The following is a 288,358-nucleotide window of genomic DNA, read 5'->3' as shown; positions in this document are numbered from 1 at the left end:
AGAATATTCAATCTGTAGTTTATAGATCAGTGGATAGCTCAAAAAAGAATGACAGGCAGTAAAACTACTTTGGCAATGAAGGGTGAAGGAGAATAAAATTCTCTGATATTTCTGACAATGACGATAAAGTTCCTGACAACATTTTTCCAGTTTTTAAAAATCACCTTTAAGTTTAAATCAATGGTGTTGACACATTGGCTGTCCAATTCAATCGTGTCTGGCAATGGTCCCTTCCAAGAATGAAAATGGGATGATCAACATACAATATTTCCTCTCCTCACTACCCTCACTCAACTGATCTCACAAAGTACACTAGGAGAAAGTGAGGACTGCAAATGCCGGAGATCAGAGTCAAGAGTGTGGTGCTGGAAAATCATAGCAGGTCAGTTAGCATCCGAGGAGCAGGGGAATCAACATTTCGGGCATAATGTCGACTCAACAAGTACACTGTCTATACAGTAAAATCCATGATCATTGAATGTAGAGTGACTTCCAAAATTTTGGTTGCCTATTTTAAATCTATGTGTTATTCCTTTAGGCAACAGTTTATCCTCATCAGCAGTTCCTAAATTCGGAAGAAATAAACTTAATTCTTTCCAAATATTATCTCATTACCCAATCATATGTTCATGACGCATTGTTGGAAAGAAGGGAAAATGATACCTGAGCTAGACCAATGAGCATATAGGGAGTCATCCCAACTTGAACTAAGGTGTGTATAGGAGTTCAAAATTACCATGCAAGTACATGAGTTGTGGGAAAAATATCACATTCCTGTGTCCAGCTTATGTCATATGACATTGTAAGCAGCAGTGGTCAAATCATGTGAAGAAATAGATAACATAAAATTGCATATCATCAATCACCTGACAGAGGATGCTACTGAAGGTATTGTGTCAGACGATGCATCTGTGACAAATGATTCACATCCAGGTATGATGACAGATGGCACACCATAAGTAAAGCAGCACTGTTTTAGAACCAGACCCGGTCGTGTCATATGTCCTTCAAGACATTATCTGAATGTGTAGAGCCAATGAGTGGAATCTTCTAGGGGTCTGAAAAAAGTGGGCAATGGTAAAAGAAGTGGCAGAATCATGCAAGAAGAATAGTGAGAGACCAATTCTCAATGTCAAGAGAAACGCTCTGCATCTTTTAAGCAGGTTCTAAGCACAAAGGTGAGATTCTCACTTGGTAGTGGACAATTGTCTATTATGGATGATTACTGATTTTTTTAATTCACTTATGGGATGTACACACCTTAGGTCAGGCCAGTATTTATTGCCCATCTCCAGTTGCTCAGAAGACAGTTAAAAGTCAACCACAATGCTGTGGAGATGGAGTCACATGTAGGCCAAGCCAGGTAACATGGCAGATTTCCTTCACTAATGGGCATTAGTTAATGGCCATATTAAATGCAGATTTTGCCTCATTAATTTGCAACTTTCTATTGTACCACCTGCTTTGAACAACTTAGATATTGCACATTTTCAACATGGGCATCAGAACAGATACCTGGCAATTTCAGCAGGCCATTTGCTCCTACAGACCTCCATGTTGGGCACCAGGCACCAACTCTCATTGCAATGCTGATGCAAGGACACTGTGTGTTCAGTAATACACACCCAGCTCATGGATTGTTCACTCACTTTGACCCCATCTCAATGCTCACACCATCCTTGCCTCACTTTGCCTTGGCCTGCTTTTTTTGCACCATGCTCCATAGAGCTGTATTGCCTTACTATTTCGTACAGCCACAAAGGTAAGAAGCTTATCATGGTTATTAGCAGCTCTCAGTCAAGGCCAGACTATGTCAGTAGGATAGTGCTTTTGATTATTTCTGCCTACTTCCTGCTGATGTCTCTCCTCCTTCTCAAGTCCTTTGCAGGCTGTATCTACTTAAGAACTGTTATCCTCTGTCTCCTTCTCCTCCATTTCTCCTCACAGATGGTCAAGCTTCCTCTCGTGTCAACAATACTAACAATAAAAGAGGGATTTCTAGGTCTAATACTTGAGTCTGCACGCTTCAATTTAGCCTTGTGTGTTGTCCACTTTCCCTGTCATTAACTACTACAGTAGGCTGAAAAAGATAATTTAATACAGTTCAACTGGGAAACTCTCCCAACTTCACCAGCAGACCCTTCTATTGAATGCAGCCATTGTCCTGTTAACCTTGAATTAGCTCCTCATGCCTGAGTGTAACTCATTCCAAACACATGCCGGAGAAAATGACATGGGTAATGTACAATTTGAAGTGTACCATTTTGTGAGAGTTGAACTGTCCTTGAATTGTATTTCTTTTAGAAAAGCCAAACAGGCTGCCGATTTGGTGCTTGTCTGACTTCCTTACTATTGGAGATGGGTGTGATGATGTCAATTGGCAATGTGATGCCATCATTTCAGATTTTACTTCATCATGAGAGGAGGGGGCAGCAAAACCAATAATTGAAGCTATACTGCATACACACATATAAACATTGTACATTTCATTGAATATGTTATTCACTTCAGATTCATGTACATCTATGTATTGTTTGGCAAAACTTTACAACTATGAGAAAGCCTACAAATTTGATGGATTATCCAAATTTCAGTTGTTTATTTACCCTAGTCCTAACCCTATTGATATTATATAATTTCCATCTTGCTCCAATAATGACGCATTATCTTTCATGTTATTTAATCATACTGCCCATGTTGAACACCATGTTGTCTCTTTTATCCATGTGTGGAACACCACAAGAGTTAACCAATAAATTGTTAAAAATAATCCGACATCTGCACACATTTCCTGTCAACTCTAATATATTTTTATGTCTATCATGTTAATGGAATTTGGCTGTGTACTTCTAATTTTCTGGCAGCAGAAACAATTCTTCATCACCAATGGCAAAATGACAAGTTTAAATAAACAGTTTCCATTATAAATGCAGGGGACATAGGAATTTAAACAAACATAAAAATAAGGATATTTTTGTATTAAATTTTTTAATTTAAAATTAATGTCATTTGTTCTCATCTAAATGTGAGAGGATCATAATGTTTTTGATTATGCTTTTGAAATACAATTGGACTACGGCCATTTTGCAGGCTATAGAGGAAATTGGGGCCAATGATTATGTGCACAATTTTTGCAATTGTTTCACATTAATGTTAACATCAAAGAGAAAATATGTAGAAAGTATGCTTTTTTTCATCAATGCTGGATGTTGCAAAGTCCTTTACAGTCAATTAAGTACCTTCGAACAATAAGTTGTTTCTATTGGAATGCAGGAAACATGGCAGCCAATTTTTGCAGAACAATCACTACAAACAGTAAACTAGTAATGATCAGTCAATTTTTTTTGCACTATTGTTTGAGCAATAAGTATTGGCCAGATCACCAAGGATAACTCCTCGACTCATCATCAGAATAGTTCTTCGAATCTTTTTACATATGTCCCAGCAAGGAGATGTGTGCTCTAACATCGCTTCAGTAGATGGTGTCTCCAACTGTGAGTCTCCCTCAGTACAGAGCTCAGGCATGATTTTGTGCTCTAAGAGACCAACTTGGACCCAGAGAACTTGTGACTCAGAGACCAAGTGCTATTCATATGAACGTTAAGACTGGGAAAAACCCCCACGGAACTTGCCATCACTTAGTAATAGAAAAAACATGTGGACGTTTCTCATCTTTTATCGCGTGTCTTCTGCCAAATAAATGCTGGTGTGATATATGCTTCACAGATTTTTCAAAATCTCTCCATGTAAGAAGACAAATGAAAAGTTAAGTGAAGTGGAAAATGTTCCGGCTGCTTGCTTTTGACATCAAAGAATTTCTCCGTTTCTGGTTTGCTGGTTGCTTGGGTCCTGTCCATTTCCCATTTCAAAAAGCTAAACTTCCTCCAAGGGCCTCCTCCGATTAAAATGGCTTCACTCCTTGACCTGGTTCCTGTCTTCCCATCCATCCTACCAGATTTCTGTTTCTGTTGTTTAACAGTGCAAGTCTAAGTCTTCTCCTTGACCCCAATCCTCTTTGGTGCATAATTCATAAGCCTTTAAATTGTCTTTCAATATTCTTAAAGGTAAGAGACTAGATGTTGTGGAGGGGCAAAGAGATTTGGTTGCTTCCACACACAAGTCACTAAAGCTGCCACATAGATATGAAAAGCAATGAAAAGCAATCAAATTTGGCTTTTAGCCCATTGGCTGCTGGAGAATAAATGTGAGCAGATGATACTTTAATTGTATTGAAGCTAGGGTCATAAAGTATAAGTGCAAAGAGATGATGTTGAATTTTTATAAAGCAGTTGTTAGCCCTCAGCTGTACAGTATTGTGTATAGTTCTGCGTGCCATGTCATAGGAAAGATATGATCACCCTGGGGAGTTTGCAGAAAAGATTTACAAGAATAGTCCCCAGGATGAGAAATTTCAGTTATGAGGATAGATTGAAGAAATTGGGACTGCTCTCATTGGAGAGAAGAAGGCTGAGCAGAGATATTAAACAGACTTTCACAACCATAAGCGAGCTGGATAGATTAGATCGAGAGAAACGGTACCTGTTTTGAAAGGATCGAGAATCAGAGGGCTCAGATTTGAAGAGCATAATGAGAGAAAAAAACCTTTTCACACCTAGTCAGGGTCTGGGACGCATTGCCTGGAAATATAATGGAGGCAGATCCAACTGAAATATCCAAGTAGCCATTGGATGAATATTAAACTAGAAATAATCTATATGGATATGGGGGAAGAACACAGGTTGGCATTAGGTACTAATACTATTAGACCACAAGACATAGGAACAGGAGTAATCCACTCAGCTGCTCGACAGGACCATGGCTGACCAGATATTCAACAGGATCATGGCTGACCTGATATTCCTCACGTAAAAAATGAGGTCTGCAGATGCTGGAGATCACAGCTGCAAATGTGTTGCTGGTCAAAGCACAGCAGGCCAGGCGGATGCTGCCTGGCCTGCTGTGCTTTGACCAGCAACACATTTGCAGCTGATATTCCTCACATCCACTTTCCTGGCCTTTCCCCTTATATTGATTCTCCTACTGATCAAGAATCTGTCTAACTATCCCAGCTTTAGATATACAAAGGACTCTGAATCAACCCTCCAACCCACCATTGCAGCTCCCTCCGACAAGGAGTTTAAACACACACAATCCTCTATGAGAATATGTTCCTCCTCATCTCATTCTTAAATTGGTGCCCCTCTATGCTGAGACTGTGCCCTCTGGTGTTCCATAAGGGGAAACGTCCTCTCAGCACTTACCCTGCCAAACCCCTTAAGACTCCGAAATGGTTCAGTTAGATTACCTAACATTCTTCTAAATTCTGAAGTGTCCCAACTGTTCGCTATTTATTCAAATTCCTCGTAAGTATAGTGGTTTGTATCCCTGCCTGTCACATCGGGTTTAATTCCCCGATGAAGAGGCTTTTATTTGGGGCGGCATGGTGGCTCAGTGGTTAGCATTGCTGCCTCACAGCACCAGGGTCCCAGGTTCGGTTCCATGTCTTTGTGGAGTTTGCACATTCTCCCCATGTCTATGTGGGTTTGCTCTGGTTTCCACCCACAGTCCAAAGATGTGCAGGTTAGGTGAATTGACCATGCTAAGTTGCCCATAGGTTACGTGTGTTAGTCAGAGGGAAATGGATCTGGGTGGGTTACTCTTCTGAAGGTCAGTGTGGACTTGTTGGGCTGAAGGGCCTGTTTCCACACTGTAGGGAATCTAATCCAATCTAATTCCTCCATATCCGGGATTATCACAATGCACCTTTTCTGAACTGCCTCCTTTCCTTAATTTTTAAAATCATGAGGGGAGTGGATAGGGTAAATAGACAAGGTATTTTCCCTGGGTTGGGGGAGTCCAGAACGAGAGGGCATAGGTTTATTTGTGTTTTTGTCTCTGATTTACAGAATCCACGGTTCTTTCGGGTTTCCCTTATTCTCATCTTCTGTCAGCCTGAGTATCTATCTGACTTACCATTCAACTTTGGTGTTTATTTTGTTCTTCTCCCTAAATGATTTGTTTGATCCCTACATTATTCCCATTCCTGTACTTGTACCCCACCCCTGACACTTAAGGATCTCGCACTCTTTTCCAGAGCCACTAATTCATTCATGTTCCGCGACCGTCAAAAAAAACAGCTTTCCATCCAACTTAATCTCTCTGTCCAGTTGAGACTGTCAGCCCTTATCAGCACCTTGAGCAGTTAGTGCTGAACTCACACGGGATCAAATGTGAGAAATGCTTCTCGTTTTCCGTATTTCCATTCCATCGGTAAGTTCTCTCCGAGTGGTATAGAGCTACTGAAAAATAATAGGTCAGCAGGTTTTTAGTTAGGCATATAGCGTGATTTGCAATGCTAAGTTTGACTTGGTTGTTGAGAATGAGGCAAGAATAGAGCTGCTACTGAACCAGAGCCAGCCGATGTGCTATGGGTCGCTTTTTCAATGGACCAATTGGAAATGAACCTCACTAACTTGCCCGAGTCCTGTATCTGTCAGTTGTCCTTCAGAAAGTACAGATTTTCTCCTTTAAAGAGTGCATGCTTTGGATCCTACAATCACTCCCTCCCCCCCACCAAAAAAAAACGATAAAATGCAACATGTCTTTGGGGAGTAGGATTAATGAGATCATGCTTAACGATGGTGTCTGTCGCTCATGAGTATTCGTTTCTCAGAAATGTGTTTCACAACATGAGGCGACTTTATTGGACAGCACCGAGGAGATGTTGCAATTTAAATGGCGAAAGTCATTGCTTGTTCTGGCGACTTTGACAATTAGGCAAATTTGAAAGCTTGGGTAGAGCTACCCTTTCCAGTGAAAACTAAGCAGCAAGATATTGAGCAATACAAAGAGGCGTGTTTTTGTTTATATCTGATGTCAGCCAAAGAAAAAAGCTGTACTTTAAATGAACCGCAGTCTGCTCGTACCCTACAGATTCTGAGTATGGCAGGAGTAACTTCAAGAGCAGTCTTCACTAAACCCAAGGTAAGGCGGACTTTAAAGTTTCTGCAGCAATTCCAACCTAATGTGTGGTGTTCGTTCAACTTTTTGTTTTGGCGGGGAGTGGTTGTTTATTTTTTAAGGACTTTCCCATCCCTCACTGCTTTACACTTTTCGGTTACATTTACTAGATGTATGTTTTCATTGACTGTCACACTGGAGGTCGCCCGCCCCCAGAAAGATTTGTTTGATTTTCCAAACGTCACGTTGAAAAGTGAATTATCTTGGGAATATTCATTCATTCATCATTTCCGTGTTTTTTTCCTGCGGTCATTCATCGATTGAAGTTAATGCACACATTTAATATACTGGTGATATTGGATGTGCAGTATGTCAATTTTAGTCTGAGGTATTCAATGGATGTCAGCGGCTTTAGTTTATAGCATCATAAAGTAAGAAAGAGATCCTTCAGCCAAATCCACCACCAAAAATAAAACTGCTACCTTCACAAGGATGTTGCCACGATAGGAGGGTTTGAGCTATAAGGAGAGGCTGAATAGGCTGAAGCTATTTACCCTGAAGCTGGAAGCTGAGGGGTGACCTCTGAAAGTTTATAAAATCACCAGGGGCATGGAGAGGGTGAATATCTGGGGTCTTTTCCCCAGGGTAGATGAATCCGAAACTAGAGGCCATAGGTTTAAGTGAGAGGGGAAATGTTTAAAAGGGACCTAAGAGGCAACATTTTCACACAGAGGGTGGTACATGTATGGAATGAGCTGCCTGAGGAAGTGGTGGAGGCTGGTACAATTACAGCATTTAAATGGCATTTGGATGGGTATATGAATAGGAAGGGTTTAGATGGATATGTCCCAAATGCTGGCAAATGGGACTAGATTAATTTAGGGTATCTGGTCGGCTTGGACGTGTTGGACCAAAGGGTCTGTTTCCGTGTTGTACATCGACTCCAGTCCCACTTTCCTGTGCTAGGCCTGGAGTTAGCCTTGAATGAAGTGACCCTTCTCGGGCTCATCAAGTACTTGTGAGGTTTTTTGCCTCAACTACCCTCATTGTGAACCAACCCAGACTCCGTTGTACAGAAAGGCATGCCTTTTTTAAAGGCAATACCAATCAAAGATTACACTTGTAGCTAGCAAACAATAAATATACCAATTATCATTTTGCATCAGTTTGTCAACAATTAAAAATTATTAGAGGTGATTCTTCAAGTTAGCTGTCATGCTACTGTTTACGAATACCCATCCAGTTAGTAAAGTCCCATCAGCATTTGACACCAATTGTTATTAAATCTGTAAACTTTGAAGAAAAAGCTTGTTTATTATTGACATGTTGACCAGACTTTGTTCAGAAAAGTGATGACCATTTCACACTACCTTAAATATGTTGAAAACCAAATGCTACAGATGCTGCAATAAAAGCCAAAAGTGCTGGAGAAACTCAATGTTGGTAGAGAGAGAAACAGAGTTAATGTTTCAAGCCCAATATGACTTCAATGAAGAGTATCTTAAATATAAGCCTAGGATAAGTCAAAGTGCCACAGAATGCACTCTTGTATCCTTAGTTTCCTACAGCTAACATTCCTTCACAGTTTAAACACATGTGATCTTTACCATACAAAGTTGCAGAACATTTAAAAAAAAATTCTCTGGGTCTGTGTCCTAAAAGGATGAGCCCAAATTTTTAAACAAAGTGCTTTGTGTGTCAAAGGTGTTGCAAGTGCAATGGGAGTCTGGCAGTATGGTGCTGGCACAGTTTAGGTTTTGGCACCATATTTGGTACATTTTTCAATATTCCAATCTACACTGACTTCATTTGTTTCAAGATCATGTGATTACTTGCCTCACCTTCCAAGCTTCAGGTTATCCAGGAAGACTGCCTATTGGCCTGCAGATTTGGTAGGGGGCTAGGGATCTTGTTTTCAGTGTCTTTGTGCACCATCGGGGGATCTGGCAAGGGAATCCACAGAGGGTACACCTCTGCTGCTGCTGCCATTGGCACCTCAACACAACCTCTTCAGCAACCCAACCTCCCTCGCATCCCAATCTGAACCCATCTACTTGACTGTGGAAGATCCAGTGTGGTACTCACTGTGGCTACACTCTCAGATACTGAAGAGCTGCTGGTCTCAGACTGGAGGTGGTACCTCCACCCTGCACTCGATGATTCCACGAATCAATGTGCCCCCTGGGGACAACCAAGATCCCTGGCATCAGGGTTCCTGCTGGCACTGGGACACTTAATTTCATCAGAGTAGTTAAAATGTGCCATTGCATGGGTGACACCTGTTTCTGTTGTGGAAATCAGTTCACATGCCTGCCATATTAAATCCTATCTATGACGTTGCTTTGTCTCTCTTTTACAGGTTGAACTTCACTGTCATCTTGATGGGGCCATAAGACTTAAAACTATTCTGCACTTTGCCAAGTATGTGAATTAGTGCATGTTATCCCAGCTTATCTTACTGTCTGTGCAAAATAAAGGCTTCATTATGGCTCTTTGGCATTGGGAAGAGTATCAGCGAGATTAATTATTCCAGGTTCCCATCACCCTCTGTAATGTTTCCTTCTCCCAGTGTATGATCCCACAATTTATGAGAACACTCACTCTTCCAATTTTTTTTAACAACCCAGCTACAAAGGTCCACAATCAATGATTGTGTCTCAGTTCTTCACAACCGCCATGAACTCCAGTCTCGAACTCAATGGGTTGCTCGGAATCTCAAGATCCTGTGTTTTCTCAGTCTCTGTGCACTCCAACTTATAAATAATTCAGCACACCTAACTTTGAGCTTTGGTTAAACTCTTCCAGATTCCCTCATGCGATTCTAGATCGTGGCATTTCCATAGTCACGCTGGTTCATGGCTATTCTCCATTTTCTGCTTGTTTGCATTTTCTAGGGCTGTTTTTTCCACTGTGCAACTGCAAACTCGTGTGTGATGGAGTGACTGGAATGACTTCTGCCCTGCAGATCTCATTAACTATGAGTTCCCTGATTGGGGCTGTTGGGAGCCCTGGCTGACAGATATAAACAGGAGGTTCTGCTAACTCTTGGAGCCAGCTTTGTGTTAGCTGGGTCAGTATCATGTACCATGCACATGTAAATAAAGGGTGCCTTGGTGACGGGATACTGGCCTTTGTGGAGCTATTTCATTCGCAGTACAAAACTTCATTATTGCTGAAAAGGCACATTTTGCTGAAACTTTTCCTCTTGCTCAAATCAGGGCATTTTGTGAGAACACAAATTATCACTCAAATTTTTTTCTTGCAAAATATCCTGATGAGTGCAAGATGGAAAGTTTTGACAAAATGTGCCCTTTTTTTCTGGTAAATTCCTGGGAAGTTTTGCTGAACAAAGAGACCTTGGAGTGCAGGTTCATAGCTCCTTGAAAGTGGAATCGCAGGTAGATAGGATAGTGAAGAAGGCGTTTGGTATGCTTTCCTTTATTGGTCAGACTATTGAGTACAGGGGTTGGGAGGTCATGTTGCGGCTGTACAGGACATTCGTCAGCCAATTGTTGGAATATTGTGTGCAATTCTGGTCTCCTTCCTATTGGAAAGACGTTGTGAAACTTGAAAGGGTTCAGAAAAGATTTACAAGGATGTTGCCAGGGTTGGAGGATTTGAGCTATCGAGAGAGGCTGGACCGGCTGGGGCTGTTTTCCCTGGAGCGTCAGAGGCTGAGGGGTGACCTGATAGAGGTTTACAAAATTATGAGGGGCATGGATAGGGTAAATAGACAAAGTCTTTTCACTGGGGTGGGGGAGTCCAGAACTAGAGGGCATAGGTTTAGGGTGAGAGGGGAAAGATATAAAAGAGACCTAAAGGGCAACTTTTTCACACAGAGGATGGTACGCTTATGGAATGAGCTGCCAGAGGACGTGGTGGAGGCTGGTACAATTGCAACATTTAAGGGGCATTTAGATGGGTATATGAATAGGAAGGGTTTGGAGGGATATGGGCCAAATGCTGGCAAGTGGGACTAGATTGGGTTGGGATATCTGGTCGGCATGGATGGGTTGGACCAACAGGTCTGTTTCCATGCTGTACATCTCTATGAATATGATTACTGAAATCTAACATATCTTGCCAGACTAAAGATCCATTCATTCCGTTATAAAATATCTCCTTACAAACTTTCTGTTAAAGTTTTCACTGAATCAGCTATTTGTTAGCTCCTCTCTGACTTCCTTTATCAGTGATGGCCTCCAAACTATTGTATGCTCCCCACCCCACCCCACCCTTCCATCCATTACGTTGAGTAAAAACATTATCATGCATGGCAGTAAACACACACAAAAACAGAGATATGAGAAGGACAGAAGAGGGACAAAATAGAAGGGAAGCGACAATGATGAAAAAGGGAACTGCAAAAATGGAATTGTAAAATAACAGACTGGAGTGCTTTACGCAACACTAGAAAAGAAACCCAGATGAGCAAGCCAAGAATTAAGACAAAAAAATGCATGGGAGACATAGATAAACATTTCTTTGATTGTTGGTGATTCCAAAATGGTCTGAATTTTAAAAAAGGAGGAATCAATCACCTCCATCTTTTTGCCATCTGACAAGGGCAATTAAAATCAATCCTGTAAGTTCCTTGTGCCCAATTTTATCATTTATATACTTTTGCAAATATGTCACAGTAACTGAAAATTACCCAGGATGACAGCAGCTCCTTTGCTCTCTGCCAGCTGAGTAACTCTCTTTCTTTTTAACAGCTTCAGCAGTAACAATAGTGACTTCTATTTATGTACTATCTTTATCATAAGGAAACAAAGAAACATAGAAAATATGTGCAGGTGTGGGCCATTTGGCCCTCCCCAGCCTGTACCATCATTCAACATGATCATGACTGATCTTATAACTTCAGTCTCCCGCTCCTGCTTTCTCTCCATACCCCTTAATCACTTTGGCTGCAAGAGACATGCCCAGCTCACTCTTGACAAACTGGCCCCAACAGCTTCCAGTGGGAGAGAATTCCACAGGCTCACAACTCTGAGTGAAGAAATTCTTCCTCATCTCAGTTGTGAGTGGCTCACCCCTTATTCTTAGACTGTGATCCCTTGTTCTGGACTTTCACAACATCGGGAACATTCTTCCCACATCCAGCCTGTCCAGTCCCATCAGGATTTTATATGTTCCTACCAGATATCACCCACCCACCCCATTCTTCTAAATTCCAGAGTACAAGTCGATCCAATCTTTCTTCACATGTCAGTCCTGCCATCCCAGGGATCAATCTGGTGAACCTTTGCAGGACTCCTTCATGAGCAAGAATGAGCTTCCTCAAACTAGGAGACCAAAACTGCACATGATACTTAAGGTGTCACCTCACCAAGGCCATGTATAACTGCATTTCCAGCAATCAACTCAACACAACGTCTACTTCAAGTCTACTGACTCCCACAGCTACCTGGACTACACCTCCTCCCATCCTACCTCCTGTAAAAATGCTATCCCTTAGTTCCAATTTCTCTACCTCCATCACATCTGCTCCCAGGAGGACCGATTCCACTCCAGAACATCCTAGATAGCCTCCTTCTTCAAAGACGGCAATTTCCCCTCCCATGTGGTCAACGATGCTCTCCAGATCATCTCCTCTACTTCCAGCACCTCTACCCTTGAACCCTACTCTTTCAATTGCAACAAGGGCAGAATCCACCTGGTCCTCACCTTCTACCCCACCAGCGTCCAGATACAACGCATCATCCTTCGCCATTTCCACCACCAATAAACAGAATCTCGCCACCGGACATATGTTTTTTCCCCACCTCTATCTGTGTTCTGCAGAGACCATTCCCTCCCTGACTCTATTGTTAGGTCCATGCCCCCACCAACCCACCCTCCATTCCCGGCACCTTCCTCTGCCACTGCAGGAAGTGCTACCTGCACTCACACCCTCCCCTCTCAACTCCAACCAAGGCCCCAAAGGATCCTTCCACATCTGGCAGAGATTTTCCTGTACCTCCACACACGTATCTACTGTGTCCATTGCTCCCGATGTGGTCTCCGAGTAAAAAATTAGGTCTGCAGATGCTGGAGATCACAGCTGAAAATGTGTTGCTGGTTAAAGCACAGCAGGTTAGGCAGCATCTCAGGAATAGGGAATTCGAGCATAAGCCAGGATGTGTCTCCTCTACACCAGGGAGACAGGACGCCAACTTGCAGAACATTTCAGACAACAGCTCCAGGACACCCGCACCAAACAACCTCATTGCCCTGTGGCTGAACACTTCAACTCTTCCTCCCACTCCACTAAGGACGTGCAAGTCCTGGTCCTCCTCCACCGCCAGATTCTAGTTACCCAATGCCTGGAGGAAGAATGCCTCATCTTCTGCCTTGGGATCCTCCAAACTTAAGGGGTCAATGTTGATTTCACCATTTTCCTCATCTCACCTTATCCGAAATCCAACCTTCTGACTTCGCACTGCCCTCTTAAACTGTCCTATCCCCTGTCCATCTTCTTTCCCACCTATGCGCTCAACCCTCCACTCTGACCTATCACCTTTGCCTCCCCCCCCCCCCCCCACCTCCATCTATCTATCGCATTCCCAGCTATCTCTTCCCAGCCCCATTCCCTTTCCACTTGTCCCTCATCCCCCTTCGGTCTCCTGATGAAGAGCTTATGCTCAAAACATCTCCTGCTCCTTGGATGCTGCCTGACCAGCTGTGCTTTTCCAGCACCACACTTTCTGACTGTGATCTCCAGCATCTGCAGTCTTCACTTTCTCCTTGTATAACTGCAGCGAGACATCCCTACTGCTCTACTCAGATCCTCTTGCTATGAAGGCTAGCATGCCATTAACTTTCCTCACTGTCTTCTGCACCTGCATGCCAAACTTCAGCGACTTTTCCACCATGAAACATCCTAAAGAGTTTCAGAGGAGCTTTAATAAGTCAAAATTCATACCAGATATATGGTCAAAGAAGTTGTTATTAAGGAACATCTTAAAGGAGAATAAAAAGAGAGGTAGTGAGATTTCAGGAGAAAATTCCCAAGCTTCCCCAAGATAGCTGGATGCCCAGAACCAGTGTTTCTCAAGAGACCTCTAGAAACACATGAGCGTAGATGTCTTGGAACATTGTGGGCCAGGAGTTGACAGAGGGAAACAGGGACTGAAAGCAACAAATGCTGGAGATCACAGCAGGTCAGGCTGCTCTCATGGAGAGAGAGCAGGCTAATGTTTTGACTCTAGGTGACTTGTCATCAGAGCTGACGTGAAGTGTGGAGGGGTAGCATTTATGCTTTAACTTGGTGGAGAGGGGATTGTGTAGGGTGCTGCTGGAGAAAAGATGTGGCTAGTCAGGTTACGTGATTGGAATGTGAAAATGGCAGAACAATGGTGTGTCTCCCGCCAGATGTAAAAGGACAGTAACTGAGTTGGGGGAGGGGATTACATGATAATTAGCTAAAAGACCAGGAAGTAATTTTCACAATGTAAAAGTGTTGAACTCAATAAGAAGCCCAGAAGGCTGTAAAGTGCCTAGTCTGAAGATGGAATGTTGATCCTCCAGTTTGCGCTGTGACTCACTGGAGCATTGCAGCACACCAAGGACAGATACATGGGGCATGTGAGCAGGACGCTGTGTTAAAATGACCAGCTACAGGAAGATCAAGGTCCCTGCTTGCCCACAGACCAGAGGTGTTCCACAAAGTGGTCACCCAATCTGTGTTTGGTTTCTCCAATGTAGGGTAGGCCACATTGAGTGTAGTGAATACAATACACAAGAGGAGTGTAGGAGATACAGGTGAAATGCTGCTTCACCTGGAAACACTGTCTGGGCTGGATGGTGAGCAAGGAGGAGGGGAAGGGGCAGGTTTTGCACCTTCTGCAGTTACATGGGAAGATGCTGTGGAGAAGGGAGGTGGGGTGGGGTGGTGTTGGTAATTGTGGAATGGACTAGGGGTGTCTTGGAGTGAATGATCCCTGTGAAATGCAGGTGGGGTAATGACATGAAGGGATGTGAAAACATGGATAAGAGTCTTCAAATGGAGGTGTTGCTTGACTAGAACCAGTGTAGGTCAGAATGTACCAGGGCGTTGGGTGAACAGGGCTTAATGTGTGAGGATGTAGGTGGTAGAGGTTGAGATGGCCTCAAATAGATGGTGGATATAATGTGATAGGTCAGTCAGGAATTAATTGGGGTAGAGAGAAAGTGAGGACCGCAGATGCTGGAGATCAGAGTCAACAAGTGAGGTGCTGGAAAAGCACAGCAACCAGGCAGATCCAAGGAGCAGAAGAATTGATGTTTTGTGTACCAAGGACCAGACATAGATGAGAATAAAGAGGGGGTGTCTGATGGAAAAGGTATGCAATTTAGAAGTGAAGCCATTAAAGAGGCTATAACAGGTAGACGAGAATAGAATCAGATGAATGCATTCCCTTCTGCTGAACAATAGTGGAGATGCATTGCGGGAGGGTGATATGGTTGACCATGTCTTAGTCTTCAGTCAAGTTGAAAAAACCAAAGAGGGAAAGTTTACCTTTGCCGTAAGCATGCGGGATGGAAGTTGAGAGTTTGATTTTAAAAGTTTCAGTTTCTGTGACACTGGCAGAACATTGATTGGAGGGCTTCAACCATGGTATTCCAGGAAAGATGAATAGAGCTTTGGAAGGTCACAACATGCTTTTGAGTAGAAGGGAAAGTAGGAAATGGAGCATTGGTTTTGCAAAGGTGGTCAGGTTAAGGTTTTTGTTTTGAGGACGGGACTGATAACAGCCTCAATGGAGAGAAGAATGATACTTAAAGGGATATCCCTGAATAAAATTGGCCAGTGTGAGGATCAGGAGGGATAGTAAGGTGATCAGTAGTTTGGTGGGGAGTAGGAATGAATGAGCAGGAGGTGGATGTCACAGACATATTTACCACAGAGAGAAAATCACGGGTGATCGAAAACAAACCAGTGGAAGATACAAATTTGGGATTGGAGCAGGGGAATCCTGAAAGGAAGATTGGCTCAGCAGACTAGTAGAAGGAAGGAAAGTGGCAGAAACACCTAATTAAATGGTGACAATCTTAGCACGTAAGAAGCTCACAAGCTTCTTGCATGTATTATTGAAGATCAGGAAGTTAGAAGAAAGAGAGGATTAAAAGCATGTTTTAATGAAGCTGAAGTTTATCTTTGCATTCCAGCATGACCCTGAAATAATAGGCAACGTTAACAGACTGAGTTGATGTTGACTTGACAAATGATGGAAAACATAGCTAGATGGGAAGGTGTCATAATCTCTCAGTCAGGATAGCATCAAGGTCACCACAACCTGCAAAACGTGATCACAGATTGCAAAGACCTTTGTTGATCCTGAGGGAAGATATTTAGGCAGGCAATGTACGATGACCCATTGTCAGAGTGCACAGTAATGGAAGAGTTGAGATGGACAGGAAGAAGATTGACAAGGTTAGCCTTTAGTCGGCTTGCTGGGCTGGAGATGGGAGAGAGAGTAGGATGGGGCAATTGTGGCTGTTGCTGGGAATGAAACAATGCAAAATGTGTGAATCAGAAAGGCTGCCGACACCACCATTACACTCTCCTATAACCACAGAAGACACAGAAGCTAGAACATACACACCAACAGGTTCAGGAACAGCTTCTTCCTTGCCATTATTAGACTGATGAATGGACTATCTAATTTCAAATAATGTTGAGCTTGTTAATGTTGATCTTGCTTCATGCACCTCCTGTGCAGTATAACCTGCATGCCTCACTCTATCTAACCACCCTATGATCTGTTTGTCCTTGCTTACCATAGCTTGCCTGTATTGCTTGCAAACAAAACTTTTCACTGTGGTTAGGGACACACAGAAGACAGAATGTTAGAACATAGAACATTACAGCAAAGTACAGGCCTTTCAGCCCTCGATGTTGCACCACCCTGTGAAACCAATCTGAAGCCCATCTAATCTACACTATTCCATTCTCATCCATATGCCTATCCAATGACCATTTAAATACCCTTAAAGTTGGTGAGTTTACTACTGTTGCAGGCAGTGCTTTCTATGCCCTTATTACTCTCTGAGTAAAGAAACTACCTCTAACATCTGTCTTATATTTATCACCCCTCAATTTAAAGCTATGTCCACTCGTGCTAGCCACCGCCATTGATGAAAAAGGCTCTCATTGTCCAACTTATGTAACCCTCTGATTATCTTATGTCTCAATTAAGTCACCTCTCAACCTTCTTCTCGCTAATGAAAACAGCCTCAAGTTCCTCAGCCTTTCATCGTAAGACTTTCCCTCCATACCAGGCAACGTCATACTAAACCTCCTGTGAACCCTTTCCAAAGCTTCCACATCCTTCCTACAACACGGTAACCAGAATTATATGCAATACTCCAAACGTAGCCGTACCAGAGTTTTGCACAGCTGCAACTTAATCTCATGATTCCGAAACTCAAATCCTCTACCAATAAAAGTTAACACACCGTATGCCTTCTTAACAACCCTATCAACCTGGGTGGCAACTTTCAAGGATCTATGTACCTGGACACTGAGATCTCTCTGCTGATCTACACTACCAAGAATCTTATCTTTAGCCCAGTACTCTGCATTCCTGGTACTCCTTCCAAAGTGAATCACCTCACACCTTCCTGCATTAAACTCCATTTGCCACTTCTCAGCCCAGCTCTGCAGCTTGTCTATGTCTCTCTGTAACGTATAACATCCTTCATCACAATCCACAACTCTACCGACCTTAGTGTCATCTGTAAATTTACTAACCCATCCTGCAATTCCCTTATCCAGGTCATTTATTAAAATGACAAACAATAGTGGACCCAAAACAGGTTGTTGCAGTACCCCAATAGTAACTAAACTCCAGGATGAAAGTTTACCATCAACCACCATTCTCTGTCTTCTTTCAGCTAGCCAATTTCTGATCCAAAGCACTAAATCATCCTCAAGCCCATGCCTCAGTATTTTCTGCAATAGCCTATCATGGGGAACCTTATCAAATGCCTTACTGAAATCCAAAAACACCACATCAACCACTTTACCCTCATCTACCTGTTTGGTCACCTTTTCAAAGAGCTCAGTAAGGTTTGTGAGGCACGACCTACTCTTCACAAAACCGTGATGACTATCTCTAATCAATTTACTCCTTTCTCGATGATTATAAATCTTATCTCTTATAACCCTTTCCAACACCTTACCCACAAGCGAAGTAAGGCTCCCTTGTCTATAATTTCTAGGGTTGTCTCTACTCCTCTTCTTGAACAAGGGAATAACATTTACTATCTTCCAGTCTTCTGGCACTATTCCTATAGACAATGACGACATAAAGATCAAAGCCAAAGTCTCGGCGATATCCTCCCTGGCTTCCCAGAGAATCCTAGGATAAATCCCATCCAGCCCAGGGGATTTATCAATTTTTACACTTTCCAGAATTGCTAACACCTCCTCCTTGTGAACCTCAATCCCATCTAGTCTAGTAGCCTTTATCTCAGTATTCTGCCTTTTTCTGTTGTGAATACTGATGAAAAGCATTCATTTAGCACATCCCCTATCTCCTCTGACTCCACGCACAGCTTTCTACTACTGTCCTTGATTGGCCCTAATCTTACTTTCGTCATTTTTTTGTTCCTGATATATCTATAGAAGGCCTTAGGGTTTTCCTTGATCTTATCTGTCAATGACTTATCATATCCCCTCCTGGTTCTTCTTCGCTCCCTAGTTCTTTCCTGGCTAACCTGTAGCTCTCAAGCGCCCTAACTGGGCATCACATCTCATCCTAACATAAGCCTTCTTTGTCCTCTTGACAAGAGCTTCGATTTCCTTAGTAAACCATGGCTCACTATCACCAAAGTGCTCACCTACCTCCAAGTTTAACACCTGGCCAGGTTCATTACCCAATACCAAATCCAATGTGGCCTCTCCCCTTGTTGGCATGTCTTCATACTGTGTCAGGAAACCTTCCTTCGCACATAAGACAAAAACTGACCCATCTAAAGTGCTTGAATTGTAGTACAGGGGAACCTTGATTATCTGAACGAGATGGGCAGGCACTTTTCATTCAGATAATTGATTATTCGCTTAATCGATTCAATGCCTTTACTCCATGGGGTCAGAGTTTTCTATTAAGTCTGCTCCCTGTTCAGACTAGGAAGTAACCCACTGCGTGGAGCCCCCACCGCCCACCCGCCCTCAAATCCCATCCAACACCGACCCCCCAAATGCCGTCTAACACCGCTTCCTGCTCACACCCCCCGCCTGTCCCCCAACCTCATCCAACAACTTCCCCACCCTCACCACCCTGCCCCCTCTCCGGGACAGCAGGACTGGACACTCACACTAAGGCTGCTGCTGCTGCTCCTGCCTTTTGGTGGGGGGAGGGGTGAGTCTCCAAATGGCGCGCGCACACACACACACCCCTTTTTGACAGGTTCCACCTTTGCCCTGTACAGGACAATGTTGGAGAGATTATCTGGGGAAGGGGGTTTTAGAAACACGCTTGTATAGGACTCTAGGGAAAGTGTGGGGAGGGAGAGAGAGGGGGTGGGAGTGAGTCATTTAGAGACGGTGCCTGCGCTCCCATCAGTCCAGGACTATTCTCAGCAGCACTTTTAATTACTGTAAATAAAATATGCGATCAGTGTTGGAGACACGTCTTTGATGTAATGTTTCTGTCGGGACATCATATTCTCTCAATCTCCTATATACTTGATCTACAACTTTGGTTGCAATCTCCTGCTGAATTAGTTTAAACCCACCCAAAGAACATTAGCAAAATTCTCCCAACACGATATTGGTACCCCTCGGGTTCAGGTGAAGACCATCCTGTTTGTAGAGGTCCCACTTACCTACAAGACTACAATAAATCAAATCAAATCATATGGGAAGGATGTTGTGAAACTTGAAAGGGTTCAGAAAAGATATAAGGATGTTGCCAGGGTTAGACCATTTGAGCTATAGGGAAAGGCTGAATAGGCTAGGGCTGTTTTCCCTGGAGTGTTGGAGGATGAGGAATGATCTTACGGAGGTTTATAAAATCATGAGGGACATGATAGGATAAATAGATATGGTCTTTTTCATGAGTTTGGGAAGTCCAGAACTAGAGGCCATAGGTTTAGGATGAGGGGGGGAAAAATATAAAAGAGATCTTAGGAGAAACTTTTTTACTCAAAGGGTGGTGTGTGTATGGAATGAGCTGCCAGAGGAAGTGTTGGAAGCTGGTATAATTGAGGCATTTAAAAGGCATCTGGATGGGTGTATGAATAGGAAAGGTTTGGAGGGATATGGGCCGGGTGCTAGCAGGTGGGACTAGATTAGGTTGGGAAATCTGGTCTGCATGGATGAGTTGGACTAAAGGATCTATTTCCATGCTGTATATCTCTATGACTGTAAATCAAATGAAGCTTTTAGAGATTGCTAAGGAAGGTATAAGCTCATCTAAGATTGTCAAATATAATTGCTGGCAAGAGAACAGGAAGGTCAAGGTATTTTAAAAGGTTGAAACAGGCATTTGGGAGAGCAGAGTAATTAAGAGAGGAGAAGCAAAAACAGGCATGGTAATAAAGAGTAATCCAAGAGGACTAAATATAAAAGAGACTGTAAAAATGGAAATTTAGTGATGGATTCAGGTTCATAGTGGCAGATAAATGCATAATTAATGGACACAGGGAGAACTCAAGTGATGTAGCTCTGAGTACATAATAATTGAGAGGATGCATAAAAATCTTGATCATAAAACATAAGTTGATAGAAGACTAGACGATAGAGTCCAGAGTTAAAGTTAACAGTTGCATGGTGGAATAACAATTTGCAGTAGGCAGGGTGAAGTTAGAATGCTACATTGACAAAACTGTTGACTTAAACTTAAGACAGGCGCAGTGAGCAAAGTTAGGGAGGTATTGGAGTGCAGACTGTCAGAGGAGATCTGATAGCAACCATTTTGCAGGAGTACAGAAGGCATTCAAAACTGTTTGCAGAGCAGAAAAATGCTAAAATTGGAGGTCAACATGAAATCCACACACAGTAGAGGTTTATCTTAAGAAGAGATTGCAACTGGAAAACCAAAATAACCAGTGGCAAGTCATGAGCTCAGCATGTGACTGACATCAGTCACTCATCGCAGGATGGACAGAAACTTGATCAAATCTACCTGAAACTGAACTAAATATCCAACCATTTCACATTAAACGATGAAACTGCCCAACTGCTAACAAACCGTTTTCTACTCAATTACTCGCAGGATATCTAAATCTATCCCTTGCAAGATTTTATATTTGATTAATCAGCAAAAATGCACATTCCTGTCACATTTGTTCTGTTGTACAACTTCTTGCACTTCCCTCTCTTACTTCCTTAATGGCAGCTATCCAAATATTGTCGCTTTTAATATTGGAATGTATCAGTGTCAGACTGCAATATCAACAGTATTTCTTTCCAATGTGCTGACACTGTTTCTGAACCTTTCTGATTTATGGGTTTGTAAAGTTGTGTGCATCTGTTTAACTGTGCCCCCCCCCAGTACTATTGTAGAAATTTCAATTATATATGATTTTCTATGAAAAAAAAACAGACAGACAAAAAGGGAAACCTTTTGAAAAGCAGCACCTGATTCCTTCATCCATGAGATCTTGCTCCCACTCACTCCAAAATGAGTGCTCTCTGGTCCATACATTGTTCCAGCCCCACTATTAATTATATTTTTTTCACAAACTAGCAAATGAGACATATTGGTGTGATTCATTTTGTACATTTCAAGTTGAAGCTCCAATCTGACCAGTATGTTCATTTCCAAGTATTAATGCTTTTTAATGATTTAACCCTCTGTTAGTTCCCTAGTTTACTTTCACTTTTACCCACCTTTATGTCTACCTGCCCATTTAGCCCATTTGTATTTTGTGTTACAGACAGATGCAAATAGTTTCAAAGAAATGGTGAAAGAGGCCATTGGAAACAAGAAGATACATTTTCCACTTGATTATGTTGAAAGCAGAGATTGATAGATTTCTAGGTATTAAAGACATCACGGGATACAGGAAACCTACAGGAAATGGTATTGAGATGGAAATTGGCAATACTCTAACTGAATGGTGGAGCGTACTCTAGAGGTCCATTGGTGCGATCCTACTTTTATTTCCTATGATTCTAAGTGTGATTCTAGTCCTAAATCTAACCCATTGACAAATTAATGGAAGGCAAGTTATGCTCTCAAAAAGTGGTAGGACTACAGAGAAGTGAGCTGAAAATGTGTTGCTGGAAAAGTGCAGCAGGTCAGGCAGCATCCAAAGAGCAGGAGAATCGACGTTTTGGGCATGAGTCCTTCTTCAGGAATGTACCATCTGTTTGGCAACAAAAAGATCGTTCCCACTGGCAATAATTCAGATTTATAGCATGCTCTTCTTGATAAAAGCAGTTCTTAATAAGGTGGAAATCAAACCAAAAAGGAGCAGTCTGAGTAATGGGAAACCTTGCTTTCAGAGATGGAGGGACAGTGGAGACCAAAGTCATTTTTGAGTGACCATTTGAGATCAAGAGGTTGTCAGCAGCAGGAAATAAGCAATTGTTAGACGGAGAGGAGAGTACAGACAGTTGAATTTGGCTAAAGGAGAATGAGAATGGTCCATGCAGTTACCTGAAGATGAAAATGGATCTTGGAGTCCAGTCACAAAAACATCAAGGGTCAGTCAATCTCAACACTGAACTGTCAGTCTGCATCATGGTCTCAATTTTCTGGAGTAGATCTTCACAATTTTTTTCATGGGAGCAAAAATACTATCAGAGAGCCAAATTGGACACAAAAGAAAGAAAAGGAGTAAAAGCTGCAATCAGGCAGAATCTGTCGACAGAGGAAATAAGTTGTAACCTTTCACGCCTAATAATTGGGCAGAACAGTTTGCAAATAGATGGATCAACAATGGGATATTTTCAAATCTGAAATGAAAAGAAATACATTCCTGTGAGATGAACAGGGAATAGGATTTAATGGATACATGAGAGAGTTCAAAGTAAAGGGAAACCTTTAAAGGGGAGGATATGATAAAATTAGAACATAATGTTAATATTATAAGAAGTTTTGAAGTAGTAAAGAAGTGAATAAGGAGAATAAAAGGTCAAAAATGGTAATGAAAGCAATTTTAGGAGATAAGAAAGAGAAATGTTAATGGAACTTATAGGCACATAAAAAATGAAAATTGTTAGAGGTGATTTGAAAGGGAGATTGATTGGTGGTAAGATGGAGATTTACCCTTAATATTAACCCCTCCATCTCTAAGGGAGAGGAAAATCAGTGAAGGTAGAAATGAAACACAAAGACTCACTATTTAAGAACCTCACAGATTCCTAACAAATATCCTCGCTGTGATGAGGCAGTACACTTCGAAACAAATTTAAATCAGGCTCTGACAGTTCACCTTGGAGCCTTTTTTCTAAAGTTGTCAGACAGACTTTCTCAAGACTTGGGAAACCTGACATTAAACATGCGACAGGAACCTCCAAGCTAGAGGTGAAAAGAGAAAACTAAAAGCAAAGTCCCTTTTGCAGCGACATTCGTGGGCAAAAATAAGCAAGAACAGGAGGAGCTCCCAGCTGTGAACTCAGGCCTTCCCTTGGTCGCAGCACTCATGTTCTTTCCATGGTTGGAAAGATCCATGATCTCTCCTTCCCCTCCCCCAAGCCCTGAGCTTCCCTTCCTTAGTCGGTGGGAGCTATCCTCAGGAGCTCCTGGCTGTGATTTTTTGCCTTTGGTGGAAATACCTACCAATCACGTGCCTATTTTTCTATAATGTCACACTTCGACACTGTCAGGTGGAGACAGGCGATTTTGAAGGGGTTCTTTACTTCTGGGCTTATCCCTTGTGGTCATTGTCCTCCTCATGCAGGTTCATGCTTCTCTTTATAAAGCTTCAGTGCCAACTCCCTCACAGTGTTTGAGAAACTGCTGATCCTGCTGTCTCTCCCTCTTCTGCTGTTTATGAAGCTGCTGTCGTAGAGTCATCCAGAACAGAAATAGGCTCTTCTGTGCAATTCATCTGCGCCGGCCAGATATCCTAATCTTACTTAGTCCCATTTGCCAGCATTTGGGCCATATCTAAACCCTTTCCATTCATGCACACATTCGGAAGCCTTTTAAATGTTGTACCCGCCTTCACCACTTCCTCTGTCAGCTCACTCCATACAGGCACCACCCTCTGTGTGAACAGGTTGCCCTTCAGGTCCCTTTTAAATCTTGGCTCTCTCACCTTAAATCTATGCCTTTTAGTTTTGAACTCCTCCATCTTTGTAAAAACACCTTGGCTATTCACTCTGTCCATGCCCCTCATGATTTTATAAACCTCTAGAAGGTCACCCCTCAACCTCCAACACTCCAGAGGAAACAGCCCCAGCCTATTTAGTCTCTCCCTGTAACTCAAACCCTCCGATCCCAGCAACTCTCTTGTAAATCATTTCTGCACCCTTTCAAGTTTAACAACATCCTTCCTATAGAAGACCTACCAGAATTGAATGCAGTATTCCAAACGTGGCTGAACTAATGTCCTGTACAGCTGTAACATGACCTCCCAACTCCTATAACTCAGTGTTCTGACCACTGAAGGCAAATATGCCAAATGCCAGATGACACCACCCTGTCTCCACTCTGAAGGAGCTATACGCTTATTACATATGTCTCTTTGTTTGGCAACACCCCCAGGTCCCTACCATTAACTGTATAATTCCTGCCCTGCTTTGCCTTACAAACATGCAGCTACCCACATTTCTATAAATTTAACTCCATTTGCCACTCTTTGGCCCACTGGCCCATCTGATCAAGGTCATGTTGTATTCTGAGATAATCTTCATCGCTGCCCACTCCACCATCAATTTTGGTGTCATCTGCAAACTTACTAACTATACCTCCAATACCTTGGTGGCTGACACTTTTTTAATTTCAAAAATATAGATAATTTGTGAATAATGTATATTTTTGAAATAAAAAAAATGTCAGTCACCAGAGTATTGGAGGTAAGTTTCCAGATGACACTAAAATTGGTGGTGTAGTGGGAGTGAAGAAGATAATCTAAGAGTACAATGTGGTCTTGATCAGAGAATTTGTGAATAACGTATAAGTAAATACAAGTTCCAAACTGTTCAGGGCAGATTTTGTGCAGAAAATAAAGAGGAATGTTAACACTCATCAATAGACCCTCTATCCAGTTGCAACAAAAAAATAATTTTCTAAACACGAAAGGAAAGTATTTAGTTTCTCATTAAGGCTTGCACTCTGTCTCACACTGTTTCAGATACGCAGAGTTCTCCTCTTTCTCACTCGTTTAGGTTATGCTGATTGTCCGCAGGTCCTCCCCTTTACTTGTCTAGGAATAGCATGTGATAGGAATGTTAAATTCTGTAAACAGTTATACTTTAAACCATATAGATCCAGGATAGAATGGAGTTGGGATTCATGTTGACATGGGAATGGGCTTTGTGGGAATGAATCCATAGCAAGCCACTGTAATATCAGTTAGAGGGCTTTTGTTAACGTATATCTGAATCTCATAGGTCAGTCTGCAGAAATCTGAGACAGATTCTGTGACAAAGAGAGAAAGATTAGAGATAACGAATCTCTATTGTTCATTATAAGTGGGAACATGCACTTAGATAAAAGAGATTAAGTTCAAGGAGCTTTTAACAAGCCTGAAAGATTGGATTTCATTTATTGTTGTCACATGTACCTAAGTACAGTGAAAAGTTTATTTTGCATACAGTACAGGGGGATCATACCATACAAGGACATACCGATCATAGTTTGATTGAACAGAGCGAGGTGTTCAAAGTTATGGCTACACAAGAGGTGCACAAAAAGCAGGATCAACATGAGATTCGAAATTCAAGAGGTCCATTCAGGCATCTAATAGCAGCGTGACAGAAGCTGTTCTTGAACCTGTTGCTAGGTGTGGTAAAGCTTCTTATCTTCTGCCTGACGGAAGAGATTGGCAGAGATTATAACTGGGTTGGGAGAGGTCTCTGATGATGTTGTTTCATGCAACAACAAGGGCAGATGGAGTCAATGGATGGGAAGTCGGATTGCGTGGTGCTCTGGGCTATGTTCACAACTTTCTGTAATCTCTTACAGTCCTGGGCAGAGCAGTTGCCGTACCGAGCTGTGATGTACTCAGATAGAATGCTTTAAAAGTTTGTGAGGGTCCTTACGGACCTGCTCAATTTCCTGAGCCTGCTGAGGAATAAGAGTGGTTGTTGTGCCTTCTTGACTATTACTATGGGTAGTTCAGGACAGATTGTTGGTGATCATCACTCCTGGGAACTTGATGCTTTTGACCCTCTCCACCTCAGCTGTGTTAATGTAGGTGGGCACAGGGTCCTCCTCCTTTCTTTCTGAAGTCGATGATCAACTCTTTAATTTTGCTGACAATGAGGGAGAGATTTTTATCTTTGCACAGTGACACCAAGCATCCTATCTCCTTCCTGTCGTTGTTTGATATCCGGCCTACAATGGTGGTATCGTCAGCAAACTTGTAGCTGGCATTGGGATGAAATTTGGCCCCACAGTCATGAGTGTACACAAGACTAGCTTTGGCTTGGGGGAAGGACTTTTGGGTAGTCTTCAGTCTGAAAGTCAGATTGTGGATTAGAAGTTGCTTTATTGGAAAAAGGAAGCAAGCACCAGTAGGCAAGAAAATAGCTCTGGACAGTTTCTGAAAAATGAACAACAGCACAGTACAGGCCCTGCAGCCCTTGATGTTTGCCGGCCTTCTATCCTACTCTAAGATCAGACTAATGTACATATTTTTCATTGTACTATCTTCCATGCACCTATCCAAGAGTCGCTTAAATGTCCGTAATGTATCTCTACTACCACCCTGGCAGTGCATTCCACGCACACCGTTCTCTGAGGTAAAAACAATGACTGCAGATGCTGGAAACCAGATTCTAGATTAGAGTGGTGCTGGAAAAGCACAGCAGTTCAGACAGCATCCGAGGAGCAGGAAAATCGATGTTTCGGGCAAAAGCCCTTCATTAGGAATGGAGGCAGAGTGCCTGCAGGGTGGAGAGGAGGGTGGGGGTGGGGAGAAAGTAGCATAGAGTACAATAGGTGAGTGGGGGTAGGGATGAAAGTGATAGGTCAGAGAGGAGGGTGGAGTGGATAGGTGGAAAGGAAGATAGGCAGGTAGGACAAGTCATGGGGATAGTGCTGAGCTGGAAGTTTGGAACTGGGGTGAGGTGGGGGAAGGGGAAATGAGGAAACTAGTGAAATCCACATTGATGCCCTGGGGTTGAAGTGTTCCGAGGTGGAAGATGAGGTGTTCTTCCTCCAGGCGTCGGGTGGTGAGGGAATGGCGGTGAAGGAGGCCCAAGACCTCCATGTCCTCGGCAGAGTGGGAGGGGCAGTTGAAATGTTGGGCCACAGGGCGGTGTGGTAGATTGGTGCGGGTGTCCCAGAGATGTTCCCTAAAGCGCTCTGCTAGGAGGCACCCAGTCTCCCCAATGTAGAGGAGACCGCATTGGGAGCAATGGATACAATAACTAATATTGGTGGATGTGCAGGTAAAACTTTGATGGCTGTGGAAGGCTCCTATGGAACCTTGGATGGAGGTGAGGGAGGAGGTGTGGGCACAGGTTTGCAATTCATGTGGTGGCAGGGGAAGGTGCCAGGATGGGAGGGTGGGTTGTTGGGGGGGTGGACCTGACCAGGTAGTCACAGAGGGAATGGTCTTTGCGGAAGGCAGAAAGGGGTGGAGATAGACCCCACCACCAGGGATATATTTCCCTCCCCACCCCTTTCCACCTTCCGCAAACACCATTCCCTCTGTGACTACCTGGTCAGGTCCATGCCTCCCAACAACCCATCCTCCCATCCTAGCACCTTCCCCTGCCACCGCAGGAATTGCAAAACCTTTGCCCAAACCTCCTCCCTCACCTCCATCCAAGGCCCCAAAGGAGCCTTCCACATCCATCAAAGTTTTACCTGCACATCCACCAATATCATTTATTGTATCCGTTGCTCCTGATGCGGTCTCCTCTACATTAGGAGACTGTGTGCCTCCTAACAGAGCGCTTAAGGGAACATTTCTGGGACACGCGCACCAATCAACCCCACCACCCTGTGGTCCAACATTTCAACTCCCCCTCCCACTCAGCTGAGGACATGAGGTCCTGGGCCACCTTCACCACCGCTCCCTCACCACCTGACACCTGGAGGAAGAACACCTCATCTTCTGCCTCGGAACACTTCACCACAGGGCATCAATGTGAATTTCATCAGTTTCCTCATGTCCCCTTCTCCCACCTCACACCAGTTCAAAACTTCTGGCTCAACACCGTCCCCATGACTTGTCCTACCTGCCTATCTTTCTTTCCACCTATCCACTCCACCCTCCTCTCTGACCTATCACCTTCACCCCACCCCCATTCACCCAGTGTACTCTTTGAAACCTTCCCCCAACCTCCTCCCTGACCTTTCACCTCCATCCCCACCCCCATTCACCTATTGTACTCTATGCTACTTTCTCCCCACCCCCACCCTCCTCTCATTTATCTCTCCACCCTGCAGGCACTCTGCCTCCATTCCTAATGAACGGCTTTTGCCCGAAACATCAATTTTCCTGCTCCTCAGAAGCTGCCTGAACTGCTGTGCTTTTCCAGCACCACACTAACCTAGACACCACTCTCTGAGTAAAGAACCTACCTTTGACATCACCCCAAAACCTGCCTCCAAGTTCCTTAAAATTATGCCCCCCCATGATAGACATGCCTGGCTATCCACTCTATCTATGCCTCTCAACATCTTGTATACCTCCATCAAGTCACCTCTCAACCTTCATAAAAGTTAAAATTACAGCCTCTGTTCTCATGTACTTCTGGAGGGTAAACATAAACGCTGACAAGAGGTGGGTTTTTGGGGAGCAGGGTGAGATAGATAGCCCTCATTATTTGTTGTTAGGTCTTTCTCACTCGCAGTTTAAAGTTTCTCTGATAACTTATATGTACAACATTGCATTTTACATCCTGTTTACACAGGACTTTGTCAGTCTTTGAATTTAAAACTGCAATATTTTTGGAGGAATCCTCATTTTGAAAAGAAAGCATTTTTGAATTAAAAGCAAAAATGATTATAAATCGTTGGATCTATCACTTAATGTGGAAAAGTACAAGCTACATTTTAGAAAGAAAAATAGTGAAATTAGGTGTGCTGTGATGTGGAACCTACTGAAAGGAACAGATAAACAAATAGATCTCAGAATTTACATTGAAAGTATTGACACAATTCGAAAAAGGTTTAAAGCTAACAGCATTTTAAATTTCACAAATGAGAATGTAGTTTACAACATTATACACAGGAATGATGATGCAGTAGTTGGAGTTTGGATGAAGAAATTTCATAAAAAGTTAAAGAATGTGTTCAGTATCATTTCACCAGCATGATGCCAAGGGCAAGGAATTGCATACAAGAGTTGAGATACCAGGATTGCGTCCATTGATGCAATGAAGGCTAAGAGGAGATTTAATAAAGATATTTTTGATGAAATTTACTGAAGCGAACAGGAAAAGTTTAATGAGTAACAGAAGAGTTTGTAATGGGTGTCATCAATTTAAAATATTGTAACTTGGAATGAGAAGGGAAACATGGGAATATTTCATGACGGGTAATTGTTGAATTAAATGTTTTTGTTCTTACCAAAAATCAATCTCTGATATTGCAATGCCATCTTTTGGAAATCTCATTCAGCCCTATGGGGTACCATTCCTCTGACTCCAACCTTCCATGTTTACCTCCTTTCACCTTTTCCATTCTTGGAAAATGTCCAGCCATCAGGCCAATACTTTGGATCACCTAAGATTTTCCAAATCATTTCACCCAACGCTTTGTGAACCTTCAAGTTCCACCTCCTTGACTACGTTAGTGGTCAGTTGAAAATGTGTTGCTGGTTAAAGCACAGCAGGTTAGGCAGCATCCAAGGAATAGGAAATTCGACGTTTCGGGCATAAGCCCTTCATCAGGAATGACATTCCTGATGAAGGGCTTATGCCCAAAACGTCGAATTTCCTATTCCTTGGATGCTGCCTAACCTGCTGTGCTTTAACCAGCAACACATTTTCAACTGTGATCTCCAGCATCTGCTGACCTCATTTTTTATACGTTAGTGGTCACCCCATCTAACTTTGCTCTTGTTGGCCTGGTGTTACTTTCTTTATTTCTGTTACTGCATCACCGAAGGATGTTGTTCATATTCAATGCGCTATAAATGTGCAAAGTCATGAATGCTTACAGAAACCCAAATATTTATTATGAATGATGTCCATATTCTTTACTTTAGGAAAAGAAAAATCCAAATACCAGCCGAAAATGAAGATGAGCTTCACAAACTGATAACCTGCAGCAAACCATCAACACTCACTGAGGTCTTATCAAAGTTCAGCTACTACATGCCCGTGATTGCGTAAGTACATTGTCATTTTTATATAATACTGTCCTTCTGAATATCAGTGTCTTGCATATTATTAATGAGATCATTGGTCAAATATCTGTTTATGATGGTGGTGATTGAAGGAGGACTGTTGACTTATATTGTGGTCATATTTTCTACTCTTCAATTAATACCATGTGTTCTTTACGATCCACTCAAGCTGGCTGACAGGGCCTGTATTTCTTCCGCCACCTCTACCTCCATGCTTACATGTTCCATCAGGACTCCCACACACCCTCTGAGGACCCCTTCTCCTGCCTCCAACATACTCCATCCACTTGGACACCCCATGCTAGCTTGTTACCTTGATCTCTCTATGTCCAACTGCCGTCATGACATTGACTGCCTGAACCTGTCCACCCCTCTCCCCCACTCCAAACCTCTTAGCCTCACAATGCACAGCCCTCCACCCCCTCCTACTCCAACCCAAACCTCACCATCAAACCAGCAGATGGAGGGGGGCACTGTGGTAATTTGGTGCACTGTCCTCTTAACCGCTGAAGCCAGGCACCAACTCACAGACATCTCCTCCTACAGTCCCCTCAAACACGGCTTCACCTCCCATCACCAAACCATCATGTCCCAGACCATCCACAACCTTACCACTACAGGGGATCTCCCACCAATAGCCTCCAACCTCATAGTCTGGGAACCCCACACCGCCCAGTTCTATCTACCACACAAGACCCACAGACCTGACTGCCCTGGTCAATGCATTGTCTCAGCCTGATCCTGCCCCACTGAACTTACCTCCGCATACTTTGACACCGTCCTGTCTCCCTTGGTCCAGGATCTTGAAACACCAACCATTGCCCTCTACCTCCTCCATGACTTTCAGTTCCCTGGCCCCAATGCCTCATCTTTGCCATAGGCATCCAGACCCTATACACATCCATCCACCATGACGAAGACCTCCTAGCCTTCCATTTCTCCGTCTCTTGCCAAACCAACCAATACCCTTGCACCGACATATTCATTCAATTGGCTGAACTGGTCCTCACCCTCAACAATTTCTCCTTCGAATCCTCCTGACATTCCTGATGATGAGCTTATGCTCGAAACATTGACTCTCCTGCTCCTCGGTTGCTGCCTGACCTGTTGTGCTTTTCCAGCACCACACTTTTTGACTCTGATCTCCAGCATCTGCAGTCCTCACTTTCTCCTAGGGCCTGTGTTAAATGGCACAGGTAACAGATAATGATGGTGCAGCAATCCAAAAATGTATTTAACTTCTGGAGTGGTGTCTGAAATCAATTTGCCACTGGTATTGGCCGATTCAGACAAATAGATGTTCCTTTTGTTATCATTAGATGGGGCTAGTCAGCAGGGAACACTGGGAATTTTCTCAAGGATTTTCTTGACAGCCACTGCACAGTACTGGCACTGCTATAGAACCCTCAGCAAAGTCACATAGAACATAGAACAATACAGCACAAAACAGGCCCTTTGGCACTCAATGTTGCGCCGACCTGTGAACTGTTCTCAGCTTGTCCCCCTACACTATCCCATCATCATCCATGTGCTGATCCAAGGATTATTTAAATCTCCCTAATGTGGCTGAGTTAACTACATTGGCAAGCTGGGCATTCCATGCCCTTACTACTCTCTGAGTAAAGAAACTGCCTCTGACATCTGTCTTAAATCTATTACCCCTCAATTTGTAGTTATGTCCCCTCGCACAAGCTGACATCATCATCCTAGGTCATCCCGTGTCCCATCTACATCATTTACATAGTTTGTCCAAGGTTTCCACAATGCTTGTGCACAGGAACAAAACAGGAAAATCGCAGGTGAAGGCCATCCATGGTGGCTTAGTGGTTAGAGCTGAAAATGTGTTGCTGGAAATGCGCAGCGGGCCAGGCAGCATCCAAGGAACAGGAGAATCGACGTTTTGGGCATAAGCCCTTCTTCAGGAATGAGGAAAGTGTGTCCAGCAGGCTAAGATAAAAGGTAGGGAGGAGGGACTTGGGGGAGGGGCGTTGGGGATGCGATAGGTGGAAGGAGGTCAAGGTGAGGGTGATAGGCCGGAGTGGGGTGGGGGCGGAGAGGTCAGGAAGAAGATTGCAGGTTAGGAAGGCGGTGCTGAGTTTGAGGGATTTGACTGAGACAAGGTGGGGGGAGGGGAAATGAAGAAACTGGAGAAATTGAGTTCATCCCTTGTGGTTGGAGGGTTCCTAGGCGGAAGATGAGGCGCTCTTCCTCCAACCATCGTGTTGTTATGGTCTGGCGATGGAGGAATCCAAGGACCTGCACGTCCTTGATGGAGTGGGAGGGGGAGTTGAAGTGTTGAGCCACGGGGTGGTTGGATTGGTAGGTCTGAGTGTCCCAGAGGTGTTCTCTGAAACGTTCCGCAAGTAGGTGGCCTGTCTCCCCAATATAGAGGAGGCCACATCGGTGCAGCGGATGCAATAAATGATGTGTGTGGAGGTGCAGGTGAATTTGTGGTGGATATGGAAGGATCCCTTGGGGCCTTGGAGAGAAGTAAGGGGGGAGGTGTGGGCACAAGTTTTGCATTTCTCGCAGTTGCAGGGGAAGGTGCCGGGAATGGAGGTTGGGTTGGTGGGGTTGTGGACCTAACGAGGGAGTCACAGAGGGAGTGGTCTTTTCAGAATGCTGATAGGGGAGGGGAGGGAAATATATCTCTGGTGGTGGGGTCCGTTTGGAGGTGGCAGTAATGACGGCGGATGATACGCTGTATATGGAGGTTGGTGGGGTGGTAGGTGAGAACCAGTGGGGCTCTGTCCTGGTGGCGGTTGGAGGGGCGGGGCTCAAGGGCGGAGGAGCGGGAAGTGGAGGAGATGCGGTGGAGGGCATCGTCGATCCCATCTGGGGGGAATCTGCGGTCTTTGAAGAAGGAGGCCATCTGGGTATTGGAACTGGTCCTCCTGGGAGCTGATGCGGCGGAGACGAAGGAATTGGGAATATGGGATGGCGTTTTTACAGGGGGCAGGGTGGGAGGAGGTTTAGTCTAGGTAGCTGTGGGAGTCAGTCGGTTTATCGTAAATGTCTAGGTAGCTGTGGGAGTCAGTCGGCTTAGTGGTTAGCACTGCTGCCTCACAATGCCAGGGGCCTGGGTTCAATTCTCAACCTCAAGCAACTGTCTGTGTGGAGTTTGCACATACTCCTGGTATCTGCGTGGGTTTCCTCCCATAGTCCAAAGATTTGCTGGTTAGGTGAATTGGTCATGCTAAATTGCCTGTAGAGTTAGGTGCATTAGTTAGGGGGTCTGGGTGGGTGACTTTTTGGAGGGTTGATGTGGACTATTTGGGCTGAAGGGCCTGTTGCCACACTGTAAGGAATCTAATCATGAACATCAAGCAAGATTTGGAAAACCATATGAGTTTTGTGCATGCAAAAACATCCTGGTCACACATCTTTAGCAAAATTTTCACACTCAAATGAACATATTTCAATGAATGCTAACTTGATGTAAACTACAAAATGAACTATATTGCAGTGTTGATATTAATACGTGAAAAACAAAATACTGCAAGTGCTGGAAATTAAAAACAGAAATACTAGAAATATTCAGCTGGCCAGGCAGCATCTACGGAGAGAAAAAAGGTAAATATTTTAACTCACTTTCCATAAATAGCAATTTGATTGATTTGAGAAGTAGAGATTGATTGCATATTTAATCAGAAGAGCCGTTCCGGATGAAAGGCTTTTGCCCAAATTTTCCTTCTCTTTGGATACTGCTTGACCTGCAATGCTTTTCCAGCACCACTCTAACCTTGACTCTGATCTCCAGCATCTGCAGTACCCACTACTGCCTAGCTGTGAGCCAGCAGCATTAACCACTGAACCACCATGCTATATGTTGTTGCACAGTTTTTAATGGCATCCAAAATATACAAAGAAAATTTACAGCCCAGGAACAGGCCCTTTGGCTCTCCAAGCCTGTGCCAATCCAAATCCACTGTCTAAACCTATCGCCCAATTCCTATGGATCTGTATCCCTTGCTCTACACCAATTTATGCATTTGTCCAGATGCACCTTAAATGAATCTACCATACCTGCCTCTACTAATGCATTCCAGGTACCTACCACCCTCTGTGTAAAGTAATTTCCACGCATATTCCCCTTAAACTTTTCACCTCTCACCTTGAACATGTGACCTCTCATTACTAAATCCCTCACTCTGGGAAAAAGTTTATCTCTACCCACCCTGTTTATACCCTTCATGACTTTGTAGACCTCAATCAGGTCCCCCCTCAATCTCCTTTTTGCTAATGGAAACAATCCTGACCTACTCAACCTCTATTCATAGCTAGCACTTTCCATACCAGACAACATCCTCGTAAAACTTCTCTGCACTCTCTCCAAAGTGTCCATGTCCTTTTGGTAATGTAGCAACCAGAACTGTACACAGTATTCTAAATGCAGCTGAACCAAAGTCATGTACAATTTTAATCTGACCTGTAAGCTCTTATAATCAATACCCTGTCCAATGAAGGCAAGCATACCATATGCCTTCAAGACCACTCTATCCACCTGTGCAGCCACCTTCAGACTACAATGGACCTGAACTCTCAGATCAGATGTGCAGTTTAGGTGAATTGGCCATGCTGAATTGCCCCTAGTGTTAGGTGAAGGGATAAATGGAGCTGAGTGGGTTGTTCTTTGGTGTGGGCTTGTTGGGCTGAAGGGCCTGTTTTGACACTGCAAGTAATCTAATCTCCAACCATTCCTTTGTCTATCAACTTGGTCACTTCCTCAAAGAACTCTATTCAGTTGGGAAGGCATGATCTCCCCACACAAAACCATGTTGCCTATCACTGATATGCTCATTCTTTTCCAAATATAATTAGATTCCCTCAGTACCTTCTCCAGCAACTTTCCCACAACTGACATCAGCCTGACTGGTCTGTAGTTACCTGGAATATTTCTACTATCCTTCTTGTACAGGGGGAACAACATTAGTAACTCTCCAGTCCTCTGAGTTGAAGGATGCTACAAAGGTATCTCGCCTCTCTCAGCAACTTGGGGTAGATTCCACTTGGTCCTGGGGATTTGTCCTCCTTAATATCCTTTAGCCTACCCAACATCTTCCCCCCTTATGCCAACATGATTCAGGGTAAACAAACTTCTATCTCTAATCTCAACATTCATCATGTCCCTCTCAACAGTGTACACTGATACAAAATACTGATTGAAAATCTGACCCATTTTCTCAGGTTCGACACACAACCTTCCTTCCTTAAGTTTTAGTGGACTAACGTTTTTTTCTAGTTACCCTCTTACTTCTTATATATGAATAAAAGTCCTTGGGATTCTCCTTAATTCTGCTCGCTAAAGTGATTTCATGAGCCCTTTTAAGATTGGTCCTAGTCTCCCAATATTCCTTCAAGACCCGTTCTGTTCTTAGCTGCCTGGAACTTATGCACGCTTCCCTTTCCTTTTGGCTAGTCGCACAATTTCTCTGTCATCCATGGTTCACAAATCATGCCTTTCCTATCCCTTGTTTTCAAAGGGATAAGCCTATCCTGCACTACCTTTAACCTATCTTTGAAAGCCTCCCACATATCAAATGTGGATTGCCCTTGAAATAGCTGTGTCCAATCCACATTTCCCAGCTCCTGCTGGATTTTGATATAATTGGCCTTTAGCTCAGTTTAGTAATGTATACATTGATAAAAGTGCAAAACAAGATGTTTGTATTTTTATAACATCCTGAAACAATTATGATTGTGGTATATCTGTTGTTGGAAATTTTCTGCATATGGTTGAATATTGTAGGTAGGTTTTAAGGCAGCAGCTCTTAGAAGCAAATACTGAAAGAAGATTTTGTGAACTGAATAAATATCTGTGACATCATTTATACAATCAAAAGTCTTTTGTATTCATTATTCACCAGCAACTAATATTTACTTATTAAACTCGTAAAAATGTAAATGTTTTCCTCTGAATTAGAGACTTGGTCATTTGTTTTCAAATTCTGCATTTCTCTTATGAATAAGGTAGTATCTTGAACCAGCTCTTACTCAGACAATTATATGTATTACTAGTCAGTGACATTAACCTGTTGATGGTTCCTGTGAGCTAACAGCATATTAAGGAGCTCAGTGTTGTGCTATTGTGTTACTTGTGCTAAATTGCAACTTGGGTAATGATGTGACTGAACAGACATCCAAACCATTAATCTGTGTAAAGTGCATTTAATCTTTCATCCCAGAGGTGACCGAGAGGCTATTCAACAAATAGCCTATGAACTGGCCGAGGATAAAGCAAAAGAAGGAATTGTCTACCTTGAAGCGCGATACAGCCCACACTACCTTGCAAATTGCAATGTTCATCCTATTCCATGGGGACAAACTGAGTAAGTAGATGCAATTAAAATCCGAAGTGACCATAACATCTTAATACAACAAAAAGATTATTTCTAATCAAATACTGCATAGTATTTTCATTTTTATTTCCTGTTGAATAATAAAACATTGCAAAAGGATACAGGTATAATTATTCACTGATTGTCAAAGGAAAGCAATTAACAAAGGTCTATCTTATTCTATGTTATCTCTGAAAACAGTTGGTTGCAAATGAAAACAAACTGTTCTGAGAAATATTTCGAGATGCTGGAAATCTGAAATAACAACAGGAAATATTTAAGAGGTTGGAAAACATCTGTGGAGATGCAAAGCTAACATTTCCATCTTAACTGAACACATTAGAGATGTAATAGGTTTTAAATAAATCAGAACCATGGAAGAGTATTGGGATCAGGGTCGGGATGGGGCAGGGAGGGGGTGAAACATGTGAAGGGTGGGAGTTGTGTGAGCAATGGAGGAAAGAACATAAGGGAAAATAAAAGAGGTCAGTAATTAATGTCAAAAAGGAAGGATGGCCCAAGGCAAAAGGAGATATTGTTACAACAAAGAAATTAACAGAAGAAAGGTCTAGGGGAAATTATAGTCAGAATAATTGAATTGTTCCCAACAGTTACTGCACTCATTTTGAGAATAAAGGAAGGCAAATCTGTATCACTGGTTTGGAAGTTGATTTTGACAGAACTGATGGAACAAGGAGGATTGGAAAGATTCCTTGCATGAAATTGGAGAGTAGTAGTGTAGCAGATAGTTGTTGGAGTTAGTGGACTTGAAGCTGATATGCGTTCCTTTCTCCTTAACCAAGGTTTCCATTGCATTGTGGCTAACATGTTCTTTGACTATGTCTATCTCATTGCTTACATTTCCGCTCTCATTGCTTCCTTCTATTGATGCCGAAACGTCAATATGAACATAGAACACAGTGTTCTACCTAGTGTTTTATGTTCATATTATAGTTTTGGCTACCCCCTTGCCCTCACCATCTACAACAGCAGCCTTTACATTCAGCCGTTTATCCTCTGCCATCTACACCACCTTCAATATGATGCCACAGTTTTTTTTTAACATTCTGAAGGAGTTGTTTTTTATGTAAATAGTCAAGATTAGAGTGGTGCTGGAAAAGCACAGCAAGTCAAGCAGCATCCGAGGAGCAGGAAAATCAATGTTTTGGGCAAAAGCCCTTCATCAGGAAGGGCTTCACAATTCCTGATGAAGGGCTTTTGTCCGAAACGTCGATTTTCCTTCTCCTTGGAAGTTGCCTGACCTGCTGTCCTTTTCAAGCACCACTCTAATCTAGACTCTGATCTCCAGCATCTGCAGTTCTCAATTTCACCTAGTCTTTTTTGTAAATGACCTGGGTGAATCCCTCCCTTTTTCCAGGAGCACAAACAATCCCTCCAAGTAAAACAATGGGAAGAATTTCATGCCACTCCTGGGTGAGTTTGGAGGTGGTTAGGAGTTTGGCTGTGTGCTCAAGGGGGATGGTGCAGGGTGGAGACTCAGACACCCCTGACTGACCACATTTATGAACTGAAGCCTTGCCAAGGTTCTCACTATCCAGGAAAGCCAATCAGCTGACCCTGTTAGGTTGCCAGCACATGTCGTCTTAATTCTCCTCCTCACTCCAACTTGGGCCTCTCTCTCCTCAGTGTTTTGTGGAGCACATTGTAAGCTCAATGAACAGTATCTCATCATTCAGTTCGGCACCTTACAGCTTTTCAGGCTGATCACTGTATTCAACAATGGAGTGTTTCTTGCCAGTGTATTGACAGAGGAAGTTGACAATGCTAGTGCCAGTGACACTCACCACCCTCACTCATTCTATTGTCCTATTCTGCTTGCCCCATCCCTCTCCCCCACTCCCCTGCTCACCACTTCCAGTGAGGAACAGTGAAAGCAATGTTTTCTCACTGTATTCTGGATGTCCTTCAGGAGAAATATGTATGCTGCTTGGCATTACCACTGCTTCAGAAGACGATCAGCACAGATAACATGAGACAGTTCGTGATCCTCCTCTACTGAAAGTAACAATGAGTGATCTGCTAGTTAATGGATGCAGACACAATAGAAGAAGATGTTGTTGATCAGGGTAAAAGTTTAGTGTGACTATTTGACAGAACTTGCCAGGTGAATTTGATCAAGGAAAAAAAAATACAATTAAAGATGTTCAAAGTCAAGTATATAGGCCATGTACTAGCTGCAAAATTTCTTTGCCCTGATCTGAAAAATCATGAACAGACAAGAGATCAGTGCAATGATTGATTGGATTATCAACTATTTACCCAATTTGTTGGTGGATTGCGAACCATTATGCCAACTCAGCTAAAAATGTGAGTGGTATAAAAACAGCATTCCATTAAAATCCAGCAACGAGTTACAAGAATGCCAATTCTGAAATGGTGCAGCATAAATGATGAAGAAACTCTGCAGTGTGACATCAACAGATGATGACTTGGAGCAACATAAGTGCAGCAAAGTGAACCCAATTAGTTCTTCATCAAGGGTGCTAACACAAACAGGACTATATTATGTGCAGATGAAGAAAGAATATCTCGCCACTGCCTTCATTTGTAAACATTTTCATCAATACATATAATGAAAAGACAAAATGACACTTGAGTAGACCAGAAGGTTCTTCAAAGCATTTTCCTCATGCTATCTGTTCCAAAGTTACTGCAAACAATGTTTTCTGGTTACAGATGTATCACTATCAGGTGACAGACAAGCAAGGGAAGTAGAAGCATGTTAGAGACGTGCTTCAACAGTGAGTAAAATCTTCCAGATTCAATGTGAAGCAGCTGTGCTCCAAAAGTCATCTACCCCTCAGAGACACTGAATGTAACAGACAAGCAGCTTGCTCAAACCATCCAACAAAATACAAATCTGCAACTGTTGAGAGAATTGGTGATAAAAGGATGGCCAGAGAGCACCAAGGAGACACTTGTTTCTTGAAGAGCATTTTCTGCAGATAGAGATGAATTGACAGCCCAAGATGGAAGATTGTACAAAGGATTTAGACTAATGATCCTAAAAAAAGGAAAGGTGCAGAACTGCATCCATTCAAGCTACTAATGAATTTAATCAAGTGTAAGGAAGGCAATAAATGTGCTCCAATGGTCAAACGTGGTCAACAACTTCAAGGACTCCAGGCAATACACCGCTTGTAATCAGTGGCAACCTAAGCAAGTTACAGAGCTAGAGATGACACACAACATCTCAGATAGAACATGGATGAAGCTGGGAGTAGATCTCTATTCCAGCAGCTGATTAGCTTGTTCCAATGGCCTACAATGCTGACCACTGGGAGGGAAACTAGTTGACTTCCATAACTACCATGATGGCGTACCCAACATTGTCAGGAGTGACAGTAACCCTTAATTTTTGAATGAAGAACTCGGTTGCATAATGAAAGACTAGGAAATACAACAATATACATCATCTCCACACTCTCCCCAGTCAAATGGCATGCCAGAGATGGCAATGAAAATTGCATAGGAAATCGTGAAGAAATCAAACAAATCCTGCTCAGGTGTATACAAGGCAATTCCCCATTGTGGAAATACCCCTACTGGAGGCATGGAAAGTAGATCAATAAGCTAATGTCATGGCACATGCAGCTACTCTTCCAATAGCGAAAAAGAAATGGAAGCCAGAAGTGGTAACACGTATCAGTGAAGAAATCAAGAGGAAATGTCAGAAAGCCAAACTTCACTTTGAAAAGATGATAAACCATTGCCAGAGTTGAGTATTGGAGAGCCTGCCAGTGTGCAAAATCATTCAATGTTCTCAACAAAAGCCAACCCCTCCCAAGGGACAACCTGGAGCAGTGGTCACCTTGATGGTACACAGTGAACATTAATGACCATCGCATTCGCAGGCACATGTGCCCAATTGCAGAGGCTGCTCCTCAGTTGCAGCCAGCTGATCTGGAGCAGTAAACACACCAGCCCACAAATTGCACATCAACCATTCGACTCAGAGTTCCACAGCAACCCAGCTACAGAAACAGGCAACTGCTGCAACAGGAACAACAAATGACACAGGAATGAACCACACTGGCAAAAACAGCATCATCCAGATGAACAGCAACAACAAGAACATATACGTGTACTATCGAAAGACCAGCAAGATTTAACAGATCATGTGAGAAATGCTTCAACAGAAACTGTTGGAAATAACCAACTGCTAAGGCTTGAGAACAGTAATTGTACTTATAGAGTCATAAAGTAATAGATATGTACAGCACGGAAACAGACCCTTTGGTTCAACTTGTCCATGCCGACTAGATATCCCAACCTAATCCAATCCCAACCCGGCCCATATTCCTCTAAACTCTTTCTATTCATATCCCTATCTAGATGCCTTTTAAATGTTGTAATTGTGCCAGCCCCTACCACTTCCTCTGGCAGCTCATTCCATACATGCACCACACTCTACATGGCATTGTGGTTTAGTGGTTAGCATTACTACATCACAGCACCAGGAACCCAGGTTCAATTCCACCTTGTCTGTCTGTGTGGAGTTTGCACATTCTCCCCATGTCTGTTTGGGTTTCCTCTGGGAGCTCCAGTTTCCTTCCGTAGTCCAAAGATGTGCAGGTTGGGTGAATTGGCTGTGCTAAATTGCCCATAGTGTTCGAGGGTGTGTAGCTTAGGTGCATTCATCAGGTGATAATGGGGTATGGGTTGGGGTCGGTTACTCTTCAAAGGGTCAGTGTGGATTGTTGGGCCTGTTTCCACATGCAGTGCTTTAATAAAAATGTTGCCCCTTAGGTCTCTTTTATAATTCAGCAAATACTGGCAGGACTTATACACTTAATGCTACGGTCCTAGGGAGTGTTGCTGAACAAAGAGATCTTGGACTGCAGGTTCATAGCACTTGAAAGTGGAGTCGCAGGAAAGTGGAGATAGGATAGTGAAGAAGGCGGTTGGTACGCTTTCCTTTATTGGTCAGAGTATGGAGTACAGGAGTTGGGAAGTCATGTTGCACTGTACAGGATGTTGGTTAGTCCACTTTTGGAATATTGCATGCAATTCTGGTCTCCTTTCTATCAGAAGGATGCAGTGAAACTTGAAAGGGTTCAGAAAGGATTTATAAGGATGTTGCCAGGATTGGAGGATTTGAGCTACAGGGAGAGGTTGAATAGGCTGTTTTCCCTGGAGCGTTGGAGGCTGAGGGATGACCTTATAGAGGCTTGTAAAATCATAAAGGATATAGGGTAAATAGACAAAGTCTTTTCTCTGGGGTGGGAGAATCCAGAGCTTGAAGTCGCTTTCCCAAAATGTCTCGCATTTATCAGAATTAAACTCCATCTGGCACTCCTTAAACCATTGGCCCATCTGATCAAGATCCCATTGTAATCTGAAGAAACCTTCTTTGCTATCCATTATTCCTCCAATTTTGATGTCATATGCAAACTTACTAACTATACCTTCTATGTTCACATCCAAATCATTGATATAAATGACGAAAAGTAGTGGACCCAGCACCGATCATTGTGGCAACCCACTGGTCACAGGCCTCCTGCCTGAAAACAGCCCTCCACCACCACCCGGGGTCTTCTACTTTCAAACCAGTTCTGTTTCCAAATGACTAGTTCTCTCTGTATTCCATGAGATCTAACCTTGCTAACCAGTGTCACAAGGGGAACCTTGTTGAATGCCTTACTGAAGTCCATATAGATCACATCCCCTGCTCTGTCCTCATTAATCCACTTTGTTATGTCTTCAAAAAAACTCAACAAGTTCATGAGACATGATTTACCACGCACAAAACCATGTTGACTATCCCTAATCAGTCCTTGCCTTTCCTGTCCCTCAGGATTCCCTCCAACAACTTGCCCAACACCAACTTCAGGCTCACTGGTCTATAGTTCCCTGGCTTGTCCTTATCACCTTTCTTAAACAGTTGTACCACGTTAGCCAACCTCAAGTCTTACAACACCTCACCTGTGACAATCAGTGATACAAATATCTCAGCAAGGGGCCCAGCATTCACTTCCCTGGCTTACTAGAGAGTTCAAGGGTGCACCTTGTCATGTCCTGGGGATTTATCCACCTTTATATGTTTCAAGACATCCAGCACTTCCTCCTTTGTAATATGGATATTTTTCAAGATGTTACCATCTATTTTCCCACATTCTATACCTTCCATGTCCTTCTCCACAGTAAACACTGATGCAAAATATTTGCTAAGTGTATCCCCCATCTCGTCCGGCTCCACACAAAGGCTGCCTTGCTGATCTTTGCTTCCTTTTTATTCACCAAACCCTCAATTTCTTTCATCATTCGGCATTTCCTACACCTACTGGCCTTTCCTTTCACCTGAACAGGAATATACTTTCTCTGGATTCTTGTTATCTGATTTCTGAAGACTTCCCATTTTCCAGCCGTCCCTTTACCTGCGAACATCTGCCCCCAGTCAGCTTTTGAAAGTTCTTGCCTAATACTGTCAAAATTGGCCTTTCTCCAATTTAGAAATTCAACTTTTGGATCTGCTCTATCTTTTTCCATCACTATTTTAAAACTAATAGAATTATGGTCACTGGCCCCACTGACACCTCAGTCACCTGCCCTGCCTTTTTTCCCAAGAGTAGGTCAAGTTTTGCACTTTCTCTATTCGGTACATTCAGTTATTGAATCAGAAAATTTTCTTGTACACTCTTAACAAATTCCTCTCCATCTAAACCCTTAACACTATGGCAGTCCCAGTCTATGTTTGGAAAGTTAAAATTCCCTACCATAACCACTCTTTTATTCTTACAGATAACTGAAATCTCCTGATAAATCTGTTTCTCAATTTCCCTCTGACTATTAAGGTGTCTATAATACAATCCCAATGTGGTGATCATCCCTTTCTTATTTCTCAGTTCCACCCAAATAACTTCCCTCAATGTATTTCCAGGAATATCCTCCCTCAGCACAGCAGTAATATCATCCCTTATCAAAAACGCCACTCCCCCTCTCTCCTGCTTCCCTTTCTACCCTTTCTGTAGCACTGGGATCACTACAGTACGAGTACTATAGATGGGTCAGTTTTTGTCCAGTGTGTGCAGGAGGGCTTCCTGACACAGTATGTAGACAGACCTACAAGAGGCGAAGCCACTTTAGATTTAGTACTGGGTAACGAGCCTGGCCAGGTGTTAGATTTGGAAGTAGGTGAGCACTTTGGAGACAGCGATCACAATTCTGTCAGGTTTACTTTAGTGATGGAAAGGGATAGGTGTACTCCACCAAGCAAGAGTTACAGCTGGGGGAAGGGAAATTACGATGCAATTAGGAAAGATTTAGGAAGCGTAGAATGGGGAAGGAAACTGCAGGGGATGAGCATATTAAAAATGTGGAGCTTATTCAAGGAAAAGCTCCTGTGTGTCCTAGATAAGTATGTACCTGTCAGGCAGGGAGGAAGATATAGAACGCGTGAGCCGTGGTTTACTAAGGAAGTGGAATCCCTGGTCAAGAAGAAGAAGAAGACTTATGTTAGGACAAAATGTGAAAACTTAGTTATGGCGCTTGAGGGTTACAAGGAAGTCAAGAACGACCTAAAAAGAGAGCTCAGAAGAGCCAGGAGGAGACATGAGAAGTTGTTGGTGGATAGGATCAGGGCAAACCCTATGGCTTTCTATACTTATGTCAGGAATAAAAGAATGATGAGGGCTAAATTAGGGCTAATCAAAGATAATAGTGGGAAGTTGTGTGTGGAGTCAGAGGAGTTAGGGGAAGCGCTAAATAAATATTTTTTGACAGTGTTCACTATAGAAAATGAGAATGTTGGCAAGGACGATACAGAGATACTTGCATCTAGACTAGAAGAGATTGAGGTTCACAAGGAAGAGGTATTAGAAACACTGCAGAGTGTGGAAATAGACAAGTCCCCTGGGCCAGATGGGATCTATCCCAGGATCCTCTGGGAAGCAAGGGAAGAGATTGCCGAGCCTTTGGCATTGATCTTCAAATCATCACTGTCTACAGGAATAATGCCTGAGGACTGGAGGATAGCAAATGTGGTTCCCTTGTTCAAAAAAGTAGTAGACAAAACCCTAGTAATTACAGACCAGTGTTGGTAAAGTATTGGAAAAGGTCATAAGATTTAAGATTTATAACCGTCTAGAAAAGAATAATCTGATCAGGGACAGTCAGCACAGTTTTGTGAAGGGTTGGTCGTGCCTAATGAATCTTATTGAGTTTTTTGACAAAGTGACCAAACAGGTAGATGAGAGTAAACTGGTTGATGTGGTGTATATGGATTTCAGCAAGGCGTTCGATAAGGTTTCCTACAGTGGGCTATCATACAGAATGTGGAGGAATGGAATTGTGGGAGACATAGTGGTTTGGATCAGTAATTGGCTTGCTGAAAGAAAACAGAGGGTTGTAGTTTATGGAACATGTTCATCTTGGTATCCAGTTACTAGCGGCGTATCGCAAGGGTCAGTGTTGGGTCCACTGCTGTTCGGCATTTTTATAAATGACCTGGATGAGGGCTTAGAAGGCTGGGTTAGTAAATTTGCGGATGACACTAAGGTCGGTGGAGTTGTGGATAGTGACGAAGGATGTAGTAGATTGCAGAGAGACATAGATAGGATGCAGAGCTGGGCTGAGAGGTGGCAAATGGAGTTTAATGTGGACAAGTGTGAGGTGATACACTTTGGATGGAGTAATTGGAATACAAAGTACTGGGCTAATGGTAAGATTCTTGGGAGTGCAGATGAGCAGAGAGATCTCGGTGTCCATGTACACAGATCGCTGAAAGTTCCCACCCAGATTGAGAGGGTTGTTAAGAAGACATGCAGTGCTTTAGCTTTTATTAATAGAGGGATTGAGTTCAGGAACCATGAGGTTATGCTGCTGCTGTACAAAGCTCTGGTATGGCCATACTCGGAGTATTGTGTACAGTTCCGGTCACCGCATTATAAGAAGGATGTGGAAGCTTTGGAAAGGGTGCAGAGGAGATTTACTAGGATGTTGCCTGGTATGGAAGGAATGTCTTACAAGGGAAGGCTGAGGGCCTTGAGGCTGTTCTCGTTAGAGAGAATAAGGTTGAGAGGTGACTTAATAGAGGCATACAAGATAATCAGAGGGTTAGATAGAGTGGACAGGGAGAGCCTTTTTCCAAGTATGGGGTCGGCAAACACGAGGGGACACAGCTTTAAAGTGAGGGGAGATAGGTATAAGACAGATATCAGAAGTAGTTTCTTTACTCAGAGAGTAGTAAGGGTATGGAATGCTTTGCCTGCAACGGTAGTAGATTCACCAAGTTTAAGTGCATTTAAGTTGTCATTGGACAGGCATATGGACATACATGGAATAGTGTAGGTGGGATGGGCTTCAGATTAGTATGACAGGGCTGCGCAACATCGAGGGCTGAAGGCCCTGTACTGCGCTGTAATGTTCTGTGTCCTATGTTCTATGTTCTATTTGTATCCTGGAACATTGGGTTAGTAAAAATGAATGTGATAATGCTTGCTTTTTTTTGGAGCAGTAGTAGATTGAACTGTAATAGTGTACAGAACTCTGTTGAACTCATGTGAGCTTTACCATGAGGTACACAACGTATAAGCAGACATTTTAAGCTTCACAAAGATGAAGTCCCTGTGGTAAACATACGGCTATGTTATACACTTGAACTGTAAGAGTCTCACCCACCGGTGTATGTTAAAAATTCATTTTCAGAATATGGGTGTTGCTGATAAACCTAAAATTCATTGCTCATTGACACTTGTCTTCTGAAGGTGTTGATAAACTGAACGGCCCACTTCAGGAGATGATAAGAAATATTAACAGGAGTTCCATTTGCCTTCATAAGCTTGCTCCACCCTCTGTTGAGATCATGACTGACCTTACTGTGGCCTTAATGGCACTTTTCTGCCTGCCTCCCATTACTCTATTCAAGAATATGACTTTCCTGCTTCTCGGATGCTGCCTGAACTGCACCGCACCTTTTGACTCTGGTCTCCAGCATCTGCAGTCCTCATTTTACTCACTTGTCAGTCAAAAGTCTGTGTAACTCAGTCTTGAATATATTGGTTTACCAGCATCCATCACCCTCTGAGGAAGATTTCCAAAGTGTGATGACCTCTGTGAAAAGAAAATCCTTCTCATTTCTGTTTTAAATGGGAAATCCTCCACTTTTAAATGTTATCCCTTCGTCCTAGATTCCCCTATGAGCTGAGATATTCTGCCAACATTTACCTTGTCAGGAACCTCATAAATTTATACTTTCAATAAGATTACTTTGATGTCCAAGACATAAAAAAAAAGCTCTAGAGGAAGTAAAATAAAGGATTTGGGAAAGACTGAACAGTTTGGAACCTGTTCTAGCAGAAGGGAGAATACTTAGATGTGGCCTGACAGAATTACATTTAAGGTGAAAGTGAGGCCTACAGATGCTGGAGCTCAGAGTCAAGATTAGAGTGGTGCTGAAAAAGCACAGAAGGAGAGGCAGGAGCAGGAAAATCGACGTTTTGAGCAGAAGCCCTTCATCAGAATGATTGAGTTAGATTGCAGAGTGGTTGTAAAGCAAATGATTTTATTTGTATAAGACTTATGGGCCATAAATATATGCAGATCCAAATAAATCCAATAGTCAAATAAGGAAAACATTTTGTACTCAGAGTGCTTAGAATGTGGGACTTATCAACACATTAAAGGGGTGAGAGAAATAAATTAGAACTTTTAGAAGGAGGCTAGGTAAACTCCTGTGAGAAAAGACAAAAAATAGATAAGGTGAAAGGCTGTGGAAACGTAGTTGAAATGGGAAGATATTGGTACAAAGTATAAACACCAGCACAGCCCAATTGGACTAGATGGTCTGTTTGTGGTGTATACTACATATAATCATTTTGGGCTTCATCAGAATCAGGCAGAGTTCTGCTTCAGGGCATCAAAGTTGATAAAGTGTAGCATTGGAAAAAGCACGGCAAGTCAGGCAGCAAGAGAGTCAATGTTTCGGGCATAACCCTTCTTCAGGGCATCAAACCCCATCCTTGTTATAATGTAACAATAGTTTGAAAATAACTTTTTAAGTTGTAAAAAGAGTAGTTTCAATCATGTTCAATTTAAATATCAAATTTTGTTTCCTAGAGGTGATATAAGCCCAGATGAAGTTGTTCATCTGGTTAATCAGGGCTTTCAGAGAGGGCAATGTGACTTCGGCATTAAAGTGAGATCAATTCTCTGTTGCATACGTCACATGGAAGGTAATTTTCTTTTCGACAATTTAGATCATGGCATTTTTAGTGATGTTTAATAGTTATTTTTTGTAGTTTTAAAGTTTTTAAAGTGTGGTTCTGTAACTGACAATAAATGACATTGTATTGCTTATCAGATGTTTGCTCAGATATTTGTATGACTATGCAATTGCAGTTTCAATAGTTGTTCAAGTATCTGGAATACTATGCATCTATTCCCTCAGCATTAAGTGGGTGCAATACTAAGAAATTTAGCAATGGGGAAGATTGCAGTTATTCAAATGTGTGCTTCAGGTCACTGCTAATTTTGTCTTGAACTCTTTTGAGTTAGCCATTCAAAGAAGATTGAATTCACCTTCGGTATGAAAGTTTCACATCAATTACAGAAAACTAAATATCATTCACTGGTTACTGGTTCGAAAGAATTCAAATTGTGCTGTGCCTTCCTGTTACCCAACCGGCAGGAACTTGATGGGGCAAGACTGCAGGTCACTCATCCTAATCAGAGTTGAGAATGCGTGTTGGAAAAGCACAGCAGGTCAGGCAGCATCCGAGGAGCAGGAGAATCGACATTTTGGGCATAAGTCCTTCATTAGGAAATTCCTGATGAAGGCCTTATGCCCGAAACATCGATTCTCCTGCTCCTCGGATGCTGTCTGACCTGCTGTGCCTTTCGAGCCCCACACTCTCGACTCTGATCTCCAGCATCTGCAGTGCTCACTATCTCCTACTCTCTGTAATCAGCAGCCTGCATTGGAAAGTTAGTATATTCCTGCCTCCTTTCTAACAGCCTAAATGTATTTTGCCTAATGTCCATATAAATGACAAAGTAAATAACTGCTAATATCACTGTTATAAGCAGAAACGAGCCTGTGGTTGATGATTACATTTACTTTCAATACTACAGTCATAATATTGGTGGGACTCATGCCATGTCCAATGCAATTAACTGTTACTTCATATCTTGTGAAGGGAATTAAACTGCCTGAAGACTAACATCTATGATGATAATCTCAAGAGTTTGTGTAGATGTTGAAACTGGTTGTCAACAATTTGCAGGGTTTCAACTTTATTGAGGATGCAAATATTTAAGGAGTCTTTTCCTCCCACAATATGTTTATTTTCCTAAGTGTCCTTGTCATATTTTGCCAAGCATGATCAAATCAAATGCTGTCAGGTCATTTTCTGCAAATAATCCTATACAAGGTCACGACCTTTATTTAACCAGTGAGGGAAGCCAGTGTTCATTTCATTGAATCCCTACAGTGTGGAAGGAGGCCCATTTCAAGAGCATTCCAACCAAACCCATCTCCCTACCCTATAACCACGCTTTTCCCATTCCTAATCCACCTAACCAGCACAGCTTTGGACTGTGAGAGGAAACTAGATCACCCAGAGGAAACCCACACTGATACAGGGAGAACATACAAACAGTTGCCCATGGTGAAATTGAACCCAGGTCCTTGGCACTTTGGCGCAGCAGTGCTAACCACTGAGCCAACCTGCTGCCTGATCAGACAGCAACTAGGGTCACAGGTCCTTTAACCAATACAGCAGCAGCTGCACATTATGCATACCCTTGGCTTAGTGACTCGTTGTGAAATTGGCATGTTGCATGCCTCCTTAGCACTCAGCACTGGGGAAAACAATGGTTAGCTATGTCGAACTTAATTTTCTTTTTCTGTCTCTTCAGCATGGTCTCTTGAAATTGTTGAGCTTTGTCAGAAGTATCGAGATGCTGGTGTTGTGGGAATTGATCTAGCAGGAGATGAACTGATGGACGCTGAATCCCATCCAGGCCATGTCCAAGCTTATGAGGTTGGATATGTGTACAGATTATACATTATACTCCACATTCAAATTTCCTTAACTACCACACAATGATCTCACATCTCAATTTAACTTATAGTTACAGTATATATGTGAGTATTTAGCATTTGTTATTTGCTTTCATCTATTAAGAATTCTATTCCGTGTAAGGAGGTGTGAAAAGTGAAGAAATATATTGTTTGTACATTATACACCACCCTTATTACCTTAAAATAGAGAAGAAAAATAGTAAGTACATCCTTAAACCCTTGAGGAATCTTAAAACTTTCAATACTTGAAGGAAGTATTGATTAGGCTTTAGCCAGTAATTTGGTTGTTATATTGGTAGCAATTACCAATAAGTGCTTGCTACTTAATTAAGAGTGTACCTTCTTTGGTGAATTTCTTTATCATTATTCACCAGGACAAAACAAATGTGGTGAAAAAGAATTTCCTTATAAATGTACCTGCGGCCCTGATAGAAACAATTTGGAAATGATCAGGTGAAGCACTTCAGGTCTTATCCAAATGCCTCTGAAAGTTACCGTTGTAATTGCCTCCACAACCCTTTCAGACCGTGGGGCGCAGATCATGACTCACTATGTCCCAAAGGTTTTTTTTCATGCAGCCTTTGGATTCTTTTCTCAATAGCTACAAAACGAGTGTCCTCTACTTCTCAAACCTTTCACCAATGACAATAGTTTCTGTCCATAAGAGGCAGACAAAGTGACATGGAAGACAGGTGCAAGTGGAACGTATGAGTGTGATTGGTAAAATATGTACAAAATATAGTATGATTTAGCTGAGCAATTTGTGATGTTTATTTTGTTTTGGCTTTTATTTTTGCACTGTAGACAAAGTGGACTTTGTGACAGTCAGTAAGAAAAGTTAGTTGTGGGACTGCTGGCAAATGTTAATTTGGGTTTATATTGACTGGAATCAGAGTTGATTAGTTGTTCATGGCTAGCCAAGCCAAAATGGCATTGCCTGGGTTGCTTCCACCCTGAGTTAGTCTGCCTTTATTTCTTGTCCCTCAGCTGGTTATTATATAGCTGGTGGCAAGAGCTATGCCAACATGATAGTGAGAGTGCCCATCATGCAACAGGCTTCGAAAAGTCTTGATGTGAATCCTGCCAAGTTGCAAGGTTCTTCCCATCAGGTTCAGGCAGTGGAAACATTGCTTCATACACTAATGACCATCCTTTCACATTTCTTGTGACACAGCATATAGTAACCTTAAAAGGTGAACTCTCTTAAAGGCAAAGTACGCAAATGTATACCTTTGTGTCTTACCCATGTCTGTAAAACCTGATCCGTCATTCCCACCCTTTTGGGATCCATTAGGAAGCCCGTTTCCGCATCCCATGTGAAGATAAGGCGAGTCTTCAACCTTCTCCATCTTTGGGACTTCCTGTTGTCCTGACTGTGGCTGCTACTTGATCCTGCTGTTGTTGGAACTACAGAGCTTCTGACCAATTATATATGGTACAAAGGAAGGTGCTTGTGGTTGTTGGAGGTCAGACATCTCAGCTCCAGGCCAGGTACTACAGCAGTACCTCAGGGTAGTGACCTAGCCCATTCACCTTCAACTGCTTCATCAATGACCTTCCCTCCATCAAAAAGGGTCAAAAGTTGGGATGTTTATCGATGGTTGCACAATATCAGCACCATTCACAACTCCCCAGAAACTGAATAAGTCCATGGTCAAATGGAAAACCTGGAAGATCTCCAAAAGGTAGCTGACAAAGGGCAATAAACATTTGCACCACACAAATGCTAGACCCTGAGCATTGCCAACAGGAGAGAATCTAACCTTTGTTCCTTGCCATTCAATGAAATTGCCATGACTGGACCTCCCAATATTAATATTCTGGGGTGGCCATTGATCAGAAACTGAACTGGACAAATTATATAAATACTGTGGCTAAAGGAGTAGGTCAGAGATTAGGAATTCCACGGTGGGTAACCTGCCTCCTAACTCCTCCAAGGAAGTCTGCAATTCCCTCCAAGGCACTCACCATCCTAATGTGGAAATACATCTCTGTTCCTTGTTAAAAATCGCAGAACACCAGGTTATAGTCCAACAGGTTTAATTGGAAGCACACTAGCTTTCGGAGCGACGCTCCTTCATCAGGTGATTGTAGAGGGCTCGATCGTAACACAGAATTTATAGCAAAAATTTGCAGAGTGATGTAACTGAAATTATACATTGAAAAATTGATTGTTTGTTAAGCCTTTCATCTGTTAGAATACAGTGATAGTTTCATTTCTTTCATGTATGAATCACAAAACCCTTTGTTTTACGAAACCCTACGTCAGAATCCTAGAATTCCCTCCCCAACAGGATTGTGCAGGTAACCCCACACCACACGGACTGCAGTGGGTCATGAAGACAGTTCATCACCACCTTGTGAAGGGCATTTAGGCATGGGCACTAAATAGTGGCCGGGTCAGTGATACCCAGATCCCATGATTGAATGAAAAACACAGACTGTCCAGCAGTTAGCAGCTCTCTATTGTAAGGCTTTCTCCCAGATGCAGGTCGAAGTCTCAATCTGAAGCTGCCCTCAGACATAGGGCAGCCAGATTTTAAGTTGATTGGCTCAAGACTGACTTTTCCCGTTCAGTGTTGGGGAAGAGCGGGGGAAGGGCTGTGTCTTCTTGTAAAATCCAGTCGATAATAGGTGGAAACAGACATGTGGTGTCTGTATATCACTGAGGATGTCTGGGTTTATGATTAAAGACATGCTGGACGGGCTCAGTGCCTCTGAAACCAAATATAAATCAGTACCATCAGAACAGAAAATCATAATATGGGGACAAATAATTTCATGTGATTTTGAATCTCCCTTCAGATGGCTGTGAAATGTGGGATCCATCGTACAGTTCATGCTGGGGAAGCTGGACCTGCATCAGGGGTGCGTGAGGTAAGGTAGTTGGCAAAGGATTTATGCTTGGTCATGTTGATCATATTTTGTGATTCGTCAAAAGACAAAATCTTGTGTTAATCAAAGGTGAATTCTTTCTGTAGTTAAATTTTGGTGAGGTTTATTGCCATGCCCTCACTGAAAGGTACTTACAAAGAGGAACGGTGACTTGATCCACACAAAAAAATTGTGATCTCATTGTGAAAAATGGATCTTCTTTTTGTTCGAACTTTTGCCTCTTGCAGAATGAAAGTATAAATGTGTCAAAAGTATAATGATGAGAAAATCAGTTCTTTGTTTTGCCTGTGAGTTAAATGATTTTAATAATGCATGTGAATTGGAGCATGCACATAAGGTTCAGAATCGTGGATGGATTCAATGAATGCAGATAATTACAATGGTATTTGTGAGGGCCATGTGTCAGAGTGGTCAGTCCCTGCCTCTGAGTCATGGAAGCCTGGGTTCAAGTCCCATATGCCCCAGGCCTGTGTCATATCACCTCTGTACAGGTTAATTAGAAAATAAATGGACCACTGTCTATAGCAGGTACCTTTATCTACATAGAGTTCTGTCTGCATAAAACATCCTATTGTGCGATACCCCAACTGTGAAGTTATCCATTGATATTTGGGTATAGAGACTAGGACCACAGTATTGCAGTGTGGCAGCATTACATACCAGCCACTTGCTGAACAAGAAAACAGGAGGGAAAAGAAATAAGGAGGTCTGTCATGCCCTGTCTCTGAGCTTTCAAGGTTCACCCCACCGACACTGTGCCAGCAACTGTGCTCCACTATTCCCTCTCAGCCTCCATAAACCAGGGACCCCAGAACATTATATTGACATGAACTGACTCCTAAATTTAACTCAATTAGATGTGATCAGGGAATTTGTTAGCTCGGTTGGCTTCATGCACTGATTCTGACAATTCTTGAATTTACCCACAGGGTGTCGGAAATGTTCATGTGATGTGACAGGCTTTTCAAAGGGAATAAATTTGGCAGCAATGCATTCCCTTCATCAGGAAACCAGCCTGACACATGTTCTTGGTTTGGTGTCTGGATGGAGGCAAAAAACTCACTTGTTGCAGTCAATAAATTGCCTAATCCTTAGAAAATGTTGTGACTGTCTGGTCGCAGTACCAAGTCAGCCAAATCAGAGATACCAGTCACATCTGGGTCTATCAATTCGAAACCCTGATCATCTACTCCACCTAGAACCTAATTTCACTGCTGCCTGTTTCATGAGCAGGAAAATAAAAAGATCGATGCAGCTATGGGAAATCATGACCATACCTTGTGTTCAGGAACACTGGTGTTCCTCGACCTTTCTTCCAAATTCTGTTCACCTTTCCATGTTTCCATCCTCCACTGCTATTCTTATAACAGTTTATCCCTGCTCTGGGTCAAATATTCAACCTGTATTTCTTTCATTCTTTATTTCGTATGACAGACCATTATTTCTCCTGCAATTTAATCAGCTTCTGATTTCCACCTAGTCAGAAATCAATCGTTGAATGCTGCCCACCTGTAAACTTACCTACTTTTAATAAAATATATTGCTCTAAAGCGCTAATCTTGCCTTCCTCTCTCCACAGATGCTGCCTGACCTGCTGTATTTTCTGTACATGTACTATCCCCTGCCTTGCCTGGTTTCCTGCAACTATTCTTCCTGCTCAGCATCTTTTTGTTTATTGTCTCTCTTCTCAGGTTTGTCCTGCTACCCATTGTTAAAATTGTTTGAAGTAGAGTGGAGTTAGAATGTAGAGATATACAGTATTGGTTCTCAGGCCTTTGTTTCTATTTTCTTTTGACCTGTCAAAAGTTAAGTCTGGATTGAAAATGCGCAAATTTTAAATGAATGAGAAATGGGGGCAGGGGCTGGGCAGGCAGCAACAATATATTTATATAGCACCCTAGGGTTAAGATGCGTAGCTCTCGTGAATTATCTCACACATGATTGTGAAAAAGGAATGAGCTGTACTACTACCTATATTCTCAGAGAGAGCTGAATAACCTAAACTATTGAATTGGTTCACCAGTCTGCCTGTCAGTGAGAGTGTGCGTGGAAGAAAGGACAAGGACCTAAGGATGCCAAGAATAACCTACAAAGTGTAAAATTTCAATTGCAACTTTTCAATTTGGGGATTAAAATCATAGTCACATGAGGAAAAAAATTCAAATGATTATGTTATGAAGGTTTAAAGGTACTGTACCTTTAAGAGAGTTGAAAAGCTAGCAAAACTGCCCGACACTGCGCTATGCGTTCTGAATAAGATGACAATGTAACACATGGTTGACACAAATAGAGTAGTTGGGTTGCCATGAGATACAAACAAATTCAAATTTGTCCAATCAGTTTAAATTATGCCTGAGATACCAAAGTCCAATCAAGTTTGAATTTAGTATTTTGATTATATTAAAGCCAATGAAACAATCCAATGTTTGGGGTATAAAATTGACATTTTGAACAGCTAGAGAGAGAACTGCGAAAAGACCAACACATATAGGCTGCTAGCTCAAGAGCTCTCTGAGACATACCGGCCTGTGGGGAGTCTGCACCACAGAGCATCAAAACTGACCTGAAGAGAATCTACAGAGGAATCCCAACAAAGTTGACTGGGTTTGAAATATGATTTTTTTTTAAGTAGATCTTAATTGGGATTTTTTTTATCAGACTAGTTTTGTAGAGTGGGAGGTAAAAGATAGGTTTAGAGAAAGGAGCTGTAAATAGTTGTTAGTTTTAATATTCTCTATTGGACTTAAAGAATAAAGTTATTGATTTTTACTTTAAATATTTACCTCTGGGATAATTCTTTGCCTCTCACATTTAACAGATTACAGCACAGGGTGAATCCTTTCTGTATTGCTGATTAAAATTAGCCGAAGGATTTACCTCGTTGCAACAATTAAGATCAATTTCATTGTTTACTTCAGCTTTCACTAATTCTCACTAGGTTGTGCAGTTAGAACATTGCAGGTGATCTAAGATAGCATTTCTAACACATAAAATTGGAACAGGAGTAGGCTATTTGGCCATTAGTCGAGAGTGTGTTGCTGGAAAAACACAGCAGGTCAAGCAGCATCCGAGAAGGAAGGGAATCAATGTTTTGGGCCAGAGCCCTTCATCAGGAAGGGCTCTGGCCCAAAACGTTGATTCTCCTGCTTCTTGGATGCTGCCTGACCTGCTGTGTTTTTCCAGCAACACATTTTCGACTTTGATCTCCAGCTTCTGCAGACCTCACTTTCTCCTATTTGGCTATTAGAGCTTGCTTAGCTATTCAATGTGATCATGGCCAATTATCCATCCCTATTCCTGCTTTCACCCCATACCCTTTGACTCCTTCATCCCTGAGAACTGTATCTAACTCCTTCTTTGAAATGTTCAATGCTTTGGCTTCAATTGCTTTTCTATGGCAGAGAATCCATAAGCCCACAGCTCTCTGGATGAAGAATTCTCTTGTTCGTTTCAGTTGTAAATGGTCTATGCGTTATCTTTTCTGGCTCTGACTCCCAGGTCATTGGGAACATGCTTCATGCATCTACCCTATCTAGTCCTGCTAGAAGTGTAGCTTTCTATGGGATGCCTGCTCCTTCTCCTACACGCCAGTCTTAACCAATATCAGTCCGGCCACCCTAGGAATACATCTGAAAAACCTCTGTTGCACTCACTCTGTAGCCAGCATGCCTTTCCTCAGATAAAGACATCAAAATTTCACACAATATTCCCACTGTGAACTCTGTATGTTGGCATCAAACTATCCCTGATTCTGTACTCAAATCCTTTTGTAACAAAGGTCAACGTCCCCCTCACCTTCTTTACCACCTGCTGCATCTGCATGTTTCCTTTCAGGTCCCCAGGCCACATCGCACCTCTATCTTTCCCACTCTACCTTCATTTAGATAATAACCTGCCTTCCTGTTTTTGCTACCAAAGTGGGAAACGTCACATTTACCCACAGTGTAATTCATCTGCCGTGCATTTTCCCACTCACTCAACTTACTCATATCTTTGCACCTGCCTCCCACCCAGCTTTGTGAACACATCAAATTTTGTTCCCTCATCTAAATCAATCATACATATTGTAAGTAGCTGGAGTCAAGCACAGGTCCCTGTGGTACCTGCTGGTCTCTGACTGCCATGTAGAAAATTACCTATTTTTTCTCCGCCTTATTTACCGTCTGCCAGCCAGTTTTCTGTCCATATCAGTACGCCACCCCCAAATCCCATACGCTTTAATTTTACATACTAATTGCTTTGGCACCTTATTGAACACCACCTGAAAATCCATGTAAACCACATCCACTGGTTCTCCTGATCAACTCTATTATTACATCCTCAAAAAATTCCAATAAATTTGTTGAGCATGATCTCCCTTTCATTAATCCAATCTGACTGTCTGATCCTGTCACTGGTTTCCAAGTGCTGTGCTGTTAAATCATTTATTATAGCCTCTAGCATTTTTCCTAATGCCAATGTGAAGCTAATCAGTCTATAATTTCCTGTTTACTCAACCTCATGTTTTCTTTTGAAAATGGAGTTACATTACCTACCTTCCAATCCATAGAAACTGCTCCAGAGTAATGAAAGATAACACCAATGAATAAATTTATTTCTATGGCCACTTCTCAACTACTCTGTAATGCAGATTACCAGGCCCTAGGGATTTGTCAGGGAGAAAGTGAGGACTGCAGATGCTGGAGGTCAGAGCTGAAAATGTGTTGCTGGAAAAGCGCAGCAAGTCAGGCAGCATCCAAGGAACAGGAGAATCGACGTTTCGGGCATAAGCCCTTCTTCAGGATGCTGCCTGACCTGCTGCGCTTTTCCAGCAACACATTTTCACCTAGGGATTTGTCAGCTTTCAATCCCTTCAATTTCCCTAACACCATTTCCCTACTAATACTGTGTTCACAACATTTTCAGGACATTGTTTCTGTCCTCCTTTGTGAAGATTAAACAAAGATGTGTATTTAATTGGTCCACCACCTATTTGTTCCCCATTATAACTTGCCCTGTTTCCGATGGGGAGGGATCTACACTAATCTTTTTCTCTTCACATACCCGGAGAAGCTTTTTACCATCAGTTTATAACTTCCCTGCAAGCTTATGCTCAGACTTTATTTTTACCCTCTTAATCAATTCCTTTGTCCTCCTTGGCTGAATTCTAAACTGCTCCCAATCCTCAGGTCTGCTGCATTTTTTGGCCAGTTTGTATACATCTTCCTTGGATTTAATACTTTCCCTAAGTCCCATTATTAGCAATATCCAAGTCACATGTCCCATTTTATTTTTATATCAGACCGAAATGAATAATCATTGCAGTTTCACCATCCAGGCTTTAAATGTTTTCCATTGCCTATCCCTTTTAAGGAACACTCCCCAATTTATCATAACTATCCCATGCCGAATGGATTTAACAATTCTGAATATTCATCTCTTTCAGATTCCGATTGGTAACATTTATTAATCTTTATAAATTTATTACTTTGATAGGCTCTGGAAATTTTTAAGTCTGAAAGAGTTGGCCATGGATACGCAATCATAAATGATCCTGTACTTTATAAGGAAATACTAGAGAAGAAAATCCATATCGAGGTAAAAATAATGCTTAAAGAAATTCAAAATACAATAAATCTCATAGCTTTTGAAAGAATGCTTTTGTTATTTATATTTTTATGTTTATAAAAGGCATGTCCCCAGTCAAGTGTTCTCACAGGAGCATGCGATCCTGATTTCACAAAACATCCAGTTGTCACGTAAGTGCTTTTTACCTGCCAATTATTTGACATTATGTAGCATTTACTAATGATATTCAAAGGTTTTTCAAAGGGCAAGGGCTTGCTTATTTTCTGAGTGCTTTGAATGAGTGTACAGAATAAAATAAAGAACATGTTTAAAAATGTATTGCCCTTGAGAACTGGTGGAGATAATCTAATTCCCATATTTAAGGAGGTGACAGAACACATCCAGGAAATTATAGACTAGTCATCTTAACATCTGTGTAGGAAAGCAAATAGGGCAAATAGAATATAGTAGATTTCAAAGTACAATAACTTGTTTGACCAAACATATTTTTTTCTGAGGAGGCAGTGTTGACAAAGCAGTAGATCATAGAATCCCTCCAGTGTGGAAACAGGCCCTTTGGCCCAACAAGTCCACACCGACCTTCTGAAGAGTGACCCACCCAGACCCATTCCCCTACCCTCTATTTATCCCTGACTAATGCACCTAACTGACACATTCCTGAACACTATGAGCAATTTAGCATGGCCAATTCACCTCACCTACATATCTTAGGATTGTGGAAGGAAACTGGAGTTCACGGAGGGAACCTGTACAGACATGGGGAGAATGTGCAAACTCCACACAAACAGTCGCCCAAGGCTGGAATCAAATGCGGGTCCCTGGCACGGCGAGGCAACAGTGCTAACCACTGAGCCACCATGCCACATCTGGATTTTCAAAAATCCTTTGATAATGTGGCTAACATTTAAAGTTAGAGAATATGGAATCAGGGACAAATGGAAGAATAGATTGCTAACTGGCATCAAGAGAGATAGAGCAGGGATAGCTCTACAGAATGGCACAGGTAGGAAGTGGTGTTCCACAGAATCAGCGCTGATTCCAAAGCAGTTCACAATTTATATTGCAATTAGGAGTTTGGAATTAAAACCACAATTTCTAAAACTTTGGTCAGACCACACTTAAAGTACTGTACATATTTCTGGTCACCATATCATTAGAAGGATATAAAGAGAGGGTGCAGAGAAGATTTATAAAAGCAATGCTGAAAATGCATTGTGTGGGAAGAATTGACAGCATGAGTGTTTGCTGTCCTGAATGGGATGGCGAAGGGGTGACCTGCAGAATTATGAAATGTTTAGACAGAACGGTTATGTGGAGCAGCATAACTTGATGCCGTTATTGTAATATATATAGAGAATTCAGAAGAAACTTCTTTGCCGAAAGATTTATGCGAATGTGAAATTTGTTGCCACAGAATTGAATTAATTGAATTGAATTGAATTAGCTTTATTGTCACATGTACTCAAATGAGTACAGTGAAAAGTTTATAAGTCGCCACTTACAGCACCATCTTGGGTATAGTTTCTCATAGGGAATGGTTGAAATAAATAATACAGAGGCACTAAGGAGAAACTGCACAAGTTTTTGATGGACAATGCAATGAATGGTGACAATGAGAGATTGAGATGAGAAAATTTGGAAACAAGTCCACTACAGCATGAACATCCAAATAGAATGGTTCGGGTGAATGTCCTGTTTCTGTGCCAGAAATCTAATGCAATTCTATTCCATATAAAACTGACAGATAAGCTCTAACAAGAGAAATGTAACATTCTGCTCTGGATGCAGTCTGCTAGTTGATGCATCCAATTTAAAAATTAAAGTAATAGATTAGATGCAGGTTTGCTAACTGACTTAACAATGATAGTTCAAGGCAGAGGAGATGGCAACAGAATACGTAAAGAAACAAAACACTGAGCTACAGAACGTTTATAAATGGGAAAAGCAGATTCCTCAATGAATCATGTTGTCATTTAGAGTCACAGAGTCATAGAGATGTACAACACAGAAACAGACCCTTCAGTACAACTTGCCCATGCTGACCAGATATCTTAAATTAATCTAGTCCCATTTGCCAGCATTTGGCCCATATCCCTCTAAAACCGTCCTATTCATATACCTATCCAGATGCTTTTTAAAAACTGTAATTGTATCAGCATCCACCACTTCTTCTGACAGCTCATTCCATATACGCACCACCCTCTGCATGAAAAAGCTGCCCCTTAGGTTCCTTTTAAATCTTTCCCCTTTCATCTTAACCTATGTCTTCTTGTTTTGGACTCCCCCACCCCGGGAAATGACCTTGTCTATTTACCTTATCCAGGCTTTATAAACCTCATCATGCCTTAATAAATCTCATCCTTCAGCCTCCGACGTTCCAAGGAAAAGAGTCCCAGTCTATTCAGCCTCTCCCTATAGTTCAAACTTTCCAACCCTGGCAACATCCTTGTAAATCTTTTCTGAACTGTTCAATTTTCTCAACATCCTTCTTATTGCAGGGAGACCAGAATTGCATGCAGTATTCCAACAGTGGCCTAACCAATGTCCTGTACAGCCACAATATGACCTCTCAATTCCTGTACACAATGCACTGACCAATAAAGGCAAGCATACCAAATGCCTTCTTCACTATCCTATCAACCTGCAACTCTACTTTCAAGGGGCTATGAACCTGTACTCCAAGGTCTTTTTGAACAACAACACTCCCCAGGACCTTCACATTAAGTGTATAAGTCCTGCTCTGATTTGCCTTTCCAAAATGCAGCACCTCGCATTATAGAACATAGAACATAGAACATAGAACAGTACAGCACAGAACAGGTCCTTCAGCCCACGATGTTGTGCCGACCATTGACCCTAATGTAAACCTAATGTACGAATCCTCAACTTTCTGTGACCATATGCATGTCCAGCAGTCTCTTAAATATCCCCAATGACCTCGCTTCCACAACTCTCTGCTTAAAGAACCCACTTCTGACATCCCTTCTATACTTTCCGCCAAACAGCTTAAAACAATGACCCCTTGTGTTAACAACTTCTGCCCTGGGAAAATGTCTCTGGCTATCAACTCTATCTATGCCTTTCATTATCTTGTACACCTCAATTTTCTTCTTTTTTCCAATGAGAAAAGTCCAAGCTCAGTCAACCTCTCTTCGTAAGATAAGCCCTCCATTCCAGGCAGCATCCTGGTAAGCCTCCTCTGAACCCTCTCAAAAACATCCACATCTGTCCGATAATAGGGCAACCAGAACTGGACACAATATTCCAAGTGTGGTCTAACCGAAGTTTTATAGAGCTGCAACAAGATCTCACGGCTCTTAAACTCAATCCCCCTGTTAATGAAAGCCAAAACACCATATGCTTTCTTAACAACCCTGTCCACTTGGATGGCAATTTTAAGGGATCTATGTACCTGCGCACCAAGATCCTGCTGTTCCTCCTCACTGCCAAGAATCCTGACTTTAATCCTGTACTCAGCTTTCGTGTTTGACCTTCCAAAATGCATCACTTCACATTTATCCAGGTTGAACTCCATCTGCCACCTCTCAGGCCATCTCTGCATCCTGTCAATGTCCCGTTGCAGCCTTCAACAGTCCTCGATACTCTCAACGACACCTCCAACCTTTGTGTCGTCTGCAAATTTGCTGACCCATCCTTCAATCCCCTCATCCAAGTCATTAATAAAAATTACAAAGAGTAGAGGACCTAGAACAGACCCCTGTGGAACACCACTCACCACTGACTTCCAGACAGAATACTTTCCTTCCACTACCACTCGCTGTCTTCTGTTGACCAGCCAATTCTGTATCCAGACAGCTAACTTTCCCTGTATCCCATTCCCCCTGACCTTCTGAATGAGCCTACCATGGGGAACCTTATCAAATGCCTTGCTGAAGCCTATATACACCACATCCACCGCTTGACCCTCATCAACTTGTCTAGTAACATCCTCAAAGAACTCAATAAGATTTGTGAGGCATGACCTGCTCCTCACAAAGCTGTGCTGACTGAATTTAATCAAGCCATGCTCTTCCAGATGGTCATAAATCCTATCCCTCAGAATCCTTTCTAACACCTTGCAGACAACAGATATGAGACTGACTGGTCTGTAATTGCCGGGGATTTCCCTATTTCCTTTCTTGAAGAGAGGAATTACATCTGTCTCCCTCCAGTCCTCAGGTACGACTCCGGTGGAGAGCGAGGATGCAAAGATCTTCGCAAGCGGCAAAGCAATCACATTTATCACTTCCCAAAGCAGCCGAGGACAAATCTGGTCTGGCCCTGGCGACTTGTCAATCTTAATGTTTGTCAAAATTTTCAACACATCAGCTTCCTCAATCTCTATCCATTCCAGCATGCTTACCTGCTCCTCAATGGTTTCATTGACTACAAGGTCCTTTTCTTTAATAAAGACAGAAGCAAAAAACACATTTACGGCTTCCCCTACCTCATCAGACTCGATACATAAGTTCCCTATGCTATCCCTGATCGGCCCTACTCTTTCTTTGATCATTCCCTTATTCCTCACATACAGGTAAAATGCCTTTGGATTCACCCTAATCCTTCCTGCCAAGCCTTTTTCATGCCCCCTCCTGGCTCTCCTCAGATCATTTTTGAGCTCCTTCCTCACCTGCCTGTAATCCTCTAGAGCTGAGCAAGACCCTTGCTTCCTCCACCTTACATAAGCTGCCTTCTTTCTTTTGAGTTGAAGCTCCTCTGCTCTCGTCATCCAAGGTTCCTTTATCTTACCCCTTCTTGCCTGTCTCAGAGGAACACATATATGCATCACTCGCAATAACTGTTCCTTAAATAGTCTCCACATGTCTATAGTGCCCTTTCCATAGAACAATTGCTCCCAGTCCATGCTTCCCAACTCACGTCTGATAGCATCATAGTTTCCTTTTCCCCAATTAAATATCCTCCCATTGTGCCTGCTTCTCTCCTTCTCCATAGCTATGTAGAATGTGAGGCAGCTGTGATCACCAAAATGCTCTCCCACCGCAAGATCTGACACTTGCCCCGGCTCATGCCGAGCACCAAATCCAAAATGGCCTCTCCCCTCATTGGCCTGTCAATGTACTGAGTTAGGAAACCCTCCTGAACACACCTTACAAAAACAGCTCCTTCCAAACCATCTGCTTGAAGGAGGTTCCAATCAATATTGGGAAAGTTAAAGTCACCCATTACAACTACCCTACTACATTCACACTTTTCCAAAATCTGCCGACCTATGCTTTCTTCAATCTTCCTGCTGCTATTGGGGGGCCTGTAGTAAAACCCTAATGAGGTGACTGCTCCTTTACTGTTCCTAATTTCCACCCATACTGACTCAGTAGGCAGACCCTCCTCGACAATGGTAACTTCTGAAGCTGTGATAGCTTCTCTGATTAGTAGTGCTACACCCCCGTCTCCTTTTCCCCCCTCCCTATTCTTTTTAAATGTTCTAAACCCTGGAACATCCAGCAACCATTCCTGTCCCTGAGAAACCCACGTCTCTGTTATGGCCACCACATCATAGCACCAGGTACTGATCCATGCTCTAAGCTCATCACTTTTATTCCTGATACTCCTTGCTTTAATGCAACACACTTTAACCGATCCCTTGGTTCTTTCCCAGGAAATTCTTTCCAACTGGCTGTGCTACCTCTTGCTATTGCCTCATCTCCATCAACTCTCACCACCGGTATATAGCTCAGGTTCCCACCCCCCTGCCATGCTAGTTTAAGCCCTACTGAACCACTTGAGCAAACCTTCCACCCAGAAGGCATCCCAATTATCTACATATCTGAAGCCCTCCCTCCTACACCAGCTGTGCAGCCATGTGTTAAGCTGCGCCCGCTCCCTGTTCCTCGCCTCACTATCTCGTGGCACCGATAGTAAACCCGAGACTACTACTCTGTTAGTCCTGTTCTGCAGCTTCCACCCTAACTCCCTGAAATCACTTTTTATATCCTCAATCCTTTTCCTGGCTATATCATCGGTGCCAATATGTAACACGATTTAGATTAGACTTAGATTAGATTAGATTAGATTAGACTTACAGTGTGGAAACAGGCCCTTCGGCTCAACAAGTCCACACCGACCCGCCGAAGCGAAACCCACCCATACCCCTACATTACCCCTTACCTAACACTACGGGCAATTTAGCATGGCCAATTCACCTGACCCGCACATCTTTGGACTGTGGGAGGAAACCGGAGCACCCGGAGGAAACCCACGCAGACACGGGGAGAACGTGCAAACTCCACACAGTCAGTCGCCTGAGTCGGGAATTGAACCCGGGTCTTCAGGCGCTGTGAGGCAGCAGTGCTAACCACTGTGCCACCGTGCCGCCCATGCTAACCACTGTGCCACCGTGCCGCCTGGCTGTTTACCCTCCCCTTTCAGAATCTTGTACACCCGATCAGAGACATCCCTGACCCTGGCACCAGGGAGGCCAACATACCTTCTGGGAATCCCAATCCTGACCACAAAATCTCCTGTCAATTCTCCTAACCATCGAGTCTCCTACCACTAGCGCTTTTCTGTTCTGCCCCCTTCCCTTCTGGGCCACAGTGTCAGGCTCAGTGACAGAGAACTGACCACTATGGCTTTCCTCTGGTAGGTCATCCACCCCAGCAGTATCCAAAATGATATACTTATTGCTGAGTGGAATGTCCACAGGGGATCTCTGCACTGTCTGTCTGTCCCCTTTCCTCCCCCTGACTGTAACCCATCTATCCTTATCCTGAGCCTCAGGAGTGACTAACTGCTGGTAACTTCTCTCAATTACCCCCTCAGCTTCCCAAATGATCTGCAGTTCATTCAGCTCCAGCTCCAATTCCCTAACACGGTTTTCAAGGAGCTGGAGTTGGGTGCACTTCCCGCAGATGTAGCCAGCGGAGACATGTGTCATGTGTCATTTCTCTCACCTGCCACATTCTGCAGGTGAATTAAACTCGACTCCTCAGCCCATTGGCCCATCTGGTCAAGATCCTATTGTAATCTGAGGTGACCTTCTTTGCTGTCCAATGCACCTCCAATTTTGGTGTCATCTGAAAACTTACTAACTATACCTTTTATTTTCATATCCAAATCATTTCTATAAATGAAGAAGAGCAGTGTACACAGCACAGATCCTTGAGGTGCATTTGATCCATGTAATCTAGGATTTCCCTTTTGCTCTTCCCATTCCTCCTCTCCCATTTTTCCTGCAGCTTGCACTTGCATTTTTCTAAGCTTTTGCAGTTCTGACAGTAGGTCACCTTCAGTTTAAACTAGCCTTTCTCATGCTACAGATGATGTCTGACCTGCTGAGCATTTTTCCTGAAGACAGGAAAATGGGGCTGAGGGGCATACCAGCCATCATCGAATGAATGAGCAGCCTGATGGGCTGAATGGTCTAATTCCGTTCCTTTAGCTTATTAACTTGTGAATTGTTCTTTCATATTTCCAGCATTAGCAGTTGCTTTTGAAAGAGTTTTGTATGTGTTATTTGCTTTAAACATCATTGGAGCTAACATTCAAACCTGATGTCTGTTTATAACATTAAAACATTTATTCCTTCCCATTCCATATGCACAGAAATATTAAAATAGTCAGCCCAGCTCATTCACATTATCAGGCTGCCAAGCAAGCTGGGAAGATTTTGTTATTGTCTTTTATGTATCCTGGTATAGCTACTTTCTCACTTGGCTCCTCAACCTCTTCACAATGTAACCTCGTTTTCTTGATTCAATATGATTTCAAATGCTATATTTTTCCTCTTTTTTTTGGATCATATTAGGACCTTATTTTCATATTTTGGAATGTTAGAATCTAGTGTTCCTCACAGGAAGCTAAATTTACTGGCAGTACAGCTGAGGAAATCATGACAGTGAAATCACTGATATTTTATCCAGTCATATACAGAAAATTGCAAACTTGTCACTGCACACCTTCCTGAAAAATATTTCACATGAGTGAGACTCCCCTCTGGAAGTGGTAGGTCATACCATAATACATAATTTTGAAAATGGGATAGGTGAAACCTCTACAGTGCTACCACTAGACCAAGTAGCTCCCTTTAATAATGTTTCCTCTACATGAATTGATAGAGTAGGTGAAAAGCAACTCCTTCTGCTGCTTAAGTTAGTCTTGGTTATAACCCTGAAACTAGACCCAGCCCATTTCCAAATGAAGGTAGGGAAACATTTTTTTTCACATGAAGAATGAAGAAAGCATGGAACCCTCTTCCACAAAAAAAAATTAGCATGGACCTCAAATATTCATTTTAAGCCTGAGATCCAGTCAAGAGTTTTAAGTAATTTAAAGTAAGGGTAGATGGAAGCAACTAGGACACTGAACAGCTGTCACACAAAAGCACAATGCTAACATTCTTAGCATAGAATTGTAAAGAAATATTGTCAAGTGATATTCTACCCTGGTGCTATCCAAATGTAGTAGCTCACAAAGAGATGAACTCATCTGTTAGCAAATAATTAATAAAGTCATCATTATTAATGAACAGAGTTGCATTTATATTACAGATTCAAGAAAGATAAAGCCAACTTTTCGCTCAATACAGATGATCCATTGATTTTTGGTTCAACAATTTACACTGATTATAACATAGCTGCAGAATACATGAACTTTACGGAAGGAGATTTCATGGAAATGGTAAGCAGGAAGCTGTTAATTCTATTCCTTACCTATTTGTAGGTTCACTACTTGACTTAATTCAGGAATATAAGAGCAAAAATAAAGACTAGACTGGAAGTAATTTAGCTGTGTTGGCTAAAAGGTGGATAAAATGGATTAAATCACCCTTAGCGGGTCTCCATGAACTCCATGGTAATTCATGGTGACCTGCTCCTTTGCCTTGCCCCATGCCTGATGTAGAATGGTACCCCTCACGCTGTAAAACCATTGCTATTCTTTAACAAAGAGAGACAGTGAGAGATACCTGTGGGGTTTCATTAGATCAACAAAAATCAGACATGCAGTTAGCATTGATTGTTAGCAATGTTTTAAAATAAAACAAGGAGAAGAATGCACTCAAAGGTTACATATCATGGGGAATTCTATTGAGAGCTTTTCCCTTTGGCCACTCATTACGTGGTTTATCATGTGGCCACTCAGGTCTTGACCTCATTACAGTCTTGTTTCAAATGTGGACAAAACAAACTAAATTCACAGGAGAGATTTAGGTTTAGATTTTATTGTCACATGTACTCAGGTACAGAAATGTCGTGAAAAATGTCTAATGTCACCATGCACGGCACCATCTTAGGTATAGAGATACCTAGCTACAAAAAAATCCTGGTACAAATAATAAAAAAAGCAAAGTTAAAATGTTAAGTATTACAGACCTTTATAGAATAGGTAGAAAAAATAAAGAAATAAGGTAATAGTTAACATTAAAATCCCTCTTAGTTTAAACTAGAAAAATAAAGGAATAAAGTTAAAAGTTCAACAGTCAACACAAGTTCAACCGAGTGACTACCCTTGACATCAACATCACATTTGACTGAGTGTTGCAATATGGAACCCCAGCAAAACTGGAATCCCAGGGAAAACTCTCCTCTGGTTAGAATTATGTCTGGTACAAAGGAAGATGGCTATGGTAGTTGAGGTCAGTCATCTCAGCTCTGGGGCATCACTGCTAGAGTTCTTTCTCAGAGGGCTATCATAGGTCCAACCATCTTCAGCTGCTTCATCAACAACTATCCCTCCATTATAAGGTCAGTAGTGTGAATGGGCAATGATGATTCCACAATGTTCAGCATTATTCAAGACTCCTCACATACTAAAAGTCTACCAAGTGCAGCAAGATCTGGACAATATCCAGATTTGGAGTTACTAGTTGCAGGTGACATTCGTGCCATATAAATACCAGGTAATGGCCATCTCCAAGACAGAATCTAACCATCACCTCTTGATATTCACTAGCATTGCCATCATTGAGCTACATTCCCCACCTTCTCCCTATCAACATTCTGGGAGTTACTACCAACCTGAAACTGAACTGAACTAGCCATATGTCTATATGTCACACACACACACACGTGTATATATATATATATATATATAAAATATAATATATGTACACATACTGGTGGCTCTCTGTTTATATATGCACCAGTTCAAAGAGTTAATTATTTCATTTTTGTTTTGCAGAATCTCAATGCAGCCAGTTCTAGTTTCCTTTGTCCAAAAGAGAAAGAAAACCTTCTTAATTACCTGAAGAGAAAATATGGAATGGCACAAGATTTATGTTACTAAACAATTATTAAATAACGTGCAGTGTTAATGAGCACCAAATAATTATTGAATGCCAACACAATTTCCACTTAACTTTAACCACAGCTCCCATTTGTAGCGGATCTGTTTGTATGAATGCAACTTGTCTACTATGTGCATTGGCACGAGTAAACAAATGAACAATTATAGATGAAGAAATGATAGAACATACAGAAGATGATTCCAAAGTGGTTCCTTGAAATTAGTAGCAATTAAGTTGTCATCTGTACATGGCTGGAATCTTTCACCTCAACAACAGTTCAAGTTGGATCATACTGAACCCCAAATTTTCTTAATCAAAGCTGAGCTAGTATGTGGCCAGAAAGAAGGGTTGAAAGCAGTGACAGATATTCCAGAAGTTAAGGCAAATGAAATTTCATAAGCAGTAAATTGTGAGGTACAAGCCCTCGTCTGAAAAGGTAAGTGTGGTTTGAGTGGTGCCTTTGTAATTGCTGTGTATCACAATAGATATCGCTCACGTTTTAATCTAAAAGCAGTATTTAGGTTCAAAAGAGCAGACATGGGTAGGTGATCAGAATATTTTAATGGTACACCACAATGTTTACTTGTATTGCTAAGTATCAACTTTCATCAAAGCCCTGCAGAATTGATGGCCCAATTCTTGATGGTACATGTATGCAGAGATCACAAAGTCACTGGTTAGATTAGATTACTTACATTGAAGAAACAGGCCCTTCAGCCCAACAAGTCCACACCGACCCGCCACCCACCCAGACCCCTTCACCTAACACTATGGGCAATTTAGCACAGCCAATTCACCTAACCCGCATATTTTTAGACTGTGGGAAGAAACCAGAGCAAACCCACGCAGACACGGGGAGAATGTGCAAACTCCACACAGTCAGTCACCTGAGGCAAAAATTGAACCGGGTCTCTGACACTGAGGCAACAGTGCTAACCACTGTGCCACCGTGCCGCGACTTCTTTAAATTTTTTGAGGGATAGATTGCTTCGTGTTTGAGAAGTATGCACTATGTGGGCTTCCAGGAATGAGTTCCAAACTGGAATTATCTCAGTCTCCAGTATCTATCACTTCTTGTGCTTGGGATAAATTTAGAGATACAATTATATAGCAATAGGATTTGACTGATGGAACTCTCAGTATCAAACAATTGTCTGAAAAAAAGTCTGGTATTCTATTTTGTAAAATGTGCTAGCTCTATGATATTTTGTTATTTAACCTGGGTAATTGCTTGAAACATTTGAAAAGCTGAATAATACTTTAAACTGTACTTTACAACTTTATTGACCTGAACTTTAATGGAAAATGCTTCATTAAAATTTACTGAAAATGATTAAACTTGAGCTTCTGAAGTCCAATTCATCATTAAGAACAAAATAGTTAGAATTTTAAAAATGTGTTATGAAGCATTAATTAATGTCATCTATCACATTTGCATCATGTGTCATTTCCTTTAGAAATTCCTTTGTCCTGTGGTTTTATGCCCATATCAGAGAGCTTGGTTCAAGACAGACTGGTTTAGGAGACCATCTCAAGTACAGCCACCGTGATTAGACTTGTTTAGAACTCTGTTTATTGCATATTACTACTTTAGACAACTACACAGAGTAATCTCATTTATACAAAGCTCTAATCAATAAGTTTCTTTTCCATGAACTCTATAGATCCTCCTTGTTCAACCTCACTAACTCAGTCCATACTATTTCTGCCCCTGGGGAGCAGCTTCCTAATATTGTCACAAGATTGCTCCAGGGTTCAAAAGCCCTCACACAATACCCCATGCCAAATGTTCTGCTCATGTCATTAGATATAAATGTTAATCATTCTGAATTGAGTTACTTCTTTTTGCAACATTTCCTGTGCATTTGTCCTCATCTCTCCTAATCTTTCCCATCTTTAACTTGGTGCATTGGTGACTATAGGTGAGTAAGCAAAGTCAATGACAATATTTAAAAGCATTCCAAGGTAAGCTGGCTAGCATCTTTTTCCTTCTGGCTTTCATTCAATCAGAATTGTAATTGAATTGGCAGCCTGACTATATAAAACTGAAAGAACTGCAGATGCTCTAAATCAGAAACAAAAATAGACATTGCCAGAAAAGCTCTGGCAGTTCCTCAGAGAGGTCACTGGACGCGAAATGTTAAGTCTGATTTCTCTTCACAGATGCTGCCGGATCTGCTAAGCTTTTACAGCAGTTTCTGTTTCTGTGCCTGAGCTACTGAAGACTCTCACATTGATGTAATGGCGGGAATATTTAGGGAAGTTAGGTTCTTTCTTCTTCTCCGTCAATGGCATCTGGACTGGATGACATTGTATGTCCACAGGCAGATGTCCTCAGACAAACTTGTTCCATTGCAATATTGACTTATTCTTCAAATGTCTCTTGCATGGTATGAAGAAATATGTTGGCTTGAAAACAATTTGGTTTGATGGTTGTTATGCCATGTCATCAAAAATTGACCTTTTTTCTGCAATCAATACATTGGTGTAAGGCTGAAGAATTTTGCATTTGTATATGGAACCCTCCCTGTCACAGGTCTTGTAACATTAGGTTGCTTAGGACTTTGCACTGAAGTTGTCATATATGCTTTATATTTCAGGTGAGAAGTCAGTTTTCTCCAGATAGCTTTAAGTGGAGTGTGTCAGTTGCAGACAGAACAAAGTGTTCTTTTGGTGGGCCAGGGGTTGCTAGAGTGCGTATCGCCCATATTAATATACCTAATCCAAATAAGGCCAGTAAACTGGATTTCAAGGAATGGGACATGTGGGATCGAAGGTAGTAAAAGCAATGCAAAGCAAAGAAATATGGAACATACATTTTTGTCAAGAATGTGAAAAAAGGTATTTACCTAATAGGAAATATTTAATAAATGGGAGGAACACAAGTACTCCCCCATGTAGATGGGAGTGCAACTGAATAATAAAGACAAAGGATATTTATGTACAGAATATAACATAAATTCTTCACATCATGGATAGTGGTTAGGGCACAGTTCAGTATCAAGAACTCCATAATAGAATGAATATTAGCAACATGGAAAGAATACAATGAAGATAAACTAGATTAAGCCCTGGACCATTAGAAGTTACTGTTCTGAAGACATGAAAAATTGAACCATTAACAGAGAATACAGCACCTGAGAAATAATCAAAGTAGGAAAGATTTCAGCAGAGTACATAGTGAGGCAATTGTCCCTGATCTGAACCCAATTCATCCTGAGGAATGGGATGGGTGAACATTTAAAATTGGGGGAATTAACGTACTAACCCACTGCTGCTGGAAGCTCACTGATTGCTGAACTACCTCTCAGCTGACTGGAGTTTACCAATGAAACCGCTGGGAGAGCTCTTACCAGTTGGGAGGTGGCCTCCAGCAACATTGCTGAGCCAGTCCCATTTTGCACATCGGTTTAATCCTGACATCAGCAGAACTACACCAAAACCATGGACAAGGTACCATAAGAAAGAAGCGAGGTTTCATTTAATATCAGTGGTATAGTGGACAGTAAAAAAAGTTATTTAAGGTTACAAAGAAACCTTCAGTTGGGCTAAATAGCTGAGGAATGGCCGATGGAGTTTAATTTAGATAAATGTGAGGTTTTGCATTTTGGTAAAATGCCTAAGGGCAGAATTTATACTGTTAATGGTAGTGCCCTGGGTAGTATTTAGATGAGATCGGGATGAAGGGCTTTGCCCGAAACATCAATTTTCCTCCTCCTCGGATGTTGCCTGACCTACTGTGCTTTTCCAGCACCATGCTGATCTAGACGCTGAGCTCCAGCATCTGCAGTCCTCACTTTTGCCCTGGGTATTGTTGTTGAACAGAGAGACCTGGTGGTTCAGGTACATGGTTCTTCGAAAGTTGCATCACAGGTGGATATGATGGTTAAGAAGACATTTGCATGCTTGCCTTCATTGCTCAGATTATTGAGTGTAGGAGTTGGCATGTTTTGTTGAGGTTGTACAGGATGATGGTGAGACCACTTTTCAACTGTGTACTTTTCTGGCCACCCTGCTAGAGGAAAGATATCATTAAATTGGAAAGGGTTTTGAAGAGATTTACCAGGATCTTACCAGGAATGGAGGGTCTGATTTATAAAGAGAGGGTGGATAGGCTGGGAACTTTTTCACTGGAGAGTAGGAGGTTGAAGGTTGACCTTACAGAGGTGAATAAAATCATGAGGGTCTTAGATAAAGTGAATAGAAAAGGCCTTTTCCCTAGGGTGGGAGAATTCAAAACTAGAGGATATATTCTCAAGATGAGAGGAGAAATATTTAAAGGTGACCTGAAGGGCAATCTTTGTACCCAGAGGATGGTTCATGTGTGGTAAGAACTGCCAGAGGAAATGGTAGATTCAGGTACAGTTGTAATATTTAAAAGACATTGGACGGGTAGGTGAATGGGAAAGATTCAGCGGGATATGGGTTGAACATTGGCAAGTGGGATTAGTTTAGTTTGGGAAACTTGGTCAGCATAGACCGAAGGGTCTGTTTCTGTGCTGTATGACACTATGCCTCTCTGACTCTATAACAGTTTCTGTCAGAACATTTAAAAGCACTTTACATAGGTTTAACTTTATCAAGCAGCTATGCAGTTTTGGGAGTGAACTGGGCCAGAAATTGACTGCGCATTTGGAAACTGGCTCCAATCGATCAACATCTGCATTTAAATGCAACCCATTAAGCTACACGTGAGTCACTCCCTTGGGAAAGAGAGTTGTCAATTTCAAAATGTTAACCATTCCGTTTGTGTGTTATTAACATTGTGTTTGGAATTTAACTGCGACTGAACCAATTCCCTAGGCTTCTTCGAACGCATCAATTAAAAAGGCAAGAACATTTTGAGAGTGCTGCAGCCATGATAGGAGTAGGGAAATGTGCCGATAAATGTCTTAGAGCTGGTGTACAATGATCGGATTTGTGTGAAAGGCTATGTTCACAGCTTCTGTACTCAAGTTTTTTTTTAACTTTTTTCCTCTGGGAGAGGTTACTTCCCCTACTTTGAAGTGCTGCTCATTTTATTTCTTTTTGGACATCAGATGAAGACTAAGATTGCAAAGGCAGCATAAGAGTCATAGAGATGTACACATGGAAACAGACCCTTCGGTCCATGCCAACCAGTTATCCCAACCCAATCTAGTCCCACCTGCCAGCACCCGGTCCATATCCATCCAAACCCTTCTTATTCATATACCCATCCAAATGCCTCTTAAATGTTGCAATTGTACCAGCCTCCAACACATCCTCTGGCAGCTCATTCCATACACGTACCACCCTCTGCGTGAAAAGGTTGCCCCTTAGGTCTCTTTCAAATCTTTTGCCTCTCACCCTAAACCTATGCCCTCTAGTTCTGGACTCCCCCAGCCCAGGGAAAAGACTTTGTCTATTTATCCTATCCATGCCCCTCATAATTTTGTAAACCTCTGTAAAGTCACCCCTCAGCCTCCGACGCTCCAGGGAAAACAGCCCCAGCCTGTTCAGCCTCTCCCTGTAGTTCAGATCCTCTAACCCTGGCAACATCCTTGTAAATCTTTTCTGAACCCTTTCAAGTTTCACAACACCTTTCCAATAGGAAGGAGACCAGAATTGCATGCAATATTCCAACAGTGGCCTAACCAATGTCTTGTACAGTCGCAGCATGACCTCCCAACTCCTGTACTCAATACTCTGACCAATAAAGGAAAGCATACCAATCACCTTCTTTACTATCCTATCTACCTGCGACTCCACTTTCAAGGAGCTATGAACCTCCACTCCAAGGTGTCTGTAGAACATAGAACATAGAAAAATACAGTGCAGTACAGGCTCTTTGGCCCTCGATATTGCGCCGATCCAAGCTCACCTAACCTACACTAGCCCACTATCCTCCATATGCCTATCCAATGCCCGTTTAAATGCCCATAAAGAGGGAGAGTCCACCACTGCTACTGGCAGGGCATTCCATGAACTCACGACTCGCTGAGTAAAGAATCTACCCCTAACATCTGTCCTATACCTACCACCCCTTAATCTAAAGCTATGCCCCCTCGTAATATCTGACTCCATACATGGAAAAAGGTTCTCATGGTCAACCCTATCTAAACCCTTAATCATCTTGTACACCTCCATCAGGTCACCCCTAAACCTTTTCTTCTCCAATGAAAACAGCCCAAGTGCCTCAGCCTTTCCTCATACGATCTTCCTACCCTACCAGGCAACATCCTGGTAAACCTCCTCTGCACCCATTCCAGTGCCTCCACATCCTTCATATAGTATGGTGACCAAAACTGCACACAATACTCCAGATGTGGCTGCACCAAAGTCTTATACAACTGCAACATGACTTCAGGACTCTGGAACTCAGTACGCAATAAAAGCCAGTACGCCATATGCCTTCTTCACAGCACTATTTACCTGGGTGGCAACTTTCAGAGATCTGTGTACATGGACACCAAGATCTCTCTGCTCATCCACATTATCAAGTATCCGACCATTAGCCCAGCACTCCATCTTCTTGTTACTCTTACCAAAATGAATCACTTCACACTTACCTACATTGAACTCCATTTGCCACCTTTCTCCCCAGCTCTGCAGCTTATCTATATCCCGCTGTAACCTGCCACATCCTTCCTCACTGTCATCAACTCCACCAACTTTCGTATCATCCGCAAACTTGCTCACCCAACCTTCTAGCCCCTCCTCCAGGTCATTTATAAAAATGACAAACAGCAATGGTCCCAAAACGGATCCTTGCGGAACACTGCTAGTAACTGCACTCCAAGATGAACCTTTACCATCAACTACTACCCTCTGTCTTCTTCCAGCCAGCCAAATCCTAATCCAAACCTCTAATGCACCCTCAATGCCATATCTCCGTATTTTTTGCAGTAGCCTACCATGGGGAACCTTATCAAACACCTTACTAAAATCCATATACACCACATCCACTGCTTTACCCTCATCCACCTCCTTAGTCACCTTCTGAAAGAATTCAATAAGGTTTGTGAGGCACAACCTGCCCTTCACAAAACCATGCTGACTATCCTTGATCACATTATTCCTATCCAGATGTTCATAAATCCTATCCCTTACAATTCTCTCTAAGACTTTGCTCACAACAGAAGTGAGACTCACCGGCCTATAGTTACTAGGGTTATCCCTACTCCCCTTCTTGAACAAGGGAACCACATTTGCTATCCTCCAGTCTTCTGGCACTATTCCTGCAGACGAGGACATAAAAATCGAGGCCAATGGCTCTGCAATCTCCTACCTTGCTTCCCAGAGAACCCTAGAATAAATGCCATCAGGCCCAGGGGACTTATCTATTTTCACCCTTTCCAGAATTTCCAACACCTCTTCCATACATATCTCAAAGCCATCCATTCTAATTAATTGTGACTCAATATTCACATCGGCAACAATGTCCTGTTCCTGGGTGAATACTGACGAAAAGTATTCATTCAGTGTCTCTCCAATCTCTTCAGCCTCCACGCACAACTTCCCACTACTATCCTTGACTGGACCTATTCCTACCCTAGTCATTCTTTTATTCCGGACATACCTATAGAAAGCCTTTGGGATTTCCCTAATCATACCAACCAATGATTTTTCATGTCCCCTCCTTGCTGCTCTTAGCTCTCTCTTTAGATCCTTCCTGGCACGGTGGCACAGTGGTTAGCACTGCTGCCTCACAGCGCCTGTAGACCCGGGTTCAATTCCCGACTCAGGCGACTGATCTGTGTGGAGTTTGCACGTTCTCCCCGTGTCTGCGTGGGTTTCCTCCGGGTGCTCCGGTTTCCTCCCACAGTCCAAAGATGTGCGGGTCAGGTGAATTGGCCAAGCTAAATTGCCCGTAGTGTTAGGTAAGGGGTAAATGTAGGGGTATGGGTGGGTTGCGCTTCGGCGGGTCGGTGTGGACTTGTTGGGCCGAAGGGCCTGTTTCCACACTGTAAGTCTAATCTAAAAAAAAAATCAATTGAACCTTCACGCCTCATCTTTACATAGGCCACCCTCTTCCCTTTAAGAAGGGATTCCAATTCCTCATTAAACCACGGCTCCCTCACACGACCCTTTCCTCCCTGCCTGACAGGTACATACTTATCAAGGACACTCAATAGCTGCTCCTTGAAAAAGCTCCACATATTGATTGTGCCCTTCCCTTGAAGCCTACTTTTCCAAGCCACGCATCCTAAGTCATGCCTCACCGCATCATAATTTCCCTTCCCCCAGCTATAACTCTTGCCCTGCAGTGCACACTTATCCCTCTCCATCACTAGAATAAAAGTCACTGAATTGTGGTCACTGTCCCCAAAGTGCTCACCTACCTCCAATTCTAACACGTGGCCTGGTTCGTTACCCAGAACCAAATCCAGTATGGCCTCACCTCTTGTTGGCCTGTCTACATATTGTGTCAGGAAACCCTCCTGCACACATTGGACAAACACTGACCCATCTAACGTACTCAAGCTATAGCTTTCCCAGTCAATATCTGGAAAGTTAAAGTCCCCCATAATAACCACCCTATTACTTTCACTCTTCTCCTGAATCATCCTCACAATCCTTTCTTCTACGTCTCTAGGACTATTAGGAGGCCTGTAGAAAACTCCTAACAGGGTGACCTCACCTTTCCTATTTCTAATCTCAGCCCAAACTACCTCAGATGGCGAGTCTTCATCCATCGTCCTTTCCACCACTGTAATATTATCCTTGACAGGCAATGCCACATCTTACCCTCTTTTACCCCCACCTCTGACCTACTAAAACATTTAAACCCTGGAACCTGCAACAGCCATTCCTGTTCCTGTTCTACCCATGTCTCCGTAATAGCCACAACATCGAAATCCCAGGTACCAACCCACGCTGCAAGTTCACCTTTCTTATTTCGTATACTTCTGGCATTGAAGTATACACACTTCAAGCCACCTTCCTGTTTTCAGGCACCCTCCTTCGAGATTGATGCCATGTTCCTAACCTCCCTACACTCAAGGTCCTGTACCCTAAAGCTACAGTCCAGGTTCCCATGCCCCTGCAGAGTTAGTTTAAACCCTCCCAAAGAGCACTAGCAAACCTCCCCCCAAGGATACTGGTGCCCCTCAGGTTCAGGTGTAGACCATCCTGTTTATAGAGGTCCCACCTTCGCTAGAAAGAACCCCAGTTATCCAGAAACCGGAATCCCTCCCTCCTGCACCATCCCTGTAGCCACACATTTAACTGTTCTCTCTTCCTATACCTCTACTCTCTATCACGTGGCACGGGTAACAAACCAGAGACAACAACTCTGTTCGTTCTAGCTCTGAGCTTCCAACCTAGCTCCCTGAAAGCCTGTCTAACATCCTCATCCCTCTTCCTACCTATGTCGTTGGTGCCAATGTGGACCACGACTTCGGGCTGCTCCCCTCCCCCTTAAGGACCTGGAAAACACAATCAGAGACGTCACGTACCCTTCCACCTGGGAGGCAACATACCAATCGTGAGTCTCTCTCGCCCCCACAAAACCACCTATCTGTGCCCCGAACTATCGAGTCCCCAATAACTATTGCTCTGCTCTTCTCTACCCTTCCCTTCTGAGCAATGGGGACAGGCTCCGTGCCAGAGGCCTGAACCCCATTGCTTACCCCTGGTAAGTTGATCCCCTCCATAAGTATCCAAAACGGTATACTTGTTCTTGAGGGAACGACCAGGGGGTCCCTGCACTGGCTGCTTCCTCCCAGTCTCCCTCACTGTCACCCATCTGTCTGCAATCTGTGGAGTTACTACTTCCCTGAAGCTCTGATCTATGACCTCCTCTGCCTCCCGAATGATCCTAAGTTCATCCAACTCCATCTCCAGTTCCCTAACACGGTCTTGGAGGAGCTGGAGATGGGTGCACTTCCTGCAAGTGTAATCAGCAGGGACGAATATGGCATCCCTCACCTCAAACATGTTTCAAGAGGAACATTGCACTGCCTTCGCTGCCATCCCTCTAAAAGTAACCTTTTAAAAAAACTAGGTCTACAGAATAAAACAAGCAAAATGCAGCACTTAACTGCTTACCACAACGGGTCTTATTATTAGGTTAGAGGAGGAGGGTGGGTGGGAGGCACTATCCCTGTAGTGCCTCAGGTTCCTCTCCTGTGCGCCTTTATTGGGAAAACCTACCCAGGCAAGCTTGCGCTACACCAGCTTCCGGGTCCGCTCCGCGCTTTTAAAAATCTTTTAAATTTAAACCATTAAAAAAAAACTTAATCGCGACTACAAAGAGACACTGCCAAACAGCCCTTACCTGCTCCACCGAGAGAGTGAGGCCTAGGCCTTGGAGCTGCGTGCTTTTATTGGGAAAACCTACCCAGGTAAGCTTGTGCTACACCAGCTTCCGGGTCCACTCCACGCTTTTAAAAAATCTTTTACATTTAAACCGTTAAAAAGAAACTTAACCGCGACTACAAAGAGACGCTGCCAAACAGCCCTTACCTGCTCCGTCGAGAGAGTGTTGTTCAGCAACACTCCCCAGGTCCTTACCATCAAGTGTATAAGTCCTGCGAAGATTTGCTTTCCCAAAATGCAGCACCTCGCATTTATCTGAATGAAACTCCATCTGGCACTTCTCAGTCCATTGGCCCATCTGGTCCAAATCCTGTTGTATTCTGAGGTAACCCTCTTCGTTGTCCACTGGACCTCCAATTTTGTTGTCATCTGCAAACTTACTAACTGTACCTCTTATGCTCACATCCAAATCATTTATGTAAATGACAAAAAGTAGAGGACCCAGCACTGATCCTTGGGGTACTCCACTGGTCATAGGCCTCCAGTCTGAAAAACAACCCTCAACCACCACCCTCTATCTTCTACCTTTGAGCCAGTTCTGTATCCAAATGGCTAGTTCTCCCTGTCTTCTGTGAGATCTAACCTTGCTAATCAGTCTCCCATGGGGAACCTTGTTGAACGCCTTACTAAAGTCCATATAGATCACATCTACTGCTCTGTCCTCATCAATTTCCTTTGTTACTTCTTCAAAAAACTCAGTCAAGTTTGTGAGACATAATTTCCCACGCACAAAGCCATGTTGACTATCCCGAATCAGTCCTTGCCTTTCCAAATACATGTACATCCTGTCCCTCAGGATTCTCTCCAACAACTTGCCCACCACCGAGGTCAGGCTCACTGGTCTATATTTCCCTGGCTTGTCTTTACCGCTCTTCTTAAACAGTGGCACCAAGTTAGCCAACTTCCAGTCTCCCGGCACCTCACCATCAATGATACAGATATCTCAGCAAGAGGCCCAGCAATCACTTCTCTAGCTTCCCACAGAGTTCTAAGGTACACCTGATCAGCAGGAAGAGAACCAGTAGGGGTGGCACACTGTTTGTCCTTTGGAATGCCGCAGCTCTAGAAGAGAGAGAGGAGATGCTAAGCAGAGAAATGTAGCCTATGGGATGCTATATCTACAACACGGTGTATAGCAAAGGATAAAACCCCTTGCCAAAGTGTTTGAGAGGCCCAGGATCTTGTGTTCGATCCAATGACAGACCTTTGCAATGTGCTGGAACAAGACACCTGCTGCAGGTGGTTCTGGTGCCTACGCTTTAGAATTGCCAAAATCATCACTGTCCGCAATCTGTCTTTCTCTGGATTCTTCCAGAACCTGTTGAAGTCATTTGCAGGATCTTGCAAGCAGCTCCAAATTGTACAAAACAGTGACTGACTTACTTTGGAAAGAAAACAATGATGTTCACTTTACCATTGGTGATGCCAGCCAGAATGAGTGGGGCTGGTGTCAGCGATGGTACATGAACAAATTGTCCCCTTATGACATTTAAGTGACTCAAAAATGAAATGGAAGCTTAGCTTGCTAACATTATGTAATATACCCAATGTAACTACAAATCTGCACTGTGCCTCTTCCTGTGACATCTCAACCCCCCTCCCTCCCCCACCGTGGCTTCAACAGAACATGAAACAGACTGATCACTTTCTCCCCTTATTGATCAGGTTATCCTTTTACTGATCAGTTTCTCTTCTGGATGTTCAATTTCTTTCTTAACTGATCAGTTTCACCCCTGGCTGATCAGTTTCTCCCTTGATTAATGAGATTTCTCTTTGGTGGATATCCTTTGGGTTTGGAGCCTGGTGTGCCCTACCAAAGGTTGCTCCCCTGCATCTGTTGGGGGGTGGGGGTGTTCAGACTTGGCTTGTGATGGGTATTGCCAAGTATGGGCTGTGCTTCTACCTTGACCCCCTCACCAACATTCTTTTTATTGCCTCCAGGCTCCCTGGCAAAGAAAGAGCTGGAGCACACTTTATTACAGATCAGCATGGTAATGAATGGTAAAAATAAGCATTTCATCAGTCCTATTTAAGGTGATTTCAAACGGGTAACCACCTGTTACCCCAAGTGTTTGGTTACCTGTCGTTTTAAATCTTCACCCTTGCTGTCATTCTCACTGCTTTAGTCTGCAGCTTTCCAATAAAATGCAACAAACACTTTGTTTGATTGGACAAGCTGCAATCTTCCAAACTCAACATTGAATTGAACAATTTGGGGTTATAATCAATCCCTTTTTTACATCTTTCTCTTTGCTTGCTTTTCTCTTCTTGCTTTTTGCTAGCAGTTGTTAATGGTTCTGCCACTCATCACTTCTCCTGATACATCGTTTATTTTCTACTTGACCCATTATCACTCACTTTTTAGTGTTGCACCTGAACCGCTCTTGCCTTCCCTTTTGATCCTTTCCCAACTTCCTCTTCACTCGATTAAAGTCTGATACATCTCTAACTTCTTCAAACTGAGCCTGAAACACTGGCCCAGATTTTTTCTGATCGACACAGGAATTGGGAATCAGAAATTTTTCCAACCATTCAATTCACTCTCCATTCTGACAGAGACCTACACCCTACTTTGTGTTGAGTCAGGTGGTGTGATTGTTGACCCACTACTTCAGAAGGCAGGCCAGAGGTGGAAGTGGCCCAGAGATAGAGGTGAGCTTGTGCTGATGTGGTTTGGTTTTGAAGATTGGTTTCTGTGATTGAGAAAAGTATGACTCAAAACAATTAACAAAGCATTGTAGATCAACCTTTGGACACCTTCCCTAATTTGGCAATATCCATCTTTATCCCTCATCTCCAGGCTCACTTACCTGCCTTCAGCCATGAAGTGTTTATTTCTAACCCTATTAAAATACACTGCAATCCTTTCAAATGCCCACAGATGTATCAAAATGAAAGAAAATATTAGTTGACTAAGCCATTTGAAAAGAACTACACTCCTGGAGTAACATTAAGTCTCTCAAAATAATCCTATTGTTGAAGAACCATTTGAAAGAAGTATTAATCCTTTGATTAGGTCAGAAAACTAGTTATATTTTGCATCTAAAAACCTGCCAACTCTGACGCTGATAGATACACCTCAGACTGAGACGTTTCATAGCTAGGGCAGCATAATGGCTCAGTGGTTAACATTGCTTCCTCCCAGCACCAGGGACCCAGGTTCAGTTCCACCCTTGGGGAATAACTGCCTGTGTGGGGTTTGCACATTCTCCCTCTGGGTGCTCCAGGTTCCAAAGTTAGGTGGATTGGCTGTGCTGAATTGTCCAGGGATGTGTGAACTGGGTGGGGTGCTCTTCAGATGGTTGGCCAAATGGCCCACTTCTGCACTGAAGGGATTCTAAGACTTTTCTGACAAAGCGAGAAACTCTTGCGATCACTGTTGATATAAATTGGGAGGCTCTCCTCAATGTGGCAATGTCAATGAAAATCACAGGGGATCTAAAATGGTCAGCAGCTATCAAACAATAAGAACCTGGAATCTTCTTTCCAATGCTCGTGAAAATATGAGGTGCTGGAAGGAACCCAGGACTTAGGGGCCTGGTCTTGGCTGGTGTTTCCCTCTGGTTTTGCCTCCACTTAAGCTCCTTGAGCTTAAGTGTCCTGAAAAACCAGTCCATTTATATTGCTTTTCTTTTCACAAATTCTGCCAGACCTGGTGAGTGTTTGATCTTTTTGTTTTTATTGGTTGACTCTTTTTTTAAAAAAAATCATCACCATATTAGGGGCGGCACTGTGGCTCAGTGGTTAGCACTGCTACCTCACAGCGCCAGGACCCGGGTTTGATTCCTGCCTCAGGCCACTGTCTGTGTGGAGTTTGCACACTCTCCCCGTGTCTCCGTGGGTTTCCTTCAGGTGCTCTGGTTTCCTCCCATAGTCCAAAGACATGCAGGTCAGGTGAATTGGCCATGCTAACTTGCCCATAGTGTTATGTCCATTAGTCAGGGGTAAATACAGGGGAATGGGTTTGGGTAGATTACTCTTCGGAGGGTTGGTGTGGACTAGTTGGGCCAAATGGCCTGTTTCCACACTGTAGGGAATCTAATCTAACGCAATTATATTCAATAATTTTAACACTGACTTAAACAGAAAGTGAAGATCTCAGTTTGTTTCATAAAGCTCTGAAAAACCATGAGGATTGCGACGAAAATGTGCCAGCAGGAAATCAAGAAATTTTTGACAGGAGTCTCAAAGAGTATTTTTTTTTAATGAAAGACCTAGCGATGCATAACATCGCAAGTGTTTTCTGCAAATGAAGTCTAATATCTATAGTTCAGCAGCAGTACAAACATTCCTGGGAGCTGCAGTTTATTTCAAACCTCCAGCATTTTCAGTGTTGTTTATTCGCAGAGTGGTGCATGGAAATCTTTCAATTACACTAGCAAACAATATATTTAAATGTTATCACTCACTGAGTTCAGTGAGTCACAGCCTCTTCTTTTTCTCTTTGGAATGAGTTAAAATATGCATTAGAACAATTTCACCATAATGATCTTATTATGCATTCTAAATGATGTGCAGAATAAATTCTTATACACGTCAGTGCTACTCCCATTTAAAAGTATAAAAAAGCAGGACTGGAGGGAATCTTGTCTGTCATGATTCTGGGAACAAATAGTTGAAGAATGCAGCCAAATCTTTACAGATCAGGCAAAACCTCTGTCAAAAAGGACTGTCTGGAGTCTTTTAGGATTAGCTCTTGATGATAGTCCCTGGAGTTTTGAGGGCAGGAATTATAAATTGCTGTGGAATTTAAATGTATGCAATAGGTTGCAAGTGTCAGCACAGGTAAAATAATTAAAAATGCATCACAATGCGAGTCTTTGAGTTGAGAATCATTTAAACAGATGTTTGCAGGGCACCAAATACTTGCACAGTCACTGTGGTAGATTAATTGGAGGAATTTAGTACCTACACTTGTGTATCCCATGGATGGTTAGTGCAGCCTGCATTGGAGCAAAGCTAGTGGAGGTCTACATGACAAAGAGCTTCAGGACAATCTGCTTCTTTCATGGAATACAGTCTGCTGCCAAAAAAGCTGTGAATGCCAGTTTGTCAGGGCATGTACCTGAGAGCTCCATGCGATTAAATCAAAAACACATATATGTCTCAGGCATTCAATGATCTGAATGGAACTATTAAAGCTTTATGTCCTCTAAACATGATCATGTGGAAGCAATGTCTGTTGTTAATGAAATTTCATTAATGTGTTTGAAAGTTAATGAAATGAGGATACTCCAAGGAGTGACCCTTCTATTGAGATATTCAGTGGAGAATGCTATCTTCACCACTTTCTCTGAGAAGCCATTACTCTTTGAAGATCTTCTTTATTACAATAATAAAGGTGTTGACTTGTTAGAATTTATGTCCTTGCCTTACATTTTGAAATATATGAACTTGTGGCCCATTCACAATTGCTCTAAGATTATAGTGCTAATGATTTTGCCTTCTACACCAACTTCAGAATTCTTCATGATACAACATATAAGGACCAAGCTATGTACTGGATTGGTAGGTGGAAGTTGACTTTCACAAAGAACATGAGTAAATCATGTGGGTTTTCAAAACATTATTGCTTTTATTCTGCCAATCTAGCACGTGCTGGTTTTACTGAATTTGTTTCAACATGTAACAATATTAGTTCTTAATTTCCTGATTGCTTGTCCAGTGATATCAAAACTTTACTTCAGTTACACATTTTCTTTTAAGATGAAGTAATGTTCTAGATTGGCCCTTCTCATACCTTAATTTAATGTGTACCCCATTAAAGATTTCTTTGCATGTGTGTGAATGGAATGATGAGAGCTATGTGTCCTGTGAACATGATCATGTGAAAGTCACATCTGTTGATAATGAAATGGCGTTAATGCATTCACAACTTAATGACATGAAGATACTGTAAGAGGTGACTTTCTCCATGGTTCTCATAAATCAGTTTTGTGTCTCTTTTCTGTATCATCTTTATCACTCAAGTATGTGTCTCATGTCTCTGTCACTGTAAATGATGGGCTCTGACAAATACACAAGGTTTGGCTTGAATATAACACTATTAAGTTCTCAGACATTGAAACATACTGTTTTGGCAGCAATGTTCAGTATTCTATTTGTGCTGTGTGCAATAGGTTGAGCTTTTAAAAGTTGAGGCACAGATCTTACTTTAAGTTTAGCTATTTTGATGCCCGTTTCCCTTTCCCTTTTTCAGCTTTATACTTATTCTTGGATGTTCCAAATGCAATCTCTCATTATTTGCCCACTTACCTTTGGGGATTTTAGATTTATCTCCTCTGAATCCACTGTCTCTACTAATTTTGTATCAACTGAAATGTTGATGACTTCACATTTGGCCCCTATCACGAGGTAAATTAGCCTGGTAGGGTTAAAACAACCGATCCAACCTGGTCAGAACCTCTGCACTCTGGTAAAGAATCTCTCACAAGTAGCTGTTATTTCCCACAATGCAGCATTTTCTTATATTATCCATTCCCAAGACTTAACTGCATCCTCAAAGCTTTAAACACAATTAATAACCTTTCACGTAGAACTTTGCCAAATGCTTTTTATAGGTATAGATCTAGCACGTATTGGGATTTTCATAGCTCATTTAAAACCCTTTCAAGTCAAGAGGGAGGAGTCAAGCTTCAATATGGCAGGAAGACATCAGAATCATCCGTTCCCGTGTTAAAATGGTGATTGACACCATGAGTGCATTTTAAACAATATCTCAGCTTCCACTGCAGAATGGCTGTAAGCCACCTACTGTCTCAGTATTATGGCGGATACTCAGATGGAGACCATGAGATCTATGCCTGCCATCATACAGACTCAATCTGTCATTGTTTCAAATCTCAGGGCTCAAATGGTATGTGGCCTCTTAATCTGAGTTCCGACAGATTGCCAAGATTGTTGAGGCGCATCTCTGTTAGGGGTCCAGTGTCATCCTCAAGCATGAACTTATCCATCTCTCTCAAGTGTCAGAATGTAAATTCGGGATAACTTGGCCAAACATAAATATTGACCAAATTGTAACAGCAGACTGCACCAAGCCAAAAGACCTCTTCAATATTTGTTGCTGAATTCTGCAAACTATTTTTTGTAGATAAGAGAGGCTTGGGAAAGGGAAGAATACCTCAGACAGTTAAGTAAAAGAGAGGCCTTAGCAAAACTTATTATTATTTGGGAACAGCAAATGATTCAGGATTGTGGGCACTGTCAGGGATTGAGTAATCTTTGGGATTGGGCCATGTTGTGGGAGGTTAGGTAGGTGAGCACTATCAGGATTGAGCTCTGTCTCAGACTAGAGTGGAGAATACAGTCAGTACATTGGGCAAGCAGAAGCAATGATGGTGGGGTGTGGGAGAGGATTGAAACTTTTGATGGGGGACAGGGGTGTGTCGAACACTGTCAGGTGGAGTGAAGAGTGTTGGAGGGTGAGCACTGTCCAGGAAGTGAGTCCTGTCTGAGTTTACAAGAATGGTTCTAGGAATGTAATGTTACAGTTATGAGGAAAGATTGTGTAAATTGGGACTGTTTTCTCTGGCAGAGAAATCTGACAGACACAATAGTGGAAGGTCTAGACAGAATAGATAGGGAGAAACACTTGCCACTCATAAATGGATGGAGAACTGGAATGCATAGTTTTTACATGATTTGTAAAAGATAAAATAAAATTGAGAAAATTTTGTGTGTAGTCAGGATTTGGTATCACTGCTGTAAAGTGTGGTGGAGATTAATTCAACTGAGGCATTCAGGATGCCATTATTTAAGTAGAAACAAAGTGCAAGGGTTATGGGGAAGAAGTAAGAAATTGGCACCAAGGGCAAGATGCTCACGCAGCTAATGCAGACACAATGGGCCGAATGACCTCTTTTACAACAGAATGATTCTGTAATGGTGGTGGATGGTGTCCAACAATAGGGGTGCTTGGAGACCACTGCCTGAAGGGTTGATGAGCACTACCTGTGGGTGTGGGTGTGGGGTGGGGGTGGTTGGTGAGCTTTGTGGTGGTTTGGGCGGGGGGAGGGGTTGTCAAGCACTGCCCAGTGGGGAAAAGGAGGGGGAGGGATGGTTGAGCATTGCCTAGATGGGCCGGACAGGTGGTGTTGAGTATTGCCTGAGGGAGGGAGAGGAGGAGGGGTGTTTGTTGAGCATTGCCCAGGGGGGAGGGGAAGGGGGAGGAGTTGTTCAGCACTGACCGGGGGTAGGGGGTAGGGGGTAGGCGTGGTTGTTGCGCATTACTGGGCGGGGGGGGGGTGCAGGGGAAGGGGAGGGGTGGGTGATGGTGGTGGTGGAGCACTGCCCGGGTGGGATAAGACGGGTGGTTGAGAATTGCCCAGGGGTGGGGGGGAGTGGGGGGGTAGAGGTGGTTGTGCAATGCCTGGGGATGGCTGGATGATGGTGGTGGTTGGTGAACACTGCCTTTGAGAAGGGGGATGGGGAGGGGAAAATGTTGTTGAGCACTGCTGGGGGAGGGGGGTGGTTGGTGAGCACTGCCCAGGGAATATGGTGAGCACAGTCGGGTGGGGTGGACTGTCAGGGTAGCAAGCAGTTTTGGAGGAGGGGGGTTGTGTTGGTTGGTGAGGCCTGTGAGACCAGGGTGAACACTTTTTGGAATTCCGTGGGGGAGAATGTAGTCAAGGAGTCAGAGGGATATCCAGCACAGAAACAGACTCTTCAGTCCAACTCGTCCATGCTAACTAGATACACTAAATTAATCCAGTCCCATTTGCCAGCATTTACTCATATCTCTCAAATTTCTTCTTATATGTATGCCTTTACAATGTTGTAATTGTTGAAATTGTGTTGCTGGTTAAAGCACAGCAGGTTAGGCAGCATCCAAGGAATAGGAAATTCGACGTTTCGGGCATAAGCCCTTCATCAGGAATCAGATTCCTGATGAAGGGCTTATGCCCGAAACGTCGAATTTCCTGTTCCTTGGATGCTGCCTAACCTGCTGTGCTTTAACCAGCAACACATTTTCAACTGTGATCTCCAGCATCTGCAGACCTCATTTTTTACCCGAAGATTTTAACCTACTGCGAATCCTCTTGCAAGGATGCCTTCCTTGAAGAAGCTCTCTTCCTCCCAATTCCTGATGAAGGGCTTATGCCCGAAACGTCGAATTTCCTATTCCTTGGATGCTGCCTGACCTGCTGTGCTTTAACCAGCAACACATTTTCAGCAATGTTGTAATTGTACCAGCCTCCACCACCTCTTCTGGCAGCTCATCCCATACACGCTGCATGAAAAGGTTGCCCCTCAGGTCCCTTTTAAATCTTTCCCCTCTCATCTTAAGCATGTGCCCTCTAGTTTTGAACTCACCCACACTGTGGAAAAGAACTTGTTTATTTACTCTATCCATGCCCTCATTATTCTATAAACATCTATAAGCTCACCCCTCATCCTCTGATGCTCCAGGGAAAATAGGCCAAGTCTGTTTGACCTTTCCCCTTAGCTCAAACCCTCCAACCCTGGCAACATTGAATTGAATTGAATTTATAGTCCTGTCTACCAAAGCACAGTGAAAAGCTTTGTCTTGCCAGCAATACAGGCTGATCACATTGTTAAATAGCGCAGCTAAGTAAATAACAGGCAAACAGTGGCAAAAACCAAAACACAGGAAAAGGCAATTGCTCGGAGTTTTTGAGCCCATTCAGTATTCTCGCAACAGTAGGGTAGAAACTGTTTCAAAACCAGCTGGTGCACATGTTCAGGCTTCTGTACCTTCTTCTCGAGGGTAGAGGTTGTAGAAGAGCAGTGCCGGGGTGGGATGGATCTTTGAGAATGCTGGCGGCCTTTTCTTGACAACGGGCCTAGTAGATGGATTCTATAGATGGGATTGTACGGGCCAAGTTCAGCACTCTCTGTAACTGTCTCCGATCTTGAACGGGACAGTTGCAATAACAGGTAGTGATACTTCCGGACAGAATGCTCTCGATGGAGCACCGATAAAGGTTGGCAAGGGTATTCACCATCATGCCAAACTTCCCCAGCTACCTGAGGAAGAAGAGACATCGTTGGGCCTTTGTAACCAGTGTGTTCACATGAAGAGTCCAAGAAAGCTTGTTGTTGATGACTACTCCCAGGAGCTTGACATTCGCCATTCATTCCAACTCTGTGCTGTTAATGTGTAGGGGGACATGAGTAACATTCCGCCGAAAGTCAATAATGAGTTCCTTGGTTTTGCCAGCATTGAGAGCTAGGTTGTTCTCAGTGCACCATTTTTCCAGATCTTCCACTTCCTATTTGTAGTCTGCTTCATCATCACCTGAGTTTCGACTGACTATGATGGTTTTTGCAAGGTTTGTGAAGGTTTGTAGCTCAGGTTGAGGTTCAGGGTGTAGGTTTGCTCACTGAGCTGAGCCTGGGACAGGCTAAGCAAAGACATGCCAGAGAATTTCTAGAGGCCTGGCACTCCAACCACAATGCCATAAACAAGCACATAGATCTAGATACCATCTATTAACTCCTCAGAAAATGAACAGGAAATGACATCACCACAAACCCCAGGAACCCCATCCAGGAGAAAGATATAAATAGAAAGCAGGAGACAACAGCTTCGCTTCACTTGGAGGTCGCCACTGATGATGTTACCTAGCCAGGTAATGAAATTCTGGATATCAAAGCTACAGCTCAGTGAGCAAACCTACACCCTAGACTATGATGGTGTCATCAGCAAACTTATAAATGGCATTTGTCTGGTATTTAGTGACACAGTGATGGGTATACAGCGAGTACAGTAGGGGACTGAGTATGCACCCCTGGGGGGCTCCAGTGTTGAACGTTAGTGAGGATGAAATATTAGATCAGATTAGATTAGATTCCCGACAGTGTGGAAACAGGCCCTTTGGCCCAACAAGTCCACACCGACCCTCCGAACAGCAACCCACCCAGACCCACTTCCCTCTGACTAATGCACCTGACACTATGGGCAATTTAGAATGGCCAATTCACCTGACCTGCACATCTTTGGACTGTGGGAGGAAAGCGGAGCACCTGGAGGAAACCCGCGCAGACACGGGGAGAATGTGCAAACTCCACACAGATAGTCGCCCGAGGCTGGAATCGAACCCGGGTCTCTGGCACTGTGAGGCAGCAGTGCTAACCACTGGGCCACCGTGCTGCCCTTAGTTGTCCCCAATCTTCATTGATTGTGGCCTGCGGGTCAGGAAACTGAGGATCCAGTTGCAGAGAGTGGGGCTTATTCCAAGATTACTAAGTTTAGAAATCAGTCTTGAGGGGATAATAGTGTTGAAGGCTGAACTGTAGTCAATGAGTAGGATTCTTACATAGCTGTTCTTGGTGTCAAGATGTTCTAAGGAGGAGTGAAGGGCAAGTGATATGGCATCTGACGTGGATCTGTTAGTCCGATAGGCAAATTGGAGTGGGTCAAGAGTAGTGGGAAGGCTGGAGTTGACTAATGCCATGACCAACTTTTCAAAGCACTTCATTACCACTGAAGTTAGGGCCACTGGGCGGTAGTCATTGAGACATGCTGCATGAGCCTTCTTAGGTACAGTGATGATGCTGGCCATCATGAAATAGGCAGAGATAGTGGCCTGCTGCAGGGAGAGGTTGAAGATGTCTGAGAAGAACTCTGCCAGTTGATTTTTGCGTGCTCTGAATGCACGGCCTGGTACTCTGTCTGGTCCCATCAGTTTCCTTGGATTCACACAAAGGAAAATTGATCTGACGTCTGATGCAGTGACTGTTGGGATAGGTTTGTTAGGACTTGTCATAATCGGTGTTACCTCTCTGCCAAAATTCTGCTCAAAGCGAGTATAGAAGGTGTTGAGATGATCTGGGAGGGATGTGTCATCATCTGCTATCTTGCACTGTCTCTTTTTAGAACCCGTGATGTTATTCAGTCCTTGCCATAATCGCTGGGTGTCTGTCTGGGTCTCTAGTTTGGATCGGTATTGGTCCTTGGCTGTCTTAATGGCTCTGTGAAGGTCATACTTGGATTCCTTATATTTGAGTGGGTCTTCTAATCTGAAGGCCTCATGCCTGGTTTTTAACAGGTTCGGTATGTCCTGATTCGTTCAGGGTTTCCTTTTGGGAACACCCAGATGGACTTCCTTGGTATGCAGTCTGCTACATACTTGCTGATAAAGTCTGTGACATTGGTGGCGTACTTGTCCAAGGTACCTGTGGACTGTTTAAACATGGTCCAATCAGCCAATTCCAGACAGCACCAGAGTTGATCTTCTGCCTCCTCCGACCAGCACTGGGCCTGTGTCCGTGAGGGGGGGTCTCCTGCTTGAGCTTTTGCCTGTCAGCCAGAAGAAAAAGAACGGCATTGTGGTCGGAGTTCCAGAAATGAGGGCTGGGGATGGGGCGGTAGGCATCTTTCTAAATCTATTCTGAACCCTTTCAAATTTTATAACATCCTTCCTGTTGCAGGGAGACCAGAATTGCACACAGTGTTCCAATAGTGGTCTAACCAATGTCCTGCACAGATGCAACATGACCTCCCAACTCCTATACTCAATGTACTGACCAATAAAGGCAAGCATACTAAATGCCCTCTTCACTATTCTATTTACCTATGACTCCATCTTCAAGGAGCTATGAACCTGCACTCCAAGCTCTCTGTGTTCAGCAACACTCCCCAGGACCTTACCATTAAGTGTATAAGTCCTGCCCTGATTTACCCTTCCAAAATGCAGCACCTCACATTTATCTAAATTAAACTCCATCTGCCTATTGGCCCACCTGATCAAGATCCCGTTGTACTCTGAGGTAACTTTCTTCATTGTCCATTACAATTCAGGTGAGCAACATAAGTGCATGTTGATATGAAATCGTATGAAACTGGAGTTTGGGATCTTTAGGGCTCTCAGTAAGATGACCTTGTTTACCATGCTCTGTATATAGCAATGATGAGCATTCTGCTCACCTACAAAAGTGTAAATCTCATGTTATTACAGGCTGTCACAGTCATTAGGCAAGAAAGGTAGCAAACATCACTCACTTAATTAAGGGAGGGAGAAAGGAAACAGAGAGCTACAGACTTGTTAGCTTTATATCAATAGAAGGGGAAATTTCTAGGATACAGCCCATCAGTTCCAGGGTACATATCAGACTTTAGTTCCATTGGTTTCTCGAGTGATGGCTATGGTATTTATTTCCTATCCTCCTTTTGTCCCTTGATTATTTAGCTTTTGGAATGGTATAATGTTCTTTATCATGAAGACTGATGCTGCTCCCCTGCAATTTGCTGGTTCCCCAATGTTATGTTTATAGTCCTCATTCTCTAAAGGCTCTGTGTTCATTATAAGTCTCTCTCTTCCTTTTTACACGTTTAAAGAAGCTTTAACTGTCCATTTGCTTAATCACAGTAGTTAAGTATCCTTGAAAGGAAAAACATACAATGTGGAAAAGATCAGTGGCAAATCATGGCATTGGGAACATTTTAAAACCAACTCACTCCAAACTGAAAGTTGTGTTCTTCCACATTATGATTAGAGTTCCTTATGGACTATTTTGCTTTGAGATTTTTGTCCTGTGAAGAGAGATTTGAGAATTTAGGCCTGTATTTTCAAATGTTTTGAAGATTGAGAGATGATTTGATAGAAATCTCACAAATATTTCAAGGGATAGACAGATGTAGATAAAATGTTTCTTTCTGTCGGGGAGTCTAGAACGGGGAACACAATCTCAAAACAAGCTGGAAGCCACTTAAAGTAAAGGTGAGTTATATTTTTAATTAAGGAATTGTGAATTTTTGGAAGTTTCTGTCCCAAGGGGTGTGAAAACTGACTGTCTATGTTTAAAGTAGAGATGGACAGATTTTTAAATGCCAGTGGTGTAAAGGGATATCAAAATAAGGTGGGATTGAAATTGATGATCAACTATGATTGTATTGATGGATGGAGCAGGCCTGATGGGCTGAATGGCCCACTCCTGCTCCTATGTTCCTATCAATAGTGGAAGGGAACTTACAGGCTGGCTCTTATCCATTCGTTTAAAAGTGCACCTTTGGGCATTTAGTTTTAAGAATACTTTTTGAGGGACAATTAGGCTAATCAAAGAACAATGTAGGTTTGGTAAAGGTTGTGTGAGATATTGTAAGAAAGGTCATGATATGCAGCAGTTGGAAGGCGTTAACTTGACCAGTTACCTTGCCCATAAGGGCCTTCAGCCAACCAGGACTGAACATTCATTTGTTACTCTCTTGTAACATACTGATGTGTTCTTCAAACTGAAAATTTGAATCTAAAAGTAAAGTGAAATATTAAGTGAAGCTCATTTCTGCTAAATCACACTTAAAAGGATCATAAACTCAAACAGCTCAGAAATGAGGCCTGTACAGGATTATTGTATTGTGGCCCCACTACTGCCCTTACTGCTGCCTTTCAGTCATCCAGCCCAGATTGCTGCCACTCATATTAAGATAACACAATCTAAAATAGGATCCTAAAAGATCAAGCTGTACAGGGATGATCTTCACGATTCTCTGCAATCTCCTCAGTGATCGTCAGCAACCTTCCACTAGCCGTGCTGCAGTTACCATGATAAGAGTTGTGTAGGAGCACTAGCATTCACAAAGCTAAGTACATAGGAAACGCACAGTTCATTTTTCTTCATAGGTGGATGTGTTTTCAGATAAAGCTGGTCTGGAACATTGTCGGTAGCAGCTTTCACTGCAAGATTTTAGTCAAAAGGCAGGTTAGGCCACAGATTGGCCATGCTCTCATTGAATGATCGAGGGGCTGAATGGCTTACTACTGTTCCTATACTCCTAGGCATTTGCGATTTTGCGTGTTGTTATCGAGTGCTCTGGAAGTTTAGTGTTACCATAGCTGGCTTTGCCCTGCTGTATGGCTGTAGTGAAATAGTGTGGTACAATTCTGTGACTACTTCACCATTGAATCTGAGTCACCTTAGGTATGGCTCCTGGGTGAAGTGGAGCTGTAAGCAATGTTAGAAATGGTATCTCTAGCCTTTATAAAAAGAGACACAACTCAGCATTATGATAGAAAAGGCCTCTGGTTTAAAGCGCTCCCAGCAATCTGTTTCCTGTGAACAGGACAATGTTAGCCATTTGCATAAACATTTGCGAGAGGAGCTATTATCTGGTCAAACATACAACCAGGCTTTGGGGAGTATCTGATAATGATTAGGGGAAGAAGTCGTCATCTATAATATCAAAGCATGCAGCATGATTATAACAGATGTCCTGACCAGATAGAAGCAAAGCTACTTTTATGGACCCAGTGTCAGTTTGTGAGTGGTTCACATTGACCATCTGTTCCCTGGTCATTTGACAACTGAATGAGTAAAGGTAATTGAGTGCTTAATAGACTGGAGATATCCCCCATTCCCCCAAAATAAGTTACAAAAGTGGGTGGTTGAGAAGGCAGGGTGGACAGATGAGATGGATCCATGTTAACTTTGGGTTAACACCTCAGCAGTTTGTGATACAACAGAGGAAGAGATCATCACTGCAGAGTACAAAGATCAGACCATCCTGTCCCATCCAGGACTGCAAACAGTAGATTCCCTACAGCATAGAAACAAGCCCTTCAGCCCAACAAGTCCACACCGACCCACTGAAGAGTAACAGGCCCAGACCTATTCCCCTACATTTACCCCTGACTAATGCACCTAACATTCTGAGCAATTTAGTATAGCCAATTCACCTGACCTGCACATCTTTGGATTGTGAGTGGAAACCGGAGCACCTGGAAGAAACCCACACAGATACGGGGAGAATGTGCAAACTCCACACAGTCACTCAGAGGCGGGAATTGAACCTGGGTCCGTGGTGCTCTGAGCCTGCAGTGCTAATCACTGAGCCACCATTCCGCCCTCAAAAACTGTCATCATTTGTGTTAGGTTGTATGTCTGTATTTCCTGATTAAATGCCCTGTATGTTACATTGAACCGTTGCTTAAAGCAATTCTAGAATAATAGAAGTAAAGTCACCATAGGCCTAGCTGACTCATTAAAGAGAGATGACTGGTAGTGATTTAACCTGAAACTCATATGAGGGGAGAGAATTAGAAGGAGAATCATAGAGTCATAGAGATGTACAGCATGAAAACAGACCCTTCGGTCCTCCTTGTCCATGCCAACTGGTTATCTGAAATTAATCTAGTCTCATTTGCCAGCATTTGGCCCATATCCCTCTAAACCCTTCTTATTTATTTACCTATCCAGATGCATTTTATGTGTCGTAATTGTACCAATCTCCAACACTTCCTCTGGCAGCTCATTCCATACATACATACATGACCGTCTCTGTGAAAAAATTGCCCCTAAGGTCTCTTTTAAAACTCTGCTGAAATCTATGCCCACAAGTTCTGGACTCACCCACCCCAAGGAGAAGACTTTACTTATTTACCCTATACATGTCCTTCATAGTAATCTACTTTTACCTTTATCTTCATTACAACAGTCACTTTAAACACATGTAGAATATTGCAACATCTCAGCATTGCCCTGTTTGTGGAGTTGGTTCAATAATGAAATGGTGTCTTGTTCTCCACATGTCAATCTTTGCTCAGTCAAATAGACAACAGAAAGCAGGGAACAAAGGTAGGACCAATGTTATTTTTGAAAATTGAAAGGCTGAAGAATTTTTTTATTCATTGGCAGGATGTGCGCATCACTGGTTAGGCCAGCATTCATTACCCAGAGGGCAGTTCAAAGTCGACCACAATGCTGTGGATCTGGAGTCACACGTAGGTCAGACAAGGTAAGGATGGCAGATTACTCTCTTGAAGGACATTACAGAACCAGATAGGTTTTCCCCCAACAGTCAACAATGAATTCACATCTATCATTAGACTCCTAATTCGAGACTTTTTTAAAAATTGAATTCAATTTCTATCATCTGCTATGACAGGATTTGAACCTGGGTCCCCAGAACATTACCAATAACACTATTAGTCAGCAGACCGTGTAATTGAAAAACACAAAAATTTCATTGAGAGCATATTTGGGGACAATGAGGGAATTCAAAGAGAATTGATGCAATTATGAATGAAGCTCAACATATTTCTCTGAATGTGAATTAAATATGAGATCAGGAGAAAGTAAATGTTTTCACCACCATGGCACCACTAGATTTTTTTGAAGTGGTATCAAACCAATACTGCCCATGAGACCCAGACACAACAGAATATGCTGAAAGAAAAGAAATTCTGAGGACTCAAATTATTACACAACTGAGAATGAAATTGCTCTGCAAATTGAAATCCATTAAACCTTTAATGGAAACAATTGCCAAGTGAGACTGTTACACATTACATTCTTAAATTAAAAGAATTCTCTCATCACTGTGGGGGTGGCATGAACTTGGAAAACAACCATAGAGACATGTTTGTAGGAAAGCTAAAAAAAAAATAAGGCAGGCCAAGTTTGTGAGCAATAAGCTGATGTGGAAAGAGGTCAGTGATGAGGCCACAGCCTTGGAAATGACAGCAAGTTGTAAATTGTAAGAGTGTTCATTTCCTCAGCTGGCAGGAGGATCCCACTGTATTTCAGTGAGATACAGGGGCAGGGCCAAGGCAGCCACATTCACAATCTCAGAATCAGAAATTTAGTTGCTACCATTCCCCATGGTAGCCCGCAACATTTAAATGCCCCCTTTTCCGTAAAAATGCTCTGCTATGGGAATGTTGGTCATTTCCAGTGCAGGGCAGAGGTAGAAGAACCAGTAATGTGCCAGATGATGGAATACTTCCAGGTTACAGGTATGATCCAAGCTGAGGTCATGATAGATCATAGAACAGTACAGCACACTCCAGGCCTTTCAGTTCTTGATGTTGTGCTGACCTTTTATCCTACTCTAAGATCAAACTAACGTACTTATTCTATATTTTACTATCATCCACATGCCTATCCAAGAGTTGCTTAAATGTCCTTACAGTGTGGAAGTTTAGAAATCCTTAAATGTGCTTGTAATAGTTATAATGAAGAGAGAATCTAACTGCCTGAGTGGCTGACTGACTCTGCCCTAGTCCCTAAACTGATATCGGAGGGTGCTCTTGACTTATTAGGCTGGGATCTCCTGATCAAAGACTAACTCTGTTAAGCGAGGGGAGGTGATGGCCAACTGGTACCATTGCTAGGCTATCAATCCAGAGGCCCAGGTAATGCTCTGGGGACCTGTGTTTGAAACTTGCCATGGTGACCATGTAGCCAATGTGAGAAAAAGCCATCTGTTCATGAATGTCCTTCAGGGAAGGAAACTACCATCCTTACCTGATCTGGCCTACAGGGTAAAAACATGACTGCGGATGCTAGAAACCAGATTCTGGATTAGAGTGGTGCTGGAAAAGCACAGCAGTTCAGGCAGCATCCGAGGAGCAGGAAAATCAATGTTTCGGGCAAAAGCCCTTCATCAGGAATAGAGGCAGAATGCCTGAAGGGTGGAGAGATTTATCTCTCCACCCTTCAGGCACTCTGCCTCTATTCCTGATGAAGGGCTTTTGCCCGAAACATTGATTTTCCTGCTCCTCGGATGCTGCCTGAACTGCTGTGCTTTTCCAGCACCTCCCTAATCTGGCCTACATGTGACTCCAGACCCACAGCAATGAGGTTGACTCTTAACTGCCCTCGAGGCAATTAGGGATGGGCGGTGAATGCTGGCCTAGCCAATAACACTTATGTCCTGTGAATGAATAAAAACGTAACAACTATTACAAGCCTAGAAGCGATATACAAGCCTTCTGGCTTCATGTCTGTGTCAAATGGCAAGGTGAGACAGAAAGACTGTGAAGCCTAAGATCTCTGGCTGCGGCTGGGACAGGGGATGTGGTGAAGTGCAAAAAGGCAGTGCGAGACTGTGAACATTCATGTAGGCTCACAGTGACTGAGCACCACAAGAATAAGCGAACAGCTCGAGATCAGCCTTGACCGGTTCATGAGGGGTGTGTGTGTGTGTGTGTGTGTGTGTGTGTGTGAGAGAGAGACCCTGAGTATATAGTGTCTTGGTGCAACCCAAGGTGGAGAACTGAAGTGCAGAAGCATCCTATAAATGGATCAGAGGTATGCCATTAGAGTTCTGAGAAGCCAGCACATGTCATATGGAAATGTCAATGGATGTAGGGTTTGAGCAGCCAATGTGACCTGAGATGCTGGTGTCTGGCATCTAATGTGAACGTATTTCAGAACAATCTGATGTCAATCCACCAGGTACCCACTCTGACTTTCACATCAAGTCTGCTTGACATCTGTGTCGAAAAGTGTGGGACTGGAAAAGCACCGCCAGAGTTTATTGCTCATTAAACACCTTGCCACATCACAAGTCGACATAGTAACACTTAGCTTCCTGCTTTACCAAATGTGACAAACAAGCCAGATGTCAAGCAGGAGAAGAAAGTGAGCACTGCAGATGCTGGAGATCAGAGTTGAAGAGTGTGGTGCTGGAAATGCACAGCTGGTCAGGCAGCATCAGAGGAGCAGGAGAGTCGATGTTTCAGGCATAAGCCCGATGAGATCCTGATGAAGGGCTTTGTCTGGAACGTCACTTTTCCTGCTCCTTGGATACTGCCTGACCTGCTGTGCTTTTCCAGCATCACTCTTTTTCGACTCTGATCTCCAGCATCTGCAGCGCTCACTTTCTCCCCCTGCTGGACATCTGGCTTGTTTGTCACATTTGGTAAGCCTGGAAGCTGCATGTTATTGTGTTGTCTTGTGCTGTGTGAAGGTGTTTAACCTTGATTGGTAATTCTCCATGACTTAGTGAGAAACTCATCTTGCTGCTTACCAAAGGAATAAAAGTTGAAAGGAGATGCCCCTGGCAGAAACTGATCTTACTGGAAGTCCTGAATGATTTTGCCACAAATCTCACTACAGTCCACTTTGCTCAGGCCCCCTACAATATTCCGTCATATTGGCACCATGATTGTGGCAAATGAAGAGTAGGATAATGCAAATAATACCAACATAGCAACAGGCTGAAAAAAAGGTTTTAAAAACCTGTTCACCATAATTTTCAGAGAGGTATTCACAGCTGCACTGAACTCTGAAAGGCTGTGTGATATGAGGATGATTGTTGTAGTCTTTATGTTAAAAGTTTTGCACAGGTCATTCTAATCAAGTGATAGCCTGCATAATCAACTCTTCCATGACATACATTTATTTGAGAATCAACAGAGCCATCTAGTATTTTAAGCAAGAAAGAGTGAGCTGTAAAATGTTAGTTTTGTAAAATGGTATATTTTTCTCAGGCATAGGATTCTATGGAAGGAGATCAGATAATTAGACAATTGATATAGATTGATGAGTGAAGTAGTCAGAATAAATAATTATTCATCATAATTATCAAAAATATTTTTCCAGAATTCTGGTAAACTAACAATTTACAGTTTGAACAGTAAAAATGTACCAACAGTAACTCCTATTATATTTGTACCTAAACATAATAAAATATTCTAAAATGCCTCACAGCAGGGCTATCAAATAGAATTCAACATTGAGCCTCACACAGACATACTGGGGCAGATGTTCAATAGCTTTGTCAAAGAGGAAGGCATAAAGAATATTGATATGTTTTCATATTGATCTGTTTTTAATACACAAAATTGCAATATGGGAAGAATTGGTCTAAATTTTGTTCTCAAAAAGCCTGCCATATGCTCAAAAACACTTCTCAAAATTTTTGATAAGTTATCGAAACAGGCTTTCATCGCAGCAGGGGGTGCTATGAGTGTATGCTTTGACAGTGCTGCTTCCAACAAGGCCATGGTTTAGAAGAGCAATGATAGGAATTAGCAGCTTGGTGTGAAAAATAATGGGCCTCTTATCTCTGTTTCTCAAACTATTTGAAACAAGTGGGTGGTTGTAGCACATGAAATAGGATTGTATCCAGCAGGAAGCGAACCATCTGTGTTCAACATAGACGCCTTTGAAAATGTGGGCTGTGAATATCTTTGGAGAAGTTTGCTTCAAAATTTTTCATGCATGTTTTGAGTGTGTAAGTTTCAGACATGGGTGCAATGGGTGTAATTCTGTGAGGTTGGTTAGGAATAGCCAATAACTACTCAACATTCCATGACTGCTGCACCCGACTCTCATCTACTAGAACAGAATGTAGGTAGCTCCTCTGTGGTTTGCAGTGCGGCTCTCTCATAGCCACGGAGAGATTCCTCCTCCCTCATTTCCTCATTCACCTCCTTGGATCAATGATGTGGTACACTCTGTCCAGGATGGTCCCCCCTGCTAACCAGTCGAAGCAGTGGGAATGCATTTTTAACAGCCTTACTGTCTGCTCTACCTGATGAAGCACAAAGTCAGAAATCACACACATCCAGGTTACAATCCAATAGGTTTATTTGAAATCACAAGCTTTCCCTTTGTCAGGTGAAGTTCATCAGGCTGCAGCACAGCTAGCTCTGCATTAGTCAGGGAGTTGCGCAGTGGTAACATGGTCACAGTAGGTAGCTTTTATACCCCTGTAACCAGCCTCGTAATTCTCCTGAACCCTCAAAAGCATCAGGTACAAACGAGTGCTTGTATAGGAATCATGGCAGCTGCCAGGATATTAGGCACAAACCTCCAGGAAATAGTGACCGTGGTTGCAGATCATCTGCACATTATGTCAAATGGAAGCACTTCCTGCTGACAAATTTGCCTGCATTGTGCTGGTGCCCTCCCAGTGCCATGTGTGTAGAGTCTATGCCATCTGGATCTGAGGGAGCCAGCTATGTTTCCAAATCCTATTGCTCTGCCTGCAACATTGACCTCCTCATTGGGAAATGAAATAAACTGGTGTGATTCTGCACAGGTCATATTGGTCACTGTCCTGACGTATTTACAGTTGGTTAAGTAAAAACAATGACTGCAGATGCTGGAAACCAGATTCTCAATTAGTGGTGCTGGAAGAGCACAGCAGTTCAGGCAGCATCCAAAGTGCAGCGAAATTGACGTTTCAGGCAAAAGCCCTTCAGGAATAAAGGCAGTGAGCCTGAAGCGTGGAGAAATAAGCTAGAGGAGGGTGGGGGTGGGGAGAAAGTAGCATAGAGTACAATGGGTGAGTGGGAGAGGGGATGAAGGTGATAGGTCAGGGAGGAGAGGATAGGTGGAAAAGAAGATAGGCAGGTAGGACAAGTCCGGACAAGTCATGGGGGCAATGCTGAGCTGGAAGTTTGGAATTAGGGTGAGGTGGGGGAAAGGGAAATGAGGAAATTGTTGAAGTCCACATTGATGCCCTGGGGTTGAAGTGTTCCGAGGCGGAAGATGAGGCGTTCTTCCTCCAGGCATCTGGTAGTGAGGGAGTGGTGGTGAAGGAGGCCCAGGACCTCCATGTCCTCGGCAGAGTGGGAGGGGGAGTTGAAATGTTGGGCCAGGGACGGTGTGGTTGATTGGTGCGGGTGTCCCGGAGATGTTCCCTAAAGCGCTCTGCTAGGGGGCACCCAGTCTCCCCAATGTAGAGGAGACCACATCGGGAGCAACGGATACAATAAATGATATTAGTGGATGTGCAGGTAAAACGTTGATGGATGTGGAAGGCTCCTTTAGGGCCTTGGATAGAGGTGAGGGAAGAGGTGTGGGCGCAGGTTTTACAGTTCCTGCGTTGGCAGGGGAAAGTGCCAGGATGGGAGGGTGGGTTGTAGGGGGGCATGGACCTGACCAGGTAGGCATGGAGGGAACGGTCTTTGCGGAAGGTGGAAAGGGGTGGGGAGGGAAATATATCCCTGGTGGTGGGGTCTTTTTGGAGGTGGCAAAAATGTCGGTTTATGCGAAGGTTTGTAGCGTGGAAGGTGAGCACCAAGGACGTTCTGTCCTTGTTACGGTTGGAGGGGTGGGGTCTGAGAGCGGAGGTGCGGGATGTGGACGAGATGCGTTGGAGGGCATCTTTAACCACGTGGGAAGGGAAATTGCGGTCTCTAAAGAAGGAGGCCATCTGGTGTGTTCTATGGTGGAACTGGTCCTCCTGGGAGCAGATACGGCGTAGGCGGAGGAATTGGGAATACGTGATGGCATTTTTGCAAGACGGTGTGATGAGGTGCAATCCAGGTAGCTGTGGGAGTCGGTGGGTTTGTAAAAAATGTCAGTGTCAAGTCGGTCATCATTAATGGAGATGGAGAGGTCCAGGAAGGGGAGGGAGGTGTCAGAGATGATCCAGGTAAATTTAAGGTCAGGGTGGAATGTGTTGGTGAAGTTGATGAACTGCTCAACCTCCTTGCAGGAGCACGAGGTGGCGCCAATGCAGTCATCAATGTAGCGGAGGAAGAGGTGGGGAGTGGTGCCAGTGTAATTACGGAAGATCAACTGTTCTACGTAGCCAACATAGCGACAGGCGTAGCTGGTGCCCATATGTGTGCCCATGGCTACCCCTTTGGTCTGGAGGAAGTGGGAGGATTCAAAGGAGAAATTGTTAAGGGTGAGGACCAGTTCGGCCAAATGAATGAGAGTGTCGATGGAAGAGTACTGTTGGGGACATCTGGAGAAGAAAAACGGAGGGCTTGGAGGCCCTGGTCATGGTAGATGGGGGTGTAGAGGGATTGGATATCCATGGTGAAGATGAGGCATTGGGGGCCGGGGAAACGGAAGTCTTGGAGGAGGTGGAGGGCGTGGGTCCCCGAATGTATGTGGGGAGTTCCTGGACTAGGGGGGATAGGACAGTGTTGAGGTAGGTAGAGATGAGTTCAGTGGGGCAGGAGCATGCTGAGACAATGGGGCGGCTAGGGTGGTCAGGCTTGTGGATCTTGGGAAGGAGGTAGAACCGGGCAGTGTGGGGTTCCCGGACTATGAGGTTGGAAGCTGTGAGTGGGAGATCTCTTGAGGTGGTGAGGTTCTGTATGGTCTGGGAGATGATGGTTTGGTGATGGGGAGTGGGGTTCATGGTTAAGGGGGCAGTAGGAAGAGGTGTCCTCGAGTTGGTGTTTGGCTTCAGTGGTGTAGAGGTCAGTGCACCAGACTACCACTGCGCCCCCTTTATCCGCTGGCTTGATGGTGAGGTTTTTACAGTTGCACAACTGAGAGATACAATACAGGTCACCCATTGCTCTCTGGAAAAAGCACAGAAGTTCAAAGAAGCAGTGACTTTCACTGTCACTGGGTCTTCCACCCCAGCATAATTCTGTCACACAGTCCCAGAATGCCTTCTGACACTGTGCCTCACTCATCTCCAGATGATGGAGTGGGGGGTGAATACCTCTCATTCTCTTGTGCATCCTGAAGGGCTGTGTGGCTGGGAGGTCAGCTAGATCTGGTGCCCATTATCCTCCATGATGGCTTGCTTTTTTTTTAGATTAGATTACTTACGGTGTGGAAACAGGCCCTTCGGCCCAACAAGTCCACACCGACCCGCCGAAGCGCAACCCACCCATACCCCTACATATACCCCTTACCTAACACTACGGGCAATTTAGCATGGCCAATTCACCTGACCCGCACATCTTTGGACTGTGGGAGGAAACTGGAGCACCCGGAGGAAACCCACGCAGACACGGGGAGAACGTGCAAACTCCACAGTCAGTCGCCTGAGACGGGAATCGAACCCAGGTCCCTGGCGCTGTGAGGCAGCAGTGCTAACCACTGTGCCACCGTGCCACTGCTGCTTCATGTCTCGCCTTTGGCCCCGGTCCTTATGCATCTGACTTTGCCTTTCTCCTTATAGTGGCTGAAAGTGACCTGTTTGAGGAACATAAGGAGCAAGGCAGGTGCAACTCTGAGAACAGTTAGTGATGGCACACATTCCTCTGGCTAGTGAGACTGAGGCACAGTCAAGCAGATAACAGATTAGATTAGATTACTTACAGTGTGGAAACAGGCCCTTCAGCCCAACAAGTCCACACCGACCCGCCGAAGCGCAACCCACCCATACCCCTACATTTACCCCTTACCTAACACTACGGGCAATTTAGCATGGCCAATTCACCTGACGCGCACATCTTTGGACTGTGGGAGGAAACCGGAGCACCCGGAGTAAACCCACGCAGACACAGGGAGAACGTGCAAACTCCACACAGTCAGTCGCCTGAGTCGGGAATTGAACCCAGGTCTCCGGCGCTGTGAGGCAGCAGTGCTAACCACTGTGCCACCGTGATGTTGAATGGTAAGTCATGCCTCAGACTAAACATCTTTTCCCATTAAGGTAGAACCAGAGTTGGAGTTGTGTCTGAACTGTGTTTTTTGGGGGAGTTGCTAACAAAACAACTTCTGGAACCCAGAGGAAAAAGGTGAGTTGGAAGTCTTGCTACCTTTACTTGGATGAACGGAGAAGGTGACCCTGATCAACAGCTCCAGAAAAGCAACCAAGCACGTCCGTGCTACCTTATTGTTTAATTTTTTCTCTGCTAAAGTTATTGTGCATTTGATAAATTGCTAGCTCTTTTGAGATACCAAACTTGGGTCTGGAATTAATTATTCACAAAGTCTGTAATTCGTTATTCAAATGTCTAGTTCAGAACTATTGTGGTAACTATTGGGGGTCTTTGACAGTTTTGATTTACTATGTTGTGAATAGAGAGGTAGAAAAGCTGACTTGGTTTAGCCATCTGTCTCCATGTCGCAGTGGTGCCATGTGACATGGTCACAGAAGGTAGCTCTTATACCCCTGTAACCAGCCTCCACTTAAAGTGGAGCTTTGAGTGTCCATTGATCTTTGGTAACCTCCTCCTACTGAACGTCTTGTATGTGGACCAACTTCCATCCTATAGATGGTCCTCAGCAACTTTTGTTTGATAACTGCTAGTAAAGGTGCCAACTGTGACTTTGAGGGGACTGTAACAATCATGATTTTGTCACGTCAGTATGCATCACAGATGGCACAGATAGAAATTAGTGAGCTTTTTATCTCAAACATTGTAAGTCATCTGTTTCACATAAATGCAACAATATCCTGAGAACACTGGCCTTATACACGACGAGTTTAGTCCCAGAATTCCATTTCATAGCAGTTCATGCAACTTCCATGATTCAGTGAAATGTGGAAGCTCTTTCTCTCTCTCTCGATGTATTGAGTTCCGCATCAAAACTCAGATTGCCACTGTGGATCTGAAATAGGAAATTTGTTGACCACTTTCAGTGGAGTGTTATGATTGTGATTAGTACGCAACATCTTGTCCTGTGATGACTGTTTTCTTTATGCCCAGAGAACAAGTCTCAGGCAAGGGAGAGATAATCCATGAGGTCGGTATCTATATGGGTGACAAACAGAGCACTGTGAAGGACCTCTCTGATCAGAATAGGATGCGCTATTGACTTTGCTTTCAGTGCTGATATATTATAGAGCTAGCGACCTAACCTATGGTGCAAGTGAACTCCTTCCATATGTGCAGGGAATACGAGAAGCATGGAGAAACAGAAGCCAGATTGCATGACGTTTGTTTTGATCTGAAGCTATTGACAGTGGAGCCATCAAACTGTACACTGCAGTCATTGTTGTCATGGAATGAGCAGAGGAAACTGATAATTTAGGCGTTCAGGCAATTTTCCCCAAAATCTTAGACAGACCTGCTCTACAAAAAAAAAATTGGCTACTTCAGTGAGCTTATACTCTATCCCCTGCCCTTATCTTATAGCAAGCTCATACAGAAGACTGTGTTCACTGTGGATTGTTGGCATGAAAACCATACTATGCTTCCAGGTACACTCAGCCTGCAAATAGATTGGAATCATTTAAATATGACCCTGGCAAAGGATTTTCCTGTAATATTAAGGAGAGAAATGCCCCTGTGGTTGGTACTGTCTCCTATATTGTTTTGATTTGATTTGTTCTTGTCATATGTACCAAGATAAGATGAAAAGAATTGTTTTGTGTGCTAACCAGACAAATTATACCTTACATAAGTACATCAGAGTAATAGAATAGAATGCAGAATATAGTGTTACAGCCTCAGGGCAGACGAGAAGGATCAACTTTAATATCTGACTTCATAACAGACCTCGCTGTTGTCAGGGGGGAATAAACGTTTTAAATCTGTTGGTAACTGTTTTTAAACCTTTGTATCTTCTGCCCAGTGGAAGAGAATGGAAGCGAGTATAACCAGGGTGGGAGGGCTCTTTGATTATGCTGGCTGCTTTCCTGAGGCAGTGGGAGGTAAACATGGAGTCAATGGAAGGAAGGCTGGTTCCCGTGATGGACTGGGCTGTGTTCACAACTCTCTGTAATTTCTTGGGCTCTTGGGCAGAGCAGTTGCCATACCAAGCTGTGCTGCATCCGGATAGGATGCTTTCTACAGTGTATCTATAAAAATTAGTAAGAGTGATTGTGGACATGTCCAATTTCTTCAGTCTTCTGAGGAAGTAGAGATACTGGTGTATTTTCTTGACTGTAGCATCAATGTGGATGGACCAGGATAGATTGTTGGTGATATTTACTCTGAGGAACTCTACCTCAGCATCACTGGTACAGAGAGGGGCATGTCCTCTACTCCATTTTCTGAAGTCGATGACCAGCTCCTGCATTTTGTTAACATTGAAGGAGAGATTGCTGTCTTTATACCATGTCACTAAGCTGTCTATCTCTTACTGTGTTGTCTTGTTGTTTGAGGTCTAACCCACTATAGTGGTATCATCAACAAATTTGTAAATAGTGTTAGAGCTGAACTTGGCCACACAGTCATGAGTGCATAAGTACTGTGGGGGGCTGAGTACGCAGCCTTGATAGATTGAAGGGTTGAAGATTATTGTGGAGGAAGTATTGTCGCCTATCCTCACTGTGGTCTGCGGGTCAGGAAGTCAGAGATCCATTTGCAGGGAGGAGCAGAGTCCTAAGTTTCAGAGTTTGGAGATGAGTTTGGTTGGATTTATGGTGTTGAAGGCAAAGCTAATGTCAGCAATTAAGAGTCTGAAGTAGGTGTCCTTGTTATCCAGCTGTTCCAGGGATGAGTGTTGGGTTATGGAGATGGCATCTGCCATGGATCTATTGCAATGGTAGGCAAATTGTAGTGGATCATGGCAATCTGGGTGGCTGAAGTAGATGTGAGCCATGACTAACCTCCCGAAACCCTTCATAATGATGTCCCCTGTAATGTTCAGATTTTAGCACCATGTATATCTTGTGGAGTGGAGGCTATCTTTCAGCAGGGAAGGAGAAGGTCACAGAAGTGCAGCAATAGATGAGATTTTCCATGCATCAGCAGAATTTCTGGAATCCCATCCTTGCCAGGTGCCTTTTGTTTTGGAATGTAATCAATGGACCTTTCAATGGAGGGATCAGAGTTCTTTATCTGACTCATCAATGGCAGGAAGAAGCTGCAGAGAACACCATCAAGCACCAACTGGGAGAAGTTTTTAGAAAACAATATTAGAATGAATCATAAAATTCTTACAGAATGGAAGCAAGTCATTTGACCCATCAAGACCACACTGACCCTCTGAAGAATATCCCTCTGTAACCTAACATTTCCCATGTCTAATCCACTTAGCCTGCACATCCCTGGACACTATGGGTAATTTAGCATGGTCAATCCACATAAATTGTACATCTTTGGATTGTGGGAGGGGATCATGCAGACATGGGGAGATTGTGCAAAAATCCACACAGACAGTCACCTGAGGCTAGAATTGAACTGTGAGATTGCAGTGCTAACCACTGAGCCATTCTGCTGCTTTCCATCACTCACCTTGCTGTTGTTGTCTGTCCCATTCCCAGTTGGGGTCAGGGGGTGGGTAATCTGCTTCTCAGCTTCTGGCACTGTTGTCTGAAACATTCTGTAATAATATTCAGTGCATTTACACCTTGTGGAAAAGCTTATCCTCTTCAAACTGTGATTTGCCATGCCAACCCAGCCAGAAAGGTAACCCACTGTGAGAAGGATCAGGGACAGAAGCTGTTTCTGTCTAATCTCTGCTTCAGTGTTGCCTCCCAGTAGCCTAGAACTATAATATTCTCATTATACATAATCATCTTCATGAAGGTGTCAATCCTTCAAAGGATTATTGCTCGTATCAAAAGGGCATACAGAGTCATTTCAGGAAATAAATTTCCAAGGTTTATGCAGAGGCAGCAGGGTCAGTGACATCAAGTCTTGGGATTTGCTGCTGTTTCCAAGTTCTGTACATAATGAATGCTCAGTCTGTCCGTACAGCTCAGTGGCACAGTCGACATATTGAGGGCCCATGCTAGACTCAAAGAATATTTTGTGAAAAATTTGCAGTGAGAAAATGAAGGACATAATTGAGAATTTTTAAACAATTGTGTTGATACTGTAGAATCAGTACCATAATGCAGAATGGATTGGTTGGCATTGGCATACTATAGAGGAGATGTGCATTTTTCTTATTCTTAGCATTTTTACTCCTTGTGCACTCTGATTGCTTGCTGGAGAATGAATAGGTTTATGACATTAAGTTAGGAATAAGTTACATAACACAGCCCACAGTGAGGCTGTCATTGTGGAAGCAAATAGGGAAATGAGGAATGGCTTTAGGAGATCATCCTTAATGTCATCCTGAAGGGCAATTATGGGCCTCAAGTGATCTCCAGGTGGGTTATCCCTGTTCAGCTGGCTCTGCTCCTGATAGAATCAGTGTAAGGAAAGTGTCGGATATTCCATCCTCCACCTCATGATCCTCTCCTACTTCCCACTCACTCTCCAGCGGGAATTAAACTTTGTGAATAATGTGCTGAGGCTAAAATGCACAGGTCACTCACAAGAAGATGCACATTCATTCAGATTTATAAGCACAAGTTGCAATTTTATTTCATGAAAATGAACACAGAATACCACACATATACTCACCAACAGCTGATCACTGCTATCTGCAAAGACCCTTTCTAGCCATCATTGCTTTCTTCCCCATTCTTTTTCCTCTTTTCGTAGGAAATAAGTTTGTCAAATTCTGTAAGACACACCTTGAGTCACAATAACTTTGGTGTAAAATGGATAACACTGAAGCAGCTGCCTTAGGCAGTTCTCCTGATTTTGATTTCTATTGTAAGATGGGCAGCTGGTCCAATAGCAACCATTTTTGCTCCAAGGTAACATTATCCCCACTGACCAATCCTGATCTTGTTAAAAGAGGGTTTGAATTAAAATGAGCATGCGCTTGAAAGATTCCTAAAAATATTTTCCATTTTTTCTGATGCACAATCACAAAATAATTTTTCAAAAGGAGAAGTTGAAGATTTAAAAGCGTGAAGGCCCATTAAAATGATATTGGACATTGAAATTGTTTCAAATGGACAGAAAGATAATATTGATACATTGCAGCATGACATGGGAGAAATCAAAAAAGATGCAGAGTTCAATAAAGACAAAAACTGCACATGAAGGTATACTTTGACTTGAATAGGTTCTTAATTAAGCTGAAGAATACATAATTCCTTGAAATTATATACTCTGCTGGCTCACCTCTTGCCAAATAAGTATATACTTTAAAAGGCCCAACATAAAGCTTCATCTTCAAATTTTAACAATGATTATTCAGATAACAGTGCCAAGCATTATTTAGACCACAGATATTAGCAAAGTTGGACACTGAAGTTTGAAACTAATCAACAATTAGAAATGCTTTTAGAACAATTAGTACTGTTTGTCATACTCATAATTTCACAATATAACTGCAAGATTAATTGCTATGTTTAAAATTGTAGACAGCAAACGTGATTCATCTTTACCAATACTTTAGTAAAGTTATATTTTAGAATCTTGAATGATTGACCGATACAAAATAAATACACGAAATGTATCAAAGGTTTACAAAGCTCCAAAAGTACACAATGTTTACTTAGACTCTGGAAAAGTTCATTCTCGATTAAAGTCTGAAAAAATGCTGAACATTTTGTCACTGTCAGTTTGGAAGAGCAACTCTTTTTTTAACCTTGCTGTGACAACTGATGCAATAAAAAGATTACAACTGGCAGAAAGATTAGGTATAGAAATAGTAAGGAACTTGATTAAAATGCTGTCCAATCGATATATTTATTCACAATTAGGATGTGATGAGAAAGACAGTTCAGAGTGTTGGACCAAAGATATAAATAGCACAATATAGATGTAGGATTATATTGTTGGGAGACATTCCATTAAAAGCATATATATATGTGTGTGTTAATATTAATTAAAGGGCTAATTCTGTGAAATTAAAGCAACTGTAAATACACATGCAAATGTTTCAAGTTAAGATCATTACTTTCTTTAATATTTGAACTGGTTATGATTAAAAATCATAATGTTCTTTCAAGATACATTTTGTCTCTCCCAAAACGGCGGTGCTGAAGAAGAATGAATATTTCACAGGTATCATAAACAATTGTATTGAATTGAATAAACTGCACTGGGTATCGTGCCTCTGGGAATGCTTAGCTTTTAACAGACACTGCTAAACGGAACTAAATTATAAATATGGCAAGCTACAAAGACGTGAATGTGCCCACAGGCTGTCTCCTTGTGAAACTTTATGCAATTGCTTGGTGACTTTGATGTTTAAGTAATCCAAGAACAAATCTTACAACACAAACTATTATACAGCAAATCTTTACAAACAACTACTGCAAGCTCCAAGCAGGTCAGTTATATTACAAAAGTCCTATCCTTTCCATTACATTTTGATTAAAGACAGTCCGGTTGACACACATTCAGGTGAACAGCACTGAGTGCTCACAAGCATCAGTAAAACACTGTTTCTGGTCACTTGCAAAAATCAAAAGAAAACCATTTCAGCTTTCCTGACTATAGTGCTTTGATCAGGGCACCTATAGTTTTCTCTCGATCACTGAATCGCTTTCCTTAAATGCAATAGGATCCTCTGTCTTGGATAATGACACATATTGACACATGGAAGTCTGACAAGTCGAGCAGATATTTGATCTGTTCTATCATCCTGCTAAAGCTAATTGTGGATGTAACTGACCCAGAAATCACATTTTCTTTAATAATTCAAATCAGCATCTCTTCAACCATTGAGAAAGAGGAAGGTCGAGTCCATTTTGCATGTAACGATATATTCAGTCCAAAGCATAACAAGTCCATTTCCAGATTGCCAGTCTTCTAAGGAACCCATGTTTCAATTTCTTAAACTCTGTGAACAAACTCTGATGACTTTAGGAAACACCAAAACTGTTGAGCAGCACCCGTTAGTTCAAGAGGTTTCTTACAGGTTAACTTTCTCCCTTTTCTTGTGCCTCCTGAGATCCAGAAGGTTGATTTGTTGAAGCCTGTGTTTCCTTATCAGCATCCCCCTCTAATGAAAAAAGCAAAGACAATTTAGGAATCCATGCAAGGACTGAAAAGAATGACAGTTGATTTGCTGAGTGCTTCCAACATTTTCTATTCTTATTTCAGATCCCCAGCATCTCAGTATTTTGCTTTTGTGCTGCTGTTATCCACTTTGCTGTATTTTGTGGCGCACAGTGCTACAGTGAATTAATTATCTAAAACTACATTGCTAAGATCTACTACATTCAGTCAACTAATGGTGTGCAAGTAATTATAACAACAATTCAGTAAAAAAGTGCATCATAAGAAAGAGTAGTTCATTTGGAATCCTTAAGCCTGTCAATTAGAATAAGAAATAACCTACACATCTTGGTTGCATAGTCATTGCTATGTTTTCTGAACAAAAATCAACTGTGTTTTTGAAATTTTCAATGGACTCAGCCTCAGCAGGGTTTTGGAGGTGCGAGATCCTGATTTCTTTAACTTCTCCAATAGTCTACCAACCAATGATGTCAGAATCAGCATCTGTAGTTCCTTACAGACGTTTTAAGATAAAAGCACAACATGAGCCACCCTCCAGTCCTCCGGCACCTCGCGCGTGGTTATAGATGATGCAAATGTCTCTGCTGTGGGCCCCGCAATTTCTTCCCTAATTCCCACAATGTCCTGGGATAGACGTGATCACGTTTTGGAGCTTTATCCACCTTTATGTTTTTTTAAGACCTCCAATACCTCCTCTCTGGTAATATGGACTGTTTTCAAGATATCACTGGTTATTTCCCTGAGTTCCCTAGCCTCCATGTCCTTCTCCACAGTAAAAACTGATGCAAAGTATTTGTTTAGTATCTCTCCCATCTCCTGTGGTTCCACACATAGGCAACCTCATTGATCTTTAAGGGACTCTATTCTCTCCTTAGGTGCTCTTTTGCTCTTACGTACTTGTAGAATCTCTGGATTATCCTTAACCTTATCTGACAAGGCTATTTCATATCCCCTTAGACAAGTTTATGTTAGCACTTTTAAAGGGTCGATGATAGTAGTCAATGGAGTGCTATGTTGCTCCTGTTGGATATGGGAGATTAAGGAAGAGTTGACTGCCCCTGGAGATTAAGTCTGCAGGAGGTGTGTTTGGATCTACCTCATATTAGACCATTTAGTCAGCAAGAGAGGCAGTTGGAATCACTGAGGAGCATACAAGAGGCATAGAGCGTGATGGCTAGTAGATGTAGAGAGGTAGTCACACCACAGGTTCAGTCAGATAGATGGGTGACTGTCAGGAGAGGTAGGAAGGTTATGCAGGAATCTTGTGGAGCTATTCCTCTCTCCAGGGACAGTCAACTATTCCCTATTGGGGTGGCATGGTGGCACAGTGGTTAGCACTGCTGCCTTACAGCACCAGGGTCCCAGGTTCGATTCCAGCCTTGGGCAACTGTCTGTGTGGAGTTTGCACATCCTCCCCATGTCTGTGTGAATTTCCTTCGGGTGCTCCGGTTTCCTCCCACAGTCCAAAGATGTGCATGTCAGGTGAATTGGCCGTCCTAAATTGCCCGTAGTCTTAGGTGCATCAGTCAGAGGGAGATGGGTCTGGGTGGGTTATTCTTCGGAGGGTCGGTGTGGACTGGTTGGGCCAAAGGGTCTGTTTCCACACTGTAGGGAATCTAATCTAAATCTAATCTAAACTCCCACATCTGACAAGAGGAGCATGGTGCTCCATTGACTGCTATCATTGCAAGTGCTAACATAGACTTGCCTAAAAAGGCCCACATTTTTCTCAAATCCAGTGTTTGTAGGCTGATTGTTGCTGGTAAATCATACTGGGAGAACTTAAAGTCAAAATTTTATTTTAAAAGGCCTAAAAGAAGAAGCTCTAAATAAAACCTTAGTTTTTAAAAAAATTCTACCCTTCTCTTACCCGCAGTTTTTAATTTTAAGCATGCAAAATTCTGCTTTAATTTACAGTAAAAACTTATATATGCTCCTCAATTGCTTTGAATAACAGGATGTCTGGTGCAGCTCAGATGGAACCAAGCTACCTTTTCGTTCAGTTTCAATTGACTCCATTGTGTTGTGGATAAGGCCAGACCCCTTCAAAATATTTTAAGATGATAGTATAGACCCTAACGTTTTCTTATTTTAAGGGAAGGTGTGATGCAGCTGGTCATTTCATTCGGCATTAAGCAAAACAGAATTTATTTCAATACTGCTGTTGTAACACAAACCAAAGAAAATAGAATTTAAAATAACTTAACTATTGGAAAGCTACTGATACAGCCACTATTAGTAATTAACTATTCCAATATAGCAATATCCCACAAATACACCCCTTGGCAAAAAGGTATATTCTTATAGACAGGAGGGAACGACATACAGAGACAGAGATTTCAGAGAAAGTAAGAGGAGTTCTTCACTGAAGCTTGCAGCTTCCCTGGACTCACACATTTTGTGACTGCTACAGCTAAAACAAACTGGAAAAAACATGAACTGGGAGAACTGGCCACTCCCCTTCCATTAGGCAAAAGTGAGGACTGCAGATGCTGGAGGTCAGAGTGTAGATTAGAGTGGTGCTGGAAAAGCACAGCAGGTCAGGCAGCATCCGAGGAGCAGGGAAATCGACGTTTCGGGCAAAAGTCCTTCATCAGGAATAAAGGGATGGAAGCCTCCAGGGTGGAGAGGAAAATGGGGGTGGGGGTGGAGGTGGAGGTGGCTTCCTTTGCCCTACTATTCCCTTTATTGGCAGAATACCTTGACCGTGCCCAAATTCTCAGTCCTTTAAGCAGCCAATTACTCAGTTCCCATTTTGTCTATTGAGATTTGATTCCAGCTTACTACTGCAGATTCATTCTTATCATACTTAAGCTGGCATTCCACTACTTAGTTATTCCTTCGCTTATTGATCCCTTCTTCTTTTTGCAGAGCTAACCTAAATTTGAGGTGGCTAAGGAAATGTTGTGGGAAAGAGTGGTTCCATTTCATGGGGCATTGACATCAGTTTTGGAACTGAGGGGATCTGTTCCGATGGGATGGTCTCCACCTGAACTGATCTGGAACCAGTGTTCAAGCGAAAAGGATAAATAGGGTGGTCACTCAGACTTGTGAGTCGGGGGGGGGGGGGGGGGGGGGGGGAAGGGAAAGGGAAAAGAAAAGCAACAGGAAGTATGATGATAAATGAAAAGGTATGCAGCAGGTTAGCATGTATGAAGGAGGGTTTAAGTTCAAGGCAGACAATGAAAGAAGCAAAAATGAAGGATAACTCAGGAGATATTAGAGATGTTGTGAATCATGATGGTAAGAGAGCTAGCATTAAGGCACTTTACCTGAATGCTTGTAGCATTCATAACAAGGTTGATGAATGAACGGCACAAATCATTGTGAATGAATATGACTTGATAGCCATCACGATGATTTGCCGATGACACTAAGATGAGTGGCAGAGCAAAGTGTGCAGAGGACTGTGAAACTTTGCAGAGGAACATAGATACAATGAGTGAGTGGGCAAAGGTCTGGCAGATGGAATACAATGTTAATAAATGTGAAGTCATACATTTTGTTTGGAGTAACAGCAAAATAGATTATTACTTGAATGGTAAAAAGTTGCAGCTTGCTGATTTGCAGAGGGACCTGGGTGTCCTTGTGCATGAATCACAGAAGGTTGCCCTGCAGGTACAACAGGTAATTAGGAATTTTGTCCTTCATTACTAAAGGGTTTAAAAGCAGGGAGGTTATGTTACACCTGTACAAGGTGCTGGTGAGGCCACACCTGGAGTACTATGTGCAGTTTTGATCTCTTTACTTGAGGAAGGATGGACTGGAAACTGAAGGAGGTGTGGAGGAGGTTCATTAGGTTGATTCTGAAGTTGAGGGGGTTGGTTTATGAGGAGATGCTGAGTATATTGGGATTATAGGTAAAAGTGAGGACTGCAGATGCTGGAGATTAGAGTCAAGATCAGAGTGGTGCTGGACATTTTGGGCAGGATCCCTTCATCAGGAATAAGGCTGGAAGCCTCGAGGGTGGAGAGATAAATGGGAGTGGGGCTGGGGAGAAGGTAGTTGAGAGTGCAATAGGTGGATGGAGGAAGGGGTACAGGTGAGAGGTCGGAGAAGTCGGTGGAGCAGATAGGTGGGAAGGAAGATTGACAGGCGGGACAGGTCATAAGGATAATGCTGATCTGAAAGTTTGGAACTGGAGTAAGGTGGGGGGGGAGGAGGGGAAATGAGGAAACTGGTGAAATCCACATTGATGCCCTGGGGTTGAAGGGTTCCGAGGCAGAAGATGAGGCGTTCTTCCTCCAGGCATCCGGTGGTAAGGGCGTAGGGATGGAGGAGGCCCAGGACCTGCATGTCCTCAACAGATTGGAAGGAGGAGTTGAAATGTTCAGCCACGGGGCGGAGGGGTTGATTGGTACGGGTATCCCGGAGATGTTCCCTGAAGTGAATTCAAAAGAATGAGAGGGTATCTTATAGAAACATATAAAATTATGAAGGGAATCGATAAAATAGAAATAGAGAGGATGTTTCCACTGGTAGGTGAGACTAGGACAAGAGTCCATGACCTCAAGGTTAGAGGAAGCAAGTTTAGATCTGAAATGAGAAGGAACTTCAACACCCAGAGGGTTGTTAATCTGTGGCATTCCTTGCCCAGGGAAGTAGTTGACACTCCTTCAGTAATCACTTTTAAAGTAAACGTAGATACTTTTTTGAAAAATAAAGGAATTAAGATATACGGTGAAAACGCTGGTAAGTGGAGCTGAGTTCATGAAAAGATTAGCCATGATCTTATTGAGTGGCTGAGCAGGTTCAAAGGGCTGGATAGCTTATTCCTGCTCTGAGTTCTTATGTTCTTAAGTTCCAATGGTGACTGTTAAAGGTTCTACTGACACTTGATGACAAATACTTCAAATCATACTGCATTTATATAAGCTGTTGAAAATGATTATGATTGTATAACTATGTAGTGCAATATTCTACACTCTTTAAAGGCTTATGGCATTAAAAACAAAAATAACCCAAATCCTGTGAGATCATAGGTCTCAGGCTTAATAGATTGCAAGAAATATCAAAGCTAAAGATGGCTAAAAAATGGTTTTATTTACATTACTACCTACTGATCTGCCAAGTTGGAATATACCAGTTTCCATTTATTATCAATGATACTGAACAATGATCAGTAAAAAGTGATCAATAACCCAATTGTTAATAGAAACCAAACTATTAAGAATAGAACGTGATCTGAATTGCTCAATTAATTAGAGGCAGCATGGTGGCTCTGTGGTTAGCACTGCTGCCTCACAGTGCCAGTTAGTCCCAGCCTCAAGTGATTGTCTGTGTGGAATTTGCAAATTCCCCCTGTGTCTATGTCGGTTTCCTCCCATAGTCCTTAGATGTGCAGGTGAGGTGATTAGCCATGCTAGTGTGGAGGGATGTGTAGGCTGGGTGGGATTAGCTATGGGAAATGCAGGGATATGGAGGGGTTGGAGGGTGCAGTGGAGGGGGAGGTGAGTCTGGGTAGTATGCTTTACAGAGTGTGGACTTGGGCCAAATGGCCTGTTTCCACACTGTAGGGACTCTATGGATAGACATTTACTTAAAAGTTAACTTACTAATCTAGATCATTTATATATAAATAATGTACAACAAATACTTTCCTTCTCCAGTAATTTGATTACAAGGATTACAAGGTCAACACACTAAGAACATAACCAGTTAGAAGTACTGATAATATCAGTCATCTTCACCTTTTTTGTCAATGTTCAGCTCTGCTAATTTAAGGCTTAAATCGCTTGTGTTTACACCAGATGGAGAGTCCAGGATGTCATGCAGTGCATTTCTCCGTCCAGTCCTTCCTGAAGCAATGAAGTCTGCATACGAGGTTTCAACATCAGTCATTGCTGACAAGTTTCCACATAGCAATATCTGCAATCCAAGTACATCAACAAATAAGAACTTATTGGAAGAAGTAGCATAAAACTCCTGAGAGAGAGCTCCACATATTCGTGACAGCCTTAATTAAAATCTGTGTCATCCGAGACTTCACTGATGTTTATACATAAACTTTGCATGCTTATGCTTTAATTGCAAGTGTCACAATTATGAATGCCAGTACCCGCAAGCCCAAATAAATCATATATCTCAGTCCTGAAGAAGTTGAACAAATGAATGAGTACAATATTTAGTTTATTTTGTAAATTGTACCTCAATCAAAAATAAGCAAATGTTTTAAAAATATCCTAAAATTAAAAGCAGTTAGAAAATCATTATAATCTTTCAAGTCAATGCACAAAAAAAAGTTAAAAAAATCACACAACACCAAGTTATAGTCCAACAGGTTCATTTGAAAGCGCTATGCCCTGTTCCTTTGAAGGAGCAGTGCTCCGAAAGCTAGTGCTTCCAAATGAATCTGTTGGACGATAACCTGGTGTTGCTTGGTTTTTAACTTTGTCCACCCCAGTTCGACACTGGGATCTCCAAATCAGCACAAAGGATGTCTTTTCCAACTGATTACTTATTGTCTTTAAGGAATCTTTAAGGTTCCTTGGCAGATACTTAACCTGTGTAATAATTGTCTAATTTGTACTGCTCTTTAACATTACAAGGAAACCAAATGATGCTGGCCGGTTAAAAAAAGGTTCCTTTTCTTTGCTCTTTAGGTTAGTGATAAGAATACACAGGAAGTGCATTGTAAATAGAGTTCAAAAGTTAAGAATTTCTAGACAATGGGTCTGTTCTGGGAAGTATCAGTATTGCTGGCAAAGAAATATCCAGAGTGCAGTGCAATAGTACAGGGTTTCATCATAAATAGAATGCAAAAGCTGTGAATTTGGTAAGAATGGGAATTTGGTGTTGAGCTTTTATCGCGATGGTTTGTGTAAGCTGGTGGCATGGGCATTTGAACATTTTGACTATTGCTGAGTACAAGTTAATATGTAGAAAAATTTTTTAAAAATCAAACTGGCAAGTATATATAGAAATATAAACTAATCAAGACCTATACATGACAGAACAAGTTATGTATCTGAACTGCAGGATGCGGAACTTTGTAAACAGTGAGATGTTTCTGAGCAAACGTACTTGCACTTGATGTCTTTGTTATATAATGGGGACCAGCAGAAGGCCAGGCACATGATGGCATCTTGAAGTATGAGCTGTCCATAGGGGAAAGGTGGAGGAGAAGCATGGGAGTTCGAGGATTGATAGAGCTCTTTGTGAACAGGACCCATCATCCCACATGGTATGTTTCCAACCTGGTGCCAAAGGGAGGAACACCTCAAACTGGTGTAAAAGGATGTGAAGAGGAAGAGGGAGGGTCCAGTCCTAGGCATTGCTTGTTCAGACAAACAGAAAAAGGGGGCAAGAAATCCGCCAGTGACTGAGAAGGTGACCTCAATAGGTTATAAACTTTCCCATTTGGGATTTGGCACAGATTAGGGAGGTGAATACCTGGCTGGAGGAGGGATGTGGGAAAGAGAGGTTTCATTTCATTAATTTCAGGCAATTGTATTGGGACAAGGAATCAGGGAATTACCTGAATCTGGCTGGGGCTTAATAGAAGGTATAAACACAGCGGTCAGAAGGACCTTAAATTTAACAAGTCATTCAGATGGGAAAAACATCAAAGCGGTATTAATAAACTTTAAAAACAAATAGACAAGCACAACAGCAATCAGAAACTGAGATCAAGGAACAACAGGTAAAGGGGAAGAAAAATTGAAATAAATGTAAAGTGTTAAAGCTTGGACAAAGAAATAACAAGTGTGTAAGTGCAACAGTGGAAAATGGTGTCCCAAGTGCAAATGTATAGGTATAAAGAGGAAGTTGAATGTCCAGCAGTCACAAATTCACCTAGGAGGATAATGACAGGTTAGCTGTTACTTGGACATGTGAAAATAACACTCAGCAATGGGAATAAAAACAAGCCAGTATATGAGCTGTGTTGGAATACTCATGGACAAAGATGAGAGTGGTCCTAAAGGAAGAGTGCTAAATTGGGGAAAGGCCAACAGTAGCACAATTCGGCAGGACCTGGGGAATGTGGATTGCAAACAGCTGTTTGAAGATAAAATCTACATTTGATATGTGGGAGGCTTTTAAAGAGAGGTTGATTAGAGCGCAGAACAGACACGTCCCTGTGAAAATGAGGGACAGAAATGGCAAGGTTAGGGAACCATGGATAACAAGTGAAATTGTGAGACTAGCTAAGAGGAAAAAGGAAGCATACATAAGGTCTAGGCAACTGAAAACAGATGGAGCTTTGGAAGAATATGAGGAAAGTAGCACCAATCTGAAACAAGGAATTAAGAGGGTTAAAAGGGGTCATGAAATACTTTTGGCAAACAGGGTTAAGGAAAATCCCAAAGCCTTTTATTTGTATATAATGAGCAAGAGGGTAACTTGAGTAAGGGTTGGCCTACTCAAGTACAAAGGAGGAAAGTTATGTGTGGAGTCAGGGATTAATGAGTACTTTGAATCGGTACCCACAGGGGAGGGATATGGCAGATGTTGAGGTTAGGGATAGATCTTTGATTACTCTAGGTCAAATTGGCATAAGGAGGGAGGAAGTGTTGGGTATTCTAGAAGGCATTAAGGTGGACAAGTCCCCAGATCCAGATGCAATCTATCCCAGGTTACTGAGGGAAGTGAGAGAGGAAACAGTTGGGACTTTAACAGATATCTTTGCAGCATCTGGTTGAGGTCCCAGAGAACTGGAGAATTACTAATGTTGTCCCCTTGTTTAAGAAGGGTAGCAGGGATGATCCAGGTAATTATAGACTGGTGGTTGGGAAGCTGATGGAGAAGATACTGAGGGATATAATCCCTTTACATTTGGAAGAAAATGGGTTTATCAGCGATAGGCAACATGGTTTTGTGCAGGGAAAATCAGGTCGTACCAACTTAAGAGAATTTTTTGACAAAGTGACAAAGTTGATTGATGAGGGAAGGGCTGTAGATGTCATATACACGGACTTCAATAAGTTGTTTGATAATGTTCCCCATGTTAGGCTGGTGGAGAAAATGAAGTTGCAAGGGGTACATGGTGTACTAGCTAAATGGATAGAGAACTGGCCTGGCAGCAGGAGACAGAGAGTAGTAGTGGAAGGATGTTTATCAAAATGGAGAACTGTGACCAGTGGTGTTCCACAGGGATCCATGCTGCGGCCATTGTTGTTTGTGATATACAATGGAAACCTGATTATCCGAACGTGTTGGGCGGGCAGTATTTTGTTCGGATAATCGATTATTTGGAAAATAGATTAAATGCTTTCCTCTGGGGCTCAGAATTTTTAAAGTCTGCTCCCTATTCAGGAGACTGCAGCAGCACACAGCGCGTGAGGCCCCGCCCCTAACACAGCCCCTGGCCAACCCGTCGCCCTGGCCAAATCGATTCAACATCGCCCCCAGCCCGATCCAACTCTGCCCCCCTGCCCCCATCCTGGTCTAAACCCGCCCACTGCCCCCAGCACAAAGTGCGTGATCCCCTGCCATCCCCACCCCCACCCAGTCCACCTCCTGCCCCTCTTCCGGACATCCGGTCTGCACACCAATAATAAGACTGCCGCTGCTGCAGCTGCTTCTGTTGGGTAAGTCTCCAAATAGCAAATAGCACGCAGACACAGCCACAGCCACACACACAACTTTTTTACTGCAAATGTTTGACAGGTTCCACGTTTTCCCTCCACAGGACAATGTTGGAGAGATTATTCCTGGGAAGCGGGGGTGGGGTGGTGTGTATTAGGGTACACCCCTCTGCAGAACTCTAGGGAAAGTGTGGAGAGAGAGAGAGGGCAGACAGTCATTTTGAGACGGTGCCAGTTTAATCACTGTAAACAAAATGTGTGATCACTGTTGGAAACACGTCTTTGCTGTAATGTTTCTATTGGGACCTTGAGATCTCCTTCGGATAATCGAGGTTCACCTGTACATAAATGATCTGGAGGAAGGTACTGCTGGTCTGATTAGCAAGTTTGCAGATGAAACTAAGATCGGTGAAGTAGCTGATAGTGAAGGGGACTGTCAAAGAATGCAGCAGACAATAGATAGATTGGAAGTTGGACAGAGAAATGGCAGATGGAGTTCAATCTGGGCAAATGCGAGGTGATACATTTTGGAAAATCCAATTCACGATTGAACTATACAGTAAATGGAAAAGTCCTTGGGAAAATTGATATACAGAGAGATCTGGGTACTCAGGACTATTGTTCCCTGAAGGTGGCAATGCAGGTCGATAGAGTGGTCAAGGAGGCATTTGGCATGCTTTCCTTCATCAGATGGATTATTGAGTGCAAGAGTTGGCAGGTCATGTTACAGTTATATAGGACTTTGGTTCGGCCACATTTGGAATACTACATGCAGTTCTGATTGCTACATTACCAAAGGGAAGTAGATGCTTTGGAGAGGATGCAGAGGAGGTTCACCAGGATGTTGCCTGGTATGGAGGGTGCTAACTATGAAGGGAGGTTGAGTAGATTAAGATTACTTTCATTAGAAAGACAGACATTGAGGGGGGACCTGATTGAGGTCTACAAAATCATGAGAGGTATAGACATGGTGGATAGCAAGAAGCTTTTTCCCCAGAGTGCGGAACTCAATTATGAGGGGGTCATGGGTTCAAGGTGAGAGGGGAAAAGTTTAAGGGAGATATGTTTGGAAACTTCTTTATGCAGAGGGTGATGGGTTGCTAGTGGAGTTGGTAGAGGCACTTTAGATGTATCTGGACAGATACATGAATGTGGAGGGAGTAGAGGAATATTGATCCTTTGAAAATAGGCGACAGGTTTAGATCGAGGATCTGGATTGGTGCAGGCTTGGAGGGCCGAAGGGCTTGTTCCTGTGCTGTAATTTTCTTTGTTCTAAGAAAGACAGAAAATGGTAAAGGGAAGGGAATAGTCTTCAAGGTTGGGGGGTGAAGTTTCTTCACTGCGGGGAAAGGATGTCACAAAAGGTAAATAGAGCAGACACTGTAGACGTAGAAATTTTTAAAAATGGAAGGGTTTTAATACTTCCTGTCAGCTGGTGTGAAATATATAAGTGCAGAGAGTACACAAGCATGGAGCTAAAGCAATGTAGCAATATGGGTATTTTAGTTTTCATATAGATAGGCATAAGCAGACTAGCGCACGCCAGAAGGTAATGAATTTCTTCAGTCTGTCGGAGATGTCAGAACTTTCTACAATTGCAGCATAAACAACCAGCTGAGGAGCATGATAAATTTCACTTAGTAATGATTCATGAGTCAAATGTTAGTAAACAGCCTGATGGTGAATGAGAATTTATCTAATAGTGCTTGTAATATTGCAGTGTTTGAAAAAATGCAAAAGAAGAAAGGTTCAAGATTTAGGTAAAACTGACTTCACTGCGATCAGCCAGAGACTGTTCACAGCAGACTGAGTAAATTTGCTAATGGGTAAAACGACAGAGGATCAGTGGGAGGTGTAATTTAATATGACGTGGAATCAGTTTATATCCCAAAGAGAAAGAGCTTGACCCGCCAAAAAAAAAACAGCCATGGACAAGAAAAGAGATAAAAAGACAACATAAAACTGAAATAAAAAGCATACGAAATGCAGAACACAGCACAAATTATAGCAAACAGCATAAATCCTGGCAAACAAGAAAGACGTACAGTTCACAAACAGGTCCTAAATGTCACAGAATTGGAATAGGACGAGAGATCTGCATGTGAAAATACAATCATAATACATTTTTTTTCAGACAATTGTCAGGAGCAATACAATGGGCCCAATGAAAACTGATAACAGTGATACGCAGCTGCACCTTACTGTTGCTGACTGCGTAGTAGTTGTGTCGAGTTTCTTTCTTTGTGTTTCACTGTGAGGCTATTGATTTCTCTCTCAGTACCTTACCAAACTCGCTTCATTAACTACCCACCCCGGCCTTACACTGCCTCTTGGCTGATTTCAGCCCTGGCTTGCCACTTGCCTTTCCTGGAATTAACGGTGGGTGGGATATTCCAGAATAGATCATCATATCTGGCACAAGCACCCTCTTTAAAAGCCAGTTGTACAACCAGACAGTGTTGTCAGTCTGGAGCTGCTCTGTACAGTTCCTGAGATTCCATCCAAATGTCACTGACATGGGGAATTTGTTGCCCTGCTTTGTGGGCAGGGGCCTTAAGGCACTGGTGAGGCATGGTGAGGCAGAGGTCAGACATCCTCTATCCCCAAGATCAGCAGAGGATGGAAGTGGGGATGAAGGCGATAGGTCAGAGAGGAGGGTAGAGTGGATAGGTGGGAAGGAAGATTGGCAGGTAGGACAGGTCATGAGAATTGTGCTGAGCTGGAAGGTTGAAACTGGGGTAAGGTGGGGGGAGGGGAAATGAGAAACTCGTGAAGTCCACATTGATGCCCTGGGGTTGAAGTGTTCCGAGACAGAAGATGATGCGTTCGTCCTCCAGCATCAGGTGGTGAGGGAGTGGCGGTGGAGGAGGCCCAATATCTGCATGTCCTCGGCAGAGTGGGAGGAGGAGTTGAAATGTTGGGCCACGGGGCAGTGGGGTTGATCGGTGCGGGTGTCCCGGAGATGTTCCCTAAAGCACTCTGCGGGGAGGTGTCCAGTCTCTCCAATGTAGAGGAGACTGCATCGGGAGCAACGGATACAATAAATGACATGTGGATGTGCAGGTGAAACTTTGATGGATGTGGAAGGCTCCTTTGGGGCCTTGCAAAGGGGTGAGGGAGGAGGTGTGGGTGCAGGTTTTGCAATTCCTGCGGTGGCAGGGTATGTTGCCAGGAGGGGAGAGTGAGTTGTTGGGGGGGGGGGGGCGTGGACATGACTAGGTAGTCATGGAGGGAACAGTCTTTGCAGAAAGTGGAAAGGGGTGGGGAGGGAAATATATTCCTGGTGGTGGGGTCCGTTTGGAGATGGCGGAAATGTCGATGGATGATATGGTTTATGCGAAGGTTGGTAAGGTGGAAGGTGAGGACCAGGAGCGTTCTGTCCTTGTTACGGTTGGAAGGGTGGGGTTTGAGAGAGGAGCTGCAGGATATGGATGAAATGCATTAGAGGGCATCTTCAACCACGTGGGAAGGGAAATTGCAGTCTTTAAAGAAGGAGGCCATCTGGTGTGTTCTGTGGTGGAACTGGTCCTCCTGGGAGCAGATACAGCAGAGGTGGAGGAATTGGGAAAATGGGATAGCATTTTTGAAGGAGGTGGGAAGAGGTGTACTCCAGGTAGCTGTGGGATTTGGTGGGTTTGTAAAAAATGTCAGTGTCCAGTCGGTCGTCATTGATGGAGATAGAACATAGAACATAGAAAAATACAGCGCAGTACAGGCCCTTCGGCCCTCGATGTTGCGCCGATCCAAACCCACCTAACCTACACTAGCCCACCTTCCTCCATATGCCTATCCAATGTCCGTTTAAATGCCCATAAAGAGGGAGAGTCCACCACTCTTACTGGCAGGGCATTCCATGAACTCACGACTCACTGAGTAAAGATGGAGAGGTCCAGGAAGGGGAGGGAGGTGTCAGAGATGGTCCAGGTGAATTTAAGGTCAGGGTGGAATGGGTTGGTGAAGTTAACGAACTGCCCTTATGAGGATCTAGGTTGGCTCAAGGTGAGTGAACACTATGAATGTGTCAGACAGGCTAAAGATGCAAACTTGGGATCAGTCAATGAGCTGATGGATGTCCCTGCTCCAAGTAGAAGACAGAGGGTAATGGTGGAGGGTTGCTTTTCAGACTGGAGGCCTGTGCACAGTGGCGTACCACAAGGATTGGTATAGGTGCTGGATTCACTACATTTTGTCATTTATATAAATGTTTTGGATGTGAGCATAAAAGGTATGTTAGTAAGTTTGCAGATAGCATCAAAATTGGTGTGTCGTGGACAGTGAAGAAGATTACCTCAGATTACAGATGGGCCAATGGGCTGAGGAGTGGCAGATAAAGTTTAATTTAGATAAATACGAAGTGCTGCATTTTGGGAAAGCAAATCTTAGCAGGACTTATATACTTAATGGTAAGGCCCTAGGGAGTGTTGCTGAACAAAGAGACCTTGGAGTGCAGGTTCATTATTCCTTGAAAGTTGAGTCACAAGTAGATAGGATAGTGAAGAAGGCGTTTAGTTATGTTTTCCTTTATAGGTCAAAGTGTTGAGTACAGGAGTTGGGAGGTCATGTTGCTGCTGTACAGGACATTAGTTAGGCCACTTTTAGAATATTGCATGCAATTCTGCTCTTCTTCCTATCAGAAGGATGTTGTGAAAGGGTTCAGTAAAGATTTACAAGGATGTTGCCAGGGTTGGAGGACTTGAGCTATAAGGGAGAAACTGAATAGGCTGGGGCTGTTTTCCCTGGAGCGTCGGAGACTGAGGGGTGACCTTATAGAGATTCATAAAATCATGAGAGGCATGGACAGGATAAATAGGCAATGTCTTTTCCCTGGGGTGGAAGACATAGAAGGCATAAGTTTAGGGTGAGAGGGGAAAGGCATAAAAGGGACCTAAGAGCCAACTTTTTCAACTGGAGGGTGGTACGTGTATGGAATGGGCTGTCAGAGGAAGTGGTGGAGGCTGGTACAATTGCAGCATTTTAAAGGCATCTGGATGGATATATAAATAGGAAGGGTTTGGAGGGATATGGGCCAAGTGCTAGATTAGGTTAGGATATCTGGTCGGCACGGACGAGTTGGACCGAAGGGTCTGTTTCTATGCTGTACATCTCTATGACTCTATGAGTGAACAGAGTCCATGCAGCCACATTATAACGCTAGTTGCAATATTGCTCAGTGTTGTAACATTGAAGTGCAGAATTCCCAATGAAGGGCTTTTGCCCGAAATGTCGATTTTCCTGCTCCTCAGATGCTGCCTGACCTGCTGTGTTTTTCCAGCACCACTCTAATCTTGACATTGAAGTGCAGATTGGAGGCATTAATGAGGGTTATGAGAGGCTGGCACATGCCAGATGCCAACATTCGTGCACGTGCTATATGTTTAGCCAGTGCCCATGAACCGTGCCCAAGATGTTGGTGCTCTGTATCTAACACAGAGGCCCTTTGGGACAAGCAGTGAGCGGAAGTTGCCATGTAACTGCTCTGACTTCTATGTTGAAAATTCCTGACATCTAGTTTTTTTTCATTGTGTCTTAGTAAGACAGCGAGCTGAAAATCAAATGAGGTGATTTGCGTTGTTTCAAAGGCATTTAGCAAGCAACAATTCCCCTCAACTGGCCACTCACCACGGCCAAGTGAGGAACTTGACTCACCACTTGGCAAATGCACAACGGGTGGAGAGATTTACTCCTGGCATCAACCTAAGTCTTGGGGGACATTCTGCACAATTCGACCAGAAATCCCACTATAGTGCACATTATTTAGGCCTGATTAAGATGCAGCTTTTGTGGAGGGGAACAGGATACCGATGGCTATGTCAAACATGTCCTAAGCATCTGCATTTACAGTTGTGGAAGAGGTCAATGCCAGATGTCCATTTTCTTGGACTTTGTCCATATTGTTTTCAAAGCTTTTAGATCTTCTAATCCTCAACCTCACACTGTCTCACATCCCTTCATTTCATCTTCATACATGCCATACTCTCATGGCAATTCATAACCTGTTACTACATACATAACCATTCACTCAATTCTTACTATGGGCAGAATCTACACAGCGATTATAAAATATAATTATAATCTAATAAAAGTCTTATATAAATGTGAAAGAAGAACAAATTTTCATTCACAAAACACCATCGGAAGATTTTAAGTTTGCTCAAGTATTCACTTGGTTATAAAATCAATTAAGCTTCTGTTCAGTAACCACATGAAACTCAGATAATCCTTGAATAGCCTCTCAAAATCTCATTAAAATTTGAAATCAGCAGCAGTGTTTGTGGTCTTTTTGAAGTGCTCATAATGGGCTAAACAGCAAAAACAGTCTTTGGAAAGTGACAGGAATTGGATCCATTGAAATGGTATGGACATATTATGTTTTCTTTTCTAGGCTACACCAAATGGCCTGTCAATCAATGCACTGCAGTGGCATATCTCATTTTCACTCTGACAGCTGAAGCTGAGTACTTTTGAATTATTTTTAAGGGCTGAAATTACTTCAGATTAGCCTCTACCCAACTTTCAAGGATGCTTGTATTTCCTCCATAAAATTGTGACTCACACACGGTGCACCCCTCCACACTTGTGATGCTAACGCGTACAAGAATATAGGCCAAGTGCTGGAGAATGGGGGCGAGAAATAGATATGTGGCTGTTTTTGACTAGTGCAGACTCGATGGGCCGAAGGGCATTTTTCTGTAATGTCGACTTCTGAGTCTAAAACTCTTACTGCAGGGAAATTGAGGGCAGTTGAACATCTGCACTAATTTCAAATAGCTCTGTTGAGTCTGTGTTTCCCACCAGCATGACTCATATCCCACGCATCTTCCACTGCTGACAAAACTGGGATCAGCTGGAAATTAACTTGAGACCTTTGGAACTAGGCTCTGTTTGTTAAAGGTTCTTGCAGTCATCTAACTCTGTGAAAATCCAGGCCTGGGTTTCTGAGAGGATGTCTCACATAGAGTCATAGAGATGTACAGCATGGAAACAGACCCTTCAGTCCAAACCCGTCCATGCCGATATCCCAACCCAATCTAGTCCCACCTGCCAGCACCAGCCCATATCCCTCCAAACCCTTCCTATTCATATGCCCATCCAAATGTCTCTTAAATGTTGCAATTGTACCAGCCTCCACCACATCCTCTGGCAGCTCATTCCATACATGTACCACCCTCTGCATGAAAAAGTTGCCCCTTAGCTCTCTCTTATATCTTTCCCTTCTCACCCTAAACCTATGCCCTCTAGTTCTGGACTCCCTGACCCCAGGGAAAAGACTTTGTCTATTTACCTTATCCATGCCCCTCATACTTTTGCAAACCTCTATAAGGTCACCTCAGCCTCCAACGCTCCAGGGAAAACAGTCCCAGCCAGTTCAGCCTCTCCCTATAGCTCAAAACCTCCAACTCTGGCGACATCCTTGTAAATCTTTTCTGAACCCTTTCAAGTTTCACAACATCTATCCGTTAGGAAGGAGACGAGAATTGCACACAATATTCCAACAGTGGCCTAACCAATGTCCTGTACAGCCACAACATGATCTCCCAACTCCTGTATTCTGACCAATGAAGGAAAGCATACCAAACGCCTTCTTCACTATCCTATCTACCTGCGGCTCCACTTTCAAGGAGCTATGAACCTGCATTGCAAGATCTCTTTGTTCAGCAACACTCCCTAGGACCTTACCATTAAGTGTATAAGTCCTGCTAAGGTTTGCTTTCCCAAAATGCATCTCGCATTTATCTAAATTAAACTCCATCTGCCACTTCTCAGCCCATTGGCCCATCTGGTCCAGATCCTGTTGTAATCTGAGATAACCGTCTTCGTTGTCCATTACACCTCCAATTTTGGTGTCATCTGCAAACTTACTCACTGTACCTCTTATGCTCGCATCCAAATCATTTATGTAAATGACAGAAATTAGAGGATCCTTGTGGCACTCCACTGGTCACAGGCCTCCAGTCTGAAAAACAACCCTCCACCACCACCCTCTGTCGTCTACCTTTGAGCCAGTTCTGTATCCAAATGGCTGGTTCTCCCTGTATTCCATGAGATCTAGCCTTGCTAATCAGTCTCCCATGGGGAACCTTATCAAATGCCTTCCTGAAGTCCATATAGATCCCACCTACTGCTCTGCCCTCATCAATCCTCTTTGTTACTTCTTCAAAAAACTCAATCAAGTTTGTGAGACATGATTTCCCACGCACAAAACCATGATGACTATCCCTAATCAGTCCTTGCCTTTCCAAATACATGTACATCCTGCTCCTCAGGATTCCCTCCAACAACTTGCCCACCACTGAGGTCAGGCTCACCGGTCTATAGTTCCCTGGCTTGCACTTACCGCCCTTCTTAAATAGCGGCATCACATTTGCCAACCTCCAGTCTTCCGGCACCTCACTTATGACAATCGATGATACAAATATCTCAGCAAGAGGCCCAGCATCACTTCTCTAGCTTCCCACAGATTTCTCAGGTACACCTGATCAGGTCCTGGTGATTTATCCACCTTTAACCATTTCAAGACATCCAGCATTTCCTCCTCTGTAATCTGGACATTTTGCAAGACGTCGCCATCTCTTTCCCTACAGTCTATATCTTCCATATCCTTTTTCACAGTAAATACTGATGGAAAATACTCATTTAGTATCTCCCCCATTTTCTGTGGCTCCACACAAATGCCACCTTGCTGATTTTTGAGGGGCCTTATTCTCTCCCTAGTTACCATTTTGTCCTTAATATATTTGTAAAAACCCTTTGAATTCTCCTTAATTCTATTTGCCAAAGCTATCTCATGTCCCCGTTTTGCCCTCCTGATTTCCCGCTTAAGTATACTCCTACTTCCTCGATCTATCCTGTCTATACCTGATAACGAGAGTCTCTGCAGAATTCTGGACACACTCAAGTAAACACTTCTGGCCATTGTAATAAACATTCGCGACATCAAGCAAAATGACACCCAAATGTGTGTTCCTGATAGCTGAGGCTCCTCAATGCCAGAATCAGAGGTTTTGAGCTGAGGGCACTAAGGACAACATTACACAACCCTTCCACCACGCAATCTATGAAAATCTACCCAAATGCTCTTTTAGGTTAAAACTTGGCCATGTTGATAGCTGAGAGGCAGAGAGGCTGGTGGAGTTCCTCAAATGGTAATGGACGATGTCTACTCATGTTTTGTCACCCCTGCTGGGGCTCGTAAATTCCACTGCAGTCCCTGTACATGGGCTTGTGTTAATTTCTGTTCAAACTTCATAATCAGGAAGTTATCCCTTACATGCAGACTTTCATGATATGCACCATAAAGGCAAAATCCTTACCTCCTACCATTCTAAAGAAATTGGGCATGTTAAAGTTTTCTGGCAGCTTGAAAAATGCATCCAGACAGGAAATTGCAGGAAGTAAGACAATATTGTGGACTTTATCGAAATAGAACAGTACAGCACAGGACAGGTCCTTCAGCCATTCATGATGCCATTCTACACTAATTCCATCCGTCCGTACAGGGTGCATGTCCCCCTGTTCCTTGCCTGTTCATGTGCCTGTCTAAATGTCTCTTAATCTGATATATTTTTTAGAAAAGGGTTTTAAACATTTAGGGCAAATGTGCTCTGTAGCCCAATTTTGACAAGGAATTCTCAAGACTCCCACTCACAATAAGACTATTGTATAATGCATGCATGTGGGAGTGATTCTCAAAAATGCATCTTTTAAATGAAGAATAGCACCTCCTATGAATACTGGAGATGGCATGAAAAGATAGAAATGGGAAAACAAATAGTTTACCCGAAGAATTAATTTTAGAAAAATAATCCAAATGGTGATAAGTAACATGTTTATAACATGTCATGCCTTATAAAAGAACAACAATTTGATGCTTCTTTGAAAATGAATGCAACCGTGCACTTCTGATATTGTGCTTACAGTCTCAATTTGACAACTCTCAGGAAGAAGCAGGGGGCCTGTGGTACTGGTACAACAGTGATTCAGAATGGCACAGCGCCCAGCAGGAAGAAGTCAAATACGAATATTGTACTCTCTCTAGTCCTGTGCTCAATATTCTCAATATTAAAACCTGAGTCTGATTCTGTGTTCATCCAGAAATTGCCCAAAGTTCACCTTCCAGTAAGGTTTTTCAAAGAACACTCATGAGCCTCGGCTACTCTGTTGTGTTTCTGAGCTTGGATTGCATGCAGGATTGTTTTCTGCAGTATGCCTGCCTCTACCTTTTCATTTTCATTGTGAAATCCAATTCCCTTCTATTATAAAGAACCAATTTCCCAAATGACCTTCGCCTTAAATTAAAACCGAACGAAATGTGGATGCTGTATTAAGAATGAAAGCGGAGAGTTGTGAAGGAAAGACTGATGGGCTCATTTAAGAATGTCAATCAGAAGCAAAAACAAAAACTGCTGGAAAAGCTCAGCAGGCCTGACGGCATGTGAGGAGAAAAATCAAAGTTAGCATTTCAGGTCGAGTGACTCTTCCTCACAACTGACCTTCTCCTTCATCTATGAAGCAAATATTCTAAACTCTGTAGGTGGGGGCTGAAAATAGCTTCAATCGGATCAAAGCCAGAGAAAATGAGGGCTCAACTAAGATTATAAATTGGATAGTCTGACAAAACAGTGTGAATGGAGGGATCAAAGAATATGATGGAGTGGTAGAGTTGGATGTTATTTGCAAATAAGTTGAAAATAATGAATTCAGAGCTGAAATTGTGTTGCTGAAAAAGCGCAGCAGGTCAGGCAGCATCCAAGGAGCAGGAAATTCGATGTTTTGGGCATAAGCCCTTCTTCAGGAAATGTCGAATCTCCTGTTCCTTGGATGCTGCCTGACCTGCTGCGCTTTTCCAGCAACACATTTTCAGCTCTGATCTCCAGCATCTGCAGACCTCACTTTCTCCTCGAAAATAATGAATTCAGAATGAGTATTACCAAGAAATAATACTAAATAAGGAAAGAATGAGGCCATGGATAGATACTAAGGGGAAACTAGAGGTGGCAATGTCAGGGTGTAAAGATTGTAACAAATGCAGTACTGTGGCTATGATTTGTTAAAAAGAACTACAGTGAGAACTGAGAGAAGTGAAAGGATAGGGTGCTCACACTCATCATTGGTTGCAGAGAAGTCAAGGAAAATGAGGAGAACAATGTATCATGATTATAGTCTTGAAGAACATCTTTTATGGTTCATTAAGATCTGTTTCCGTGCTGTGTTAGGAATGAAAGCAGAGAGTTGTGAAAGAAATGCTGTGATGGAGAGGGCTGCTAGCTTAGTTACGAATGATGCACAGAAAGGAAAGATTGGAAATGGGGCAAGAGTTAACAGCAGAAAGTTCAGACCAAGGTTTTTAAGGAGAGTAATAATGGTCACAGATTTCAAAAGGGAATAATGTCAGCTGCTGTTTACAACGGGAGATAATCTGTCAGCTAGAAAGGAGTGAGCAATGAAATGAATTTCCTAAGGAATGGGATTAAGGAAATTAAATGTCATGGATAAAATAACTTTAAAGACTGAAGGGGGCAGAGGAAGAGAGAGAGAGAGAGAGAGAGAAAGAGACATGGTCTGAGGGTTAAAATAGAAGAGAATTATAGAAGAATTAGTGCAGGTAAACAGGAATTGGAATAGCTGCTCTCAAATAGAGTGAAATACATGATCTCTTCATGTGAGTGAGAGTAAAGAAGCCAAGAGAAGTTAGTCAGTATCTGACAAATAGTTACCTCTGCCTTTCAGAGCAATGATAGAAAAGTGGTTGGTTTTAGCCAAGAGGGTGAAGGGAAGGAAAGATTTTTGATACGTTCACATCAGAGCTGGTGATGACTGTCTAAGTCAATTGTTTGCTCATATGAGGGAATGGAGATAGAACCAAGAAAATAGGAGCATTAGATAGGAGGCAGCTACTAACACATAAGTACTGACATGTCAGATAAGAGGAAATTTGCATCTTGTTTTGCAAACTTAGACCTGGAGGTCCTGGTGGATAAGACGCTTCAGAGGAAGGAAGCCCCTTCCCTCAGAACTAAGAGGAGGCCACCACACCAGACCCTACCAGCCTGGTCTGAGGTTACCACCTAGGCCAGTGTAGTCTCAACCATCTGGAGGAACAGCCCAGCAATGCCTCAAGCAAGTCAATGACCTTCTCCACTCCACCAGGGTAAGTGCCACCATCTTCCCTCTGCTATCTCACACATACTCTCTCTCTTTAACCGCACCTACCTCCTCCCACTCAGCTGTTGACCTGGAACAGCACAAAGACATAATGAAGAGAAAGAAAGGAGACCATGTAGGGAGCACGGGTGGGAAGTCACAGTAAACGCTCAATCACATTTATAAATATATATTCACTTGTCTTCACTGTATCTACCTGTGCCTGTCTCACTGCTACCACAACATTGAAAGCACAGAGCCCAGCCATCCTTGGTACTGTGCGGGGTTTGACAATCCAAGGTGTGAAGTGAGCAGCTCCTGCTCCATGTGCAGGTGATGGAAAAATGGCAAGCGATCGCCATTTAGTAACCCGGGTGAATCTTTACTGGTGGCAAAACCTTGCTAATGCATTACTGCCACAGTGGGATTGATGTGTAAATTTGCCAGTTATGATGGAGAATGCTTGCACAATGGGATTGACGTGTAAATTTGTCAGTTATAGTGGAGAATGCTTCAAAATGGCAAGCAATTGCCGTTTAGTAACTCGGGTGAACCTTTAGTGGTGGCAAAACTTTGCTAATGCATTACTGTCACAGTGGGATTGATGTGTAAATTTGTCAGTTATGATGGAGAATGCTTGGGACAAGGATGTGCTTGAGGTCCACATGTATTGCCTGTAGGGGCCTGTATCATGCTGTGCCCTTACAAGGGCCTCACATCACTTGAAATTGGAGCTTCCCTCCCTCACTGAACAATACACTTACTGCTGCCACTACATTGTGGTCATAGTCATTTTGAACAGGTAAAAATCAGGATTGTTGGGTCCCAGGCAAGAAGTTATTGGGTAACTCATCCAGGGTCTGCCCATTTCCAATTGGGTGTGATTTGATTTATTACTGTCACATGTCCGAAGATTCAGTGAAAAATATTGCTTTGCCTGCCAGGAGTACAAATCACAAGAGAAGATGGGATTGAGGAGAGGTGAGGGTGAGGCCAGGTGAGCAACAGTAATGGGAGGCAAAGCCTGGTGGGGGGGTGTAAGGCTGGAGGGAAGATGATGCAGGAGCCACAAAGGTGGTAGATGGGGCAAAGAGTGGAGGGAGAAGAGGGACTGAAGCCAAGAGCAGAGCAGTGGGGAAAAGTCATGAGAACACATGGAACACAGAGGAAAGAACATTGAAGTGAAATTAATAATGTTAAACAAATATAAACCCTTGAATGAAATTATTGTAAATCAGTCCATTTTAATACTAAAAACTTAAAACTAAAACAGAAAGTGCTACAGAAACTCAATAGATGTGGCACCATCTGTATAAAGGGGAAATTCATATGTCCAGTAGATTATAAGGGTTAAATTTCATGGAAACTCTGCTGAACATCTGCAGAATTGTTGGTAGATAGTTGATGGAAACAATGGTCAAGACTGATGGGGTGTGCACCTTTCCAAGGCTCTTCTACGTGGACATTCACGCAATCTCATGTGGAATGGAAATTTGCTCAGAACAGAAAAACTGTAAGAATGGAGAGCTCGGGTTGGACTGTGTGAACCCTGGATTAGATTTTTTAAAATATTAAGAGCTCCTTGCTCAATTATCACCCAATGCCTCTCGATTTAAGTAGATTGCTAAGAGTGACTTAATTGTCACACTTGAAAATTGACCACTTTGGCACAATGTTAGAGAAGATGGAAAGAAGGTAGAAAGCTGCCAGAAACAGAAAGCAGGAGAAAGAGAGAAAGGCAAAAAAAAAAGGTGATGTACAATGGTATGATCAAGTGGTACCTGATTCTTATCAGTCTCAGAATTCCGTGTGCAAATGGTATTTTCTGTCATTACTGCAATTCCCAAGCTTCTCAATGGCACACTAAGCCAGATCAGATATTGGCCAAGTTTGTTATTAGTGCTTTGTTGTAGTTGCTAGGCAACACCATAGCAACTTACAGTTACATCTGCATAAGCACAAAGATGGAATGTTGCTTTATAATATTGGCTGGCATCAGCAGTTGATTCTATCATGAGTCAATGGAGTAGAAATTGGTATGCACTGCAATCAGCTGCTGGGCACAAAGTAGTGAAAAGCATACTAATTTAGAAGTGTGATAGTTTGCGTTTATTGTGTGCATATATTGGTCCTACTAGTAATTATCAGAAATTCCCAAGGCTAAAAGCAAACTTATTGAAGTTTGTTGCTGATGAGCAGAAAAAGCTCAGGATCCTTTATTGACAGCTTGCTCCCCCAAATCCAAAGGAGATGCAGCCTTACCCTTCTTCACTGCAGCCTAGTTTAATTCCCCTGCTCAGAACTGGTCCAAACACTATTGCCAGCTAGGCAGCCTGCCAGGTATGTTATCCACAGTTGGTGGAACCTCTTGGGGAGACCCTTGCACTGGGAATGTGTGCTGAATATGTTGATGAGGCCCAATGTCCATGGTTCAATGTCCATTCATCTTCACACCTCCTCATCCTATTACCCTGATGTACTTCTGCTCTATTATTCTAACGTATGGTATGAGCTATCTGGTTAGCATGCAAAACAATACTTTATATTGCATCTCGGCATATGTAATGATAATAAATCAAATCAAACATGGCTGATCATACAGTGCTAAGAAAGGAGGTACAGACCAGAACATGAGTCGCTTTATTCTAGTAGTTGAATCTGGGTCACTCGCCATCTGTACCGAGGGATTGCATTTTTCAGGGCATTCCCTCCCACTCATCTGCTATACCTTTAACAGAAAGGACATGGAAATCCTGGGAAATGGCAGGCAGATGGGGCCTAGCTAATGTCACATTGAAAAGCTGGCAGACTGTATCGGCGCTGCCTCGTGCTCCCACGAGGAGGTTGAACAGTTCATCAACTTTACTAACACCTTCCATCCCGACCTGAAATTCACCTGGACTGTCTCAGACTCCTCCCTCCCCTTCCTAGACCTTTCCATTTCTATCTCGGGCGACCGACTCAACACAGACATCTATTATAAACCGACTGACTCCCACAGCTACCTGGACTACACCTCCTCCCACCCTGCCCCCTGTAAAAACGCCATCCCATATTCCCAATTCCTTCGTCTCCGCCGCATCTGCTCCCAGGAGGACCAATTCCAACACCGCACAACCCAGATGGCCTCCTTCTTCAAGGACCGCAGATTCCCCCCAGACGTGATCGACGATGCCCTCCACCGCATCTCCTCCACTTCCCGCTCCTCCGCCCTTGAGCCCCGCTCCTCCAACCGCCACCAAGACAGAACCCCACTGGTTCTCACCTACCACCCCACCAACCTGCGCATACAACGTATTATCCGCCGCCATTTCCGCCACCTCCAAACGGACCCCACCACCAAGGATATATTTCCCTCCCCTCCCCTATCAGCGTTCCGCAAGGACCACTCCCTTCGTGACTCCCTTGTCAGATCCACACCCCCCACCAACCCAACCTCCACCCCCGGCACCTTCCCCTGCAACCGCAGGAAATGTAAAACTTGCGCCCACACCTCCACACTCACTTCCCTCCAAGGCCCCAAGGGATCCTTCCATATCCGCCACAAGTTCACCTGTACCTCCACACACATCATCTATTGCATCCGCTGCACCCGATGTGGCCTCCTCTATATTGGTGAGACAGGCCGCTTACTTGCGGAACGCTTCAGAGAACACCTCTGGGCCGCCCGAACCAACCAACCCAATCACCCCGTGGCTCAACACTTTAACTCCCCCTCCCACTCCACCGAGGACATGCAGGTCCTCGGACTCCTCCACCGGCAGAACACAACTACACGACGGCTGGAGGAGGAGCGCCTCATCTTCCGCCTGGGAACCCTCCAACCACAAGGTATGAATTCAGATTTCTCCAGCTTCCTCATTTCCCCTCCCCCCACCTTGTCTCAGTCGGTTCCCTCAACTCAGCACCGCCCTCCTAACCTGCAATCCTCTTCCTGACCTCTCCGCCCCCACCCCACTCCGGCCTATCACCCTCACCTTGACCTCCTTCCACCTATCCCACCTCCATCGCCCCTCCCCCTAGTCCCTCCTCCCTACCTTTTATCTCAGCCTGCTTGGCTCTCTCTCTCTTATTCCTGATGAAGGGCTTATGCTCGAAACGTTGAATTCTCTATTCCTGAGATGCTGCCTAACCTGCTGTGCTTTGACCAGCAACACATTTGCAGCTGTGATCTCCAGCATCTGCAGACCTCATTTTTTACTCGAAGTTCTTCACAAGTGCAGTATTCCTTCCATACTGCATGAAAGGCTCAACCTTGATTGACCAAATATTGTTCAGGAGCAAAATGTGCCCTGGAAAACATGGCCCTAATGAATCCAGAGTTCTTGTGTAAGCGACACGTGCTTAACGGACAGGATGGCACAGGAAGTCTTTAGTTTCAGCTCATTGCAGAACAATGTTTCTTTGTTGCTTCTGTATTTATTGCAGTGTGTTGGTAATAAGTATGATTAGTGATGGAGGTTGTGATCTTGTGCAATACCTACAATATCTCTCTGTAATATGGCTTAATAGAATGAGATTCTTGCCAAATTGCCCAATTGCTCCTGCAAGATCTTACTGAAACGTTCTTGCTCTCTTGATTACCCAGACGTTGGTGTCTGCTCTGTTGTCCAATATTTATCAGTGTACATCAGTTCTGTGCTGTCTCTCCCCTGGCATCATTTAAATATGGTTCCATAATTAAAAAAACACCAAGATTGAAACGTAAGCTGGTGAATATGTTTTGCTGTCCACTCATCCTGGAGTCAGGTTTAAAACCATACCCATGTAGTCTTTTGGATAAAATGGTCGGGTAAAAAATGAGGTCTGCAGATGCTGGAGATCACAGCTGAAAATGTGTTGCTGGTTAAAACACAGCAGGTCAGGCAGCATCCAAGGAATAGGAAATTCGACGTTTCGGGCATAAGCCCTTCATCAGGAATGAGGAGAGTGTGCCAAGCAGGCTAAGATAAAAGGTAGGGAGGAGGGACTTGGGGGAGGGGCGATGGAGATGTGATAGGTGGAAGGAGGTCAAGGTGAGGATGATAGGCCGGAGTGGGGTGAGGGCGGAGATTTCAGGAAGGAGATTGCAGGTTAGGAGGGCGGTGCTGAGTTGAGGGAACCGACTGAGACAAGGTGGGGGTAGGGGAAATGAGGAAACTGGAGAAATCTGAGTTCATTCCTTGTGGTTGGAAGGTTCCCAGGCGGAAGATGAGGCGCTCCTCCTCCAGCCGTCGTGTTGTTATGTTCTGCCGGTGGAGGAGTCCAAGGACCTGCATGTCCTCGGTGGAGTGGGAGGGAGAGTTAAAGTGTTGAGCCACGGGGTGGTTGGGGTGGTTGGTCTGGGCGTCCCAGAGGTGTTCTCTGAAGCGTTCCGCAAGTAAGCGGCCCGTCTCCCCAATATAGAGGAGGCCACATCGGGTGCAGCGGATGCAATAGATGATGTGTGTGGAGGTACAGGTGAACTTGTGGCGGATATGGAATGATCCCTTGGGGCCTTGGAGGGAAGTGAAGGAGGAGGTGTGGGCATAGGTTTCCTCCACTTCCCACTCCTTCGCCCTTGAGCCCCGCTCCTCCAACCGCCACCAAGACAGAACCCCACTGGTTCTCACCTACCACCCCACCAACCTCCGTATACAACGTATCATCCGCCGTCATTTCCGCCACCTCCAAACGGACCCCACCACCAGGGATATATTTCCCTCCCCTCCCCTATCAGCGTTCCGCAAAGACCACTCCCTTCGTGACTCCCTCGTCAGGTCCACACCCCCCACCAACCCAACCTCCACTCCCGGCACCTTCCCCTGCAATCGCAGGAAATGTAAAACTTGCGCCCACACCTCCTCCCTCACTTCCCTCCAAGGCCCCAAGGGTTCATTCCATATCCGCCACAAGTTCACCTGTACCTCCACACACATCATCTATTGCATCCACTGCACCCGATGTGGCCTCCTCTATATTGGGGAGACGGGCCGCTTACTTGCGGAACGCTTCAGAGAACACCTCTGGGACGCCTGGACCAACCAACCCAACCACCCCGTGGCTCAACACTTTAACTCTCCCTCCCACTCCACCGAGGACATGCAGGTCCTTGGACTCCTCCACCGGCAGAACATAACACGACGGCTGGAGGAGGAGCGCCTCATCTTCCGCCTGGGAACCCTCCAACCACAAGGAATGAACTCAGATTTCTCCAGTTTCCTCATTTCCCCTCCCCCCACCTTGTCTCAGTCAGTTCCCTCAACTCAGCACCGCCCTCCTAACCTGCAATCTTCTTCCTGACCTCTCCATCCTCACCCCACTCCGGCCTATCACCCTCACCTTGACCTCCTTCCACCTATCACATCTCCATCGCCCCTCCCCCAAGTCCCTCCTCCCTACCTTTTATCTTAGCCTGCTTGGCACACTCTCCTCATTCCTGATGAAGGGCTTATGCCCGAAACGTCGAATTTCCTATTCCTTGGATGCTGCCTGACCTGCTGTGCTTTAACCAGCAACACATTTTCAGCTTTTTGATAAAATGCCCAGGCTCTTCTGCATAGGTTTGCTGCTCAGGATTTGAAATGCTTTCTGAATTTGATTTGATTTGATTAAAAATCTAACTGTGATGTGTAAAAATTTAGTCAGTCTTTAAGCCAAGGATTGACTTTAATGTGGGAAATGGTAAGGCTGTTACAGTAGTGGATTATTTAGTTAGATGAGTAGACTGGATTTGTATTTTTGTCATGATTCCAACGTTTACATCTGGAAGTTACCCAGAAATGCAACTGCAAAAAACGCACAGCATATTGGATAAACTCAGCAGATCTGGCAGTATTGTGATGAGAGAAACAGAGTTAAGGTTCGAGTCCAGTCTGACTTCAGTTCTGAAGAGTCATACTGGTGTTGCAATGTTAACTTTCATTCTCTCTCCATACTTGCTGCCAAATCTGCTGAGTTTCTCCAGCATTATCTGTGATTGTTTCAGATTTATATTATCTGCAGTATTTTGCTTTTATACAAGTGAAACTGTAATGGCTAGGTTAAAGCAGATTGTTTTAAAAATGAACACATACAGATGATTTCAATCATCTTTCCTTCTCAGCACCTTACTATATTTTCTTGGTTCTGCTGGCAATGGTTACAAATTTCAACCAATCAGGTCATATCACAAAGAATACAAAGATTAAAACCGAAAGAGGGTCATAGATAAGATCCTCTCTTTTTCAAATAGAAACTGGCAGAGCAAGCAGTTGGTTTTGCTAATAGTGGGTTTCTCCGTGGTACAAGATAGCATTGATTCCACATATACTGCTTTGTGGCCAGTGCGATTTAATACAGAGATGTGCCACATATGTAAAGGGTTCCTGTTCCTCACGTTTAACCTGGTGGCCAACTGTATGATGCGCACTATGTGGCACACTGCAGTAGCAGGTGTGGCAGCTATATCTTGTGCCAGTTCATTGTACATCCAGTACTTGAATCACCATTAAAATGGCGATTGGACATCAAGGGTTACCACTGGCTGTCTGACTCGCACATAAATCTGAGCCACATTACCACGTGGAATGTCACTGAGTAGACTATCGGGGTTCTTAACAAACACTGACTGGACCAGTCCAGAGGAATCATAAGTCCATAAGACGTTGGAGCAGAATTTAGGCCATTCAGCCCATAGAGTTTGCACCACCATTCGATCATGGCCGATAGGTTTTTCAACCCCATTTTCCAGCTTTCTTGCCATAACCTTTGATCCTCTTGGCAACCAAGAACTTAGCCATCTGTTTTAAATATACGCATTGAGCTGGCCTCCACAGCTTTCTGTGGCAATGAGTTCCACAGATTCACTATCCTCTGACTAAAGAAATTTCTCCTTATCTCCATTCTAAAAGTCTTCTCTTTACTCTAACACTGTGCCCTCGGGTCCCAGTCTCTCCTATCATTAGAAACATCTTCCCAACATCCACCCTGTCCAGGCCATTCAACATTCTGTATGTTGCAGTTCCATCACCTCTTATCCTTCTAACCTCCGTCGAGTATACTCCCAGAGGCCCCAAACGTTCTTCATATGTTAAGACTTTCAATGCTGGGATCATTCTTGGGAACCTCATCTGCACTTGCTCCAAGGCCAATACCTTTTTCCTGAGGTTAGGGGCCAAAAACTGCTCACAATACTCTAAATGTGGTCTGACCAGAGCCTTACAAAGCCCCAGAAGGACATACCTGCTTTTAAATTCCAGCCCTCTCCAGATGAATGCTGAAAATGTGTTGCTGGAAAAGCGCAGAAGGTCAGGCAGCATCCAAGGAGTAGGAGAATCGACGTTTTGGGCATGAGCCCTTCTTCAGGAAATCCTCTCCAGATGAATGCCAACATTGTATTTGCTTTCCTAACTACCGACTCAACCTGCAACTTTACCTTCAGAGAAACTAGGACTCCCAAGTCCCTTTGCATTTCAAACTTCTAAATTATAGAAAATAATCTGCTCCTTTATTCTTCCTCCCAAAGTGCATGACCTCACACTTGCCCACGTTGTATTTCAGCCACCACTTCTTTGTCCTCTCTGCTAACCTGTCTAAATCTTTCTGCAGCAACCCCACCTCCTCAGTACTATCTGCCCCTCCACCTATCTTAATATCATCCTACAGTACTTTCCAGAGCATTGGTCCCGATTCATCATGATCAGCTGTACACTGTGGAACCTCCCCATCTTGAGGTACTTTTCACTTAGAATACAGGATTAGAGTGGTGCTGGAAAAGCACAGCAGTTCAGGCAGCATCCGAGGAGCAGGAAAATCGACGTTTCGGGCAAAAGCCCTTCATCAGGAATAGAGGCAGAGTGCCTGAAGGGTGGAGAGATTTCCAGCATCTGCAGTCATTGTTTTTATCTAGTTGATTTGAACCCTACTGTGAATCCTCTTGCAAGGAGCCTTCCTTGAAGAAGTTTTCCTCCTCTCTCTACAAGAATCTCAGGGAGTCCCTCTCCCACTGCAACTCCCAGGTCATTTCCTCTGCCCTGAAGCTCTTCAACCATGTCCTGAAACAGACTCGAAAGCTCCTCTCATTTATCTCTCCACCCTTCAGGCACTCTGCCTGTACTGCTGATGGAGAGCTTTTGCCCGAAACGTCGATTTCCCTGCTCCTCGGATGCTGCCTGAACTGCTGTGCTTTTCCAGCACCTCTCTAATCCAGGCTCTGGTTTCCAGTCATTGTTTCTAACCCACTCAGAATACAGCAAGCAGCTGGGAAAGAACAGGATGTATAACAGGCAATATGGAAAGGAGAAGGAAACGGCCATTTCAGTCACAGGTTGAATGGCTAACACTTGACGCAAGCTGTGGATCATGGGTGTGAGACTTGTATCAGTTCTAAATATGTAAATACCAAATCAGGCTATGAATGTGAGGTAGGGCCTTGTAGAGGGAGGAAGAGAGCTTCTTCAAGGAAGGCATCCTTGTAAGAGGATTCGCAGTAGGTTAAAATCTTCGAGTAAAAAATGAGGTCTGCAGATGCTGGAGATCACAGCTGCAAATGTGTTGCTGGTCAAAGCACAGCAGGCCAGGCAGCATCTCAGGAATAGAGAATTCGACGTTTCGAGCATAAGCCCTTCATCAGGAATAAGAGAGAGAGAGCCAAGCAGGCTAAGATAAAAGGTAGGGCCTTGTAGAGGGGGGAAGAGAGCTTCTTCAAGGAAGGCATCCTTGTAAGAGGATTCGCAGTAGGATGCCTTCCTTGAAGAAGCTCTCTTCCCCCCTCTACAAGGCCCTACCTTTTATCTTAGCCTGCTTGGCTCTCTCTCTCTTATTCCTGATGAAGGGCTTATGCTCGAAACGTCGAATTCTCTATTCCTGAGATGCTGCCTGGCCTGCTGTGCTTTGACCAGCAACACATTTGCAGCTGTGATCTCCAGCATCTGCAGACCTCATTTTTTACTCGAAGATTTTAACCTACTGCGAATCCTCTTACAAGGATGCCTTCCTTGAAGAAGCTCTCTTCCTCCCTCTACAAGGCCCTACCTTTTATCTTAGCCTGCTTGGCTCTCTCTCTCTTATTCCTGATGAAGGGCTTATGCTCGAAACGTTGAATTCTCTATTCCTGAGATGCTGCCTGGCCTGCTGTGCTTTGACCAGCAACACATTTGCAGCTGTGATCTCCAGCATCTGCAGACCTCATTTTTTACTATGAATGTGAGGAATGAGTACTGATTAGTGTTGTTGGTAGGTGACCAATGGTGCATTTAAAAATGTGTTCACGGACCTTGACTATTCAGATGAAATAACCGATACTGTGGCACTGTCATCAGGCCCTCAGATCTATACTGCAAGCATTGACCATCATACCATCGTTTATTCAAAACTTTCCTTGAGGGGCTCCTGTCTCCATGTGGATAGAAGCCTCACTCCTCCTATGCTGCACCAAAATCCCTCGCACAATGAGGAACTGGTCATATCATGACCGCTCTTTTTGTAGGTCAAAACCTTTGTCCTAGTTACTTCCACCATTTGAAAAGTGATAGGCAGGTACTAATTAGCAGGTACGCATTAGGTTGAACCCGCACCAGCTACTCATGAGGTGACACTGACAGCTCTTAAAAAGAAGGCAACATTTGATTGGATGTTGCATCGAGGAGAATGAGCAAACCTGGAGCCAATGGGGGTTGGGGTCAAACTCCCTGCTGCCTGGAGTCATGCCTGGCACAAAACAAGATGGTTGTGATTGTTTGAGGTCAATCATCTCCATTCCAAGACATCTCTTCAGAAGTTCCTCAGGACAGTGTCCAGTGACCAAATATCTTCAGCTGTTTTATCAATGACCCTTCCCTCTATCAGAAAGTCAGAAGTGAGTTATTCGCTGGTAATTGTGCAATGGGCACTATTCAGTCACTGATGCAGTCTGAGTCCATATGATAAAAAGACCTGGATGATATCTAGACTTGGGGTGCTCAGTGGCAAGTCCTGTTCATGTCATAGAAGTATCAGCCAATAACTATTAAAAATTAGAGGCAACCTAACCTTCCCTGTTCAATAGTCAATGGCATGCCATTGAAAATCCCACTTTCAACATCATTGATCAGAGGTAACTCACTTCTTGTCTCTTCAAAGCCTGTCCATTATCTTAAAGGTACAAATCAGGAGTGTAATGGAATACACCTGGCTGATGAGTGCAGATCCAAGAACATGATGGAGCACCATAACCTTCAGGACAAAGCAGCTCACTTGATTGGCAGCCCATCCATCACTTCAGCACTCAGTCCTTGCACCACCAAGTCACAGCAGTGTGTACCATCCATGAGGTGCTTTACAGGAACGAATCTAGGCTCCTTTGACAAGCATCTTCCAAATATTTATAACCACGACCACTTCCATCTGGAAAGGTGAAGGCAGCAGATACATGGGGACACCACCATGACCTGTAAGATCCTCTTCAACTCACATTTCATCCTGTCTCAAAGCTATATTACTGTTCCTTCACTGTCACTGGGGGACAAATTCAAGGAACCCCCTTCTAAAACAGCATTTTACCTACAACTCAATGACTGAAGCAGTTCAAAATGGCAGCTCACCATTACCTCAAGGGTAATTAGGGACAGGCAAGAAATGTTGGCATAGTCAGCTGTAGTGACTATAATGAGATCAGCCAGATGGACCTCTTAGAATATGAGTTCCCTGATTGGGGCTGTTAATTTGGTCCAATCAGGAAGCCCTGGCTGATAGATTGAACAGGATGTCTGACACTTCTGTTTATATCTGAGTTCAGTGGATCAGCGCCGAGAGGACTCTCCACCTGTAAATAAAGAGTGATTTGGTAATGGGTTACCGGCCTCTGTGAAGGTATTACACAGTGATACATGCATCACATAAATAAATAAAAAATCTCACTGCTAAGACATGTTGCTATTCAAACACATGCCCAGCTTCAATCATGCTGTTGAGGAAGCAGTCTAACATTTGCATCTTGTTTGCATTGCAATCAATGTTTTTGGGTTAATTGTGCCATTTAGTCCCTATAGTCATTCTTTAAACTGATCTTGGTGGTAAAACTGGTAGAAAGAACTACCTGTATTTTCACAAAGGCTTATTGGGTCTTCATTAAATGTTTCAAACAGCTTCACATACAATAATATGTGATAAATATGATAATCCAATCACTGTTGTTACATAGGCAAATGTGACACAATGTTTTTCAAATAGCAATCGATGCATGAGCAGGTTATTTGATCCGGGGTGGTATAGCTTACAGGGGAAAAAAAAAGCAGAATTTCTAATTTATTTCATGGAGAGGAGAGAATCCATTGCTGTGAGGTGAGAGAGTAGTTTGGAGCAAGTAAGTGCTTGGCAAGGTTGCCTTTTGAAGAAAGGTGCTAAGTGGTACGATAAAAATGGTTTGGATGAGAATATAGAAGGGATGGTTAGTAAGTTTGGGGATGACACCAACATTGGTCACAGTGAAGATGGTTTTCTTGGATTACAAATGGAACTTGATCAAATGAGTCAATGGGCTGAAGAATGGCATATGCAGTTCAATCTGGATAAATGCAGGGCGTTGCATTTTAATACAACAAGCAAGGGTTAGGCTTACACAATTAATGGTAGGGCCCTGGGTAGTGTTGTAGAACAGAGGGACCTAAGGGTGCAGATATATAATTCCTTGAAGTTTGCTTCACATGTAGCCATGGTGGTTAAAAAGGTGTTTAGCACGCTTACTTTCGTTGCTCAGCCCTTTGAGTATAGGAGTTGGGAAGTCAAGTTGACATTGTACAGGTCATTAATGAGGCTTCTTTTGGAATGTTGTGTCCAGTTCTGATCGCCCACTTTTAGGAAGGATATTATCAAACTACAGTGGGCTCAGAAGAGATTTACTGGGATGTTGCCGGTTATGGAAGTTGGAGTTATAAAGAAAGGCTGGATAGGCTGGGACTTCTTTCTCTGGAGCATAGGAGGTGGAGAGACGACCTTATAGAGATTTATAAAATAATGAGAGGTATAGATAGAGTTATTGGTAGCTGTCTGTTCCCTGGGATGGGAGATTTCAAGACTAGGGGTTATATGTTTAAGGTGAGAGGAGAGACATTTAAAAAAGACAGAAGGGGCAAATTTCTTTACACAGAGGGTAGTTCATGTGTGGAATGATCTTCCTGAGGAAGTGGTGGATGTGGACACAATTGCAATGTTTAAAAGACATTTGGATAAGTACATTAATAGGAAAGATTCAGAGGGATATTCGCCAGGAGCAGGCAGGTGAGACTAGCTTAATTTGGGACTATGTTCTGGATTAGTTGGACTGAATGGACTGTTTCCATGCTGTATGACTGTATGGAGAAGTTAAACTGCATGATTAATAAATGACGCACAGGGTGAGACAGTTTTGATTTAACTTGTAAAAGTCACTATAGACCTATCAGATCATAGGTATGCACTAATTAGAGAGAGATGACTGGTGGTGATTAAAGCTGAGGGTCCTCACAGCTCAGGTGTGGGGAGAGGTTGAGAAGGGGAGTCCATCACTGTGCAGGAATTAAGTCATTGTGCCGGCATCACTTTGCATTACAAATCAGCCATCCAGGAGAAAGTGAGGACTGCAGATGCTGGAGATCAGAGCTGAAAATGTGGTGCTAGAAAAGCGCAGCAGGTCAGGCAGCATCCAAGGAGCAGGAGAATCGATGTTTCGGGCATGAGCCCTTCTTCAGGAATGAGGAGAGTGTGCCAAGCAGGCTAAGATAAAAGGTAGGGAGGAAGGACTTGGGGAGGGTTGTTGGAAATGCGATAGGTGGAAGGAGGTTGAGGTGAGGGCGATAGGCCGGACTGGGGGTGGGGACGGAGAGGTCAGGAAGAAGATTGTAGGTTAGGAAGGTGGTGCTGAGTTGGAGGGTTGGGACTGAGACAACGTGGGGGATGGGGAAATGAGGAAACTGGAGAAATCTAGGTTCATCCCTTGTGGTTGGAAGGATCCTAGGTGGAAGATGAGGCGCTCTTCCTCCAACCGTCGTGTTGCTATGGTCTATGGAGGAGTCCAAGGACCTGCATGTGCTTGGTGGAGTGGAGGGGGAGTGGAAGTGTTGAGCCACGGGGTGGTTGGGTTGGTTGGTCCGGGTGTCCCAGAGGTGTTCTCTGAAATGTTCCGCAATAAGGCGGCCTGTCTCCCCAATATAGAGGAGGCCACATTGGGTGCAGTGGATGCAGTAAATGATGTGTTTGGAGGTACAGGTGAATTTGTGGTGGATATGGAAGGATCCCTTGGGGCCTTGGAGGGACGTAAGGGGGGGAGGTGTGGGTGCAAGTTTTGCATTTCTTGCGGTTGCAGGGGAAGGTGCCGGGAGTGGAGGTTGGGTTGGTGGGGGGTGTGGACCTGACAAGGGAGTCACGGAGGGAGTGGTCTTTTCGGAACACTGATAGGGGAGGGGAGGGAAATATATCTCTGGTGGTGGGGTCCGTTTAGAGGTGGCAGAAATGACGACAGATGATATGATGTATATGGAGGTTGGTGGGGTGGTAGGTGAGGACCAATGGGGTTCTGTCCTGGTGGCGATTGGAGGGGCGGGGCTCAAGGGCGGAGGAGCGGGAAGTGGAGGAGATGCGCTGGAGAGCATCGTCGATCACGTCTGGGGGGAAATTGCGGTCTTTGAAGAAGGAGGCCATCTGGGTTGTTCAGTATTGGAACTGGTCCTCCTGGGAGCAGATGTGGCGGAGACGAAGGAATTGGGAAAATGGGGGCAGGGTGGGATGAGGTGTAGTCTAGGTAGCTGTGGGAGTCAGTCGGTTTATAGTAAATGTCCATGTTGATTCGGTCGTCCGAGATAGAAATGGAAAGGTCTAGGAAGGGGAGGGAGGAGTCTGAGACGGTCCAGGTAAATTTGAGGTCAGGGTGGAAGGTGTTGGTAAAGTGGATAAACTGTTCAACCTCCTCGTGGGAGCATGAGGCAGCGCCAATACAGTCATCGATGTAGCGGAGGAAAGGGTGATGAGTGGTGCCAGTGTAGCTGCGGAAGATGGACTGTTCCACATATCCTACGAAGAGACAGGCATAGCTGGGGCCCATGCGGGCGCCCATGGCTACTCCTTTGGTTTCGAGAAAGTGGGAGGATTGGAAAGAGAAGTTGTTCAGGGTGAGGACCAGTTCAATCAGTCGAAGGAGGGTGTCAGTGGAAGGGTACTGGTTGGTACGGCGGGAAAGAAAGAAGCGAAGGGCTTTGAGTCCTTCGTGATGGGGGATGGAGGTGTACAGGGACTGGATGTCCATGGTGAAGATAAGGCGTTGGGGACCGGGGAAGCAAAAATCATGGAGGAGGTAGAGGGCGTAGGTGGTGTCCCAAACATAGGTGGGAAGTTCTTGGACTAAGAACTTCCTCCAAACCAAAAGAGTAGCCATGGGCACCCACATGGGCTCCAGCTATGCCTGCCTCTTCGTAGGATATGTGGAACAGTACATCTTCCGCAGCTACACTGGCACCACCCCTCACCTTTTCCTCCGCTACATCGATGACTGTATCGGCGCTGCCTCGTGCTCCCACTAGGAGGTTGAATAGTTCATCCACTTTACCAACACCTTCCATCCCGAACTCAAATTCACCTGGACCATCTCAGACTCCTCCCTCCCCTTCCTAGGCCTCTCCATTTCTATCTCAGACGACCGAAACAACACAGACATTTACTATAAACCGACTGACTCCCACAGCTACCTAGACTACACCTCCTCCCACCCTGTAAAAACGCCATCCCATATTCCCAATTCCTTCGTCTCCGCCGCATCTGCTCCCAGGAGGACCAGTTCCAATACCGAACAACTCAGATGGCCTCCTTCTTCAAAGACCGCAATTCCCCCCAGACGTGATCGACGATGCCCTCCACCGCATCTCCTCCACTTCCCGCTCCTCCGCCCTTGAGCCCCGCCCCTCCAATAGCCACCAGGACAGAATCCCACTGGTCCTCACCTACCACCCCACCAACCTCCATATACATCGTATCATCTGTCGTCATTTCCACCACCTCCAAACGGACCCCACCACCAGGGATATATTTCCCTCCCCTCCCCTATCAGCGTTCCGAAAAGACCACTCCCTCCGTGACTCCCTTGTCAGGTCTACACCCCCCCACCAACCTAACCTCCACTCCGGGCACCTTCCCCTGCAACGGCAAGAACTGCAAATCAGCCATCCAGCCAACTGAGCTATCGGATCTTTACTTGACCATCCACAGAAGTCATTACATCTTTCCGCAGGGTTTGGTAGCTCTTGAGGTGGTAGAAATGGCACTGATTGCTTCTCTTACCTGCTTTCCAACAGCCTGCAGCATGTTCCAAAGGCACAGCCAATGATGTATTTGAAACTTTCAGGCTTAGTCAATTGTTACTACCTCAAGGGTGTTTTCTTTTTCAAAAGCAATTCCAGCATTATATTTCCCAAATGGCACTAGGAGCTGATTTCTGATCTGAAATCTACACTGTTTTTCAATGAGGGCTCAGGAATGGCAACAGATCGCAAGTCAGCAGCAGCTAATAGAATTGCCACAGACCTGCCAAAGAGAGGAGAGAAACCACATCTCTGTACATTAAGTATTTTCTATGCACCTGCGGTCTGAAATAATATTTGAATTTCAATAAATTTTCAAATATTCAGGGAAAGGATTTACCATAAACTTACCAATTATATATATTAAAAGCAATAGGATATCATTAGTACAGCTATCTATTAAAAATCATAACCAGCAAATTAGAGGATTTCAAACATGGCTGGTTTTCGCTAGATCCATTTCAGAAATTCTACAGGTTGCCTTAGGCAACTGTAAATATTTTTGTATTCAGGCAAGTTGTTCCCAAATGCCAAATTCTTGTTCTATTTTGGTTAATGAAGATTTCATCACCTACCATCAAATCCGCTGCAGCTGTCTCTGCCTGTATGCCAGCAGATGTCTAAAATAATGGCATCATCAGATGATTCTTTTGATATAGAAAAGACCTTTGCTGCAGTTTACTTCAGAAGATAGATAACTTCACGTAAATGGAATGGCATTTAAAGACCAGTTGCAGCATTTGCTAAAACATGCTAGAATTTTCAGGAACAGGAACAGATTAAGACAATAATGATCACTTCATCCTGGCCTGGGTGCATCTGGCAAAATTCATGGATTATTTGGAAAACAAAGCCAATTATTTTTTCACACTTCTTTTGTACGTTAACACTGCAGCTCTGCCAATCAAAGGGCTATTGTCAGGTCGAATTTTCTTAATTGAGAAGATTGTCAGTGCCATTCAGAGCTCCAAAAAGCAACAGTGAGAGCCTGTTTCCTCAGATGGTGATGGCTAGCACAAGGAGGCATAGCTTTAAATTGCGAATCCAGAGGTTGGCTCTTCACTCAGAGTAGTAGAAGCGTGGAATGCACAGTCTGCAACAGTAGTCGACTCATCAATGTTAAGGGCATTTAAATAGTCATTGGATAAACATATGGATGAAAATGGAATATTGTAGGTTAGATGGGCTTCAGATTAGTCCCACAAGTCGGAGCAACATCAAGGGCTGAAGGGTCTGTACTGCACTATAACGTTCTATGTTTATGTGTATTATCTTCCAGCAAAGAGGTACATGCTAAATCATTTGCAGGAAGTCATAGATATGTACAACATGGAAACAGACCCTTCGGTCCAACATGTCCATGCCGACCAGATATCCCAACCCAATTTAATCCCAACTGCCAGCACCTAGCCCATATCCCTCCAAACCCTACCTATTCATATACCCATCCAAATGCCTCTTAAATGTTGCAATTGTACCAGCCTTCACCATATCCTCTGGCAGCTCATTCCATACCCGTACTACCCTCTGTGTGAAACAGTTGCCCCTTAGGTCTCTTTTATATCTTTCCTCTCTCACCCTAGACCTATGCCCTCTAGTTCTGGACTCCCTGACCCCAGGGAAAAGACTTTGCCTATTTATCCTATCCATGCTCCTCATATTTTTGTAAACCCCTGTAAGCTCACCCTTCAGCCTCCGACGCTCCAGGGAAAACAGCCCCAACCTGTTCAGCCTTTCCCTATAGCACAAATCCACCAACCCTGGCAACATCCTTGTAAATCTTTTCTGAACCCTTTCAAGTTTCATAACATCTTTCCAATAGGAAGGAGACCAGAGTTGCACGCAATATTCCAACAGCGGCCTAACCAATGCCCTGTACAGCCGCAACATGACCTCCCAATTCCTGTACTCAATATGCTGACCAACAAAAGAAAGCATACCTAATGCCTTCTTCACTATCCTGTCTACCTGTGACTCCACTTTCAAGGAGTTATGAACCTGCACTCCAAGGTCTCTTTGTTCAGCAACACTGCCTAGGACCTTACCATAAAGTGTACAAGTCCTGCTAAGATTTGCTTTCCCAAAATGCAGTATCTCGCATTTATCTGAATTAAACTCCATCTGCCACTTCTCAGCCCATTGGCCCATCTGGTCCAGATCCTGTTGTAATCTGAGGTAACTCCCTTCGCTGTCCACTACACCTACAATTTTGGTGTCATCTGCGAACTTACTAACTGTACCTCTTATGCTCACATCCAAATCATTTACATAAATGACAAAAAGTAGAGGACCCAGCACTGATCCTTGTGGAAGTGATACATTAGTATTAACTGTTGATTTACAGGTGGATTGAATTCACAGTTTACAGTGAATGTGTAGTTAGACTGATTTTTTTCATGTTTACATGCAAAAAGAAAATTGATAAATACAGTCTGGTGTAAATGTCTGTGTGATTTATTACTGTCAAAACATTTGTTCAAGATATTGTGAGGCACATTAAACTTAGCCGTGTAGAATGTTCAAACAAATGAACAGTATTACTGCAGAACAACCAGTGCAGTGAGGTGTGTTTTAAATACGTAAGACCACACAGGATATCCAACTTAGAAACAGGCCACTTACCCCAACCAGTCCCTGCCAGTACTCCTGCTCCACTTAAGCTATTACAAACTGGATGTAAAAGGTGTGAAATACTGTCCTGTGAAATCCAGAAATGCGAAACCTATTGAAAAAAAACATTCAATTCAGCCCTAGCGAAGATCATACAAAATAGCAGCAGATGTAGACCATTCAATCAGGCCTGCTCCACCATTCAATAAGGTAATGGTTGATCGGTTTGTGTTTTGATTGCCACATTTCCACCTCCCCCGATTACCCTTAATTTCCCTGCCTATCCAGAGTCCATCTGCCTCTGTTGTGGAAATATTCAATTACTTCATCTCTATGCCTTCTTAAGCAGAAAGTTCCAAAGTCTTTGATAGAAGATTTTCTCCTAATTTCTGTCCTAAGAGGGTGATTCCTAATCTTATAACGGTGTCCCCTAGTTCACCCACAAGAGGAAACATGCTTTCGGTGTTAACCTGATCAAGATCATTCAGAATCTTATATATTTCAATCAAGTATATCAAGTCAGGGGAAAAAGGCCAGACTATCCAACTTATCTTCATAAGACAACCCACGGACTTCAGGTATCAATCTCGGAAGAGTTGTACCAAAGGAACAAAATCAGAAACTGCTGGGAAAGCTCAGCAGGTCTGGCAGCATCTGTGGAGAGAAATCAGAGTTAACGATTCAGGTTGAGGGACCCTTCCTCAGAACAGTCTTCCTTTGAGGAAGAATCACTCAATCTGAAACATTAACTCTGATTTCTCTCCACAGATGCTACCAAACCTGCTGAGCTTTTCCAGCAATTTCTACTTTGTCTCTGATTTACAGCATCTGCAGTTCTTTCAGTTTTTTTTTAGTTGGACCATAGTGTGTGTTTCTGTGCTGTATGATTCTATGACTCTACAAACTGCATCAAACACATTTACATCCTAATAGTCATGTACAAGACATCAGATCTCTTTGTACAACCACACTTACCAATATATCACCATTTAAATAGTACGCTACCTTTCTATTTTTCACATCAAAGTGCATAACTTCACATTTCTCCACATTATACTGCATCTTCTCATGTTTGACCACACACTCAACTTGTCTAGATCACCCTGAAGTCTCCTAATACCCTCCTCACATTTCACAATCCCCCAGAGTTTTGTTCTGAATTCACTATGTTCAATGTTTCTCCCTTAGTTATTCTATTTACATCCTCAAAAACCTCCAGGAGATTTGTTGGCATGTTTTCCCTTTCATAAACCCATGCAAAGTTTGCCTAATCACATTAATACTTTCCAAACATTCTATTATCACATCTCTTAACAGACTCTAGCATTTCCCAACAACTGATGTCAAACCAATAGGTCTATACTGTTCTCCTTATTTTCTCCTTCCTTATCTTCATAGTGGCATTATATTTGCCACCTTCCAATCTGTAAGATCTGCTTCTGAGTCTGTAGGATTTTAGAGTTGATCCCATATTTCCAGGGCCACATGCTCTACTACTCTGGGATGCAAATATTGGGATCTCTGAAATTGTCAGCCTTTAACCCAGTTAGTTTCTCTAACATACTTTTTTACGACCTGATTTTCTTCATTTCTCCCCTCTCACTAGACGCTTAATTCCCTAACATTTCTAGGGATTTATTTGTGTTTTCTTTTGTGAAGACAGAACCAAAAGATGCGTACAATTCCTCTGCCTTCTTTGTTCCCCACTATAATTACTCCCATTTCTTACACTAAGAGACCTACATTTTTGTTTTCTCCTCACGTATTTATAGAAGCTCTATAGTCATAGAGATGTACACCACCGAAACAGACCCTTCAGTCCAACCCGTCCATGCCGACCAGATATCCCAACCCAATCTAGTCCCACCTGCCAGCATCCAGCCCATGTCCCTTCAAACCCTTCCTATTCATTTATCCATCCAGATGCCTTTTAAATGTTGCAGTTGTACCAGCCTCCACCACTTCCTCTGGCAGCTCATTTCATACACGTACCACCCTCTGTGTGAAAAAGTTGCCCCTTAGGTCTCTTTTATATCTTTCCACTCTCACCCTAAACCTATGCCCTCTAGTTCTGGACTCCCCCATCCCAGGGAAAAGGCTTTATCTATTTATCCTATCCATGTCCCTCATGATTTTATAAACTTCTATAAGGTCACCTATCAGCCTCTGATGCTCCAGGGAAAACAGCCCTAGCCTATTCAACCTCTCCCTGCAGCTCAAATCATCCAACCAACCCTTTCAAGTTTCAGAACAGTCTTCGGATAGGAAGGAGACCAGAATTGAATGCAATATTCCAAAAGTAGCCTAACCAATGTCCTGTATAGCCGCAACATGACCTCCCAACACCTGGACTCAATATTCTGACCAATAAAGGAAAGCATACCTAATGCCTTCTTCACTATCCTATCTACATGTGACTCTACTTTCAAGGAGCTATGAACCTGCAGTCTAAGGTCTCTTTGTTCAGCAACAATCCCTAGGATCTTACCATTAAGTGTATAAGTCCTGCTAAGATTTGCTTTCCCAAAATGCAGCGCCTCACATTCATCTAAATTAAACTCCATCGGCCACATCTCAGCCCATTGGCCCATCTGATCAAGATCCTGTTGTAATCTGAGGTAACCTTCGCTGTCCACTACACCTACAATTTTGGTGTCCTCTGAAAACTTACTAACTATATCTTTTATGCTCACATTCAAATCCTTTATATAAATGATGAAAAGTAGTGGACCCAGCACCGAATCGGGTGGCACTCCACTGGTCATAGGCCTCCAGTCTGAAAAATAACCCTTCACCACCATCCTCTATCTATGTTTGAGGCAGTTCTGTATCCACATGGCTAGTTCTCCCTGTATTCCACGAGATCTAACCTTGCTGACTAGTCTCCCATGAGGAACCTTGTTGAACACCTTACTAAAGCCCTCATCAATCCTTTTTGTTACTACTTAAAAAAACTCAATCAAGTTTGTGAGACATAATTTCCCACGCGAAAAGCTATGTTGACTATCCCTAATCAGTCTTTGCCTTTCCAAATACACATACATCCTGTCCCTCAGGATTCCCTCTAACAACTTGCCCATCACTGACATCAGGCTCACTTGTCTATAGTTCCCTGACTTGTCCTTACCACCGTTCTTAAACAGTGGCACCATGTTAACCAACCTCCAGTCTTCTGGCACCTCACCTGTGACAATCAAATGATACAAATATCTCAGCAAGAGGCCCAGCAATCAATTCTCTAGCTTCCCACAGAGTTCTAGGGTACACCTGATTAAGTGCTTCAAGGCATCTAGCACTTCCTCTTCTGTCAGTTTTTTGTTTGCTGTAAGTTTACTCTCATATTTGATTTTCCCCTCTTAATAAATCTTTTTGTGCACTTTGGCTGAATTCCAAACTGCTCCCAGTCCTCAGGTTTACTGCTCTTTCTGGCACTTTTATATGTTTCTTCTTTTGATCTAATATTATTTCTAATTTCTTTTCTCAACCATCGTTGAATCACTGTACTGGTTTAACTTTGTTCTTGATAGGAATAAATAATTTTGTAATTCATGCACACATTTATTAATTATTAACCATTGCCTATCCACTGCCAACACTTTTAGTAAGATTCCCCAATCCATTATAACAATTTCACCTCATATCCTTGTAGTTCCCTTTCCTTTGATTCCGAATACAAGCTTTGGATCCAACTTCTTTACTTTCCATCTTAAATGAACAATTTTATGTTGCTTGTCCTCAACAAATCTTTCCTCATTGTACTAGATTAGGATAGCCAGCTCTTTAGTTGGTTCCTGAACGTATTGGTTTAAGAAACGGTCACATATACACCCCAGGAACTTCTCTTCCACAGTATTATTGTTTGGTTTGATGGCCTGTTGGTTTGACATCAGTTGTTGGGAAATGCTAGAGTCTGTTACAAGAGATATGATAATAGAACACTTGGAAAGTATTAATGGGATTAGGCAAACTTAGCATGGGTTTATGAAAGGGAAAACATGCCAACAAATCTCCTGGAGGTTTTTGAGGATGTAAATAGTAGAATAAATAAGGGAGAAACACTGAACATAGTGAATTCAGAACAAAACTGTGGGGGATTGTGAAATGTGAGGAGGGTGTAAGGATACTTCAGGGTGACCTAGACAAGTGAGTGCATGATCAAACACAAGAAGACACAGTATAATGTGGAGAAATATGAAGTTATGCACTTTGATGTGAAAAATAGAAAGGTAGAGTACTATTTAAATGGTGATATATTGGTAAGTGTGGTTGTACAAAGATCTGAGGTCTTGTACATGACTCAATGAAAGTAGAGTTAGGTGCAGCAAATAATTAGGAAGGCAAATGAGATATTGGTCTTCACTGAAGCAGGATTTGGTTTTATTTCAGAAGTAGGGATATCTTACTGTAGTTATGCAGGACCTTGGTGAAACCACATCTGGAGTAGTGTGTGCAGTTTTCGCCATCCTACTTCAGAGAAAATATACTTGCCATAGAAGGATTACAGCAGATGTTTATTGGCTGATACTGAGGATGGCAGGTGTTGAAAAGAGATTTGTACAAAAGTACAGAAGAACGATAGAGGACCTGATTGAAATGTATACAATCTAACAGGTCTGGACAGGCTAGATGTAGGGTTCTAGAGCCAGGGTTCACAGTCTCAGGTTACAGTATGGACTGTCCAGGACTGAGATGAGAAAGCATTCCTTCTCTCAGGGGGTGGAATTCATTGCCAAAAAGAAACCCTGAGGAGGCTGGCTGACTGAGTATATTAAAGAAAGTGATTAATAAATTATTAGCTACTCAAGGCATCAGGGATATGGAGAGAAAACAGGAAGAGGGACTTGAGATAAGGTTCAACCTTATGATCATAATGAATAGTGAAGGCGGCTTGAAGGGCTAACTGATCAATTTCTGCTCCTAGCTTCTATGCAAATAAGGAGACCAAAACGGCACATAGTATTCAAGCTGTGTCCTCACCCAATGCCTTGTATATCTGAAGCAGAATGTCCTTACTTTGATGTTCAACTCCTCTGCAATGAAGGATAGCATCCCATTAGCCTTCTCAATTACACGTTGTATCTGCATCCTAACCTTTTGAGAGGTTAAAGTTGGACATTGGATTAAATCATTTGAAAATAAACTGAATTTAAACTTTCAATACAATGAATAATTTCCTTACCACAGAAATTTGTAAATTGAGAGATCCCATTAAAATTGTTATCATGCATTAAACAGCTGTGGATTAATTTGGACCAATGACATTACAGACATTAAAATTCAATGTAAGCATTTGACAGAGATAAACAAGTTTCGGGGATTGAAACTATCCAGCTAAATGTAGGAAATGTAGATAGGAAATATATTTGATTAATTTCTCAAAGATCAAATAGAAAGCCATCTAAAAGGTAAAAATATGTTAACATTTTATAAAAGTGAAGTTTCATTCAAAATACTTCCCATTTTTAACAAAGCAAAAGAGTTGAAAAGGGTAATGTTGTAAATGTGATATATTTGGATTTTCCTAAAGATCTTTTTAATAAAAGGGGTTGCATTGGAGATGAGATGATGGCTGGGGTGGAGTGCAGGTGTCGTGGTGGTGGGGTGGGGGGGGGGGGAGGAAATACAGGCATTCTGACCCAAACTTTTAAATCAACTCTGGCCACAGGGAAGGTGCCGGAGCTCAGTTAATGCGGTTCCACTTTACAAGAAGGCTATTAGATATAGACCAGGACACTATAGATCAGTGAATCTAACCTCAGTGGGAGGGAAACTAATGGAGAAAATAGTGAAAGAGAAAATTAATTTCCACTGAGTGAGGCAAAGTTTTACCAGGATAATCAGCATGGCTTTGTCAAAGGGAAGTCATGCCTAACAAATCTAGTTGCTGTTTTCAGAAGGTGATCAAGTGTTCGGATGAGGGCAGTAATGTAGTTTATATTGATTGCAGCAAAGTCTTGATAAGGTCCCACATAGCAAACTGATAAAGAAGGGATTCACAGGTAACTTGATAAAATAAATCCAAAATTGGCTTAGTGATTTCTGTCTCCTATGTTCGCCAAGCTGGGAAGTTGACTTGCAGACATTTCATCCCCTGTCTAAGTGACATCTTTAGTGCCTTCTAGCCTCTTGTGAAATTGGATGGTAGGAGGCTATTTGTGTGACTCCAGCCTAGTTTGCAGTGATGTACCACAGGGATCAATGCTGGATCCCTTATTGTTTGTGATATTCATCAACGATGTAAATGAGAATGTGGGCAGGATGAGAGGTCAGTTTGCAGATGACACAAAGATTGGCCAGATGGTTGACAGTGAGGAGGAATCTATTTGGTTTGGGAGGATATCAATGAATTGGTGAGCTGGGCAGAGCAGTGGCAGATGGAATTTAACCCTGATAAATGTGACAAGATGCACTTTGGAAAAGGGAACAAGACAAGGTTGGACTCAATGAATGGCAAGACATTAGGAAGCTCAGAGGAACAAAAGGATCTTGGAATGCCTGTCCACATACAATAGATTCCTGAGTTTAGGGGTTAGGGATAGTACCTCAAACTAGGAAACAGTGCGATGCAGAGCTCAACAGATTGGAAAGGGACCATTTTTGTTCACAATTCACATAAACGATTTTAAGTATGACTTAAAAATTTGCAGATGGCACTAAATCAAAGGAACAGTTAATGCAAAAAGGAAGAACATGACAAATACTGGAAAATATAATACATTGTAGAATGGGCATGCTGACAAACAAATTAAATATGGATAACTGTAAAATGGTGCAATTAAGTGGGAAAAATATTGAGGCCATACTGCTGAGGTAACAAAAGTTTGAAAGTGATAAAGGAGCAAAGAGGCTTTTAAAAGGTCATTCAGGAATACTCTTCCTAAGTGTAAGTCCAAGGCTCATTGTCCAGTGACGCTTCATCCTCAGTTAATGGGTTGTTCATTCAGTGGCTGAGAGTCATTATAAACTATTCTCAGACACATGGTGATAATGCAAAGAAAATCACAAAGATATTATTGGACTTAGAGGGATTACTTTATTAGAAAGGGCTGAACTGACTGTGAATTTCCTATTTAGAATAGCAAAGTCTGAGGGATGTTATGATAGAGAGAACTGTCAAAGATAATGGAAAAGTTGATATAGTAGATGAAAGGGACATGTTTCCAGTTGTGCAGAACTAGATTAAATCTCAATGTCATAAATACAAGATAGTCATTAATAAATCCAACGGAGAGTTGTGGAGAAATCTATGTATCTGAAGAATGGTTAAAATTTTGAACTGTTTTTTTGGAAGTTGGAGAGTCAAACTGCAGTGATGCATTAAAATGGAAACTAGTTAAATAAATGAGGGAGAAATTAAAAGAAGGATATGTTGATAAGATTAGGCAAAGTACGATGGGAGGAGGCTTGCAAGCAGTGAAAACATTTCTGGGTGGCTGTCCTGTCTAGCGTCGGCGGTTAAGGGGTGGCCTCATAGAGGTTTACAAAATCATGAGGGGCATGCAAAGTTAAAAATCACACAACACCAGGTTATAGTCCAACAGGTCTAATTGGAAGCACACTAGCTTTCAGAGTGACGCTCATTCATCAGGTGATTGTAAGGGGCAAATCATCTCTAAATCATGAGGGGAATGGATAGGGTAAATAGACAAAGTCTTTTCCCTGGGGTTGGGGAGTCCAGAACTAGAGGGCATAGGTTTAAGGTGAGAGGGGAAAGATACAAAAGAGGCCTAAGGGGCAACCTTTTCATACAGAGGTTGGTACGGGTATGGAATGAGCTGCCAGCGGAGGTGGTGGAGGCTGGTACAATTGCAACATTTAAAAGGCATTTGGATGGGTATATGAATAGGAAGGGTTTGGAGGGATATGGGCCGGGTGCTTGCAGGTGGGACTAGATTGGATTGGGATATCTGGTCGGCATGGATGGGTTGGACTGAAGGGTCTGTTTCCATACTGTACGTCTCTATGATTCTATTACTCTATATACTGCTTCGATGATAAAAGTTTGCAAGTAATAAAGGAGCAAAGGGACTTTTAGAATTCATTCACGAGTGCTCTGCCAACATAAATGTCAACTGTACAACTACAGACCCAGCTCTTCAATAAATACTCAGTCAAACACACAACGTTGTTCCATCTAACTATAAGATTATGAATGGGGTTACAATTCAGCCTAAGAACTCAGTTAACGTGCTTCACTTTACTAGCCTGACTACAGTAACAGTGGTTTGGCTGAACCACTTAAACCAAGTCGAAGTTTTGACCTCTTCAATTTATTTTAATACTAAACTACAATGTATTAAAACAAAGGCAAAGTGTAGCACAATAACTAGTTGCCAAGAAGATAGACTCATGCTTATTTCTATTTCTCTCAATAATTCTGTAACCATGGTTACAGGGTCATTGTTAGTTCTTTAATTTTTTTTTACTATTATTTGCGACCAAAAGCCAGACCATCAAAACAGGATTAATGAACTTCCCATTTCTTCAGCTTCTCATCTTTTACAAAGCATTTCTGTTCATCAGAACTGAAAGTTATTTTATGTGCCAATTCCACAAACCGTAAAGTCCATTTAAATTCGAGTTGCATGCACTCACAATCCTGCACTCACCATGCTTTTATTCTTTGCCCTCTCCAACAGGAGTTACCTGGGTAACAATTGAGCAGTCATTTAAGTTCACTCAAGAGAAACCACCAGCACACTCATGTTAGGTTCTGTGACCTGTGCCTATGCTGTAAATTTACACAATTCTTTTTAACTATTTGGGTAATTCTCATGTACAAACACAAGAAACAGACTGGTAGAATCCCCGATGAAACATGTAGCAGGGAAAATCAAATGGGACCAAATGGAACAAAAGTGCCCAAATGAACGACACCTTTTGTTGTTTTAAAAATATTGCTGGAAAACCACCTCTCTTCCATGTATTGTCCTTGCCTTCCTTTAGCAGTTGAGTTTCCCAAGACTATGGAAACCAGCTGACCAGAACTGAATGTGGAAATGAGCCAAATTTAAGGCATGCAACTCATTTCACCTCCTGGTCACCTTTCTGAACATCGAAGGCGGGGGGAGGGGATTTTCCAATGTTGCTATTCAGTGGGGAGTTCAAAACTTTTGGTTCAGTGATATTGAAGGGTTGATGTTGGCATGCTATGCAGGGAGTATTTGGAAGTGAATAATGGAAGTGGATGCTTTTAATTGATGCATGAGTGACAATCATGTGCCCTACATTACACTAGATAGATTTGTTTAACCTTGGTGCATGACATATATAGTCAATGCAAATATGCAATGTGGCCAGACAGACTGCTCAAAATGATAAATGTATGATGAATTTGATAAAATGGACAAGGCTCATGGAATACAGGGAGAACTAGCCATTTAGATACAGAACTGGCTCAAAAGTAGAAGACAAAGGGTGGTGGTGGAGGGTTGTTTTTCAGACTGGAGGCTTGTGACCAGTGGAGTGCCACAAGGATCGGTGCTGGTCCCTCTACTTTTTGTCATTTACATAAATGATTTAGATGCGAGCATAAGAGGTATAGTTAGTAAGTTTGCAGATGACACCAAAATTGGAGGTGTAGTGAACAGCAAAGAAGGTTACCTCAGATTACAACAGGATCTGGACCAGATGGGCCAATGGGCTGAGAACTGGCAGATGGGAGTTTCATTCAGATAAATGTGAGGTGCTGCATTTTGGGAAAGCAAATCTTTGCAGGACTTATACACTTAATGGAAAGGTCCTAGGGAGTGTACAAAGAGACCTTGGAGTGCAGGTTCATAGCTCCTTGAAAGTGGAGTCGCAGGTAGATAGGATAATGAAGAAGGCATTTGGTATGCTTTCCTTTATTGGTTAGAGTATTGTGTACAGGAGTTGGGAGGTCTTGTTGCAGCTGTACAGGACATTGGTTAGTCCACTGTTGGAATATTGCATGCAATTCTAGTCTCCTTCCTATTGGAAAGATGTTGTGAAACTTGAAAGGGTTCAGAAAAGACTTACAAGGATGTTGCCAGGATTGGAGGATCTGAACTACAGGGAGAGGCTGAACAGGCTGGGGCTGTTTTCCCTGGAGCATCGGAGGCTGAGGGGTGAGCTTATAGAGGTTTACAAAATTGAGGGGCATGGATAGGATAAATAGACAAAAGTCTTTTCTCTGGGGTCGGGGAGTGCAGAACTAGACGGCATAGGTTTAGGGTGAGAGGGGAAAGATATAAAAGAGACCTAACGGGCAACTTTTTCACACAGAGGGTGGTACATGTATGGAATGAGCTGCCAGAAGATGTGGTGGAGGCTGGTACAATTGCAACATTTAAGAGGCATTTGGATGGGTATATGAATAGGAAGGGTTTGGAGGGATATGGGCTCGGTGCTGGCAGGTGGGACTAGATTGGGTTGGGATATCTGGTCGGCATGGATGGGTTGGACCGAAGGGTCTGTTTCCATGCTGTACATGTCTATGGCTCTATGACTACAGTGTGCTGGGAAATAAAGTCGGCCTAGACTGAAGTGTTTGTGTCAATCCACATGCTGAAGAAACCAAGCAGGCTGCAGCTGCCCACAGACAGTTTTCAAATAAACCTCGGAGCAGCAGATCCTACAACACACACCAGAATTTGGGTTTGAATGGGTCAATGGAATGTCGCTCTCGGGACAATCGGAAACATCGAGGTGTGTACCAGACACTAGGGCACCTCACAACCTTATTTGGAGAAGGCTACATGCACCCAGCAATTCCCAGAAATGGACACTTAAGAACCACCCTGCCATTACCGCTTGAAACCAGCGGAGTTCCAGATGACATCACCACATGGAGCCTGGCCAAGTTCTCGTGTGGTGATAAATGATCATCAAACTTAAATTAAAACATAAGTTAGATTCGTAGTGTTTATCGTTACTTCATAGTGCATTTATTGTTACAATATTAATTTTATTGAATAAACAAATATTTTTACTATTATTAAGTAAAATAATAAAGTAAACTATTAATAATAGTTTTACTATTAAGAATCGACTCAGTTCTTTTGCTAGATGTAAGCGTTCAAACACAGTGTCTGGCAGGCACGAGTACCATGTTTGCATCAGTCATAAAGATTTTACTTAACAATACCAGTTGAAGTCTCTAAAGACAGATATATTAGCATTTTTTTTTAGATTAGACTTACAGTGTGGAAACAGGCCCTTCGGCCCAACAAGTCCACACCGACCCGCCGAAGCGAAACCCACCCATACCCCTACATTACCCCTTACCTAACACTACGGGCAATTTAGCATGGCCAATTCACCTGACCCGCACATCTTTGGACTGTGGGAGGAAACCGGAGCACCCGGAGGAAACCCACGCAGACACGGGGAGAACGTGCAAACTCCACACAGTCAGTCGCCTGAGTCGGGAATTGAACCCGGGTCTTCAGGCGCTGTGAGGCAGCAGTGCTAACCACTGTGCCACCGTGCCGCCCATGTTGTTGTTCATATGATTGGTGAGTTATCCCTTAAGATCACAGCAGGAAAAATTATGTTTCCATTTGCTTTAAAAGTATTTGCAACTTGATGATAGATTATACAAAATAGTCAGTATTGAATGTGTTGGATTTTCTGAAAACTTCAATATAAATAAAATCAATGATTAAAAGCAATTAAGGTGAGGGTGGAAAGTTCAAAGAAGATATGAGGGGTAACTTTTTTATACACAGAGAGTGGTAGGAGTCTGGAATGGGTGGTAGTGGAGGCAGATACAATTGGGGTGTTTAAGGGACTTTTAGATACGCAAATTAATTTATAAGGAGTGGAGGTGATATGGACTAAGGGCAGGCAGAAAGGGTTAGTTTGACGTCATGTTCGGCATAACACTGTGGGCTGAAGGGCCCGTTCCTGTGCTGTACTTTTGATGCTCTATGTTTAATTACATCAAACATGCGATTGCACTGGAATATAAAACTGAAGGAATATCAGTTTAATGAAGAACATCATATTCACCCTGCCTGCTTTCTATTTTCTGGGACAAAATGCATTGTGGATATACACAGTTTATTCATTTGAACACTAAGCAGAATATTGCAGATATTTTTCATCCATGAAATGGCAACTATATTCGCACTCTTGAGAATTGTGAACAGTTCTGGATAAGATACATAGAATGACAGTTGAATCACCAATAAATATCCCAATCTCAAAGACATAAAGTAGATTTATTAAGTTACAGCCTTGCACTTCTACAATATTTACTCTGAAAAAGATCACTGCAGAAAAGCACCCTCATCATTCTCTCTTGTCCACACCACTATAGCAGCTGTAGATGAGAATACATTGTTTATTATTGTTCAAGAAATCAAATATTGATGACAGCATTGGCTAACCAATCTAAGCCTAGGGATTGTTGTTGCTGTAGATCTATTGTGAGCCAATTTTACAACAGACAGAAGATATTGTGCTTCAGTAATTAGATAACATTAACAGCTAACTTAAATTTATCACAGTGCATTTTTTTTCAAACACCATTGGATTGTTCCGCACAATTCATGATTGCAAGTCAGTGCCTCTGCAGGAGACTTCTGGAACCCCCTGCGGGTCCAGAGAATAAAATAAATACCTTCACTTTCCTAGATTAGCTTAAGTGACCTAAATGCGATGAGTAAGAGAAATATCAGACCAGATTCTGTTGGGTAGGAGAAAGAAAGGACTACAGATGCGAGAGATCAGAGTCAAAAATAAAGTGTGGTGCTAGAAAAGCACAGCCAGTCAGGCAGCATCCGAGGAGCAGGAGAGTCAACATTTCGAGGGTAAGCTCTTCATCAGGACTGTAGGGTGGCCCAAAGGGGGCTGAGAGATACATCTGTAGGTGGGTGGGGCTGGAGGGGGATGTAGTGGCTGGGAAAGTGATAGGTAAATGAAGGTGGGAAGGTGAAGGTGATGGATTGGAGTGGTGGGTGGAGCAGAGAGGTGGGATGGAAGATGGACAAGTAGGACAGTTCAAGAGGGCAGTGCCGAGTTGGAGCGTTGGATCCAGGATAAGGGAGGGAGAGGGGAGATGAGGAAACTTGTGAAATCAACATTGATCCCATGTGGTTGGACAGTCTCAAGGCAGAGTAAGAGATGTTCTTCCTCCAGGCGTTGCATGACTAGAATCTGGCGGTAGAGGCGGCCCAGGACTTGCATCCTTGGTGGAGTGGAAGGGGGAGTTGAGGTGTTCAGCCCACAGGTTTTTTTGGTGCATGAGTCCCAGAGGAGAAGTGCTCTGAAACGTTCCACAAGTTGGCGTCGTGTGTAGAGGAGACCACATCAAGAGCAACAGATACAGTAGATGACATGAGTGGAGTGAAAGAAAATCTTTGTTAGATGTGGAAGGGTCTCTTGGGACCTTGGACAGAGGTGAGTGGGAAGGGTGTGGGCTCAAGTTTTACACTTCCTGCAGTGGCAAGGTAAGGTGCAGGGCTTGGAGAGTGGGTTGGTGGGGGGACATAGACCTAACAAGGGAGTCGGAGAGGGAAGGGTCTCTGTGGAACGCAGATAGGGGTGGGGAGGAAAATATATCTCTGAGGGTGGGGTCTGTTTGTATGTTGCCAAAATGGCAGAGGATGGCGTGTTACATCCAAACATTGGTAGGGTAAAAGGTGAGGACCAGAGCAATTCTGTCCTTGTTGCGATTAGAGGGGTGGGGTTCAAGGGCAGAGGTGCGGGAAGTGGATGAGATGAGCTGGAGAGCATTGTTGACCACATGGGAGGGAAAATTGAGGTCCCTGAAGAAGGAGGCCATCTGGGATGTTCTGGAGTGCAACTGATCCTCCTGGGAGCAGATGTGGTGGATGCGGAGGAATTGAGAGTTAGAGAGAGCGTTTTTACAGGAGGAGGGTTGGGATGAGGTGTAGTCCTGGTAGCCGTGGAAGTGGTCGGTTTGGCCCTAAACTTACTCTCGTCATTCTTTTATTCCTTAAATACATATAGAAAGTCTTAGGGTTTACCCTGATCCAATCTGCTAACAACTTCTCTGTCTCCTCCTGGCTCTTCTGAGCTCTCTCTTTAGGTCTTTCCTAGCTACCGTGTAACCCTCAACTGCCCTAACTGAGCCTTCACATCTCATCCAAACATAAGCCTTCTTCTTCCTCTTGACCAGAGATTCCACTTCTTTTGTATACCACGGCTCCCACGCTCTACAGCTTCCTCCCTGCCTGACAGGTACATACTTATCTAGGACACAGGAGCTTTTCCTTGAATAAGCTCCACATTTCTAATGTGCCCATCCCCTGCAGTTTCCTTCCCCATCCTATGCTTCCTAAATCTTGCCTAACCGCATCGTAATTGCCTTTCCCCCAGCTGTAACCCTTGTCCAGTTACTATCTATTCCCTTTTATCACTAAAGTAAACATAACAGAATTGTGATCGCTATCACCAAAGTGCTTACCTACTTCCAAGTCTAACACTTGGCCAAGCTCATTACCTAGTACCAAATTTAATGTGGCTTCGCCTCTTGTTGGCCTGTCTACATACTGTGTCAGGAAGCCCTCCTGCACACACTGGACAAAAACTGACCCATCTATAGTACTCATACTATAGTGTTCCCAGTCAATATTTGGCAAGTTGAAGTCCCCCATGACAACTACCCTGTCTCTCTCACTCCTATCAGGAATCATCTTTGTTGTCCTTTCCTCTACATCTCTGGAACTATTCGGAGGCCTACAGAAAACTCCGAACAGGGGTTGACCTCTCCTTTCATGTTTCTAACCTCAGTTGACGAATCCCCAAACATCCTTTCTGCAACTGTAATACTGTCCTTGACCAACAATGCCACACCACCCCCTCTTTTAGCATCTTCTCTGTTCTCACTGAAACACCTAAATCCTGGAACCTGCAACAACCATTCGTGTCTCTGCTCTATCCATGTCTCCTAGGTACCAACCTTGAAGTCCTAGGTACCAACCCATGCTGAAAGTTCACCCACCTTATTCCGGATGCTTCTGGCATTGAAGTAGACACACTTCAAGCAAACCTCTTGCTTGCCGGTGCCATCTTGCATCCCTGAAACTTGATTTCGGACCTCCCTACTCTCATCCTTTTCTATATTCGAACTACAATTTTGGTTCCCGTTCCAGCAAGGATACTGGTACCCCTTGAGGTACCAATCAAGATCAGACTGCAGTCATGGCCACTGTCCCAAAGCAAGTGTAAGGTAACAGATGTTCTGGCTGACAGGTTAGGAGGTCTATATCCATTGGTCCAGTGCTTGATGTGGTTGTTAAGCTGCCTTACCCTCCCCTTCCTCGTTCTTCCATCCCCCACATGTCTCCTTCATAATCCACTTGCCTCCTCCATTTCATTTGCCTAATACCGACTAAGCACAGAACTATAATGCCATAACATAACACCTGGAAGTCTTTTGAAATGCTCAAAAGCTATTCAAATTCCACTTGAATAAAATTGTTCACCTTAGCAACTCATAACTCTGTTAATCAAATAAACAGCCATTGAAACTCCCTTAAAAAAAATCTTATCTGAAGTTCTTCAATATATTCATGAAGGAGTTGTTAGGCACTGTTGATAATTTGAAAAAGCTTTCAGGACTCAACATAATACAATCTTTGAAGTTGCAAGGGCATGATACTTCACCATCTGCTCCTTTTTTAAAAAGTTTCAGTGAAGTTTCAATTAAAGAATTCTAGCATCTCTTCAATATTTTTTGTCGAAGGTCAGTAGATCTCAGAACTGTGTCTCATCATAAAATTCAAACCACAATGTCTAAGTGACCCATTTAATAGCAAAGGTACACTTTATCCATGGGATAAAATTTTCTCTTTTATATAAACACTTACATACTGCTGCTTAATTTGAAGAGCACTTACTTTTTAAAGTCAAAGCTCAATTTTCAATTACTACATTAAAAGCATTCATAAATCATCACTACCACACTATGACATTTGAAAGAGGTATGACTTTGTAAACTTTACCTGTTAAAAGGTTCCCAACTCCACAGAAGGGTTCTCCCAAGGTTAACAAACTGAATTGTACTGATCTGGATTCCCACAGCTTTGAAGAATCAACCTGCCTTGACAAAAATACCAATGTCAGAGAAAACTGTATCTGCAGCAGGCATTTAAATGGCAATCCTGACGTTTGTGAGCGATTCCCAATTTCTAATGTCTGATCAAGGCAACTGCTGAGGACAACTGTTAAGCTGCCTTATCAGTAAAGCAGTATGCATAATGATGGCACACACACCAGGCAAATGATATAGCACACTGCAATCTAGATGAGGCCTAACATTTAAACCATTCTGTATCTGAAATGTTGGTTTTTAAGTCTACTTCGCATCACCGGCTTGCCTAAAACCCAATGGGAATCAATTTAGCTCCATTTTTTTGGCATATATGGCATGATGTTTGAACCTTAGCTTTTTTTTATTCCTCTACTTAATAGCAAGAATTATTGCAATATTTTAATTTTTAACTTTGTTCTTTCTTTCCACCATGCTCTTATGATTCTCCAGCTAGGAACTTGTACCCAAGATAGAGCGGTGTGTGGCGAGATTATACATTTTTCACTTAACTCCTGCACTTCTGTATTTGAGTACATGTGACAATAAAATCTAAATCTAAGTCTACTCCATAGTCTGTACCACTTCGAAGAGTTGGCAGATATTTTCATCATACACTCAAGTGGCTCATTCTATTCATAGCACAACCTTTGAAAATTGACAAGAAAGTTAGAAAGCTGTTACGCTAAATTAGCACAAAGGAAATAATAAGTGTCTGAAACTCAAGCAACAGATTATCATATATGTAATTAAAAACAAAAAGGGCAATAAATAGTGGGAGAGACTCACCAGAAATGTTTGTAATGCAATGTATAGAATTGCCATCTTGATTTTTGCCTAAAGTATTGAGCTAAATTGGAAAAGACTTTGAATCCTCAAGTCAGGAGAGTAGTGTCTCATCCTCTGCAGAGCCTATCCCTGATTGACTGAATACCAACTTAATATCATCCAAATAGAGATTTGATAGCAAGCACAGGTTCCTAATTGGCATTCAAGGCATTGACAGAATGTGCATGCTTTCCCCATTGCTGAGAAATGCACATGCCCAAAGTCTCACTACTTCCCTCAGGCTTGACAAACAATTACATAACACACATTTCATCAGCACACATTGGTCATAAAACAATTGGTGAATCGTGGACATGTTTGGATAATGCAAACTTTCTCTGGAACAGGTACACCGATTTTCTATGAGCAATTTTCTTCAGTGTGATTTTCTATAGCAGTTTTCCAATGCACAATTTTGTACAGTGCTTTTCCATTGAAAGCCACCATATAGATGCAGTGAGCAATTAGGAAGGCGAATGGAATGTTATAGTAGTTTTCGATAGCGTAATTTTCTAGGGTGGTTTTCCATAGCACAATTTTTTACTGTGATTTTCCACAGTGTGCTTTTCTACATTGGTTTTCCATAGCGCAATTTTCTACAGCGGTTTTCCACAGTGTGATTTCTACAGCAGATTTCCACAGCGTGATTTCTACAGTAGTTTTTCACAGCGGTTTTTCATAGTGTGATTTTCTATAGCGGTTTCCCACAGCGATCCTCTTCAGTGTCATTTTCATAGCATGATGTTCTGTAACCCAAGGTTATAGAGGAATAAAACTGTCACGTTACAGCAGAAACTCCTGTACAGCAGCTTTTATTCCAGGTCGCTTCTGTTGTCTCAGAATGGCTCAGTTTTAAAAGGGAGATGAACAGACAAAGGAAGCATATGACAAGGTCATTGTGAGAGAGAGAGAGAGAGAGAGAGAGAAAACCTACACAATTACTGCCTTTGCTGTTTGAATTCATGTATCGCTGGACATCAGAGTGCATTTGGGAAAATTAACAAACAGTGAAATTCACAACTGATCTTGGAGGAACTGTTTGGGCAAAGTTTACTGCACAGAATCAGATAAATTAATCATTGTTTTTAAGTGTGGCCTACAGAGAATCTGCAGTATGGTGTAGAGTGGGTTCTATCTTGATTAGATGTTTTTGGAGATAGGTCTCTGATTAAATTTAAAATATAAGTCTTAACTATTAATTTAACCTGGGGCAGTGCTTTTAGAGGGATAAGGCAGTGTTAATTTTCTGGGTCTGTAGATTGTGAAGGAGCAAAAATGGTCTTAGTACAGTGAGATGTACTTCTTGTCAGATGTGGGAGTTTAAAGAGAGTTTAAGGGTTACTGCGGATTATATCTGCCATAAATGCTGTTGGCTGTGAATCTTATCAGATCGAATGGATCAGTTGGAGAGACAGTTAGAAGCGATGAGGAATTTGCAACAGCAACAGTATGTGATGGATGGCAGTTATAGGAAGGGGGAAAGTCTCAGATACAGTCACATAGATGTGTTAACTCCAGGAAAGTTAAGAGAGGCAAGAGGCTTGTGCAGGAGTCTTTTGTTTGCTGTTATGCTGTTTTGGAAAATGAAGGGGGTGATGGATTCTCAGGGGAACATAGCACGAACAGCCAAGTTTCTGGTATTGAGACTGGCTCTAATGCAACGAGGGCTACTCGGGTTCCAAGAGATCAATTGTGTTAAGGGATTCTTGAGTCCGAGGTACAGACAGACGTTTCTGTGGCCAGCGGCGATAAAGCAGAATGGTGTGCTGCTTCCCTGGTGCCAGGATCAAGGATGTCTCAGAGAGGGTGCAGAATGTTCTCACGGGGGAGAGGGGCCAGCAAGAGGTCATTGCCCACATTGGAAACAACGATATAGGAAGGGAAAAGGTTGAGATTCTGAAGGGAGATTACAGAGAGTGAGGCAGAGATTTAAAAAGGAGGTCCTCAAGAGTAGTAACATCTGGATTACTCCCAGTGCTATGAGCTAGCGAGGGCAGGAATAGGAGGATAGAGCAGATGAATACATGGCTGAGGAGCTGGTGTATGGGAGAAGGATTCACATTTTTGGATCATTGGAATCTCTTTTGGGGTAGAAGTGACCTGCACAAGAAGGATGGATTGCACCTAAATTGGAAGGGGACTACTATACTGGCAGGGAAATTTGCTAAAGCTGCTCGGGAAGATTTAAACTAGTAAGGTAGGGAGTGGGACCCAGGGAGATAGTGAGGAAAGAGATCCATCTGAGAGTGGTACAGTTGAGAACATAAGCAAGTCAAACAGTCAGGGAAGGAAGGGAGAACATAGGACTAATAAATTAAACTGCATTTATTTCAATGCAAGGGGCCTAACAGGGAAGGCAGATGAACTCAGGGCATGGTTAGGAACATGGGACTGGGATATCATAACAATTACAGAAACATGGCTCAGGGATGGGCAGGACTGGCAGCTTAATGTTCCAGGATACAAATGCTACAGGAAGGATAGAAAGGGAAGCAACAGAGGAGGGGGAGTGGCATTTTTGATAAGGGATAGCATTACAGTTGTGCTGAGGGAGGATATTCTCAGAAATACATCCCGGGAAGTTATTTGGGTGGAACTGAGAAATAAAAAAGGGATGATCACCTCATTGGGATTGCATTATAGACCCCCAATAGTCAGAGGGAAATTGAGAAACAACCTTGTAAGGAGACCTCAGCTATCTGTAAGAATAATAGGGTTAGTATGGTAGGGGATTTTAACTTTCCAAACATAGACTGGGATTGCCATAGTGTTAAGAGTTTAGATGGAGAGGAATTTTTTAAGTGCGTGCAAGACAATTTTCTGATTCAGTATGTGGATGTACCTAGTACAGAAGGTGCAAAACTTGACCTACTCTTAGGAAATAAGGCAGGGCAAGTGACTGAGGTGTCAGTGCGGGAGCACTTTGGGGCCAGCGACCATAATTCTCTTAGTTTTAAAATAATGATGGAAAAGGATAGACCAGATCTAAAAGTTGAAGTTCTAAATCGGAGAAAGGCCAATTTTGACGGCATGAGGTAAGAACTTTCGAAAGCCGATTGGGGGCAGATGTTCGCAGGTAAAGGGATGGCTGGAAAATGGGAAGCTTTCAGAAATGAGATAACAAGAATCCAGAGAAAGTATATTCCTGTTCGGATGAAAGGAAAGGCTAGTAGGTACAGGGAATGCTGGATGATGAAAGAAATTGAGGGTTTGGTTAAGAAAAAGAAGGAAGCATATCTAAGGTATAGACAGAATAGATCGAGTGAATCCTTAGAAGAGTATAAAGGAAGGAGGAGCATACTTTAGAGGGAATCAGGAGGGTAAAACGGGGACATGAGATAGCTTTGGAAAACAGAATTAAGGAGAATCCAAAGAGTTTTTACAAATACATTATTGACAAAAGGGTAACTGGGGAAAGAATAGGGCCCCTCAAAGATCAGTAAGGCGATCTTTGCGGGGAGCCGCAGAAAATGGGGGAGATACTAAATGAGTATTTTGCATCAGTATTTACTGTGGAAAGGGACATGGAAGATATAGACTGTAGGGAAACAGATGGTGACATCTTGCAAAATGTCCAGATTACAGAGGAGGAAGTGCTGGATGTCTTGAAACGGGGAAAGGTGGATAAATCACCAGGACCTGATCAGGTACACCCAAGAACTCTGTGGGAAGCTAGAGAAGTGATTACTGGGCTTCTTGCTGAGATATTGGTATCATCGATAGTCACAGGTGAGGTACTGGAAGACTGGAGGTTGGTTAACATGGTGCCACTGTTTAAGAAGGGTAGTAAGGACAAGCCAGGGAACTATAGACCAGTGAGCCTGACATCAGAGATGGGCAAGTTGTTGGAGGGAATCCTGACGGACAGAAATGTACATGTATTTGGAAAGGCAAGGACTGATTATGGATAGTCAACACGACTTTGTGCGTGGGAAATCATGTCTCACAAACTTGATTGAGTTTTTTGAGAAAGTAACAAAGAGGATTGATGAGGGTCGAGTGGTAGATGTGATCTATATGGACTTCAGTAAGGTGTTCGACAAGGTTCCCCATGGGAGACTGATCTCACGGAATACAGGGAGAACTAGCAATTTGGATACAGAACTGGCTCAAAGATAGAAGACAGAGGATGGTGGTGGAGGATTGTTTTTCAGACTGGAGGCCTGTGACCAGTGGAGTGCCACAAGGATCAGTGCTGGGTCTTCTACTTTTTGTCATTTACATAAATGATTTGGATGTGAGCATAAGAGGTACAGTTAGTAAGTTTGCAGATTACACCAAAATTGGAGGTGTAGTGGACAGTGAAGAGGGTTACCTCAGATTACAACAGGATCTGGACCAGATACGCCAATGGGCTGAGAAGTGGCAGATGGAGTTTAATTCAGATACATGTGAGGTGCTGCATTTTGGGAAAGCAAATCTTAGCAGGACTTATACACTTAATGGTAAGGTCTTAGAGAGTGTTGCTGAACAAAGAGACCTTGGAGTGCAGGTTCATAGCTCCTTGAAAGTGGAGTCGCAGGTAGATAGGATAGTGAAGAAGGCATTTGGTATGTTTTTCTCTTTTGGTCAGAGTATTGAGTGCAGGTGTTGGGAGGTCATGTTGCGCTGTACAGGACATTGGTTAGACCACTGTTGGAATATTGCATGCAATTCTGGTCTCCTTCCCATTGGAAAAGGTTTGTGAAACTTGAAAGGTTCAGAAAAGATTTATGAGGATGCTGCCAGAGTTGGAGGATTTGAGCTATACAGAGCAGCTGAACAGGCTGGAGCTGTTTTCCCTGGAGTGTCGGAGGCTGAGGGGTGACCTTATAGAGATTTACAAAAATTATGAAGCGCAAAGACAGGGTAAATAGACAAAGTCTTTTCCCTGGGGTTGGGGAGTCCAGAACTTGAAGGCATAGTTTTTGGGTGAGAGGGGAAAGATGTAAAAGAGACCTAAGGGGCAATTTTTTCACACAGAGGGTATGGAATGAGCAGCCAGAGGAAGTGGTGGAGGCTGGTACAATTGCAACATTTAAAAGGCATTTGGATGGGTATATGAATAGGAAGGGTTTGGAGGGATATGCGCGGGTGCTTGCAGGTGGGACTAGATTTGGTTGGGATATCTGGTCGACATGGACAGGTTGGACCGAAGGGTCTGTTTCCATGCTGTACATCTCTATGACTCTATGTCTCCATCCTCACACTCTCCTCTGTTATATTGTTACTTAATACTGGCAAAGGTTTCTCTTTGGAGGATGTAGTGCAGCTTCAAGAAGCACATGGAAGATTTTGCAATCTTTCAGAAGGATTTTTCTAGCAACCACTAAGTTGGTGTATTTATGACTGGACCTTCTCAGACTAATGTTCATGGTGGCCAATGGCCACTAGCCACTTTCATTTTTGATGCACTGCCTTTGATTTACTTAAAAGTTAAATAAACCATGGGTAGGAATACCGATAAGATTTATGCCCCCAAGTCATTGTTACTTGTTCCGTAAGTCTTATCATTTTCTTTCATGTTCAGCAATTTATTCTTATTGTCTGCTTTCGACTTTCTCTGAGCCATAAAAAAAACAAAATTCAGCTATTGCAAGTTTAGTATGAGAATCAAACCAAGCACCTGCTCAAATCTAAAAGCTGCTAGGAATTTTGTACTGAATTATTAGCAATGTCTGACATATCAATCTTAATAAAACTCTTCTTTTCACTGTGCCTTATCCTTCAAATGAAAGCAATGTAAGCAAGAAATAAAAATGATTCCATCTTTTATTTCAATGTAAGCAAGGGCCAGCTACCTCAATAATTGCCCTTAAAATATACAACAAACAAGTCAGCAGATGTGTTCCTTAGCAAATGGTTACCTTGTAATAAATGAGTCAACAACTACTGTTCCTGTCTGTTTTATCATCTTTCTTGAGCCATCACAAGCACTGACTTTCCCCTTATTCATTTGATACCATAGCAACTCAGTAATATTCCGTTTCATTGAGCTTGCTATTCATATCATTGCAAAAAAAACATGAGCTAGCAGTTGCGAAAGATAGTCTGACCCATGTTGTTTCTGACATCTAATTTTAGATTAGTTTACACTTTGTAAGATATCATTAAGCTATCTAAAGATTTTTACTCAAGGCAAACCCACTGCAGGGTCACTTACTGACTTAACCATTATCTTGTGTTTTATCTCACTAAAACTCAAATGCACTTCATATATCTGTTTCTTTCAATTCTCCTCTCCACCACTAGGAAACTAGATGGTGCAATTTTCCGACAAGTGAAGCAGGATGGGTACCTGATAGCTGCCATTCATTGAGTGCTTCCCTTGGTCATGGTAAGGTGTTGGTGCTTTGTCAATATGGATGAGGGTTTGAGGGGGATGGAGTGTGCTGGGCCATTGTTGTGAAACAGCATTGACCTAATGGCCAAGACAAGCACTGGAGCTTTAATGAGATAAAACGCAAGATAATTGGGTAATTTTCATTTGAGGGCGAGTCTCTGAAGTCACCATTTAAGACTCAAGAGGAAAATCAGAAAATGTTGGCACACAAGTACAAACATTGGCAATTTGCCATTGTCCCTCATTGATGATGCAATGGCACAGCAGCCACAAAGCACACGGTCAACACTCCCTCGCATATATAATCTTATTCATCATTACAACAATTAGAAGACTTTTGGATGGATACATGAGGAGGAAAGGTTAGGAAGGTTTTGGGCCAGGAGCAGGCATGTGGGACTAGTTTGGTTTGGGATTATGTTTGTCACAGACTGTTTGGACTGAAGGGTCTGTTTCTGTGCTGTATGATTCTCTGACTCTATGACACCCGGGTGACTGCTTAACCAAAAAGCCACATGGTTTATTTCAAATATAACCTGTCTGAAGATTCTCTCAGACCCCCAAAATACTTTCACCAATGTCCAGTGACCTGTATCCTGTTATTGTCCAGAAGGTGCACATCACATACAGACAAGCATTTGGGCAAGTCCAAACATGAGCTGTCTTGACCGCCTGAAAAGGGAACACAAAGGAGATGAATACTGGCTGTAGTTCACTTCCACAATGTAAACTAAATGCTGCTAACTTGAGTCTGACAGTCAGTGGTCGTCTTCTGCACCCAGTTATCATCTACTGTCTATATCTATACTATTTTTATCTACTGTCTAGACCTATCTAATCTACAAAAGGTCCTGTCTGTCTTGTAGCACTTAGTGCAGCTGAGTGAAGACCTCATTTATTGCCTTGGAAGGGTGTACTAGTAGATCACAAACCATTGCCAGACACTCAAGCCTCATTTCGGATGAAGAGTTATGCCCAAAGCATCGTTTCTCCTGCTCCTCAGATGCTGCCTGACCTGCTGTGCTTTCCCAGCAACACATTTTCAACTCTGATCTCCAGCATCTGCATTCTTCACTTTCTCCTAGCCTTTCTTCCTTGACCAACTGCAGAGCTGTATTAGTTATAAGCTATTAATGACGTGACTATTTCATGAATAAAACAACTTATTAAATACATTAATTTCCTTTGAGTACTAAACCATGTTTGAAATTCAAAGCCATTATAAACACTTAGAGCTATCAATCAATTGTCATTACTAATTCTGTAATGGTAATGCTCAGGCTTATAGTATCAGGTGACTGGTAATAGCAGCTTTTTGTTTTAAATTGAAAGAGCCCAGGGATTTAAGTAACTTGACAATTTTTAGCTATAACTTACGGTTATTCATGTCTACTTTTAATGATTTCAAAGGGTACCTTACCTTTCCTAAACGGCATCTGACACAGAGTCATAGAGATGTACAGCACAGAAACAGACCCTTCGGTCCAACCTGTCCATGCCGACCAGCTATCCCAACCCAATCTAGTCCCACCTGCCAGCACCTGGCCCATATCCCTCCAAACCCTTCCTATTTATAATCCCATCCAGATGCCTTTTAAATGTCAAAAGTATCTGAATTCTCCCAAAAGGGTCCCTGGACCTATCCAAAATGATTTCTTCCCTCTCTTAAAGGGTACCGTGTTCCTCCAAATGATTCTGGCAGCTTTTTATCTATTACTCAAATACTACAATTTTACATGAGCAGAACCACAGATGTGCAAACTATAACTCACTCTGTATTCGAGCTCCCACCCCAATGAAAATGATGTGTGTTGGATTTGGCTCAGGATTTCTGGAATACAGCCCCTATCATTTTGATGATAGTCAGATACCCCTTATATCTCAGCAAAAGCCCAGTCCTGAATGTGTAAGGTGGATACATTCTGGTTATAGATCACGACAGTACCATTTTCTGGATTAATGGTGCTGGAAGAGCACAGCAGTTCAGGCAGCATCCAAAGTGCAGCGAAATCGACGTTTCGAGCAAAAGCCCTTCATTGGGAATTTTTACCACGACAGCACCATGTCCTAGTGTTCCAGTAGTGTAGGTTAGGGGTCGAATGTCACATTAAATTGACATTTTCCCAGCTGGATGTGTTCCTAGTGTCAGCTGGGTTGCAACATGAGATGTTGCACGCAGGAGTGAGGTTGTTTGATTATGAGTCATAGGCTACTTTCATCAATAGTTGGTTGAAGAGTAATATTGCATGAGTCTGTCTTGTATGAAATGGTCTGAAGAAAGTATGTAAATGAGATATCAACCTTTACTCTTGTCTGCATGACTGGAAATGTCCAGAAGCACAAACATTCAGCAGAAATTGTAAATGTAAGGAATTAACTAAACCTTCTTGGATACCATAAGCTGGGATTTGTTTCAGCTTTGTGGTTTTGTGGTGATAGGAATGAAGGTGTGCAGAGGGGAAATGGGGGCTCTACATGCATTCCCACGTCGGTGAAGTTTCCCACGATGACCTGGGAAGCAAATTGACAACTTGTAGCACAGATAGGTAGATGGGATAGTGAAGAAAGCATTTGGTATTCTTTCCTTTATTGGTCAGAGTATTGAGTATAGGAGTTGGGAAGTCATGTTGTGGCTGTATAGGACATTGGTGAGGCCACTTTTGGAATATAATATACAATTCTGGCCTCTTTCCTATCGGAAGGATGTTGTGAAACTCAAAAGGGTTCGGAAAAGATTTACAAGGATTGGAGGTTGAATAGGCTAGGGCTCTTTTCCCTGGAGGGTGGAAGATTGAGGGGTGACCTTATAGAGGTTTATAAAATCAGGAGGGGCATGGATAGGATAAATAGACAAGGTCTTTTCCCTGAGGTGGGGGAGTCCAGAACTAGAGGGCATAGGTTTAGGTTGAGAGGCACAAGATATAAAAGAGACCTCAGGGGCAACTTTTTCACACAGAGGGTGACGTGTGTGTGGAATGGGCTGCCAGAGGAAGTGGTGGAGGCTAGTACAATTTCAATATTTAAAAGGCGTTTGGATGGGTATATGAATAGGAAGGGTTTGGAGGGATATGAGCTGGGTGCTGGTAGATAGGACTAGATTGGGCTGGGATGGCTGGTTGGCATGAAAGTGTTGGACTGAAAGGTCTGTTTCCATGTTGTACATGTCTATGACTCTACAAGGGCAATTTAAAAGAAAAGGCTCCATTACTGGAGATTGGTGAGGCCGTCTTTTTTGGGTGGCATGGTGGCTCAGTGGTTAGCACTGCTGCCTCACAGTGCCAGGGACTTGGGTTTGATTCCAGCCTCGGATGATTGTCAGTGTGGGTTTCCTCCAGGTGTTCCGGTTTCCTCCCACAATCTAAAGATGTGTAGGATAGGTGAATTGGCTGTACTAAATTGCCCATATTGTTCAGGGATGTGTAGGTTAGGTGTATTAGTCAGGGGTTAATGTAGAGTAGTAGGGGAATAGGTCTGGGCGTGTTACTCTTTGGAATGTCAGCCTGGACTTGTTGGCTGAAGGGTCTGTTTCCACGCTGTAGGGCTTCTATGATTTGCCCACAGTGGAGTATCCTCCACACTTTGCCATGTTGGGAGACCATAGCATTGGTCTCTCTGTGGCAGTCTCAGGGACCATGAGGAAAGGCAACCTCCAAGGTCCCCAGCAACCCAAATGGAGATGTTTCTCTCCCACTCTGAAATATTGAATTACTTCCACCCCTTCGAGGGTACCTTCATTTTGAGATGGACGTTCGGTTCTGTGATCTGCCTTGAACAGCAACGCCCACATCTCCTGCAGATCAGCCAATGCTGTGTCTGGGCCAGTAACATCGGGGACTCATCTGACAAAGAGTACAGAGATGGAGTGGAGGAGACTACCTTCAGGAAAATAGTTCCACTAGCCTAGCTTCCAGCAAATGTAACTCGACGCAGTCCTGGCATTAGGATCTCAAAGCTTGTGGAAAACCCATGTCCAATAAAACACAAATTAACATTGTTCAGACATATAAATGATAACTTGACACAATACTAAGAAGAAAAAATTTTCCCTTGTGAAAATTGACTTTAATTTCCAGTTCTGTTCTTAACTCTCCATGACTGTGAACGCGTTCTATTGCCCAACGGGACAAAAAAAAATACGTCTTTTTCAACAAAAAACAGAAATTACTGGACAAACTCAGCAGGTTTGGAAGCATCTGTGTAGAAAAAAAAAGAACAGATTAATGTTTTGAGTCCAGTGACTTTTCTTCAGAACAGATAGCAACTAGATAAGGTGATATCTAGACTGATGTTGGGGAGATGAGGCAAAGGGGGCAGATTGGTGGAGAGGAGACAAGAGCAAAAAAACACAAGGCAAAAAGTTAGGCTGAGGTAAAGAGTTACAAGGATGTTGCTAGGGTTGGAGGGTTTGTGCTATAGGGAAAGGCTGAACATGCTGGGGCTATTTACCCTGGAGCGTCAGAGGCTGAGGGGTGACTTTATATAGGTTTATAAAATCATGAGGGGCATGGATAGGAGGTAAATAGACAAGGTCTTTTCCTTTGAGTAGGGGAGTCCAGAACGAGAGGTTATAGGTTTAAGATAAGAGGGGAAATATTTAAAAAAGACCCAAGGGACAACATTTTCATGCAGATGGTGGTGCATGTATGTAATGAACTGCCAGAGGATGCGGTAGAGGCTGGTACAATTACAACATTTAAGAGGCATCATGAATGGGGTGCATGAATAGGAAGCGTTTAGAGGGATATGGCCAAATGTTGGCAAATGGCACTAGATTAATTTAGGGTGTTGGGTTGGCATGGATGAGTTGGACCGAAGGGTCTGTTTCTGTGCTCTATGGCTCTATGACAAAGAGATTGAGATTGTAAAACACGGAAGAAAAGAAGACAGCTAGGTGATAATGGGGGCTCTCGGTGGGCTGTTCTGAAAGCAACCCACATCCAAGCAGGGGAGGGGATGGCCTCGTGGCATTATCACTGGACTGTTAACCCCGTGACCCAGCTAATGTTCTGGGGATTTGAGTTCAAATCACGCCATGGCAGATGGTGGAATTTGAATTCAATAAAAAAATCTGAAATTAAAGAGTCATATGATGATCATGAATCCATTGTCATGAATACCTATCTGGTCCTCTAACGTCCTTTGGAGAAGAAAATCTGCCATCCTTACCCATTCTGATCTGCATGTGACTCCACACCCACAGCAATGTGGTTGACTCTTATCTGCCCTCTGGGCAATAAATGCTGGCCTAACCAGCGACGCCGTCATCCTGAATGAAGGAAAGGGTGTGGATTGGGGAGTAGTAGGCATGGAATGAGGCAGTCATGCTTTATTATGATTACATTTGTTATCGAGACCTGAAGGCTGCAGGGCGTCCAAGCAGAAATTGAGATGCTGTTCTTCCAGCTTGCATTGAGTCTAAGTGGAGCACTGCAGCAGGCCTGGGACAGCTTTTACTGAAGCGAATCTTGTAGTTTCACCTTCAGCAATTTTCCCGGCAACATGTTGCAGCTGTTTATCATTCTACTGGTAAGTAAATACTCTTGATGTGTACACTAAATTTGCCCTTTACAGAATTAAGCCTGTTCCAAATTTTTTTCCTGACATTAAACCTTGTTTTAGATTAATTTCATTGACCTCCAAAAGATACCCTTTGAGACATATGGAGATGAAGAGACCATTGCTTTGTGTGTCAGTCTCTATTCTGCGGTGAATCTAAGGCAGTTACGGACATTAATTTCCTATTTTCTGAATGGGTTCTTTGTTAACATTAGTACAGGAAATTAAAAGGAAACATCACCTCAGGTTTCACACAGACACGCATTAGTTTTATATTGATTAGACTGATAAACCCTGCTCAGAGGGATTTACTATTAACAAGTAAATGCTGTATTGTCTGAGTCATGAGTCAAAAGGATCTGAAGTGTTAGTATCAATTATGCCCCACCAGGCCCGGTGACAGTGACCACTGTGTAACTGGCACCCAGAGTATCTGCAGGCACCTGTCACTCAATAACACAATTTCTCTAATCACTGTTATATTTGACAGAGATGTCAACATTGTACTGTCTCTGTTAAAGGTGGAATGAACCAGGAATCTTTTACTGGCCCTTGGAGTGAGAGAGTTGTTGGGGTAGGAAAAAGGTGGGACATGCAGGAAGCAAATTGGATTCCCTCCTGATTGCAGTCCAACTGTTGGAGCATTTATCCAAGAGTCATGGTAGCTGAATTCACTACCATGAATAGTGGAAAGACTGAAATAATGGAAGCTCAAGATGTAATCATGAGAGGAGCATGAATTTCCTCCATTAGCACCTATTTAGCTTCTTCTCTTCAATGGCTTACAATCTCAGTAGGTTTTGGGCTGGAAAAGATTAGAGAGGAGTGAGTACCCAAAAAGAGTTAGAAACAAGTTTGCTTACCCCAGAGTCTATGAGCAAGGATAGGGCAGATAGATGAAAGGGACTCGGTATGGGACAGAGGTGGCTGGATTTTTTCATTACTTCATGTTTCTGAAGGATAAAATGTGGGAGGCCAGTAAGGACATTATTGTAAAGACAGTCAATGGTGTTACCATCACTGAATCCCCCTTGACTATTAACATTTTCGGGGTTACCATTGACCAGAAGCTCAACTGGACTCACCACATAAACACTGGAGCTGCAAAAATAGATTAGAGGCTTGGAATACTGTGGCAAGTGGCTTACTTCCTGACTCCCCAAAGCCTGTCCACCATCTGCAAGGCACAAGTCAGGAATGTAATGGAATATTCCCCACTTCCTGGATGGGCGCAGTTACAACATTCAAGAAGCTTGACATCATCCAGGAAAACGCAACCCACTCAAATTGAACCAGAACCACAAACATCCACTCCACCCACCACTGATGTTCAGTAGCAGTAGTGTACACTATCTACAAGATGCACTGCAGAAATTCACCAAACATTTTTACGGAGTTCTTGCAAAACCCACACTCCTTCCATCTAGAAGGACAAGGGCAGTTGATATATGAGAACAGCACTAATGGCAAGATCCACTCCAAGCTACGTACCATCCTGACTTGGAAATATATCGCCTTTCCTTCACTGCCACTAGATGAAAATCCTGGAATTCCCTCCCTAATGGCATTGTGGGTCAGCCTACAGCAGGTGGAGCAGTTCAAGAAGGCAGTTCACTACCATCCAGGGCAACATGGGATGGACAATAAAAGTTAGTGCTCATGCATTTCCGCACAAGTGCAGGGAAGTATGCACAATTTTGAATGGGCTTTTGTGATGGAGCGAGGGATGTTAGACCCAGGTTGGTGGGAAACCCTGGAGTGAACAGGGATTGGGGGTGGGTGGGGGGGGGGGGGGGGGGGGGTGTTGTGATATGGTGGTGACAAGGAGAGCCAAGGAGTGAGGAGTCCCTCTCCTCCCCTCTCTCCCTCCTGTGCTCCCTGACCCGCAGCCTTTCCAACTCTCTTCCTGGGTCCCCCAACCTCTCCCTTAGCCCCCCCCACCCCGACCTTACATTTCCCCTACCCCCACCTCTTCCAAACCACCTGCTAATTGCTTTCCTTGCACCCCCCCTTCCCAATCTCTCCCTCCTCCATCCCGATACCTTCCACTCTCTCCCACTCCCAGTCTGGCTGCATCCCACCTGGAATCTGTGTTAGTGTCAGCGAACAATACTAACTTTTCTCAGCTTTGTTAAGAGACCTTCGGCCTGAAAGGTTGACTCAGTTTCTCTCTTCACAGCTGTCATCTGACGTGTTGAGTATTTTCAGTTATTTTTGGGTTTCACTTCAGATTTCCAGCATCCACAGTATTGTCCCTTCGTGTGCATGCCTAGTGCTTGGCCAAAACGAAAACAGAAACAGCTGGGAATAGTTTGTGATGTATGACATGTCTGCCCGCATGTGGGTCAGACTAAAGGTTATTTGAGGTAACTTGCTGGCAGTGACTCGCCTGTCACATGATCAGTGATAGAGGGCTCATTACTGCTTAGCCTCTTTGCAGTCGAGCCACTGTTCTTAGTTAAGAAGCTGGGTTATATGATGGCAATAATGCAACAACATTAGAAGTCAGGCATAATTACTCAGACTCTCAGGGGCTGTAAACAGTATATTTGCTCCCTATGAAGGCATGTTTAGAGCTCATTATGTCTATTTACAGACTCTGCATGGCATTTTCACAAGGAGTGCAGCTCAGTGTAACAAAAACATTAACTTCCTGGAGTAATTATAACAAGGACAGCCAGTTAGACCTCATAGAATATGAGTTCCCTGATTGGACCGATTAACAGCCCCAATCAGGAAGCCCTGGCTGACAGATCAGAACCAGAGTGTTAAGCATCCTGTTTACTTGGAGAACTGGCTCTCCATGGTAACTGGATACCAGGCTCTGAGAAGTTATTTCAGAGCCATCACCTTAGACAACACAACTCCAGGAGGGTTTTAGAGAGGGTGAAAACAAAATTACGAAAATGGTAATAGGGTTGAGACAGCTCAGCTTTAGAAATAAAGCAAGTTGTCTCCCTTACAGCAGAGAAGGTAGTAGACTTGGTACTTGTGTTCATAGTTTTGAGAAGAACAAATCAGACCCTGCTTCTAATAGAAGGATCAGCAACCAGTAATTCATTTCAGATGATTGTCCCAATGAGTCACAGGCAAAGTGAGGAAGCTTCTATTTTAACACAGTGAATTGTGACAGGGAATGCTTTGCCTAAAGCGGTGGAGGAAGGAGATTTCATACAAATATTTATGAAGGAATGGGATAATTATTTGTAGGGGATAAAATGCAGAGTGAATAGGCAAATCCAGGATGGTGAGATTAATTGACTAGCTCTACCAAAGAGTAAAGGTGTCACTGTCCTATTCAATCATAGGGCTGCCCTCACATTAAAGACAGATGACTGGCTTACCCTGTGGTTCACCACACCTCAGATGAAGGGAGAGGTTGAGGAGAGTCCGTCATGGTAACCTCAACCACTACAGGAATTGAACCCATGAAGTTAATATCGCTCTGCATCACCAAATCAATTGCCCAGCTAACTGAGCTAACCAACTCCTCTCAGAGTATAATGAGACAAATGGCCTCTTTCAATTCTGTCTCATTTATGATTATAACAAGGTCAATAATGTGCTCTAACTTCCATTAAAGTTAATTTTATCTTATATTTTCTCAAATGGAGCTATATTGAATTACATCTGGAAGTCCACATAAAAAAACCATAAACATTCCCCTGTCTACTACTTTAGTGACTTCCTCGAAATTTAATTTGTTTTTTTTGAAATGACTTAACCTTTTAAAAATCTATGTTGGCTTTCTCTAATCAGCTCAATTTTCTCTAAGTGCTCAATCCTTCTGTCCTTAATTATATATTCCAATAACTTTCCCAGGAAATATGTTATACAGTCAAGTGTATAATGCCCTTTAAGCAGCAGAATACGACTGCTATACCAACTCTATGCTCCAATTTTGCCAAATGTTCACAAGTAATTTAGGAAGTAAGAAAAAGGATTATAAATTTAAATGGCAAGGCATTACATGGAGTAGTGCAAACAGACACTACAGTGAGTTGTAAATGGCTTCACGATGATGAAGGTGAATAGGACAAGATTATTTCATAGAGGTAGATGTTAACATAAGGAATTTATATCAGCCAATGACGAACAAAACTGAGGAGGCCCAAAAATGTTTTACACCAAGACTTTCAAAATGAAAGTCGCACTGAGTGCTGCACTGTTAGAGAGTCAGTAATGAGAGAGTGCCGCACTGTCGAGGAGTCAGTGCTGAGAGAGTGTTGCACTGTCGGAGGGTCAGTGCTGAGGGAGTGCCGTACTATCGGAGAGTCAGTGCTGAGGGATTGCTGCATCTTTGATAATTGGAGCTCTTACTGGGGAAGGTGGGACCTCTACAAACAGGATGGTCTTCACCTGAACAAGAGGGGTACCAATATCCTTGGGGGGGTGGGGGGGGATGGAATTTTGCTAATGTTCTTCGGGGGTGTTTAAACTAATGCAGCAGGGGGATGGGAACTTGAATTGTAGTTCCAGTGCACAGAGGGTTGAGCGTAGTGAGGTCAGGGATGGGTTACAAGGTCATGAGAGGGCACCACTGGTTTGAAATGTGTGTACTTCTATGCCAGGAGCATTAGGAATAAGGTGGGTGAATTTGTAGCATAGGTTGGCACCTGGGATTTTGATGCCATGGCCATTTCAGAGATATAGCTAGAGGAGGGACAGGAATGGTTGTTGCAGATTCCGGAATTTAGATTTTGCAGCAAAAACAGAGAAGATGGTAGAAGAGGCATTGTTAATCAAGGATAATATTACAACAGCTGATATAATGTTTGAGGACTCATCCACTGAGGTAGTTTGGGCTGAGGTTAGAAACAGGAAAAAAGAGGTCACCCCATTGGGAGTTTTTTTTATAGGCCTCTGAATTGTTTCAAGGATGTAGAGGAAAGGTTGGAAAAGATGATTCTCGATAGGAGCCAGAGTAACAGAGTAGTTGTTATGGGGGACTTTAACTTTTCAAATATTGATTGGGTGGACGATAGTTCAACTAGTTTAGATGGGTCAGTTTTTGTTCAATGTGCACAGGAGGATTTTCTGACAGTATGTAGACAGGCCAACAAGGGGTGATGCCGTATTGGATTTGGTACTGGGGAATGAACCTGACCAGGTATTAGATTTGGAGGTAGATGAGCACTTTGGCAATAGTGACCATAATTTGGTTATGTTTACAATAGCAATGGGCAGGGGTGGGTATATACCACAGGGAAAGAGGTATAACTGGGGGAAGGGCAATTATGATGTGATTAGGCAACATATAGGTTGCATAGGATGGGGTATGGACACACTTGAAAAGTGGATCTTCTTCAAGGAACAGCTACTGCGGGTCCTTGATAAGTATATACCAATCAGGGAGGGAGTTAGTTGTGGAGAGAGGGAGACATGGTTTACAAAAGAAGTTGAAGCTCTTGTCAAGAGGAAGAGGAAGGTTTATGTGAAGATGAGGCGTGAAGGCTCAGTTAGGGGGCTTGAGAGTTATAGCCCCCTAAGTTAGCCAGAAAAGATCTAAAGAGAAGGCTTAGAAGAGCCAGGAGGGGGCATGAGAAGTTGTTGGTGGATAGGATCAAGGAAAATCCTAAGGCCTTCTATGTGTATAGAAGGGCCAATCAAAGATAGCAGTGAGAAGTTGTGTGTGAAATCTGAGGACATAGGGGTTAATGAATACTTTTCACCAGTATTCACATTGGAAAAGGGCAATGTTAGTGAGAACATGGAGATACAGGTTACAAGATTAGATGGGATTGAGGTTGACCAATAGGAGGTTTTAGCAATTTTGGAAGATCTGAAAATAAATGAGCTCTGGGAAGCCAGGGAGGGGATTGCAGAGCCTTTGGCTTCATTTTTTATGTCATCATCATCGACAGGGACAGCCCTGGTAATTATAGGCCAGTGAGCCTTACTTCGGTTGTGGATAAGGTGTTGGAAAAGGTTATAAGAGATTGGATTTATAATGATTTGGAAAGTATTAATTTGATAAGGGATAGTCAACACAGTTTTGTGAAGAGTAGATTGTGCCTAACTAACCTTATTATATTCTTCAAGAAGGTGACAAAACAGGTGGATGAAGGTAAAGTGGTTAATGTGGTATATATGGACTTCAGTAATTTGTTTGAAAAGGTTCCACATGGTAGGCTTTTGCACAAAATAAAGAGTTTTGGGATTGAAGGTGATTTATTGGTTTGGATCAGAAATTGGCTAGCTGGAAGAAGACAGAGGGTCGTACTTGATGGGAAATGTTCATCCTGGAGTTCAGTTAACAATGGTGTGCTGCAAGGATCCGTTTTGGGGCCACTACTTTTGTCATTTTTTATAAATGATCTGAAGGTGGGTGTAGAAGGATGGGTTAGTAAATTTGCAGATGATACTAAGGTAAGCAGAGCTATGGATAGTGCAGAAGGATGTTGTGGGTTACAGAGGAACATAGATAAGATGCAGAGCTGGGCTGAGAAGTGGTAAATGGAGTTTAATGCAGAAAAATATGAGATAATTCACTTTGGAGGAACTAACAGGAATGCAGAGTACTGGGCTAATGGTAAAATTCTTGGCAGTGCAGATGGACAGAGAGATCTCGATGTCCAGGTGCATAAATCCCTTAAAGTTGCTACCCAGGTTGACAGGGTTGTTAAGAAGGCATATAGTGTGTTGGTGTTTATTGGTAGGGGGATTGAATTTCGGAGCCACAACGTCATGCTTCAGCTGTACAAGACACAGGTAAGGCTGCACCTGGAACATTCCATACAGTTCTGGTCACCACATTATAGAAAGGATGTGGAAGTTTTGGAAAGGGTTCCAAGGAGATTTAAGATGATGTTGCCAGGTATGGAAAGAAAGTCTTACGAGGAAAGACTGAGGGAACTGAGCCTGTTTTTGTTGGAGAGAAGAAGCTTGAGACGTGACTTAATCGAGACGCATTGAATAATCAGGGGGTTAGATAGGGTGGATAGTGAGATCCTTTTTCCTCGGATGGTAAAGCCTAACATGAGGGGACATAGCTTTAAATTGAAGGGTGATAGATTTAGGACAGATATTAGAGGTAGTTTATTTACATGGAGAGTAGTAGGGGCGTGGAACGGCCTGCCTGCAAACAGTAGTAGTCTCGCCAACAATAAGGGCATTTAAATGGGCATTGGCTATACATACGGATAATAATGGAACGGTGTAGGTTAGATGGGCATTAGATTAATTTCACAGCTCGGCGCAACATTGAAGGTGAAAGAGCCTGTACTGCTCTGTAAAAGTTAATAATGTTTTCCCCTCTCCACAGATACTGTCTGACCTGCAAACATTTTTATATAATTCCACATTAGGTCCACCATATTTTTTTTTTCTTTCGCTGTACAAAGAAGTTGCTTCAGAATGTCACAAAGTGTTGTTGAAATTTATTCACTTAAATCTCCAGAAACAGTTACTCCAAAAGGATGATTACTAACAATCAAACAAGAGTTTGGGTTGAGACATGCGAGTTTGAGTGGAAAAAAAAACAATAACAGAGCCATTAGCCTGGGCCTTTTTAAGGTAAGAGGAGAAAGATTTAAAAGGGACCTGAGGGGCAACGTTTTCACGCTGAGGGTGGTTTGTATGTGGAATGAGCTACCAGAGGGAGTGGTAAACGCAAGTACAGTTACAACATTTAATAGACATTTGGACAGGTATCTGGATAGGAAAGATTTAGAGGGGTATGGGCCAAATGCAGGCAAATGTGACTAGTTTAGTTTGGGAAACTTGGTAGGCATGGACAAGTTGCACTGATGGGTCTGTTTCTATGCTGTATGACGCTATGCTGTAATAGTGAGAGGCAGCATGAAGAAGAGAGAAGAAAGAAAACAAAAATAGGGATCAATACAAGAAAACAAAATTTGTGAGAAAGCAGCTGATGCACAAATGAAGCTTAGATTTGATGAGGGCGGTGTGAAAGACTCTAAGATCTAAGTATGGATAGATTTCAGTCAGGTAGGATGTTAAATGTTGAAACTTTCAATTCTGAACTCACCCCAAGTTCAACAAAGACAGAAAGCAGGGTATTGCGGACAAACAGAGGATGAACAATTGGGTAAATCTTTTAAGAGGCCTATGAGTCTGAACTTTAATAAAATGCATTTCTTAATGACTATCAACTACATGGTGGTTCAGTGGTTAGCACTACTGCATCACAGCACCAGGGTCCCAGGTTTGATTCCAGCCTCATGCAACTGTCTGTGTGCAAACTCCACATTCTCCCCTTGTCTGCGTGGGTTTCTTCCCACAGTCCAAAGATGTGCAGGTCAGGTGAATTGGCAATGGTAAATTGCCTCATAGTGTTGGGTGCATTAGTAAGAGGGGTGTGGGTGGGTTACTCTTCGGAGGACTGGTTGGGCCAAAGGGCCTGTTTCCACACGGTAGGGAATCCAATCTAATCAACTGTTTTATTTCTACCTGCTTCTGGAAATGATATAGGCAAAAGGAAGTTAGATGCATCAGAAAGGTAGATTTATAGCACTGCTTATGGGCAAGAGCAGCGGGAGCAGTAAGGCTTCTTGCTGAACAAGAATCAAACCAGTAAAACTTAACCACGCCACTCAACAATATCTCTGCTTTCCTCACAATGACACAATCCTTCCCCCACATGTGATAATTTTGCTCCCTTGGCCCCTTCAATATTTGCTCCCCTCTTCTACCAATAGGATGTGAGGTGGGAAACTTGTAGAAACAAATTAAAATTACTCTGGAGCTAAAGCTTTGCATAGTTCAGGAAAACCCATATTTCTAGAGTTTCTCATTCACAATCCCCATCTTCCATTCACTGAACATGTACACCAGTAAATGTTGGTGCATCAGTAGTAGGTGGAAAAACAGTCTTTCTGCTTGGATAACACCATAAGAAATGAGCTATTATGTCATACAAAATTCCTCCATTTTAATCTGTGGAATCTACTAGCATTTAGCATAAATGCAATCAGAATATTTAATGGATGCATCATTATACATGTACCTGTGAAGCTGTATTTTATCAAATTTATAGTCATGACAGAATTGCAGGATCAAAGAGGGCTCCACCATTCCCATCAAATGGTGCTGGTACTTGCAACCTCCAGGAAAAAAGCTTCACCCAAGTGAAGACGTCATCAGTGGTTACCACAGCAATTAATTTCTTCACTGGCAGTTCCTTTTCAGGGACTCAAACAGTTACCTACGGATCAGCTGCTTTAGCTAGAATCCCATAGTTTCCAAACATATGACAATCCAGGTGCTCTCAAATCATCCAGATCTCTTTGGCAACTAAAAGAGATTCCATCTTATTAATGTTCAGCAGGTTTGCCGATACTAGAATTCATGATGCATGTCCACTCAAGATACTCCAAGGAGCTGTAATGATCTTTTTATCCGACAACAACCGTCAGGTTTCCCAAAGCTACTGCTTTCACAAAGAAGAATCAGACTATGTTTCCTCAAGGGAAAGGGCTAATCTCTAAGGATACGGCTTGTGTAACCTATAATGAAATCACTGATGTCTAGGAAACATACAACAGAAGGAACATGAGCATAACATTAATAAGCAAGCCATTGGAATGTTGATGATGCACTTCAGGTGACCAGACAGATTGGACAACAATATATACCAACACAGATTTCCTAAATAATTATAGTCTGCTGCACTTCACACACTATTGTACAGCAGTTAGGGCTGGTGGTGCTCTTGGTAGAAGCAGATGAATCCTCTGCATCTTTGGAGACAGAAGGTGAGGAAGACAAAGAGAAAAATGAAGGTGGCTGATGTCACTTACCGACTAAAATGCTTAGTTAAGCAGAGATATCTAACACCCCAAAAATGAAACCATTGTGACTAACCCCCTTGCACACCCCACCCCCACCATGCGATTAAAAGAATGCAGCCCCAAAAGCCACAGATCATTCCTCTCACAATGCAATGATATTTAACATGCATTATTCTTCATAAGGTAAAAGACCACTTGGCAAAGGCAGGACATTGTATCATTGAAATAAAGACCATGGTTGAAAAAACCAAAACAGAATCATGTCACTTTAAAACAGTGACAAACACCATGAGTGGGCAGTGGCAAGACAGTTTGGAGAATCACTTGAGATTGATGATCCTGCCCAAATCCCAATCTCCCAACAAGGAGATTTCAAATGTGGAGAGTAGAAATTCCATTTTCCAATCAAATATTGAACAGCAAAATTCTTGCTAGTGAATGGCAAGAGGTTTATTTATATCCTGATCAATACATCAGCTCATCTCATTAATATACCTTTCACATTCTCTCATCCACTTTGTCGAAAGTAGATGACAATTCCTGGTATGAAAGCCAGACTCCAGTTCACCACTTTCTCGTCCTACCTTCTATCTTGTGTACCAGACACAAACAACTTACATGCTCCAGGAACTCCAGGTCACGCTTGACAAAATGGAGTACCAATTTCCCTCTCCAACAAGTTTGGGACAATTGACAGGAGCTGTACAGGGCAGCTATGGACTCCCAGTTAGGTGTGAACATGTGCACGCCTAGCTTGTAAAAGTGGTACCGCCACTGGGATTTCTGGGAGGCCTCAACAGAGGCCATTATGTCTTCCTGTGGTGAATGGGGAAAGATGATTAATGGTGTATTACAGAGGCACTGGGCAAATTTGGAATGATAGTATATGTAAACTTGCTCAAGCTTGCAGAGGGATCTCCCTGTTGTGGTTCTGTTCGCCAAGCTGAGAGTTTTTGTTGCAAACGTTTCGTCCCCTTTCTAGGTGACATCCTCAGTGCTTGGGAGCCTCCTGTGAAGCGCTTCTGTGCTGATTCCTCCGGCATTTATTATTGACAAATTCTATCAACAGACACATCGACCTAGACCCTATATACCAGTCACTGCAGCGGACAGCAACTGACAACTGGAAGCAGCAGATTCAAACCACTATAAATGTCGGAGGAATCAGCACAGGAGCGCTTCACAGGAGGCTCCCAAGCACTGAGGATGTCACCTAGAAAGGGGACGAAACGTTTGCAACAAAAACTCCCAGCTCGGCGAACAGAGCCACAACAACGAGCACCTGAGCTACAAATCTTCTCACAAACTTTGCAGAGGGATCTCCCATTTCAAACTCACAGTTCAGTTCACTGAGGCCTTGCCAAAGTTCAAGTTTCCACAAACCCGCTCGATGTGGGAGCCTGAGGTGCAGGCCACATGATGAGGATTAGCAGACACCCTGTGAATTGGTACATTGGATTCTCTACGTAAGTGCCTAATCTTTTCAGAGACACAGCCTTCAGCACAATAAATTGCAACGTCATGCATCCATGCTGGAGGTAGGTCTCTCTATGCTCTCACCAGTTCTGCACAGTGGTTCTGGAAATGGCTCAGAATCTCATGTAATCTTCTTCAGCTCCACTTCACAGATTAGCATCTTGTGGAAGAAGAATCATAGCATTCCTCCAATTTGGAAAGAAACCACTTGGCTCATTGAGTCCACACTGACTCTCTGAACAGCATCCCATTCGAATGCACCCCCTATCCTGTCTCTGTAACCCTGCATTGTCCACTGGCAAATCCACCTAATCTGCACATCCTTAGACATTACGGACATCTTTTTGGACTATGGGAGGAAACCAGAGCACCTAGAGAAAATCGACGGAGATACTGAGAGATTACACAAACACCACATAGTCACCCAAGGGTGGAATCAAACCCTGAGCCCTTTAATGTCTGGTTGAAGATTTGTAGCTTGGGTGTCCGTTGTTGTGGTTCTGTTCGCCGAGTTGGAAGTTTTTGCTGCAAACGTTTCGTTCCCTGGCTAGGGAACATCATCAGTGCTTTTGGAGCCTCCTGTGAAGCGCTGCTTTGATGTTTCTTCCGGTATTTATAGTGGTTTGTTCTTGCCGCTTCCGGGTGTCAGTTTCAGCTGTAGTAGTTTGTATGTGGGGTCCAGGTCGATGTGTCTGTTGATGGATGTTCTTGCTGCTTCCGGGTGTCAGTTTCAGCTGTAGTGGTTTGTATATGGGGTCCAGGTCCATGTGTCTGTTAATGGAGTTTGTGGATGAATGCCATGCCTCTAGGAATTCCCTGGCTGTTCTCTGTCTGGCTTGTCCTATGATGGTAGTGTTTTCCCAGTCAAATTCATGTTCTTGGTTGTCTGAGTGTATGGCTACTAGGGATAGCTGGTCGTGTCGTTTTGTGGCTAGCTGATGTTCACGGATGCGGATTGTTAGCTGTCTTCCTGTTTGTCCTATATAGTGTTTTGTGCAGTCCTTGCATGGTATTTTGTAAACTACATTAGTTTGGCTCGTGCTGGCTATTGGGTCCTTTGTTCTAGTGAGTTGTTGTCTGAGTGTGGAAGTTGGCTTGTGTGCTGTTATGAGTCCTAAGGGTCGCAGTAGTCTGGCTGTCAGTTCTGAGATGCTCCTGACGTATGGTAGTGTGGCTAGTCCTTTTGGTTATACAAGGTAATACCTTGTATTATCCTATACAAGGTATTCGCCAAAAACGGATACCCACGCAACTTTATCACCAGATGCCTAAGAGATAGACCACGGAATGAGGACATGCCACAACCAAAAGGACTAGCCACACTACCATACGTCAGGAGCATCTCAGAACTGACAGCCAGACTACTGCGACCCTTAGGACTCATAACAGCACACAAGCCAACTTCCACACTCAGACAACAACTCACTAGAACAAAGGACCCAATAGCCAGCACGAGCCAAACTAACGTAGTTTACAAAATACCATGCAAGGACTGCACAAAACACTATATAGGACAAACAGGAAGACAGCTAACAATCCGCATCCATGAACATCAGCTAGCCACAAAACGACACAACCAGCTATCCCTAGTAGCCATACACTCAGATAACCAAGAACATGAATTTGACTGGGAAAACACTACCATCATAGGACAAGCCAGACAGAGAACAGCCAGGGAATTCCTAAAGGCATGGCATTCATCCACAAACTCCATTAACAGACACTTGGACCTGGACCCCATATACAAACCACTACAGCTGAAACTGACACCCAGAAGCAGCAAGAACATCCATCAACAGACACATCGACCTGGACCCCACATACAAACTACTACAGCTGAAACTGACACCCGGAAGCGGCAAGAACAAACCACTATAAATACCGGAAGAAACATCAAAGCAGCGCTTCACAGGAGGCTCCAATAGCACTGATGATGTTCCCTAGCCAGGGAACGAAACGTTTGCAGCAAAAACTTCCAGCTCGGCGAACAGAACCACAACAACCCTGAGCCCTGGCTCTGTGAGGCTGCAATACTAACCACTGAGTCACCATGCTGCCCCATTTAAGTTGAGAAGAGCTTGAGCTGTTCTGCACTTCTCCAAAAGGATTTTGACACTGCTGTCCCTGTCTTCAACACCGGGATCCTGTTCAATTGTGTTGTGGCCTTCACCCTTTGACAACCAATAAAAATTTTTTTTTGGTGGCTGCACCAAGCTGTGTATTTCTAAGTTGATGGAGCTGAGAGTTGTGTAATAGTGCAATCTTAGAGTGAGTGACCTTGTCAGAAGAGTTTTCACCTTCATCTGGCACAATTCTTAAGGGACAATTGCAAGTCCAGGGTGAGGGGGGGAAGTGGAGGAGGTGAAATGAAAGAAACAAATTAGAATTGACATGCTCAGAAGTTTTTAAATCGTCATTTGAAGTTCATCATTTCGGAGTGGCTGCTGATAACATTACAAAATGATTATATGATATTTAATTCTGTCACCAGATGGTTAGGACCCAATCACCAATACTGATGCCTGTCATATGGCCATTGCTTCTGCTTATGCAAGTGTCAAATTGACAATGATGGCTTATCAGTCTTGCCCACTCTACTTTTTAGGATACCCAGAAATCAGAAGCCAATAGCAAATGTGCTGTTGATATATCCAGGTTCCAATGAACCATCTTCCTCCCCCCACTGTAAGAAAATTAGAATTCAGTCAACTGACTGACTTAAATTTGGGGTTAAGCTCATCTGCACAATTGGCACAGACAGCCTACAACAATATGATCGCATTGGCAGTGCCCACTTTGATTGCCTGTTGGCAAACAGGGGCTGCCCCATGCCATTCTGAATGAGGAAAGGACTCAAGAAAGGCTCAATGACACCAGACAGACATTATTTCAAGGTAATAAATCATTTTTGACACCTGAAGGCCTGAATGTCTAATATGATTCATGTCAGTTCTCAGCTGCTGCACATTCCATTCAGGTCTGCTGACAGCACGCTCGACAGTGTTCCCAGTGGAGTCTGGAGCTTCCCCAGTCATGCCACTTGGCACGCCTGGCAAGCAGAAAATATTCTCTTTTCTCCATCCTGCCCCTTCTCTCTGATTTAGGCAGACATTTTGTGTAAAGTTGAGCACCAGCAAAATCAGGACATTGCATATTCTTTCCTTCCTGGGACAGTAATTGTTTTTCTTTCAACTGCACCTAACGCTGAAATTTTGGTTCCTATGTGTAAGGGTAATGGATTTTGAGTCAGGATTACGTGTGAAAATTTGACCTGTGTTACCTAACTTGGCTTTTCACTTGTCAAATCTAAAAGCAGCCACAGAAATCATTTACAGAACTCTTTTGAACCTTTTTCAAGGCTAACACTATGGCATAAATGTATTAGAAATACCACAATAATCTGACCATGTTAAACTAGTGTAGTATAACAGTACTGTGCAAATTCGAAGATCACAGAATATGTTGAATAAAGTTTGTCATCCGTGAGTTATTTAGCAAAGAAATAGATAAAACAGCTTTAATTTCATATGATGGATGATTATTTAAACACTTCTGATAAGAAGATTTAACTCTTAAAACAGAATAATTTGTTTCCAATCTGTGAAATGAGTCTTCCCTAAGTTACCTGTAAACTTTTAAAAAGGTGTTGCTAAAGCAGATGTCAAAAACAGAGCATATTGAATTATTTTAAAAGAAGAAATTCAACAGTTTTAGTGCACAGAGTGCCAGAGATTAATGACCAATGCGCGATATAGGGAAGGAGCAAAGCAATTGTAGAACAGGGAGAGAAAGGTTCCAGGGCATAGAACCAATTAAAATATCTGTCTGTCTCAGCCTTCAATATAATTAATGATTCAGCTCCAACTGTCCTCTGCAGTAAAGAACTCCACAGATTCACTCACCCTCTTCAAGATTACATTCCTACTCAATTTGTCTTGAATGGTCACCACTTACAGCAATAGTGTGCCTCCTGGTTCTCGAATCTTCCATAAGAGGAAACAACCTCTCGACAACTACTCTGTCAAGCCCCCTCACAATCGTATATGTTTCAATGAGGTCCCCTCTCAGTCTTCTAAATTCAAATGAGTACAAGCCCATCCTTTTGAGCCTCCCCTCAGAAGAAATTCTGTCCATGTTTGGGACCAATCTGGTGTTATGATTTGGGAGGTCATGTTGCGGCTGTACAGGACATTGGTTAGGCCACTGTGGGAATATTGCGTGCAATTCTGGTCTCCTTCCTATCGGAAAGATGTTGTGAAACTTGAAAGGGTTCAGAAAAGATTTACAAGGATGTTGCCAGGGTTGGAGGATTTGAGCTATAGGGAGAGGCTGAACAGGCTGGGGCTGTTTTCCCTGGAGCATTGGAGGCTGAGGGGTGACCTTATAGAGGTTTACAAAATTATGAGGGGCATGGATGTGTAAATAGGCAAAGTCTTTTCTCTGGGGGGGGGGGGGGGGGGGGAGTCCAGAACTAGAGGGCATAGTTTCAGGGCGAGAGGGAAAAGATATAAAAGAGACCTAAGGGGCAACTTTTTCACGCAGAGGGTGGTACATGTATGGAATGAGCTGCCAGAGGATGTGGTGGAGGCTGGTACAATTGCAACATTTAAGAGGCATTTGGATGGGTATATGAACAGGAAGGGTTTGGATTGATATGGGCTGGGTGCTGGCTGGTGGGACTAGATTGGGTTGGGATATCTGGTCAGCATGGATGGGTTGGACTGAAGGGTCTGTTTCCATGCTGTACATCTCTATGACTCTATGACTGCCTCTATCACCAGTATATTTCTCCTTTGGTAAGAGAACCATAACAATTCACAGTCCTCTCAGTGTAGTCCAAAGAGTGCCTTGTTTAGTTTTAACAAGACTTCCTTATAGAAACATAGAAAACTACAGCGCAGTACAGGCTCTTTGGCCCTCAATGTTGCGCTGACCCAAGCCCACCTAACCTACACTAGCCCACAATCCTCCATATGCCTATCCAATGCCCATATATTTATGCTTCTTTTAGATGGTGGTGATGTTACGAGAGAAATAGCAGAAGAAGGGGCGTGTATGATTTTGAAAAATGTGGCACTTTCAGTGAGCACCATTTGATCACTGAAACATTAAGCAAACAGGGGAGAATGCCATTCTAAATATGTCCAAATATGGTTCTACTACCACAGAACCACAAGTTGGCAACAGTGTGACCAGGGCAAGGGACAATTCAGGATATCAGTGAATGGTGGGACCACAGTCTAGCCAATATGGTTTAAAGACTGATAAAGAATGAGAGGAATGACTTGAGAAGGAGGTTGAGTTTGAATCAAATCAACAACACCAACAATTTGCATTCGCATAGGAACAGTTAGGGATAGACCAGTTAGACCCTCAACTCCGTTCCATATTAATGTTTTCAGCTTTGTAAAATACCCTAAAGCACTGCATAAGAAAGTTATCAAACAAAATTTGAGACCAAATTATAATAGAAAACATAAGAGCAAATTGCCAAAAGCTTGTTTAAAGATTCACGTTTTACAAAGTGACTTAATGGAGGAAAGTAATAGATAGAGAAGAGAATAGAATTAGACAGGAAACTCAAGAGATTAGGACCTTTGACAGTTGGCTGCTTAGAGTGGAGTGAATAAAACTGGAAATAGGTAAAAAGTACAAAAAGAAAAATAGTGGGGAGAGAGTGGATTGAGAGAGGAGAAGAAACAGAAAGGAAACAGAAATACAATGTTACAATTTTATCAATTTACCATCTGATCAAATGAAACTTTGTTGTTTAATTTGAGCCAAAAAAATTGATTGGAACCCCATCAGCAATCAAACATGCTGCCAGAAAGATACATTTTAATCACCAGGCCAAACATCTCATTTTTACTTTAAGAATTCTGCAGGGAGAAACATTTTATTTTGCAAATTTTCTTATTTTGGGATTACAAGATACCTTACATAGAACATAGAACACTACAGCACAGTACAGGTCCTTTCACCCTCAATGTTGTGCTAGCCTTTATATCCTACTCTAAGATCAGACTAACCTACATGCCATTTATTTTGCTATCTTCTATGTACCTATCCAAAAGTCGCTTAAATGTCCCTAATGTATCTGACTCTACTATTACTGCTGGTAGTGTATTCCATGCACCCACTGCTCTCTGTATAAAGAACCTACCTCTGACATCTCCCCTGAATCTTTCTCTAATCACTCGAAAATTATGCCCTCCTGTGATAGCCATTTCCGCCCTGGGAAAACATCTCTGGCAATCCACTCTATCTATGCCTCTCATCATCTTGTACACCTCTTATATATCCCACTATGAGAGCTGGTCACTCTGGGTTGGATCAGCCCTAAAGTCACTCTGTAATGAAGCACGTGAAAGAGACAAAACAGTCAGAGCCAGCGTGCAGGAATTATATTCGATAACCTTGGGATAGCAATTACCTCGTGCCCAGTGAATTTAATACAGGACCATGCATCTTTCAGCAATGTGTTAATTATCATGATTGCTGTTGTGGTCAGTGCTAACTTTGCTGCTTAATGGCTGTACATTTCAGCAAAAAGGCCCAAAGTCATTACTTGCTGGCACAATATACAGCCACCCTGCTCCTCTTAAGGGGACAGTGCATTGTGGCTGCTGCAGGCAATAAAATCTGGAATGATGCTGTGCCACATGGAACAAAGGTTGAGCATGAGAGGGCATCCAGCAAGTTTTTCTAATGCTGTGCTAGAGGGTGTTTTGCTGAGGAGATAGAAAGAAGTGGGGATTGATTAGACAGAAGGCCATTCAGACAAATAATGAAAAGGTAGTGGAAACAGATAGTCATACCAGTAAATGCCAAGAGGGAGGATATAAGAATTTCAATGACCTCATCCCAGTTGTCAAGTATGAGGAATGCATCTACAAATACCATATCCTGCAACTGCATGACTGGCCTCAGACATTGTTCAACTCACCATGTTGTTCCCATCACTCACACATCAATAATCACTATCGGTCAAGACTCAGACCTTTCCTCATTTCAATTCACTCTCACATGTTTAGCACTGCTGCTAGCCTCACACCTATATCCTATAGCTTGCACATCATGTCAGCTGTTTAATCTTGATAACCATAATACCCAGTCATATTGCATTGCACTCACTAACACAATTACCTCACTCTCAGAGAGTGGCACACAACCAGAGGCAGCGGAATTTAATGGAGGTGGTGTGAGCACACTTAACCCCTATTGTGGTCATCATGATGGGGAAAGCTGTTCTTCAGTTCCCAGTAGCAGGACTGAAATGCTTCAGAATGACAATATACTCATACTTCATGCTCCTTTCCACATCCCACTTTTCCCTTCTTCCACACTCACACTCCTCAACAAAACCTTATCCTTGTGCCTTCATTCTTTCAGATGCCCAAGAAGAAATGGGAGTGGAGAAAGATGATGACTATGACGATGAGGAAGGCACACTGTTAATCAATTTCACTGCTGCAGTCACCAGCTCAGATATTGACAACCCATTGCTCAGCATAGTGTAGATCTATTTACAGTGAGACATGGGTCATGGAACAGCCTGTAACCAGTACTGGAGAAAGGAAGGGTGGGAAAGGATGGTCCATGTGCTAACTCACTTGAAATTGAAGCTAGAAGCTGTCTCCAGAGGGCTCGACCCGGTCTGCATCAATGGTGCTGAGAAATTGATCAAGAGCTTCACATTCCTGGGAGTGATAGTCACCAACAATCTGTAGTGCTGAAAATGTGTTGCTGGTTAAAGCACAGCAGGTCAGGCAGCATCCAAGGAACAGGAAATTCAACGTTTCGGGCCAGAGCCCTTCATCAGGATGAAGGGCTCTGGCCTTATTCCTGATGAAGGGCTCTGGCCCGAAACGTCGAATTTCCTGTTCCTTGGATGCTGCCTGACCTGTTGTGCTTTAACCAGCAACACATTTTCAGCTCTGATCTCCAGCATCTGCAGACCTCACTTTTTACTCAACAATCTGTAGTGTCCATCCACGTCAAACTGACAGTCAAGAAAGCACAACAACGTCTCTACTTCCTCAGGAGGCTTAGGAAATTCAGCATGTCCACAAGGACTCTTACCACGTTTTATAGAAAGCATCTATCTGGATGCATGACAGTGTGGTATGGCAAATGCTCTTCCCAAGACTGCAAGAAACTACAGAGAGTCATGAACAGAGCCCAGTCCATCACAAAAACCAGTCTCCCTTCAATTGACTCCATCTATACTTCCTGTTGCCTCAGAGAAGCAACCAACATAATAAAAGACTCCCTCCCATCCTGGTTATACCCTCTTCCATCAGGCAGAGATATAAGGCTGCCGTGTGCACCAACAGATTCAAAAACAGCTTCTTCCCTGATGCTTTCAGACTTTTAAATTGACCTCTCAAATGATAATGCTGATCTCTCTCTCTGCACCTTCTCTGAAGCTGTAGACTGTATTCTGCACACTGTTCTGCTGCCCTGATGCACTTTGTAAGGTACAATCTGCCTGTAGAGCACAAAACAACACAACTGAAACTCATTTCAACCTCCAACGTACTTTGCTTTTGCATCTTTCCTCAGATGTTTTTTAACAACCCAAAAACACTATTTTGAAATGAATGATATGCAATGGGATGGAAGATACTTAAGATGGTTTAAAGATAGCATCAAAAGGCGATTTTGGATTTTGAGCAGGTTAGGCAGAAAGTAGACATGTTGGCCCATGGCACCAATGAAAGGACTGTGTCACCTTCATGGATAAGTCACATCTGCACAGCTTTGTAAGATACTGCAACTGAACATGTGCTGATGGACAGTTTCCACCAAATCAGGAGAGGACAGAAGTAAGGTTGGTCCTGGGCAAGGCATGCCCTCTGCTGCACTAATAAATGCAGGGAGTGAGAGGTAAAAAGAGAATCATAGAAGGACCAGCAGCTAGTGAATTTGTATTCCCCTGTGCCAACTAAAATAGGTCAAAAAGGTGTTTTGAAATTTCATGCATTGCTCCATCTAAAGTGTCCATTGAGATTTTCCTAATAATTCCTTTAAAGACATAACTGGAATATCTATTTCCAACTTAAATAATGTTTCCTTTCAAGACAAATTTGAAAGTTGAATCCACTCAGTCTTAGGTGACTAACTACCCAGTTACAAGATCCAAAAATAGACCCACTTTTAAAAAGCCGATTAATCAATATCCATTAATAGGATCACCGGTATGTGTGTGGACTCTAATTGTGGTTGTGTACTGATTCATGTTAACACATGTTTCACTTAATCATCAAAATAAATTTAAATGTGCACTAAGATGCATGTCAAAAATGTCCATTCTGTAGTGATGTTTTAAAATCTTTCTAAAATCATGGCTTCCATGGTTACTCCTATTTTCAACAAAAAAAAAGGATTGGTGCATTGCACCATAACACACAGGTGATAATTAAATAGTAATGACAGTCCTCACTCTTAAAACAATGCTCCTGAGAGTGGGCAGCCCAGCCAGACAGCATCTGTAGATATCAATAAGAAACACAAGCCTATTAAAGGAAAGCACATTTCTAGTGATGGGTACCTGCAATTATCTATAAATACAGACAGCTATTTGACATTACTAAGACAGCTGTATCAGGAGTTAAGCCATTAAACTAACAACATACAAACTTATAATTAATTAACAAATAAGTAAAATGCTTTTCCTCCACAACATAAGTAACCCTAGCAACCACACAGGGGTTATCTGCCTTTATACATCCAGATAGAAACTTTATAATTTATATTTAAAATGCAAATATAAAAGAGGAAAACAGGTTAAATGGTCGGTTTTAGTGCAATTGTAACAAATGTACTTAAAAAGATGGAGTGGAACGTTAAGACGAAACCCTAGGTGAACATTCTGAGGGTGGGGGCACTGTCAAATTGGGTGTAAGGGCAGCAGTTGGGCTCTCTGCTGTATCCCCTCCTCCTCTCCTGCTCGCTAAGTCTGCGGTGGGAAGAATGGTGGATAATATTGTGCTTGGTATCAATCCACCACTGCTCCCTCACTACCCGACACCTGGAGGAAGAACGCCTCATCTTCCGCCTTGGAACACTTCAACCCTAGGACATAATGTGGACTTCATCAGTTTCCTCATCCCCCACCTTACCCAGTTCCAACCTTCCAGCTCAGCACTGTCCCCAAGACCTGTCCGACCTGCCAATCTCCCTTCCACCCGTCTGCTCCACCCTCCTCTCTGACCTATCACCTCCATCCCCACCCCCATTCACTTATTGTACTCTTTGCTACATCTACCCAGCCCCACCTCCACCCCCACCCCCATTTATCTCTCCACCCTGGAGGCTTCCTGCCTCTATTCCTGATGAAGGACTTTTGCCCGAAACGTCGATTTTCCTGTTCCTCAGATGCTGCCTGAATTGCTGTGCTTTTCCAGCACCACTCTAATCAAAACTCTGGTTTCCAGCATCTGCAGTCCTCACTTTTGCCTATGCCTGTCACATGGGAAACTGGGGTTTAATTTCCTGAGGGGGAGTGGCTGATCTCTATGGATAACAAAGGGCATTTTTTAGTTGAGTTGAAGACTATCCGATCAGCCATGATCTCACTAAATGACAGGATACACTCAGTGGACAGAATTGCCTAATCCTAATTGGGGCCCTTAAGTGGTAATTGTTTAGGGCCCTCCATTCCTCCACCAGTGCTAGTCAACCAATGACAGATAGGGGATTTGCTACACGGAGATAGGCAAGGAAACCTGGCCAGTACAGGGGGTTGGAGGGGGTGCTATCAAAAGTCACAGTGTCTGATCAGAGGAAAAAAGGACCTGTCAACAGGAAGGTGGAGCATTTTGCCTTTTCCCCAACACCCCCTCCTGTGATTGCCATCTGCCAGCTCTTCCTTTTCTCCAAGAATCCCATGCTGAACGGGTTGATAGCCCAAGTGGAATACTGACTGCAGCTTGTTATAGTCCAACAGGTTTAGTTGGAAGCACTAGCTCTTGGAGCGCTGCTCCTTCATCAGGTGGTTGTGGAGTATAAGATTCCAAATCATGCCTGCAGCTTTTAATTGGCCTACAGTTCTCAGGGGTGGGATTCAAATGGGAGAAGTCTTAAAATTAAATGCTGCCTTGCACACTTCCTAAAGAGTGTCAGACCATTATAGGAGAGATTCCACTGCCACTTATGGAATTAATTCCTTTGGGACTCCCAGAGATCAGTCAGTAGGGGTCTTAGGGCAGAAATCATGCCCCTTGACATCCATCATTAAATGCCACCCATTGTGCAAGTCGACTGGATGAGATGCGAAGAACAGCTTCGCAATAAACTCTAATTAATTGTCCAGATGCTCTCTATTGCAGGAGATGTTTACTGTCATAAGAAAAACCTGATCAAAGTAGTTCTCACACTGAAAAGATGGATAATTTAGGACACTGTTACTCCACGCCCAGTACCACATACAGTCACAGTACTCTTTATACTTATGTAGTAAAATGTTTTGAAAGCCATTTCACTCATGGTGACAACACCCTTTTGTCCTATTCTTAGCACGATGATATTAGGATGACTAATCTATGGGAGATGTAAATGAATGTTTTAGTTGTATAATACTGACAGTTCCCAAATGATTTTCAATTTTTTATGCTTTCTGTCAATTTCAGCTGCACAATATGTAGATGCTGTGCAGCCAACACCTCACCTGTAAAGGTTGTAAGTGACTCTATCCCATTTTATATCTTCTCCCCTGCAATTTAACATCTCCTTTCCCATTGGGCTCTATGGGTGCCAACAACATTCAGTACTTCACCCAGGGACCATTTTCTACGTGTAAAAACAGACACTAAAAGCAGGAGATTCCTTTTGTTTGCTTTCAGCCGTTATTGCATTGGACTGAGGTGGAATTGATGGAATAAAAACTGAGCAGCTTCTACAATTGGCATCAAGACTGCACTGTCCAATAAAGACAAATAACCTATTCACATGTCAGAATGTGGAATTATGTGCCATAAATCCTTAATAAAACAGCGTTCATAATTACTTTTATCAACAATTAAATAATCGATTGAAAAACAGCACCATTGAAAGAAAAGGATTGGGGGATGGGTAAGATTGCAGGTATAGATGAGACATTGCATTATCTTTATGTTGTTCTGCAATTCTATAAATACATTCAAGTTTTTCTACCAATCAGTTTTACTGTACAAACAGGAGGCAAGATTACTTTTTGCAACAAAACAAATGATTTGCACAACACAGACAAAAATACTGTAATACGTTAGTTACTGAGGATAAATATCCGTTATCTATTTTCCCAATTATCAACCAAACTTCTTTTTGACAAAGTTCTATGGGAGAAAGTAAAACAATCTCATTTTTTATTTCTCCTCCTACCTGCATTATAAATCATCATAATTCCTGCAGCATATTGTATAACAGAATTTGGACACTCTTGATTATTCCCTGTTTTCAATGATCTACTTGAGATTCCTCAAGAGTGTGGTGCTGGAAAAGCACAGCAGGTCAGGCACATCCGAGGAGCAGGAGAATCAACATTTCAGTCATAAGCCGTTCATCAGGAATAAGGCTTGTGGGCATGCCTGAAGCATCAATTCTCCTGGTCCTCGGATACTGCCTGACCTGCTGTGGCTTTTCCAGCACCACACTCTCAACTCTGATCTCCAGCATCTGCAGTCCTCACTTCCTCCTTGGGATTCCTCAAATGCAGTTCATTGTAAAGCTTTCAAAATGGAACATTTCATATGGTTTTCTAAAATTGCAAAAGGTATCACTTAACTTACATTCAGAGATTTCAGAAAAGAATTTTGTATTCAGCTTGTCCCTGGCATAATCTCCATTCCCATGGCAACAACTCAATGCCTCTTCTGTCTGAGGCTGAACCAAACTGTTCACAACCTTGAAGTCATACCTGTCTCTAAGCTAAGCTTTAAATCATGCATTTGCGTCAAGACCCCCTATTTGCATCTCTGCAAAAATTACCCCACTCCACCCCCAGCTCTACATCTGCTGCTGTAACACTCAGTCATTTGTACTTTTAATACTTCCAGACTTAACTATTTGAACACCTCCTTGCCAGGTATTACCAAGTTCTACCCTCTGTAAACGTATCATCCAAAACTCTGCAGCTTGTGCGTATCCCACATTAAGTCCCATGTGTTCATTACTTCATGCACACTGACTAATTCCTGGCTAAACATAAGAATGAGTACCAAAAGTAGGCCATCTGGCCCCTCGAGCCTGTTCCGCCATTCAATAAGCTCATGCACGAACTTTTTGTGACCTCAACTCCACTTACCCGTCCTCTCAGCATAACCCTTAATTCCTTTACTGTTCAAAAAATTATCTACCTTAGCTTTAAAAACATTCAATGAGGAAGCCTCAACTAGTTCACAGGGTAGAGAATTCCATAGATTCACAACCCTCTGGATCAAGAAGTTCCTTCTCAATTCAGTGCTAAGTCTGCACTCCCTAATTTTGAGGCTTGCCCTCTTGTCCTAGTTTTACCTGCCAGTGGAAACATCCTCTCTACTTCTAACCTATCTATTCCCTTCATAGTTTTATGTTTCTATAAAATCCCCCCATATTCTTCTAAATTCCAATGAATATAATCCCAGTCTATTCATTCTCTCCTCATAAGCCAACCCTCTCAACTCCAGAATCAACCTAGTGAACCTCCTCTGTAACCCCACTAGTGCCACTATATCCTTTCTCAAGTAAGGAGACCAAAACTTAATGTAATACTCCAGATGTGGCCTCACCAGCACCCTATACAGCTCAACATAACCTCCCTGCTTTTAAACCCTTTAGCAACGAAGGACAAAATTCCATTTGCCTTCTTAATTACCTACTACACCTGCAGACTAACATTCTATGATTCATGCACAAGGACACCTAGGTCCCTCTGCATACCAGCATCCTGCAATTTTTTACCATTCAAGTAATAGTCATTTTTACTGTTATTCCTACCAAAATGGATGACCTCACATTTACTAACATTGTATTCCATCTGCCAGAACTTTGCCCATTCACTTAAAATATCTATGCTGCTCTGCAAAGTTTCACAGTCCTCTGCAACTTTGGAGTACCACTCATCTTAGTGTCATCTGCAAACTTTGACATGCTACACTTGGTCCCCAACTCCAATCATCCACGTAAATTGTGAATAATTCCGGTCACAACACTGGTTCCTGTGATACATCACTTGTTACTGATCGCCAACCAGAAAAGCATCATTTATCCCCACTCTTTGCTTCTTGTTAGTTAACCAATTCTCTATCCATGCGAATACATAATCAGTAAATGCCATATATCTTTACCTTATGCAGCAGCCTTTTGTGTGGCCCCTTGTCGAATGCCTTTTGGAAATCTAGATACACCACATTTACTGGGTCCTGTTGTCCACCTGCTTGTAATGTCCTCATAGAATTCCAGTAGACAGGTTAAACATGGTCTGGCTTTCAATGCTGTGTCTGCTCAACAGGCCAATTTCTATCTAGATGCCTTGTCAATTCTTCCTCGATAATAGATTCAAGCATTTTACCCATTACAGAAGTTAAGCTAACCAACTTATAATTCCCCATCTTTTGTCTACCTGCTTTTTTAAACAGTAGCATCACATTTACTGTTTTCTAATCTGCTGGAACTACCCCAGAGTCCAGTGAATTTTGGAAAATTACCACAAGTGCATTTGCTATTTCTCCAGCCACCTCTTTTAGTACCCTGGGATGTATTCCATCCGAGTCAGGAGACTTGCCTACCTTTACCTCCATTAGTTTGCCCAAAATCACCTCTTTCATTACAATGATCGTTTCCAGGTCCTCACCTACCTTTATAAACAGGATTTGATTTTTAAATCCCCATAATTGTTTTCAAATCTGCTCATAGTCTCGAACTCTCTCTCTATCTCTGTATGTTTCTTTCTTAGATTAGATTAGATTACTTGCAGTGTGGAAACAGGCCCTTCGGCCCAACAAGTCCACACCGACCCGCCGAAGCGCAACCCACCCATACCCCTACATTTACCCCTTACCTAACACTACGGGCAATTTAGCATGGCCAATTCACCTGACCCACACATCTTTGGACTGTAGGAGGAAACTGGAGCACCCGGAGGAAACCCACGCAGACACGGGGAGAACGTGCAAACTCCACACAGTCAGTCGCCTGAATCGGGAATTGAACCCGGGTCTCAGGCGCTGTGAGACAGCAGTGCTAACCACTGTGCCACCGTGCCGCCCACAAGATATCTGTGCTTCTGCAATTCAGACTTCTTGAGCATCTTCCATTTTAATCATTTCACCATCGATGACTTTGTTAAGTCACTTAGTTCTGTAAATCCTCTCTGACCTTCTTCATCTCCCCACTTCTCTTGCCTTCTTTCAAACATTCCCTGTTTGAACAACATTTTGATCATCAGACATAATTCCCGTTTTATGGAACGGTGTTGAATTCGCTTTGATCATGCAGCTGTGAGATGCTTCACTACCTTAAAGCTTGAAAGAAATGATACATAAATACAATGTCTTGTTGCTTTTCATAAAACATCAAAAAAGGTGTTCAGTTCAATAAATATAGAGATTTGCAGAAACTCTAGTTTGAAACCCATAAAGTAAAATACTGAATAGAGTTTTATACTTCAACATAAAACTTCGCTGAAACTTTGAGTTAAAAAAGTTACAAACAGATTACATTGTAGAGCGTTTGAAGGACAGGAAGTCAATGTTCTTGAATCCTGTAGTGAATGTTTCCAGCTGTCAACAACAAGCTAAGAGCATGTGACAGTGTTCACAGGTAGTCCCTGATGTGACTCAGACAATCATAAAATACTGTTTCAAAATCACTGCTGGGTATGTCACATTATACAGAGTAAATAATGTTCAATTCAACAACTAACATGCATTACTAAAGTTACCACAGCGATAGCAAATAGATGTAGTTCTTCTGATCTTCTTGTCTCTTTGATTTCATTTCTAATTATTTTCTTGCATCTCTTAAAGTTACTGCAAACACGTGCAACTCAATGATGGGGATGTAGATAAAAGTGCATTATCACTTGTCTAACATAGGATATAATGTATGGATGCCTGGAAATTGGTAAGACAAAACAACTGACTCCAAGCTGGAGTCACATAAGTCTCTTGACTGACAATGGCAGCACCCTTTGACTGACTGCAGTCCGCCTTCACCCCACTAAAAATTGCTCCCTTCTGGCATTCCATTTTCTTGAAGCATATGCAACGTGGCTGCTGCATAAACTGCTCGTATACTTTGCAAGTCTGACATAGCATGATGCCGCACGACAGTATGTCCACCTGCAGGAGTGCGCAGTGTTCCAACCTTGACATGCAACCTGCCTCTCCTTCTGAGCTAAAACTCAATGCAAACCACAGAGGCTAGCAGTCTGTAACTGTGCACTAAAAAAGCAATAAGATACATAAAGGCAGTCAGGCATAAATCAGTGTTGATAGTGTGGTGCTGGAAAAGCACAGCAGGTCAGGCAGCATCCAAGGAGCAGGAGAATCAACGCTTCAAGCAAAAGCCCTTCCTGTTGAAGAGCTTTTGCCTGAAATGTCGATTCTGCTGCTCCTCGGATGCTGCCTGACCTGCTGTGTTTTTCCAGCGCTACATTGTCGAATCTAATCTCCAGCATCTGTAGTCCTCACTTTCACCTAGCCATAAATCAGTGCTGAGAATGAGTGTGTGCTAAGAAAGAAATGTGGAGTAGACAGAAATTAGCAGCCTCCAAATGGGTACAAAGTGAGCAGATGCAAAGAAAGCAAGTGAAAATTCATACGATGCTTCCCGTGTAGGTAATGAGTTGCATGCATGTGCCTGCACACTAAACAATCAAAGAACTGTGCAAGCTAAAACTATAGCTGTGCTCCAAAGCAAAATGCTGAAGGGTGGAACTGGTTGATCCGAGAGTAGGCATGGTGAGGCTGGTAGTTTGCCCATGCCAATTTGTGTAGACTAAGGTTTGAGGAAGATGGTGACCACAAGCATGTGGGGATATTGTTTGGAAGAAACAGTTGGATGATGGTCAGGACAAGCATTCAGCAAGCTGCAGCCTCCAGCTGCCTGCACTGATTGGCACAAGGGGTCTCTGCACCATCCAGTTTCTTGGGGAGGGCGTGGGGAATTGGAAGTGGGATATAACCAACTGAGTTGGGGCTTGAATAAAATGCAAATACATGAAAAGAAGGCATTTGTCATTCACTAGCAAAATTCTGAAATTTCCATTTAAACTTGAGGAGAAAAAAAGAGAAAAAAATTCTCAATTTTGAGATTCTGATTTTTTTCATTCTCTCCCTATTTTCCCCCCTTTCTCACTATTGGTCATGCCATTGGAAGAAATTATACCTGAAGAGTCTGTATAAGAAATATATCAAGAAATTGGCCAAATTGGCAGATGGCGTGGAGTGTGGGTAAATAAGAATTTGTGCATCTCAACAGGAAGAGTAAGAAAATAATATTATTTAAATGGAAAGAGACTGCGGAATTCTGTGGACTTGGGTGCCATTGTACATGAATCTCAAAAGGTCAGCATGCAGGTGCAGCAAATAATTAAGAAGCCAAACAAGATGTTGGCCTGACCACAAAGGGGATAGAATATAAAAGTAGACAAGTCTTACTACAACTGTACAGGGTATGGCTGAGACCATATCTAGAATAATGCATGCACTTACTTAAGAAAGGATATAATTGCACTAAAGGTAGTCCAGAAAACAAAGGGACTATGTTATGAGGAAACGTTAAGCAGGCTGGGGCTGAATTAATTGGACTTTAGAAGAATGAGAGGTGACCTTATTGAGAAGTATAGGATTCTGAGGGGTCTTGGCAGACTTTTTCCTGTGAGGGTCTATTGATGCTTTCCCTGTGCAGATTTGTGATTAGGGGATGTCGTTTCAAAAGGAGGGTTAACTCATTTCTGATGGAGATAGAGTCATAGAGATGTATAGCACAGAAATAGACCCTTCGGTCCAACTTGTCCATGCCGATCAGATATCCTAACCTAATCTAGTCCCATTTGCCAGCACTTGGCCTATATCCCTCTAAAGCCTTCCAATGCATATAACCATTCAGATGCCTTTTAAATGCTATAATTATAATTCCACCACTTCATCTGGTAGCTTATTTCATACACAAAACGCCCTCTGCCTAATAAAGTTGCCCCTTAAATCCCATGTATATCTTTCCCCTCTCATCATGAACCTATGCCCTCTAGTTCTGGACTCCTCCACCCCAGGGAAAAGACCTTGTCTGTTTATCCTATCCATGCCCCTCATGATTTTATAAACCTCGAATGGTGAGGAATTTCTTCTCTCACAAGGTCTCAGATGCTTTGAATTCTCTTCTACAATGAGTAATAGAGGTAATTGAGTCTGTTCAAGACTCAGTTAGACAACTTATTGATAGACAAGAGATTCAAGGGTTCTGGGAGTCAGGCAGGTAAATGGAGTTTAGGCTGTCTTAGCTCACCCATGATCTGATTGACTGGTGGATAGTCCTAAGGGGCTGAAAGAGCCCTCCACCATCTAGTTCTTCTATTTAAGCTTGGCGAAAGGGAAATTCTCTAAATTATCTCAAAATCTAGTGAATATTAAGCATACTTTCTATTTCAAATATAAATCTAGTGCTATTGCTTGCCAAGTTTTATAAAGCATCCTTTGATCCTGACAATACCTTGCCTATTTATTAGAAGTTATATGTGTAATAGTTCTAAGTCTGTGTAATTGCATATTTATAAGCTTTGATAGTTGTTATAACAACAATATTAGAAACTCAAATATACCATAGAAACAAAATGTAAATGAAGAGTGAACAGATGATCAGCACCAGAATTTACAAATTTTAACTCATTAGCAAATATTAACAAAAACCACCAAACTGATGACTTAATAATACACATCATGGTCACCAATGTTTGATATTGTATTTAGGAGACAGCTATCAATTATGTAAAAAACTGAACCTTCCTAATGTACTAATTTTGAGCTTTATGGTGATGGAAGTCTGGTATTTTTAACCAGTATATACTGTCCAGAATCTGGCACTAATAAGCATGTGTAATCTGTATTTAAATGGGGGATTTTATTTTTGATAATTGCAGTTTTAGTTTTGGTATTTATCAAAATTTTGAGACACCGTGAGCTGAAATAGCATCTGTATACATGTAAATGTACATTTTATGACCCATACACTGTAGCCGTATGTTCACATGCTGGGACCTTCTTAAAATAGCACCAGTCAACACTACTGACAATTAGATTAGATTAGACTTACAGTGTGGAAACAGGCTCTTCGGCCCAACAAGTCCACACCGACCCGCCGAAGCGCAACCCACCCATACCCCTACATTTACCCCTTACCTAACACTATGGGCAATTTAGCATGGCCAATTCACCTGACCCGCACATCTTTGTGACTGTGGGAGGAAACCGGAGCACCCGGAGGAAACCCACGCAGACACGTGGAGAACGTGCAAACTCCACACAGTCAGTCGCCTGAGTCAGGAATTGAACCCGGGTCTACAGGCGCTGTGAGGCAGCAGTGCTAACCACTGTGCCACCGTGCCGCCCACACTGTGCCACCGTGCCGCCCACTACTCCACAAACAAATGGTATAACGTAAAATAATTCACAATTTGAACAATATATGCATTTTACATATGCACACTTACTTTGTCTAATTTTTCTAAAGCTGTTAGATTCCTTAAAAGGGACTATTTCTGTTGAAATTAAAAATCAAAGAAATTACAGCTGTGATGGAGCTCAATCAGTTCACATTGTCTGTGCAGATTAGCTGTTCAACTGAGATCATGTACTCATTAATACACATTTGCAGCTTTGACATCTACCTTATCCAATTATCTTCTAGATTATTATCTTATTTTCTCTTTCCCATCAGCCATTCCATATTCTGATGATCTCTACAAGACATAATTTTCTTTCACCTTTCCTTCTATTTCAATTTATTATAATATAAATAAATAATTCGAAAGGTAGCAGTCCAAAAATAAACCTCATTTGTATAGCTCCTTTAGCATAGTAAAATATTCCAAAGTGTTTCACAGGACCATTAAAAAAAATTATATCTAACCTGACAGAGAGACAGCAAACAGACAAATAGCTTCTCAAGGCAATCTTAGAAGGAGTAAAGAGAGGAAGGGAGGTGGAGAGGTTTAGGGACGTCATTCCAAGACTTAGCTCCTGAGCAGCTGAAGACACAGTGTCCAATGAGAGAGTTTAAAATAACAGAGACGCTCAAGAGGACAGAAGAAATACATAGATCTCAGAGAATCTGAGGTCAAATTAAAGTTAAACAAAACCATGCACAATTTGAAAACAGGAATGAGAATTTAAGAGCTGTTGGTTAACTGGTAGCCATCGCAGGTCAGCCAGCATAAAGACTGAAAGGTGAATGGGTACTGAAATATTTTGGCAATAGTACTGAAGGCATGTGCTCCAGAACCAACTGCACTACTGGCCAAGCCGTTCTAGTCCACGCACACAATCCTTTACCTGAAATCCTTGGGGCCAGTTGTTTTTTGGAATTCAGACTTTTTCAGATTTTGGAATAAATGACATGCTCACAGGTAAATTTTTTACAAATTTCACTAACAGCACATGCGAATAGAATGAGCGCTGAGAGACAACTGATGCCTGCCAGTGTGAGACCATGTCAGTTGATTATGATTATGATTATGATTAGACTTACAGTGTGGAAACAGGCCCTTCGGCCCAACAAGTCCACACCGACCCGCCGAAGCGAAACCCACCCATACCCCTACATTTACCCCTTACCTAACACTACGGGCAATTTAGCTTGACCAATTCACCTAACCCGCACATCTTTGTGACTGTGGGAGGAAACCGGAGCACCCGGAGGAAACCCACGCAGACACGGGGAGAACGTGCAAACTCCACACAGTCAGTCGCCTGAGTCGGGAATTGAACCCGGGTCTACAGGCGCTGTGAGGCAGCAGTGCTAACCACTGTGCCACCGTGCCGCCTGAGTGGGTGTGGAGTTGGTCACCTGTTCACACACCAAAATGACACTGCATGCTGCACAAAAAAAATTCGGATTTCAGAATTTCTGATAAAGGATGGTGTACCTGTACAGCTGCAACACTGGCATTTATCACCCACTGTAGAAAATGATCATGTTGTGTGTGTGAAAAGCAGGACAAATCCAATCTGGCCGATTACTGCCATACTAATCTACTCTGAGTCATCAGCAATGTGATGGAGGAGGTTGTCAGTGTGCAAACAAGTGGCATTAGCAACAGAAATAATCTGCTCACTGACACTCCGGTTGGGTTCCACCACGACCACCCAGTGCCTGACCACATAATTGCTTAGGTCCAAAAATGGACCACAGAGTAAAAACCAGAGATGAGGTGACTGCTTTTTAAATCAAGGCATCATTTGGTCACAAAGGGACACCAGCAAAATTGCTGGCAATGGGAATCAGAGGAATTGAAGGAGAGTATTGGAAGTCACTCCTCTTAGTCCAAATTCCTCAGGAGTTCCTTAGAGTAATGTCTTAGGCTCAAGCCATTTGAGCTGTTTTATCAGCAACCTTCCCTCCATTATCAGATTGGGAGGTCAGAAATCGGAATGCCCTCTGATGATTCCATCATGTTCAGAACCGATCTCAATTCCTCAGATACTGAAGTAGCCATGTCCACATATACTAAGGTATGGACCATATCAAGGCTTGTTCAGACAGATAGCAAGTAACAATTGCACCACACAAAGACTGAAAAGACTATCTCCAACAAGAGAGAATCTAATTATGGCCCCTTGACCATCAATAGCAATTCCATTGTTGAAATCCACACCATCAGGGGGTTACCACTGATCAAAAACTGATTTGGACTAGCCATATAAAGACTGTGGTTATAACAGCAGGTGTCAAGCTTCTACAGTGTTCTTGCAGCTACACCCATTCAGGCAAGTGGAGAGTATTCCATCACACTCCTGACTTGTGCTTCATAGATGATGAACATGCTTTGTGGTGGCAGGAGGTGAGTTACTCGCTGCAGGATTATTAGCCTCTGATTGTTTTATATAGTGCAGTATTCATATGGCGAGTACAATTCAGTTTCTGGTCAATAGTAGCCCGCAGGATATTGATAGTGGCAGATTGAGTAATGCCTTTGAATTTTAAGAGGTGCTAGTCAGATTCTCTTTTGGGAGATGATCACTGCTTGGTACTTGAATGGTATGAATGTTCCTCGCCAGCTGTCAACCCAAGCATGGATATGTCTAGGTTTTGTTGTATTTGGTCATGGATTCTTCAGTATCTCAGGAGTTGTGAATGGTGTTGAAAATGGTCTCTAATGATTGCACAGTCACTATTTATGGCCTTATGATGGACAGAAGGTGATTCAAGAGCAGTTGAATATTATTGGGATTAGGACATTACCTGAGGCAGTCTAGCAGAGACATCCTGGAGCTGAGACGACTTACCTTCAGCAACTGTAAACTTCATCCTTTCTGCCAGTGGAGAACTTTCCACCCGATTCCCATTGACTCCAGTTTTGCTCAGGCTCCTTGATACTACATTCAGTTGAATGTGGACTTAATATCCATAAGACCATAAGACATAGGAGTGGCAGTGAGGCCAATTGGCCCATCGAGTCCACTCCACCATTCAATCATGGCTGATGGGCATTTCAACTCCACTTATCGCATTCTCCCCATACCTCTTAATTCCTTGTGACATCAAGAATTTATCAATCTCTGCCTTGAAGACATTTAGCGTCCCGGCCTCCACTGCACCCTGCGGCAATGAATTCCACAGGCCCACCACTCTCTGGCTGAAGAAATGTCTCCGCATTTCTGTTCTAAATTTACCCCCTCTAATTCTAAGGCTGTGTCCACGGGTTCTAGTGTCCTCGCCTAACGGAAACAATTTCCTAGCGTCCACCCTTTCCAAGCCATGTATTATTTTGGAAGTTTCTATTAGATCTCCACTTAATCTTCTAAACTCCAATGAATACAATCCCAGGATCCTCAGCCATTCCTCGTATGTTAGACCTACCATTCCAGGGATCATCCGCGTGAATCTCTGCTGGACATGCTCCAGTGCCAGTATGTCCTTCCTGAGGTGTGGGGACCAAAACTGGACACAGTACTCCAAATGGGGCCTAACCAGAGGTTTATAAAGTCTCAGTAGCACAACGGTGCTTTTATATTCCAACCATCTCGAGATAAATGATAACATTGCATTCGCTTTCTTAAATATCAATTGCAGTCAGTTACCACTTCAGTCTTTTTTTTCATGCTTGAACCAAGACTATAATTAGGTCAGGATCTGAATGGCTCTTGTGGAATTCAAACGTGGTGTCAATGAGAAGATTACTGCAAAGCAAGTTCGGCTTGATTGCACTATTGATCGACACCTTCCATCATTTTACTGATGATGGAGTGATGATTCGCCAGGTTGGATTCGTCCTGCTTTTTGTGTATGGGATATATCGGAGCAATTTTCCACATTGTCAGGTAGATGCCATTGTTGTAGCTAGAAGAAGCTAAAGGTTAATCTTACAACAAAGATCTACCTCTTGATGGTTTTAACAGTAGATGAGCTAAAGCAGGGATGAGACATGGAATTGGAGGTAGACACTTTGTTGTACAAAGCTAAAACCAAAGGTTCATTATCATTAACTACAATGTTCTTTAACTCAATGGCAGAATACTATCATTTGCTTTATTATTTTGTTTCCATTAAGGTATTTACTGGAGTGACCTACAAACCTTTGCATCTAAGTTAATCAAAACTGAAGATTGTGGCAAAAGTCACTAATACACCTACAACTCAGCTTTGAAAGACTTATTTTTCTATCAAGGCATCGATCAACGTATGAAACATATTGGGCTGAATCTTGCAGTTTTTGACTAAGTCCAAGTGAAGACCTAAAGTCACTTGGTTCCACAATCAATCAATTAACACACCTGTAAATGATTCTTTGTCCAACATGCAAACAATTGTTTATGATATGTTACAGCGCTGGGTTAGCAGACTCTGATTCACCCAGAAGTAAGAAAACTTCTTGGCAATCAAAAGAATTGAACAACTTTACAGAGTTTGCATTAGGTTTATGTACATTAATCATCATCAGATATGGAGCATGATCGCATAGTTACAGCCAATCAATAATTATAATTATGTCATGGTTAGTAGCTTGAATCAATGATATTGATTAAGTTTTAATGGCTTACATCACCTTTTCTCAGCTTGCAAACTGTGATTTAGTATTTCCTCTACGAAGACTTGCAGTTTGCAAATGTGGTTAGTATTTCCTCATCTTATCCATCTACTTCTTCATAGCTTTAACTATAGTTAGTCACGTAAGCATGGGGAAACATCAGTCTGTGGTTTCTGTCTGCTTTCCTTGCCGTGTTTTCCCAGTTTTGAGTTCCGTAAGGCAGGAGGCTGAATATGAATTAGGTGATTTAAGCTATTCGCAAGGTGTTTAATAACCAATTATGACTGGTAAGTGGTCTCATGCTGCTGCCTAGCGAGAATCTCACCATTCCTCTTGCGAAAAGTGTAAAAGGTGGCATGGGTTGTACCCGAAGTTGAGACGGGCCTTGCTGTTCTTGTTGGCTGATACACCTCACCGTATGCCACATTGTCTGGGTCCCTATAATATTTGCCCAACATCTAATAAAATGTTACAGAAGAAATCTAGCATCATTGGCATTGCATAGATATTATTACTTGCACATGTATAATTGCAGTAGGAATAATGGAGGCTACCGAAAAGAAGCATTTGTCATGCACGTGTGTTATGTTGACATTAGACCATTTGATTGCAGTCTGGAAGGACAAGCATTCAAAAGGTCTATAGAGCTAGCTCAACAATAAAAGCCAAGACTGGGAAACAAATGCATTTTAGTGTAAAGCCAGAATAGATTGCTGGCACAATTCCAACACTTTTTTTAAAACTGCCCTGAAGCCACTAAAACCCAGTGAGGTATCTGCCCAGTTTCCAGACACTTCTGATTCCTCACCCGAGAAACAGCAATAAAAAGGCAATTTGACCAAAGCTAGTTCTAGCTTTTCAACTGAAATTCTCTTTAAGTTACATTTCTGTATCTTTTTCTTCTGTTTTTTCTTTCCAAATACCAATTTTAAAATGATGCAATTTTTTTTCTGCTTTATGATCAATGATTCTAATCGCTGAGAAAAATGTTCATCCTTCGAATGGTGACCCACACTGTGCCTCTAATCATGGATCCATTAACCGACAGAAGCATAGATTCTTTTACAATTGAAAACAATATTTCGCTGTTTATCATTTCAGCAGCTTTCATAATTTTGAAAACCTCTTTTAGACATCCCTTTAATCTTTCCTGATCATGTTTAAACCCTTTCTTCTTAAGCATAGTCTTTCATTAGTAAGAGAATTTCCATAAATCTCTCCTGTACTTAAAAGCACATCCCACTATGACGGCATAAGAACTGCTTGCCACACTCCAGCTGTAGTCTCATCACTGGCTTGTACAGATTCAATGCTATGTTCTCATCTTCATATTCATTTATAAAACACAGAGCCTGCTTAGCTTTTATTGCAGTTTTTTTTTAAAATCAATGCTCATAACTTTAAAGATCCCATGAGATATTGGGATCTAGAAAACAGTATTTTCTTCCTTTTCTTTCCTTCTCTGCTGCTGTAATTTCTTATCATTAAGATGTAGTGACTCAAAGCCTGATGCAGCTTGATGGCTGTCATCATTGTTAACAACAGATGGCAAGACCCTCCCCTTCATTAATGTCAATGCTGCTGCATATCAAGGAGCGCATCAGAGTGTATTCGAAGTACGTTTATTGTCCTCCCATGGAACAGTGATCATTTGAGAATTTAGAAGACAGAATCTATGAGAAAGACATTTTTCTACAAACAAGAAATGGTGATCTTCCAGTACTATAACTCTTGTGATGAAGTTAAAAATCACACAACACCAGGTTATAGTCCAACAAGTTTATTTGGAAGCACCAGCTTTCGGAGCGCTGCTCCTTCATCAGGAGGTTCGAAAGCTACTGCTTCCAAATAAACCTGTTGGACTATAACCTGGTGTTGATTGATTTTTACCTTTATACACCCCAGTCCAACACCGGCACGTCCAAATCTTGTGATGAAGAACATTCTAAAATGTCAATAGGTATCATATCCAAATGGTTTTTGATTAACCATAACAGTGCCCCCCATTGCGATAATATATTTTTAATTACTTTAAGTTAACCTAAGTAGAATGTAAGCATCATCAAAGTTCTGGCTGTAACTGGATTTTTCCCTCATGTGACCAGTAGTTCCCCTTTATTTCCAGCTTTCCTTGTTTACATTGCTGGAGAATGTTGGAACAGGAAATACTTCGCTTCCAGCTCTGCATTGGTTGAAACCAACTTTCTGGATTTATCTGAAACAAGACTAGCATAAAATGTTTCATGTTGCTCTATTTGAATTAGTATTTCTAATTCATTTAACCTTTTTCTGATGTCTTATGCATTCCCATATAAACACAATGATCCTGACTCAGTCTGAAGAACTTGGGTTGAATGTAGAAGATCAGCAATTATGTAGTTGAATGATGGAACAGACTCTGTAAGATGTCAACTATAACACCAATTTTTAGGTCATATGCTAATTTAAAGTAACATTTTAGGATTAGTCTTTAACTGTATTTGAAAATAGTTCAGTTTGAATTTTTGTTGGTGAGACAAGTAACTTAAACCAGCTGCCTGTGTCAAACTGATCTTGTTGACTTTAATGACCTGAAAGGTAATTAAGGGTCTGTTTCTAAGAAGTTGTGTCTGTATTATTTACATTAGGTGTAATTCAAGGCGTATTTGTCAGATTTAAAGAAATAACAAAATTTAGCACCGTTACAGACTCCTAACTTTAAACTAAAAAAACTTAGGTCTTACACCTTTAACTGACTTGATTAGTTAACTATATACAGAGGAAACATCTATATTTTAAAAGGACATCTGATATATTACCAGAAACGTCCTGATGAAGATCTCCTGCCTGAAACGTCGATTTTCCTGCTCCTCAGATGCTGCCTGACCTGCTGTGCTTTTCCAGCACCACTCTAATCTTGATACTATCAGAAATGTTTGTTCTTAATTTCTTCAGTATTCCTGAGAAGATTGAGTGAACAGTTTATGATAATCAGCAGAATTGTTCAGAGGATCTAATGTTCGTTGTACAATTTCTCTGTATCTAACAGGATTTGTCATTTGAATCAAGAGTCTGGTGCTGGAAAAGCACAGCAGGTCAGGCAGCATCCAAGGAGCAGGAGACATTTCGGGCAAAAGCTCTTCATCAGGAATGAGGATTATTAGCCGAGGGGGTGGTGAGATAAATGGGAGGGGGTGGGGAAGGTAGCTGAGAGTGCTATAGGTAGATGGAGGTGGGGGTGAAAGTGACAGTTCAGAGAGGAGGGTGGAATGGATAGGTGGGAAGAACGATGGACAGGTCATGAGGGCGGTGGTGAGTTGAAAGGTTGGAATTGGGATAAGGTGGGGGAGGGGAAATGGGAAACTGGTGAAATCCACATTGATGCCGTAGGGTTGCAGGGTTCCAAGGTGGAAGATGAGGCGTTCTTCCTCCAGGCATCAGGTGATAAGGGAATGGCGATGGAGGAGGCCCAGGACCTGCATGTCCTTGGCAGAATGGGAGGGGAAGTTGAAGTGTTTGCCCACAGGGCAGTGGGTTTAGTTGGTGCGGGTGTCCCAGAAATGTTTGCTGAAGTGCTGTGCGAGTAGGCATTCTGTCTCCCCTTTGTAGAGGAGATCGCATCGGGAGCAACAGATACAGTAAATGACATGTATGGAAGTGCAGGTAAAACTCTGATGGATGTGGAAGGCTCCTTTGGGGCCTTGGACAGAGGTGAGGGGGCAGGTGTGGGTGCAGGTTTTGCAATTTCTATGTTGACAGGGGATGGTGCCGGGGCGGGGGGGGGATGGTGGGTTGGTGGGGGGCGTGAACCTGACGAGGGAGTCACAGAGAGAATGGTCTTTATGGAAAGTGGATAGAGGTGGGAGGGAATTCTATCTCTGGCAGTGGGGTCTGTTTGTAGGTGGCGGAAATTGCAGAGTATGATGCGATGCATACGGAGATTGGTGAGGTGGAAGGTGTGGACCAGGGTGGTTCTGTCCTTGTTGTGGTTAGAGAGGTGGGGTTCAAGGGCAGAAGTGTGGGAAGCGGAGGTGATGCATTGGAGGGCATCATCAACCATGGGGGAGGGGAAATTGCAGTCTTTAAAGCAGGAGGCCATATGGTGTGTTCTGTGGTGGAACTGGTCTTCTTGGGAGCAGATGCAGAGGAATTGGGAATATGGGATAACATTTTTATAGGAGGCAGGGTGGGAGGAGGTGTAGTCCAGGTTGCTGTGGGAGTCAGTGGGCTTGTAGAAAATATCAGTGTTGAGTCGGTCAATGTTGATGGAGATGGAGAGGTCCAGGAAGGGGAGGGAGGTGTCCGAGATGATCCAGGTGAACTTAAGGTCGGACGGAATGTGCTGGTGAAGTTGATGAACTATTCAACCTCCTCATGGGAGCATGAGGTAGCGTCGATACAATCCTCAATGTAGTGGAGGAAAAGATTAGGAATGGTGCTGATATACCATTTGCCGGGATCATTTTCACTAGGGTGTGTCATTTGTCCACACAATGAATGTCAGATCTAGGATATGAGAGTTGAAGATTTATCCTACATGACCCTAATTACAAAAGTAAGGTGACATTTAATGACCTTTATTTTATGCCATTAGAAATAATTTATTTGAAGTGCTTCCTAATAATGAATAAGATGCCCTTGAGATTAGGAACAAGGATTGGTAACTTAGGGTCTTTTTTTGTTGTAGTGTTACCATGTAGTGTTGTTTGGTATAATTCTTCTGAGGCACAGTTCAACATAATATCACTTCAGAGCTGAAAGGAGAAAGGCATTGCCTGTTCTGGCAATGTTCAAGGTTTCCTGAACCGAATTAAAGCTGAAAATGTGTTGCTGGTTAAAGCACAGCAGGTCAGGCAGCATCCAAGGAACCAAATTAAAGCTTTATTAACAGCAGTAATAATTATTTGTGTTAAGTATTTTTGGAATCTAGCTTAAAAGTCTATTAGATTGATAAATATTGATCACTTGTACCATGTCAAACACCATTGAAATTCTCATTGCCATTAATTAAGAATTTGGAACTACGAGTTTACAGGTAAAAGGGTTTTTTCACTTCAATACTCCATCCCAGCTTGTCAGCCCAAATAGCCTACTCCTGTTCCCACTTCCTAAGATTAACATACAATTAGCCAATCTGCCCTTGCCTTTTCCATTGCAGGGTTGTGGAGTACCCACTATCTCCAGTAAACAAGGAAAGGATAGTCAGGAGACCACAGCTGTGGTAGTGAACTTCATTCACATTCTAAGGTTGAGAAGTCTTTTTCTAATTTAAACATAAATTAAGAGTCAGACCTGACATGAAACTAATCTCCTTCAAATTAAAACCTTGGAAGCAGCAGTAATCTGTCACTCATCTGAATGAAGTTAGCTCAATTGGTGTTGATTAGTGTAACAGGAAGCTAAATCAGCTAGTGACTCATCAGAGGCCCTTTGTAAGTCACAGGTTTTTCAAACCAGCCAGATAGTAGAGCTATAGAGTCTGGAAATTATGCCCGAGTAAGAGTAGATTGAGTGTAGTAGGGAATGTAATTCATGTAGGAATTCTGTATTGAAGAAAATGTGATTTAATTAAGGTATATAGCAGCCAGTAAAGATTTATTAATACTTGGAGATTCTATTTGTATTAATATTTTTTATAAGCAGTACCAAGGGCAAAAAACAAATAAAGGAATGAGAAGGCTCCTTCAAGATGAGAATGCATGTCCTGTGCTAGTTAGGAACTCCAGGATGTTTGTGTCCTGGATAATTACTTGTCATCAGTTAAAACAGCTCAAACTCTGAAATGGAACTTGAGCAGTAGCTGGCATCACTGCAGTGCACCCATGAGGCTGAGAGCTATGTGAATAGTACATTTATAGATCTTCAGCATTGCTAAAAGGAGACAAGATTTTCATCATGTACTCGTTAGAATTAGGACATGTATTTTTTTCTCTAAGTCTGCTTTATGATTTAATACAGAATGAGAAGTGAATGCTGATTGGTTGAGCTGCACGTTGCTTTCTTTTATATAGTTTGCAAGTCAATGGGACATACTGCATACAGGTATCGAACAAGCTGCCTTGTAACCATTTACTGTTGACAGCTGAGTGCTCCTACCCAACTAGCCCTTGTTTACAAGCCTTAGCAAGTATCTGGTACACTAGATGTAGTCTGCTATTAGTGAATCATTTATTAAATAACCTGAACTATGCTCATAATTACAATGGATACAGTTAAAGTTCATCATCTGGGCTCACAGTGAGGTGCATTTGTGTGTGCCAGAAACTACATACAAGTACTAAAGACCCTTTTTTTATGTACATTAAAGGGATTTGAATGTGCTGGTAGGGTCAGAGACACTAGAGACAATAAGCAACAGCTGGACAAGGACATGGATAGCAGTAAATAGAGGAGTGAGTAAGTTGATCTTAGGTTAAGATAAATGCTCAGCACAACATTATGGGTTGAAGGGCCTGTACTGTACTGTTCTGTTCTATGTGTTAGTTCTAGAAGGGGGTAAGAGGCAGCAGAATTTGGCTGTCTCTAACACCCTTCCTGATCTGAGTTTACCTGCCTGGTCTGATGATTAACTGATTTTGCTGCATCTCAAGATGTTTGTGATCCAACCAATCAACATCCTTTTCTTTCCATTTCATATAAAATGGGGCTATTTCTCCCAAGTCACTTTTGTATTCAACCAGGATTTACAAGATTAAAAGCTTCAACCTTCAGCCTCCTTTCAGAAATGTTTAGGTTCTCTACATCCAAACCTTTATAAATATGTTCATTTTGCTTGTTAAGTGTATGTGAGGACTGGACCTTTCCCAGCACACTAATGCCCCCCTGTATCTTTGAGAGATGGAATAGGAAAAATGCTGTATACAATGCAAAGAATTATGAAAGGCACTGCTCCTCTTTAGAAAATCATTTCACCAATATTTGCTACAATGGGGTTTTCACTGCTGTTAACTGTTGTTCATCAGTTTTATACAAGTGATTTGGATAAGAATATAGGAAGCAAGTTCACAGATGTTACCAAAAAATGATGGCATAGATAATCTTCTTTATTGTGCACTATGAGTACAATGGGATCATAATCAACTGGGCCAGTGGGCCAAGGAATGGCAAGTGAAGTTTCATGCAGATAAATGTGAGGTGTTGGATTTTGGTATGACAAACCAGGGCTGGTTTACACAATTAAAAGGTAGTACCCTGGGGACTGTTGTCTGTCAGAGAGATCCAGGGGTGCGGGCATATAGTTCCTTGAGAGTGATGTCATTGGTAAAATAGACAATGGAGAAGGTTTTGGCACACTTGTCTTCATTGGCCAGAGCATGGACCAATAGGAATCGGGACGTCATGTTATGGTTGGAGCATTGCATGCAATTCTGGTTGCCCTGCTGTAGGAAGGATGTTGTTAAACTGGAAAGGATGCAGGCCCAGAGGGTTTGGGTTGTGAGGAGAGGCTGGGAAGTTTTTCCCCTGGAGCATCAGAGGCTGTGGAGTGACCTTCCACAGGTTTATAAAATCAAGAGGGCATAGGTAAGGTGAATAGCCAAGGTCTTTTCCCCAGGATAGGTAGGTTTAGGGTGAGAGGAGAAAGATTTAAAAGGAACACAAGAGGCAATGTTTTCACACAGAGGATAGTGCATATATAGAATGAACTGCCAGAGGAAATAGTAGAAGTGAGTACAATTACAACATTTAAACATCTGGACAGGTACATGGATAGGATATGGGCCAAATGCAGGCAAATCGGACAAGTTCAGTTCAAGAATGGACGACTTAGGCTGAAGAGTTTGTTTCCACACTAAGTCTCTCTGACTCTCAATGCTGCTTGTTTAGCTGGCGGAGGAAGATTTGTTGCAGATTAGCAGCAGAGGATGTGTACAGAGCGAGATTCAGTCAGCTAGGAGAAAGTGAGGACTGCAGATGCTGGAGATCAGAGCTGAAAATGTGTTGCTGGAAAAGCGCAGCAGGCCAGGCAGCATCCAAGGAGCAGGAGAGTCGAAGTTTCGGGCATGAGCCCTTCGTCAGGAATGAGGAGGGTGTGCCAAGCAGGCTAAGATAAAAGGTAGGGGGGAGGGGCGTTGGATTCAGTCAGCAACAAGTAGCTGATCAGTTTGTAAAGTGGTGACCAGTTGTGGATGACAGAGGCCTCCTGCCTATCAACAACTGTGTTGGATCCTAGGTCAACAATGGCTTCTGGGTGATAACAGGATTACTTGAAGATTTTAGACTTCTTTCTCTCAGCAGTTAAAAAGTACCTAAAACCTGAAGAAAGCTGTAAAATCAGTAACTGAGAGACTTTGTAGTTTGAGAACCAGTCACTCTGTAATTGCTGCATAGAAGTGAAAAGGACCTAGGGTAGATTGATCAGTGAAGAGCAAATCCTGATGAGCTAAAGGATCATCTCAGTGAAATCTGTGACAGGGCTCTACCTGCTCTACCTGTTTTGCTCTCTATTCATAACACCAAAACATTGTCTATGTGTGGGGGTGGGGGGCAGTTTTATAGAGAAGGTTAGAGGTTTAGCTACTGGAGTTATATGTTGACAGTTCATAAATATTTACCTGTAGCTAGAATTTATTTATTTGTCATAAAGAATAATTCTTGTTAAGTATAGAAACCTGGTCTGTGTTTTCTGTTAACCTGGATCAAAAAGGACAGGTAAAACAAGGGATTTTGCAAATTTTAATGACATTTTTAACTAGTGTGGTGACTCTAGGGACAGTGGGGCTGGATTTCCGGTGTTGCTAGGCAAAAGTGAGGACTGCAGATGCTGGAAACCAGATTTGAAATCAGAGTGGTGCTGGAAAAGCACAGCAGGTCAGGCAGCATCCGAGGAGCAGGAAAATCAACATTTCAGGCAAAAACCCTTCTGGTGTTGCTAACCCAGTGAATCATGACAAGAGGGGGACTGTTCTTTTTGACTTGTCTGGTAATTAACTATACAACCAGCTAGTAAATGAGTCTGCTGAATACATCCAAATAGTATTCAGTTTTGATTACAGATGAGAATGATGGTTTACCTGGGGAGTGCAGTCAGAGTGACTCAGCAGCACAAGGGGGTACAGGGAAGTACTGGAAGAGTCTTGAGCTAGGTTGGTGGAAAGCAAGTTACGTAAAATTCACTAGAAAATTAGGAAGTAGAACCTCAAAGACAATATTTCCAGGTTATTCTTAGCAGCACACAGAATGAGTGTAAAAATAAGATAACAAAAATGAATATGACAGTGGTTGCAAAGGCGGTGCAAGAGTGAGGACTTTAGATTCATAGAGACGTACAGCATGGAAACAGACCCTTCAGTCCAACCCGTCCATGCTGACCAGATATCCCAACCCAATCTAGTCCCACCTACCAGCACCCAGCCCATATCCCTCCAAACCCTTCCTATTCATATACCCATCCAAATGCCTCTTAAATGTTGCAATTGTACCAGCCTACACCACATCCTCTGGCAGCTCATTCCCATACACGTACCACCCTCTGCGTGAAAAAGTTGCCCCTTAGGTCTCTTTTATACTTTTCCCCTCTCACCCTAAACCTATGCCCTCTTGTTCTGGACTCCCCGACCCCAGGGAAAAGACTTTGTCTATTTATCCTATCCATGCCTCTCATAATTTTGTAAATCTCTATAAGGTCATCCCTCAGCCTCCGACGCTCCAGGGTAAACAGCTCCAGCCTGTTCAGCCTCTCCCTGTAGCTCAGATCCTCCAATCCTGACAACATCCTTGTAAATCTTTTCTGAACCCTTTCAAATTTCACAACATCTTTCCGATAGGAAGGAAACCAGAATTGCATGCAATATTCCGAAAGTCCAACACAGAACCTTGTGGCACTCCACTGGTCACAGGCCTCCAGTCTGAAAAACAACCCTCCACCACCCTCTGTCTTCTACCTTTGAGCCAGTTCTGTATCCAAATGGCTAGTTCTCCCTGTATTCCATGAGATCTAACCTTGCTAATCAGTCTCCCATGGGGAACCTTGTCGAACGCCTTACTGAAGTCCATATAGATCACATCTACTGCTCTGCCCTCAATCTTCTTTGTTACTTCTTCAAAAAAACTCAATCAAGTTTAAAATCACACAACGCCAAGTTATAGTCCAACAGGTTTAATTGGAAGCACACTAGCTTTTGAAGCGATGCTCCTTCATCAGGTGATAGTGGAGGGCTCGATCGTAACACAGAATTTATAGCAAATATTTACAGTGTGATGTAACTGAAATTATACATTGAAAAATTGATTGTCTGTTAAGCCTTTCATCTGTTAGAATCGTGATACTATCACTGTATTCTAACACATGAAAGGCTTAACAGACAATCAGTTTTTCAATGTATAATTTCAATATTTGCTGTAAATATTTGCTATAAATTCTGTGTTACGATCGAGCCCTCCACTATCACCTGATGAAGGAGCGTCGCTCCGAAAGCTAGTGTGCTTCCAATTAAACCTGTTGGACTATAACCTGGCGTTGTGTGATTTTTAACTTTGTATACCCCAGTCCAACACCAGCATCTCCAAATCAATCAAGTTTGTGAGACATGATTTCCCACGCACAAAGCCATGATGACTATCCCGAATCAGTCCTTGCTTTTCCAAAGACATGTACATCCTATTCCTCAGGATTCCCTCCAACAACTTGCCAACCACCGAGGTCAGGCTCACCGGTCTATAGTTCCCTGGCTTGTCTTGACCGCCCTTCTTAAACAGTGGCACCACGTTTGCCAACCTCCATCTTCCCTCACCTCACCTGTGACTATCAATGATACAAAAATCTCAGCAAGAGGCCCAGCAATCACTTCTCTAGCTTCCCACAGAGTTCTTGGGTACACCTGATCAGGTCCTGGGGATGTATCCACCTTTAACCGTTTCAAGACATCCAGCACTTCCTCCTCTGTAATCTGGACATTTTGCAAGATGTCACCATCTATTTCATGGGACATTGGAACCAGCTCTGGAGAATATGGGATCTGTACAGGTCAGGTGGTTTGCTCCTGAACAAAAGACTGGAGTGAGTTCCCTGTGGGGCATTTTAGGGGAGGGCAAGGTATGGAAATTGGAGGTAATATCAGAAGGTGCAGAAAATAGGAGAAAAGGAGAGCTAGTTAGCACTAGAGGAGCGAACAAAAAGTTAACAGATTGTGTCAGTGTAAGTGACAAAGTAATGTAGTCTAAATGGTTAATGTGCCTGTAATGTGAATGCACTGAGTGTGGTAAATGAAATTAGGAAGTTGAAGATGCAGATTGCCATATGGAATTATAATATCGTGAGCAAAACTGAGACCTCAAGGCTCAAGGCAGGTCAGAGCTGGATGTCAAATGTTCTTAGATACCAAGTGCTCGAAAGATGAGAAGCGTTCAAAAGATGGATTGGTTATAGACCAAAGAAAATTGCAATCTACAGAAAGAGGATGACCCAGAGGGGTCAAGGACAGAATTGATTTAGCTAGATCTGAGGAATCAAAATGGTACTGTTGCGTTGCTGGAAGTAATGTAGACACCACAAACTAGTGGAGAGGATACAGAAGAAAATATTAGCAAGAAAATTAGAGGGATCCAATAATTAGTAGTTATAATGGGGACATTTGTTTATCTGAATATACACTGGGATAGTAACAGCAGAACAGTCAGAAAGGAGCAAGACTTCCTAGAGTATATTCAGGAGAATTTCCGACTATGAGAAAAGGAGACACTTCTACATCTGACTCTTGGGAATGAGGTGGAGGAAGGAGAAGTGTTATTAGGAGAGCATTTGGAGGATAGTGATCACTGTGTCATAGGTTTTAGGAGGACTATGTAAAAGCATAATGAACAATAAGAATTAATTGGGGAAATATAATTTGAAAGGGGTGCAAATAGACCTGGGAGAATTAGAGAAAAAGGCTGGTGTAATAAAACATTGTTGAAAACAGCTACCATCAACGATTGGATGATTTGTGCACTGTCTCGTATATTCCCCTAAAAACTTTCTACAGGTCAAGGAGGAGAAATTATGTTGAAGAATAAAAGGTGTGTTTATGGCAGATGGCAAGTAGAAATTACAACTGTGAATATTGATGCTTCAGGTGGGATAGAGAGGGAGGTAAAAGGGGTGGAGGAGTTGTATGGCTGGTCAAAAAAAATCATAGCTGTGCTGAAGGAGAGCACTATGGAGGACTCGATCAGTGAGGCATTATGGACAGAGCTCAGAAATAGAAAGGGTGCAGTAACAATGTTGGGGCTGTACTATAGACCTCCTGACAGTGAATGTGAGTTAGAGGTACAAATATATAGAGAGATCATAAAAAGGTGTAGGAGCAACAGGCGGATGGTGATAGGAGATATTAATTTTCCCAACATTGACTGGGATTCACTTAGTGTTAGAGGATTGGATGGAGCAGAATTTGTAAGGAGCATCCAGGAGAGTTTTCTAGAACAGTATGTAAGTAGTCCAACTTAGAAAGGGGCCACCTGATGTTAGAAAATGAGCCTGGCCAGGTGGCTGAAGTTTCAGTGCGGGATTACTTTGGGAATAGTGATCACAATTCCATAAATTTTAGGATACACATGGACAAAGATGAGAGTGGTCCTAAAGGAAGAGCTAAACTGGGGGAAGGCCAACTATACCAAAATTCGGCAGGTGCTGGGGAATGTAGATTGAGAACAGCTGTTTGAAGGTAAATCCACATTTGATATGTGGGAGGTTTTGAAAGAGGGGTTGATTAAAGTGTAGAACAGACCGTCCATGTGAAAATGAGGGATAGAAATGGTAAGGTTAGGGAGCCACGGATGACGGGTGAAATTGTGAGACTAGCTAAGAGGAAAAAGGATGCGGACATAAGGTCTAAGCGACTGAAGTCAGACAAAGCTTTAGAAGAATATCGGGAATGTAGGACCAATCTGAAATGAGGAATTAAGAGGGCTAAAAGAGGTCATGAGATATCCTTAGTGAGCAGGGTTAAGAAAAACGCCAAAGCCTTTTATTCATATATAAGGAACAAGAGGGTAACGAGGGAAAGGGTCGACCCACTCAAGGACAAAGAAGGAAAGATATGCGTGAAGTCAGAGAAAATGGGTAAGATTCTTAATGAGTACTTTGCATCATTTTTCACTGAGGAGAGGAAGATAGCAGATGTTGAGGTTAGGGACAGATCTTTGATTACTCTAGGTCAAGTTGGTATAAGGAAGGAGGACGTGTTGTGTATTCTAAAAGTATTAAAGTGGAAAGGTCCCCTGGACCGGATGGGATCTATTGCAGGTTACTGGGGGAAAGAGCTGGGGCTTTAACAGATATCTTTGCAGCATCCTTGAAAACGGGGGAGTTCCTTGAGGACTGGAGAATTGCTAATATTGTCCCCTTGTTTAAGGAGGATAGCAGGGATAATCCAGGTAATTATAGACCTGTGAGCTTGATGTCAGTGGTAGGGAAGCTACTGGAGAAGATACTAAGGGATAGGATATATATCCATTTGGAAGAAAATGGGTTGATCAGTGACAGGCAGCATGGTTTTGTGCAGGGAACGTCATGTCTTACAAACCTAATAGAATTCTTTGACGAGGTGACAAAGTTGATTGATGAGGGAAAGGGTGTAGATGTCATATACATGGACTATAGTAAGGCATTTGATATGGTTCCCCATGGTAGGCTGATGAAGAAGGTGAAGTCACATGGGATCCAGGGTGTTCTAGCTAGTTGGATAGAGAACTGGTTGGGCAACCGGAGACAGAGTAGTAGTGGAAGGGAATTTCTCAAAATGGAGAATTGTGACCAGTGGTGTTCTACAAGAATCTGTGTTGGGACCACTGTTGTTTGTGATATACATAAATGATTTAGAGGAAGGTGTAGGTTGCCTCATTAGCAAGTTTGCAAATGACAGTAAGATTAGTAGAGTAGCAGAGAGTGAAGGGGACTGTCAGAGAATACAGCAGAATATAGATCAATTGGAGAGTTGGACAGAGAAATAGCAGATGGAGTTCAATCCAGACAAATGTGAGGTAACGCATTTTGGAAGATTCCAGAGCAAACTATATAGTAAATGGAAAAGTCCTGGTGAAAATTAATGTACAGAAAGATCTGGGTGTTCAGGTCCATTGTTCCCTGAAGGTGGCTACTCAGGTCAATAGAGTGGTCAAGAAGACAAATGGCATGCTTTCCTTCATTGGACTGGGTATTAAGTACGAGAGTTGGCTGGTCATGTTACAATTGTATAAGACTTTGGTTTGGCCACATTTGGAATACTGCATGCAGTTCTGGTTGCCACATTACCAAAAGGATACGGATGCTTTGGAGAGGATGCAGAGGAGGTTCACCAGGATGTTGCCTGGTATGGAGAGTGCTAGCTATGAAGAGTTGTTGAGTAGATTAGGATTGTTTTCATTCAAAAGATGGTAGTTGAGGGGGATCTGATTGAGAGGTGTAGACAGGCTGGATAGCAAGAAACTTTTTTCCCCCCCCCCCCAAGAGTGGTGGACTCGATTACTAGGGGTCATGAGTTCAAAGTGAGAGGGGAAAAGTTTAGGGGCAATATACATGGAAAGTTCTTCACGGAGAGAGTGGTGGGTGCCTGGAATGCATTGCCAGCAGAGGTGGCAAGGGCTGGAACGATAACATTATTTAAGATGCATCTAGACAGATACATGAATGGGCAGGGAGCAAAGGGATACAGACCCTTAGAAAATAGGCAGCAGATTTAAATAGGGGATCTGGATTGGTGCAAGCTTGGAGGTACAGTTCTGGCACTGTAATGTTCTTTGTTCTTGAACTTGGCTGAAGGTTCAGAGGAACAATACAAAAGCAATAAGGAAGGCAAATAGTGAGTATGAAAAGAGACTGGCAAATAACAAAAATCCTAATTATGTGCAACATTGGGATAGTAACAGGCTGTTAAGAGGAGGGGTAGGGCCCATGGGGAACCCTAGGAGAAGCTACTGCTGATAGCCTATAGAACCTCACGGATGTCCAGTCTTGAGTTGTTTGTTCTGTTCAGATGCTTTGTCATTGCCATTACCACACTGGCAATGCCCACTAGGAGATAGTGACGACTGCAGATGCTGGAGAAGTCAGTGTTGATGAAGTATGGAGCTGGAAAAAGCACAGCAGGTCAGGTAGCATCTGACTAGCAAGACAGGCGATGTTTCAGGCAAAACCCTTCATCAGGACCGGGGCACACTACCCTGGCAGCTGCCAGAATCCCTTTATCATGGGGCACTTCCACTCACCTAACCTTGTTCTGTTCAAAGTCCATCCCATTAGCATGCTGACTGAATAACAAAACACAATGGATATTGTTATTTTGTTATTATTGATGTTGCCCAATTAAAATTCATGAGAAGTTTTTGGCAAGGTTCCCTTACTATCTTTGATTTAAGCAGAACGGGTGGAATCTTACCACGGCCTGTGATGAGAAACAGATGAGAATTTTAGTGAGGGCTTCCTCTTAGTGCTTTCTTGCTTAGCACCGACATGCATGCTCACACTATCCATTCATTGCCACATCATGTTGTTAGTGTATAGATGCTTCAGCCACTGCCAAAGGCTAGCAGTACAGTCATATTGATGCACTCTTTAGCTCAGACACACTGAAGGGCTACTTGTCACGCTTGTCATAAAGAATTACCTTGGGCAGGTGGGTATCTCTATGAACAATACACCAGGATATCAATCTAAAATCTACAACCAACTACACAGTTAATCAGTAAAGTTAAAGGTAGCATCAAATTAAAAGAAAAAGCATACAACATGGCAAAGATTAGTGGTAAGCCAGAGGACTTTTAAAACATAACAGAAGATTACCAAAAAAAAAAGGAAAGCAAACTTGAAAGTAATATCAAGGCAGACAGCAAGAGCCTCTTTAAATACATAGAAAGGAAGACAGAGGTCAAAAGGCGTGTTGAATAAGCACTGCAGCCTCACAGTGCCAGGTACCCGGATTCAATTTGTGCCCCGAATGAGTGTCTGTCTGGGGTTTGCACATTCTCCCCATGTCTGCGTGGGTTTCCTCCGGGTGCTCCAGTTTCCTCCCACAGTCCAAAGATGTGCTAGTCAGATAAATTGGCTATGCTAAATTGCTCATAGTGTTAGATGCGTTAATCAGGAGTAGGGAAATAGGTCTGGGTGGGTTACTCTTCGGAGGGTCGGTGTGGACCTGTTGGGCCGAAGGGCCTGTTTCCATATTATAGGGAATCTAATAAAAAAAAGGGGGCAAAAGGAGGAGTGACAATAAACACCAAGACAATCACTCATGGGGAACAAGTACTAATGGAGATAAAGGCACTAAGTTCACTGGACCTGATGGGAGCATCCTAAAATATGAAAGGAAGCATCTGCAGAGATGATGGATGTAACCTACCAAGAATCTATAGATTCTGGGAAAGTCTATGCTACTGGGTTCTTCCAGGGAACAATGTTGGCCTGTGTTGGATCTCTTAGTCGTGCGATTATAAGTATATCAGGACAGTGATTGACACCATCTGTGTAAGATTATACCCTGGTTCATTTCATTCATCACGATAAGTGTTGCAGCCTGAGCAGTAGGATTCAGAAATAAATATGGCTTGCACTGGTGTACAGGTGCCATCAATCATATGTACATGTGGCACCTGAGACGATCGTATTACAACACAGTGGAACTCATTAACAGCAAGGGCTTCCATTCACCTAACCTTCAGATGATTAGTCACTGCCATTACCACACTGACAATGCCCACTAGGAGATAGTGACGACTTCAGATGCTGGAGAAGTCAGTGTCGGTGAAGTATGGAACTGGAAAAAGCACAGCAGGTCAGGTAGCATCTGACTAGCAAGACAGGCGATGTTTCAGGCAAAACCCTTCATCAGGACCGGAGCGTACTACCCTAGCAGCTGCCAGAATTCCTTTATCATGGGGCACTCCCATGTACCTGGCAGATTTTGAGGGTCCAGGTGCCTTATAAAGCTGATTACTGTGGGCAATGGATACTCACAGCAAAAATTGCTTATGATTCTATTATGTAACCCACTGATTGAAGCAGGACACAATATCATACTGCCTATGCTTTTCTGTCAGGGCTATGTAGGAGCAGTCAGCTGTGTTACTGAATGTGGTTCTGCTGCTAGGACCAGTCTGGGAGGCCTTCCAGTATGGTTTACTGTGCCCTGCACAATTGGAGCAGGCAATTTGATGGATGCTGAAGAATTGGGAGAGCAGGAGCAGTCTTCTGAGGAGGTGGAGGAGGACACGGACATTGCAGGACAAGCTGTCCTTGAACATAACAGAGTTCATGCGCATCATGTGCTAAATACCAGAAAGGAATAATCCCTGGTTCCAATGGACGAGAGTGGAAGGCAGCAGAATATTACAGATTATAAAACAGTCACCTGTCATGAGGTCAGGGTTTGCTTTGCATTGTGGAGTCAAATTGCAACCTTTATTCGAAGACCAATATAGGACCATCACATACGGGCAAAGGACAAGATGTGGGTACCCAGTGGGCACTGAGGACAGGGTAACGGTAGCCCAAAGAAAGTATTTAGATGGGACGTAGCTAGAGACAGGTAATGGTGGGGTACGAGGTGAGTGTCAGATGTGAGCAATATGACTTTGTTGGGTCATGGCATTGCTGGTGAGATTGACAATGCTTGTCTAGTTGTACAGTAGCCCGGCAATGATGACACGGTCACAAGGGATGCTAATCTTTTGTCAAATATCTGCTAAGTGGCAAATGGTAAGATGGTTATACAATCACAGGTGAGGAATGCCAAAGGACTGGGTAAGTAGTTAATGAGTTGAGTTTGGCTAGATATGGGAATAAACCTCACTAGGTCTCGTAGAGACAATCTTCAGAAAAAGACTCAACTCAACCCAACCCACTCCTAGCCAAAAAAATTAAGAGTCAGCATAATGTATGGGCTATCTCTTCAAACAAAATGTGCAATTCAAAATATATTGCCAATTCTGCACAATGAATATACTTTACCATTTATAAATTTATTCAATAATATGGAAAGAATTAGCAAGTTTGAAGGGAACCGATTTTTGAATTGTGAAATTTGTGCTGTAATTTTAAGGCACGTTAAAACTCCAGCAGTAATTTTGTCCTAGTTGAGAAGGTGACTATTTCCCTTTAATTTCAAAGTGATCTTTTTAATGAGATAGCTATTCTGAGGTTGATAAGAGGAACTTTTCATTATGTTTTCCTTGAACAGGATAATAGTTTTTAATTACTATAGTCGACTGATGCAGCTCGTGAGGTTTTAGCAAAGCTGTATGATTCAGGTTAGAATGACTACAGTCTATTCTGTTTCATCAGTTTGAGAATATGCATCCTGCAAGATCTAACTACTAAATATGTTTTGCAATTCATATACATTTCATGATTTCGAATGAGAGAAATGTGTTTTCTGTGTTGCATGTATTAAAATGGCTGATTTTGCTAAAACTACCTGTGATGGCTTCTGATTTAATTAGAAATCTTTCTGCATCACATAATTGTTAATATTGTTATAGGAACTCTGGATATCTTCAGTGCAAATGCATTTCTTTTTCAAAGAAATTAAAGATAGTCAGGCCATTTCTGTGACTTTGTTTTGTGCAAATTCCTTATGGTTGTACAATATATCACCTGAGCAATATTGAGAAAATCTCTTTCTTTCCCAGAAAACTAAACAGCTCAATCAATAGGCTTTTTAGAATATAAAATATTTAGAATATCCACTAAAAAGATTCAGTGTTACAGTTATATACTTACTTTTGGATATTATTGAATTTGTGTACAGATTTGTTTGTTTAGGCCTGGGTGAATTCGCCATAATTTGTATTTATTCAATGTAAAGTATCATTTCATTATATACATTTGCAGAGCCAAATGATGAAATCTGAGTTACGTGACTTGCACATGACCAGGACTGAACTGTGTGAATTTCATGCACATGTCCCATAAGTGTGTTGTTAAGGTTCGCAAGCTAGATGAACAAGAAAAATTTCAGTATGACTAAAATGCTACTTCATTGTTCTGACAACCCAAAATTAGGTGGAACGGTAGATTGCTGGAGGGATACAAACAGTTTACAGAGAGCTATTAATAGGTTAAGTAAGTGGGAAAATGGAGTTTAACTTGGGAAAAATTGTTCGTTTTGGAATGGAGAACAAACAAGCAGAATATCATTTAAATTGAGAAAAACTGTAACACAAAGAGCCTTCTGCATGATAAAACGGAAAGCTAGCGTACAGATGCTGCAGGTAGTCATGAAGACTAATGTCATGTCGGTCCTTATTTCAGGGGGATTGAGTATAAAAGGAAGGAAGACTTACTGCAACTGTACAAAATGCTGGTGAGACCACATCTGGAGCACTGAGCAATTTTGGTTCCCTTAATTTAAGGAAAAACATTGTTCCATTGGAAACAATTCAGAGACATTTCACTGGGATGATTTCTGCCATGGAGAAATTGTCATGTTAGCAAAGGCTAAACAAATTGGGACTCAACTCACTGGAGTTGAGAAGACTGAGAGGTGATCTCATTGAAACGTATAGGATTCTTCAGGGGATTGACAGGGTAAATGCTGAGAGGATGTTTCCTCCTCATAGGGAAGTCTAAGACGAGATGGCACAATCTCAGAAAAAAAAAAGAGGGCACCAATTTAAGAATGAGATGAGGAGGAATTTCTTCTCTCTCAAAGTTGAGAATCCTTGGAACTCCTTGCCACGGAGAGCTGAGGGAGCAGAATCCTTGTGTATATTTAAGGCTGAGGTAGATTCTTGATCAGTAGAGGAATTAAGGATTCTGGGTAAAGGGCAGGAAAGTGAATGTGAGCCACATTCCGATTGAAAGGGTAGCAGGCTTGAAGTACCATTGACCTGCTCCTGTTGCTATTTATTATGGTATGACCTTACATTTACTGGGTCGTTTCAGGAGATCTGGGGACTAGGATTTTACTGGCATACAGCAAATCCTGGCAAGAGGGGCCACGTGGGCCAATAATGGGACTGCAGAGGAGATTTTACCAGCTGTAGCTAATTCAGATGGTAGGCCTAAAAGTCAAAGGATTATTAATTGGTTATAAGCTATTAAAGAGTTAATTTGCTCTACTGACCTGGGACTTGGTGGTGACGGAATCTTTGAGGTAACTTGCACACCAACAAGTCGCTTTGTGCAAAGCTGGGTTTTAAAAAGGGGTAAATTGGGATTAAATTGAGGTTGGAGTCCAAGGGGTATATTGGGGTTAGAGTCCCCAACAGCTAACCTGGGGTTTGAGTCCCCAACAGCTAACCTGGGGTTTGAGTCCCGCGGTTAAATGTGGATTAGAGTCTCAGGAGTGAATTGGAGTTTGAGTCATCTAGTGGTGAAATTTGAGGCTCAACAAAAAAAGGTTAGAATTTGGTACTTAAAATTATCGCCTTTGAGCCCCACACCTCTCCTCAGAAGTAATCTTAGATAACATCGCTTCACTGGGAAAAGGGGTAAAAAGTGGAGCCGGTCTACTCGGCCCCCGGCAGTAAAGTGCATTGACTGCTGGGGAAGGTTTGTCCAGGTTTTTGTGCTGTGAACTCGACTCTGCGAGTCTTTGTTCTGGGGCAAGAGAGTGGCTTGGACTGCGGTGCCGTGTGGTCCACTGCGAGGTCGTTCTCTTTTTAGGAGTGTAATTTCATCGAGAAGATGCAAAAAAAAGAGAAACGCTGAACTTAAGGTTGTACTAATACTTGGGTCAGAAAAAGAAGCTTCAAAGTACATTATGCCATGTTGAGACTATTTGATATTTAAACATGTTGGTTTGTTATAAAACTGGTTCAGAAAATCCTTTTAAGTAACTTTTTGCCTTATTTGAATCAGGATCTTAATTCAATGTGTTTTGTGGGCTATGTATTAAGGCACGTTTTGTTTTTATACTGAAATTGCACAACATTAGGTCCTTTCTTAAAGTTACAGACTTGTAACCTTAAACCAAATTGATTGAGGACCTTGAGCCCCTGATTTGTTTGAAATTTTACAATTTTTTAAAACAGGCATTGTATGTTTTAAAAATGATCGTGTCAGTGGTCATGCTTAAGCCAGATAAGAGTATTGTATTAGAATATCTTTGCAAAAAGAAGACTGCATTTTAATTTTGATGTTTTTTAAGAATTTAGAGAATATTAGAACTTGAGGCAGAGCTGTTTCAGTTCTGTTAATTATTGTCAAGTCTTCATTGGCGTCCTTCATATTGCACATTCAAAGAATGTTGATCTCTACCCAAGTTGCCACTGTATTTCCGACTTTTATTTGGGAAGTTTCATTTGGAGAACATATTTTAATGTATTCTGCATTGGTTTCCCATGAATATTTGAGATTTCAATCTGAACTGAAACTGCCTCTGAAATGGCTTAAAGCACAGAAACCATTTGTTGGTTTCTTGCTGTTTCAGATTCTTGAAATACTTTTTTTTTTAAGGTTCCCTACAATATGGAAACAAGTCCACACCAATCCTCCGAAAAATAACCCACCCAGACCCATTCCAGTACATTTACTCTTGACTAATGCACCTAACACTATGGACAATTTAGCATGGCCTGTTCACCTGGCCTGCACATCTTTGGATTGTGGGAGGAAACCAGAGCACCTGGAGAAACCCACTCAGACATGGGGAGAATATGCAAACTCCACACAGACAGTTGCCCAAAGTGGGAATTGAACCTGGCACTGTGAGGCAGCAGTGCTAATCACTGAGCCACCGTGTTCCTGATAGCTTTCACATTAGAAATATAGAGTCACAGAGACATACAACATGGAAACATACCATTCAGTCCAACTTGTCCATGCCAACCAGATATCCCAACCCAATCTAATCCCACCTGCCAGCACCCGGCTCATATCCCTCCAAACCCTTCCTGTTCATATATCCATCCAAATGCCTCTTAAATGTTGCAATTGCACAAGTCTCCACCGCTTCCTTTGGAAGCTCATTTCACACACGCACCACCCTGAAAAGGTTGTCCCTTAGATGTCTTCTATATCTTTCCCCTCTCACCTTAAACTTATGCCCTCTAATTCTGGATTCCATCACCCCAGGGAAGAGACTTATCTTATCCATGTCCCTCATGATTTTATAAACCTCAACAAGGTCACTCCCTCAGCCTCTGACACTCCAGGGAAAACAGCTCTAGCCTATCCAACCTCTCTCATAGCTCAAATCCTTTAAACCTGGCAACATCCTTGTAAATCTTTTCTTAAACCTTTCAAGTTTCTCTACATCCTTCCAACAGGAAGGAGACCAGAATTGCATGCAATATTCCAAAAGTGGCCAAACCAATGTTCTGTACAACCGCAACATAACATCCTAACTTTTGTAGTCAATAGTCTGATCAATAAAGGAAAGCATACCAAATGCCTTCTTCACTATCCTATCTACCTGCGACTCCACTTTCAAGGAGCTATGAACCTGCACTCCAAGGTCTCTTTGTTCAGCCACACACCTAAGGACCTTAGCATTAAGTGTATAAGTCCTGCTAAGATTTGCTTTCCCAAATGCAGCATCTCATATTTATCTACATTAAACTTCTCAGCCCATTGGCCCATCTGATCAAGATCCTGTTGTAACCCAAGGTTACCTTCTTCACTGGGTAAAAGCAAATTACTGCAGATGCTGGAATCTGAAACTAAAAGAGACAATGCTGGAAAATCTCAGCAGAACTGGCAGCATCTGTAAGGAGAGAAAAGTGCTGATGTTTCGAGTCTTACTGACCCTTTGTCAAAGCTTTGACAGAGGTAGTTGGTGTATCTTTGTCTTATGGGTGGAATGTAGGAGTTTACATGGCCATTTCCTTGTCCTTTAGGGATGATTTACATTTTCATCCAGAAATCAATAGGAAAAATACACAGTCTGAATTTGACTACTCCCCTATAGCTACAAAACAAAATTGCAACAGATTTTTGACCGTTAAGGGATGGTTTGCATTACATTGTTTGTGGAGATGAGGTGGTCACTGTGTTGTATCTTGAGTGACATGTGACCATGAAGGGATGGCAAAGGGTTGTCTTGACGGCAGTGCTAACTGTGATGTTGAGAGTTCGTATAAGGAAAGATTGTTTCCTTTGCTCAGAGACAGCTTTTGCCACAACCCCAGATGCTCTGTAAGGTGTGATAAAGGTTCCTCCAGAAAGCGTACACTGTACAGTGCATAACAAATTTGGTTGCTCATTCACAGACATTAGTGTGTTGTAGTTGCATCAAGTGTATTAAGAATCTCAAGAATAAAAGATCCTAACAGTTAGACAGGTTATTAGTAGACCTTCATGGATTTTGTAAAAAAGATAAAGCAGCACCAGAAAGGACCCTTGTGGGGCAGTGTTAGTGTCCCTATCCCTGAGCCAAGGGATATGGATTCAAGTCCCACCTGCTCCAGAAGTGTGTCCTAACAAGTCCTGAGCAGATTGGTTTGGAAGGAAGATACAAAGTAGACCTTGCTCTCAATGCCTGTAGAGAAAGATGGGCACCAGTTTTAGTTAGTCACTCCCCCCTCTTCCTATCTCTCCCTCACTCTTGATGGTTAACAGGCTTTGCCTATAAATATTAAAACAACAAAGAAGAATCAGTGATTTCGGTGGTGGGAAAGTCACTCAGTTGTGTGTGGTAGCACTTCGAGGAATAAAACCAAATAAAAACCAAAGGGTGTTTATAATTAGATCTGCAGGTTATACTTGTTGGTTTATAGTTAGATCTCCTGACAGTTGAAGATAATTAGATTAGATTCCCTACAACATGGAAATAGGCCCTTTGGCCCATCAATTCAATGCCAACCCTCTGGAAGAGTAATCCACCCAGACCCATTCTCCTACCTTTTATTTACCCCTGTACCTAACACTATGGGCAATTTAGCATGGCCAATTCACCTGATGTGCACATCTTTGGATTGTGGGAAGAGACTGGACCACCTGGAGGAAGCCCACACAGTCACGGGAAGAATGTGCAAATTCCACACAGACAGTCGCCCGAGGCAGGAATCGAACCCAGGTCCCTAACACTGTGAGGCAGCAGTGTTAACCATTGAGCCATCATGCCATCCACAATTTTTAAAATAACATAACTTAAAAAGGTGGTATGAAGGTAGTGTCCCTTTCTCTGAGTCAGGAGGCCTTGATTTGAGTCTCCCACTTGTGTGTCATAACATCTCTGAACACGTCGATTGTAAAAATTAAAGGGTGCTCTGCAATGCCCTTAATGGGTTTTGCATATAAATGAATCAATTGGAAAACACAGATGATTTCCTGGTGGTGGTTAATAGATGAAAAAAAACCTTAGGTGATTTGGTGATGAAGAAAGAAATGTTCAATTGTGTGTAAGAGCACTTCAGGATATGATAAAAGAATAAAAAGAAAACAAAGGTCATGTTTCTGAGGCAGAAATAGTTCCTCCAGGTAAGAAGCCTTTTCAATATGCCAGGGCCAGGCTGGTCAGCCCCACGTTTCAGATGATGGGAGTGCTCTAGAAGTGGTATTTCAATTGTGTGTGTTGGGGGAAGCCATAACCACTGGTGGGACTCTTTAGAACATAGTGCTTCGAGATGGATGACCTCTGTTGTTCCTTTCCAAAGAATCCCCTGTCTCTAGGCTTGTGGCTGCTTCAGAACCATCGAACCGGATCATCATATGAGAGAGTGCCATTTGAATATCAGTAAAATCCCAGTGTCATGGTAAAGTGGTCATTAATTGGGTTGCTGCCATCCCCTTCTTTGAGACTATCTCATGGCAACAGGAAGATATACGGCTTGCCTCCCCCTGCCTTCTGCTACTAATTTAGGACACACCCACTCTTGCTTCCTGGGTTGGTGAAATCCTGGCCCTAGTATTTGGTACAGAGGTAACATCCCTTCATGGAGCTGTACGTTTTCCAGTGTCAGCCAAACAAAATCACCAAATGTACAAATGAAGTATTATATGCACTGTCAGAAATGCAAATGCAACAATATGTTTGTACTCATTACACCATTCAGTATGATGGATTTAGATTCATGCAAATTAGGAAAAGTTTATGTAATAATAATATTCAATGTTGTAAAGATATGAATATAGAAGTACTAAATCAGATAAAATTATTTATGCACAGATAGAGCGAATTCTGCACAGTCTTCAAATTCTTCAGTTTGATCAGCAGGAGGGTGGTGGCCAACTTAAGAAAAGTTAAATTTTTATCAAACTTTCTTGTGGCCTTCGTTAGGTAGTCAAGGAAACTTGAAAGAGTATTCAATTCCTCCTGCCCACGCTGCTCAACTCTGGCCAGCTACAGATGACTCATCTGTCATCCTCACCGCATCAGAAACATCGATATCTGTGCTGGTTTTGAACATGTCATTCAAACTTGTCACCGTCTGATCCATTCTTAGTTAAATACTCCCTCACATGTTTAAATTATAGACAACACAATATTTAATCAATAAAACCATTTCTTACACAAATTGTGTATGTTTAGGTTTAAGTTCATTTAACTTCCTAGTTTTCCTGATTTTGCACCTGAACCCTTTAGAATACTGCACTTCAAGCTAAACAGTTTGCATCTAAATTATTCATATTTATCAACATGACAAAAAAATCAGGATCACATCTCCTCTCAATTATCTATAGCAAAACCTCAGGCTGTAAGTGTCATCACTTCGGAATGTGAAATCCCAAATCAGAATCCTATATAATGTATAATAAATCAACTACTCAAACTTTACTGTAAAAAAAGGCCTTTGTTTTAAAAATCAAATACTTCATCAGCCTTGATGTCAACTGCTTCATATTAATTGATTACAGATGAAAATAACAAAATTACATTTTCTCCATTTTCACTGGTATGCTTAAATCAACCTAGAGATTTCTGGAGCAGGTGGGATTTAAACTAGGCCTCCAGGGAGAGCCACTGCCAGGGCAACAAGAGACTCTGCTAAGTTTGATTCATCCTGTTTAAATACAAATTATCTTTAATAAACACATGTTGGTTGCAGCAGATATTTAGAATTTCATTTAAACTTTTTGAATGCATTAACGCCTGGTTTCATCAGAAAGTACATCATTCTAGAAATACATTTCGCTTATTCATCTTTAAAATAATTGAGACAAAGCATAATATTCTTGGTAAAAGCACTTCATTTCACTTCTGTAGGTGAGGAAATAGAACCATTTTACTGTTAATAGTCCAAGATAAGCAAATTATTAATTATTAATAATAATAATTTATTATTACCTTTCACTGCCTAGCCAGTTTGCAATTAAATAATTAATTTACTGTTAATTTCTTTAGTCTTAAATGTCTTTCATCTGTCCTTTGGATGATGGAATCAGAACTGTAGTCTAGTGTATCTGTTGTTATGGTTCAGGCAACCTTCAGAATCGTTTGCCACTGTTCAAACAGAGATGTTTATCAGTGTCTTGGCCAATATTCTTCTCTCACATAATATCAGCCTGATCATATGTCAGCTTCTTAAGATCTCGTAGATATTTGCTTGCATAATAGTAAATGAACTTCAAAATGTAGTTAAATGTTTAACAAACATATTTTTCACTCCACAAAGTGAGAATTATTTCTTAATCTTTAAAACATTATCAATCATGTCCTGAAATACCTTTAGTTTAAATTGATAGCTATCTGTCAATAGTAATTTGTCTGCTTCCTAATAGACTTCAAGTAAATTTGTCAAGCTGCCCTTTGGCTTTCAAAGCTAAATTGACTATTCTCTACAGACTCCATGACCTTAACATTTTTATTGGATTTTGTTAATAATTTCTTGAATGGTGTCCCCAGAAGAGATAAACTGATCATAATGATCCAAGTGTTCAAGGGTTTGATTATGAAGGGAGGTTGCATAAACTTGGCTTGTATGCCAGAATACAGAAGGCTGAGGGGTAATCTAATTGAGGTTTTTCAAATGTGAAAAGGATTTTAAATGGTATCTGTGGAAGGGACATTAAAAGACAAGGAAATACAACTTTAAAATCGCAGCTAAGCAATTTCAGGAGAAAAATCAGGCAGCATCTTTCTATATTAAAAGGTAGTAAAAATCTAAACTGCTCTGTCCCAAAAGACTGCACATGCTGGGACATCTAGAGCTTTCAAGAGTCTGATTAATTGCTCTTTGTTAGGTTAAGAGTATTAACTATAGAGCTAAGTCAACTCCATGGAGTTGAGGTAAAGATCAGCCATGATCTAATGGAATAACAGAAGAATTGAATGGTCTCCTTCTTTCCATTTGTATTTATAATTCCTTGATTTATATCTCATTTGAACTAAATGTTACTTCCAGTCCTTGGTTGGAACTCCCAAACATTAACTAAAGCAATTGGGCTTCTGTTTTCTTATTTCTCTTCCTGATGAACAACTTATGTTCGAAACATTGACGAACCTGCTCCTTGGACGCTGCCTGACCAGCTGTGCTTTTCCAGCACCAAATTCTTTTACTCTGTTTTCTTATACACAAAAAGAAATTGCTGGTAAAACTCAACAGGTCTGGCAGCATCTATGGAGACAAAGACAAGTTAACATTTCAAGTCCAGTGATTCTTCTCCATAAATGAGTTTTTCTTGCAATTTCTGTTTGTTTCTGATTTCCAGAATCCTTAGTTCTTTGATTTTTTTTTGTTTCTCTGTTTTCTTGTGGTCTTAAAAATAAACAGCTTCATTTCTGGGAATGATAATATAATTGACATCACTGTAAATTACCCTCAAATTATTCAGTTCTGGAAATGATGGTGATTTTATCTGTCATGAACTGGAGAATATAGCTTTGTGTAATGATTATTTACATTTAGGAACCATTTTTCAAACCTGCTTTAACACAGAATAAAGGATAAACTAGTTAGATATTTAGCAAACTATCTGCTGGTTCAGACAATTGGAGAAGATTGTGGGTCCGCACCCCCTATTGATATATTAAATCATGCAACACAACTAAATGTTATTCCTTACCAGCTATAAAGGAGCAGTAAGTCACAAATTAATTTCAGAACTATCAAATTGAGAATTTTGTATTGTGATACTGTTCTTGCTATAATTAAAGAAAAAATGACAGGAACATTTTGAACTCCCAACAGGGATCACTCAAATCTTATGAAAACTATTTATGTTCTTTTTAAATAATGATTTATATTAAAAATAGCAAACTTCAGATCAACATTTATGCATTAGACAGATTATCTGCTACCATTTGGCAATTAGCTCGAATACCAGTCAGTGAGTAGGTTACATCCCTTCCCCAAGCCATAATACACACTAGTACTTTCAATTACCATCTTTCGCTGGTTCATTATTTTAATCTGAGTGGCTTGGGGTTTTTTGGCTCAAGAATGACAGATATAGCAATATCTAATTGGTTCTATCTATCTTGATACGTTCACATTCATATCTAATGCTGCAATAAAAAGGAGATACATCTAATAGACATAGGAAGGCACTTTTGACAGGCTAGCCTCCTCAGCTGCCCACTCTAAAGGGTTCATTATCTCTGAGCAGTTCGACACTCTTTGTGCTCTGAAACAATAGTCTGCCCTCCAGATGTTTTGCTGCAAAACCACGCCTTTTCTCTCCCCACCCCAAATTCCAATGACATTGTCTGACAGTATCCATTGCAAAACAGGAAATTATCACAGAACGTAAAGCAAGCACTGAATTGTCAGTTTAATCGTCGCTTTAAAGTATCTGGATTGACTTTTGTACAAGAAAACACGTTTGCTTACAGAAAAATACATCCTCACTTACCGTTTTATGGAAAGGTTAAATCGGGCGTGTGGTTTAAACCATTCCGGATATTTTGTTGACCTAAAAGTCAGCTGCATGCATGCTTTGCTATTCCACCCGCAGCTCTCTTTGCTCTAGATGGTATTACAGGGAATCTGTTTGGCAGCTGCACAACTGGGTTTCTATATGACATCATGGGGGATTCAACCACTCCTTTCAGACAGTGGGGCTAACTCAACTTACTATGTACAATTCAATTCTCAACGCTGGACATGTCCAAAGGCGACAATGGTAGAACACTGTTTTGATTTGTTTTGTCTCTTTTCACAGCTTCGCAGTCACGTATTTATACCAAAGGACTTTTTTTTTTACACACACTTACAAATATTCGCCGTCTTCCCTTAATGGCATCGGCCGTGTGAAATCTCTTCTACTTTGTTGGGAGAATAGGAGATTTGGTTTCCAAGGAGGAAGAGAATGTGTGAGACAAAACCAACCAAATGTTTCCTAGATTGTTAGTTATTCGGGAATGTTTCACTTTGTTAACAGCAGATCAACGAGTTAACACCTTCCCTGACTGTTTGGTTATTCTTCTGTGGGAGTGTCACAAACTGTTGGATCAAGATAAAATGAACACATCGTCTTTTCAAATACAAAACCTTATTTTGCAATTTTACAGCGTAAGGCCTTAATCTATTTCTTTTTTTCCCCAGACACATTTTAGGATTTAACCAGGAGGAAGTGAGGACTTGCAGATGCTGGAGATCACAGTCAAAATGTGTGGTGCTGGAAAAGCACAGCAGGTCAGGCAGTATCCGAGGAGCAAGAGAGTCCTACGTTTCAGGCATAAGCCCTTCATCAGGAATGGATGTGAAAGCTTATGCTGGAAATGTCGACTCTCCTGCTCTCGGATGCTGCCTGACCGCCTGTTCTTTTCCAGCACCACACTACTTGACATTTTAGTATTTTAAACGTGACCAATAAATGACATCAAAATAAATCCAACTTTTCCGAGATGCTACCAGTTCCGAAAGAGGGTCGTTGGACTGGAAAGGTTAACTTGTTTCCTCCCCTCACATGCTGCCAGACTTGCTGAGTTTCTCCAACAAGTTCTGTTTTTGTTACCAGTAAATGGCATATGGAATCTAACCAAATTGTAGCAATAATTATTCACACAGTGATGGTCCCTATTGGTAGCTCTCCTTTCTCCTCAGCTCACCATTATCCATTCCTTTGTCCAACAAGTTGTTTCTCTCTCTCTCTCTCTCTCTGTGGGCTCCATCTCCACTTAGTAGTCCTCCTTCCCCAACCCCACCTTTATCAGGTGTACCAACCTTTTCCTAGCTACAGTCAACTCTGAAGAAGGGTCACTAGACCTGAAACATTGAGTCTACTTTCTTTCCACAGATGCTGCCAGACCTGCTGAGTTTCTCCAGCTTATTTCTGTTCTTGTTTGAGATTCCCAGTATCGGCAGTTCTTTCTCTGAATATTTTTTTCGTAGCAATAATTATTCTGCTTTTGGGATTGTTTTGATCAGCGTGTTTAAGAATCTCCAATCTAGGCTAAGAGAAATGTCACCTCCCTGCTTAAAGGCAGGTATGAGGCACAAGGTGAGACTCCACCATGGCTGGAGCAAGGAGGCAAGTCCTAACCTAGCCCAGATGGAATGGTGATTGTATTCCAACACTATTGGCACTAATCTGATCCACATGGATGATGATGGGAGAGGTTTCAATTTCTTTCCATCACAGAAATGATCAGGAAACTATCCAACTTTTATTGCTCTTAGATCTCATAGTTTCCAATGACAGTCTGAGTCACAGGGTGATGTCAGGTTTCCTTTGTTGCAATTTACAGCTTCATTTCTTCAGACCAGTATGACATGCAAAATCCTCAGAATGCCTTCACTTAGACTTCTAAAATTCCTAATTGCAGGAAACACAAAAACATACTGATTTTTGATCAGTTCCAACAGAGTTATGTGGTTACACCTAATGTTAGAATTCTTCAGACAACAAATTGTGTTTTTAATGTGTTCATTCAAGCCATCACACTCGCACACACTTTACCAAGCATGCACATACGGAAATGCATACTCTTTCATGCGCACTCACACTCATACGCAAATGCTCACTCTCTCTGTCTCATGGTACGCACACACACGTAAGTCTATTAGGTGACTTTGCATTTGCAGAATTATATTTGCCGATACATTCTATTTTACTGACAAAGCACACAATTGTCAGGAAGTCAAACCGTGTAATATTTTATAAATTCCACTTTGGAAATAGAGCTAGTCTGACACAAGGTTGGGATACAGACAGACTCTAACCTCCCAGCTTTAATGCATTGTCTGAGCTGAGATGTCACTTTTCTTTATAAAACCTTAAGTAATCTCCAGAATGTGACTTAAAAGAAGTTCTGGGATTTACATATTAATGAACTGAAACCTGCAACCTATTCTAAAAGATGAAAGATTTAACAGCAATCTAGGTTATATCATTTCAGTTGCATGACACTATGATCTTTTGTCATAAATTCTGTGTCTTATGGTCCTGCTCCACAGCTACCTAATGAAGGAGCAGCGCTCCAAAAGCTAGTGGCATCATAGGCATTGCAACAGCATGAACTGTGAATGGAGACATTTGTAGACTGGCATCAGCAAATACAACTGCATTTCAAAAGGAAGCGACAATTTATGCTGCATTAGAAAAGGCTGCTGATTGGTTATGGAACAGCAGCAATCATTTCCTGGTGTATTATCTATGGCAATGCCTCAACCATACTTCTGTCTAATTAAAAAAATGAACGCAATGAACATGTTCTGTTTACCTGCACAGAACAGGTCCCCACAGTTGAACACATGTAACTTCTAGCAAGCAAATGTGAGCTGCATTGTGTGCGCCAGAGTACTAAGAATTGTACAAACAACCAGTTCAAGATTTACGATGGTCTCTTCCTTTGCGCCAGAAGCTCTACATAATGCCAAACAATTTGGGAGGTCAGGTAACAGCTGTACAGGACATTGGTTAGGCCACTTTTGAAGTACTGCATTCAACTTTGGTCTCCCTGTTATAGGAAAAATGTTGTTAAACTTGAAAGGGTGCAGAAAAGATATACAAGGCTGGTATGAGCTGGAGGGAAACATTGAATAGGCTGAGTCTATTATCCCTGGACTGCCAGAGGCTGAAGGGTGACCTTTGAGAGGTTTAGTAAATCACGAGGGGCATGGATAGGGTAAATAGACAAAATCTTTTCTCCACAGTAGAGGTGTCCAAAAATAGAAGGCATAGGTTTAAGGTGAGAGGGGAAAGATATAGAAGGGACCTAAGGGGCAACTTTTTCATGCAGAGGGTGATGTGTATATGGAATGAACTGCCAGATGAAGTGGTGGAGGCGGCTACAATTACAACATTTAATAGTCATCTGGATGGTTATATGAATTAGAAAGGTTTATAGGGATATAGGCCAAGTGTTGGCAAATGGGCCGAAATTTATTTAGGATATCTGGGCAGCATGGATGAGTTAGACTGAAGATCTATTTCCATGCTGTATGATTCTGTGTGTATTATTTTCCTGATATCTTAACCCATGGATTAGTGCATCCTCAGGTTCACAACTCCAAGAACAGACATTTAAACAACTCCCCACCCAGGTAAAAAAGCAGTAAAGTGACTCTCATTTTGAGGAAAGGTTACTGGACTCAAAATGTTAACTCTGCTTTTATCTCCACATATGACATCAGAACTGCTGAGTTTCACCAGCAATTTCCGTTTTTGTTTCAAATCTTCAACATCTGCAATTTTCTGTTTCGTCTGTCTCACTTGGATTGCTGCCTATCAGCTGCTGTTGAAGGGAATCAGGACAAAGGTTTTTCAAGCAATCCAAAAGCCAAGAAACTCAAAACTGACAGTTCAGTTACCAACGTTACATATTAATGAGCTGAAATCTGCACTTCCACTGCACTTACTACAATGTTTAACCATCCACTCTTCATTAACAATTTAGACACTGATTTGCATATATTTTTAAAATGTTTTATCATTTTGCGCTTGCCTCCTAATTCTTGTTTTCTGAGCATTGGTTCTTTTATCCCTTTGGCTTACATTCAGCAATTAATAAATTCACTCTTTTATTAGGAAGGCATTAAAAAAGAAATGAACCAGTAGATGTTGCAATTCAATCCCTTTTAGAAATAAGTTGGGAAGATTATGCTGAACCTCTATCGAAAGTTGTACCATGTGCAGTTATGACCGTTATTTAAAAGAAGAGTTATTGGGGAGGGTGCAGAGAAAATGTACCAGGATGCGACCAGAAATGGGTGGTACACATCAGGAAAAGATTGGCAAACCCTTCTCAGAGAAAGGAGGCCTAGGGGTAGCTTAATCAAGGTCTTTAAAATCAGATAAGGTTTTGATAGAATTGATTTAGGATTAATATTTCCTCTATGAGGAAGAGCAAACTAGAGGCCATCGATACAAGAAAGTCACCAACGAATATAAGAAAAAATTCAGATGAAATGTCCTTGGCCAAAGGGTGGTAAGATTTACTACTACAAAGACATGTTTGAAGTCGAGTGTATAGATGCCATTTAGAAACATAACGAATTGGGTTAAGGTAAGGTGAATCAAGCCATTTTTCAAAGCTCATGCCAGACTATCACAGGGGTGTTGGTTATCTGGAAAGTTAGCCCATTAAAAAGTAGTGAAGCAAATAGCAATACAATTGCAACATTTAAAAGGCATTTGAAAGGGTATATGAATAGGAAAGGTTTGGAGGGATATGGGCTGAGTGCTAGCAGGTGGCACTAGATTGGGTTGGAATATCTAGTTGGCATGGATGGGTTGGACTGAAGAGTCTGTTTCCATGCTGTACATCTCTATGACTCTATGGTAATAAATCAGAACAAAATGGCAATTCATTCAAGCTCAACTGTTTGCTCCTCACATGCTCCATTTGGGTCTGCTGAAGACATGCTGAAATAACTGCATACAGGCTGGTATCTCGTCACCAAGTCACCCTTTATTTATATGAGCACAGTACTTTGGTTGTGCGCAACTAGTTCAGTGTCAGTCCCAGAGTGAGGAGATTTTGAATCCCCTGTTTATATTTGTCAGCCCAGGCTCCCTGATTGACCCAGCTTAATAACCCCAATCAAGATCTACCCGTCAATAAGATCCATCTAGTCTCGCATCTGTCATCTGCAACGTGTTAGAAAGGATTCTGAGGGATAGGATTTATGACCATCTGGAAGAACATGGCTTGATTAAATGCAGTCAGCATGGCTTTGTGAGGGGCAGGTCATGCCTCACAAACCTTATCGAGTTCTTTGAGGATGTGACTAGAAAAGTTGATGAAGGTCAAGCTGTGAATGTGGTGTATAAGGACTTCAGCAAGGCATTTGATAAGGTTCCCCATGGTAGGCTCATTCAGAAGGTCAGGAGGAATGGGATTCAGGGTAACATAGCTGTCTGGATACAGAATTGGCTGGCCAACAGAAGACAGCGAGTGGTAATAGAAGGAAAGTATTCTGCCTGGAAGTCTGTGGTGAGTGGTGTTTCACAGGGCTCTGTCCTTGGGCCTCTATTGTTTGTAATTTTTATTAATGACTTGGATGAGGGGATTGAAGGATGGGTTGGCAAGTTTTCAGATGGCACAGAGGTTGGAGGTGTTGTTGACAGTATAGAGGGGTGTTGTGGGCTGCAGCAGGACATTGACAGGATGCAGAGATGGGCTGAGAGGTGGCAGATGGAGTTCAACCTGGATAAATGTGAGGTGATGCATTTTGGAAGGTCGAATTTGAAAGCTGAGTACAGGATTAGGGATAGGATTCTTGGCAGTGTGGAGGAACAGAGGGATCTTGGGGTGCAGGTACATATATCCCTTAAAATAGCCACCCAAGTGGACAGGGTTGTTAAGAAAGCATATGGTGTTTTGGCTTTCATTAACAGGGGGATTGAGTTTAAGAGTCGTCAGATCTTGTTGCAGCTCTATAAAACTTTGGTTAGACCACACTTGGAATACTGCGTCTAGTTCTGGTCGCCCTATTATAAGAAAGATGTGGATGCTTTGGAGAGGGTTCAGAGGAGGTTTACCAGGATGCTGCCTGGACTAGAGGGCTTATCTTATAAGGAGAGGTTGACTGAGCTAGGACTTTTTTCATTGGAGAAAAGGAAAAGAAGAGGGGACCTAATTGAAGTATACAAGATAATGAGAGGCATAGAGATAGTCGATAGCCAGAGACTATTTCTTAGGGCAGAAATGACCAACACGAGGGCTCATAGTTTTAAGCTGGTTGGAGGAAAGTAAAGAGGGGATGTCAGAGGCAGGTTCATTACACAAAGAGTTGTGAGAGCATGGAATGCGTTGCCAGCAGCGGTTGTGGAGGAACAGTCATTGGGGACATTTAAGAGACTGCTGGACATGCATATGGTCACAGAAATTTGAGGGTGCATTCATGAGGATCAGTGGTCAGCACAACATCGTGGACTGAAGGGCCTGTTCTGTGCTGTACTGTTCTATGTTCTATGTTCTAGTTCCTGTCAGTACATATACAAAATTCATTTCTAAGTTTACGAAATGGTGAAACAGTTGTTTATAAGCTTGATAAGCAAATGAATGTGGATATTTTCTAATCAGAGATGTTATGACACATTGTGGGAGCAGATTGGACTTGAACCTGGGCTTTCAGGTTCAGAGGTAGGGATACTGCCACTGTGCCTCTTAAATTCAACAATCTACAGTGGTTTACAAAGTGGGAGTTGGCGTGGCTGGAGTGTTGGCATGAAGTGGAGAAATGAACACCGAATGCACAGCATGCCACAAGTTCTATTTTCAGAAAACTGTGATTGCCTGTGTTCCTGTTGAAGTTGGCAGTAGAACACTTGGACCATTTTTGGGCTTATTTTCCCTCACTTGAAATGTTGGTTGGCTGTCTGTAGAGTGGGTCAGCCTGCAGTCCAAGCCATACCTGCCTGGCAGAAGGTCATATAGGAGATTCGTGAGTGACCTTTGATTGGGAGAGGAAGTGCTGGACAGAGTGACAGCTGGAGTTGCGAGTGATACTTTGAATGAGAAATAGTGGCAGGTAGCAAGCTCCATAATATCATACCTGGGTTTACTCTGACAATGTATGCTTCAGCAGATTTATGAATTTGGTGAGTGAGGGGAGAGGAGGTATAAATCTGGTATTTCTTTAAAAATTCCAAGAAGTAGTTCAAGTGAAAATGAAAGACATGAAGACCTAAGACCAGAAATCCAGAGGCATTAATTAGATAAGCAGATAGGTGATTACTTCATGAGGTTTTGAGAGTTTTGTCTTCTAATGGGGTAGCAGGTTGGCTCAGAGATGAGCATTGCTGCCTCACAGCACCAGGGTCCTGGGTTTGATTCCAGCATTGGGCAGCTGTCTGTTGGGGAGTTTGCACATTCTCCCTGTGTCTGCGTGGGTTTCCTCCAGGTACTTTGGTTTCCTGTTAGGTCAGGTGGATTGGCCATGCTGTCCAGGGATATATGGATTAGCCATGAGGAATGCAGGGAAAGGGTAGGAGAGTGAGTCTGGGTGCTATGCAGTTAGGAGGGTGGGTGTGGTCTTATTGGGTCAAATGGTCTGTTACCACACTGTAGGGATTCTAAATTCTAAAGAAGTTGAAATCAAGATCATGGAGTTATAGGAACAGTAACCCACCCAGACCCATTTCCCTACATTTAACCCTGTCTAATGCACCCAACATATACATTCTTGAATACTTTGGACAATTTAGCATGGCCAATTCACCTAATGTGCATATCTTTGGACTGTGGGAGGAAACCAAAGCATCTGGAGGAAACCCACACAGACAAGGGGAGAATGTGCAGACTCCACACAGGCAGTCATCAGAGGATGGAATCAGACCTAAGTCCCTGGTACTGTGAGGCAGCCTTACAAACTACTGAGCCACCATTCCACTCCAGAAGTATAAAATAAGTCAAACAACGGACAGTAAGAAAGTCCTGAACTATGCAATATATTTCATAAACAGGCCTTAAAGTAACCAAATAAAAACAGAAATTTCTGGCAAAACTCATCAGGTCTGGCAGCATCTGTACGAAGGGTCCAGTGACTCTTTTTCAAAACATTAACTCTGCTTTCTTCCCACGGATGCTGCCAGATATGCTGAGTTGCTCAAGAAATGTTTGAAATTGTTTCACATCTCCGGCATCTGCAGTTCTTTGGTTTTATTAAAATAGTTAAAAGCTTGTTAACAATCTGCACTTTCAAAGCTTCTGTACTTGGATGATGGTGGTTGACCTTTTTCTCATTTTCAGCCATCAAACACATGCAATAGATTGGGAGCCGATCTGGAGAGTTGAAACGTTATGAAGGTTAGTGTCATATCAGCTGATGAGTGAAAGGCTCATTTCCTGGAGGAAGGTATTACAGCAGCACATCAAAGGACAAAGTAAGGGATTGAAGTAAGAACTTCAGCAGTGCACAGAGTTCTCAACTCTTTAGCACCACATTGGTGTTGGGGCACTGAACAAGGATGTGGGTCCATCTCACTGTGTCAGGGAGACTGCAGCTGGCAATGAGTATTGCCCCCTCAGAAATATAGACCACTGAAGCAGCAGAACAGCAGCCAACACAGGAACATCAGGAGCCTGAGTATTAAGAGGTCAGAGGTGGGAGATAAGGGTCTGGAAGGTAAAAGAGATAATATCCTGAGTATAAAATAAAAATAAATGGTGGCATATGGGAAGATGGGACTTAATGATGGAAATAAGGAAATGGTAGAGAGTTAGTAATTAGTATCTGTCTTCAAGGCAAATGATCCTAGATCATCTTAATAATAGGAGAAAACCAAGGGTAAAACTGGAAAGAGAGGTTAAAACAATTGCTATCACTGGAGAAAAAGATCCATGTAAACCAATGAGACTAAGGGCTGTAATTCCAATCGATAGAATGGTTTCCATTCTAATGTCTGTAAAGAAATACCTGCAGGGATAGTGTATGCATTGTTTGCAATCATTCAAAATTCTCCAGATTCTGGGAAGATCCCAGCAGTTTGGACTACCACAGATATCATCTTGCCATTGAAGGAAAGATGAAACAGGAAACAAGAACACGATTAGAGTAACATCTCTCTTTGAAAAATACCAGAATCCATTATTAAGGAAGTTGTGGAAGGGGATTTCAAACCCATAATTCAGTCAAAGAGAATCAGCACAGTCCTGTGAAAGGATAATCTGGCTTGACAAATTTATTTACGCTTTCTCAGAATGAAACAAGCAGGTTGGATAAAGGCAGACAAGTAGATATAATGATCAAAACAGAAATTGACAGCTCGGGCAGCATCTGTGGAGGAAAAGCAGAGTTAACGTTTCGGGTCCAGTGGCCCTTCTTCTGAAGACACCTTCCTTTCAGACATCAGCGACATTTTGAGGGTGATGGATAGCATGGGTCTTCGATCTCACCCATGTCTCTAAACTGACCAATCAACAGGTGTGAGGGTTTGTTAAAAGCTGCACTTTCAGAATTTCTGAACTTTGACATTGGTGGTTGACCTTTAGCAGTACTCAGCTGTCAATCAATGAAGGGCAGGTATGCAGTTTGGGAGAAAGCAGGAGGGTTGAAACTTTGTGAAGGTAATGTGATGTCAGCTAATGGGTGAAAGGCTCATTTCCTTAAGAAAAATATTGCAGCAACATATTAAAGGACAAGCGACGAACCCAAAGTAGGAACTTCGGTAGTGCAGAGAGTTCTTAACCATCTACCATTGCATTGGTATTGGAACATCGAACAAGGCTGTGAGCCCATATCAGCATATCAGGAAGGCTGCGGCTAGAAATGGGTATCACTCCCTCAGAAGCATAGACCACTGAAGGTGCAGAGCTGCAGCCTGCACAGGAACATCAGGAGCCCGTGTATCAGGAAGGCAGAGGTGAGGGATAAGGAGCTGGAAGGTAATACTCTGAGCATGGAAACTATCAGCAGAACTGAAGTCACCTCAACTTGATTGAGAATCATTGCCAAAAGAGATTGTGAACCCACAGATAGATGGTCATCAACAACTCTGTCCTGCTCAGTGAAGAACTCACCACTTGCTCCACTGATGACCATATCCTGCATTAGCCAGCAATCATGGTAACTGTGCTCTGAAATTTATTGATGGTAAGATTTTTTCAAGGATGAGCTGCCGATCGCTGTGTCATCTTGAAGATTGCTGCTGCATCATCATGTTGCACTCTTCACCAAAGATGGAGAATGAAGATCTCGTGACTGGTGGAGAGTCACAGGCTCAGCAGCCAATGGACTTTGTCACCATCACCAGGTCTATCTAGTGCAGGGCATTGTTGACTACATCCACTTTGACATGGGGTCAGCCAATGACTGAGCCGAAGGGTTGATTAACAGGAACATCTGCCACTCCCCAACTGTGCATTTTGGCTGCTGAACCCAAGGGTTCATGCTTCCCTGGAAACTATCATGATGCTTTCATCCTCATGGAAGTTGACCGCATCTTCCATTCCACCCTGAAGTCTGTGAATTGACTTTAGGGAACAAGGGCTATTCTTTGAACAGATGGCTTCTCATTTTTCCATAAGCAACAAAAACAGGTATAACAATGGAAGGCCATCTGCTCACTTCATTGAGAATCTTCATTTTCATGGTAAAGATGCAGTTTCCTTATTTGCACCAGTCAGGAGGCAATGCATACCTCTAAGAGTCTCTCAAATAATTGTGGTCTGCATTCTCCATGATATGGCCCAAAATAGATGAGTAACCCTTAAAGTTGTGATATTGTGATAAGACAGATCTCATCAGAGGATGAAATGGAGAAGAAAGTAGGAGGAGATGGGATGGGGATCCAGTGGTGTTGTATGGCATGGTTCATGTCAACATAGAGGTCTCTAGGCCAAGGGTTCTTGGCTCAGATTACCTAGAGCAGAATAAGATCTTTCTTGGAAGTAATAAATTTGCAGGGTCATCCGATCCAGGGAAGATTCAGTTATTAAAGGATTGACTCATCAGATTCAATAAGAAAGTTGTTCCAATCTGTGCTGACAGAAGGAATATTCTCATGTTTTTATCTAGATCTCTTTCAGCCCAGATGGATAGAGTGGGGAGAGCACAGGCAATCAAACGTTCAAATGCAACAGAGGAGAGGATTTAAGTTCAGACCTGGGACTGGAAAATGTTACTGAGGTAGAATGTAAGTGTGCATTTTTTAAAATTGGAATTGAAGTTATTGAGTGAGCATTCGTGCAATGAAATATAGTAACATAGAAGATAGGAGAAGGCCATTCAGCCCTCATGTCTGATCATCAAGCTCAACATCCTAATCCCGCCCTCCCCCACATGTCGTGATCCCTTTAGCTACAACACATAATGTTTTGGCCTCAATCACTTTCTGTAGTAGTGAATTACACAAGCTCACCACTTCCTGGGTGAAGAGATTTCTCCTCATCTCAGTCCTAAAAAGCTTGTCTCATATCCAAAATGATGACCCCTGGTTTTGGATGGCTCCACCATCAGGATATCCTTCTTATATTGTTGGAGCAAATTACTGCAGATGCAGGAATCTGTACTGAAAACTAAAAGACTGGAGATCTCAGTAGGTCAGGCAGTATTCAGGGAGAGAAAGCGAGCTGAAGTTGCATGTTTAGGCAACAATTCATTCGAACACCTTCTTGCATTCTTTAGTTCTTCTAAACTCCAGTGATTACTAACCGTAACCAATTCAATCTCTTCTCATACATCAGTCTTGATATCTCAGGAATCAGTCTGGTAAACTTACCCTCAAGAGCAAGAACATTTTCCGCAGATAAGGAGACCAAAACTGCATAAAATATTCCAGATGTGACTTCACCAATGCCCCATATCATTGCAGCTAAACATCCTTGTTCCTATACTAGAATGGTCTCACTATGAAGGCCAACATATAGTTTGCCTTCTTTACTGCCTACTGCACCTGCAATGGGACTTCGTTTGAAATAAGAACAGGCAATGGAATTCTGGGCAAATTAGAATGATAGTTCACTGTAAAAGGAAACCAGCATGAATTTGAGGTCTGTGGATCCAACAATTTGCATAGAAATTATTGCACTGAAACTGGCCAGTCAGCCCATCCATTCTGTCCTTGTGGTTATTTTCTTTCGGTACAATACTTCAACTTTCCTGATTCCTTTCATGAACTTTTCATTTACCACATAAACTAAGCTATTCATAAAAGTGGTATAGGATATAACCAGGCTCATCTAAACCTATTGTTGGCTGTATTTTGTGCTGCACTTGTGACTAAAAGAAGATCTACAGAAATAAAATTAATTGAGAATTAATTTAAATGATAATTAGTTCTGCATATGTAATATATCAAACTAAACGTAATCATTAAATTAGTGCAAGCTAACTTTAAAATATGTTTTAAAAGAATTTGAAATTATCCTTACAGAAATTTTTGCCAAACCTGGAAGAACTCCAAACATTTTTAACAGGTTAAGAATAGGAGATTCTAACAGCATTAGTACTTGTAAATTTTGGCCATGCAAATGAGATGCATTTTAAATATCCTTAATTGTTTATTTTTCATGTACTAATCGCCTTCTTATTTAGATTGCCTTAATGTATAAAATAATGATCTAAAAAGTCAGTAAATTTTATTCAGTGCTACTATTTGAGATTTCCTATTTTGCAATTTCTTGCCTAAAATATAATTTTACAATATTTACATTTTATTCATTATTGCTAAATTCAGAATTCAATGGCAATTAACTTGAATTAAGACTTTAATCTGGGTACTTCTTTAGTTTCATATTTAATATTTAACATACAGATAACAGTACAGTATGTATTCACACTGCTGCCATCTCGTGGTTATTCTGACAAAAGCTTAAAATGGCTTCAAATAGTTCAAAGTGAATATTTGTAACATTTCTCTGTCTACCTTTTATCCAATATTGCAATGTACAATTCCTTCAACATTCATTTTCAAAGATTTTCAGTACTCTGGTGGTTTGATTCCACCCTCGGGTGACTGCCTCTGTGGAGTTTGCACATTCTCCCCGTGTCTACGTGGGTTTCCTCCAGGTGCTCCAGTTTCCTCCAACAGTCCAAAGATATGCAAAGTAGGTGGACTGGCCATGCCGAATTGTCAGGGATATGCAGGCAAGATAAGTTAGACATGGAAAATGTGGGGTTACGGGATAGGATGAGGATCTGGGTCTGGGTGGGATGCTTTTAGGAGGGTCGAAGCGGACTCAATGGGCCGAATGGTCTCTTTCCACACTGAGGGGATCCTATGATACACTTGCTAGTATTAGCTAATTACAATTGACTTAGAAAAGTGCTGATTTTTGAACCCCATTATTCCTTGGATCACCCCAAAATGTAATGATTTGATCAAAGTATCCAAACTCTCCAATTTATCTGTCTGATGGGATCAGGTTAACAGAACACACTGACCAGATTCCTGTACTTAATGAGGAACTACTATTTAATACAAATAACTCGTTCTAGCCACAATGAAACAAAGCCATGAGCTATCAACATGGAAACCCTGACCCAGGGTGAACATTTTAGGGATCTGTGCAACATGAGCTTTCATGCAATTTAGGGCAGAACTGAGATGAATCTCAGTGTGGGATCATTTTGCACCATCTTTCATGTTTCATGGGATGAGTTTCTCAGTAGGCAGCGATGAATGACAGATTAAGGGGCATTCTGGCTTGTTAAACACTTTGTTGACATTGAGAAACAAAAACAGAAATTGATGGAGAAACTCAGCAGGTCTGGTAGCATCTGTGGTGGGAAAGTCAGTGTTTCGGGTCCACTGACCCTTCTTCAGAACTAGATTTCCAGCATCCTCCGTTATTTGTTTCATTTTAGACATTGAAAAAGCCCACAAACCAAAGTGGGTACCTGGCAAACTCAGCTCTATGTTTGCTCTGAGCAACCTATATATTGAACAACAAGCATCAACATCTCAGGGCATGCTCCAATGAAACCAGACAAATGCACCCCATATCAATGGACATTGGCATTTGATGTGTGCCAGCCTCTGAGAACTGTCATGGGACATCTCCTATCCATTTACAGAAGGCTTTTGTACTTCCATGCTGCACCTTGGGCTGAACCGGCAACTGCTGTTGTCATGCTGCAGCAAGGGCACTGTGCATTCTGGGGCATGCATTCAGCTCAAGGCTTGGACCAGGCTGTATCACCAGGCTCTTTGCTTGCACTGACAAGTCCAGCAGGAGCTCCAGACACCTGCCTGCATGGCAAAGTGCCAATGCCCTGTCTGCCACGTCCAGGAAAAAGATCAGGAACAGTGGGGGTCAACATGGACTTACAGTGATGCTCTGAATTCCAGGATATCTGCTGAGGATTGAGTAATTCTGGGAACAGTGGGTAGTAAGATGGGCCAGCCTGGATGTGAAGGACCCAACTTGACTGTAACCAAGGAAACATAAGATTCAGCCTCCCATTCTTAAAAGCCCAGGCACAGACAAACAATAAAACATTGATACTATGGATGGAGGGCAAAAAAGATGCTGTTGAAATGCAGTTCAATAGCACCAGTTCACGGGAGTTGATAGGTTTTCCTTTGCTTTCCATTACCTACTATTCTCTGATGTCACTTCAGATTCTTTCATTCCTTTACAGGAGGCATGGACCAATTGGGTCACTAATCATGAAATCTTAAAGTTACTGGTTAATAGCAACAGCTTACAACAATTGCTGATAGAAAATAACTGACCTTCTTCCATCCTCAGTTACTTTTACACCAGAGAGGTAGAGACTGCTCCTGCTGCAGTGCAGAGCCTTCACTTATCGATTGTAAATATCCAAGCTGTTCACCTGCCCAGAAGCCAATCTGAGAGGTGTCTGAAAGCTGATGACTTCAGGTATCCACAACCGTACAATTTAACAAAACAAACAGCAATCTGTTCCTGTGTTTTGCGGGGTCTCGGTCTGGTCCATAACAAATTGGGGGCTCTTGTTAAGATCAAAACCTCTAATTCCAGATTGGGTTTAGGATTATTGAACACAGATTCAAAGTGGTGAGTGTTGATGTTCCCTTTTCGGGTGTTGCATTTGGATGGTTTAAATAGGGTGTGCTTTGTGGAGTAGTGGCTCTTTCAGTCACTAAGAATTTCCTGGGGCTAGAAAATGTCACTTCAGAAAGTGAGCAAGGTAAAACTTGTGGAATTGGCAGACCAGCTGGATTGGGGCTGTCTTTGTGTGAAAAGGAAAAGTAATTGCAGCAATAGTTGGACATTTACAATTGCCAGAAATGCACTTAGAATTTTTGGAAATGGCTAAAATTCAATTGCAAATGAAGCAACTTAAGTTAGAGGCAATGGCAAGGGAAACAAGGTTGGTTGGTAGAGTTAGTGAGGTAATTGTATCATTATCAGAGGATGTAACTGGGAGTACGATGAGGTAAAAAAAAACATCTTAAGTGCATTTGAGCTAGCACCAGAAGCCTACAGAGAACATTTTAGGAATCTAAGGAGAGAACTTGGTCAAACATACATTGAGTTTGAAAGGATCAAACAAAGTAATTTTGATAGGTGTATAAGGGCATTGAAAATCAAACATATGAAGTTCTTCGAGGTACAATTATCTTGTAAGAGTTCAAAACTTCACTTCCTTATGTTCTGAGGCCTTATGTGGAGGAGCAGAAAGTTAAGACTGCAAGATTAGCAGTGGAAATAGCAGATTATTACTAGTGGGATCATAAAGCAAAGTTTGATTTCTGATATCAATTTTAATCTGTGAGGGATAGAAATTGGGGAAAAGAAAGATCCTCATAGCATAAGGGAAAGCTGATCTCATTGAAGAAAGTGAAGATGGTTTAACACAGGGTAAAAAGGAAACCCATGAAGGGGAAAAGCGTGAAGTAATAAAGCTCAGGTGTAATACACATGAAGGCCACATGAAGTCGCAGTGTTGGTGGTTGAGATAATGCATTGGGAAGTCGGATGTGGGGTAAAAAAGGATAAGCCAGTGAGTTTTGTTGAAGCAGTAAAGGAAAACACAATGGAAATTTAAAAAAACTGCAAAAGAATGTATTGCCTGATTAGGGATTAGTTGAGAAGAATACAGGTAAGATTTACTCATAAATGCTAGGTGGCAGAGGTAAAGAAATTAAGACTGTAAGAGACACTGAAGCAAGTCAAACATTGGTGACAGATGAGTAGATATGTAAGTCAGACGGTGTATTGCAGAAAAAGTGGTAATATGTGGGATTCATAGTGAGAAGATTAGTGTACTATTGCATAAAGTGAGGCTGGAGAGTCTGTTGAAAAGCAGTGAAATGGTGAGAGGAGTAATTGAGAAATTCTCTATTCCAGAGATACAATTTATAATCTGATTGAAGATTTGTAGCTCGGGTATCCGTTGTTGTGGTTCTGCTCGCCGAGCTGGAAGTTTTTGCTGCAAACGTTTCGTTCCCTGGCTAGGGAACATCATCAGTGCGGTGGGAGCCTCGTGTGAAGCGCTGCTTTGATGTTTCTTCCGGTATTTATATTGGTTTGTTCTTGCCGCTTCCGGGTGTCAGTTTCAGCTGCAGTGATTTGTATCTGGGGTCCAGGTCAATGTGTCTGTTGATGGATGTTCTTGCCGTTTCCGGGTGTCAGTTTCAGCTGTAGTGGTTTGTATATGGTGTCCAGGTCAATGTGTCTATTGATGGAGTTTGGGGATGAATGCCATGCTTCTAGGAATTCTCTGGCTGTTCTCTGTCTGGCTTGTCCTATGATAGTGGTGTTTTCCCAGTCAAATTCATGTTGCTGGTTGTCTGAGTGTATGGCTACTAGAGATAGCTGGTCGTGTCGTTTTGTGGCTAGCTGATGTTCGTGGATGCGGATTGTTAGCTGTCTTCCTGTTTGTTCTATATAGTGTTTTGTGCAGTCCTTGCATGGTATTTTGTAAACTACGTTAGTTTGGCTCATGCTGGGTATTGGGTCCTTTGTTCTAGTGAGTTGTTGTCTGAGCGTGGATGTTGGCTTGTGTGCTGTTATGAGTCCTAAGGGTCGCAGTAGTCTGGCTGTCAGTTCTGAGACACTCCTGACGTATGGTAGAGTGGCTAGTCCTTTTGGTTGTGGCATGTCCTCGTTCCGTGGTCTATCTCTTAGGCATCTGGTGATAAAGTTGCGTGGGTATCCGTTTTTGGCGAATACCTTGTATAGATGTTCCTCTTCCTCTTTTCGCAGTTCTGCTGTACTGCAGTGTGTTGTGGCCCTTTTGAATAGTGTCCTGATGCAGCTTCGTTTGTGTGTGTTGGGGTGGTTACTTTCATAGTTTAAGACTTGGTCTGTGTGTGTTGGTTTCCTGTGTATCCTTGTGGTGAATTCTCCGTTGGGTGTTCTCTCTACTAACACGTCTAGGAATGGGAGTTGGCTATCCTTTTCTTCTTCTCGTGTGAATCGGATTCCTGTGAGTGTGGCGTTGATGATTCTGTGTGTTTTTTCTATATCTGTGTTTTTGATGATTACAAAGGTGTCATCAACATATCTGATCCAGAGTTTGGGTTGGATTTGTGGTATGGCTGTATGTTCTAATCTTTGCATAACTGCCTCTGCTATGAGTCCCGAGATTGGTGATCCCATGGGTGTTCCGTTGATTTGTTCGTATATCTGATTGTTGAATGTAAAGTGTGTGGTGAGGCACAGGTCCAGTAGTTTAAGTATGCCGTCCTTGTTGATAGGTTCGGCCTCCTGTGTTCTGTTATGTATGTCCAGTAGGTTGGCTATTGTTTCTCTGGCTAGGGTTTTGTCAATTGAAGTGAACAGTGCCGTCACGTCGAATGATACCATGGTTTCTTCTTTGTCTATGTGTGTCTTCCTGATGACGTCCAAGAATTCCTGTGTTGATTGTATGGAGTGTTTGGATCCGCTGACTAGGTGTTTCAGTTTTTGTTGTAGTTCTTTGGCCAGTTTGTATGCTGGTGTCCCTGGTAGTGATACTATGGGTCTGAGTGGGATGTCTGGTTTGTGTACTTTGGGTAGTCCATAGAATCTGGGGGTGTTGTTGCTTTCAGGTTTCATTCTTTGCTGGTCCGCTTTGGTTATCTGTCCGTTTTGAGAACAGCCAGAGAATTCCTAGAAGCATGGCATTCATCCCCAAACTCCATCAATAGACACATTGATCTGGACACCATATACAAACCACTACAGCTGAAACTGACACCCGGAAACGGCAAGAACATCCATCAACAGACACATTGACCTGGACCCCAGATACAAATCACTGCAGCTGAAACTGACACCCGGAAGCGGCAAGAACAAACCAATATAAATACCGGAAGAAACATCAAAGCAGCGCTTCACACGAGGCTCCCACCGCACTGATGATGTTCCCTAGCCAGAGAACGAAACGTTTGCAGCAAAAACTTCCAGCTCGGCGAGCAGAACCACAACAACAGATACAATTTATCTTTGGGGATTAAGAAGCTGGATCACTGGTAGGAGTGATCCAACTGTGGTTGAAAATCCAATGAAAAATCAGGCAACCAAGGTGTTAGAGAAAGTATAACTTGATATTTTTCCTGACCAAGTGGTACAAGGTCACAACTCCACAGGTTGAAACTAGAGGAGAAATCAAAGAATAAAGATAAGGAAGTTGAAGCTCAGAAACAATGTTTTATCAACTGGTTGTGAAAAAAAAAGAAGTTGGAGGACAAAGTGAATACTTTTAGATCAGAGAATTAGCTGAATTATAACAGAAAGATGAAAAACTAAAGCAGTTGTATCAAAAAGTAGACACAGAAGAGGAATCTGAGTGTATTCCAGAATATTACTATCTTAAAAATGAAGTCTTGATGAGGAAATGGAGACCATCACATATTCAAGCAGATGAGAAATGGACAGACATTCATCAGGTTGAATTACCGGTTGGTTATTAGAAAGGAGGTGTTGCAGGTAGTATATCAATTATCAATAGGAGATCATTTGGGAATAAGGAAAACTCAAGCCAAAATACAAAAACATTTTTATTAGCCTGCACTGTATAGCGATATGGTTGAATTTTGCCAGACATGTCACATGTTTCATTAATTAGAAACAACCTCAGGCAGTGATAAAACAAACACACTTAATACCCATTCCTGCATTTTCGGAATCTTTTACAAGAGTTTTAATTGATTGCGTAGAATCCCTACCTCAAACAAAAAGTGGGAATCCCCCATTTGTTGACCATAATGGATGTATTTACTATATTTAAAGAGACACCATTCTATTATGCAGCATCTTGGCTACAAGGGTTGTAGAAGGTCTACTGGAAAAGCGCAGCAGGTCAGGCAGCATCCAAGGAACAGGAGATTTGACGTTTCAGGCATAAGCTCTTCTTCAGGATTCTTGAAGAAGGGCTTATGCCCGAAACGTCGAATCTCCTGTTCCTTGGATGCTGCCTGACCTGCTGAGCTTTTCCAGCAACACATTTTCAGCTCTGATCTCCAGCATCTGCAGACCTCACTTTCTCCTTGTAGAAGGTTTACTCAATTTTTACAAGATACAGACTACCCACAGAGATCCTATTAGACCAAGGGTCAAATTTTACATCAAAATTATTCAAGGAAATTATGAATAGCTTTGAAATAAAACAATTCAAATCCTCTGCATACCATCCAAAATCACAGAAAGTATTAGAATGGTGGCATCAAACTTTAAAGACCATGTGGAGGGCCTATAGTCAAGATTATTCAAAGGATTGGGAAAAAGGAATTCCACAGGCATCAATGTGGACTTCAACAGTTTCCTCATTTCCCCTTCCCCCACCTCACCCTATTTCCAAACTTCCAGATCAGCACTGTCCCCATGACTTGTCCGGACTTGTCCGACCTGCCTAGCTCCTTTTCCACCTATCTACTCCACCGTCTCCTCCCTCATCTATCACCTTCATCCCCTTCCCCACTCACCCATTGTACTCTATGCTACTTTCTCCCTACCCCCATCCTCCTCTAGCTTATCTCTCCATGCTTCAGGCTCACTGCCTTTATTCCTGATGAAAGGCTTTTGCCCGAAACGTCGATTTCGCTGCACTTTGGATGCTGCCTGAACTGCTGTGCTCTTCCAGCACCACTAATCCAGAAAAAGGAATTCCAGTTGTACTTTTTTTGCATTTAGGGATGTACCTAATGAATCAACTGAATTCAGTTCGTTTGAGAAGACCACCAAAATAGATTAAGGAAAACTTGTTGAGTCAGAGTTCAGAGACCATATATTCAGACTATGTGTCAAATTTTAGGGGAAAATTAAAAACAGCAGGTGACTTGGCTAGGCAACATTTCAAAATAGCACAGCATGTGATGAAACAGGAAGCAGACAAGAAATCAAAAATTCATAATTTTGCTAGTGGAGATAAAGTGTCAGTGTAACTCCCAGTGATTGCTGAACCTTTAAAGGCAAAGTTTATTAAGAGACTTATCAAATCAAAAGGAAATTGAGTGAGGTGAATTATGTGAAAGAAATATCGCAGAGTATGTCAAAAAGTATTTCAAATGGTGTGAGTGGATTGGTGACAGGTTGAATAATAAATCTCTGCAGATGATCAAAAGTAAAGTTTCAATGGCTGAATAGTAAGTGAAGGGAATGACCTATAATCCAATTAATTGAGCCAGAGAGATAATTACAAAAAATTAAATCTAAGGTGGCACGAGAATCAAACTAAATGGCTGGAATTACATGACAGGTATAAGAATGGTATGCTGAGGGTCTAACCAAAGTAACAAGTAATCCAAAACAATACAAACTAATTAGGTTAGAGAGACCATAACAAGTTATCAAGGTGATGATTTTAAAGCAGGACAGTGGGGAAGATTTTACAGATACAGAACAGTGTGGTGGGATCACACATAGCTCAACATGGATCTAAGATCAGGGTTGAGGTCGTCTTCATAGATATGGAGCCTGTGATTTCAAATTAGCTGGTTGGACTATAACATGGTGTCATGTAACTTCTGACCTTGTCCACCCCAATCCAACACTGGCACATCCACACCTTTAACCATTGATTCCCTCACTGATTAAAGCTGGGTCAATGGAATCCCCTTCCTCTCTGATGTAGGGCTGGCTCTCTGCCATGAAGGTGGTATTACAGGTCAGGGCGGATCTTCTCCTGAGTGTTTTTGGGTTGTCACACTATCTTCTGCCACATATCTTGCTGTGAGTCTTCACTGAGAGGGTGGCTTCCAGATGTCTGTTTTAATCCTTCTCGCCCAGCAACATTCCGAATGTTCTGTGGCCTTTGGCCTTTGGCCAATGGGGCCATGAGTCATTCAAAGCATTCAATGCCAACACCCTTCACTGTTGCCAGGTCAGGGAGGTGTAAAGTGCCCATCCTCAGGCACTGGCTGGAAGTCAAGGTGCCATAAAGTCTGACTGATATTTCTCCAACCTACAACTCTTGAGCTGGTTGTAACTGGTTCCCCCTCAACCCTTGTGACCCCTTTGACCTTGGTTTACACTGTTCTCTGCAGTCAATAGCTGATAGTTGCTGTCTAATTTAGGTCAGCTAATTTTCTTTCAAGCCTAATTTCTGGGCCAATTAAGCATGTCCAATTTTGGGCCAGTAGTTGCTTGACCACAGTGTAGTTCCTCCTCCAGCAAATGACACAGTTTGGCTTTGATAGAGCTGGACATTCTTCATCAGTGCCTGCATTCTGCTTCAGCCAGTTTAAGGAGGATGGCATGAGACCTATAGATGCAGGGTCTCATCATTCCTCTCTGCCTCCTTGGTGAATCTAAATCTGTTGCTGCTCCTTCTGCTGGCTGTGTGCCATCCATTGGATGTTATTGTCATTGCTGGGCATGCTAACAAGTTTGAACTACCTGTCCCTTTCTACATTGTCTTTAGTGTAACAACAAAGGCACAGTGACTCCAGCAGTGGTGCTCTTCATCTGAAATCCATTACCAGGTTATCACTGGGGGATGTCAGAATGAAAACATATTTTTATTGAAAGAGCATCTAAGCCACTGTATCTGTAACAATGAATCCCCATCTTAGGCCCTCACATTGCATGGCTTGGGGTTTCCCAAGGAAATTATTATCATGTTTTTAGAAGGACCTCTGACGTATATAACCTTATCCAATCGCATATTGCATAACCAAAGTTGACATTGCCACATCAATGTATTCTGCCATCGTAATTTCCCCCTGCTCACTAGACCACCAAGATACAGTCCACCCCACACCCCTCAAAGAAGAGACTCGCTACCACATCACAAAGCATGTTTTGCAACATTACAGTTCAGTGTGTAAATCTAGCAGCTGTGAAGCATTGTCTCCCGTGCTTGTTATGTAATGTGCTTATTCACTTTTACGTACATTGTTCTCATCACACCTGACTTAGTTACCGTCACAAAGTATGATTGCTTGAGACTATAACTTTTAATCTGCAATCTTGCCCAATGTACGATTTGCCTATGATGTATAAAATAAGGTCATCAGGGTTCCTATAGTGTAGTGGTAGCATCCCTAACTTTGAGCCAGGAGGCCCATGTTCAAGGCTCACGTGCTCTAGAGTTGTGTAATAACATCATGAACAGATTGATTAGGAAATACCTATGAGTTAAGGTTAAAGTTAGATGGTTGACGTTACTGAAACAGTGAAGGCATCATTATTCCAACAGCACCCAGGATGGCTTCCAATTTGAAGAACTTTTACTGAACCTCAAGTGGAAAGAAACAAAACTTACTCTGTTTAGTTTGCATACACTGTCAGCCATTTTCTGTATTATTGTGCAGTTTACTTTTGATTGAATGTGACAGGGTTCCAACTTTATTTCAATAAAAGTGATTCTGCGTCTAATCCAAAAATGCCCTCAAGTTTTTCATGTTCCTTTTTGTGTTGCAGTCCCTATGACACCGTGACTTTTTAGCCTCCCTCCATTTCCATATGATCAGAAACCTCAGATTCACAGAATTCACAATTGCCATCTGTGTAACTTAAAGTTAGGAAAGACCCACAACTTCCTCCACCTCAACATTGAGAATACCAAGATCAATCTCAAGATTATTGACAATTTGATTTCAAATCAGACTTGAGGGATTATGTAGTCTACTCTCGCTCCTTACGTGTGTGTATTCATTTGTAATTCTCAATTGAATTCAAGCTGAAAGAATTCCTCCTGCCAACACCAACTGTTCAATGTGGTTAACTACAAGTTTGTCGATTTCAGCCTTAATACTATTGCTGGCAAGTCAATATCATTTAAGAATGATTTTTCACTGTGCACTTGCCAGCTCCAACTTAACGAGAGTTTGAGACTTCATGAAACCAATATGTGAGCTGGTATGGTCAGGAGACAGGTCTAAAGAACAATATAATTGCCTAACTTGAATGAAATATGACAATGCAGGAAATGTTCAGATTTGCCAGACTGTTACTGGGAATTGAGGGTTTGAGATATAAAAATAGAGCAGAAAGGCTAGGACTAGAAACTAGAGTATCGGAGGTTGAGGGATGAATTTATTGAGGTTCTTAAAATCATGAGGGGCATAGCTAAGGGGATTTTTTTTCCCAAGGGTGCAGGAGTTCAAAACTAGAAGTCTTATTTTTAAGGTGAAAGGAGAAAGGCTTAAAAAGGACATGAGGAGAAACTTCATTGGACCAAGAGATGTTTGTGTGCGGAATGAACAGAGGAAGTGATGGATGCAGGAATAGTTACACCATTTAAAATACATTTGGATTAGTTCATGAATAGGAAAGATTGGAGGGATATTGGCCAAATGGCAGGTGGGACAAGTTTAGTTTAGGTCGGCATGGACTGGCTGGACTGAAGGGTCTGTTTCCATGCTGTATGACTCTATGAATCCTTGACTAAAGCAAGAGAAATCAGGAATACCTTTCACTTTAGTCACAACTTGGTGTCACTCTTATGGGATTTAACTCTTCGCATGCACAGAACATATTTCCCACTGCTTGGGGAAATTCTTCCTTACCTTTCTGTTTAAAATTTTAAAACTTAATAAGTTTGACTGGTAGGATTTTTCAAATTTCACTGGGGAGGCAATGGCCTAGTAATATGATGACTGGAGTGCTAATCCAGAGACCCAGGTAATGTTCTGGGGAGCTGTGTTCAAATCTTGCAGAAGATGGTGGAATTTGAATTTAATAAAAACAATCTGGACTTAAGAGTCTAATGATAACCATGAGGAAGTTAAAAAGCCACAAAAGAACAAGTTCCATTTTTACCTCTTTATCATGACATATCGTGAACTCAAGGATTAAACATTCCACAGCTAAAATGACTCATTGCGGTATCAATTGCATAGCTTTCTTCTTATAAAGTTAAAAATCACACAACACCAGGTTATAGTCCAACAGGTTTAATTGGAAGCACACTAGCTTTTGGAGCGCCGCTCCTTCATCAGGTGGTTGTCTTTCCTCTTACAGAATGAGATGGGACATCACTGCAGGGGGGACTGGCTGACTCCTGGAGAACAGAATCCTCTGGATTTCACTTGCAGCCTCAGGCAAAGGTGTTTATCCTCCCTGCAGTATTGATATGGCCAGTGGAAATTGTTTAAAGCAGAGCAAGGAACCATAAAGTGAAATGGGACAGTCCCTCTATGTAGTTGGGAAGGGGGACAATCTGTGAGAAAATACCCGATCAGGAAAATACTTATAGGGCTTGTAGGCCTTTCTGAGAGATTGGTCATTTTGGTACATTGTTATATACAAATTAAAGGATGTCCATTTTGAAGTTTTGAGTGATTGTGATGGTATGTGTGGTGAAAGCTTTCATTTGAATGGTGGATTGATTCCAAAACTATGACTTTAGTACTTTTAATTGCAATCACATTAGAACAATTGATGAGGGTGCCAGTGTTTGGTCTTGACTTTATGGGTTTTGTGTTGTTGTTTGTTCTTTGTTTCTGGTTTGTTTGCTTACAGAGCGATGGGCTGAACTCTAAAATGCCAGAGAAAAGCTGCTCCCAGAGAGAAGTAAGTCTTGTCTCACAGAGAAGATTGGCCAAGCATTGGGCTGCCGTCTCACGGAGGACACAGATGTGCCCTGTTGCACTGCAGGGAGGGGGGAGGGAAGAAACATAGAGGGTAGGTGCAGAGACCATTTGTGGGGTAGGACCCATGTGATCCAATGCCTGGATACGTTCGGGAAGGTGGCTGGTGTTCATCAGTCTCCTAAAATTAAAAATGATTTCGAGATGCCGGTGTTGGACTGGGGTGTACAAAGTTAAAAATCACACAACACCAGGTTATAGTCCAACAGGTTTAATTGGAAGCACACTAGCTTTCGGAGCGACGCTCCTTCATCACCTGACAATCACCTGATGAAGGAGTGTCGCTCCGAAAGCTAGTGTGCTTCCAATTAAACCTGTTGGACTATAACCTGGTGTTGTGTGATTTTTAAAATTAAAAAGGTTGCAGACAGCATCCCGAGGGCACTTTCGGGAGACCCTTCCCATCACCCTGTCACCCTATTCCCCTCAATACCCCCAAAGTTACCATCAGTGCTGAACAATCTGACACTTGGATGGGCGAGGTCACTGCTTTGGTTGCTCCTGGCCACACTTTGGGAGACTGGTACAATTCTCAATACTGGGCTACAAGCTACTCGTGTCAGTACTCGACAGGGTCCTAGTGTCCGTATGGAATATACTGGTGCTTTGTGAAGCCAATCTGCTCATTTCGTAAAAAAAATCTCAACCTAACATTGAAGAAAATCACCTCAGACTTATACATGTGTTCATTAAGTGGAGAAATTACAGTGAACTTCATGTAGTTTAATTTAAAAATTGTAAAAGAGAGTATAAAGGTGGATCTGGATATACCAAACCAACAATATTCTTTTCAGAAAATGATACTTGCTGAATTCAATGTTTGTTTTGGACTTGTTTATCTCCACTTAATTTTAAGACTGCTACATCTCCTTTGTGAGTATGGAGTGCCAGTCGTAGCTTCACTCTATGTCAAATACTCTTCCTCACTGAGAATTGAAGTGTCAGTTCAACATTACCCTGCAAAAACACATGTAACAAAGGTTAAGATACTGTTGTAAATATCTATGTCTTTGGGTTAGTCATTATTTGTGCATATGAAGCATCTTAACAAAACTTTTATTCACGCTGCCACAGTCATTTCACAGCCTAGGACATTATATATGAGCAATGACTGATCAGAACTGCTTAAAAAAAAATAGGGATTTAAATTGAAAGACTAGAACCAGATAGTTATAATGGAGTTTAGAGCTGGAAACTGTGCACACTTTACATTATAGGATTTTGATTAAATGAATTTCCAGTTTATACTGAAGACTCTTAACAAAACTCGTACTTGATAGGAAAAAAGCTTGTGGTTTGGTCAGCTAAGGGAGATATGCATGTAATTGAACAATCTTGATACAATTTTACATGTACAGCACTGAGCAGATTTGAATCATTTCTGTGAGTTTGAAATCTGTTTGTTCATTCTCATTACTTCACAGTATGATATCTAATCACTTGTTCAGTCTCCATCTCTCATTAAATATGCTTATTACTCAATATTTTAAAACAATTTGTACTATCCTGAACTACATTATCACAGTTAATTAATTCTTTAATTGATAAGACTTTATACCTTTCCACATTGTCAGTGATCCGTGCCATTGCCTCATGGTTACTTTAAAGCAAGGCAGCACTGATTAATGTTCAATTGGCAACAAAAGTTATGACAATATGAGGAAACATGTTGGTAGCATAGCAAGTGAGGAACTGTTAAGGGAAAGTGAGACTTTGTGTTCCTCATGCAAAGCACTGGCACTGAAACAAGAGGTTGAATAACATTCTGTGCAGTGACCACTTTTATTTTTACTCAATAAGCTTGCCTAGGAGTAGTACAAATCTAATTGATGGGATTCTTTACACTACTATTTCTGGACAGTATGGTGGCAATATTTCTCTTAGATGTTGAAATTGGATGCATTAAAAAAGGGAATAGGAGAAACAGCATGAAGAGGCTAAAGCTGAGAAAGCTAAAACAAGAGGGGCTAAAGCAACAAAGCTGTAGAAAGAACCTAAGTACTTCTCGGGATCCTGAGCTCAGGTCTGGCACATCAATCCTGTTTGAGGTGAGAGGGAATGAGATCGAGGTAGAGGGGGAATGGCGATGTTACCCTAGTGCACCGGTGCCTCCCACTGAGCCACCTGTGACTCTGTCCCCGCTGCTGTACCCGAGTCCCTGTATAGCTGATCGGGTTAAGATGTGCTCTAGGAAACCAACGGCACCCTATTACCTTTGCATGTGAGTTCACCATCTCCATGTCATCCCCAAAACAATGCTCCCCATAAGACAGCCACCGAACCCCAAGACAGATGAGGTAGATGAGCCACCAACCATCAGGGTCTATGTCCCCTGGAAACCCCAAGAGATTATCATGATAATGAATCAGACTCCGGATCATAAAGACAAACCTGCCCAATTCACCCAATATGTCCAGTGCACAATTCAAATGTACAATGCAACACCCCAGGATCTGTTTGCCCTCTATTGTATGATCTTGTCACCAGAGGAAGTTACCAGGTGGTAGGAATAAATGGGCAAGGGTGACGGAAAGGGACCAGTCCACACTTGTGGTGACTTAAACAACAGATTCAAAGAAGGCACTCAAGTGAAACAAATTGTCCAGTCATTAGAGCACGTTTGGCAACAGCCTATCAACATTGGCAACACCCTGGACTGTAGACCCAAGGTGAGAGAGTCTGGGGGAGATTTTTGGGAAAGGTTTGTTGCCTGTTATGGGACCTTTGCTGGGGATCAAGCTTTTAACTGCGGCAAGGACTCACCAATGTTTAACTCTACGGATCTACAGTGTGTTCCCTCAAGTGTCGCTGACATGATACATACGAATAACATGGACTGGACTGAGAACACCAGGACACAGATGAGGGGAGCCCTTATTTATTACTGGGATGGCCAGAATGGCCCCAAGTCACGCTGTAAAGGTCACACAAAAACTGAGATTGTTCAGCTGCCCCACGATCACAATGCACCTTCAGCCAGTATTGATGAATTTCATTGGGAGCAGAATACCACAGACCTGCCAGTTGAACACGCGGACTTCACTTCTTATGTGGGTGGTAGCTCCTTTATTTCACCCACAGGTCAGCGATGTTCCTGAAACGCAATTGCTACAGATTCTGAAGTAGTTGAATGTGCAGGCTTTGAGACTCCACTGTTAGCACAGAAGGCTGAATTGTTTGCCCTCACTTGGGCTTGCATCCTGGCGGAAGGGAAGTTGGCCAATATTTATACGGACTCTCGCTATGCTTTCAGCGTTGCCCACGACCACGGCGCCTTATGGGAGCATAGGGGATTTTTAACCTCCATGGGGCAACCCAATAGTTACGCTGTGTTTGTGCATAATCTTTTGCAGGCCTCACAGTTACCATCCAGCCTAGCAGTGATCAAACGTTCAGCTCACACTGATGCCACTGACAGAGTCTCCAAGGGCAATGCACAAGTAGATGCCGCCGCCAAGCAGGCAGCCTTACACCCCACTTCCCTGGTCCTGTTGGGCTCACAACAACACCCTGTTACAAAGGTATGAGGATTGGTATGCTAGACCTGGGTGAGATATGTCCCTTACAAGGGGCCACCCATGCAAAGGAACACAGACTGTGCACCCTTGATGTTCATACCAAAATGTGGGACAGGTCTGTGTTCCTTCTTTGCTTTTACCAATCTTGGTGGATTATGTACATAACTGTACACACCTAGGCAAGGAGGGAATGGTCAGTACTTTGCTATACACCTGGTAGCACCCTGATTCCCAGAAAACTGCTGAAAAACTAGCCAAATCATGCTTGATCTGCAAAAAGACAAATGCTGGAAAAGGGATGCCTTGCGTTTCTGAGACTACCCCCTTGTCTGGTGGGCCTTTCAATTGTCTGCAGCTAGATTTCATAGAATTACCCAGAGTACAAAGTTATAATAATAGTAGATGTCTTCAGCAGATGGATTGACACAATCCTGACAAGGGACAACACAGCTACAACAATGGTAAGAATACTGTTGAGGGAAATAATTCCCTGCTATGGACTCCCAGATACAATAAGCTCAGACAATGGGCCACACTTTGTGGCTAAAATAAAGCAGGGGATGTGCAGGGAACTAGCAATAAAACAACAATTCCACTACACTCACCACCCAAAAGTGGCTGGAGTGGTGGAACGAGCAAATGGCATGTTAAAAAAAAGGTTGGCAAAGCTAAAGCAGGAAACAGGCTTAAGTTGGTTGAAGGTCCTACCCTTGGCTCTGTTCCACATGAGGGTTACCCCTTCAAGCAAAGCCGGTCTGTCTCCTGCTGAGGTGGTTTATGGGAAGCCCATGAGCCTCCCTTCCCTGAAAGATAAAATATGAACACCCTGGGAGAGGCAGTGGGGGTGTACCTATAGGGGCTAACCAAATCTTTCCAAAGTTTGCATTTGCAGGTATGCCAGGCTTACAGAGAAAGCGACGACCTGCCTGAAGCAGTCTACTCCTCTGCCGAGCCAGGGGATTTCGTTCTGATAAAGGACTGGGAACGAAAGAAGCTGGGACCAAGATGGAAAGGACCGTTTCAGGTGACCACCCCCACGGCTGTGAAGCTGTAAGGGCTGCCCCAGTGGCTACAAAGAACCGACTGCAAAAGAATCAGCGTGGAAACTGACAGCGATTAAGGACAAAGATGTTTTTCATACTTATGACTTTGGTGACTTTTGGGGAATGTGACTTTGGGAACAAATGGATTTCAAACGGACACCCTTATGCATAATACCTTTTTGCATCTGGCCTACAAGATAGCCCATGTGATGGGGAGAGATACCCACTGCTGGGTATGTGCCCACAAGCCACCCCCCAGTTAGGGAGGGTGCTCCCTTTGCGGCCCATACTTTTTCACTGGCACAAAGTGGCTGAATGGCTATTGTGTCAAAACCTCTCTAGTAATCCTGCTAACACCAATGATGCACAGGAATGGCAGTTGGCAGGGTATAACCTGACTTTGTTCAGGGGCTGATGTCAACCTAATTTCAACCAATCACATAGACCTCCCTCCCTTGCCATTCTCAACAACACCATCGACGACACCATTTGTTTCAGGCAGGAAGGAAACCCTCTAAAGGTATTTATGTGGGAATGAGTAAGTGACCTTTTGATATCCACTGGATCGAACCTATTCAGAATTTAACACAATTCGCCTACTTTGTATTTGATTGGTCTACCATCCCAAATAGAACATCAGGCTACCTCTGGAATAACCCTGCTACCAGGTTGTTGGGGGGAGCAGGGGCTATTTCCATCTTAATAGCTTACAATGGCACATATTTTATTTGGGGGTTGAAAGTCTACCCCTGGTTTGGAGAGGACTGTGTTATGTTGGATACGTTGTACCCTGTATTCACATTTTGGGCAAATTACCCTCACCCCTAAGACCCAAAAGGTCCCTCACCGGGTTCCTCACCTAGGTGAGAATATTGTCTCCTCCAATAGGAATCTATTTACAAGCCCAAGAAATTAGTAAGCTCAGGACTGTATGGGAAAGGGTCGCCAATGATATGGCTAGTGCCTTAACTGAAATTAAGCAGGAGCTCCTTGCAGTTGGATTGTGGCCCTCCAGAATTGCTTGGCCCTAGATTTCCTGCTAGCCAAGGAAGATGCTACTGTTGGGGCAGAGTGTTGCACCTCCAACTCTGACGAGTCCACAATATCACTGACCTCTCTAAACACATTACACAGGACATCCAGACTCTCCTAACAGTTGATAATGGGCTTAGCAATGGCATGGAGGGGTGGCCACTAGGGGGCATTCTTGGAGAACTGGGAGGCCTGCTGCAACATAACTAGACTTACAATACTAATCGTAATCACCTGCATTCTAGTGCTCTGGTGCTTATGGTCAGTATTGTCCGAGTATTTTCGTTATAGGCTCTGAGGGGACTTGCTTGATCATCAAATGATCAATAGGAGGGAATGAGGAATTTAGAAAGCCACAAAAGAATATGTTCCATTTTTACCTCTTTATCATGACATATTGGAAACTCAAGGGTTAAATGTTCCACTGCTAAAATGCAGTATCAATTGCATGCCTGTCCTCTTACAGAATGAGATGGGACATCACAGCAGGGGGGAAGCTGGCTGACTCCTGGAGATCAGAATCCTCTGGAGTCATACGTGTGGATTTTACTTGCAGCCTCAGGCAAAGGTGTTTGTCTTCCCTGGACAAGACTGACAGCCTTGGCCATAACCTTATTAACTGTCTCCTGTTCCCATTATCATGTTCCCCCTACCTATTAACCTGGGCATGTGAATCCAACAAAGAGAACATAGCAAAGTCCTTCTGTCTAAATCTCTACCCATCAACATGTATTATGAAGAATACGATAACCAGTCTCTGTAAACCATTCGCTAGTTATCACAGGAAATTGGCAATCACCGGGCATTCTAAAATTGTAATTACCTGTCTTAAACAATTAACTGTGTGACTTGTCGATCTCTGTATTATTCCTATAAAATATCCTGCCTTCATGTGTAGAGCAGAGATTCGTTGAGAAGTGCCACCACAAGTAAGCTGTAAGACTCCTTTGGTGTCACTGTGAATCTCTCACTGACTGTCTGACAATAAAGCATCTACTGTTGTACTGAAAGTTGTGTCATCTGGATTTGTGGAAAAAAATACTTCAACAACCATGAATCCATTGTTGATTGTCAGGAAAAACCCATCTAGTTCATTGATGTCCTTGAGGGAAGGAAACTACCATTCTAACACAGTCTGGTCTACATGTGACTCTAGATCCACAGCAATGTGGTTGACTTTTAACTGTTCTCTGTGCAATTAGGGCTGGGCAATAAAAGCTGGTCTCACCAGTGATGCCCTTGTCTTGTGAATGAATAGAAAGAAAATCAAACAAAAACTATTGCCTGGTCTGATGGTCTGTAAGTGTTCATTCTGTGCTATAGCCATTCTGTGATTTTTTTTTTACTCCAGATCACCATTTGTTCATCAATGTTGAACCAAGATTCTGGCATTCTCTATCTAACACTATAATAGGAACACCCTGATAGCAAAGAATGCGGTTGGCCTCAAGGAGAAAATATATTGCGACCTCCTAAAGGAGCAACAATGACCAGGATGAATGAATCGCTCAGAGACTTTTTTTGTCAAATCTAAACAAATGCAGTGGATGCACACTTGGAAATTGTACACACTGCTCAAATTCAATCGCAGGACCTATCTTCAACAAACAGAGGCACAGCCCAGCCCATCATAACAAGTGAAAATTCATGCTTTTGCTTGATTTCACATAGACCGATACTCAACGACATAAAAGGTACCTATATGATTCATGTTTAATCATGTTAATCTGTAATATATAATGTTTATGTTTCTTATGCTAAAATAAACTTCTGTAAATTTTAAAAGTCAGTTATTGAGGAAATATAAATTTATTGTCATTTTTGTACTTTGTTTTTGAGGCTGAACAGGCTGGGGCTGTTTTCCATGGAGCGTCGGAAACTGACGGATGACCTTATAAAGGTTCACAAAATTATGAGGGGCATGGATAGATAAATAGGCAAAGTCTTTTCCCTGGGGTCGGGGAGTCCAGAACTAGCGGGCATAGGTTTAGGGTGAGAGGGGAAAAATATAAAAGAACCCACGGGGCAACTTTTTCACACAGAAGGTGGTATGTGTATGGAATGAGCTGCCAGAAGAAGTGGTTGAGGCTGGTACAATTGCAACATTTAAAAGGCATTTGGATGGGTATAGGAATAGAAAGGGTTTGGAGGGTTATGGGCCGGGTGCTGGCAGGTGGGACTAGATTGGGTTGAGATATCTGGTCGGCATGGACGGGTTGGACCGAAGGGTCTGTTTTCATGCTGTACATCTCTATGACTCTATCTTCTCTTGACTGTTCATTTAGGGCACAGTTTTAATTCATCCTTCATAGATTCAAAATTGTATTTCTTGTTCATTTCCTTGCTTTTCTTTTAATCCTGGATGTTCCGCATTTCCTGAATTCTGATTTGTCGCTCTTTTACTACAAGACAGTCAGTCTAAAGTGACTTCAGACATGTGATATATATCAGATTTTGAGCATTTTATCAATAAATATCATGTGGCATGTCATACATCAACAATTAGGAGGATGTGTTATTTTTAACAATACATTTTGTTAAAAAAATCACAATGTTTGAAACTGTTATAGGATAGAAGTAGGACATCTGCAGGAAATGTACTCATAATGGGACACAAAAGCAGGTGGTAGAGGCAGGAGGAATTCCTGGTCAGCCATGTGGTGGACAGAAATTTAGAGTCTCCGCCATTACCATGCGTAGGCACAGATCACGATGTGTGTAAAAAAGCAAGTTTCACATCAACTCAGATTTCCTAGTGTTCTGTAATCTACCTGAACAGGCAATAATTCGACATCCCTCTTACAATGACCAAAGCTTGGAAAGACTTTAAACTCTTTGTGCAATTTGAAGGTAAGCTGAGGTCCGAGAATTGTTGCATCTCCCATGTCTTCTAGTGCATCGCACGGGGTTGATTTGATTTTGATTTGATTTGATTTGTTGTTGTCACATGTACCTGAGCATAGCGAAAGGCTTTGTTTTGAAGGCAGCACAGGCAGATCATAACATACAAGGACATACAGACCATAGGGTGCTTTGACAGAGTGAGGCATACACGATTGCTGATGCACAAGAGGTACACACAAGCAAGATCAGAAGTGGAGGAGGGGAATAGAAATTCAGCTCACAGTGTCTGTGCTGATTATGAAAGAACAGCACATACTCCAACTCCCACCCCACAGTCCACAAGTGTTGAGCCATTTTATTTCGAAAGCCGTTGTTGGATCTGATTCGACAAAGACAGAAATGTGGAGAATCTCGGGAGGGCTGGCAGCATCTGTGGGGATGAAAGCAGAGTGAACGTTTCCAGCCCTCGTTCAGAACCTTTTTTTTGTTTCATTACAAAAGACCTGCTTCCATGGCCTTTGAAGCAGCTCACTCCAGCTCCCAATAAGTTAAAGGGAAAGTGAAAAACAAAACTAACGCCCTGTATGGGTCTTTTGCCAATTTCCCCATTTCTGTGTTTTATAATGATGAACGTGTTGGTCTTCCATAGCAAGGAGTTGACCTCGACCCAGTGTTGCGGACTGGCACACTCCAAGCTCCAGGACTACGTGCTGAGGAATGCACTAAAGCTGCTGCCAAGGTGCAGTGGTCTGAAGTTTTCCTGCTGAAATTAAATGGGGTTCTCTTCAGTTATCAGACACTCCTAGTGTGTCAATGCATGCAAATATAGTATTGTACCTGCAAGAGATGTTTTTGGCTGGTTTGGATAGAGTTATACTCTAATGTTTGTTTATTTCCACAACATGTTCTTGTACAGAACTGCGTATTTGTGACTATGTACAAATACAAAGATATTTTCTTATGAATAAAGTTTAGTTTTGAAATTAAAAAAGTGGGGCAATTTGGAATATAGGTGAAAGTAGGACTGCAGATGCTGGAGATTAGAGTCCAGAGTGTGGTGCTGGAAAAGCACAGCAGGTCAGGCAGCATCCCAGGAGCAGGAAAACCGACGTGTTGAACAAAAGCCCTCATCATTCCTGATGAAGCAAGTGCACCACACAATTCGGAATATGGCCGTGGTCCCTGATTTGCAGAGCGATTTATACAGGAAGGCGATTGTATTGATATTCATGATCAGCACAAAAAAACCAACATAAGCAGATGTGGAGTCTGTTTTTCTTACACATTCCATTCCCAATAAAACAGGTCATTTTACAGGGAATCAGTGAGGTGCTTGAAATGAGTGTTGCGGCGATCTCGATTTATTGATTCAAGTGTCCTTTCAACATTCGAGAAGGGGCTGGGGGGTAAAAACACTCCTCTGATTTGCATTTCCCAGCTGTTTCCGCCTGTCTTGCTGCCCAATAGGAGGCAGTGTTGAGGGCTGCGCTCCCTGGAGTGTGTGTGTGTGTGTCTGACGGACGGGGGTGGGGGGCGAGCGAGCTCACACCTGGTTAACAGCGAGCAGACACTGCAACATGGGCTGGCGCCTACTGACCACTGTCAGCAACTGGGTGAGAACACAGCTTTAACCCGAGAACCCCAGGCAGCGGCTTACTCCCGGGCACGTTAGGGATGGGGTAGAGAGAGGTTCTTTAATGTCTCTCCGCGTTCAGAGAAAGTGTTGGAGAAGGAGATTTCTGACGCTTTTATTCCTGTGTGTGTTTGTGTCAGGAACGTACGTGCTCTGTTCGATCGTCTCCTTTTCGCTTTTGTGACAACATTTCTCAAAACGCTGGGGGAGATAACCAGTGTTTACAACCGAACAGTTATGCTTACGGATAAAAATTGTAAATGCATTTTCTCGTGTGTGTGTGTTTGTGTGTCAGTGTGTGCGTGTCTGTGTATGTGGTGTGTGTGTCAGTATGTCTGTATGTGTCTGTGTATGTGTGTGTGTATATCAGTATGTCTGTGTGTGTGTATGCGTGTGTCTGTGTGTGTCAGTGTATATGTGTGTGTGTCAGTGAGGTGTTAGGGTTGAATGAATTCTTTCGACCGGAACATTTACGAATTGTCATTTCTACTTTGCTGACCATATTCAACTTACATGGTTAGTGTTGCCTTCTTAACAGTATGTTAAAACTGGCAGGCAATATCTGCTCGTGTTTATTTTGACGGGTTTAAATTATTTGCATTTAATTCCAAGTTTATATGTTCATGGTGTATTGAATTGAATAAAAGGATTGAACTGGCAGATGCAGTGACAGTCAGACATTGAGCTTCCTACTCTGCAACATTGGGAACTGCAACATCCGAATGGTTTCACATCTGTTTTTAGATCCTCAATGTACTGACTGGTGCAAGGCATAACGAAAAACCTTCATACTTCCATGTGAGCGTCTGTTTATAAGCTCTTCGATTGAAGGTTAATTTCTGCTGTTGATGCACTTTCCAGTTCCTGTGTGGATTTTGTTTTCTTCCCAATTATCCTCTGTCTTTCATGATCCCTTCACAACCGTTGTTTCTATCCAGTGTCCTTCATATTACCTCTCCCCTCCCCTTGCTTCCTTTCCATCCGAGCTGGTGCACCTTCTGTTGTCACAGTGAGCATTTCGGAATCTGTTGAGAACAAGTCAAATCCCGACCTCTATGTGAGGTGAAACAAGAACTGAAAGTGCTGGAGAATTCTAGGAGGGATGTGTTTGCGCTGGAGTGAGTGCAGAGATTTGCTCGGATGTTTCCCGGGCTGGAGGCTTTTAGTTCTGAAGAGAGTTTGGACAGAATGGGGCTGTTTTCCTTATAGCAGAAGGCAACACGACTGAACTGTATAAAAATGTGAGGAGTATAGACAGGGCAGACAGGAAGAAACTTTCCCCCGTGGTGTAGGGACTGATTTAAGGTAAGGGACAGGAAGTTTAGAGAAGATGTGAGGATGAAGTTTTCACGCAGAGGGTGGCGGGTTTCTGGAACTGTAAGGATGGTTGAGGCAGAAACCCTCAAAACATTGAAGAAGTATTTTGATGTGCACTTGTAATGCCAAGGCATGCAAGGCTATGGTCCAGGAGCAAGGAAATCAACAGTTCGGGTAATAGCTCTTCATCAGGAAAAAATTGAAATGTCGATTTTCCTGCTTCTCAAATGCTGTCTGACCTGCTGTGCTTTTCCAGCATCTCACTCTTGACTCTAATCTCTAGCATCTGCAGTACTCACTTTCACCTATGCAAGACTATGGGTCAACAACTGGAAAACGGAATTGCAAGAATTAGGTGGTTGTTTTTTGGCCGACACAGACTTGATGGGTCATCGGATCATTTTCAGTAGAGATCTATGAGCCCAGCAAGTCTGGCAACATCTGTAGAGAGAAAAACAGAGTTAAGGTTTCGAGTCCAGTGAGTCATTGTTAGAACTGAAAGGAGCTTGGAAACACTACCCTCTATTTTTCTCCCTGCAGGTGCTGCCAGATCTGCTGGGTTTCTCCATCCCTTTCCTGTTTAGGTTTCAGATCTCCAGCATCCACGTTCTTTGTTTTATTTTATATTGTGTATGTGAGGTGAAATTGGCTTCCAGTGAAAATATACTGATTTATAACGTCAAGGGAGTTTGGATTAATTCACAGTCGCTTTCCAGACGTTCACTGGAAAAACAAAACAGGAGCTGGTAAAAACGTGGAAATTTAGGATCACTTTTGACGTCTGGGTAACTGACTAATGCAGTGCCCCCACTCTGGTGATGCAGACTCATGGCCAATTTGTCAAGTGAATTGAAGGGCACTTGGCAACCATCCTAATGTAACACAACAAATTACAACTTCCACATCAGGCCATGGCTTGAGCCAACAAGATACACCATAGGTAGTTGGAGACAGCTAACTGGGACTGGAGATGGCCCTGGGAATGTCCGTGTGATTTCGTAAGTTTCTGCTTCGGTGCTTCACAAAATAATTCTTTGACAGAGTAATTCAGTTCACTTGCCTGTGGAAATTGCATCCAAAAGAGCAAAATGGTCCCTATTGACTACATTGAAGGCTGGTTTCCACATTAACAGGGTCTAAAATTCCACAATTGAATGGCAGTTAGTTTCATAATTAATGAGCAAAGGGGAGGGAGACAGTGCGATATTATGAGCCGTAATGGGATCTCTACTGGCTAAGCAGTTTTAGCCAAAACTGAAAATCTAGCTCCAAGTCTTTTCCTGAAATTCATTCAAAAGATTAATTTCAAATTGAATGGGCAACCTATATACAAAGGTTTGAATGATTGATGGGCCAAATGGTCTAATTCTGCTGCTATATTTTATTGTCTAAAGAGTTGATTGATTTAGATACAGTGGTAAGATCCATTCAAAATGACAGCAGTAATAGCTGTGGTAACACCAGGTGAAGGCAGTAAACATTGTCCATTTGCTGAGTCTAATGCGGAGTGGGGTTGGGGGGCCACCTGTGTCAGTTCTGTCTCCAGAGTCAGTTGAAATGCATAACGCTGCAGGATAAAGGTCAATGGTCATGCTGCTCTGTAGGTGTTAGTCACACCACCTTCGCCTTGCTACCTCACACTCACTAACTACACCACTGCATCAAAGCCTTATCAGTGCTCATGGACCGTCAACCTCATAACTATATACAGCATCTGCTCTCATATTCTCCACAGCTACTGGCCCTCCAGCCCTCTCTCTCTAAAAAGCGACACAATCTACAGTGTAGTAGTGACTAAGTGCAAAGTGAGTCAGTGCTAAGGAATGAAGCTAAGTGCTCATAAGATGCATCCGTGTTGACGTATGAGATGGTTGTGTATCCATGTGCACAAAGTGCACTGGAAAAGCCACACAAGTCAAAGGTGTCCTTGAACTCCAAGGTGAAGTCCTGAGAGACTGATTGGGATTCTGAGTTGGTCTGAGATCAGCTATCATGTGCTGAGACTGATACTGACTTTGGTTGATGAAGGATAGAGAGCCACATTATGCATGGAATATGGAAGAACAGGTTGGTGAAGGGACATTAAAATGTAACAGGCAGCAGGGTGACTAGTGGTCAGCACTGCTAGCTCTCAGTGCCAGGGACCCAGATTTGAATTTACTCTTGGGCGAGTGTCTGTGTGGAGTTTGTCCATTCTCTCAGCGTCTGCATGGATTTTCTTGGCTGCTCTGGCTTTCTTCCAGTCCCAAAGATATGCAGATTGGCCACGCTAAGTTGTCAGTAGTGTCCAGGGATGTGCTGAACTAGTTGGGTTGGCCATGGAAAGTGCAGGGTTACAGGGATGCTCTTCAGAGGGTTAATATGGACTTGATGGGCCAAATGGTCTGTCTCCGCATGGTAAGGATTCTAAGTTCGAAGTAAGCATGGAGAAACAAGCAGTGATCTGCATCTATCAGATAATCCCTTAGACTTGCAAATCACGAATTGTCGCCATCTAGTTTCTCAGAAAAGCAGGGAAGATTTGCAAGTTGTGTCTAAATGACACGAGTTGGGGTATTAACAAGATGAAGAGAAATAAGGAGTTGTCACTTTTCAGTGCAATTCTGATTTTGCTATTGAAACCTTAAGAAGAAATCTAGAAACTTTTTCTTGATCTTACAGATAGATAGATTAGATTACCTACAATAATCTTCGGCCCAACAAGTCCACACCGCACCTCCGAAGAGTAACCCATCCAGACCCATTCCCCCACCTATATTTAACCCTGACTAATGCACCTAACACCATGGGCAGTTTATCATTGCCAATTCACCTGATCTGCACATCTTTTTGATTGTGGGAGGAAACCAGAGCACTTGGAGTAAACCCATGCAGACACAGGGCGAATGTGCAAACTCCACACAGACAGCTACCCGAAGGAGGAATCAAACCCAGGTCCCTGGTACTGTGAGGAGAAAGTGAGGTCTGCAGATGCTGGAGATCAGAGCTGAAAATGTATTGCTGGAAAAGCGCAGCAGGTCAGGCAGCATCCAAGGAACAGGAAGTTCGACGTTTTGGGCATAAGCCCTTCATCAGGAATGAGGAAAGTGACCTGCTGCGCTTTTCCAGCAACACCTTTTCAGCCCTGGTACTGTGAGGCAGCAGTGCTAACCACTGAGCCACCGTGCTGCCCATAGGTGCTTGATCAGAAAAAGAATCAAAGGCTACTGGGAAAATGCAGAAAAATGGAATGTGCGGATTGCCAGATCGGCCGAGATCCTATAGAATGATAGAGCAGGCTTGAGGGACCAAATGGCCTACTCTTATTCCTATTTCTTATGTGGGGAATCAGAATTTTTAATTTTTCCACACTTCTCACCATTTCTTACAGTGCTCAAGGCATAGAAAACCTCTGTGATTGAGTCACCATCAGATTGGATAGTTCCTTTTGCTTCCTCTGGAGACAGCACTGCTTCAATTCACCAAGTCAGTCAGGTGACCATTGGCTGTCATCATTCAGCAGTTGTCCAGTTGTTTATTCAAAGTATTAAAATGATTTTGCAATACAGAATATACGTGACCTGGACATAGAGTGGGCCAGGTTAAATTTATCTTCTTTGATACATTGACTTCTGAGATAGTGATATTGATGTTCAGGTCATAACATTGTCTCATAAACTGGACAAGTAATGTGGTATGAAATTTTGAAAAAGGCTGCATGGAATGGAAATGCAAGGAAATCTTGTTATCTAGCAGTATGTGTTGATATTTATCAGTCAGTGTAGGTGGCAGGGTGGTTCAGTGGTTAGCAATGCTATCTCACAGTGCCAGGGAACTGGCTTCAACTGTCTGTGTGGAGTTTGCACATTCTCCGTGTGTTTGCATGGGTTTCCTCCAGGTGCTCTGGTTTCCCCCCCACAGTCCTCTCAGGGTAGGTGGATTGGCCACGCGAAATTGCCCATAGTGTTCAGGAATGGATGAGTTAGCCATGGGAAATGTGGGGTTACAGGGACGGGGTAGAGGGATAAGTCTGGGTGGAATGTTTTTCGGAAGTTGGATGTGGACTTGTTAGGCAAATAGTCTGTTTCCACACGCTAGAGATTCTACAAAAAACAAATTTCATTCCTCCTACTGAAGCCTGCTTCTTTACTGATGAAACATGAATATTTAATTCACTATTTTGCTGCCCTGGCACACTCTGGTTCAGCCACTTTACGTGACTGTCTAGTTTGATACTGGTTGCACTGGACCTGGTTAATATGGCCGTAGAGGCATTAACTAAAGGTTCAAGTTTAAGATGCTTAGGTACTTGGTGCCAATATAGATCTCTGAGGATAAGCGGGCAAGACTAGTTGCAAGATAGAAAACAGATCATAGTGTTTTAGATGACCTGAGCTTTACAAAGAGCAGAGGATAAATGGTTGGTCAGGAGAGCATTAATCAAGATTGCATGTGACAGCATGGAGGAGTGAAGGAAGGATCACTTTGTTTATGATCGAATAGGCAAGAGTGAAACCAATAAGGCAAAGTTGGATTGAGAGGAACAACAGATGAGACACACAGGAAAAGTGCCATGTGATTGACAGTACCAAAGACTTCAGGGAATTCAATGAGGAATAATGAATATGGAATGTAATTTTTGATTTTGGTGAAGGTCATTTTTAGTCCTGTGGGGGTGCTTGTAGTGTTAGTGTTACCCATGCGCATGAATGCACTTCTCCTCAGTGTTCCTGAGCACTGGTTGCCTCTGGCTATTCTGCTCAGAGATGTGCTGGGGACCCGCAAACTGGAGGCCTGCCATCTGATTGTAGAGTAACACCTACCTTGCCAGAGCTACGGGTTTGTAAAGTGCTCCCCACGCTGTACCCACATCCTGCTGACCACACTGTGATTGCTCACTTCCTGAGCCACCTCTACTCAGATAGCAGAGGATAGAAGACTCTGACTCAAAGCTGCTTTGTCTGGCTTGCTTCCTCCAGGTTACCTATGCCTCCAACAGCAACTTTGGTGAGATGGTCTGCAAATCTGAGCACTGACACTTCCATCGATACATGCCATATCACTGTTCCACTGTAGTTCATTCTCACAGCTGCAGCATGCCCTTAATGGTGGACCTGCCATGTCTACCTCCCATTTCCTCTACATACCCGCTGCATCTCATTGAATGTGGAATGCGGCACTCAGTGAGATGTCAATTGCTGCCTTTGACAAATGATAAAAATCACACAACACCAGGTTATAGTCCAGCAGGTTTATTTGGAAGCACTAGCTTTCGGAGCGCTGTTCCTTCATCAGGTGCCAAAGGAGCAGCACTTCTGATTTTTAATTATGCCCAACCCAGGCAACACCAGCACCTCCAAATCTTGACAAATGATGTTAGATTTCTGGCATTAACATGGAAAGATCCAGAAACTGTCTTGACTGCATGGTCCTGACCTTGCCATGAAAATCCGAACCCATGCTTGCTCATCACATTCACAACAGGCAGCTTATGTTCCAAAGCTGACAAAATCATTGTCTTTCCGAAGATGTTTATTGTACAAACTAATGGTTAATGGTCATGTTACATGAGCACCACTACTTCTGCTGAACTCGCACACAGTGTTGGGGGGAGATAAGGGGTTCTACTATATCTTTCAGAAGGAGCAGATGTGTCTGCATCAGCTCCCCAAGGTCCTAGTAACTAAACCTGACCAAATGTCATTGTATTGATTGCTTTCGTGCAATAAATCTTCTTGTCATCTAATAGCTGTGTCTCTTCTGTAGATATGTGGTGGTGTGTCCTCTATCTCTAGACAGGCCCAAGACAAAAGAAAAAGGTGGCTGGTGACAGCAAATACCCCAATCAAATATCCCGTCAAGTTCAATAAATGGTTGGAACTCCACACTTACCATTCCTCAGCACTTTGTTACAAAGAGCATTTTGAGGCACAGAGTCATAGAGTTGTACAGCACAAAAACAGACCCTTCGGTCCAACCCGTCCATGCCGACCAGATATCCCAACTCAATCTAGTCCCACCTGCCAGCACTCGGCCCATATCCCTCCAAACCCTTCCTATTCATATACCCATCCAAATGCCTTTTAAATGTTACAATTGTATGAGCTTCAACCACATCCTCTGACAGCTCATTCCATACACGTACTCTGCATGAAAAAGTTGCCCCTTAGGTCTCTTTTATATCTTTCCCATCTCAACCTAAAACTATGCCCTCTAGTCCTGGACTCCCCCACCCCAGGGAAAATACTTTGTCTACTTATCCTATCCATGCCCCTCATGATTTTATAAACCTCTGTAAGTTCACGCCTCAGCCTCTGATGTTCCAGGGAAACAGCCCCAGCCTGTTCAGCCTCTCACGAAAGCTCAAATCCTCCAATCCTGGCAACATTCTAGTAAATCTTTTCCAAACCCTTTCAAGTTTTACAACCTTCTTCCGGAGACCAGAATTGCATGCAATATTCCAAAAGTGGCCCAACCAATGTCCTGTACATCCGCAACATGACCTTCCAACTCCTTGATGGAATCTTCCCAGCCCCTGGACAATGTGGGCACTGATGAGTCGGTAGAATATAGGATCAGCAGAAACGAGATTCTCAGCTTTGAGAAGAAAATGTCTGACTCTACAACTAAGTTTTACACCACGAGATGAGAATCTCATTTGTGAATGACATGAGGGATATTTGCATCTATTTGCATGCATTAGCGTGAAGTCTCACCTCATTGGTATGCAGTTTCCCATTCACCCAAAACCAGGCAGCAATAATTCCCAACATGAAAGCCAGAGTGTGTACCTGGAGGCTCAAACTCACTGCTGGTTCCTCAAGGCCTTCACCTTGGACAGCAGTCACCAAAATCTCGGGGCATATTCCAATGGGCACTGACCACATGAACCTCCATCCAGATGTTGGCATCAGACATATAGTCTCATGTTAACTGTCTTACTCATTTGCAATACAGTTCTGCATTTCAATATTGCAATTCCTGGCATACCAGTACCTATCATTATAATGCTGCTGCCAGGGCCAGGATGAGGAGATGATGGTGAGGTATTCCACCACTGGTCTTGCCTTGTTTAGACCTATTGCAGGGCATTTTCTCCTGGAATTGGACAAAGGGAGGGATTAAATGAGATAAAAATGTATGTTTGTGCCGGTAGAGGTGGGGGAACAGTGGTGAAGTTTGCTGAGTGAGTGATTCGGGAGCACAGAGGCCATGTAGGATTAAGATGAGCTTTTTTGCAGTAGGTGAGAATGAGTGAAGGAAGATGTTGCATCCAATGTGAGAGTGGTAGACCATGAGACCTCATGGGAGATAGGTGCAGTAGCAGAGATAGAGTGAGGGTGAGGTAGTAGATAGAAAATGGTAGCACTTACCATCACAGAGTGGAACAGGCCATTGACCTTGTGGCATCTCATTCTTGGGCACATACATGTTCATCAAAGACAGGCACCCCAATACCTCACTCTACTGCAAACTCATGGATAACCTCCCAATGCTGCACTTCTCTAACTTCTACTTTAAACATGTTAAAGAAACCATCCCCTATGGACAAGCCCTACATGTACACAGGATCTACTCAGATGAGGAGGAACATGATGGACACCTAAAAACATTGAAAAGCGAGATACAATGCTCAACTCATTGATCGCCAGTTCCATCGTGCCACAGCAAAAAACCGCTACAATCTCTTCTGAAGACAGACACAAGACATGACCGAAAGAATACCCTTCATTATCCAGTACTTCCCCAGAGTGGTGAAACTGTGCCATGTTCTTCTCAGCCTTTAACATGTCATCGATGACAGTGAACATCTCACCAGGATCATCCCTACACCTCCATTTCTGACCTTCAAACAATCGGAAAACCTTGAATAGGCCAT

The 288,358-nt window shown here is 42.6% G+C and overlaps 2 protein-coding genes across 7 annotated transcripts; one reads left to right on the top strand and one right to left on the bottom strand.

Moving 5' to 3' along the window:
- The first annotated feature begins 6,179 nt into the window (after positions 1 to 6,179).
- Positions 6,180 to 69,778, top strand: LOC132815304 (adenosine deaminase-like). Of its 3 annotated transcripts, none has more exons than XM_060824151.1 (12): positions 6,180 to 6,270; positions 6,934 to 6,984; positions 9,320 to 9,381; positions 30,214 to 30,336; positions 36,540 to 36,683; positions 47,769 to 47,884; positions 49,569 to 49,693; positions 52,540 to 52,611; positions 58,105 to 58,206; positions 58,300 to 58,367; positions 66,705 to 66,834; positions 68,335 to 69,778. In XM_060824151.1, the coding sequence occupies exons 1-12, from the start codon at positions 6,238 to 6,240 to the stop codon at positions 68,437 to 68,439; spliced, it is 1,131 nt and encodes a 376-aa protein (XP_060680134.1). In that variant the 5' UTR covers positions 6,180 to 6,237; the 3' UTR covers positions 68,440 to 69,778. The 3 variants fall into 3 exon arrangements, with proteins under 3 accessions (XP_060680134.1, XP_060680133.1, XP_060680132.1); XM_060824150.1 differs by having other exon boundaries at positions 6,192 to 6,270; positions 6,916 to 6,984; XM_060824149.1 differs by lacking the exon at positions 6,180 to 6,270 and having other exon boundaries at positions 6,698 to 6,984.
- Positions 69,779 to 109,656: 39,878 nt separating this feature from the next.
- On the bottom strand, positions 109,657 to 244,236 carry pkia (cAMP-dependent protein kinase inhibitor alpha). Of its 4 annotated transcripts, XM_060824146.1 has the most exons (6): positions 244,130 to 244,236; positions 167,278 to 167,371; positions 156,320 to 156,372; positions 151,355 to 151,454; positions 116,514 to 116,691; positions 109,657 to 110,806 (listed from the first exon to the last, which is right to left on the bottom strand). In XM_060824146.1, the coding sequence occupies exons 5-6, from the start codon at positions 116,662 to 116,664 to the stop codon at positions 110,724 to 110,726; spliced, it is 234 nt and encodes a 77-aa protein (XP_060680129.1). In that variant the 5' UTR covers positions 116,665 to 116,691; positions 151,355 to 151,454; positions 156,320 to 156,372; positions 167,278 to 167,371; positions 244,130 to 244,236; the 3' UTR covers positions 109,657 to 110,723. The 4 variants fall into 4 exon arrangements, with proteins under 4 accessions (XP_060680129.1, XP_060680128.1, XP_060680130.1 ...); XM_060824145.1 differs by lacking the exon at positions 156,320 to 156,372; XM_060824147.1 differs by lacking the exon at positions 244,130 to 244,236 and having other exon boundaries at positions 156,320 to 156,433; positions 167,278 to 167,291.
- Positions 244,237 to 288,358: the final 44,122 nt, after the last annotated feature.

Source organism: Hemiscyllium ocellatum, chromosome 4 (genome assembly GCF_020745735.1).
Source record: "Hemiscyllium ocellatum isolate sHemOce1 chromosome 4, sHemOce1.pat.X.cur, whole genome shotgun sequence".
Taxonomy (NCBI): Eukaryota; Metazoa; Chordata; class Chondrichthyes; order Orectolobiformes; family Hemiscylliidae; genus Hemiscyllium; species Hemiscyllium ocellatum.
The sequence above is the reverse complement of the archived record's forward strand: the minus strand, read 5'-3'. Positions and strand labels throughout refer to the sequence as shown.

Coding starts and splice junctions, on each gene's coding strand:
- LOC132815304 (XM_060824149.1), top strand. CDS start 6,874: ATGTCAGCCAAAGAAAAAAGCTGTACTTTAAATGAACCGCAGTCTGCT. Junction 58,207..58,299: donor AGAAGAAAATCCATATCGAG/GTAAAAATAATG, acceptor TGTTTATAAAAG/GCATGTCCCCAGTCAAGTGT. Junction 58,368..66,704: donor ACAAAACATCCAGTTGTCAC/GTAAGTGCTTTT, acceptor TTTATATTACAG/ATTCAAGAAAGATAAAGCCA.
- pkia (XM_060824146.1), bottom strand. CDS start 116,664: ATGACTGATGTTGAAACCTCGTATGCAGACTTCATTGCTTCAGGAAGG. Junction 110,807..116,513: donor GCTGAACATTGACAAAAAAG/GTGAAGATGACT, acceptor TTTTTTCATTAG/AGGGGGATGCTGATAAGGAA.